This window comes from Loxodonta africana, chromosome 1 (assembly GCF_030014295.1).
Source record: "Loxodonta africana isolate mLoxAfr1 chromosome 1, mLoxAfr1.hap2, whole genome shotgun sequence".
Classification (NCBI taxonomy): Eukaryota; Metazoa; Chordata; class Mammalia; order Proboscidea; family Elephantidae; genus Loxodonta; species Loxodonta africana.
In genome coordinates this window covers 28,721,468-28,957,287 of record NC_087342.1, presented here as the reverse complement: position 1 = coordinate 28,957,287, position 235,820 = coordinate 28,721,468, and the positions used below count along the sequence as shown (strand labels likewise).

Sequence of the window (235,820 nt, the reverse complement as noted above, 5' to 3'; positions counted from 1 at the left end):
AGACGGGAACCTTCCTCCAGAGCCAACAGAGAGAGAAAAAGCCTTCCCCTAGAGCTGGCACCCTGAATTCAGACTTCTAGCTTCCTAAACTGTGAGAAAATAAATTCCTCTTTCTTAAAGCCGCCTATTTGTGGTATTTCTGTCCTAGCAGCGCTAGATAGCTAAGACAAGTACATACTGGGTTTTGAAAACCTAGTATAAAAAAGAATATAAAGTATCTCATCAATTTTTTTTGTATTAATTACACGTTAAAATGACAATATTTGGGATATGTTGGGCTAAAGAAAATATTTTATTAGAAGTAATGTTATCTGTTTTTACCTTTTTTTAATGTGGCTACTAAGAAATTTAAAGTTACATATGCAGGTAACAATATATTCCCGTCGGACAATGCTGCACTGTGGTTGCTGTTAGGTGCCGTAGAGTCGGTTCCAACTCAAAGCATCCTTACGTACAAGAGAAGGAAATACTGCCCGGTCCTGTGCCTTCTCACAGTTGTACTTCTTCCGAGACAGATTTGTTCGTTCTTCTGGTAGTCCATGGTATATTCAATATTCTGCTGTAGAAGAGTAAAAGCGTGGCCAAGATTCCCTATCTTGGAAGGTTAGCACAAGGATCAAAGAACACTTATCATATGACCTCCCAGGAAGGCATGCAAGTGATGCTTGACAAATAGGACTTCCTCTCCCTCCCCATGGAGTTGGCCACAGTAGTGAGGGCTGTGTGTTGTGAGGCCCTTCGCCCTCTGATAAAATAGAGAAGGTACCTGGTAACGTGGCTGCAGAACTTCTTGTTCCACCCCCTTTGGGCTTCCTCAGGTCCTGAGTCGTGAGACATAGCTTTTAGAATCCTCCCTCTCCCTCAAAAAACAAACTAGGCTGGCAGTCAGATGAGATCGATGTTGCTTGTTGCCATGGCCCCCAGCCATTTCTGCTTTCCTTGTTTATGAAAAAGAGTCATGTTAAATATTTTGTGTGAAGTCTGACTTTTAATGTCTTCATTAGATTTAAAGAGAAAAGGAACCATTGGATTAATGATAAGGCCTTTTCTATTTTAGATCGAAGAAGAATTGATACATTTGAATTATGATATTGGCGAAGAATATTGAATGTACCATGGACTGCCAAAAGGATGAACAAATCTGCCTTGGAAAAAGTACAACCAGAATGCTCCTTCGAAGCCATGATGGTGAGACTTCCTCTCACATACTTTGGACATGTTGTCAGGAGGGATCAGTCCGTGGAGAAGGACATCATACTTGGTAAAGCAGAGGGTCAGCGAAAAAGAAGAAGACCCTCCACGGGATTGATCGACACAGTGGCTGAAACAATGGATTCAAACATAACAATGATTGTGAGGATGGTGCAGGACTGGGCAGTGTTTCGTTCTGTTGTACATAAGGTGGCTGTGAATTAGAACCAACTCGATGACAACAACAGCAACAATCTTAGATTCATAGAACGGGGAATTCATAGTCTTGGGAATTGACTAGTCCCACTCTGATACTGCCTCCTCATAAAGTGAGGCTTTGAGAGGTTAAGGGGATTGCAGAGGATGACAGGGACAGCCAAAGTGGACTGGGACTAGAACCTAGTCTTCTGATCCTCCCATTCAACCTGTGTCTGCACACCACCCTGTACCCTTACACCATCCTGTGTCTGCACACCACCCTGCGTTTGCATACCACTGTGTCTGCACACCACCCTGCGTCCTCACACTACCCTGTGTCTGCATACCACCCTTGGTCTGCACACCACCCTTTGTCTGCACACCACCCTGTGTCCTCACACCACCCTGTGTCTCCACACCACCCTTTTTCTGTACACCACCCTGTGCCTGCACACCCCCTGCATCTGCACACCATCCTGCATCCTCATACCACTGAGTCTGTACACCACCCTGTGTCTGCACACCACCCTGCGTCCTCATACCACCCTGAGTCTGCACACCACCCTGCCTCTTCTAAGATGCTCCCTTTCCTTCTCTTCCCCCAATGCTCCTCCTATTTGGTGTCTGTCTTGCTACCTTCTCTCCCTGACCCATTGTCTTCCCTTTAATATAACAAGTGACAGAAGTGGGACAAAAAGATCTAGACAGGTTAAAGGAAGGGCAGAAATCAACAAGACAAAATGGAACAAGAAAAGAAAAAAAAAAAAAAAGGATTTTGAATTGTGGGTCCTTAACACTAACAAACAGCCAGGGAAATTTTCTTGGCCTTAACAGTGGTTCACGTGAAAAAAGCAACATGGGTGTGTTTGTGGGAAGCTGTGATTTGGAATCTTGAGGCTTGAGGCCAGCTGTGTGGCCTTGGGACTGCCTTAGATTCCTCATCTTTCATCAAACTCACTGAGTTGTTCTGAGGAGCAAATGAGACCGTGTGTCTGAAAGGACTTTGTAAACTGAAGCACTATACCAACAGTAGTTATTATTTTTGGAAAGAGGCTAGGAGCTTTCACTGACAATGAGCAGGAGGAATTAGCAAGGCATTAATGGCAAACTCTTGGGGGAGAAAGATGTGGTAGTCTGCTTCTCTAAAGATTTACAGCCTTGGAAATGCAAGGGAGCAGTTCTACTCTGTCCTATAGGGCTGCTATGAGTTGAAATCGACCTGACGACAGTGGGTTTGGTTTTGGTTTAATGGCAAACTCTAGGTCCCTGGGTGGCACAAATGATTACTAGCTGAAAGGTTGGCAGTTCAAACCTACTCAGAGGGGCTCCAGAAGACAGGCCGGGCAATCTGCATCTGAAAGGTCACCGCGTTGAAAATCTTATGGAGCAGTTCTACTCTGCACACATGGGGTTGCCATGAGTCGGAATCAACTTGACAGTAATTAGCAATAACAATGGTGAAGTGCTTCCATAAAGCAGTTCTACTCAGTAACACGTGGGGTCGCCGAGAGTCGGAATTGACTTGAGGGCAATAGGCTTAGTCTTATGGTTTATGGTGGCCAAAGAAAGCTAAGGTGGTATCCAGAGCAGGGAGCACAGTGCTGTGCCTGTTGATCGTTTTCTGGGGCACCATGAGATGTTCAGTTCCGGGACTCACAATTTTAAGACAGACCTTGGCAAACTGTTGCTGTTTCAGAGAAATTTGCAAGAATAGCTTAGGTCTGTCATGACATATAAGGGATGATTTAAGGACTTGGAGGATGTTTAGTCTGGAGGAAGAAAAATGAAGACTGAGCTAGGACGAGGTGGCTGTTTCCGAATAGCTGAAAGCTGTCCTGCAGAAGGAAGGTAAGATTTATTCTGCATTGCCAGTGGCAGAGCCAGGGCCCAGGGGTGGGAGTTAATCGAGGTGGATTTGGGCCCAATGGGAACTTTTCTGAGTCTCGGAGAGCTGTTCCCAAATGGACTCCCTGGGAAGGCAGTGGGCTGCCCATGGTGAGTCATCAAGGAGAGGTGGCTGCCCAAGTGACCAAAACCAAAAACCAAACCTGTTGCCATTGAGTCGATTCCAACTCATAGAGACCCTGTAGTAACAGGATACTGTATAAGGGATTCCTACTCTGGCTGGGAAGTTGGACTGTTTCCTGTTGTTGTTGTTAGTCCAGTTGATTCTGACTCATGGCAACCCCATGTGTGCAGAGTAGAACTGCTGCATAAGTTCTCAAGGCTTTGACCTTTTGAAAGTGGATTGCCAAGCCTATCTTCTGAGGAAGTGCCTCTGGGTGGGTTTGAACTGCCAATCTTTTGGCTAGCAGTCGAGCATTTAACTGTTTGTGCCACTCAGGGCCTCCGAGTGCTCTCTGAGATTCCTTCAGTTCTGATCTGTTCCCTTCACTATTTTTAGTGCATTTGTTAGAGTCCCTGCATGGTACAAACATTTAACGCGTTCTGCTGCTGAGAGGTTGGAAGTTTGAGTCCACCCAGAGGCACCTTGGAAGAAAGACCCAGTAATCTACTTCTGAAAAATCGGCCGCTGAAAGCCCTATGGAGCATAGTTTTACTTTGACACTCATGGGGTCGCCATGAGTACAAATAGACTCTATGGCAACTGGCTTTTTGCTAACTTTCTGCCCACTCTTCAGTGTTTTAGGTTCAGAAATCTTTCTGTAATAGTTGACAGTCTGGCTTAATGGGAATTAGGAGGGAAGAACCTTTAAAAACAAAGGCACCTTTGTTACTTTTAAGGACACCTAGTAAGTAATCTGTGAATGGGGGGAAGGGACAGGAACCTGCTCACATATATTAGATTATCATAAATGCTACAACTAGCGGATAGTCATTGTTTTTTCTCAGCCCATTGTTTAAAATGTAAACACAACGCTAAAGGTCTTTGTTCTTGAATGGACCGATGTTTGCCTTGTTTGCAGAATTCTGTTGTTAGCTGCAGATATTCAAGACAACGCTCACTCTAAGGATTCCACGTGTCTCACTACTTTTCCCATCCATAATTCAAGTGCTTTGCTGACTTGGTTGCATCAAATTGTGTGCGGCAGGTGTTTTTTGGATTCCTTGACCCCAGGAAAGTCATTTTCTTTAGGAAAATACTTTTTCACACATAGTGTTAGAGCTGGGTGGGGAAAGGCCAGCTGGATCTCCTCAGCTGAGTGGGCAGCTGAGCTATTTACAGTTTTTTGTTCTGCCCCCAAGCAGCAATTATGCATCTGTCTCCCTGTGCCCCACCTCAAACATCCCAACCATCATTTCAGAAACCTCCACCTAGACTCAGAGGCACAAAATAGATCTCTTGGCAGAGCTAGGTGGAAGGAGGAGGGAACGGGTAGGAGTGAGTAACGTTTTGGTTAGGTTCCCTGGGACCAGAGTCCTTCCCCCCCCCCCCCCCGAGAATGGCGGCAGGGAGCAGACGGAGCCTCCAGGGTGTGAGTCCCTGGGCTTTGGGGGTGAATTGTGGCAAGAAGATGCTGGAAAGGGATCAAATCCAGGGGACTGGCCAGTCAGCCCAGGCTGGGCAGGGAGGTGGGGGCCTGAAAATGCAGCAGAAGTCCCCAGGCAGCTGCAAAACCTCGTGCTGGCCTCATCGCCTGAGGCTGGTGCCCATTGCAGGTCTATTTACCCTCCTACCCCAGAGCCTGAAGCTGCTGTGTTGAGCCCACACCTTTGCTTAGCCTCATTCAGGTGTGACCTTGAACCTTTGGCTCAGCGCAGTCCCAGCCTGGAGACCACCTGGCGGTCTGGTTCTGGGGTCTAAACTCCGGGGAGAGTGGCCAGCCGCCTCTGGTGTGGGGTTCACAGCCTTGCTTCCCACTTGCTTTTTTGTTCCAGACCTGTTTTCTCTCCAGAGCCCTCTAAGGATGCTCTTTGACACGTGCATTTCTGGATTGTTCTAAAGCCCTAGCTTGTCTCTGTCCTCCCAGAAAGGCCTTGCCCTCCCAGCACGATGTGGCATAGTGGTTCTCAAAGTTTCATGGACGCAAGGATCCATCTCAGCCCCCATGTAGAAAACATCAGATTTCAGGGTCCCCCACTCTCAGGGACCTGAGTCAAGGTCTGGGTGGGGCTCAAGAATCTGATCTTACACAAGGTCCTCAGGTGTTTCTGATATAAACGGTCCATGGGCACACTTTCAGAAAGATTAGAGGCAAGTGTATGATTTTGGGGGTATGAGAAGACAGAGCTGGGTTATTTATTGTGTTACCTATTGAGCAAGTTCATTGCCATTTCTGAGCCTTGGTTTCTTCGTCTATAAAACATTAGCCACTTCACGGGGATTTTTCAGATGTGATATATAAAGTGTTTACCAACAGTTGCCATTGAGTTGACTCCGACTCATGACGATCCCATGTGTGTCAGAGGAGAACTGTGCTCCATAGAGGTTTCAGTGGGTGATTTTTTTGGAAGTAGATCTCCAGGATTTTCTTCTGAGGCACACTTCTGGGTGGACTCGAACCTTCAAATTTTCAGTTAGCAGCCAAGCATGTTAACTGTTTGTACCACCCAGGGATTCCATAAAGTGTCTGGCAGGGGCTTATTTAATAGAGTATTTGGCTTCCTCTCCCTTTTACTTCAACACTAGCAATACCTCCCACTCCTGGCATGTCAGGGGCACCTCCCTGTCAGTAGACAACTGTGGAAAGACCACAGAACAGTCAAGAAGAGCATGCACGCCTCCAGTGCCCCATGGCTGATCAGACAATCGTGATTTCTCAAGCAATGGTGTGAAAAGAAACCACCGAAGGTCAGAGGTCAGCCCTCTGCTGTCATTTTTATTTGCAGTGAAACACAGGGTCAGACACACGTATTCACAGTGCATTGAGAACAAATCCACGGCACTCTAGACAGGCAGACAGGTAGGCGTGAGCAGGCAACCACCATTACAGAGCAACATGTTTATAGGCCAGGGGAGGTGATGGGGGTGGGAGAGGAAGGAGGGAAGGTTCTGAACCCTGGAACTGTGCTAATTAGTTACTGCCTGAAGCTTGGCTGGTTACATGTGCGATAATGGGCCACAGCTGAGGTATTTTGGGACCCATAGCTTCAACCTAATGCCCAGGGCCACCCCCAGTACTGAGGTTTAGCTGGGTTCCCAAGGAGGGAGCAGCTTTTCCATTGGTGGGATTGAATTCTTTCCTATCACACTGGCAATTAGAAAAGGTAAAATACACAGGAGGGAAAATGCTTACATTTCAGAGTTGGTGTGTGTGTCTCTCTCTCTCTCTCTGTGTGTGTATAGGTGAAGGGCCTATCAAAAAGTTTCTTTGTAGTGTTTCTTTCATGTCCCCTCTCACCCCAGATCAGGTGATATCTGGGCATGCTCAATCCTCAAGAGGGAAGGAGGGCAGATTCTCTTCTGATCTTGGCTGAGGGGCTAAGGGTAGCCTTCCTCGGATTAGCAGAGCTAGGGGAAGCTTTGGGCCTGGTGGAAGACCCACAGGGACAACAAGTCTGCAAGATCGTTGAAATGGGAAGGTCTTTAGAGCTCCCTTGTTTGATGGATGGAAAAAGAGAGGTCCCAGAAGGCTGAAGGACACGTCCAGGGCCATGTGGCTGAGACGGGACTGTCACTGACTCCCTTTGTTGCTCTTGCTTTCCCCAGCAGGGCTTCGCCCCTCATAGCACCATGACATATGGGCTGGCTCCCTTCCATAGCAGCCTCTCCGAACATTCGTCAGACGTTCCCAAGATAGCAGGGTCTTTCTTGTTTTCTGCAGAGAGAGAAAAGCATCCACCAGAGTCCCATCGGCAGGCGGTTTCTTGGAATGATCACTAGCTTATGCTAATACTTTCTATGAGATACCCACCGAGCATTGAGGATGGCAGTATAAAGCGAGGCACCAAGGGTTACTCCTTCCCATTCTCTGAAAGAAGACAGCAAGCTGGGTCAGCCACTTGCTGTAGAAGCTGCTTCTCTTTAGTTGGGTTTCCTGCCTCTTGCCATCTGGAGGAGAAAGAAAACATGCTGCAGGTATTGAAATCTGCCTCCTTGTCAACTGACCTACCCTCTAGACCTTGGCTCTATCCAGACTGGAGGCTACCATGGCAAGTTAGCACAGATTAAAAAGGGCAACATCAGGAGCATTAGGTCTTATCCAAGTGTCGTCCTGGCTTACATCCTATCCAGGGGCCTGGGGCAATGGCTTTGGAGAGGAATTCTGTACATGTTGACATAGGAACCAATGCTGAATGACCACCATTCATTGTTCAACACAATCAGCAGGACATAGGCTTTATGCCATGTTGGCTTCCAACTCTGGTGAAAGGTTGAACTAGATGACACCTAAGGGAGGGCCCTTCCAACATGAGGGGCTATGATTCCAGAATTCCCTGCTCAGTGGACTTTTCATTTTCATTGAGATAGTCTATCAGGAGTTGTGACTCCAGCTGGGTTATGCTTGTGGAATTCTGCCTATTTGTTTTGTTTTCTTTGATTTTATAGGAACCAAGCCCACTTAGCTGCCACGGCTTCTAGTCCCTTCTTTGTTCCTGATTCTGTTGTTTTTACATTGAAACTAAAATCCTTATAGTTTGAGATGTTTAACTATGTCATTTTTGGTTAAACTTCTCAACATAAAGCAAAAGTGCTTTATGCCGATGATGTAAATCAAAAGGTAAAGAGCGTAAGCAGGGAGTAGCATTAAACTGGTGGTGCAGTGGTTAAGAGTTCAGGCTGCTAACCTAATGGTTGGCAGTTCGAGTCCCCCATCCACTCCTTGGAGACCCTGTGGGGCAGTTCTACTGTCCTGTAGGGTCGCTATGAGTCAGAATCTACTTGACAGCAATGGATTTGTTTTTTTGGTTTGGTATTGAACAGAGAGGTTTAGGATAGACATTAAGAACAAATTCTTGATGGTAGAGATTGAGAGATAGAGGAGTGTTTCCTGAAATTGAGTTATGAAGTATGTCCTCTGCTCTTTCCAGGACCTTTTAAACACGCATTTGCCTGGCGATAACAAAGTGGGCCAATGTCTCCTTAAGATCCCCTCTGATCCTCTGATTTTATGTACAAACACTCTTAAAATGGAGCGATGGGGAGAAAAATGAAGAGAAACATCATGAGAACAGAAGACAAAGCAGAAGAAGCAGGCATTGGGGATGGATGGAAGTTGAAAAAAGCAGAACATCATGGGGAAAAATGGAGAAAAGTAACATAGAACAGCATTGAAAAATGTTAAGAGATTAGGTACAGCAGCTGGCAAATGACCCATTGCCTTCAAGTCGGTTCTGACTCATAGTGACCCTACAGGACAGAGTAGAACTCCATAGGGTTTCCAAGGAGCCGCTGGTGGATTTGAACTGCCAACCTTTTGGTTAGCAGCCAAGCTCTTAACCACTGTCCCACCAGGGCTCTGCCTGGCAAATAGACGGTACTTAAAAAAAAAAAAAAAGAAATTTGTTGATGAGTAAGTGAATAAATGCACTGCTCTTATCTAGCTCCGTTTTACATGTGAGAAAGCTTGGATGTCATGTGACTTGCCTGAGTCCCTAATGCTAATGGGTGTCAAGGCAGGGACCGCAGTTGGCCCCACAAGGGAGTCCAGTGCTGGGTGGAGGGAGAAGAGCATGTTTCCTGACCTGATGCTGTGTGGTTAGGACGTGCCCTCAGGGAAGCTCCAAAGGAGAAAAAGACTGGGCACAGGCTGAAACCTGCCATCTTCGCTGGCCTGCCCCTGAGTCACCCATGCTCCAAGGAACTGCAACTGCAGAGATAGCTCATGGCCCCCAAAGGACCTCACGGATCTTCCCACTCCCTTTCCCTGCCTCAGTGGCAGGAGAACCAATTCCTGACGTAAAACCTTCCCTCTCCTCTTGGGGCTTGTGCCTTTCCCTCACGTTCTCTCTTTGAGTTTCCTGAGTGCAGTTTCCAGAAGTTTCTCTCCTCCTTCAAGAAAATGGAGTCCAGGAAAAGGTGGAGGTTCTCACCACGTCAATTTAGAGGCAGGACCAATTTTCTGCAGATCGCTTGCCTTTCAGAACATATAACAGATTCCCATAAAGGTCTTTCATTTGTTTTTTGCTTCGGGGGAAGATGGGAATTCCCATCTATTTTGTCTCTCCCTGTGCCCCGGATCCTGCTCACAAACATTTTAGAAGGAACACTTGAGCTGAAGTCTTCTGAAAAGTCCAGGAGGCTCTGGTCGTTCAAGCCCCCTTTTACCCTCTCGTTGCTCCTCTGTAGTGACCCACAGCAATATGGCCCCGACTGTAGTGACCCACAGCAATGTGGCCCCGACTGTAGTGACCCACAGCAATGTGGCCCCGACTGTAGTGACCCACAGCAATGTGGCCCCGACTGTAGTGACCCACAGCAATATGGCCCCGACAAGGGAAAGAGCCGGGAGAAGGAGAGCGTGACGGTTAGGGGGCTCAACACCTTCAAGTGAGCTCTGTCTTCCCAGTACTTATTTTTCTCTCTCAGAAAATGTGCCAGTTGTAACCATTGGGATATACTAGGAAACATTGTTTCCTCATGTCTGTTACAAAAAAACGAATGAGCAGTACAAATAGACCACTCTGTTCCCAGGAAACACAGGAAAGAAACATCCCATTGCCTAGACAAGGAAACCAGAGCGTGTGGAGACCCGGCCGCCATCTGTCTCCTGGAGGGCCTGCCAAAAGCTCTTATATAAGCGCCAGTGAGCTCATGTGTTTTCACGTGGATCAGCAGATCTTGGGCTTCAGGGCCAGGGGTTAGGCTGGAGGAGGGAGCTCAGAGGAGATGGTGTTCTTTCAAAGAGGGGGCGCTCTGGAAGAAAACATGTTCCTGCTCACAGGATAAGGAAAGCAAATTTCACTGCCATGTCAATCAACAAAGATTCTCATTTTCTTGTGGCTGGAATAATATCAAGAAAGGGGAAGACGATGCTTGGTTTTATGAACCCCTCAGTGTGGGGGAAGGGGGCAGTGACGGTGGGGGCGTTTAATGAGTCCAAGGTAGGCAGGTGTGCACTGGGGGGTATAGATAAGAACACTTGCCTTCTGATGTGTGGTCAGTCAGAGTAAGGGCCACCATCTACAGTCTGGGAATCAGGTCATGGTTGAGTGGTTGGCTCCACCCAGGCTCTTCTTGAAACAGAAACTCATTTCATGCACTGACTGAGATGGGCTGAAAATTCTGGAATCTGCTGTCACTCATTTCATCTGCTCCCCTTTCATTTGCAGAATCCTGGAGCTCACAGACCTAAGCAACCACCGCCTCATCCAGAACTTCAGATATCAGCCCTCTCTGATCCTCAGCCACTCAGCAGAGAACGAGCAGAACGCTACCTGCTTTCCTTACGCTTTGTCGATTGAAAATTTACACATGCCCTGTATAAGCAAGCCAGTGCTCTTCAACCAGGCTTCCCAGACCTTCTCTCAGGGGATTGACACACTTCCAGCTTGGTTATGCCTCAGTGGAGGGGAAGGCTCTGTCTGCACCTCTCAGTAGCCTCCTCCTCCCCCAGTCTAGCTTCATATTCTTCACATGATGGGTGCAATAAATGTTTTTTAAAAAAGTTTAAGGATGAGTTTGCAGATACTGCAAATTCTATTGTGTGGCCTGTTCAAAACAAGACTGTGCCTAGCCTTTCTGTAGCTACTAATGCTTTAAACAATTGTCATTTCAGAAATAAGAACATGCATTGCTCAGTTGAATTTCTAACTCCGCTGAGTGCTTTGCATTTTCTCTCTGGCATCATCAGTGCCTGTAACACTTTCCAATTTAGTGTCTTCTGAGAGTTCAGCTAGTCTGCTATTTACCTTTCTCTTTTTAGATTAATCAAGAATATTTTGAATATAGCTAAGATTTCCTTGGGTTCCACCCAAAACTTCCTCCTTCATGAGTGACAGAGTGATGACCTGATTAACACATTTGGTGACAACTGGATTCAGTTGGTTAAGTAATGACAGCGCTCAAATGCACAACACCCTGAAGTCTTCTGCTAACAATGTGGGTGACAGGTGCAACCTTTAACACTTAAGAAATGATTCCCCATGACGATGTATGCTTACGTATTTTGGTGTGAGATGTCATGATACCTATAATTCACTTTAAAGTATTTCATAAAAAAAGTTGGAAACAAACATGGCAAAATGTTGACAATTGTTCAATCTAAGTGACAAGTTGGAAACCCTGGTGGTGTAGTGGTTGAGAGCTTGGCTGCTAACCAAAAGGTCGGCAGTTCGAATCCATCAGGCTCTCCTTGGAAACCCTATGGGGCAGTTCTACTCTGTCCTATAGGGTTGCTATGAGTCAGAATCAACTTGACGGCAATGGATTTTAAGTGATAAGTATATACCAAAACCAAACCCGCTGCTGTCGAGTCAATTCTGACTCATAGAGGCCCTACAGGACAGAGTAGAACTGCTGCATAGGGTTTCCAAGGAGCGGCTGGTGGATTGGAACTGCTGATCTTTTGGTTAGCAGCTGAGCTCTTAACCACTGCGCCACTAGGACTCTGATAAGTATATGAGTGCTTATTATATTGATGGCTCTACTTTTCTGTTGGAAAGTTTTCATCATAAAAAGAAATTATTCCCAGGTGTTCTAACTCCAGGAAGTATATTTAACTGGGGAGGGGGGGAGGGAGGGGGAGAGGGGCTTCAGGAGGCTAACAGGAGGGATGGAAGGTGTGAATTGCTTAATCCTTTTAGGTTTATTATCTCCACCTCAAGGCCTGTGTATAGCAGAGAACGATGCTAGCAAATCTTAAACAGCCACTCGGTGACATTCTCTGCTGTTGACACCCTACAGGCACATACGGTTCTCTGAGTTAAGGATCTACTCTCAGTCCTTTTACCTCAATGATGTTGGGAAGAGAGAAAATAGTCATCAGAAAACCTTTTCCTTTTTTTTTGGCGACCATGCCATTTTCTAGTAACCAACGGGTACCAGTTTTCTTTTTTTTTTTTTTTAAAAGTTCATGAATTACTTTGAAAGTATTTTTGTTTAGACCCTCATCAGAAGATGCAGACCTTCTGGAATCTCCTTCTGGATTGTCACTTCTATTGTGGGGTTTATAAATTCATTTCCTTTTGTATCGATTAAGGTAAAAAGAAAAAAACCCATTTTTATTACCATCCTCCCATTCTGTAATCCTTGCGAAGATGCCATTTTAAAAAGCAAGTTCAGTTTTTTGCATTGTTCTAGAAGCAGTCTTTCCGGCCCCCCCCCCCCAAAAAAAAATGATTCATCTTTAGAAATTTTTCTCCCAACAAAATTTTAAACAGATACTTCTCATGTCCATTCCACCTTTAGATATCAGTTGCTAAATTCTGATGTGTGACTACCTGACCTCATTCTACTTGCTCTTGATCTTTAACATGGTCTCGGTGTATCTTTTAATATGATCTTTAATATTATGTGAATGATCTGGTTGAGTTCTTTACCAGATGTTCATTGTCAGCTGTCTGTTCTTGGAGTAGTGTCTTAGGATACAGCCCAGCTGGTGCCCTGGAGAGAGGTCTTAGGGAAGGGGGTGGGGGGGGGGGATAAGGAGTACGTGGAGCTTCTGCTGCCTAGACAAGCTCCTTCTTCTTAACATGCCCCTGTGCCCAAACAAATGTGATTTTCCACTCCAGCTCTGCACAAAAAGGAAGAGGACGACTTGGGATCCCAGTTTGAGACAGAGCTTCCATCTCGAGAAGGAAGTAAGTCAGACACAGAGGACTGGCTCTGGGGTAGTAAATCCCTGTCACCATGCTAGAAGCCCAGAGGAATCAGGGATGGCAGCGCAGTCACCAACATGCGCTTTGCAGTCACACACCTACAGATCCAGATCTGCCATTGGGAGATTTGTTGTCTTTCTCAGTTTCCTCACTTGTTAAACAGGGAACCATAAAGGACCAACTTCACCAGGTTTCTGTGGAGTTTAGAAGTGGTCATAAAAGTCATAGGCTTTAGACTGGATGATAGGTGGTAGCTGTTATTTAGTCACAATGTCATTATGCCTGAACATTTCTGTTTTACAACTAGATTCAACTTTAAGCTTTAAAAAAAAAATTTTTTTTTAAGGAATCCTCTGTGCCTTTCTTCTATATTGTTCAATACATCACACTCACCTCCCTTGTCCGAATAAATCCCCTAAAAGAATCCATTTCTCCACCTCTTGTCATCTCATGAATCTGTACCTAAATGCTGATCTCTTACTATGCTGGCACTCCACTTCTGGGCTGCCCTTTTGTTCTTTCTCAGTTCTGAGCTGATCTCTAAGAAGTGGATTGGAAATATTTCTGTCTCTCTGTCCAAGATGAACTTAATATTTTCTGAATCATGAAGCTGCCCTCCGTGTGACCTAGAGAGCCCTTTGATGATCCATATTTAGCTGTATCCATCACTCAACAGATGTCTGGGTAGCTAAAGGCCCCCATAAGCCCCCTCTACATCCTGTGGTTTCAAGTTCCTGAGCTGTTAGTTAAAAAGCTTTCATCCCCTTTACCCTCCACCCCACCCGTTGCAGGGTAGAAGAATGACGCTCTGTGACAGATGCTCACTTTAGCGATTCATTCATTTATTCATTTAGCAAATACTCATTGGTCCACTACAAGCTTGGTACTGGGTTAGGTGTTATCCTCTCTGCTTTCAAATAGCGTTTTCCTAATTTGACCCATTTACAGCATTCTTCCCTATTTTCTGATCATATCTCTAGAATCTGCATTGAGCATCCAAGTAAATGGTCTCTCCTACCTGCAATGTGCCCTGACTTTTAGTAGATGAAAGGCTTACTTTCAAACGCTGGTGCATTGCTAGAACGTACCTGCTATCGTATACACAGACTTCAGGACAATATGAGTCCATCATGGGCTCCATCTGAGGGAGTTAGCAGACAAGGCTGACGGACTCTGCTTACTGTCCTGCACCATGGTCACGAAGGATGAAATAGTAGCAAGGGTTGAATGCCCAGCAAGTTCAGCAGTTAATTTCCAAAACCTCTTGGTTTCCTGTATCCCTGGTTTCCTACAGAGATGCCCATGAGGAAAGACGCCTCTCTGTGTTTTGAGCTTTCTGGATCTGCCCATTAGATAGCATCTCTTGGCATCTGAAAGGCAGCCTGCCATTCTGTTCTCCTGCAGAACACAGATGGCCCAGCCCACGCCTATCACTAATGAGGATCACATGCAGAGCCTCCTTGTCTGAGGCACCTTTCAACAAACCCAGCCGTCCTTCCCGGTAGGCCAGTCGCTGTTGACCATGGCATTTAAGTCTGAGAAGGCTGTCTGTTGCTCTCCCACTCATAGAGATGAAAAGAATGGATATTAGGTAGGTCCTTGGAAATGAGTGCCATTCAGATAGAACTTGAAGACATTCAGGATTAAGGGATGGCTACCAACTTGATTGCAAGGGTGAGGTTTTGGGATCCAGCTGTCCATGAAGGCTGTTGAGTTTAAATATGACCAAGTAATGGAAGTTCTTTGGAGGAACATGACTACAAGGCTCTGTAGAAGCTGACCAGATAGATCAATTTGTTAATGCCACGCATCACCCGACATGGTAGTAGAGTTGGAAATAATTAGATAAGAATATTAGAGCACTAAAATACACTGGAAAAAACATAATTGTTGATGTAAGACAGATCCATGTCAAGTTCTAGCTCTACTGCTTGCCATCTGTTTGACCTCGGACAAATTATTTCACCTTTCTATGTACCAGTTCCCTTATCTGTGAAATGCCCATATCATAGGGCTGTTTTGAAGATTAAATGGGATAGCATGTGAAATGACCTTGATGCTATGTTTGGTACCTAGTAAGCAACAAATGGGAATTCCCTTTCCTAGCTTCATTTCTGGCTTTCTCTCTGTAGTAGGAAGTTGAAGATACACTCCAATATGGCGGAATGTCAAGCTGAGCTAAAAAGAATAGCCCCATGTAAAGTCTATATAATCCTGCTGTCTTGTTTTATCCAAAACTTGATTGGTATTTAAGATATGAGTTTTTTTTTCCCCTTGCTATTGCAAGTCTGATGCAGGTCTGACATTTGTCACTAGGAGAAGAGTTCCAGACAGCTAATATGGACCCCATTAAAAATGCAAATTCCCTTCTGGCTTTAATGCTGTAACTCATTCAGAGCTATAACTTAGAGCTGACAGATCATCATCACCACCAACTTGCCTTAAGGCTGCTTAGGGTTGTTGGTGGGTCAGGTCAGTCCTGCCATATATAAGTCTGATCTATCACTCAGGGACTTGTTTTTCACTCTTCAGAAAACAAGGGACACCGAGGTATGCTGTTTGAAATCAAGTGACAGACCTATTTAACACTGATGCCTACAAATACAGTTTCAATACTTTTTTGGCTGCTTGTTACCCACCCAGCAGGTCAAGGATTTTTCTATAAGAGCAGGTGGGAGGTTTATTGCCCCACAAGACAGCAACTCTCAGATTAGGCCAGCTCCAAGAGCAGCAATTCAATGGAAAAACAAAACAAAAAACTACCCCTCTACAACTGTGCTGTTTAGAACTGGTTCTAGAGCTCCACAGACCAAGTCTGACCCTGGCAGGTCCCGTGTATTCCCCACCATTTTTCCCTTTTCCAAGCCTCTCCCTTGCCCACTCAGGGAACAAAGAGCCCAGATCCTTGAACCTTTCTTGAAGATATTCAGAGCAGAACAATGAAAGTAGTCAAACAGTGTCATAGAAAAAAATTAAAAAGTATGTTTTAAGAATGGAGACTCCTTGTCCTAGAAAAGTACTTTGTGGAACACGATTGCAGAGGATGGTTACCTGCATGTTCCCATCTCCACGAAGAATAAAATGGTGGGCTTGTTGTTGTTGTTTGTTGCTGCAGAGTCAATTCTGACTCATGGCAAACGCAGGTGTGCAGAGAACTGTGCTCCATAGGGCTTTCAAGACTGTGACCTTTCGGAAGCAGATCTCCAGGCTGGTCTTCTGAGGTGCCTCTGCTAATCTTTCAGCTAGTAGTCTAGTGCTTAACCATTTGCACCACCCAGGGATTCTTATGGTGGGCTTAAGGTAGAGTTTTCTAACCTAACAGATGTTAAGAGATAAATAAAAGTCTGTCAGCTTGTTGTACTCTGGTGGCTTATGTGTTGCTATGATGCTGGAAGCTATGCCCCTGGTATTTCAAATACTGGCAGGATCACCCATTGTAGACAGGTTTCAGTAGAGCTTCCAGACTAAGACAGACTAGGAAGAAAGGCCGGACAATCTACTTCCAAAAATTAGTCAATGAAAACCTTGTGGACACCCTGATACAGTGCTGGAAGATGAGCTCCCTAGATTGGAAGGCACTCAATATACATAATAGCCACAATAATAGGCTAGCATACCAATGATCGTGAAGATGGCGCAGGACCAGGCAACGTTTCATTCTGTTACACATAAGGCTACCATCTGTTGGCGCTGACTCAAGGGCAACTAAAAAGAACAATGTTTCTTTGCAGTTAGTTATCAGAGTTAAGCTTCTGTATGTATCTCCTAGAAGGCGATCTAGTACTTGATCACAGAACCCTTTTTTCATGGATATTAGTGCTTGGTAGAACACATTTCAGGAACTTACAGTTTGTGCTGTGGGGACTTAGATTAGATGTTTGAAATAACTTCCTAATTTTTGTTGGACCCTGGAACTGGTGGTCAAGGAAGACTGTGGAATTCCCTTTCTTGGAGAATTGGTAGACTCTTCCTCGCTCTGTTTCTCATTCTTTCCCTTCCTCTATCTCTCACTCCCTTTAATATTAGCATTAGGCACTCACCTGCCTGGGAGTATTGAGGTGCAAGCCTGTAATACAGGTAATCTGGGAGCCTAGATCCTTTCCATCCCCATGATTCTATTTTTGTGGATCCCAATCGTGGTAGCATTCCATGGAAGGCACAGCCTAGCTGGGATGGGAGGTAACTGAGGGTTTCAGCCAAGAAGAGAGGGGGCTAGAGATAGGAAAAGTTGATGCAATAATTTTTGGCAGGAGTTGGAGCCAAAGCAGCAGGAGAGAGTAAGTTTTAAGACTCTTTGGCAAAGTAACTTCCTAATCTGTCACTGAGTATGTGTAAAAGACTGATTAGTGACTCTCTATATTTATCATGATTACTCACAAATATGTAATTTACATAATATATACAGCACATTAAGTACTATGTCACCTTATATAATGTGCATATGTATAATGTATATGTGTGTTATGTAATACCAGTCTGGAGCCTCTTCCAGATTCTGCCAAGTATTTCCTAAGGTATTTGGCAATTTTAATGCATCTTTTCCATCTGTGGAAAGAACTCTCTTGAGAAGAGCTGGTCTCTGAACTGAAATGTAATCATACTTGATCTCTATTCTTGGAGCCCTGGTGGTGTAGTGGTTAAGAGCTTGGCTGCTAACCTAAAAGGGTGGCAGTTGGAATCCACCAGCCGCTCTTTGGAAACCCTATGAGGCAGTTCTACTCTGTCCTGTAAGGTCGCACTGAGTCAGAACTGACTGGACAGCAATGGGTTTGGTAATGGGATTATCTCTAGTCTCAACTCACTGGGGTTACCCAACAAAGACCACGCCATAGCAAGATGCAACTTCTAGCCCATTCGTCCAGGGATAATACAACGTATTGAAGAATTCCTGTTTCATTCTTTTTATTGCTAGTGGGTAGGAGTGTGGCGGCAGGTGAGAACATGTCTGTGGCACTTTCCAAGTCAGAATAAGAAGAAGAGTTAGGGGCTGGGTTCTCTCTTGATTGCCTAACTGTGCGCCTTTGAGGAGTCACTAAACCTCATGAAGCCTCATTTTCCTCATTACTAAGATAACAATAACAATACCTTCTCTGCCTACCTTAGAGGATGCTGAATCAATACGATACAATTAGAAATCTCCACATAAGAAATCACAGTCACAGGGTTTAAAGGATTGCAAGGAAAGATTGAGCAACAACACAAGATTGTGATGACTGACAAACAGGATGCACAATTCTACTGAAGTTTGTTATACTCTGTGGCTCTAAGGGGGACTTGGGACATGTACCTCAAGCAACATGGCAAGTCCTGAGCACTAGGGTAGAGTGGGGTAAAGGCCAGACTCTACACCAGCCCCTTCATGAGATTTGTTGATAGCGCCATGTCTCAACAGCCTCAATCTTGAGGGATCAGGGCTGAAACACACACAAAAACTTCTGTAAATGTCATAGAATCAGTAACCCCAAGCCCAAACCTGCCTCGGTTTCAGAATCAAGTGGCTTCCAAGACAGTACCTGATGTCACTCTGGAGCTTGTTGGTCCCATTGCCAAGGATCCCATCATTAAAGATATTCTTCATGTGGCCTGACTTTCCCCCCGCCCAGTGTTCTGCACTGTAGGTCCATCAGGATGGTCCTAGATGTTGGAAGGATGACTGCTTCCTTCAGAGTTAGTCTCAATTTGTACACACATCTTAATTTTCCCTTCCTTGTTGAAAGTTCCCGACCTAATGCAAGGCGTTAGAGTCAGCTCAGTAGAGTGACCTCAAGTGGGCCCAGGTTTCCTCTTGAGAAATCTCTGAGGGGTATGGAGGCCCAAGTAAACAAAGGGGCTGAGGTAAATGTTTCTTTCTACCAACAACTCTCTGGGCAGACTTGCCCTTGGGAAAGGAGGGTAATGCTGGTGCCAGCTGGAACCCACTGAGCTCTGCCAAGACCCCTCTGTCCTGGCCAGCAGCACTTTGCAGGTGTCTCCGTCTTCCTTGTGACTCTCCACTGAGGCCATCCTGCAGCCAGGGATGTTTTTCAGACTAAGAGACTATGTTGACTGTGATAAAGGTGGCATGTGGAGAGTTCAGTGTGATGTTCTGTCTAGTGCCTTCAACCACTGACCAACTTCTTGCCAGTTCAAGGCAGAGAACTTCAGGAAAGCATGGAGAGGCCCTTGTGTTCTCATGTGGGCCTGTCCTGTCCGTCCACACAGGTGCTGCTCATTTCTTCTTCCTTGGCAACCTGGATCCAAATGGAATCACCTCTCAGCGACCAGATATGACCCCATTCCAAGATGTCTGAGTTCTTATCTTTATTAAATATCTTCTTAGTGGCACCTATTTCCAAGCCACATTAGCCAAGATACCATGGACAGGTCTCTTTTCTGAGACTCAGTTTCTTTATCTGACAAATGGGAGAGTGGCTCCTGCCTACGACGTCCTTTTATGGTGGTTCTGAGGATCCAGAATTAGGAGATCTCAGTCTCTTCATGATAAGGAGCTACTTTCATTTCCCTGAAGGCTTATGATCACTAACAGGAAGTGGGTCTTGACAATGAAATAATGGAATGGAAAAGTAAGAACCTCCTTTTTCTTTCACATTTCCTGTTCTGATACATTTTTTTTTTCAATCAGATAAAGTCCATCTGTAAATAAATATTTATATGTATATATATATAAATATATATGCTACATACATACACATACACACATAAAACCATCAGAAGGGCTTTCAGGTCATACTCTGGGAGTGGTGGGTGCCCAGAAGCAAAAGGGAACTGCTGGATCATTTGTCTCCTGGTCTTCCCAGTAAAAGTCCCTTCGAGCCCATCTTCTCTGCCTTCAGGAATAGTTTGCCACCAGGGCTTGGAACTCAAACAGGAAACACACTTTGGCTTGAAAAAGAAAGAAGCTGGGGGTGGTTTTTTTTTTTTTTTTCCTTTCCTTTTTACATAATATTATGAACCAATTTGAAAAATAAATCCCAGTTTCTCTGCTTCCCCTCCCAGGTGTTCACAGAACTAAGAAAATAAATCCCACATCTAAGGTGTGCTGTGCAGGCCGCTCTGGAGCTCTTGGAGCCGTGTCTAAACAAACACACCACCACCAGGAGGGAGGCTTCAGGAAAATAGCAAGTGCCCACGGACAGCGAAAGAACCAAGAATGGAAACAGCTTTCCACAGCCTTTCTGCCTCCTCAGCAAGTTGAGGGAGAAGTTGTCACTCAAAAGACAACTGAGAAAGCAATGGGGTGTTCGCTGGGTGCCGCTAAGGATTATGCTCCGAGCGTTGGAGGCCGTTTTATCTCTATACAGAGGGACCTTTGTGCAAGTTCTCTAAAATGGGCGTGCCTTTCCTTGGCCACATCCGATTTCACTGTGGGCAGGAAACTGCTCCTTGTGAGCGTCCACGACAAAATTTGCATGGCCGGTGGAAAGAAAGGGGGATTTCTCCTTCAGTCTCAGAAAGTCCTACTCAAGGCCTTCTGGGAATGTGGAAGTTGCTGTATAAGCCAACCAGACCCTGGTGGGCTCCAAGTCCATTCAGAATCTTCTTTGGGCATTGGCTCTGTCAGGGGTGTATCCATTATTGAGAGAGAGAGAGAATGTGTGGCAAGGAGAAGGTTTTCTTCCTGAAGGGTGGCTCTGCCCCACTGGCTAGAGAGGAGTGTGTGTGTGTGGGTGTGAGTGTAAACATGTGTGAGTGTGTAGTTACAGTTTCTGGTTTTCTCTCTTGGTTTCTCTGGCGTTTGGTACATTGTCTAGTCTTTTGAACGGCTCTTCCTCCTCAGTGAAAAGAAGCTGCTCTTCTGGGGCGGCCCCATCATCATGGGCGCTTGGTTCTTGTGGGTAATTTTAATCTAAAAGCAAAGAGGCAGAAATGAATTAGTGGCATGCAAATCCCAGGAGCCTAAGGAAGGGTGAGTTGCAGAGAGAGGAAGGAAGGCCAGCTTCGGGCTGGAAGGGGCCCCATGCAGAAGGACGACTGTCCTTGAATAGATTCAGAATTGGCAACCTGACCCTGACTGGGCCTAGAGCTTGGCACTGCTGGGAGTGAGGGGCGGAAACACTGAGGAGAGACAGGTGTGAGCTTCCCACGTGGTGATCAGCTCGCACCTGTCTTGTGTCCTTGCTATTCATAGACTCCCAGAATGTCACGGCTGGAGGGGACCTCAGGCACCTTCTCATTCAACCCCTTTGCAGAAGAGCTGGGGGAATGGAGACCCAAGGCTCTGTTGGGCCTTAGATTGACCTGAGGTTACAAAGAGACAGGAGAACAGCCATAGCCCAGTTCTTCAGATCCCCAGCCTCCACTGCTCCTGGCCATTCCAGCCCAAGCAATGCAGAGAGTTAACTGGTAAGTCAAAGTTGAACTAGACGCTCTAGGCTGACCTCTGATGCCATCGAGGCCATGTGGCAAGTTTTCAAATGAGTCCCTTAGATGTTTCCTCTTTTCTTAACCTTCCAGAGAAGACCCAACTTTCTTTTAAAAGCATTTTTTTTTTTTTTTTAATTTTGGGCTTCATGATTATTTTTCTTCTGCAAACTTTAGGTCAATTGGAAGTGGAAGACGTTGGTGAATTCTCGTTTTTTTTTTTTTTTTGCCTTTCTTCCCGAACTTATCCTCAGGGCGTGGCTTTAAAATGCTTACTCACTATTGGCATGTGTCCTGGTGACATTGCCACCTTAATGATCTGTATTATCAGCCCAGCAACAGTGTTGATCAAGTAGGACACATGTTCAGAGAAGCAGACTATGTGTGAACAGGAGGCACTTAGGATTCAAGGACAAGGGTTTGGGTCTCAGCACTCCCACTTCTTTGCTGTGAGCCTTTGTTGCTGTCGTTGGGTGCTGTCGAGTTGGCTCTGACTTATAAAGACCCTAGGTACAACAGAACAAAACACTGCTTGGTCTGCACCGTGCCTGACAATGTTCCACTGCTATCCATAAGGTTTCTACTAGCCAATTTTTCAGAAGTAGGCCACCAAGTCCTTCTTCCTAGTCTGTCTTAGTCTGGAAGCTCTGCCAAAACCTGTCCACCATGGGTGACCCTGCTGGTATTTGAAATACCAGGGGCATAGCTTCCAGCATCAAAAGCCACCACAGTGTGAAAAACTGACAGACTAATAGTGGTGAGCCTTTAGACAAATTGCTTAACCTTCAGAGTCCGTGCTTCCTGAACTGTAAAATGAAGATTATAATATTTGTCCTATTTTTCTCACAAAGTTGTGAGAATCAAGTGATAGGATAACAATGAAAATCCATTGTAATCTGTAAAATAAAATGTAGCGTTTAGTTAAATAGTTGTTCTCTTACATTGAAAGAGAAGGATGCATGGCAAATGAAACAGAATCTATGAACCCTTTCTCACGGTTTTCACCATATTCTTTAAAATGGCCAAGTGTGAATACAGAGAACAACAGAAGAACTCCTGAAGAGAGAGACCCATCCTTGAGTTGAAATGAATGTAGGGAAATCAAGTGATGTCAAAAGACGTTGGTGAAGGAATCAGAAAAATCTAAGGGGAGCAGCTAGGGAAGAGTTAAGATTTGAAGGAAGGTGTCTTAGTTATCTAGTGCTGCTATAACAGAAATACCACAAGTGGATGGCTTTAACCAAGAGAAATCTATTCTCTCACAGTCTAGTAGGCCACAAGTCCAAATTCAGGGCGTCAGCTCCAGGGGAAGGCTTTCTCTCTCTGCTCTGGAGGAAGGTCTTCATCATCAATCTTCCCCTGGTTGAGGAGCTTCCCAGCGAAGGGACCCCAGGTCCAAAGGATGTGCTATTCTCATAGTTCTTGTTTCTTGGTGGTATGAGGTCCCTATGAGAGAAGCTCCCTTCTCTCTTTTATATCTCAAAAGAGATTGGCTTAAGACACAACCTAATCTTGTAGATTGAGTCTCATCAATATAACTGCTGCTGATCCCACCTCATTAACATCATAGAGATAGGATTTACAACACATAGGAAAATCACATCAGATGACAAAATGGTGGACAACCACACAATATTGGGAATCATGGGCTAGCCAGGTTGACACATTTTTGGGGGACATAATTCAGTCCATGACAGAAGGAAGGAAATACGTTGGTGACAGAGAAAGGGAAGACACTGTTGAGGAGCCACATATGAACAGGTTCAGTGTGGCCTAAAGGCTGAGAAATGAGACCAAGGATCCAAGTGAGGCAGTTGGCGTGCAGGGCTTTAAAGAAGAACAACAAGGATTAGGTGTAATGTGAGGTAATAGAGCCTTTTAACCATGATAGGGAGCCTTGGGGTGTAGTGGTTAACAGCATGGCTGCTAACCAAACGGTTGTCAGTTCAAATCTACCAGTCGCTACTTGGAAACCCTATGGGGCAGTTCTACTCTATCCCGTAGGGCTGCTATGAGTTGGAACTGACTTGATGGCACCTAACAACAACAACCACCACCACCATGATAGAAGGCCTTTTAACCTGGAGAAAAAATGAGTTTGAGGGGAAATTATTCAACAGCTGCTGTCAGAGTGAACTGGAGTGGGGAGATTCTGGCTAAGAGGGTACTACTGTAAGCCAGGTTTAAATTTAAAAGGCCCCAGGAAATGGAAAGAAAAGGATGGAACACAAAGACATTGTGCATAACTAGCATAGCCTGGTGACATAAAAACAAAACAAAACAAAGCACCAAACCTGTTGCAGACAAGTTGATTACGATTCATCACGACCCCATGTGTTATAGAGTAGAACTGTTTCATACGATTTTCTTAGCTGTAATCTTTATGGAAGTAGATCACCAGGCTTTTCTTCTCTGGCGCCATTGGGTTCCAAAAACCAAACCCATTGCCGCTGAGTCAACTCCGACTCATAGTGACCCTACAGTACAGAGTAGAACTGCCCCACAGGGTTTCCAAGGAGTGGCTGGTGGATTTGAACTGCTGACCTTTCTGGTTGGCAGTTGAATTCTTAACCACTGCGCCACCAGGGCTCCTTGGGGTTAGCGATTGAGCCCAAACCATTTGTACTGCCCAGGAACCTAGCTTGGTGAGAGGAGCTGAAAGTAACTCCGATGTTGGTTTCCAGCAGCCTGATGATCTAGAAGGCGAAGGAATCTTTCCGTTTTGCAGTAGTTAGCAGAGGAGCAAACCCAGAGTACACTGGGTGCCATTTTGTGCTTCGTGCCTTTCTGTGGGCATTATGCTTGTTCCAGAATTCATGGAAGTAAGCCACAGACTGGGGACGGCCACGGCACTTCTCTGTGGCATGCAGCTTAGCACCATCTCAGCGATTTCTGGTGCAATATCTTGGGGGAAGTCTTCTCTCCCTCCTGAGCCCATGAACACATGAACCCTTGAGGAGAAGGACTTCACTTACTCTTCTTGTTATTCCCGGAACCAGCTCAATGCCTGGCTTGGACTGTGTGCCATGGAAGTACTGACTGAGTAGCACAATCAAAAAGAAAGAGAAAATGTCTGGGGGTGGAAGTGGCTGTGTTTGGGGCAGAGGGTGGCAGCTGGAGCACTGCCTACATTTCCCGCTGATGGGGGCAACTTTTTCAGTTGATAGAAGACCCTTGCTTCTCCTTTTTTTCCCTCTAGCTAAGCTATCTATTCGTTCGCTAGCACCTCTAGGACAAAGAGGAGGAAGCGAAACTCAAATCCCTCCCATTTAGTATTTCAGCAGTTTTGACCAAGGTTTTGACAGGGTAGGAGTTTGGAGCTCCTGGGTAAAATGAGCAGCCCTGGTGGCCATAGTGGTTAAGAGCTATGGTTAAGGTTTGCAGTTAAGGTTGTGGTGAAAGTTACGGTTAGCAGTTCCAAGCTGCTCCTTGGAAACTCTATGGGGCAGTTCTACTCTGTCCCACAGGGTCGCTATGAGTTGGAATCAATGGAAGGCATTGGGTTTTTTGGGTAACATGAAATTTTGGTCTGGTTTGTGGATTTTAATATCACAGATAACTGAGAGTTGATTGTATGTACACAAACTGAACACAAAGTATGAGATCATTTCTTCATTTAGAGTCCAAGAGATTTCAATTTCAGTTCCTTAACACACACCGCCTGCCATGAGTAGGGCCTGTTATTGTTAGTTGCCCTGGAGTTGATTCCTATCCATAGTGACCCTAAGTATGTAGAGCAGAACTGCTCCATAAGGTTTTCAAGGCTGTGACCTCTCAGAAGCAGATCTCCAGGCCTGCCTCTGGGTGGGTTCGAACCACAAAGCTTTCAGCCAGTATCATTTTTAAGTGAATACCGTGCACCTTCTACATTTGTTTGCCGCCTGTACCACCCCGCCCTATGAGGTATTTTCATAAGCGCTGCTACATGAATTTTTTTTACATGTTGCAGAAAAAATTTTTTTTTGCATAGCATGCTTATAGAAATACCTCTAGGGGGAGGGTGTGGCTGGCAAACAAACGTAGAAGGCACGTGTTATTTTTGTAAAATATGGTAGTTGAGCACTTAACCATCTGTGCCACCCAGGGACTCCTTGAGGAGGGGCTATTGGGTGAAACAGCTAAAATCGCATTTTAGGAGGTAGAAGGAATCCCTGAGTGTGTGGACGGCTCCACTGAAAGGAATCTGGGAAGAAAGGCCAGATGATCTACTTTAGAAAAATCAGCCTTTGAAAACCCAGTGGGACACAATTCTACTCTGGCACACATGGGGTCACTATGAGTCAGAATTGACTCAATGGCAACTGGTAAACCTGCCTTTTCAAGCCCTGATAGAAAGAAAGAATCCCACGTTTTTGTAGCTAGAACCCCAGCTTCTCTGGTATTGGGGCAGATCAGTCAATGAACTAAGGCCTCCATGATTTTCTTAAAAACCTTTCTTAACACAATACCCAACAAGCACTAAGGAAAGCAGCCCCATTGATACAACAGACTCTTCTGTGGTAGCTCAAAATTCACAAAACTGCTACTGCATATAATTTTTCCCGCTAAAGTGAAGTAAAATTTTAAGACTTCACTAGTACTTGCAGTTGACTTTGTTTTGGGAGCCATTTTCCACAAAGGAACACAGTTTTATTACTTTAAGTAATAAATGGAGGGGTTCCATTCTGAATGTCCTCATGATACATGATTTAGATGGCACCTGGTATGATGGCCAATGGCTGCATGTATGGACCCTTCTGAAATCATTTGGGAAGTGCCAGAGATCTGCTCTAATTTCAGCTGGAGAAAAAGAAAACAGAAAAGCACAAATTTGAAAGGTTTCACATAGTCTCTATGATCTTTGAAAAAGTTAAGTAAATATCCCTGCTTAAGGGAAGCCTGGGGGAGGAAGGAAGAGACTTTTGTAGTCTTTCAGGTCTTAGCTATTTCTGGGTTCTCCAAGATCTTAGGGTGCCCTGCTTCATGACAGCGTTTCCTGTCACCGAGGTCCTTCAAATATAGCTGGACAATTAGGCCTTGGAAGGGGGGAAGAAGTCTGGGACTTAGTGATAAGTCGGAAAGTTGGACTAGATAATTGGTTATTAAAGTGTGGTCCCTAGACCAGCAGCATCAGCATCACCTGGGGTCTTGTCAGAAATGCAAGTTCTCAGGTTCCCAGACCTACTGAAACAGAATCTCTGGGGATGGGGCCCTGTCGAATGCACACACAAGTTTGAGATTCACTGGGCGAGATGACTGGGATCCCTTTCAACATGGAGATTCTACTATCCTCCAACTCTGCAAGAAGAAAACCTTGATTTTTAAGTCTAATGGTATGCCACCTAACTGTGATGCTAATGCATAAGAATTCATCTTCCAGTCCTGACAGCATGAGGCAAGTTTTCTCAAGAAAATATATTTTATATGCATATACTATATTAGATTTATGTGTATAAACACACACATACATGCTTACCTCTAAGAATTTAGAAAATATAGAAAAACAAAATGAAACAAAGAACTCCTAGAGGTAACTGCTCTTACCTTTTTCATACACCGATTTCAATTCTTTGTTTCTGTGCTTTTATGTTTTTACTGTTTTCCAATTACTTAGATTTACTGTTTTCCCATTACTTAGTTTCCACTTTTATCTTTATTATTTTCTTCTTCTGCTTCTCCTAAGTTTGGTTTATTACTGTTTTTCTAAATTTGGGATTATTCATTAATTTTTTTTCCTTTTTAAATGATGGAAACATATGAGGCTTTGAATTTATTTCCAAATGCAGTTTAGACTGCATTCTTTATGTATTGAACTACAGCCTTCTAGTTTTCATTATTTTTTAAATAGTACACAATGATGGTTTTGATCTCCTCTTGAATCTACTGTTCTTTAGAAGAATTTTTACGCCTCCAAGTGATTGGATTTTATCTATTCATTCAATCTTCTATTATTAATTTCTAGTTGTCTTAGTTATCTAGTGTTGCTATGACAGAAATACCACAAGTGGGTGGGTTTAACAAACAGAAGCTTATTTTCTCACAGTTTAGGAAGCTAGAAGTCCAAATTCTGGGTGCCTGCTCCAGGGGAAGGCTTTTTCTCTCTCTTGGCTCTGGAGGGAGGTCCTTGTCTCTTTGAGCTTCTGCTCTTGGGCAATCTTCATGTGGCTTGGCATCTTTCTTCCTCCATCCCTGCTCTGCTCACTGTTTCATCTCCTTCACACATGCTGTACACTAACCTTGCCTCATTAACATAACAAAGATAACCCATTCCCAAATGGAATTACAACCATAGGCATAGAGGTTAGGATTTACAACACATATTTTGGGGGGACATAACTGGATCCATAACACTAGTGTTACTTGTTTGTTGTCAAAGAAAATGACCTTTTTAATTTCTGCTTCTGGATTACATATGGATTTTATATTTGTAGATTAGTTTATGATCTATTTTAGTAAACATTCTATGGATTAAAAAAAAGAAGATAGACAATTTGTTTTTAGGTTACAGAGTTTAACACATATCTATTAATCTCATCTTAAGTCTTTTTTTTTTTTTTTAGACCACTTGATCTCTAAGGTGGAAGCAAATACTTTAAAGTCTCCCAATAACTGTCTGTCAACTTCATATTGCACATTTATTTTTTTCCTTAGAATATATATATATTTTCACAGTATATATTTTGACTCTGCTATTATACATATTTTTAATTATATACCTAACGTTTTATGACTATCACATCTTATAATCAAGTGTACTTTTTATGAAATAAACAATGACCTGCCTCATTTTGCCATATGTTTTTGCCATGATGGAAGATAGTTTGCCTAAAATTAATATAACTGATGTTACCACTTCTTACTTCTAGTTTCTTTATGCTTGATAAAGGATAATTAAAGAGATATATATGTCCTTTTGTTTCACGTATATCTCTTGTGAGATGCATACAACTGGATTTTAATCTTTAACCTAGAATGAGAGCATGGGTCTTTTAATAGGGGATTTTAACTCATTTATGTTTATTGTCAGTACTGGTATATTTATAACATCTTTCATTTTCAAAATTTTAAAAAAGTCTTCTTGCTGCTTGCTTTCTGTCACGTGCTATATTAATAAAGGATTCATATATTTTAAATTTCCTCGGATCTGTAAAGTTTTAGTTCCACTAGAGATTACCTAGTTATTAAAATTTCCTTGTGATTTATACTTTGTAATCATCAAAGCAAGAACATGAAGAATTTAGCATATTTTTAATATTCCTTCGACAACGTCTTCCACGTGCTTTCTGCCTTTGTTAATATAACCTTAGGTTTGGGATCCAGGTTATTGTTTATATTGTATATCTTCTCTTTCAAAGAATGATTTTTGCCCTTTGCATTCTGTTGCATATTTCACAGCTTTTTTTTTTTTTAATTTTTCTAATTTAACTTCTTTCAATGATTACCAAAAGTTATTTTGTGCTGTGATATCCCATTATTAAGCCTTTAATTTTGAATCACTTCTTGTTCGGCACGTGCCTTCAAGAAAATACTTCAAGAAAAGTACATTTGTTTTTATCATGTGCAAGTTTAAGGATGGCTGCTTTTTGCCTTTGCATATGTATTTCCATGAACTTCACACCTTAACGGAGCGCTGGTGGTGCAGTGGTTAAAGCATTCAACTGCTAACCAAAAGGTTGGTGGTTCCTTGGAAACCCTATGGGGCAGATCTACTCTGTCCTATAGGGGTTGCTATGAGTCGGAACTGACTCCATGCCAAAGGGTTTTTTTTTTTTTTCCATGCCATAAAATCATTGGGTCATTGGGTCACAATTTTTTTCATGGTTAGTTGTAATCTCTGAAGGTTAGCATTGAGAGGAGGTGGGGGTGGGGATGAGGGTAGTGTTTGGTTATTTCAAAAAGCAATGTCTGGATTTAGTGGAATGGCGTTTAATAGAAACCATGTCATTGATCCAGATAGGAAAGGGTTTACTATCTTCCTGCCTGCCTTTAGGAAATGGGAGGAGCTTGGATAGATTTTCTCAATTTAGCTCCATGAAAATTATAAGTAGTAGAAACTCCCTCCATTATTCCTAATTCTGGCAAGGTGGTAGCCTATTATTAGTTTTGCTGTGTTGTGTTTTTATCTTTTTCTTAGTCTTCATAAAACCACAAGTTTGAAGAAAGACTTTGCACAGCAATTTCTACCTTTGAGAACCTTTATAGAAGACACCACCTCTGGAGTCTCAAGGGATAAGTGTTATAATTTATAGCACTCCTGCGTGTGCAAATGGTTAATGCACTTGAATCAAATTTAAACGTTGGAGGTCTGATTCCATCCAGGGGTCCCCTGAAGAAAGGCTTGGTGATCTCCTTAAAAAATCAGCTACAGAAAACCCTATGAGGCACAGTTCTACTGTGACACAAATGGGGTCACCATGAGTCAGAGTCAGCTCCATGGCAACTGGTTTGGTACATAAAACAAAAAGTTACAGAAATACACCTAGGTATAGACCTGGTAGAAGTCTCCCGAAAACCCCCTCTTCAGTATAATAGTAGAAAAAAACTTGATGTGCACACAAATGGCACAGTCAGAGAAACCTCTTAGACATAATGAAACACCTCACGGAATGAATTTTCCAGGCTTGAAGGCAAAGGACCATAGACTTGGGGGACATCTACGTCAACTGGCGCAACATAGTTCTTAAAGATGGTGTTCTATATCCTACTTTGGTAAGTAATGTCTGGGGTCTCAAAAGCTTGTGAGCAGCCATCTAAGATACAACTGTCGTTCCCTTCTAGTCTGGAGCAAAGGAGAGGGAAAAAAACTAAAGACCCAAGGGAGCAATTAGTCCAAAGGACCAATGGACCACATGAACCACAGCCCACATGACCATAACTAGATGGTGTTGGCTACCACTACTGACCACTCTGACTGGGATTATAACAGAGAGTTCCATACAGAGCAGGAGAAAAATGTAGAACAAATGATCAAAATCACAAAAAAGACCAGCTTTACTGGTCTGACAGCAGTAACTCCTGAGACTATGGTCCCTGGGTACCCTTTTAACTCAGAATTGAAGCCTCTCCCGAAGTTCATCTTTTAGCCAAAGATTAGACAGGCCTATAAAACAATAAAAGGTCCCGGAAGCTTTACTCCATCCACGTCATTAAGGTCGACTCTACTTTGAGGAGGTAGCTCTTCCCCAGTCATCTTTTGAGTGCCTTCCAACCTGGGGGGCTCATCTTCCAGCACTATATCAGACAATGTTCTGCTGCTATTCATAAGGTTTTCACTGGCTAATGCTTTTCAGAAGTAGACTGCTGGGTCCTTCTTCCTAGTCTGTCTTAGTCTGGAAGCTCAGCTGAAACCTGTCCTCCATGGGTGACCCTGCTGGTATCTGAATACCGGTGGCATAGCTTCCAGCATCACAGCAACACACAAGCCCCCACAGTACAACAAACTGACAGACACGTGGGAACCAGAGATATCATTACTGATGTCAGATGGATCCTGGCTGAAAGCAGAGAATACCAGAAGGATGTTTACCTGTGTTTTACTGACTATGCAAAGGCATTTGACTGCGTGGATCATAACAAACTATGGATATAACACTGCAAAGAATGGAAATTCCAGAACATTTAATTGTGCTCATAAGGAACCTTTACATGGATCAAGAGGCATTTGTTCGGACAGAACCAGGGGATACTGATTGGTTTAAAGTCAGGAAAGGTGTGCGTCAGGGTTGTATTCTTTCACCATACCTATTTAATCTGTATGCTGAACAAATAATATGAGAAGCTGGACTATATGAAGAAGAACGGGCCATCAGGATTGGAGGAAGACTCATTAACAACCTGCGTTATGCAGATGACACAACCTTGCTTGCTGAAAGTGAAGAGGACTTGAAGTAATAATGTAATAATAATAAAGTAATAATGTAGTAATAATGAAGATCAAAGACCACAGCCTTCAGCATCGATTACACCTCAACATAAAGAAAACAAAAATCCTCACTACTGAACCAATGAGCAACATCATGATAAAGGGAGAAAAGATTGAAGTTGTCAAGGATTTCATTTTACTTGGATCCACAATCAACAGCCATGGAAGCAGCAGTCAAGAAATCAAAAGACGCAGTGCATTGGGCCAATCTGCTGCAAAGGACCTCTTCAAAGTGTTGAAGAGCAAAGATGTGACCCTGAAGATTAAGGTGCGCCTGACCCAAGCCATGGTGTTTTCAGTCACATCATATGCCTGTGAAAGCTGGACAATGAATAAGGAAGACGGAAGAAGAACCGACGCCTTTGAATTGTGGTGTTGGCAAAGAATATTGAATATACCATGGACTGCCAAAAGAACGAACAAATCTGTCTTGGAGGAAGTGCGGCCAGAATGCTCCCTAGAGGCAAGGATGGCGAGACTGCATCTTACATACTTTGGACATGTTATCAGGAGGGATAAGTCCCTGGAGAAGGATATCATGCTTGGCAGAGTACAGGGTCAGAGGAAAAGAGGAAGACCCTCAACAAGGTGGATTGACACAGTGGCTGCAACAATGAGCTCAAGCATAACAACGATTGTAAGGATGGCGCAGGACTGGGCAGTGTTTCTTTCTGTTGTGCATAGGGTCGCTATGAGTCGGAACCGACTCGACGGCACCTAGCAACAACAAATAAAACAATAACACACGTGAGGAATGTGCTTCTTAGATCAATCAAGTATAAGAGAACCAGGGGGCAACACCTGTCCAAAAGCAAAGACGGGATGGTGGGAAGGGACAGGAGAATTGGAGCAATGGAACTGGTGAACCCGGGGTGGAAAAGAACAGGGGAGAGTTTGGACACAACGTGGAATTGCAACCGATGCCGTGAAAGAATTAGTATATAAATTTTTGAATGGAAAACTAATTTGCTCTGTAAACTTTCACCTAAATCACAAGAAAACAACTTGATGTTCTGAACGGCTCAAAATAGCAAGTTATTGAGGTACCTCAATAGCCCATTAGCGTGAAGAAGCTTAGAAACATAATTATCTTTTGAAAGATGTGAACATTCATGATAGTACTGAGGATATTACTAAAGCAATATCTCGGGAGAGGCTCTGAAAACAAATAGTTTCCTTTAGCCATGGAGTTTCTAGCTGGTTTCTCTTATGGAGGGATGCATGGCTCCTATAGTAGAACTAAATGGAGTGCTGGTGTTGTTGTTGTTAGGTGCATTGGGTCAGTTCCAACTCACAGCCACCCCATGTACCACAGAACGAAACACTGCCCAGTCCTGCACCATCCTCACAATCGTTGCTATGCTTGAGCCCATTGTTGCAGCCACTGTGTCAATCCATCTTGTTGAGGATCTTCCTCTTTTTCGCTGACCCTCTACTTTACCAAGCATGATGTCCTTTTCCAGGGACTGGTCCCTCCTGATAACATGTCCAAAGTACGTGAGATGAAGTCTCGCCATCCTTGCTTCTAAGGCACATTCTGGCTGTACTTCTTCCAAGACAGATTTGTTTGTTCTTCTGGTAGTCCATGGTATATTCAGTATTCTTCTCCAACACCACAATTCAAAGGCATTGATTCTTCTTCGGGCTTCATTATTCATTGTGCTGGTGCAGGTATGAGGAGTCAGGGAATGGGGAGGTTCCCTTTATTTTTGTTTGTACATTTGTTCATTCATTTATTCATCAGCCAACATATATTATTGAGTAGCTATTACAAATCAGGGATTGTGCTAGGTACCGGGTGATAGCGCCATCGACAAAATAGATTACCTTGTGGTTTCCCTTTCGGTGACCTTCAGTGGTGTTTCCTCAGAGTTGTGGTCATACCTGTGGTGAAGTATGTCTGTGCACTGTGAGGAGTAATTCCCAGGAGCGCCAGTGGCCATAGCAACAGGGTAGAAGTTCTAGGGTAAGTGTGCAGATTTGGCTTCTAGATGAAGAAGAACTTTCTAACAATTAGAACAGTCTTCCTTTGGAGGTAGTAAGCTCCCTGCCACTGGAATGATTAAGCTGAGGCTATTGATGATGATACTGGGGATGAAGTTTCAGAATTCACCAACTAGAGTTGTGAGCTCTTGGAAGACAGACCTGGGTCTCATTTGGTTTTGTAACTAATGCCTAGCAGTGCCTGGCACATAACGGGTATTGAATCAGAGTTTGTCACGTAAATGGATGGATGAATACAATGGAAGAGGGTACACTCATGGTTTCCCAAAGCCCCATGCAACTCTGAAGTTCAATGATTTCATATTAAGTCAGTGCCCCAAATAAAGCTCCTCATTCTCATTTCGAAGACTGGGAACACTCACCATGCAAGGTGGCTGCATCCAGGGCTCTCCATCCACTTGCATCGGCAGCAGCTTGTTAGTCCTGAACCCCAAAACCAAGAGAATGCAGTGAGATTCCTGGAGCTGAAAGATCAGGGTTGTTCAACCACAGAAACAGAAGTGGGAAGACCTTACCTGCCCACCTAGGAGTGGTTCTCTAAGACTTTCTTGGGGATCTTGTTAAGAGGAGACTTCTGAGCCACCTTAAGGACTTGACTGGGCAGGTCTGGAGCCAGGCCCAGGAATCTGCATTTTAATAAGCACTATGGGTAATTCTCTTGTCTTGGTCCTCAGACCACACTTTGAGAAACACTGCCCTGGGTGAGCAGTGAAGCCCAGAGAAGTGGCCTGGGAAATGGTGGTCAACAAGTATGGTGGTACCACTGCTGAGCAGATCCTCAGTTAAACAATTAGCCAGAGGGCCTCTAGTTCATGCCAAAACTCCACTACTAGGGTTATGAAATGGGGAAGGGCCTGGTTTCTATGTTGAGTGAGAGATTACATCATGTCAATGAAGTAATGTCTCCAGACTATACCAGGTGTAGCTCAGATTTGAATCTGTCTTGCCTTGTACCCCATTCTAACCAACATCTCTTATCTCCTGAACAACTGTACACTCTTGGGTTGCATGGACTGTGGACCTGGCTTAGCTGAGTAAGTGGGTCACCTGAGAATATTATCCTGGTAGACAGGAGGAAAGGAAAAATGTTAGCTTTCTTGCTTGGGGCGAGGCTTCTCTGGCATATAGACTTCTTAAAAAGAGAGACAATGGGCCTTTTGACTTCCTTCTGTGGAAGAGTTGTGAAACTGCACTGTGCTGTCTTGGGAGAAAGGGCAGTTCCTTTTGGAGTCTGGAGGGACAGGGAACAGTTACCACCCGCTGATCAGAGCCCTCACCTGGCTTCAACATCTGCCCTGTGCTTGAAATTATAAAATGAAGGAAGGAGGGAAGCTGTATTTTGCAAATCGATTCTGACTCATAGCGACCCTATAGGACAGAGTAGAACTGCTCCAAAGGGTTTCCAAGGAGTGGCTGGTGGATTCGAACTGTCGACCTTTTGGTAGCAGCTATAGCTCACTGTAGCTCTTAACTACTGTGCCACCAGGGCTCCAAAAACGATGTAGAAGATTTTTAATAATAAAAAAACAATAAATCTAATGATAAAAACAAATAATAAGAAGAGACAGTGGCATTTTGGTTCTTGGGGCTGTTTCTCTTGGAAAGGGACCTACTGAATGTGAAGACAAAATCTTCCCTTGTGTACATGGCTATTTTGATTCCTCAGATCAGGGTGTTATGTTCTATACGGTCTACATAAGTTATGGCGTAGGTGGGCCAACACACCAGCCCTACTCAATATTAGATTCATGGAGAATGGACAGGGAAGGAACTAGAGAGATTCATCTGGAAAACAGGGGCTTTAGTACAACAACAGCTCTGGAAGAAAGGGGAGCAAGGCTTTGGGGAACAATAGAAAAGATAGAGAAGACAGAAGAATTAAGACCAGGGGCTAACAGGATAGTCTGCATTTAAGACATGTCATCTGGGGACCATTCTGAGGCATGCAGGGTCATGCCCACAGTTTCCTCAAATGTACTCTGAGGGCATGTGCCCAAGAGGTTCTGGGAGAAGAGGGTTCTGTGGTCAAATGACTTTGTGAAACCCCAGGCACACTGTGCTCTCCTCTATGAGATCTCCAAGGCACACTAATAGAAATAGAATAGAAAAAGGAAAGGAATAAAGACTTCTGAAATTTTCAGGTAGGAAAGAATCTAAGACAAAATGTGACAAAACTCACTGCCGTTGAGTCAATTCCGACTCATAGTGATCCTATCGGACAGAGTAGAACTGCCCTATAGGGTTGCCAAGGCTGTAAATCTTTACAGGAGCAGACTGCCCCATCTTTCTCCCGCAGAGTGGCTGGTGGGTGTGAACCGCCAACCTTTCCATTGGCAGCCGAGGGCTTTAACCACTGTGCCACCAAAACAAAACAAAAGCACACCCGCTGCCGTCAAGTTGATTCTGACTCATAGCGACCCTATAGGACAGTGTAGAACTGCCCCAAGTGGTTTCCAAGGCACGCCTGGTGGATTCAAACTGCTGACCTTTTGGTTAGCAGCCGAACTCTTTACCAGTATGCCAACAGGGTTTTATAAAAATGTGACAAGTTGCATTGATTAAACAGAGGCAACTGAAATCAAAGGACCCCTCCACCAGACCCCATCTCTTCCGGCAGCCTGCTGTGGGCGATGTGTGCAGTCCATGTGCTGACGAGCCATCACCTTTGTAGTCAAATATGACATGTGCTGATGCTGATGGTTTAGCTCTAGAAAAGGATATGGGAAACAGCATTTCCAAAGCCATTATCCAAGAAAGAGCAGAGCAGAGAACCTGGTTTTCATTGGAATGTGCTCTCTGGCATACATCTAAATTTTTAATTTGCAAAGGTAATAAAGACAAAGAGTTGGATCTCTGGTTCTCTGGGCTTTATAATCTTCTATTCCTGTTCAGAGAACTTCACCAGTTCATTTTAAGAGAACAGCCAACTGGTTGTGGTGGACCCAGAAGTTGTTGTCCTAGATAGCTGCAATACGCCTGGTTTGGAAAATGGTCTGTAAAGATGTTCACTATGAACATTATTAAGCTTCCATCCGCACAACTTTTCCTGCCCTGAAATCCAAAGACAGCTTCCTGGCTGTTGCCTGGGAGTCTGTTAAGGGAGATGGAGACTCAGAGACTTCTGGGTAGCGAGGAAGCGTACCTGATGATGACGGAGGAGCACTGGGCCAGCCTCCTGCCTGCACTCTTCAGGCCAGTATAGATCTGCCCCATCTCCATGGCTCCCTCCAGCCCCACCACTTCAAGGAGCTGGTCGCTGAGGTCTGTAGAGTGAGACAAACAAAAGCAATGTGTACATATTTCTGTTTCTCACTCTCGTTCTGGCCAGAAGGCCTGGTGCCTGGATGGGTAACCCAGATCCATCAATAGCCCTTCCTCTCTCACTAAAAAGCCTTTTCATACTCACTCTGAAGAGAGCATTTCCGCAAAGGTCGACAAATGTACCTTTCAGGAACAGAAGCTCGGTTCTAGTGAAAAAGGCTCTGATCCAGGATATTAATTTGCATTAAATGCATAAGTTGACATATTAAGAAGCCTCTTCAAATGTAGAATAACCTAAATGATAAATCAGCTATTTCTGAAACAATGTTCAACCCCTGTGCAGCGAAAAGCACACAGGTTTGGAATCAGGATAGAAAGGAATGTTGATGATCATTACCCATAGCTGGATCAAGTCTCTCTTCTCTGAATGTCTGAATGATATCTTGGCCCCACTGATGATGACTGGCGGTTAATTTACCTCAGGTTTGGCCTGTGGTAAGCCACTGGTAAGCCAGCCTCCTTGGACATCCTCTGGGAAATCAGTGACCTCTTTCAGGACACCAGGTCCCTAGTCAGAGCCAAGGAAAAGAAAATTCTGGGTTCACAGCAGAAAAGGAGGGACAGAAAATATGAGTCTCAGGCTCAGAGAGGCACACAGGATCAATGGCCTCCAGCTGTGGCAGTGGCTTCTGATTCAGAACCTGGGAAGGGCCCCTTTTTTCCCGAGTTCCTGAGGCTTGGATAGTGCCTCCTCTATTCCTTGTGAAAGCAATGGCAGGATTAAGGTTTGCTGTCAGGTCCAAGACAAATTTTTACAACACAACTTTTATTTATCTAAAACAGAAGCAAAATAAAGAGGCAAATTCTTTAAAAGCGCCAATTCCTTTCCCTCCCAAGGCAATGTATCTTTCTCATGGTGGCCATTATGTAACATCCAACTAATATCAACAAATTGGAAGATTATGTTTATATAAATGTTTTCATTTGTTTAACAGATGGCTTCTGTCTTCTACGGTGTCTCCCAGTATAGTGCAACAGTGTTTGTTAAGATTGGCAAAAGGATATTTAGGTCTGTCTTTATTCTTGTTTAGAAGACTAACCATTGTTTAAGAAACGCTCTCTTGATGGATGCATTTCTAACGAGGACAGTGAAACAAACCCTTGGGCTGACCACAAATGTGTCAACATTGCCACAGTCTAACCAAATGATCACCAGTGATGCACATTGCCTGCCAACAGATACACAAATTACATCAGGCTTTCTGTGACAGGCACATAGCAGTTCCCCTCTCTATCCACAGACGCTCCCATTCTCTGTCTGGGGTACTCCTTTCTTCACAGCCATGAAAAGATACTGTCTCCTTAAATGCTCCATCTCACTTGCACTTGGAACAAGAAGTAACAGAGGGGGCAATGTTTGTTTAGGAGAATCCCTCTGGCTCTGTGAAGGAGTGTGGATCTAATAAACAATGAATATCCAAACCTCTAGTCACTTAATTAGTTCTCTTCTTACTAAAGAGGATTGAATAACCATCGGATAGTCTTAATTTACGGTGTCATTCTAGAAGTGTCTGTGTAAACGACATGGGCTATGACAGAGAAAGGTGGGGAGGGACAGAGAAGAAGGAGGAGGAGGAAGAAGAGGAAGAGAAGAAGGGGGAAGGAAGAGAAGGGAGGAAAGAAATATATAGAGGGTGAGGAAGGTGTGGGAGTTACATTAGGGTAGGAAAAGAAACCCCAAAAATGCACTGCCATTGAGTCAATTCAACTCACAGGAATCCTATAGGAGAGAGGAGGAGAAAAAAGAAGCAAACTTTTGAGAAGGTTCTCTAGTTGCAGAGGGACAGATGCCTTGTGAAATGTTGCTCTTTGTACCAGGCTTTGGTATCTGACAGCCCTGTGATAGCTCAATGTTTTCCCTCCTTGAAACATTCCCTGGTAACAAAATGTTCTAAGAAACAGAGAACTTAATAGACAAGTGTTTCAGCTTTTACAATGTCTTGGTCTTTTAACAAATTTTCCTGTTGAATGGCTCAAACTCTCAAGTTGTTATCACTTCCCACACATTACCTTACAGCTACCACTTCCCACACATTACCTTGCTTCCTGGCCCTCAAAGAGAAGTAATGAAGGCTGATCTCATTGGTATGGGGTGTGGGGTGGCACAGGGGCTTACCCACCGTGGGGCTGTGGAGATAAATGCAGGGGAAAGGGCTATGATCTTGCTATATATTTTGTTCCTCTGTCTTTGAATTTGCACTCTGAATCTTCCCTGGCAGAGGCTAGGAAGACTCATGTCTACTAATGAGGCAAGACTAGGTGATCTAGCTAATCTTTGCTACAGCTTCCTAGAATGCCTACCCAGAAGTTGTGAAGAAACCTACCTACCTTTGTTTCCCAAGCTTGTTGTACCACAAAGTCCTTCTTTTGTGTGATATCTATAAACATTAGTGTTCTTGGGAACGAACTTTGAAAAATTCTTGCGTCATTTAATCCACTTCTTCCAGCACAGAGATATTTAGCCACAAATTAAATTGGGAGTGAAAACGAAGCGGGAAAAAGTGCAAGACAGCATCCAGGCATGCAGAAAAATTAATGTTTAGAATGTTGAATCCAGGATGGGGACATCTGGTATAGCAAGTGTTATGGATTGCATTGTGTCCCCCAAAAATGTGTGTCAACTTGGCTAGGTCATGATTCCCAGTATTGTGTGGTTGTCCTTCATTTTGTGACCTGATGCAATTATTCTAGGTGTTGTAAATCCTAACCTCTATGATGCTAATGATGGAAACCCTGGTGGCACTGTGGTTAAGAGCTGCAGCTGCTAACCAAAAGTTTTGCAGTTCAAATCCACCAGGCACTCCTCGGAAACCATATGTGGCAGTTCTACTCTGTCCAATAGGGTCGCTATAAGTCGGAATCGACTCAATGGCAATGGGTTTTTTTTGGGTTATGATGTTAATGAGGCAGGATTAGAGACAATTATGTTAATGAAGCAGGACTCAATATACAGGATTAGGTTGTACCTTGAGCCAATCTCTTTTGAGATATAAAGGAGAGAAACGAGCAGAGAGGAGAGAGATCTCTCACCACCAAGAAAGAAGAGCCGGGAACAGAGCATGTCCTTTGGATCTAGGGTTCCTGCGCTGAGAACCTCCTAGACCAAGGGAAGACTGATAACAAGGACGTTTCTGCAGGGCCAACACAGAGAGAAAGCCTTCCCCTAGAGCTGGCACACTGAATTTGGACTTCTGGCCCGCCAAACTATGAGAGAATAAACTTTTCTTTGTTAAAGCCATCCATTTGTGGTATTTCTGTTACAGTAGGATTAGATAACTGAGACGCCAAGTGTCTGTTTTACCTTAAGCAACAATGATTCAGAGTGGTTTTGGCAATTCATATTACCTGCATGTTGTCTTTACATGCTTTAACTCATTAGTAGCTAAGATGGAATGTCCATGTACCTCAGTAAAACAGGAATTCATTCACTCATTCATTCATTCAACCATTGCTGAGTAATTGTCAAGTGCCAGACATCCACTTAGGAATTGGGGATACAAAATGTACTTATGTGGGACACTTGGCTAAGAGGGCAAACCAGAGTTAGGTATAAAAAACATGCTGTAATTAAACTACAGAAATGAGAAATCCTGAGTGACTGATTCTAACTGGGCAAGGTAGGGAAGGAAGGTGCCACAGACATTTAAGGAAGATCTTGAAGGATGAATGCCAAGGTAATTTGCTAAGTTGAGAAGGGGAAGGAGAGAGGGCATTCCAGGCACAGGGATGACCATGTGTAGGGTTGGATAATTACAAGATGGAGAGAGAAATTAATTTAGCAATAAACCCACTTGGCAATTTCATTGGAAAATATAAGAAATGTTTTTCCCTAAGGAGAATTACTGTCCAGAGAATCTTTTTTGCCAGAGCTACAGGAAGGGGGTCTTTGGGATGAACATAACTTGTTGCAGCTACAGAGTCAGGCCTTGCAGTACTGTTCTTATTTATTCCTCGGTAACAAAGCCTTATATAGCACTGTGATGGTTAAGGTTGTGTGTCAACTTGGCTGGGCCATGATTCTCAGTGGTTTGGCAGTTATGATGTAGTTTGGCAGCTGTATGATATCGTGATCACCTTCATGATGGGATCTGCTGTGAGCAGTCAATCAGCTGAAAGGGAATTTCTTTGGGCATGTGGCCTCATCGAATAAGTGGACATTCTGGAAAGGCTTGGGTGCTTTTTGCTTGTGCTGGATCCTGCAGCTGGCTCCTTTTCATCTGACCTCCAGTTCTTGGGACTTGAGCTAGCAGCTTACCAGCAGTCTTGCCTGCTCATCTTGGGATTCACTGATTTTTGAAGCCTGTGAGCAAGAGCCCTGTCCTCTGACCTGCTGATCTTGGGTTCACCAGCCCCTGTGGCCATGTGAATCAGGAGAAGACTCTATCCTAACTCAATGACTTGGGACATTCCAGGCTTTACAACCGTGTGAGCCATTTCCTTGATATAAATCTCTCTCTCTATATATTTATACACCTTGCTGGTTTTGCTTCTCTAGGGAACCCAGCCTAAGACAAGCACTTTGTGTGCAGCAAACACTTAATATATACTCTACAGGAAAGAAAGAAGATAAAGAACAGGAGAATGGAAAGGAGACTGTGGAAGCAAAGGAGGAACAGAAAAGACAACAGTGGCTCCAATATGGTTTGCTTGGTTCAGCCTTCAGAATGCTATTTTATAAACACAAATCTGATCGTGTCACCCCATGCCAAAAAACTTTCAGTGGCCCCAGTGGTGGTACCGGTGCTTGGGAAGAAAGAGATGATGAAATGTACATACTTTCAACATGATGACGAGACGGTAAACTGGAAGGAAATTTGGCAAATTGTAACAAGAATCTTACAACTGTCATACCACCTAAACCACTAATTTCTTTCTGGGTATCGATCATCAGAAATCGTTGACAGAAGTTGATACGAACATGGTCATTATGGTGCCATTTGTAATAGTGAAATTCCTTTCCCCCTGCTATGTCTACCCAAGTGGTGATAGTTAAATAAATTACAGGGTATACATATGATGGAATTTTATGCTGCCTCTAACATATTTACTAAGTTTCCATAATATGAAACACATTTATATTATAATATTAAGCACGAAGGCAGGATATAAACTTGCTTATATAACACGCTGTCAACTAGGTAAGCATATTTATAGAAAAAGGACAAATTGCAGCAAAATCTTTGAGTTCTGGGCAACTGGATTAAGGGTGACTGATATTTTCTTCTTTATGTTTTTTTCTGGGTGTTTCCTATTTTCTATAAATATGTATCGATGTTATAACTTAAAAGGCATCTTAAAAATCTATCAGCTGCTCTTCATGGTGGTAAAGATACCCCAGCTTCCAGGCTTGATGCCCAAGGCCACTCCCGATCTGGCAAAGGGCTACCTCTGCAGCTCTATTTCCTGATGCTGTAGGGCTAGGTGCCTGCTCCAGACATACAAAACAATCTGTAGTCTCCCAGGTAAACACTACTGCCCACCCCACCCCACCCCACCCCACCCCACCCCACCCCACCCCACCCCACCCCACCCCACCGTGCTTCTACACCGGCTTTAACCCAGCCTGAAATGCCCTCCCCCACTTTTGCTTGTCCATTGAAATTCAGCTCAAGTGTCAGCATCAATTTCAAGAAGTCTTCCTGGAATTCTCTGCCTGTAGTTTGATTTAGATACTTCTCCAACAACCCATGGAGATGTGGCTAAAGAAAAGAACAGAGTGGGTGATGCTACTGGCTATGGACCAGAGATGGCTGCAGGGTAGAAAAGGGTCTAGGTTGAATACGGAAGGAGACGAAGGACTGGACACAAAGGGAGAGGCAAGAAAGGACTTGCCAAGTTCTAGGAACACGTGTTCTGAGACACAGGGAGAGAGAAGGGGTTGCAAAGAGCTGCTGTGAGCTGCTCTGGTGGATGACAAGTTCTACCTATGGCCCCAGGGGTGGATGGCTAAAGTGGAGGGTAAGATGGGGGTTAGAGTCAAGGAGAAGTGAGTATAGGTCGGTGATTCCTAAGCTTTGCTGCATGTTAGAGTTGTCTGGGGAGCTTTGAAAAATAATGATGGTTAGATTGCAACCTGTTTTTGTTGTTACCTGTGTTGATTTCGACTCATAGTGGCCCCATGTGACAGAGTAGAACTGCCCTGTAGGGTTTTCTTGTCTCTAATCTTTATGGAAGCAGACTGCCAGGTCTTTCTCCCATGGAGTTGCTGGGAGGGTTCAAACTGCCAACCTTTTGGTTAGGAGCTAAGCACTCAACTATTGCACCACCAGGGGTCCAGGTTGCACCTTATACTGGTTCAGAATGTGTGGATATGGGAGGTAGGCACCAGTATGTATATATGTACATATATATGCGTGTACGTAAATGTATATATATGTAAATGTATATAATGTGTGTGTGTGTATACATATATATATATGTATTTAATTCCCAGATGGTTCCAAAGTGCAGCACAGTTTCAGAAGCATTGGTCTAGGTTAAAGGAGCCTTGGTGGCCCAATTATTAAACCACTCAGCTGTTAACGGGAAGATCGGTGATTGAAACCCACCAGCTGCTCTGCGGGAGAAGGACGTGACAATCTGCTTCTCTAAAGATTTATAGCCTTGGAAACCCTATGGGGCAGCTCTACTCTGTCTTGTAGGGTTGCTAGGAGTCAGAATTGACTGGACGGCAGTGGTTTTTCGGTGTTTGGTCTAGGTTATTGGGTAGATCATCCCTTATAGGTCAGTGGTTCTCAAAATATGGTCTCAGACCAGCTGCATCAGCACCACCTGGGAACTTATTAGAAATGCAATTTCTTAGGCCCCACCCAGACCTATTAAATCAGAAACTCTGGGTTTGAGCCCAGCAATCTGTGTTTTAACAAGTACCCTGTGAAATTCTGAGGTGTGTTCAAGTTTGAGAACTTCAGCCGTAGGCAATAAAACTGCCCAAAAAGTACACAGGAGTTGAAGAACATCAGCTAGTTACTTCCCTAATTGCTCTGATCTAGAGCTTCTTCAGTTGAAAACTAGAAATAATACCAACCTCAAAGTGTGGTTGTGAGGTTTAAATGGCAGAGCTGTATGTGAAAGTGCCTGGTACCTGGTAAACCAAATGCAAACCGACTCATAGTGACCCTACAGGACTGAGTAGAACTGCCCCATAAGGTTTCCGGCGAGCGGCTGGTGAATTTGAACTGCCGGTCTTTTTTGGTTAGCAGCCGTAGCTCTTAACCAATGCGCCACCTGGGCTCTGGGTACCCAGTAGACACCCCAAATACTAGTGTCGGTTTCCTTTTCTGTCACATTCACCCTGAAGCCCCAATCCATAAATCTATTGTCTTAGAATTGTGTACCTGTTGCTGTTGAGTTGATTCTGACTCATAATGACGCTACAGAACAGAACTGCCCCATACGGTTTCCAAGGAGTGGTTGGTGGATTCGAACTGCCAACCTTTTGGTTAGCAGTTAAGCTCAATCATTGCTCCACCAGGGCTCCAGAATTGCGTACGAGATTCCCCAAGCTGTACTATCTGGTCTGAAACATTTTTTCAGTCTTCGGTGTTCTCATAGGTTTATACCTCCACACGGAGGCTGGACATGCAGGTGAGCTTTAGATTAGGTGGGAATCCCCATCAGTCGGTTTTCTTCCTCCGTTAATCTCTTCTCCACTCTGCTCTTTTTCCTACTCCCTTTTTTTCTCAACAGCCCCATTTTGCCTTTATTTCCTTAGTCCTGACCACTGCTGGGAAACCCTGGTGGTACAGTGGTTAAGAGCTTGGCTGCTAACTAAAAGGTCAGCAGTTCAAATCCACCAGCTGCTCCTTGGAAACCCTATGGGGGCAATTCTACTCTGTCCTATATGGTCGCTATGAGTCAGAATTGATTGGACAGCAACGGGTTTGGTTTCTTTGGTTGGCCACTGTTGGGAGAAAGGGTCAGAATTCATGACTGACAGAACAGGCTGGCAGAGCACTCATATCTAAGGGGCACCTTGGACCAGTCCACTGCCCCCCTCTGAGCCTTTGGTGGCTCTGGAAGCCCAAGCAGGAATATCCAAGTTCCTTAGCAGGCATGCAAAGTAGTCCATTAGCTGGTCCTGTTTACTGCTCACGTTTCCCTCTGCCTGGAGAATTCTGGCCTCCCCTCCCGGGACACCCCAGGCACCAGCTTGGTCCTTTTCCAGTGCTCTGATAGTGTATCTCACCCAGCGCCAGTGGTTTCTGTACACATCACTCTCCCAACTCCACTGTGAGTAGAAGGCAGGGGCCTGTTCTTGTTTTGTTTATCTCTGCATCCCTAGCAACTAGTCCAGCCCTTGGCCTATAGAAGGCTCCCGATAAATGCTTATTGAGTAAACTGAATAAAGTAGATGCGTTAGTGTCAAAGACCTTGACAGGTTCGAAAGACGAAAAAGATAATAATTAATGATAATGATGATGATAAGTACTTGTCCACACTGAACTGGTACCCGACTTTCCACTAATTAACTCATCAAATCTGCATGTAACAGATGATGATGGCCCAGCCTGGTTTTCACCTCTCCCCCCTTAATGCATAAGTTTTATGTCCATTCTCATCCTGGCTGCTGGTTCACATGAATGAAAATTCAGTCATTTAAGGTGCAAGAGAATAGCTATACGGGTGTCATGATTTGGGCTCTGCCCCTGTGGTGCCCTGGAGAGGCGTGGAGAGGTCCTTAGCCTAACAGGATACCGTTGCCACTAGGCTCACTCCCACTTCCAGAATGAGGGCTGGAAACCAAGCAAGCATAAATGCAGACGCTGAAGCCCTATGTGATGGAGCCCATGAGAGTTTCTGAACCACTCCACCACAGGTGCAAGGAAGCCTGGCCCAGGCACCAGAGCATCTGTGTAAGATGATAAAGACTGTGGACTCTGCCCCTTTACCTGGGCCACAGCAGCACAGCCTAACTGCAAAGCCAGGTGTCGCCACGGATTAGCAAGTAAATAACGCTGAGTGTACCTTGCAAGTTGGTGCGCACTATGCTTACTGGTTAACCCGCCCCCGCTGCCTCCCAGTTCAAGGCTTTAGAGCTGTAAGCCTGCACCCCGCATCAGCCTCCTGACTGGTCTTCTTGCTGCTGGTTCCCTTCCCTTTCCTCTAATCCCAACTGCCCACTACTCTCAGGTCCTATCACTCCCAGTGTAAAAACCTCCATCCCTTCCTATTCAACGGACTGTGCACCAACTGCTTGGTGTATTATTCAAGGGCCTGGAGGCTTCTGGTCTTCCCTTTTGCTACTTCTGTGTGCTAGTACCCCCCGTCCATGCTCCCCCCTCTCATTCACCATCTTTTCAAATCCTATCTTATTTCAAGTCCTAGAATGCATTCTATCCTGTTCATCCATTCACTCATTCACACAGCAACCCATTGCCATTGAGTCGATTCCAATTCATAGCAACCCTATAGGACAGAGTAGAACTGCTCCATAGGGTTTCCAAGGAGCAGCTGGTGGATTCGAACTGCCAACCTCTTGGTTAGCAGCCGAACTCTTAACCACTGCACCACCAGGGCTCCTCATCCATGCATACATCACATATTTATTGATCACTTCTGAGGTGCACGGCTCAGTGCTGGGCAGCTGGGGATTGAGTTCTGAAGGACAGCCGCTCCTTCCCTCGCCTTCCACACTCCTGTGACACTTACTGTCTTCCACTCGACAGTGCTTGACTATGATGTCAGCACTGACATGATTGTTCTGCATGTATTTCTTATCTTCCTAACCAGACTGTGAAATCCTCAAGGGCTGGAACCACATCCTATTCTTGTGTGCATCCTTCACAGCCCCTGACGTACATCAGGTACTTGAAGGCAGGTTTGCATCCAGGCCCTACTGTGTATTATCTGTGTGATCTCGGGCCAATCACTTAACCCCAGTGAGCTCCATGTCCTCAGACAGAAAATGGATTAAATAATTAAACATGCAACAGGCTTGGCCCGGCAGTAGGTGCTCAACAAGTAACAGCCAATACATGTTTGCTGGTTGATTAAGAAGATTAAATGCTCCTTGCCAAATTAGAAACAGACCACAAGAACACCAACGTTCAGGCTGTGCAGAGCATGTGGCCAGCATGGATTTTTGCCGTGGGCTGGCTCTCAGGAGGGGCCGGATATTAAATGGCTTAAGAGCCACTACAGGATACAGGGGCTGGTTTGGGATCAAGAGGAGGCAAACGGAAGAGGGGAAAAGCTAAGGGGCCTAGTCCTACCAAGGAGCCTAGTCTAGAAATTTCTTCTGTATGTGAAAAATGACAGGTTCCTTGGCTCTGTGGTTCTGTTCTGAGCCGCAAACCTCCTGAGGCAGGAATTAAGCTGGAGTTGGACTCCGGCATGAACCTGTGTGAGCAAGTTTCCCCACTGCAGAGGCTGAGCGGCCTCTCGAGGCAGGCTTGCCGCCCCCCACCCCTCCAGCTCATGGAGGGGGAGTGGAAGAGAGGAGGAGATACCGCTGAAGTCTGAGAGTACTGGTTCAAGAGTCAGCTGAGGAAGGATGAATGATGGCTTCATTTGACTTTCCAGTCAGTTCGAATTGGGTCAGAACCAGACAGCAGAAATCGAGAGGGAGAGCATTGTGGTGTATGTGCAAGGAATTCCCTGTTTGGAAGACAGTAAAACCTGCAAAAGCCAGAACTTGTGGAAGGCGGAAACTGTCAGAGATGGAAAATGCAAATATTTTACACTAAGAGACAGCGACAGAAAAGCGGTAAGGCTGTACCCTGTCAAACGCAGAAAACTCGTTAGACTCAGAAAAACAAGGCGAGTTCCGGCTCTCACAGGTTTCACGGTACTAGGAGCTGGGCTTTAGTCCATGGTCCACCAATTGGTCTGACCTTAAATAGGTCACTTTTCTAGTCTACAAAATGCCTTCTTGGCATTCTTGGGAGCAGCAACCTGGCCCACTCCCGCAGTGCTTCTCAAACCTGTGGACTACAAGGGGATCTTGTTAAAGTGCAGGTTCTGATTCTGCAGTCTGGCTTGGGGCTTGATATTCTACGTTTCTCACACGCATCTGGGTGATGCCAGTGCTGCCGGTCCATGGATCAGGTGAGGCTCTAGAACAGGGGCCGGCAAACCATGGCTCCAGGGCCAAAGCCAGCCTCTGGCTTGTTTTGTAAATAAAGTTTTATTGGAACACAGCCCTGTCCATTTATTCATGCATCATCTGTGTCTGCTTTCATGCTAAGTGGGCAGAGTTGAATATCTGCATCAGAAAGCTTACAGCACACAAAGCCCAAGGGGGTTACTATATGACCCTTCACAGAAAAAGTCCGCCACGCATGTTCCAGTGGGCTGAGGGCCGGCTCATGTGAACTCAAAGACCTGGACTTCAGTACTGGCTTGGCCATGGGCAAGCTACTTCACCTTCCTAGTTCTCACTTTCCCGAACTAGAGGACAAGATGATTTCTAAGAGGCTCGTGATTCTGGGATTCCAACGCTAGAGAGAAAACATCAGAGTTTCTATAGAAACAGGCATCTGAGAACCACATTGTGTGGCCTTCATTTGGAAGTTGCAAAAAAAATACCTGGCTTAACCCTGCAGATTCTTGCAAGGCAGTCACTGCCAGATGCCAGGGTGGGTCTATAGAGACAGAACGTAGCCACTGCCCAGTGGAGGGTCAGCTGGGAATAGAAAAGGGACGGAGAGAAGGGAACCTTGGGGTGGGAGGCACAACTCCTAGGCTCCTCACAGGCCAGTGCTGGCTGGTGGCCTTGGAACATTGCCTGCCAGCATCAAACGTACACATTCCATTTTGCTGAAAGATCAACTCAAGCTTGGTTCCCTCACCACAGCTCCACAAGCCCTGACTCTGGGTGCTTTGGGTCAACCAATACTACGAAGCCCTTTCAAAGTCTCAGAGTCTGTGAATACAGAAGGCGCTATGACATTTGGAGGTCCCTGGGTGGCACAAATGATTTGCATTTAACTACTAAGCTTGGCTGCTAACCAACAGGTTGGCAGTTCGAATCTACCAGCTGCTCCTTGGAAACCTACGGGGCAGTTCCACTCTGTCCTATAGGGTTACTGTGAGTTGGAATCAACTCGACAGCAATGGGTTTGGTTTTGGGCTTTACTAACCTGAAGGGTAGCGGTTTGAACCCACTCAACAGTTCCATGGAAAAAGGCTTGGGGATCTACTTCTGTAAAGATTATCGTGAAAATAATCCTATGGGGCAGTTCTACCCTGTAACACCTGGGATCGCCTTGAGTCTGAACTGACTCCAAGCCATCGAACAGATGACATTTGGTATTCTCCCGAGGAGCTTGTAGTCTCACGGGAGAGACGCCCTGTTAATAAATAATTACAGGGGAGTTCCAGGAGCCAGGTGTCAGGGCAAATGCATGACTCTGGGTCTCTAGCTTGGGCAAAAGGTAAAGCCAACAGCAATGCAGGAACCATAAGGGGGGCGGTGGTGGGTTTTAGAAGAGAGAGTAGGGGCGGGGAGAGGGGGAAGGTAATGGGTAGACTGGGGCATGTTGATTCCCACATGGGCTGCTTGAAGGTCAGCATGGCAAAGCTGTGACTTCCTGTGAAAAGTAAGTCTCTCTGTAGGCCTGCAAATGTTGAACAGGAAAGCCATGTATATTGTCAGGCTTACTTCCCAAAGCTGAGAGAAGCCTCAGTGCACCCACCCCCCAAATATTTCCGGGCATTTTAGAGATGGCACAGTAGTTAAGAGCTACAGTGAGCTATGGCTGCTAACCAAAAGGTCGGCAGTTGGAATCCACCAGCCAATCCTTGGAAACCCTATGGAGCAGTTCTACACTGTCCCAAAGGCTTGCTATGAGTCAGAATCCACTCAACGGCAGTGGGTTTGGTTTTTTGGTTTTGCTTGCTCTAGCTCAGTCCACGGGAAAGATCCTGGCCAGAGAGACCTCTGGTAAATGCATAATCTTTAGGAACATTTCTATTTTCTCTCAGCTGGAATAAGCAGTAAATCACTGACTATCCCTCACTATGACTGTCTTTCTGGTCAAGTTTCAACCGAATGGGAAAATCTGGAACCTACAACCCTGGGGCTCCTGGACCCAGCAGGCCACTTTCTGTTACAGCTTCCTATCAGTGAAAAGAAAGTCATAGGACACAGTGAACTCACGAGCAGGTAATTGTTCTGGTTCCTCACCTGGGCGTGTGAAGGTAAGACATAGCTGGATGCTGTCCCATTCCCTTGCTGTGGGATCCGTGGCATGGCCCATACAGTTAGTGAGGAGCCACATGGACATGGTGCACAGGCAGGTTTAACCACACATAGTAGCAACTGAGTTTGAGACTGATGGGCTTTCCCCTTCCCAGGCAAAACCCCAGCATCTGGGAGTGCAGATTGGAGGACTTCATGCAATTGCTGGAAGACTGTCTGTGTCTGTTCTGCTCAGCTGGTCTGAGTAGCAAACAAATCAGGCCACAGGCATGTGTGTGAGCTACACGCCGGTGGCCTGGCTTTGCTGGGGTCCTGGGGAGCCCTTCTTAGTACTTACCACATTTCCTAATTACAGGCCCATCTGCCTGATTATTTTACTGAATTTTTTTTTAGTCCCCACAGCTACAGGGACTGTGTCAATTTTTGCTCACCATTGTACCATGGTACCTGGGATAAAGTAGGTGCTTTGTAAGTATGTGTTGAATAAATGACAGAGAGCCTGTCCCCACTGCTGGGAAAATGACTCGAAATGTACACTCTTCTAAGGGCATCTGTCTCGCTTTCTTTGTTTAACAAGAATAACAAAAATTATTACCTAGTAAAAGTCGGGAGAGATTCTGCCCTCTCTACTCAGAATTTTGTCTAACCAGTTGCCATAAAGTTGATTCCAACTCACAGCAACCCCACGTGTGTCAGAATAGAGTTTTCAGCAGCTGATTTTTCAGAAGTAGATCGCCCAGGCCTTTCTTAGGTCAGTAGATCCCTCCTGATAACATGAAGCACCTCTGGGTGGACTTGAACCGCCAACCTTTCAGTTAGCAGTTGACTGAGTGCGTTACTTGTTTGCACCACCCAGGGACTCCTGTTGTTGTTTGGTTCTGTCTGCTCAGTTCTAACTCTTAGCAAACCTGTGAAACACTGCCCGGCCCTGTGCCATCCTCACAACCATTGCTATGCTTGAGCCAATTGTTGCAGCCACTGTGTCAATTCATCTCATTAAGTGTCTTCCTCTTTTTGATGACCCTCTGCTTTACCAAGCATGGTGTCCTCCAGGGACTGATCCCTCCTGATAACATGTCTAAGGTATGTGAGACATAGTCTTGCCATCCTTGCTTCTAAGGAGCATTCTGGTTGTCCTTTTTCCAAGTGAGATTTGTTTGTTCTTTTGGCAGTCCATGGTATATTCAATATTCTAAGGACTCTCAGAACTGTTTTTCATATCAAAGAGCCAGAGGGGCCAGGTGTGGGTAACACAGCCTCAATGCTGCTGGTCTAGGTCTTGAGAGGGAAAAAAGTAAGGACACAGCAGCTTAGGAAAGCTGGGTCAGGGCAGGTGTGAGGCTCAGTGAAGAGTTGAGAAAATGTGTAGGAAGTCTGCACATTCGTATCTAGGGCTGGAGCCAGATGGAAACAATGGCAGAGCTTCCCAGAGTTTTGCTCCCCAACCTCACGAGGACTGGTCCAGCTTTATGGCACATCCTTGGTGCTTCATCTGCATTCAAGACCTTCACCTTACTTCACCGGACAGCCAGCTAGGTGTGACTCCTACACTGGCAGCAACAGCCACACGCACTTAGGTGCAGTGCCATCAATAACTCCAGAATTACAGGTTGTGATGCTGCTAACTGCAAGGTTGGAGGTTTGAGTCCACCCAGAAGTACCTTGGAAGAGAGGGCTGGAGATTTATTTCCAAAAAGGCAGCCATTGAAAACCCTGTGGAGCACAGTTCTACTCTGACATACGTGGGGTTGCCAAGAGCGGGAACCAGCTTGCCTCCTTGGCCATCAGCCTATAAATCCTGGAACCAAACACACTGTTCAAGACGGAGTCCACATCACCCAAATCTGGCTATGCCTTTATTTTGTAGCGCCGGAAAACAAAAAAACAGAACAACAACAAACTCTCAAAATACGACTGTCATACCTGCCTATTTTGCATATAAGGAAAACTGAGACCCAAGAAGGTGACAGGATTTACCCAAGGTCACGCAACTAGTGAGAGGCAGCATCTGGACTGGAATCCAGGTCTTCTGACCTCCAGGCCAAAGCTTTTCCACTAAAATAAGTTGCCTCTTTAGCTTATCTCATTCACAGCTCAGCTGTGATCTCAGCTGTGAGATCACAGCCCTTTCAAGGAGAAAGCTCCATATTGGCATCTCTGCAAAACCCAGAAGCCGGGACCCCCTCCTCTGCCTCCCCTCTGATTGGCCCATGTCCTCATCTAAAGAACAGGAAGTGGCTTAATTTTTAGCTCTAAAAGCACATTCTTGGGGTGGGAAAGGAGGAATTTGGGGAAGAGGTTTGCTGTACATGGTGGTCAAGAATGATCAGCAGACACTTTACTGTGGGCCACTCCCTCTTGCTTGGAGAAGGGGAGAATATATGGTCAGACATTAAAGAGGAAGATGAAGGTTGTCTTTGAATCCTAACCAGAACATGACCTCAGCAAGAGCTTCCCCAAACCCCTGGGTAGGGGGAGGAGAAGGAGGGCCCTACTCTGCTGATGGTTTTCTGTTCTGACTGGGAAAGGAGGCTAGAGTTGGGGCTGGGGAAGCAGAACCAGGGTGGAAAACGTTGTGGGAAGTTTATACAACCTCCAATGCTTCCCCCACCCTCTTCTGGCACTCACGATCCCATCCATGACTTCCCTGCCAAGGGAGGGGGGCACACATTAGTCACTTCAATCACTGAAAAATTTGCTATGTGGAATGAAGGGGGCTTAGATGGCAACAGAGAAATAAAAACCCCTGTTGCTGTTGCTAGTTGCTGTGGGGCCAATTCCACATGGTGGCCCCAATGCGTGCAGAGCAGAACCGCTCCACAGGGTTTTCAAGGCTGTGACTTTTTGGCCTGTCTTCTGAGGTACCAGATCTGAACAGTCAATCTTTTGAGTAATAGTCAAGCACTTAACCACTTGAGCCACCCAGGGACTCCTTTAAAAAAAATTCCCTGAGTCCTCCCTTAAAGGATGGAGGTTTGGAGATGACGCTTCTTGATGGCCTTGCCCTAGAATGTAACAATCACATTGTCTAAGAGCTGGATCTGAAACAAGCAAGTAACCTCTTCCTTTGATAGTCAGCCAAGTTCTGTCTCCTTCACTAGTGGGATTATGTCCAATCTTAGTGCTAACATGCTGGGACATCAAAGAACACAGACACAGATTTATAGAATGCTAGGCCTGGAAGAGACTTTGGACATCTTGGCAGCCCATCAGAGTCATCTGGGGAGCTCATTAAATATTTAGATTCCCAGGAACCAATTCAGAAGTTGATTAGGTAGATCTGGACTGGGGCCTAAGAATCTGCACTTTGAATAAGCAGACCCAGTTTAGAACCAATGATCTGGTCCAGCCCAGCCATCCAGTTATCAAAACTTGTATATAAGACACTGGTTTTACCCCAAAGAAAACTGAGTGCCAAGAAGCAGGCTGGAGGCAGTGCTCGGACTAGAACCCAGATTTCCTACCTCCTGGTGCGGTTCCTTTGCCAATGCCTTTACATGAGGCTTCTCTCCCACAGCTCACCAGTCCTGTTTGAGACCCCTGGGGAGCAGCAGGGCCCATCCATCCAACCCATGGAGGAATCAGAGCTTCCAGGAGCTTTAATTGAGTCCCCATTTGATTCACTGGTGGAAATGGCTGGTAAGGGGTTGGAGTGAAGATAAAGGCACTTTTAAGACAGAGGTCCCCAGGCTGCGGAAAATTCCATTGCTTCAAGCAGCTTGCTTAGCATTCCCTGTGGCTTTACATTAAAATCCTAGTTCCTTTGCTTCACAGGACCCATAGCTTTACATTAAAATCCTGGTTCACCTCTCCTTAATTGCTGTTCCAAACCAGAGGAAATGGGCAGAAACCAGCTTAGGTGCCATGCTGACATTCAGGATAACCTTTTAGCTCATCAAACACCTCATACGTAGTAACTTCCCTGCCTCTGAGTGGAGTTTAACCACCATTTTCTGAATACACCACGCATGAAGCTATACGTAAACCCCATTGTGCCTGCAGAGTGTGGTTGAGAATGTTGCTGATGTAACTTGTGTGAATTTCCTACTTGTAAACCCCTTGAAAGTAACCTTTCCCCTTCCCCTCGCTAAGCAGTCTTGGTGGCAGCAGCCCTGGCTGTTCCATTCTTAGCGCAACGAAATAAAGGTGCCTTTCCACACTCCCACCTCAGTCTCTCGTTTATTGACTGAGATGAGTCATGCCAAGCAGAACCTGGGGTTTCCACTCGGCAGCACTTTCGGAAAGCTATACTCTGTATCCTGGTGGGTTAAAAGGAAACCCTGGTGGTGTAGTGGTTAAGTGCTATGTCTGCTAACGAAAGGGTTGGCAGTTCGAATCCGCCAGGCGTTCCTTGGAAACTCTATGGGGCAGTTCTACTCTGTTCTATAGGGTCGCTATGAGTCGGAATTGACTTGATGGCACTGGGTTTGGTTTTTTTTTTTTGGTTTTGGTGGGTTAAAAGAGGAAGATCTAGCTGATGGTCTAAGACACAACTACCCAGTTGTTCCAGGCAGAAGATATAGTCTGTCCATGGAAGCAGCCTGCTGTGTTAAAAGATCCAGGGTGGTGGAGGCAGACTGAGGGAGAGGGAGAGACGTAGATGAGGTCTCAGAGGTAACTCAAGGCCAGGTCATACAGGGCTCTGTAGGCCACATTCAGATCTTTGGCTTTTACTCTGAGCCTCTGCAAGGTTTCGTGCACAGGAGTGACATAATCGGACATGTTTCCCCAGGAGCACTCTGGATGTGGTGGTGAGGATAGATTCTGTAGGGTAGGGGTAGAAGCTGGGAACCCAGTTAGGAGGACTTGCTGTAACACAGGGGACAGATGATGGCAGCTCAGACAAAGGTGGTAAGAATGTAGGTGGTGAGAAGTGGTTGGATCTTGGATGATTTTTTTTTTTTTTAAGTAGAGCCAACAGATTTTCCGATGAGTTGGATATACTATGTGAGATTAAAAAGGGGAGCCAAGAATGGTGCCAAATTTTGGCTTGAGTAACTGAAAGGTTGGAGTTGTCATCAACTGAGATGGAAAAGGCTATTGGTGGAGGAGAAGGTTTATGGGTCTTTGTGAGGAAGGGGCATCAGGAGGTCAGTTTGGACAGATTGAGTATGAAATGTTAAACATACAAGGAAATGCTACACAGGCTGTTGAACACATGAGCCTGGAGCACAGGGGAGGCTGGAGACATGATTTTAGGCATCCTTGGCACCAGGAGGTATTTGAATAAAGCCTTGTGACTGGAAGAGGTCATCAAGAAGTACAGATTGAAAAAAGAAGACAGTCAAGGACCCTGGGAACCCTGCAGCATCAAGAGATCAGACAGAAAGAGAGGAATTGGCAAAAGGGACTGAGAAGGTGTGACTAGCAAGGTAGGAGAAAAACCTGGCAAGTGTGGAGTCCTGACGCTGACTGAACGTGTTTCCAGGAAGAGAGACCAAACTGGGTCGAATGGCATTGAGATGAGGGTGGGGAATTGACTATTGGATTTGGTTACTTGAAGGACACCTGTAACTATGACAGGACCAGCATTTGACTTTTTACCTCATGGAGTCCTACAGTTTGACTACTGACTAAATGACCTTATTGTTTTATTGTTAATTTTGTCTTCTCAATTAGGTTGTAAACTTTGCAACAACAAGGATGATGAGTCAGCGTATTCCCAGAGCATGAGTCCTAGTAGGCCAATATGGTCTTACAGAACCTGTTGTAGGTCCTTATACAGTTTGCTGACAGACCCACCTGAATGTTCCTCCCACTGACCTACAGCAATTACCCTCAGTGCCTGGCTTACCTTGGACACAGAATTTCAGTTCCTTGGGGTCGGTGATGACCTTCCTGCTTTCCCGGATCACAGCCCGGTTCTTCTTAGTTTCTCCCCAGAGGTTGGTGCCTCCGTACATGCTGGGAATGTTGAGAATGGCAATGCCTTCAAGGAAGATGTTGCTTAAGTCCACTCCAACCCCGTCACACTGGGGGACAGAGAGAAAAGGCCATCCATTATTGTCCTCAGTCTATCCCAATTCAAGGTACCATATGTGTGTGGTGGAGGGATCTCATAAAGGGTATGATGAGCCACTGGTCACAGCCCTGCCACCATCAGAAGCTGGATCTGGGGCAAAGTTGCTCAGGCCTAATGCTTTGACCACTGTAGTGAGATGGGCAGCTCTGGGGATAGCAGTACAAGCCTCCAGGGATCACAATTGGTCCAGAAGTGTCTTAGGGTCAGAGTACAGAGCAATTACAAAACTGTTCTCTAGCCCAACCTTATTATCATCAATTCTGCCTTTTCCTAACCATTGTGAAGATTTGATGGGACACTGAGCCTAGAATCTAACACGCAGTAAATTCTCAACAAATGATAGAAAATTTTTACTTTTCTCCTTCTTATTTTATCCCTTCCATTAGAAGAGCAAGACTTTTGGATATGAAAGGCTTTCAGAATTTTCCCATCCCCCTCATCTGTATTGTAAGTGCAATTTTGGCATGTGTGCTTGCTGATATAGTAGTTTTTTTTAATTCAACTTCCACCACCTGCATCCCCCTTGAGGTACAAAAGGCCAAAAGGCTGGAATTTGCCCATCTCACGTTATCTGTAAAGTCAGCCCACTTTGGTATGATGCTTGCCAACACCGCGTGAAATGTATTAGCTCTGATCCTTGTTCCTAGGGGTTGTAGATAGTTTATTTTATTTTACAGAAGAAAAAGCAGACTCAGATCCCGAAGACAACTCATCAGACATGGAAGGGACTGGACAGTGGGTAGGAGAGAGATGCTGATGAAGAGTGAGCTATTTGTATCAGGTGGACACTTGAGACTGTGTTGGCATCTCCTGTCTGGAGGGGGGATGGGAGGATAGAGAGAGTTGGAAGCTGGCAAAATTGTCACGAAAGGAGAGACTGGAAGGGCTGACTCATTAGGGGGACAGCAAGTGGGAGTATGGAGTAAGGTGTATATAAACTTATATGTGACAGTCTGACTTGATTTGTAAACGTTCACTTGAAGCTCAATAAAAGTTAAAAAAAAAAAAAGGAGAGGCAAAAAAAAAAAAAAGCAGACTCAGAGAAGTGAGCTAGGTTATCAAAGGTCAACTAGGTGAAAAATAACAAAGGAGTGATTCAAACTTGGGGAATCTGACTACTGTTATTGATTGAATTGTAAGCCCCCAAATAGTGTTGTAAATCCTAACCCCTATACCTGTGGGTGTAATCCCATTTGGGAATAGGGGTTTCTTTGTTATGTTAAAGAGGCCATATTAGTACAGGATGTGTTTTAAGCCAATCACTTTGAGATATAAGAGTAGGTTTCTTATATTTCAAAATGTACAGAAGCGAGAAAGTACAGATGGGGGGCAACAGATGCCAGGTCACATGAAGATCACCCAAGAACCTAGGAACAGAATCTAAAAAGAGATAAGGACCTTCCTCCAGAGCCCTCAGAGACAGAGAGCCTTCCCTTAGAGCCACCAAAACAAAAAACCGAATGCGTTGCCATTGAGTTGATTCCAACTCATAGTGCCCCTATAGCTGGTGCCCTGAATTTGGACTCCTAGCCTCCTAACTGTGAGAAGATAAATTTCTGTTGGTTAAAGCCACCCACTTGTGGTATTTCTGTTACTGCAGCACTAAGAAGCTAAGATGACTAGAAAGCCGATGTTCTATCTCACTCATTGTAAGGGAGGAAAGACCAAAACCATGCAACAAAAATCCACTGTCCTCAAGGCCTACCTACAAACTCAAATTTCCAAAGATTTGTCAACAGAGGAGTGAGAAAGGTGGGGCTTGTTATCATTCTTGCTGACTCACCTGATTTCTTTAAAGCTCATAATTTATGGTATCTTTCCATCCTGTCTTGGTCATCTAGTGTTGGTATAACAGAAATACCACAAGTGGATGGCTTTAACAAAAAGAAATCTATTCTCTCACTGTCAAGGAGGCTAGAAGTCCAAATTTTGGTTGCCAGCTCCAGGGGAAGCTTTTCTGTCTGTGGGCTCTGGAGAAATGTCCTTGTCATCAATCTTCCCTTGTTGAGTTTCTTAGTGCAGGGACCCCAGGTCCAAAAGATGTGCAATTTTCCTGGCTCTTGTTTCTTGGTGGTATGAGGTCTCCATGTCTCTCTGCTCACTTTTATATCTCAAAAGAGATTGATTTAAGACACAACCTAATCTTGTAGATTGAGTTCTGCCTCATTAACATAACTGCCTCTAATCCTGCCTCATCAACATCATAGAGGTAAGATTTCCAACACATAGGAAAATCACATCAGAGGACAAAATGGTGGACAACCACACAATACTGGGAATCATGGCCTAGCCAAGTTGACACATACTTCTGGGGGACACAATTCAATCCATGACACAGCTCCATGACTTTTTCCCCAACTATAAAATGGGAGTAGTATGAGATTCTCCAGTAATGGGGAGCTCATTTGTTCACTGAGAAGTTCCGGTTATTATTTGGTGAAAGTTCTCTTTATGTTAAACCAGATTCTCTCTTCTTCCTGCTTCCACCCATTGGTCCTAATTCTCCCTTCTGAAGCCAAACAGAATTACTTTCCTTCTTCCTCTACACGGTCACGGGGGTGGAGGGATATGAAATGACAACCATCACCATCATCATCATCACTGTGTATATGTATTAAGCACTTGCCATTTGTCAGGTAAACTTTTACGTGCATTATCTTATTTATTATGTTCATAATAATCCTGTGGGGTAGGACTGATATTCCCTCTTCACATTTGGGGAAACTGAGGCACAGAGGAGGTTAAGTAACTTACCCAAAGACTCCCAACTTGCAAATGAAGTACGCAGATTTGAAGGCAGATGACAGAACCTAAGTCTTAACCACTCCTTTATTTCACCTCTCTCTCACCGTTATCTTGGAAACCCTGGCGACATAGTGGTTAAGTGTTATAGCTGCTAACCAAAAGATCAGCAGTTCAAATCCACCAGGCACTCCTTGGAAACTCTATGGGGCAGCTCTACGCTGTCCTATAGAGTCACTATGAGTTGGAATTGACTTGATGGCAATAGGTCACCATCTCTTGGTTGTGCCTCCTCTGGGTTGAGCACCCTGACCTCTCAGTCTTCTGTGGGACTTGGTTTTCAGAACTTTCCCCATCATGGCTGCCCTCTTCTGTGTACACTCCGGTTTGTTACCCCTCTACTTAATAAGGCCTCCAACATTGAAAACAACTCTAGCGATGGGATCTGATGGGGCTGAGGCAATGGCACCATCACCTCCTGGGGCTGGGATTCCGCGAGACTATCATGCCCCAGAAATGTGTGAAGCCCTGTAAGGGTTCAACGCATGCTCCCCGTTATTATTATTCTTATTGTTAATTGTAGTCAAAGTTATACTAACTTTTTTGTTAGCAGCTAAGTAACAGCACTGCTTCAGCCTGAATGGGTAGTCATCTCAGTCACAGACCCTTATTCCATGATCTACTTCTCAGCCAGCTCTTCTTCATGCTGGACTTCTGTGGCCTTTTTTTTTTTTTCCACCTTAGACATGTTGTGGTTGTTGGGTGCCCTTGATTCAATTCTCACTCATGGTGACCCCAAGTGTTACAGAGTAGAACTGTTCCATAAGGTTTTCTTGGCTGTAATCTTAACAGAAGCAGATTGCAGGGACTTTTCTTCCATGGTACTACTGGGTAAGCTAGAACCGCCAACTTTTAGGTCCCGTGCCATCACCGTGATTTGTGGTGGATCAGACTGTTGTGACCCATAGAGTTTTCACTGGCTGATTTTCAGAAGTAGACCACTTTCTTCCTAGTCTGACAGTCTGGAAGCTCTGCTGAAACCTGTTCAGCATCACAGAAACACACAAGACTCTACGGATGGACAGGTGGTGGCTGCGCATGAGGTGCATTGGCCAGGAGTTGTTCCAGGTGACCTTCAAGGAAGGTGAGAATTCTACCAGGGAACCACAGGGGTATGTGTATATTCCCTTAAAGCATGGTATCAACCCAGAGGTCCCTGTTGCTATCACAGTGACTGAAAAAAAACCAAAAACCCAAAACCCTTTCCCCTTTCTTCTCAATGGAATTCATGCATTGTTAAAAGTTTATTTTGAAATGTCTTCAATTCTTCATATGCATATTCCTATTTAGAGATTCTAGTCACTGAGTAAGGAGCCGTGGTGGTGCAGTGGTTAGAATGCTCAGCTGATAACCGAAAGGTCAGCGTTTGGAACCCACCAGCTGCTCCTCAGGAAAAAGATGTGGCAGCCTGCTTTCGTAAAGACTTACAACCTTGAATAAAGACCAGACTTAATGGTCTGACTGAGACTAGAAGGACCCTCGGGGTCACAGTCCCCAGACCTTCTGTTAGCCCAAGATAGGAACCATTCCCAAAGCCAACTCTTCAGACAGGGATTGGATTGGACTATGGGATAGAAAATGATACTGGTGAGGAGTGAGCTTCTTGGATCAAGTAGTCACATAAGACTATGTGGGCAGCTCCCGTCTGGAGCGAGATGAGAAGGCAGAGGGGGTCAGAAGCTGGCTGAATGGACATGAAAATAGAGAGTGGAAAGAAGGAATGTGCTGCCTCATTAGGGGGAGAGAAACTAGGACTATATAACAAGGTGTATATGAATTTTTGTATGAGAGATTGACTTGACTGGTAAACTTTCACTTAAAGCACACACACAGACAAAAGATTTACAACCTTGGAAACCTTACTGGGCAGTTCTACTCTGTCCTATAGGGTCGCTGTGAGTTGGAATTAACTTGATGGCAGTGGGTTTGGGTTAGTCACTGGGTGAAACTTTTCTGTGCTCCAAACTCTCTGAAAAGAGCTTACCTCAATTCCTCACCCAGCATCGTCTCCCCTCTTTATTATCACCTCCTAAACAACATGGCCAATTTCCCTGTGGTCATGGTCACTTCTACATCACCTCAATCCATTCATTGTTGTCCCCCTCCCTTCTGGGAGGTAAAAATAATATTAACAGCTCACACTTGGGGAGAGCTTCCTTGTTAAGGGGCACTGCGCTGGCCCTCCACCTACATTCTCTTTTGGGATTCTCATGTGAGTGCAATGAGTGAGGCACCATTATGCTCCCTAACTGGCAGGCTCTCACAGGGGTTAAGGCCAAGGTCACATAACTTGCACTCTGCAAGGTGGTAGAGCTAGAATGCAAACCCGGGCAGTCAGGTGCCAGCTTCTGCTCTGGAGACAAAAGAGTCAGTGAGGCAAACGGGGGTTTATGCTGATACTAGACTTACCGAAAAATGAAACTTTCAGCTGTCATTTGAATAATTGAAATCTCCTACCACTATTCTGTCTTACAGAGTGCCTAGAGCAGTGCCTGGCACATCAGCATTGGATGTTAGTATTACCATCATATCTTGCCTCTATGCTAGCTTAGAGCAGTGCCTGGTACATCAGCACTGGATGTTGGTATCACCATCATATCTTGCCTCTATGCCAGCTTAGAGCAGTGCCTGGAACATCAGTGTTGGATGCTGGTATTACCATCATATCTTGCCTCTATGGCAGCCTTATAATAAAAACCAGGGCACACCACCAGCACAGTCTTTGGCACGTGGTATTTTATAAAGTCACCTTTCTGCCCCACTGCAGTTTTAAGGGCACTGGGCCCCTTCCATTTCTAGCTCTAACCAGCAGCAGCACTCCATAACTGTCTCCTCTTGTTAGTATAACTCACCCACCTCTGGGCCATGAGGCAAAGTTGTGCCTGAATCATTCCCCCAGTACCTGAGACCTTGCTACAAGCATTCTGATGGCCTCTCGGCTCGACCCATGCTAGTGAGAGTCTTGCAGCCTGTGTATGACTGCATGCCCACCCTCCAGAGTTCTCCGCCCAGCCCCCAACCATCATTCACTCATTTCCTCCAGAACCCCAGGCCGGCTTAGGTCTCCACGAAGGCGCTGGGTCTGGGAAAGTGGAGCCGAGAGTGGGACACTGTCGACCGAAGTGGAACACCGACCAGCGTCCGCTCCCCGGCGGGTTCAGGAGCTAAATCCTCCAACTCTTCCATGACGTCACCCGGCCGGCTCCTCGTGCTCCTACTCTCCTGGGGCGCTGCAAACAGGGCAGCGGTCCCCGCGGGCACGATTAGCCGGCCCGAACCTTGGAGCCCTGGTGGCGCAGTGGTTTAAGCACTCCGGTGCTAACCGAAATGTCGGCAGTTGAACCCACAAGCTGCTCCGGGGGGAGAAAGATGTGGAATCTGTTTCCATAAGGATTACGGCCTTAGAAACCCTATGGGGCACTTCTACTCTGTCCTGCAGGGTCGCTATGGGTCGGAATGGACTCGCTGGCAATGGGTTTAACCTAGGAGTGAGTGAGCTGCCCAGCTCCAAGTGGAGACCTCTGGGCAGCGGAACCCAGGTATTTATAGCCGGGGGCGGGGAGGGGGCAGCTGAAACAGAGCGCTCTTGTCCCCGAGCGAGCCGCGAGCGCTCACACGCCCGAAAGCGTGCCCACGGTGGGCGGGCGCCGAGGAGCCCGGGGCGGCAGGGCGGGCTCGGGGTGAGGGCACTGGAGATGCAGGCCAGCCCTGCGCCGGCCCCCTTGGAAGCCGCTCAGGAATCTGCCTGCGCCCAGGCCTGGAGAGGCCCGCGCCCGCCGGCAGCTGTCGGCAGCGTTCCACCCCCATCCTCCCTGCAAAGACAGCACCCCCAGTTCTGAGCCTGGGCTGGTTTGTTTGTTTGGTAGAGGGCCGGTGCGTAGGTAACCAGAGACTGGGTTAGGAGGCCAAAACGTATTTGTGTGCAAACGCAATGCACTGGGAGCTGATTTTTATGCTCCTCCCCAGGCCCCTGGATCTCTCGGTTCCCTGAAATCCCCATCGTTCTGGGCAGAACCAGGACCCGCCAGTTCTCCCATCTCCAGGAGAACGACAGAGAGCGGAGGAGGTGAGCCAGGGAGGGCATCGGTGCTTGCCTGCCCTTGCTGCGGACTGTCCGCGCGTCCTGCAGCGCGCCTGCTGCTGTGACCTGAAAAAGGCAGCGGGTCTGAATCCCCCCCCGCCCCCGCCCCTCCCTCCCCCAGGCGTCCTCCATTTCAGCTCTGTCGGTCTTATTTCTGAAGGTCCTCCCAGAAGGAGATCCCACAATTTATTTGATGACCTGTTTCCATTTTTAGCAAAAACTAGGAAATTCTCCCTTCTTCTAACCTCGATTCGGTGTGCCACGGGTTAGGTCGATGTTCTTTTGTTTTGAAAGCAGATTGTTTTCTTAGCTCTGCTGCTGGCTGGTTCTGCTCTAGGGAACTGCCTCCCTAAGGCCAGATCCCAGGTGCCACTCAGGGATGAATGAATTCTTCCCTGTTCTCTCTCCAGAAAACTCTCTCTTCTCTGTATCTGTATTCCCCAAGAATCACAGACCTGGAAGGGTGTTTAAAGGTCATCCACTCCAACCTCCTCATTTTATAGATAAAAAAACCGAGGTTGAAAATGTTAAGAGAATTGCCCACCGTCATATAGTCAGAGCCAGCTGATCTGGAATTAGACCTGAGATGATCTGGACTGGCAACCAAGAGGTCACGGGTGACTTTATAAAGAGGACTTTTGGCAGCTGGACCAGCACCAAATCAAAGAACCTTAGAATGGTAAATTCAGATAGAATATTGGAGATCAACTGATTACCAAATGAGAACGCTGAGGCCTAGAGTTGTTAAGTGTCCTACCCAGATTGTACAGCTATCTCCTGGGACAGCTGGGTGTAACCTGAGGCTCCAGGGTGAGTGAGGGTGGGATAGCAGTGTGGTTTGGTGGCAAACAGGAGGGGAGAAGGAAGATGGCACCTAAGAGGGTTATAAACCAAAACCAAACCAAACCCACTGCCGTTGAGTCGATTCCGACTCATAGCGACCCTATATGACAGAGTAGAACTGCACCATAGAGTTTCCAAGGAGCGCCTAGCAGATTCAAACTGCCAACCTCTCGGTTAGCAGCAGTAGCACTTAACCACTACGCCACCAGAGGAAAAGGTTTTTCATGGACCTTGAAGCAGAGAAGATACTCGGTGAGTATTTGTTGGAAGACTGCACAGAGGGAAGAGGAGGAGGAAGAGGAAGTTGGGGATGCCTAAAATAGCATGAAAATGGAATGGAGGAGAAGATGCTGAAGATAGTGGTGGAACGTTGGTTGGAGGATGATCCTGGAGTCCTTTCCTTTCCCAGCGAGTGAGAAGTGGGAGGGGTAGCAGTTTTGAAGAGAGAAGTAGGGAAAGGCTAGGCAATGTCTAGTGAAAAATTACATTTCAGTTATGCTGTTGTTGTTCTTGGGTGTCATCAAGTCAGTTTCGATGGCACCCTATGTAGTGACCCTATGTCAACAGAATGAAACATTGCTTGGTCTTGTCCCATCATCATAATCGTTGCTATGCTTGAGCCCATTGTTGCAGCCACTGTGTCGATCCATCTTGTTGAGGGTCTTCCTCTTTTTCACTGACCCTCTACTTTACCGAGCATGATGTCCTTCTCCAGGGACTGGTCCCTCCCGACAACATTTTCAAAGCATGTGAGACAAAGTCTCACCATCCTTGCTTCTAAGGAACATTCTGGCTGTACTTCTTCCAAGACAGATTTGTCCGTCCTTCTGATAGTCCATGGTATATTCAATATTCTTCGCCAACACCATAATTCAAAGGCATCAATTCTTCTTCGGTCTTCCTTATTCATTGTCCATCTTTTGCATGCATAGAAGGCGATTGAAAACACCATGGCTTGGTTCAGGGGTACCTGAGTCTTCAAGGTAACATCTTTGCTTTTTAACATTTTGAAGAGGTCTCTTGCAGCCGATTTGCCCAATGCAATGTGTCTTTTGATTTCTTGACTGCTACTTTCATGAGTGTGGATCCAAGTAAAATGAAATCCTTGACAGCATCAATCTTTCTCCATTTATTATGATGTTGCTTATTGGACCCGTTGTGAGAATTTTTGTTACAGTGGGGAGCAAAAGAGGGGCTGAGGAAGAGGTGGAGGACTTCCAGACACACGTGAACAGGGGTTCTGATGGGCTGATAAGGGGATAGCAAGAGAGGCACATGGCCTTCCTTGATGCCTGTGTGCCAAGTCAGGGCCTCTGCTAAGTACTGAAAGGGCAGAAGGGTTGCTGACATATCAAGATTCCCACTTCCCTTTTTGAGGGAATAAGATGCTGATAGGCATTGTTGTCAGTTGCCATCTAGTCAGCTCTGCCTATATGGGAACCACATATACAACAGCAACATCACCCAGTCCTGTATCATCTTCATAACTGTATAGTATTTAGTATACATACAGAATATAGTGCTCATATTCCAGCACTATATTGGACAATCTTCTGTCATAGGGTTTTCATTGGCTAATTTTCAGAAGTAGATCACCAGGTCTTTCATCCTAGTCTGTCTTAGTCTGGAAGCTCCGCTGAAGCCCGTTCACCGTGGGTGACCATGCTGGTATTTGAAATGTTGGTGGCATAGCTTCCAGCCTCATAGCCGCATGCAAGCCACCAAAGAAGGACAAACTGACAGACAGGTGGTGGCTGATAGGCATTAGGCAAAGGGAAAGCACCGATACAGCACCCTTTTCAGCCCCAGGGTCCTGCAGGGCCCATGTAAGGATGGAGGTGGTAGAACTCATTTATAGTTGGAGCATCTCTGCTTTGCTAGGTGAGGGGTGGGAGTTGTCTTGATAAACTGACTTGGCAGATTGGCCAAGGGAAAACCTAGGCATTGGTCCAAGGTCCTCGTTGGTTTGGAAAGAGGAGAGTAGCTGAAGAAGAAGAGTTAGCTGCGTCCTAGGAGAGCCCGGTCATGGTAGCCTGAACTGGTTTGCATATAGGCCACAGGGCTAAGAAGGAGCTTGGATCCTGCAAGCCTGTGTCATCCGCTGGCTCACTTTTGCTCTGTTGCACTCACGGCCCAGATTGCCCTTCAGCTCTTTTATGCTTATTAAAGTCCTCCCCTTCCAGATTAAAATCCATCTCCTCTGTGAGATCTTCCCAGTTCTCTAGCTAGAAAGCCATTTTTCCCTCCTCTAAATTTTCATTGCTTTGCTTTTCCCCCTGTCATGGATCGAATTGTGTCCCCCCAAAATGTGTGTCAACTTGGCTACTCTAGGTGCCCTGGTGGCCAGGGGTTAAGAGCTCGGCTGTTAACCAAAAAGTTGGCAGTTCGAATCTACCAGCTGCTCCTTGGAAACCCTATGGGATAGTTCTACTCTGTCCTATAGGGTCGCTATGACTTGGAATAGACTCGACGGCAACAGGTTTGGTTTTCTGGGTTTTGGCTAGACCATGATTCCCAGTATTGTGTGACTGTCCTCCGTTTTGTGATGTGTTGTAAATCCTAACCTCTGCCTGTGGTTAATGAGTCAGGATTAGGTCATGTTAATGAGGATTAGGTTATGTTTTTTATGTTAATGAGGTAGGATTAGGGTCAGATGTATCTTGAGTCATCGTTCTTCACTGCCTTACAAGAGATAAAAGCAAAGAGAAATGAGCAGAGAGAAAGGGACCTGACTACCACCAAGAAAGAAGAGCCAGAAATGGAGTGTGTCCTTTGGTCCTGAGGTCCCTGTGCTGAGAACCTCCTAGACCCAGGGGAAGACTGACGCCAAGACACATGTAGATCTCCAAGGAACTCTGGGTCCACATATGTTGAAAGGAGGCAAGGACTTCCCCCAGAGACAACAGAGAAAGAATGCCTTGCCCTAGTGCTGTGACCTGAATTTGGACTTCTAGCCTCCTAGGCTGTGAGATAATAAATTTCTGTTTGTTAAAGCCATCCACTTATAGCAGCACTGAATAACTAAGACGCCCTCTTACACGGAATGTATATTCTGCCGTGTATTATGCATATTTACCTGCCCACCTCCTCCCAGACTTTAAGCTCCCAGAGGGTGGGGACCATTTCCTGCACAGCTCTGTGTTCTCCATAGTTCCTAGGCCATCTTACCCCTACCAGGTGTCCAATGTAACTATTTGTTAATTGAAAGAAAGAATCTGTGGAGATCTCAAAATAGAACCCAAACCTTTGTTCCTTGAAGAAACCTGACAAGGTCTTTTTCCTTCCAGATGAATTCCTACAACCTGGATGAATATCCTTGTTGCCGTCAAGTCCATTCCGACTCACAGCAACCCTATAGGACAGAGTAGAACTGCCCCGTAGGGCTTCCAAGGAGTGGCTGGTAGATTCGAACTGCTGACCTTTTGGTTAGCAGCTGTAGCTCACTGTAGCTGTTAACCACCACTGTGTAGTGACCAAATAAAGAGGACTGAATGTCCGGGATAGGGAGAAATATGGAAGTCTGCAAGACTTAATCCAAGTCTGCAGAAGCTTGCTCCGATCACAGTGAAGGGGAATTTATGTCTGAATACCCGGTGATAAGAATAGGGCACATGAGGCGCATTTTTTATGTATCCTAAGAGAAGCAAAGGTGATAAATTGAGTGAGGTTGATGAATGTGATAGCATTACTGGAAAGGCAGCCTAGAAGTATCTGCAAAAAATAAATGGCTTGCTTGTAGGCAAAACTTACAGGACAGTGGCTTCTACCTATCATTTTAGAAGGTGATGTCTATCGTTGGCACTACTACATACATACATATGATAATACTGATAGATATTATTTATATATGTATATCAATATTAAGGAGCCCCAGTAGTACAGTGACTAAAGCAATCAACTTCGAGCCAAAAGGTTGGTGGTTTGAAACCACCAGCAGCTCCATGGGAGAAAGATGTGGCAGTCTGCTTCCATAGAGATTTACAGCCTTGGAAACCCTATGGGGTTGCTATGAGTCAGAATCTACTTGATGGCAGTGGGTAATTGGTATTATCACATAATATTTTGACATATTTCACATCTAATTGTTACAACTGTGTAGTATTGGTATTTGTATCCTCATTTGTACAGATGAGGAAACACTGAGTCAGTTAAACTAAAGAAATCCCTTCTTTTCCACACTTATAACATCCGTGGTAGGCTTCATGAACCTGCAGGATCCCTGGGTGAGATGCAAATGATAAGATCAAGAAGACAGTCCAACTTATACAGCCTGCACCTGACGCCTGTCACCCCTGTGCTTTGTTAGCTATGAGACCACATTTGGAGTATTCTAGATACGGGGGATTTGACTCTTCAGTTTAACGAGGACACTGAAAAAAAATGGAGTCGACCAAGAGAAGAATTGTCAGGATAGTTAAGGGTCTATAAATTGAGTCATATAAGGAAGCTGGAACTGTTGGGAAGAAGATTAACGGGAGACAACAGGTGTCTCAGGCTGGGTTCTCTAGAGAAGCAAAAGCAGCGAAGTGTATAAGCACATATAAAGAGAGATTTATATCAAGGAAATGGCTCATGAGGTTGTAGAGGTGGGAAAGTCCCAAGTCCATGGGGAAGGATAGAGGCTTCTCCTGATTCATGTAGCTGCAGGGTCAGCTACATGATCAGCAGGCCAGAGAGCAGGTCTCTGGCTCACAGGCTGCAGAGGCTGACAAATCCCAAGATTGGCAGGTAAGCTGCTAGCTCAAGTCCCAAGAACCAAAGGTCAGATGGACAGGAGCCAGCTACAGGATCCAGAATGAGCAAAAGCCCATGAGCTTTGCCAGAAAGTCCACCTATATTGGATGCAGGCCACACCCCCAAGGAAAGCCCCTTTCAACTGATTGGCTTCTCATAACAGATCTCATCATGGAGGTGATTACATTATATCAAATCTCATTATGGTGGTGATTACATCATTGCATAGCTGCCAAACTACATCGTAACTGCCAAACCACTGAGAATCATGGCCCAGCCAAGTTGACACACAACCTTAACCATCACAATATGGAAGATACATCTTCAGCCCAAGAAAGGTAATCATGTGGAGGAACGAGTAGGCATGTTCTCTGTATAGCCCCTGAGGAATGGACGACGAATTTAGTCATGCATTCCAAACACTTATTGAGCATCTTTTTTGTTCCAAGTGCTGACTAGGCAAGGACATGGTGATGAACTGGACATACAATCTCTGTCCCTGTTTAACATTGGGAAGAACTTTCTGAAAGCCAGAGCTGTACCGCAGTGGAACAGGCTTCTTGAAAAGTAGTGAGCTTCCTATCTTTGGCATATTCAGGAGAAGGCTTGATGCTCACTTCTCAGAATGTACCTGGATGAATCCTTTTTTTGAGTGGTAAACCAAACCCACTGCTGTCGAGTCAATTCTGACTTACAGTGACCCTATAAGACGGAGTAGAACTGCCCCACAGGGTTTCCAAGGCTGTAATCTTTACAGAAGCAGGCTGCCACATCTTTCTCTTGCAGGGCAGCTGGTGGGTTCAAACCGCTGATCTCCTGGTTAGTAACCAAGTGCTTAACCACTGTGCCACTGGGGGTTGCGTGGTAAGGGGGCCTAAATCCCATTCCAGTTCAGAGATTTGGTTGACATTCATCTCTGCTTTGGCAGGCGCTGTACTGAAAGAGTGTCATCGTGACCCCCTCTCTCTCAGCCTTGCCCACCCAGCTGTGCGCTCTGTATCCTCTGACAGGGAGCCATGGTGGCAGTTAGACTGGAGAGTAGCTGCCATCTGTGACAGGGATGATGGACTTCTGGCAGGTTTGTGTGGGCCCCAGGAATGCAGCTCTGAAGCCATGTATACACAACCTGCTGAGGGACATCCCATGGGCAGAAAATGTTTTCTTCCTCTTCAGCCCTCCTCTGTTGCTACGCCAGGCGGGCACAATGGTGCCTTTGAGAGGGGCAGCTGGGAGGGGGTGTTGGCAGGGAGGCTGAAAGTAAAACACTGCAGCAGGGGGGAACCAAATTCATTTCCAGGAGTGAGCCTGCACAGGATGCCAGTTTCCAAAACAAAACTGCTGTTTCTCAGAGCTCACGGTAGTGGGTTGCCTCAGAGTTGGACAGAGGACAAAGCCGTTTCCTACCCTCTGTGCCACCCTCCCCAAGTTAAAAAATAAACCAGCAAACAAGAGATGAGATGTGTGTTAAGGTATTCTTGCGTGGATGCGGATTAACAGGCTTTGCCGTCTGTCTGGGGAGCTCAGCTAACTTGCAGCAGACGCAGCTTTCTGAGGGGCCAAACTTTCCTCAGAAAGAGCAGGGCTGATGGCCATGGGAGCTGGTGTCTGGCAGCACTCAGGGGCAGGTAGGCTTCTGGGCCACAAGAGAGGCCGCAGATTGGAGAGCCCCTTCCTTGGCCCTGCAGGGCTACTTCCTCCAACCCCACAGCTGCCTGGCACCCTCGCTGCCATGTGGGTTCTGCCCACTCACTGTCTTAACTCTCTTCGGTGGGAAAGAGGTGGGAGAACCCTGGCATTTTCTGTTCCGGGTTCACAGTTGTCCCAGACCCTCTGCTACTTTCAATAGTCCCAGCAACAGCTCAGAGATGGGTATGGGAGGTCTTCCCACTCACTGGTTAGCAGGCTGAGTGCCAACCTGCCATGTCTGCCATCTCCCCTTTCTGTTACGGATGGAACAAGGCGGTCCCTTCTACTCTGGTGGCTCTGAACACAAAGGACAACTCGGGGCTGGTGAAGTAGTAATTTCTATTAGTGTTCACACTAATTGTGGGATTTTCCCCCACTCTGCGTCAACTTTACAAAAAACAGGTAACTATTGCGCCATTATTTCATTTAGGTACTGTGTGAGGCCTGGGAATAGAGAATGAATAAGACACAGTCCTTGCTTCAAACAGCTGACTGCCTAATAAATATGCCAAGTCCTGAATGGGAACCCCATTGTCAATGAAATAGATACAAGTGTTAGGTGGGAAGCGGAGGCACAGCGCAGATGTGGGGCAGGAGGGTACTGTGCACTGTGGGGAGTGCATGGGGGTACTGTGGGGCAGGAGGGTACTGTGGGGCAGGAGGGTACTGTGCACTGTGGGGAGTGCATGGGCCTGGGATCACAGCTCTAGGTCTGAAACCCATCTGATCTTGGAGGATTTACTTCTCTTTACAAGGCTTAGTTTCCTTGTGTAAATAATGGGAAAAATACATGTCATATAGACTTGTTATGAGGATTAAATAAGAGAATGAATGGAAGCGCCAGGAAGTACTAGCCACATGATAAGTACTCAGTAGGTGTTTGTTGCTGTTATTAACTTGTTGTTTTGGACTGAATTGTGTCCTCCCAAAATATGTGTGTCAACTTGGCTAGTCCATGATTCCTAGTGTTGCGTGATTGTCCACCATTTTGTCATCTGATGTGATTTTCCTATGTGTTGTAAATCCTACCTCTACGAAGTTGATGAGGTGGGATTAGCAGTAGTTATGTTAATGAGGCAGGACTCAATCTATATGATTAGGTTGTATCTTAAACCAATCTCTTTTGAGATGTAAAAGAGAGAAATGAGCAGAAAGACATGCGGACCTCATACCACCAAGAAAGTAGAGCCAGGAGCAAAGCGTGTCTTTTGGATCTGGGATCTTTGCGTTGAGATGCTCCTAGAGCAGGGGAAGATTGATGACAAGGACCTTCTCCCAGAGTCGAGAGAGAAAGTCTTCCTTTGAGCTGCCATCCTGAATTTGGATTTGTAGCCTCCGAGGCTGTCGGAGAATAAATTTCTCTTTGTTAAAGCCATCCACTTGTGGGTTTCTCTTATAGCAGCACTAGATAACTAGGACATTGGTTATATCTTGAGATATCACGTTTATGTGTACATGGTGGTATTTCTCCAATCTCCTGTTAGATAATGTGCTCTTCCTAATAGAGTAATTTCTTCTATTCTCTTCACTCCTCTTCAAGTGAAGACTAGGACCAGCAAGTTCATGACTGCACTGGATAAGAGAGATAAACAAAGACCTGTCCACTACAGTCAACAAAACATATTTATGTGTAACATTAACTGTCTGTTTAATAGCCTAGTTGTAGAGGAAGGAAAAGCGAAAAAGGGGAAGACCTTCAACCATATGGACTGACACAGTGGCTTGAACAATGGACTCAAACATAGCAACAATTGTGAGGATGGCACAGGACCAGGCAGTGTTTCATTCTGTGGTACGTGGGGTTGCTATGAGTCAGAATGGACTCGATGGCACCTAACAGCAACAGCAACAAGAGGAAGGAAAGGACTGGAATGGCTTCCTTTTCTGAGATCTCCAGATCTCCGGAGTGTGGTAATGAAGACCCATGAATTCTTCTCAGTATTCTAAAAAGTCTAAGAGAAATAATACATTTCCCACTGGCGGGGCCTCACAGTTCATGATGACTTAACAAGGTGCAATGTGGGAGACATTGCTTGGGGAAAGTTACTCTTTTACTAAGGGATCTTGCTGGTAGAAAGATTAAGCTCTCTGGGGCAGAGGTTAGCCTGGAGGCTCTTTCAGGAACCTGTTGCAGGTGTGTGTCCTACCCTGCTGGGCTGAGTCATGTCACCCCAACCATGGCCTTCTGAGACCTCCTTGGGCCTCGTCTACCAAACGTGTTGCGTATCATCCGACTACTTTGTGAAAATGTTGGTGTGAGAATTAATCTTCGAAAACTCTTCCAAAGTCCTTAGAAGACACAAAGTATGTACAGCCAGAAGTCTGAAGACAAAGAAAATCAAACCCATTCACAAAATACAAAGGAAGTGGAAAAATATGGGAAAAATAAAGGCATGTGGATGAACGGAGGTCTGAAGGGAAATATGGGGTACGCACACATAGGAAATAAAACAAAAGAGGGTCATTTCAGAGAGAGAAAAAGTTATGTGTCAGAAATAGCAAGCAAACAAGGGGATTTTCTACGAGAAAATTGACAGAAACCACTTTTTCTTCGTAGGAGATGCTTAGAGTCTAAGCATCAGCCAAGGAGACTTGTGCTCAGTGAATGACTAAAAGAGGTGGAGAGATGAGGAAGATGAGCTGCCTTTAAAAATGGAGGAAGATTTAGGAAAGCTAAAAGAATCATAGTGAGCCCCCAGAGCCTGATGTAAATAAAACAAGGGCTAAACTTTCCTGATATTATTACAGGATTAAAGCAAAGCAAACATTTTAATAGTAGTTATGCCTGGGCGGCGAGATTATGGGTTACTTTTCTTCTCCCCTCTCTATATGTTTAAAGTGCTCTACCATAAATTTGGATTACTTTTGTAATCAGGAAAGACATTAATTAGCATACATAATAAGTAGAAGGGAGAAAACCAGTGAATGGGCAAGAAGAAGAAAGCTGAAATGGCAAGGGCTGCCTTGGATGGCTCTTGCAGCGAGGAACATGCTGGAACAGAGGCCTGGATGAGGGAGATGCTGCATTTTCATTTCTTTTTCCTGTTGGACTCAATTGAAGAAAGGAATAGACTAGAAGGAGAACCTCTAATGGCCATTCTGGACTGACTTTTTAACCCCAGGGCTTGATGTGGTTAGCTGCCAGTTGGCTCCAAATCATAGCCACCCCACGCACGATGGCATGAAATACTGCCTGTTGTGATCTGGGAGATTTTCATCAGCTGATTTTCAGAAGTAGATTGCCAGGCCTTTCTTCCTAGCCCATGTTAGTCTGGAAACCCCACTGAAATCTGTTCAGCATCACGTTGTTGCTGTTAGATGCCGTCGAGTTGGTTCTGACTCATAGCGACCCTATGAACGACTGAACGAAACACTGCCTGGTCCTGCGCCATCCTCACAATCCTTGTTATGCTTGAGCCCATTGTTGCAGCCGCTGTGTCAGTCCATCCCATTCAGGGTCTTCCTCTTTTTCGGTGACCCTCTACTTTACCAAGCATGATGCCCTTCTCCAGGGACTGATCTTTCCTAATAACACGTCAAAAGTATGTGAGACGTAGTCTCACCGTCCTTGCTTCTAAGGAGCATTCTGGTTCCATTGTGTTGTAATAAAGTGCTGGAAAAACACAATAATTTAGGTGGGCTCCATTTTGTTGTCATTAAAAAAAAAAATGCTGCACCGCACCCGCACGTGAAACCCTCTCATGCTCACGCACAGGAGATTCTCCAGGTCTAGACGGTATGCGGCTACTAACGGAAAGGTGGGAGGTTTGAACCTGTTTGGAGGTGCCTCAGAAGAAAGTCCTGGCCATCTGCTTCTGAAAGTTCACAGCCATGTGGAGAAGAGCTCTAGTCTGACACACACGAGGTTGCCTTGAGTGAGAATCACCTCAACAGCAGTTGGTAGGTGGAGAAGAACCCGCTGAGTCATAGGGACCACACAGGCATTTTCTGTTTATTCACCCACCAGGGTTTTCACCAGCCGTGCATGAGAGCTTCTACTGCCGTTCCCCTCACCAGCGCTGGGTGGGAGGTTCATGGCGAAGGCATCACCATCCACATGGAGGGAGCCCAAGAACAAAATGGCGAGTGAAAAAAGGCAAGTTACAGAGCATGAAACCCAACCAAACCAAAATCTGTTGCCGTCAAGTCAATTCTGACTCATAGCAACCCTACATACAGAGTAGAACTGCCCCATAGGGTTTCCAAGGAGTGCCTGGTGGATTTGAACTGCTAACCTTTTGGCTAGCAGCTGAACTCTTAACCACTACGCCACCAGGGCTCCACATGGAGCATGAAGGGACTGTGGAAAACTTTAGTCTTATCTGTAATATTTTATTTATTTGACTAAAAAAAAAAGACTCAAAGAAAATAAGATAAAATGTTGATAAACATCAATTCAGGGTGAGGGGGAAATGGGAGCCTTTGATATACCATTCTCAAGAGTTTTCTGTATGAAAAAAAAAACTCAAAAGGAGAACCGATATGCAGAGATTCCCAAAATATACTGGATAGCGGATATTTTTAGATCAGCTTCCAAATTTGGACTCCCTTTTCCCCTGTACCGGGGTTGAAATTAGTGGAGCCGGCCAGCCTTTCCTTGGGAACATTGTTTTAAAGATTAGATTAAATATCTAGGAATCTTACAAGCTCGTATTTTTTTAGCCCACAAAATGAAAAATTTTTATAGTATGTAAAGTGAGGGCTCGTGTTGCAACCTGCCTGGTTTGCTCCACCTAACTCTGAAGAGTCTCAGAACCTCTGCAAAGCGATTGTGGGCCTGGGATGGGGGAGGGGAGGGGACTGACTCACTGTGTCCCTCCGTAACCCATCCCCCACCTGTTTATTCAGGTCAAATTAGGTTAGAATGACCACCCAGGGCTGCGATGGAGGGGAAGAGATGGCACCAGGAGAGGCTGCCTTAGACCAGGGATGGTGACAGGTTGGTGGAAGCGGGGCACAGGTGACAGGCTGGTTCCTTAATTAGAGTCAACAATAGTATATGGAGCACCCATGTTCCAGGAAGGGTGCTAACTTTCACAGGCCTTCGGAAGCAACTAGAGCTATAAATATATATATACACCTTGATATGTACTCCTAGCTGTTCTCCCCCTAATGAGACAGCACACTCCTCTCCACCCTGTATTCCCCGCGACCATTCAACCAGCTCCTGCCCCCTTTGCCTTCTCATCTCGCCTCCAGACAGAAGCTGCCCACATAGTCTCATGTGTCTACTTAAGCCAAGAAGCTCACTCCTTACCAGTATCATTTTCTGTCTTATAGTCTAGTCCAATCCCTGTTCGAAAAGTTGGCTTTGGGAATGGTTCCGGTCTTGGGTTAGCAGAGGGTCCTGGGACCATGGCCTCTGGGGTCCCTCTAGTCTCAGTCAGACCATTAAGTCTGGTCTTTTTACGAGACTATGGGGTCTGCATCCCACTGCTCTCCTGCTCCATCAGGGATTCTCTGTTGTGTTCCCTGTCAGGGCAGTCATCAGTGGTAGCTGGGCACCATCTAGTTCTGCTCTCAGGCTGATGTAGTTTCTGGTTTACATGCCCTTTCTGTCTCTTGGGCTCATATTTACCTTGTGTCTTTGGTGTCTTCTAACAATATTTTTTAATGCTCCCTTTTCAATAAACGTAAGTATCTCATACCTATTTTTAATATTAATCTGAGATGTCCAAATAAATAAAAGACTGCATAAAAACAGATCTGGCTGAGGTCTGGTTGACATCATGTCCTTTCTCTGAAATCAAGCTTGCAGCCCAGTTGACAAGAGGCAAGAGTGCACATCCCTACAGCAAACACGAGCTAGTTAATGGAGTACTCGCTTAACTGGTGCCAAGAAAACTGGCTCAGACGGGTTCTGGGGAGCCACACCTGGCTGACGGACTGCACCTGACCGAGCTTTTCAAGGGCCAGCACCACTCTGAAACTCCCCAGTACTCACGTAAATCTGGATTTGAAGCCTGACCTGACTGCTCACAGACTGTGGACCTCCAGTCAGCTTCACCTTTTCTCACTTCTGTCCCTTTCTCTGGAAAGGTGATTATGACACCTGCCACTTGGTACTGCTTTGAAGGCTGGGGCTAAGCACCTGGTGCCATTGCTAGTTACATAAAAAGAGCTGAAAGCTTTAATTAGAATAATAACCCTGGGAGGTAGGCCATCCTCCCTGTCCCCATTTTACGGGTGAGAAGGCTGAGGTTCAGACTCAGAAAATCCTAACTGTAGAATAGAGCTTATCCCCAGGTCTTGTAGGTCCGGGCCAGGGCCCACTCACTATGCTGCCCTGGCCAAGTGACTGCAAGTGACCAACAGCTCTGACATTGCCTTCTCCCATGCCTGAGTCACTGGGCCCTTAAAAAGCAGGGCCTGGGGGATCTGACTCAAACAGCTCCCTAGTAGCCCTCTGGTCCAGTTTCCTCAGTAGTAGTTAAATGAGTACTTTATTAACAAGCTTTGTGTGTGCTGTAGAGATAGGGAGGATTCCTTTTGTCAACTGGGATGTAAACCTCATTTCAGAGAAGGGACCCCGTCTCCTTCTTAATCAGCCACTGTTGTTGTTGGTTGCTATCGAGTTGATTCCAACTCATGGCAACCCCATAAGTCAACTGCCAACCTTTCAGCTAGTAGTTGAGTGCTTAGGTGGTGCAAATGGTTAAGTCCTTGACTGCCAGCTGAAAGGTTGGCCGTTTAAACCCACCCAGAGGTGCCTCAGAAGACAGGCCTGGCATCTGCTTCCAAAAGGTCACAGCCTTGAAAACCCTACGGAATCACCTTGAGGGCAATGGGCAATCAGCCACTAGCCTCAGACAAATGAGCTCTTTTCCTTGTGAGAAGCTTTTAATGGAGACCCGCCCTGCATAATCTCATTTTAGCTTTAAGTTTCGCTATCCAACTTTTTACCAAAGTGACCGAAAGCAAACAAAAACAAAAAGAAATTAACCCAGCTGTCTGCTCCCTATGAGTCCTTTAGGGTTTTCCTTTTCCTCAAGTCATTGAACCTCTCAGCCTCAGTTTTCTCACCGGTAAAGTGGGGACAATAATATTTGCCCTTCGTCTCCTCTGGATCAAAGTAAAATGAGATGACGTGTGATAGAACCTTTTGTAAACTTGAAGGCGGTTTCCTCTCTGACCCTCTATTCTAGCCATCCAGCCTGAATCCATTCCTTCCTAAAACGAGAAGTATATTCTGTCTTCTGTTCTTTGCAAATCATTTGTCAACAGAGGCTCCCAGCTGCCTGAGCTGAAGTTGTGCACATGGCTAATATGCTTGGCTACTGATCAAAAGGTTGGAGGGTGGAGCCCACCGAGAGGTGCCTTGGAAGAAAGTCCTGGTGATCTCCTTCTGAAAAATCAGCCATTGAAAACCCCAGAGAGCACAGTTCTTCTCTGACACACATTGGATCGCCTGGAGTTGGAGTTGACTCGGCAGCGATCAGAACTGGCACCTTCATTAAAGGAGGAAGAAACGTTGTATCCATGCTGAAGAATGTACTACGTTTCTAGTGCTTGCTCCGTGGCCGTTGTCCAGTTGGTTCTGACTTATAGCGACCCTACAGGACAGAGCAGAACTGCCCCATAGGGTTTCCAAAGAGCGGCTGGTGGACTCGAACTGCCGACGTTCTTAGTTAGCATCCGTAGCTCGCTGTAGCTCTCAACCACTGTGCCACTAGGTGAATCTTTATTTATTGAGTTCCAAGCCAAACTTGCTACAGAAGACCTGTAATCTTCTCTCTTACCAGTTAAAAAAAAAAATTTTTTTTTTTTTTTACCAGCAATGAAATCTTGGTCAAGTTACTTAACATACCTTTGCCTCAGTTTTCTTATTTAAAAAATGTGATGGTAATACATGCCTCCCTGGGTCATTCTATCAAATGGAGACATGCTACGGTAGGCAGTCAAAAAATATGACTTTTTTCTTCTACCCCTTTTCACTTTTCTCAGTTTTCTGTTTATTCTTCTAAACCTGTGTGCCTCACCTTAACTAACCTAACCTAACCCATTGACGTCAAGTTGATTCCGACTCATAGCAACCCTATAGGACAGAGTAGAACTGCCCCACGGGGTTTCCAAGGAGCAGCTGGTGGATTTGAACTGTTGACCTTTTGGTTAGCAGCCAAACTCTTAACCACTGTACCACCAGGGGTCACCTTGCTTATCCATAAATGGGGGCCTGGTCTGCTTAGCTCACAGAGTGGTTGTGTGACTATGGAATAAAGGCTGTGGTAGGGCTTTGAAAACGGTAAAGTGTAGTATAAATAACTACAGGGTTCTTCTTAGGGTCCCTGACCTCAAGCTGTGGAGTCGGTTGCTGGTTCTCACAGGCCTGGGCTGTTGTCTGCTGTAGCCACATTATTAAAAAGTTACATAACCTAGCTTCTCTTACCTGCCCCCCTGATTTCTCACATATACCTGTGCTGCTCTGTAGCCCACCTTCTACCTGTCATGCACATACCTCACTTCTTCTTCTCTCAGTCCCCCTTCCCTATCCCCATGACGACACACTGGGCCATCCATACACTGTTCTCTGGATACAAAAATGGTGCCTGCCCTGATCCTGTGGGTTGTTAGAAGCCGCCTGTCACATGACCCTCCCCACCTCACCCTCATGAGTAAGTACTCAAAAGACTCATTATGGGGAGATAAGGAAAACAGGAAGTGCTCCCGAAAGCTCCCCCCCAACCATCCCCAGAGCCAACAACCCCAAATCCTGCAGAGGCCCCTGGAGTCCTTACCAACGAGCCACCAGCCCCCTCTGCGGCTGAGGAAGAGATGTCCATCTTGGTCCCAGAGGGGACTGTTGGGCACAGTCGGGCTCGGAGCCCAGAGGGCAGGCTGCAGAGGCCAGGGAGCTGGGCTGCTGTATTCTGGGCACCATTTCAAGGCCAGCTGCAGGGAGAACAAGCAGTCGCTGTGTGCCTGCAGCTGGCCGTGGTTAGGCCAGGGCTGTCCCTCACTCAGGGTGTATTTAAAGAGACCCCAGCAGGCGACTGTGCCAGCAGAAAAAATGCACACATATCTGCATTGGCCACACGCAGGGTCCCCCTCTCCAAGGCCTCCCCTTCCCCTTGCAGCTCCCAGGCAGCGTTTACATGTGAATAGAGGAGGGTGTCTCCTCTCACAGGTACAGGTGGTCACCACCCATGGACACATGCCTCAGGTTCCTGGGTCTCTCTGCCCTCTGCCCAAGCTGGCCAAAAGTTCAGAGGATTAGCTGGGATCCACGCCTCCCACCCTGGTGTCTCCGTAACCCAGCAACCGATGGGGAGAGGCAGTAGATGAGTCAAACAGAACCACACAGAACCTCTGGCTTTGTGTTTTGTTTGTAAAACTCCAAGCAAGCGGGCTGTGGCTGTTTTCCGGCAGGGAGTGGCGGGGCTTTCCCACACTGCTTCAGGCCAAAAGCTCCTCCTCAAGGGGATACCCGGCCCCACGTGACTCTGAGAGGCGGTTCCGAGACAAAGCTGGTGGGCCAGGAGGGGCCCATCCTGGCTAAGCACGCTGGCTGCCTCTTTACTTGTTTTGTTCAAGTGAAAACCAGGTGACAGGACTGAAACCCATAGGAAGCTACGAACTATGGGCAAGTGAACCGAACTGAAGAGCCTGAGGTCCTGCAGAGCGGAGGCAGGGCTGGTCTGCATATTAGTTTGGGCTTTCAGGTGGCCAGGCACCAAGAGAAATTCTTATAGCTATGAGAGGACTCGATGAAAGCAAACAGCAGAAGCCAGCTGAGGGGGTGGGAAGTGGGCAGTTTATCAATCAGGGAAGGGAAGCCCACAGGCAAACTCTCTCAGGCAGGCTGCTACAAGTGCCGGAAGACTTAGTCAAACAAGAGTGCCCTACAGGACTGGTGACCTGATTTCTGGGTGCACAATGAAAATGCTGGGCCTCTTGTTCAAAAGTTAACAACAATTTCAAGATGGTGACAGCAGATCACAAAACCAAGCATGGACCGTTCTGGGCATGGGGCCCCTGCGACTGCACAGGCCACACACCAATGAAGCCAGCCCTGGGTACTTATGAGTCATCTCTTGGAAGCAGCTGTGAAAACAGAAGGGATGATCTGGGGATGTCTGGACACCTCTGGCCCTAACTCACATGCCCCCACCCCTGCTGCCCTGTGGCCACCAGTCCCCAGACTTTTACCAGGCTTGGGACATTGATTATACCCCAACAGCAGCTCCTTTCCCTAACACTGGTGGCAGCTAAGTTGTCCCCTCTCTGAGAATGGGAAATAGCAAGGAGCCCTAGTGGCATAGTGGTTAAGAGTTGAGCTGCTAACCAAAAGGTTGGCAGTTCAAATCCACCAGCTGGTCCTTGGAAACCCTATGGAGCAGTTCTACTCTGTCCTATAGAGTCCCTGTGAGTCGGAATCCACTCAGAGGCAATGGGGTTTTTTTTGGCAGTGCGAGAAGGGGTGAGGAAAGGAATGGACCGTGGAGCTGGCCTCTGGGTTCTGGAATCCTGAGACTCTCTGGGCAGGCCAAGAAAGGCAGGTCCAGCAATTGGAGACTTCTGAGGGCAGTGTAGAGGTGCTTGGGAACAGGATGGAGTTACAATGAATGGGCTCTGCTCTTGGTCACTCTTAAAGACTGAAAGCATATGTGATAGTCCAGGAGCAGAGCCAAAGTCCAGGAGGTACTCTCCCCACTTGGTAACTTACCTCCAGCTCTATGTGGTCATGGAGTTTCTTGCAGGTGGCAGCAAAAGTCTCCGAGGTGCCGAACTCAAAGTACCACAGCTTGTTCTTCATCCTGGACCATGAAGCAGAGAGATGGCTCAATATCTGAACAGGCAGTTCCCGGATTATGAACAACTGCCTTATGGACAACTTGTACTTACCCGTTAACGTTACGTAAATTAGACCTCACTTTGAAACCACTGAACCAACCCCTACTCGCAACAAATTCTTCATCACAATCACCTTCACTTGCTGCATGTGCAGCTTTGAATTCAGTGAAAAGTCTTCGAGCCTTTCTTGTACTCACCAAAGCAAAAACTCACTGCCATCTAGTTGATTTTGACTCATAGCAAACCTACTGGACAGATTAGAACTACCCCATAGGGTTTCCAAGGCTGTAAATCTTTACAGAAGCAGACTGCCACATTTTCTCCTGAGGAGCAGCTGGTGGGTTTGAACTGCCAACCTCTTGGTTAGCAGCCAAATGCTTTAACCACTGTGCCACCAGGGTTCTTGCACTAAAGTAAGGCTAAATAAGAGCTGTATGTACCTGTCATGGATTGAACTGTGTTTCCCCCAAATATTTATTAACTTGGCTAGGCCACGATTCCCAGTATTGTGTGATTGTCCACCATTTTGTTATCTGATGTCATTTTCCTATGTGTTGTAAATCCTATCTGGATGATGTTAATGAGGTGAAATTAGTGGCAGTTATGTTAATGAGGCAGGACTCAATCTACAAGATTAGGTTGTATCCTTAGCCAATTTCTTTTAAGATATATAAAGAGAGAAGCAAGCAGAGAGACAGAGAGACCTCATACTACCGGAGGCATAGCATATTCTTTGAACCTGGGGTTCCTGTGCTGAGAAGCTCCTTGACCAGGGGAAGAATGATGACGAGTTTCCCCCAGAGCCGAGAGATAAAGAAAGCCTTCCCCTGGAGGTCATACCCTGAATTCAATTTTCTAGACTCCTAGACTGTGAGAGAATAAATTTCTCTTTGTTAATGCCATCCACTTATTGTATTTTTGTTACAGCAGCACTAGATAACTAAGACAGTACCTGTTCTGACTTACCTACAAATTTGACTTAAGGACACAGGAACTGATCTCATTTGTAAACCGAGGACTGCCTGTACTTGAAATGATCATGTGGAATGGGTAAGCTGTTTGGACTAAGAAGTCCAAGACCTCATCATTCCCCAATTTTTACATTTTCAGCATTTGTTAATCAACATGTCAACACTCTCCCTTTTCTACTTTGGGTTCCCTATTACCAGCTTTCCTGTCCTCTCCTGCCTTCTAGTCCTTGCCCCTGGGCTGGTGTGCCTCTTTAGTCTTGTTTTGTTTTATGGGCCTGTCTAATCTTTGGCTGAAGGGTGAACCTCAGGATGGACTCTATTACTGAGCTAAAAGGGTGTCCGGGTGCCATCTCTTGGGGTTTTTCCAGTCTCTGTCCGGCCAGTAAGTCTGGTCTTTTTTTGTGAGTTAAAATTTTGTTCTATATTTTTCTCCAGCTCTGCCTGGGACCCTGTAGTGTGATCCCTATTAGAACAGTCAGTGGTGGTAGCCAGGCACCATCTCATTGTACTAGACTCAGTATAGTGGAGGCGGTGGTAGCTGTGGTCCATTAGTCCTTTGGATAAATCTTTCCCTTGTGTCTTTAGTTTTCTTCATTCTCCCTTGCTCCCAAAGGGATGAGACCAGTGGAGTATCTTAGAGGGCCACTCACAGGCTTTTAAGACCCCAGATGCTACTCACCAAAGTAGAATGTAGAACATTTTCTTTATAAACTATGTTATGCCAATTGAGCTAGATTTTCCCTGAGATCATGGAGGGATGGAAATTTTAATCAACTGTTCTTGCTAAGAACTTAGAGAAAAGCCCATTCTTTTCACTGACGACTGCTCTCTGAATGTCCTGATCAGAGCAGGAGAAAGAATCTGAATCAAGGGAAGAGCCCACGAAAAATTAACCAAGGTGCACATGGCAGCATGGTCTGGCCATTGCCCTTTCTACTATTGAAGATAACAGAGGGCCTTCAGGCCAAGCCCTGTCTTGGGTATATGGTTAGCACACAAAGGAAAGATTACTCAGCCTTTTGACACTTAAGACTTCCAGGGGCAGAGGAGGGATAGATCCACACTAAAGCAGCCAAAATATGTGCTGCTTTTGTCTATGATCTGATTTGGGGGTGGGGTGGGGTGGGCACAGCATGGAGAGAATTAGACACAGATTTGCAGACAAGTTGGAAAGGAGAAAAAGAGTGAGTTGTTTGGTGGCAGTGTTTTTTTCCCCCCCTCTCCCAATTGCATTTGCTTAGGCCATGACAATCCTTAATCTAGGGGTTGTTGTTGTTGTTAGGTACGGTCGAGTTGGATCCGACTCATAGCAACCCCACGTACAACAGAATGAAACACTGCCCCATCCTGCGCCATCCTCACAATCATTGCTATGCTTGAACCCATTGTTGAAGCCACTGTGTCAATCCATCTCATTGAGGGTCCTTCTCTTTTTCGCTGACGTTCTACTTTATCAAGCATTATGTCAGCCATGTCATATTTGCTTCAAAGTTAGAGCTCACTGTTTTGAACTGTAAAAATTTTTCAACATTTTCCTACGGTGAAAAAAAAATTAATCAATGGGGTTCCCATGTAGCTGGGCTTTGTAAGGTCAGATGGTGTGTCCCAACACTTGGTCATTTTGATCAGATAGTCCCACCAGGAAGTGTCTCTGAAGGTATGCTCTTCCTTCCAACCCAATTGTCACCCTATTATCAGAGGGTGGCTGAGAGAAGAGACACCTGTCCAGTTTACAAGCTGACAGATTTTGCTGAGAAAGTATTAAGTGGATCACATTCCTCATGGCACTCAGGAGAGAGGAAGCCACCTTGCAAGTTGCTGGCCCTTCCTCCTCAGATACGTGAGCCTGGAGGAGAGGGGGACTCCTCAGAGGGAAGAGGGCTCTTGTTTTTTTCCCTGATTTTCGTTTTAGTCCATGAGCAGATGACTCTTTGGAATGAGAAACAAGGCTTTTTAGTATTTCTCAAAGAGTTTACCTAGAACCTGATGATGAGACTGCACTCTTCCACTGTATGAACATTTCTAAGACTTAGTTGGTTAGGAGGAATCCTTGGATACTGCAAATGGTTAATGCATTCTGGAGGTTAGAGTGCACCCAGAGGTGCCTTGGAAGACAGATCTGGTGATCTACTTCCAGAAAATCAACCACTGAAAACCATACAGGACACAATCCTACTCTGACACACATGGGGTCATCATGAGTCAGTGTCGACTCAACGGCAACTGATGGAATTAGCTAGGAAGTGGGCTTTCTGAGTCTTGGTATGCGTGAAAATAAATGACAGATGAAGAAGGCAAGAATAAGAAAAGTCTAAGGAATTATGCTCCCTGAAGGAAATTAGCAGAACTGGGCATGCTTTAACAAGACCAGAGCTTCTCAGTCAGTATATATGCCTGAGATATCAATTCCCTTAGCCTTCAGGGTGGGCAGGTGAGGTCTGGGGCAGCCTGAACGCCCAGTGCCACTGCAAGCCTTCTCATCTGTTATCCTCAAGTGTTAAACAAATGTTTCTATGTTCCACACGTGCCATGATGTCGAAAACTGATGGGAGGCGTTGTTCTAGATTAGTGGTTCTCCGTATGCACAGCCATGTGCACACAAATCATCTGGGGATTTTGTTAAAAATGAAGACTCTGCATTTTCTAACAAGTTGCTGATGCTTCTGGTCCTGGGACCACACTTCGAATCATGAGGGTCTGGAGGCTACGTCAGTAGTTCTTGAACATTGCTGTCGCTGCTACATGCCATTGAGTTGATTCCAACTCATAGTGACCCTATGGGACAGAGTAGAATGGCCCCATAGGATTTCCAAGGAGCACCCGGTAGATTCGAACCTTTTGGTTAGCAGCCTAAGCTCTTAACTACTGCACCACCAGGGCTCCTCTCAAACATTAGTATTCTTAAGAATTACCTGGGGAATGTGATTAAAATGCTGCTTCCTGGGCTCCAATCTCTAGAGATTCTGTATGATAGTTGTGTGATGGGGCCCAGGAATCTGCATTTTTATGAGTGCCCAGATAGTCATTATGCAGGTAGTCAGTGGCTAGGACTTGGAGAAACATTGCTATAGACTCTGATGAAATGACAACAATGGAAGAGGACAGAGCCAGTTAAACCTGAAGGAAAGGGTTCCCCAAGGAGGAGGGAATGAGGGTCAGTGACTTTCAATAGTCAATGATGGCAAAAGACCAAGAAATGGGAAAAACAGATTGTCATAAATGTCAAGGTTGAGCATTCCTCCCGGCATTCATTCCGGAAGCAAGAGCATCACTGTAGCTAGGAGACCTGCATTATGATTCCATTCCAAATATCACTGTTGGTCTGAATCATGACATTTGAAAGTTATTGCCAGGAGATTTAGAGTTTTAATAAAAACTTCCGGAAGCCACAAGCTATTTTTGCCCAGAAATGGCTCTTCTGATGATCTAATAAGGTTAAGAGGTCATGGTTAGGTCAATACTGCAGAATGACTGAGAGGGCTGAGCCAGCTTCTCATCCATTGCTGGCTGAGTGTCCACTGTTGATTGTGTAACCATTGGCAAGTTATTCAACCTTTTGAAGCCTCAGTTTCCTCATCTGTAAAATGGGGGTAATAAAAAAATCTATTTCAAAGTGTAGTTGAGAAGTTTAAATGAGATGATTGTAAAGCACTTCACACAATGCTTAGTGCATAGTAAGCTCACCAAGAATGTTAGCTATTTATTACCTATAATTATTTCAGTATTTTATATTGGCATAATTGGATAATATAGTAAGGCAAAAGATTGTGTTGTATAGCTATAAAAGCCCGTTGCCATCGAGTCGATTCCAACTCATAGCGACCCTATAGGACATAGCAGAACTGCCCCATAGGGTTTCTAAGGACTGCCTGGTGGATTCAAACTGCCAACTTTTTGGTTAGCAGCCATAGATAGCGCTTAACCACTGTACCACGAGGGTTTCCTGTATAGCTATAGACATTATATCTTCAGATTTTTCTGGAATAGAAAAATGTGTGGTCATATTTGTCAAATGATGTGTCTTGAATTTTGGTTAAAAAACATTTTGCCTGTATGCCTAATCTAGGAGAATTTTTCCAGAGTCATAAGCTACACTCTAATCCTTGGTTAATTATCTTGACCAGTCAGACTCCTGGTCAAAGATGTGATGTTGATTGTGAATGTGCTTCTGAGAAAGCACATGTTTGGTGCAAGACAAAAGTACTTATCAATTCAGCAAACATTCATTGAGCAGCACTATATGCCAGGGACTGGATGGGGTTTTAATAGGTACAATAAAGAACACAACCCAGCACTCCGAGCCAGGCATCCTGGAAAGGACAGACAAGGAAAGAGGTCACAGTATGGTTGTTTAAGCACTAGAAGCACACAGGAGGAGTGGAGCCAGGGGTGCTCAGAGAAAGTGTCCTAGAGGGGCGATGCCAGGGGTGAGTTCTGAAGGATGTGGAAGGGAAACAGAGAAGAGCATTCCAGGCAGAGGAAGAAGTAGGGGAATGGGACAGGGCAACAGAGAGCATAGCACTGCTGGAGAGGACACGGGACTCCAGGTGGGGCTGGCTAGCGGTGCTGTTGTGATGGTGGAAGCAGCAGTGACCTGATCAGATTTGTGGTTTTGAAGATCACTCTGTTCCAAGTGTGGAGAGTGGAATGGAAGGGGTAGGTATACATCCGAGGCTTGCAGCCTAGTTTGGGGGTAGTATAGAAATCCAGGAGAAAATTGGGAAGGGCCTGAACAAAGGTAATGACAGTGGAGTTTGGGAAAAGAGAAAAGATTCACAAACTAAAATTCAGGAGGTGGAATCAATGGGGCTGGTTTGTTGTGGGAAGTGAGTGAGAAAAAGAAATCAAGGTGACTCCCAGGTGTTTGTCTTAGACAGCCTGACAGACGGCAGGTGCCATTCCCTGACAGAGAGTCACAGGAGGTCAATTCTCCAGTGGCAGTCTTCTTTGTGACTGAAGGACATCACTTTTGTTTCTTCGTCCATCCGTCCGTCCGTCTGTCCGTCCGTCCGTCCATCCATCCATCCATCCACTGAACATCTATTAAGCCCTACTGTTGGCTAGGCAAAGAATCTGGGTGGCACATGCGATTTGCCATCAGCTTCTAACTGAAAGATTGGTGGTTGGAACCCGCTCAATGGCTCTACAGAAGAAAAGGCCTGGGCAATCTGCTTCTATAAAGATTATAGCCAAGAAAACCCTATGGAGCAGTTCTACTCTGTGACACATCGAGTCACCATAAGTCTGGGCCAACTTAACAACAACTAACAACAATAAAATGGGCCTGTGTAGGGCCTGGAGATAAGTGACAAAGAAGAGAGGCAGGATCTCTGGCCTCACAGAGCTTACATACTTTTAACAGCTTCACCAAGACTAACATTTGACCCATAGGAAATGATGTGCTCAAAATCTAACAACTTCTACTTCTCTAACTCAGGGACTTTTTGGTTAGACATGAATGCATTCCACTTCCACAGCCTTTTTTGGCTTCGTACTCTGCTAAACATTTTACATACATGATTGCTTCCAATTCTCAGAAGAACCCAATGAGCTCGATAGTATTGCCAGAAATAAAGAAATTAAGACTTTGAGAGGATAAATACCGGGGCTAAAGTCTCAGAGCTAGTGAGCAGGTGGGCGGGGTGGGGGTGGGCAGCTAAGCCCTGACTTTCTGACCCCAGAGCCTGTGTTTTGCCACCATGCTCTCCCGCTTGGGCATGCATTTTGGTAGTCATATGCTGTGTGCTGTGGTGTGGCGTGCTCTTTATTTATTATCCTTACTAGATTGCCGTGGTTTTCCTTTGCCAGAAGTTGTGAAATGGATGCACCTGGGGGATGGGGTGTTGATGGTTGCATCACATCCTAGGAAATACTGCCTGATGAAGAGTGTCCACCTCTTCCCGCTCCCAGTGGCCAGGGCAGTTGTAGGAGTCTCAATCAATGTATCACAGGAATCTCCTGGTCTGGCATCTGCAGAGCCTCAGGTAGTTAGGAAGCCTAGAATTGACCGTTGGCAAAGCCAGGGGCCTCCCAGGACACCCTGCACCTCTTCTCTTAGCTCGCACTGGGATGGGGCAGAGGCCCTGCCTTCGAACCATACCCAACACAGAGCGGGACAGGGAAGGCTTGGTGCCATTCTCAGGAGACAAATACAAATTACCCTTCAGGTACTTTTCCCTTCAGGTTCAAGGTGGGCCATTTTTAGCCACTCGTGATAAGAGAGGGCAGCGTGGCCTCAGGCAGAAAGCCCAGAACGGAATTAAGGCACCCTAGGTTGAAATTGTGGCTTTGCCCCTATGGGCAGTATAGCTTTGATCAAGTTACTTGACTTTTCTGAGCCTTATTACTCACAAGATTGGCTAATAGTTAACTCACAGAGCATTATAAAGATTAAAAGAAATAACACGTGCAAAATCACGAGAACAGCTCTGATCCTCTATACTCATAGACCCTAATCCTCTATGCTCATTACAAGTTTGTTGACTGAATGTTGTTGGTAGCCTGTCAACAATCGAAGCACTCTTTTTCTATAGGTCATTTATCTGGTTACTCAGAAAAGCAGCCATTAGCCTTTATTTGAAGTAATACAAAGGAGAAGGATTATTGGTTGCCTCTGTCCCAGGCAAAAAATTGGTTGAAGGAACAAAGGCAAGCAGTACACGGATAGGTACAGAGAAGGAAGAGACTGCTATTGGGATAAAGGATGATCAGGTAAAGATGGTTCCAGGGGCCTGCATGGTTGAAATCTGGGCCATTAGTGGTGGGCCTGTGCTGGGGGCAGGCGTTGGGCCAAGAGGCAGAAGAGGAGATAAGACAAAACCTTCCTTTGTATGTGTTCCGTTCCGGTATTCTTGCCAAAGAGTCCACTGGTAGGCTGGGTTCCCTGCAGGTTACTGGCTGTCCCTTCTCAGCTGTTACGGGATCAAGAAGAGATTCCAGCTCTCGTCGCATACCAAGACACCAGGGAAGCTGCAGTCTGGATTCCTTCGGCTCTGTCTACACTGTCAGAGCAGATCTATGTAGCATGGAGTGATGACAGGTTATTTGGTGATTTGGAAGTAGACAAAGACTTTCTGTGTCATGTATGTCCCAGATTGAAGTGAACTCTCTTCGTCTTCATCCTCCTTTTCCATCTCTACCGCCACCATCACCAGTGCCAACACTATCACCTCTACCAACATCTTTCCAAAGGTTTTGTTTTGGTAAATAACTGTGGGCACATGGCGCCCACTGTCCCTGCCAACCAGAAAGCCTGAACACCAATGATCCTTCTTCTCTTTTGAAGATGTCTCATCGTTTGCTTTACTCTTAGCTCTTGTTGGAGGACAGATTGATTTCACCTTTGGTTGTACAAGAACATAGCGTCTGGACTCTGAAAGGCCAGGGTTCATGCCTGGCTCTGCCATTTATTGGCTGGACACATTACTTAAGTTCTTTGAAGCTTTATTTCCTTTTCTACAAAGTGGGAATACTAATCTCCACCCAACAAAAGTGTTGTGTTGTGGCAAATTAAAGCAGCAGGTAGGTATTCAGTGCATGGAAAGTGCTCAGATGCTGTTCTTTCTCGTTGCTAGGAGACATAGTCGCTGGAAAAGTCATCCCACGAACGCTGCAGGGGTAGGGGCAGGAGTGGTGTGGGGTCTATCACAGGCAGCCAAGACTTTTTGAAGAAAATAAAACTAACAATGTTTTAATGGCTTCTGGAATGCTTTTTCTGCATCTCTCTTCCTGAGTTTTCTTTGGCCTGTCATTTCTTTCCCTCTCATAATCACCTTTCAGTTGGAGATGACTAATCCTTAACCAGTTGCCCTGACCCTGATTTCCAGGTCCAGAAATTCACTTAGATCCACTATCAGGCTGTCAACTGCCCAGGTGCACCCATTCTGGGCTCCAAGAGACTCACAGCAACCTGGAGGAATGGCAAATAACACTAGTGAAGCCAGGGATGGGGTGTATTTCTGGGTTCCTTTAATTTCTCCTGGTTTACAAGAAAATAACACTGATTGCAAACTAGTTGGTCAAAACTTTTCATTTGACAGACGAGGGAGAAAAGGAGACAATTAAAAATGTTCTTTCATATTTGTCAGCAACTTAGGGCTGAAATCCAGTCATCATCCTGACAGCTATAAATAGCCTGTTTTCAAGGATGTCCACAAGCAAACCAGGCTGGCTGCTGTGGATTTTTGCCTGGAGAGGCAACTCATTTAACTTTCTACCCTCTCTCTACCTCCACCCCCTGGTGGCCCTTTTCTGAGATTCTAGGAAGTTTTAAGGGCAATGGACTTTTGAAGTTATCAAAACATGAAAACATTTTGGGGGGGGGCTTAGAAGTCTACACAGAGCACGCTATAGTTATTTCTATAAATAAATGCTCTTGAAGTGAAGATCTGCCTTTTTGTGGTTTGGACTTTGATAATCAGGCTCCTTGAGCGGCTCATGACTCGAATAATTAGTTGGACCTTCTGTGTCAGCCAGATTAGGGTAGGAGGCCTGATGAAGCAGATGCTACCCCAGGAATAAAAAGAAACAAAGTTCTGCTATAGGCTGAGGCGTGGACGAACCTTGAAAACACTATGATAAGTGAATAAGTCAGACATAAAAGGACAAATATTGTGTGATCCTATTATATGAAACATCAAGAATGGGCAAATGCATACAGACCAAAATAGATTAGTGGTTACTAGGGGTTGGGGGTTGGGGTGACAGATGGATGAGGAGTTATTTAATGGGTACTGAGATTCTGTTCAGTGTGATGAAAACGTTTTGGAAATCAATAGTGCACCAGAAAGTCTTGTGCAATCAACGGTGGCACATTATGGATGTAATTAAGTCACTGAACTGTACACTTCAAAATGATTAAAATGGAAAATTTATGTTATATTTATTTGATCACAATAAAATTAAAAAAAAAAAAACCCTTTACAGAGCAAACCAAAAACCAAAATAAAACCCCCAAATCCCAGATGCTACCCCTAAGATGGTGTTCTGTGTTGTGTTGAGGAGGGGCAGGAGGATACGGTGGAGGCTGCACTGGGCCCGCCGACAGAAGCCCAGCCTTCCAGCCCCAGGCTTCATATACACCAGCCATGTGACACCAGGAAAGCACCAGGATCTCCAGCCCTTGGCTTCCTCATCTGTACAATGAAGGCCTTGGACCATGTGATTCCTAAGACTTCTCCAAGCTCCCTGAACAACCTGAGAGAACACACTCCAGGATGGGCTGGGGGGACCCATGTGCTCTACAACTGCCGCCATATTGGAATGCAGGCCCAAGTGTTGCCAGAACTGCCATTTTTTCAAGAGAAGCCAGAAACATGTAGTTCCGTGTAAAATCTCCCCATTTTTAAGAGTTGCAAAGTGGTTCAACTTTTAAAGAAAACACCGGATAGGCCAAAAAATACATATCCAGGGAAAGTATTTTTCCTGAGGGCTATACCTTTTTTTTTTTTTTTAGAGCCATTTCTGTATGTTTATTATAAATTTTCATATAGTTCATTTCAATTTAAAAACACACAACAAAATTAATCTCTTTTAATACCCCTTTGGGCTTGCTGAGTTATCAGTGGTATTGTTGTGACTGCCATTGAAAATGGAAGGAGCCCTGGTGGTGCAATGGTTAAGCGCTCTGCTGCTAACTGGAGGGTTGGTGGTTTGAACCCACCTAGCAGCTCCAAGGGAGAAAAGACTGGCAATCTGCTCCCCTGAAGATTACAGCCTAGGAAACCCTATGGGACTGTTCTACTCTGTACACATGGGGTTCCCACAAGTGAAAACTGACTCCACGGCAACTGACAGCAACAGTGAAAATAGTAAACTAGTTTCAGGTGAGCAAAATCGAACAGGTGTAACAGACACCACTATTGCTCTACTCTTTGCCACTGAGTCGATTCTGACTCATAGCGACCCTATAGGATAGGGTAGGACGGCCATATAGGGTTTCCAAGAAGCGACTGGTGGATTCCAACTGTCAACCTCTTGGTTAGAAACTGAGCTCTCAGCTACTGTGCCACCAGGGATCCATAATTAAAACCAAACAAACCCGTTGCCGTTGAGTCGATTCTGACTCATAGCAACCCTATAGGATAGAGTAGAGCTCCCTCATAGGGTTTCTAAGGAGTGGCTGGTGGATTCGAACTGCCAACCTTTTGGTTAGCATCCTAGCTCTTAACCACTGCAACACCAGGGCTCCAAGAGACACACAGAAAGGGCAAATGTAACTACAGATAGAGCTGAATTATAATTGAATGACGAATGATGATAAGATTGAGAATGATTTTATCTGTTAACATTTTACATTGTTTGAATCCTAAGTGCCTTGGGAAGTTTCTTAGCAACTGTGTTAACCAAAGTTTAGATCAAGAGCTCAAAAAAAAACAAAAAAAAAATATGCCAAGCCAGATGGACATGGTTCTAAGGCCAGGATGTCGGGTCCTGCAAGGGCCCCCTGGCCATCATGGCACAGGTGGTACAGGGGCCATCTGTGCCCCCACACGACCAGCTGCCCTGGCCCATCAGAGAGCTTGTCACCACATCTAATCCACTCTTCATGCTGTCCTGTTCTCACTGCTCCCTGGAACTGGCACTCAGTGGCCCTCAGGCACGGAGCTGTGGACAGAATAATCTTTTTCAAGAGGGGGCAGTGGCCCCTTTGGTTCAAGGGAAAGCGAACACCCAGCAATCAGGAAGGAGGTTTTATAAAGAGCTGTTCTTGTTCTCTGAATGTGACTCTCGTGCCTGCCCTTCCTGCCAACAGATTTGTCTTGGCTCCGTGTGTTTTCAGCTTCAAGGGGCAAGGTATTCCCTGGCTTTCTTCCATACTTGGGACAAGCCTGGTTTTCATGGCACTCAGAAAAAGCTAGAGTGGTGAACGATGGGAAGACTGGAGTCCAGAGACCAGGAGGAGAGAGAGGGAGGCAGATATGTGAGGAACAAGAGAGAGAGGAGAGCTCACAAAGAGGTGGTGGAAACAAAAACCTAAATGGCCAAGAAAGGAAGCAGAAACTTGACTAGGATGTCTTTTTTTGCGTAAATGCGGAACTTTCTTACTACTTTATGAATTCACTTCATAAGTCATTTTCAAGTGTGTAAAAAGTTACTTGCAAAGTCATAGGTGACAGACTGTCTGCATTTCAGGGGCCTTCAGGGTCCAGTGTTCCCAGCTAGGGGATCACAGGTCCCAGGGTATGGAGGCCTATGAGTTGCTCCAACATTTCTTAATGTGGAATAGTATTTGTGTATTTAATCATAATAAATGCTGCATAAAAAAAAAACTAGGCTGATAGTTATTGTTTTCGATTTTGATGCGCAATGGAATTAAATTAATTACGTTGATTACTTCTTGCTGATCAGAGCACTGATCGGTGAATGGATGTCACTGAATAATAAAAATGGGAAAATGAATTATTACTTAGAACAGCCTTACGGATGACAAAAATCTTATTCAATATGGCACCCATAGGGGGGTGTGAAACTCAATAAAAAGAGCGTTCTATAGTCAAAGGTGGAGGCAGGTGGCGCAATGGTTAAAAGCTTGGCTGCTAACCAAAAGGTCGGCAGTTCAGATCCTTGGAAACCCTATGGGGCAGTTCTGCTCTGTCCTGTAGGGTTGCTATGAGTCAGAATCGACTCAGTGACAACACGTATAATAAAAAGGTGAGGAACTGCCTCTCCACATCAGGGCTGGGTGGTTGCTCTCTTCTCGGCCATGGCAGCCTCCTCATGGTAGAGATTAGAAAACTGAGTTTAGTCCCCAGTGATGCAGCGAGAGGCAGAGAACTGGAATTCGAACGCCAGCTCCTAACTTCCAGTCCTCACCCCTGACCTTTCCATTCTCCCTGGCTCCTGTTGCTATGTCCCAGAGGCACCTGAGAGAAACGGAAAAGTCACTAGCTCCAGGGCCACAGGAGCTAGTGACTGCAAAGCTGCAGGCCATTCTAGTTCATGCTTGAGGGCTGGATTTGCCCACGTCTGCTACCCAGTCCGTGGGCATGGCCACAGATGCCAGCTCCAGGTTGGCTGGCTCTGGTTGCTCGGGACACTGTGGTACTTTCATGCCACTGAGTTTGTTGTCCAGGCCTCTCTAGTGGTCTCTGTCTCCATTTCTGCCCCAAAGTAACCAAGGGTCAAACCACATGCTGCAGGCCCAGAGAAGCCTCTCCACCCCTTCAAGGGCAAATGCAGCTCCTAAGATTCTACTCGCTCTGACCAGTGACGCTTCTCTTCCAGAACAAGTTTGTTTCCATGGACTGGGGACACATTCTCCTTTGATAACCAAAAAACAAACGCGTTGCCGTCGGGTTGATTCCTTTGGTAAGCTGTCCGAAATCATGTCCGGGCACATGACAATAACTCCTTCTAAGGGCAAGACTACAGGCATGAGGCCTGTCAAAGCCTGAAACTGGATGCCTCCTTCACCCACCACCATTGCAGCTCATGGGGATTCATGTGTGCACGTATGGTATACACAGGCCCCAACAAGAAGGCCCATCTGTCACGCGTGATCTGTTATACCACCCCTGCTCACAGACACTGCCTCTCTGAGGCCATGGGGTCTCTGAGATGTCTCGGCAGTCTCCAGAAACTGCCTCAGTGATGTGAATGCCACCACACGGTGCTGGGAGAGACGCTCAGGGGAGACAGCCGGTGAGGCAGCTAAGCTGGGGAGGCCATCTTGTCAGGTTTCCCTCTCCTGAGGGCCTGAGTTACCAGGGTACTTTTCCACTTAGTATTTGTCCTTGCCAGGAGAAAACAGCACCTTTTCCCACCGCTCCCCCCAAAAAAGAAAATTTAAAAACAAAACCCCCAAAATCCTCACAGAGTTTGGCTGCTGCTTAGCAATTGTCTCTCCCTTTGAAGATTTATTTGGGGAAATAAATTCCCCTCAGGCAGATTTGGTGGAGGCTAGAGGGCAGGGAATCAACTTGCTCTCACCAGGGAATCGACTTGCTCTCACCAGGTGTCAGAGAGCGAAGTCAAACGGTGGGACAAAAAGACATCCTGTGCCTGGAGGGGAAGGGGGGAGGCGGAGAGGGCTGTGTGTTTCTGAGCTTTCGTAATGATTAAACCTGTTGCCACTGAGTGAATCCCGACTCATGGTGACCCTATAGACAGAGTAGAATTGCCCCATAGGGTTTCCAAGGCTGAAATCTTTAAGGAAGCAGACTGCTATGTCTTTCTCCTGGGGAGTAGCTGGTGGGTTCAAACTGCTGACTTTCCGGTTAGTAGCTGAGCGCTTAACCACTATACCACCAGGGCTCCTTTCTGTAGTGATTACTCAGTTCCTTTGTAGCTTTTTGGTTCTGGACGATGCTTCACCAGCAGTCACACATTCACTGACCCAGAAGCTGGTATTGGAAGAAGGTGGGGCAGCCAAGGCACAGGTGGGTGAAGGCGGCTGATTAGAACATAAACCCTGGAAGCCTAGAGAAGGAAGCCCCCTTTCCTGGAATTGAGCCTCTTCCTGGGTTTTGACCATCTATGGCTAGAAATCAGGGACTGCCGGGGGGCCGAAGCAGATGCTGGATGCAGGTCCACACTCGCACCTCTGTGTAAATGCAGGTGGCCCAGGACAGCAACAGTGACACTTCCCCCCTCCTCTAGCTCATCCCCCACCATCCCCAGGTGCTGGGAAAAATCTCAGTTCCCACTTATCAAATGTTTACTGTGTGCCACGAACTACACTGGCTGCTTTATACACCAAAAACCATAACCCAAACCCGCTGCTGTAGTGTCGATTCTGACTCATAGCAACCTTATAGGACAGAGCAGAACTGTCCCATAGGGTTTCCAAGGAGAGCCTGGTGGACTTGAACTGCTGACCTTTTGGCTAGGAGCTGAATGCTTAACCACTGCACCACCAGGGCTCCTTTATGCACCAAAGAGCGCCCTCATTTGACCCTTACATCTGCCTGGTCAGTCCTGCAGTTATTTTGTTGACGCATTTAGGACTGTTGTTCCCTGGCAAATGCAAAGCTGAGCAGGAATGAAATCACTGCGTCTGAGAGGGTGCAGCCTGAAGGAGCCTGCTCTCAGCTCTCTCTCCTACAACCGGCCTTTCTGAGAATGAGGCAGTATCCGATTTATGGCAGCGTCTATGACAGGCCAGCTTACATACGTGTGTTGGTTAAGCCAGTCGTTTGTAACTCCAAGCACTTTTCCTCATAGGAAACAATGTTATGTTGACAATGGGTTCCTAGGCAAACCACAAACGCTATTTGACCCATTATGCACTTGGCTGCCAATCAAAAGGTTGGATGTTCGAGTCCGCCCAGAGGCAGTGGCATCACTAGGGTTGGTGGACCTCCATGGGCCTCTTCCCATACCAGACCACACAGAATCCTTAGTAATGTTTTTTGTACTAATGTTACTTGCAAATCGTAATGCCCGTATATCACTCCTTGTTTTGCTTTAATTACTACTTCATGTTCAAAAAAGCTATTGATATAGGTTCACAAATACTAATTACCACAATATTGTAGCTAAAACACCAGAAAATTTGACACAATTGGGGACTAGAAAAACACTGGCAGCAAAGAAAACAACATCACGTGCTTGTAGCTCGTGCAGACAAAACTACATGATTCGAAACATCATCATAACTGCGTGATAATGGCAACTCTGACCAGCGCATTAGAAGGTACAAAAAGTAAATTAGCATGGAGTTTTAGCCTTGTTGGTATATGGATACGTGTAAGCTGGGCTTATGAAAAATGTTTTTGTTGTTATAACTAACTACTGGGATATTTTTTATAAAAAATAAATTTCTGTTGAAACGCTGTACAAAAATTTTGGTGTCACCCCTCTGACAGTGTCACTCAGTGTGGCCTGCACCCCCCTGCACCCACTTATGGGCACCACTGCCCAGAGGCACCTTGGAAGAAACGCCTGTCGATCTACTTCAGAAAAATCAGCCATTGAAAATCCTTTGGAGCACAGTTCTCTGATACATATGGGGTCGCCAAGAGTCAGAATCAACTTGACAGCAACTCGTTTGGTTTTGGTTTGGTACCCAAAAGACAACATCTAGTTTTGGAGACAGCTTGGTAGAGCTGAAAGAGTTCTGGGTAGAAGCCAGATAGGTCTGGGTTAAAACCACAGTTCAGTGACTATGTCCTTGGGCAATTCATGTAGTCTTTGTATCTTAGTTTCTTCATCTCTGAATTGGGATAACCCTGCAGGGATTGCTGGGAACACTAACTGAAAATGTATATACGGGTCACAGGCTATGCACTCAAATAACATGCAATAGAATTCCATAGCCATGTATAAAACTGGCTTTGTGGCCTCATGGATTCTGAGTTTCAACTTGAAATATAAGTGACACCTCTCTTCTGTTAGAGCTGGATTGGAGACCTTTGCTTTCCTCAACTTCCTGGATAAGAAATGTGGAGGCTTCTCCACGCTAAAATCCATGATGGTGATCCCGAAGCCTGGGCTGGAGTTCTCATTAGGCTGAAGTCTCAGGATGGGGCTGAAGAGGTCCGAGAAAAAAGTGAGAAGTAGCAGAAGCAGGAGCCCTGGTGGCACAGTGGTTAAGCATTCAGCTGCTAACTAAAAGGTCTGCAGTTCGAATCCACCAGCTGCTCCTTGGAAACTCTACGGGGCAGTTCTACTCTCTCCTGTAGGGTTGCCGTGAGTTGGAATTGACTCAATGGCAGTGAGTCTGGTTTTTTGTTTTTCATTTTAGCAGAGGTAGAGAGGGTAGCAGAGGGTGCACACTTAAGTATGCATCACATTTATTTCTTTTGCTGTCATAAAACTCCAAGGTGATCTGGTTACTTCCTCCTAAGTTTCCCGAGCTTTCCACACCATCTACCAGTTAGATGCCGTTTGGTCAGAATCGGAGCTGATGAATGGTGCAAATGGTTAATGCGCTCAGCTGCTAACCAAAAGGTTGGAAGTTCAAGCCCATCCAGAGGCACTTTGATAGAAAGACTTCTCCATCTACTTCCAAAAAAATCAGCCACTGGAAATCATATGGAGCACAGCTCTACTCTGACACACGTGGGGTTGCCATGAGTCTGACTCAACTTGAAGTCTGCTGGTACTGGTGGGTCAGAATTAGGTCCGGAGTGAGTAGTTTCCTCTTTGCTTCCCCAACCTTTTAAGTCATGAAACTGTCAGCAGGGCAAGTAAAAAATTCATTAGATGGGACAGAAGCCTGGATAAATACTCCCTTCCCATCCCTGTTCTTTCTCTTGTGCTGTGCCAGTTTTAAAAATCTCAAACAGGAAAGTATCAGCTACAGCCTCACTCTGCCAGCAAAACTCTCTCTATTTCACCTTTCTCAAAGTCACACCCATATGCTCTCAGATTTGCTCCCACTCTGAGGTTGGTGACTTCTCATACTTGTGTATCCACTCCTGACACCATTTCAGTACCTGCGGTGGTACACCTTAACTTGTCAGCCCCACCCAGCATTGTGCTCTGGCTGTGTGTTCTCCCCTACAATCAGTGCCCTCCCGGTCAGGTTCGTCTGCTCATGAACGTGTCTTGTTTAGTCTTCCCCTCTCACTGCGGAGCTGGCAGACCCATCCCAGTCCCAGCTGTAGGAGGCCCCTCCACTCCCCGCTGCCAGTTTCTCTGGAGAGCTGCTTGGCACCCCCTCTCTGCCATGGCTCTTCTTTCTAGCTCACACCTGCTGCCCTTCCGTGGGCTGTGGTTTTAGAGTTTCACTGGAACATTCTAGTTTATCCCCTCTTAATTCTCATTTTAAAGCTCTCCCGTTTAGTCTTCAAGTCTCTGGCCAAAAAATTACTCTTAGTTTATGGGATAAGTTCCCGATTCCTTGCCAGGGACTCTTGTTCCAGCATCAAAATCCATGGTCCAAGTGAGGAGTAAGTCATTTGGACAAGCCAGGTGGCCATGGTTTTCTCCGTTCTCCTCCCTGCTGGCATCTTTAGGTGTCAGAACAAACCCCTGCCCCTCCAGGGTGATGCTTGTTAGCAAGGTTAATAAGATACAATTCTGGGACGACCTCCCTCCTCAGGAAGTCAGGGAGCATGATGTAGTAGGGTACTTATTAGCAGGTTAAAAAGATACCATTAGTCACATAGGCTGGGGTATAAAATAGTTGGGAGAGTCAGTTGTCTGAGTCTCCTCAGCTGTGGTGCAGGTGGGGCACACATAGCATAAGCTTACCGTCCACCTAAGTGGACCTCCCTGGCCAAGGGCAGGCCAGCAGTAGGTAGGGTCCCATTTAAGGCCCTTACCCATGGCACTAAGTAGGGTATGCATGGAAGAGTCAGCATCTCTGACCAGAGAACTTTTGAGCCAGGGAGGCTGCTCATTATGGAATTTCTCTGTTTGTACGTTGTCTGGTTCTTGTAAGTAATAAAAGCTACTTCCTGTGTGCTAACATGTGTTCAGGTCCTGATTGGAGGGACATGATGTTTAGGGAGCCATCCATATTAGTTATTATTGCCCTCTTTCCAATGGCCTCCTGGCCACCTATAAGTCAGGTACAACCTGTGAGCCACACTCAGATTCAGAGTGTTGTCTTACAGTTACTTAGACGCCTTGTCCTCCAGTCCAGAGGACAGTTCTTGGGGTCAGCTACAGAGCAGATCTATACTCCCCATATGTGCTTGTTTCTTCTAAAGTAGGACTCGTGGCTGAAGAAGAGACAACAGCATTGCAGCTGCCCCACATCCTTTAGTTTCCTACCCAAGATGCCAGAGTCGCTGGAGATATTCACCATGATTCTTCCAGTTATGTTATTCGCACCCACGCCCATAGGCAGAAGAGGAAAAGCAGTCTCTACGTTTTATGAGTCCACACTCTCCTTTTTGTCTCCCATGTAGAGGTTTTTGTCAATGTGAATTCAGCAAATTATTGGTCTCATAAGATGCTCGGGGGTGGGAGATTCTGTGGTCAACTAAATCTGGGAAACTATATACTTTCTTCTGCTTTTGCATGGTCTTCATAGGTTAGAATCTGTATTAAAGACTCTACAAAATAGTACAGAGAAAAATCTGTGTAACTGGGAATTTTCCATGTGTGTCTGATGATTGGCCCCTCCTCCCTTCTCCTGTGAACTTCCTATTAGAAGGAAGAGGGATTGCAGTTAACCAATGTTACTTTAATTCATGCTCAAAGATTGCAACCTGGGTAGCTACCTCACAGACTCTCATTCAACACCAGGATGAGTCTGTTGACTGCTCTACTCCCCCATCTCCAGAACGTCCCAATCTATCCTCCCTGGGGAGAGCCTCACAGTTTTTTTTTTTTTTTTTCCTCAAATAGGTGTTGGGCACTTCTTCTTGATCTCCACGGTGTATCTATTTATTCATCAGACTCTGGCTTTGCTTTATGTTCTCTTTGACTTCTTGAGTTTCTTTTCTTTCTGGATTATTTCTTCAATGATGTCTAGCAAAGCTTCATCAATGCAGATACAACTGAGCTCCTGAGTTTTCCTACAGTCCATTCGTTCTCTCCTTTGGTAGGGGAATGGTTTGCAGTTGCAGCACCCATACTTTGTGACCACCTTGAGCAAGAAAAACAAGTGGTTGGTCCCCATCACATCCCTAGCAGTATATTTCCTGGGCATCAAGGTGACAACCTGGGGGCCCAAGAATCTGATGGGGCCTGGAAATGTGTTTTTTTGGCTAGCAAGCACGGTGGTTTTTAAAATTGGAAAATCTTGCGTACACATCAGGAGCCCAGCTTCTCCTGAGAAATCAGGCATGTCAATACCAGATTGCTTTCCAATCTGGCATCAGTTGCCTGGAGCTGAGGACTGGCTGCTCCCCTTTGACAGGGGAGTATGCTCTCCAGTTTGCTGGGGTCCCCACCACTCCCTAACGCCTCACACCCAGCCACTTCCCTCATTTACATTAACTTCCTGCCTTCTGCAGGCATTTAGATTTGTGGCCCCTAAAACAGGCCTTCGCAGTTTCCTCTCAGAATTTTCCTGGAAGCTGCCTGGAAAGTGTCTCCCCAACTTCCTTCCCAATCTGATCCTTTTCATCTGGCCTGCTGGTACCATCGGTCATAAGTCCTAATATGTGTGTATGTGTCTGATCTCAAGCGCTGACCGGCTAAAATCTGAAGCTGTTGGCGTTTGCAAAGATCATGTGCATAAAGACAAAGTATATCTCAAATCCATTTCTCCTGGGGGAAAAATATTCTTAGTTGCTGTGTGTTTATAAGTCAAGAAACAACATGGTATATCAACTATGCAGAAATCATGGAATACTGAGTAGCTTTTCCTTTAACTAGTGGACAAGTAGCTTAAGCTAATGTTTACCTTTCCCCTGAATTTTCTAATTGGCACAAATGAATGATTATGTTGAACGTTAACACTGCACTACCAAGCCTTGATTATTAAAGGACAGATTATCTAGTTAGGGGATTGTCCAGTTCCTCAAGTCTTTTCTTTTTTTCTAGCCGACTGACTTAAAAAGAAAAAAAAAAAAAATTTTTTTTTCTACTGTTGATTATTTCATTTTTCTTTAGTACACTTGTCGCCTGGTGGGTGGGGAAATGATTATAAACACAAGTTACGAACCAGACCATCAGCCCAAATTGGAGGGCATCTTGCACATGTCTGCAGAGACCCTGACGATGAGCAACCTCCATCCCTCTGCCGACCCGAGTTAAGGAACAAGGTGGTTACAGAAGAGGAAAGGTAGAAGCTGATGGATTAGAATGATCTGTGTTGACAGGTCCAACAGAAGTTTCACTAAGACTTACAGAGGAGCCCTAGTGACACAGCGGTTAACAGCTCCGCTGCTAACCAAAAAGCTGCTCCTCGGAAACCCTCTGGGGTGTTCCAGTCTGTCGTAGAGGTCGCTATGAGTCAGAATTGACTTGACGACAACCAGTTTTAAGACTTACAGTTGGGATTTTAATTTATCCAGGAGTTTCCCACCACCTCTTACCCTGTGGTAACCCAAACTGGAGAGATTATGGACACACTTGTAGCTCATTGAGTTCAAAGGCAAGGTAAGGCACTTGGCTTGATGGGCATTTTGAAAGGCTCTCCAAAAAGGCCCACTTTCAGCATGAAAGAGACTCTTCATTCAACAGAGTAGAAAATGTCTTGTTACTAGACAGTGAGGAATTTCAGCCCAAGTGTAGGTTCAGTAAACACAAACATTCAACCTTTATGTAAGTTCTTGACGCTTTAGCAATTTGAGGGTATAAGTACATTTTGGGGATAAGGAGAGCCCTTCTCTGATTGAAGAGCATTAGAGTATCGGGAAAATGCTTTCTGAGTACAATGTGAAGTGGTAAGGCCAAAAAAAAAATTAAACACTCTGACAATCTTTAAAGGAGAGATCCGACGGCCTCCTAAGAGGGGTGTTTACACAGGGAGTCTTATACTAGGAAAGAAGCTGGATTCTAAAGTCCTGTCCACAGCTAGGATTCTATAAGTTATTATTACAGGTAAGAGTCATACCATCTTTCATTCCAGTGTGACTGTCTACAACGTACTCCCATGTATACTGCTGCATGTTCTCCTGATAAATTCCTATCATAATTCAATAGCGTCATACCAACTCCTGCAAAATTTCAAATTCACATATCTTATCTACTCTCATTCTCAGAAGCACTGTGTGAGATCATTGTTATTTCCATTGTACTTATCAGATAATTAAGAATCAGTTGTTGTTAGATGCCGTCAAGTTGATTCCGACTCAGAGTGACGCTATGCACAACAGAACGAAACACTGCCCAATCCTGCGCCATCCTCAAAATTGTTGCTATGTTTGAGGCCATTGTTGCAGCCACTGTATGTCAGTCCATCTCGTTGAGGGTCTTCCTCTTTTTTTGCTAGCCCTCTACTTTACCAAGCATGATGTCCTTCTCCAGGGAAAGGTCCCTCCTGATAACATGTCCAAAGTATGTGAGACAAAGTCCTACCATCCTTGTTCCTAAGAAGCATTCTAGCTGTACTTCTTCCAAGACAGATTTGTTCGTAGCCCATGGTGTATTCAATATTCTTCCCCAACATCACAATTCAAAGGCGTCAATTCTTCTTCAGTCTTCCTTATTCATTGTCCACCTTTCACATGCATATGAGGCAACTGAAAACACTGTGGCGTGGGTCAGTCTCGCCTTACACTTCAAGGTGGACATCTTTGCTTTTTAACACTTTAAAGAGATCTCTTGCAGCCGATTTGCCCTGTGCACTGCATCTTTTGATTTCCTGACTGCTGTGTCCACGGGTGTTGACTGTGAATCCAAGTTTCCTTTATATTATTTCCTTTATGTTGAGGTGTAATCCGAGAGGTGGGCAATTTCCCAAGGGCACACAGTCAGAGGCAGGGTGGGGACTGAAACTCAGTTCTTCTGATGTTGGATGCAACAAAATCCAAGGGTCAGAATCTACATTTTATGTAAGGGTGACCTGACACATGAATTCATACAGCCATTTGCCTGTGTTGCCTGAGAGATTATTCATTTATTTCACTAAAGAGAGTCATGGAGTTTCCTGGTAAGTACAGTGAAAAACAGAACAAAACAAAAAACAACCAAACCTGTTGCCATCGAGTCGATTCTGACTCATAGAGACCCTACAGGACAGAGGAGAACTAACTGCCCCACAGGGTTTCCAAGGAGCGGCTGGTGGATTCGAACTGCTGACCTTTTGGTTAGCAGCCAAGATTTTAACCGCTATGCCACCTGGGCTCCTTTAAAATTTTTCTTTGGGCAAATAATAAGCATATACAGATTTTCTTTAGTAATTTTCTAAATGAGGAATGAAAATGAATCACTTGAATCTTTCCTAAGAATACCTATTCCTCATTCACTTTGTTTTTAAATTTATTTTTAATAGAACACGTACAAGTATGAACAGTTTTAAGAAAACATATCAGAACCAATATGCTAATCACATCAGCTCTAAATATAAAGATGAGCCCTGTTATATCACAAAAATGTCCCTATGCAAAAGGACAACAAGTCTCCAAAGTTCTAATGAGTAGGCTAACAAACTGTGATATTCTTTTCCCTGGAGCTAAAACAAAACAACAAAGCAAAGCAACATCAACAAAAATACACACAAAATAGCCGACCACGTTAAGCTATGTTTAAAAGCCACCTACGGGACTTCTGCACGAGGGAATCTGAAATGGCGTTGGTGAGGAAGGGAGAATGACTCGTGGATTTTTTTCTTCTTGTGGATTTCTACTTCTACAACTAAACACCATGCTTTAAAGTTCAGGGTTTGTGAGAAAGCCCTCTGGTTGGTTTACATAGTTTTTCCAGGTCCCCATATGTACTAATGGAAACCCTGGTGGCGTAGTGGTTAAGAGCTATGGCTGCTAACCATGAGGTTGGCAGTTCGAATCTGCCAGGCGCTCCTTGGAAACTCCATGAGGCAGTTCTACTCTGTCCTATAGGGTCACTATGAGTCAGAATCGACTCAGTGGTAATGGGTTTGGTTTTTGGTTTTATATCTACTAACTTCCCCAGGTCGGGAAAGCTGGGCCCCCTTGTCTCTTTCATGATGTCCCCTCTTATTTTTGTACCCTCCTTAGGGTTGTTACCTCTTCCCCCTCCTCCCCCGCCTGAGGTCTCTGTCCAACCTAACACCGTTTTCTATTGCAACACTTCAGTATTTCTAAGAGCTCTGAAATGTTTGTTCTGTAAATACTTTGAAAGGTAATTCATTAATTCTTTGATCCATTGAAAAAGTATTTACTCACTGACTGACTCCCATCACCGTCCACTCACTTACCTAGAGGAAAAGGTGAAAACTCCTGTGCAGAGCACCTCCCACCTCCTTTCCACTTCACCTGGGAACTCTCTTCTTTCCTCTGTGTCCTGTGTCCTCTGACACCTCTGCCCCGTGCCAGGCTGCTTCCCCCTCCTAGAATGCATCTGATCCCTTCCCCCTGGTGAACTCCTGCTTCTCTCTCAAGATCTTACTTGAATTTTCCTTCCTTCTGAAGTCTAACCTCACTTCCTTGGTTAGGAGCTCCCACAATACCCTCATTATTCAGCCTCCTTCTTTAAAACAAAGCTCACCATATTACTCTGTCTTCCCTTCTTCCGTGAGGGTTTAGAGGAGGGTGGAGCCCTGGTGGTTAGGAGCTATGGCCAGTAAACCGACAGGTTGGCAGTCTGAATCCACCAGCTCCTCTTTGGAAAGCCTTGGAGCGGTTCTACTCTGTCCTATAGGGTTGACTATGAGTCGTAATTCACTTGACGGCAACGGGTTTTTTTTTTTTTTTTTTTTGGCTTGGTGGAGGAGGGTTGGTAATAGCTACTGTAGGTCATCATCTTCCCTGCTGGGCCCATGGGCTCCTGGGAAGTCAGGGCTGTGGTAGTTCACCTTTCCTCTTATCCCTACAGATATTACTCAACACTTTTTGGCCAAAAGAAGGAACATGCTCATGATTTCCACTCTGGTGCTAGGTCAATGGATCCTCAAAAAGATTCAGACACTTGTAGTGAAAAAGCTTCTGAACTAGTTGGAGAGATAGCAGGTTAGCACCGAAACAACAGATTATAAAAAACAAAAAGGACACATAAAAGCAGGAGAAAATGTGTCAAAAACCTTATAGGTTGATTCGAAGAGAACATGGATCACAAACTTGGAGCCCAGGGGCTGGAGTTAGGGAGGGAGTGTTCAGAATATCAAGGGGTGAATTTTGAAACAAGTAATAGATAATGATTAGCACCACCGAGGGAGACTCCATGCTAGAATGAGGAGTTAAAGGCATGAGGGCAGGGTGTGGAGAAGGGAAGAATTGTGGAGCAAGTAAATGGTAAGACTAGATTGGTGGTTCAGAAGGAGATTTTATAAAGGTTCCTGAAAGCAGTGGAGTTTAAGTTCTATAAAATGGGACCTAGTTACTGCAGTTGGTTCTTGGAAAGCAGTGACAGGACAAAAACCATGTCTCCAGGAGACTAACGGGCAGCTCCATGCAGGGTGGGCCTAAACGAGGAGAGCGTTGAGAAGGGAGGCTGGGGAAGGGATAGGCCTGGGCCAGGGGGGTGGCTGGGCAATCCTAAGGCTGGCATATTTTAGGCACTGTTGCGAATTGAATTGTGTTCCCTAAAAAAGATATGTTGAAGTCCTAACCTCTGGTACCTGTGGATGTGATCTTGTTTAGAAATAGAGTCTGTCTTGGTTATCTAGAGCTGCTATAACAGAAATACCACAAGTGCATGGCTTTAACAAAGAGAAATCTATTCTCTCACAGTCTAAGAGGCCAGAAGTCTAAATTCAGGGCACCAGCTCCAGGGGAAGGCTTTCTCTCTCTGTCGACTCTGGGGAAAGGTCCTTGTCATCAATCTTCCCCTGGTCTAGGAGCTTCTCAGTGCAGGGACCCCAGGTCCAAAGGATGCTCTCTGCTCCTGGTGCTGCTTTCTTGGTGATGTGAGGTCACCCTGTCTCTCTGCTCCCTTTTCTCTTTTATATCTCAAAAGAGATTGACTCAAGATACAACTTAATGTTGTTGATTGAGTTCTGCCTCATTAACATAACTGCCTCTAATCCTGTCTGATTAACATCATAGAGGTAGGATTTACAAAACAGGAAAATCACATCAGATGACAAAATGGTGGATAATCACACAATACTGGGAATCATGGATTAGTTATGTTGACACACATAATTTTGGGGGAACACAATTCAATCCGTAACAAGGTCACTGAAGATGTTATCAGTTCATATGAGGTCATAGTGGAGTAGGGTGGGTCCTAGCCCAATATAAGTGGTGTCCCTTAAAAGAGGAGGAGACACAGAGAGACACACAGAGGGAAGAATGCCATGTGGTGTTGTAACTACAAGCTAGGAACACCTGGGGCTACCAAAAGCTGGAAGAGACCAGAAAAGATCTTCCCCTAGAGCCTTCAGAGAGAACACAGCCCCGCCAAAACCCCGGATTTCTAGCCTCCAGAACTGTGAGACAATACATTTCTGTTTTTATGAGCCATCCAATTTGTGATACCCTGTTAACAAAAAAAAAAAAAAAAAATTTTTTTTTTTTTGTTATACAGGGTCCAAATGGAAACTGAGGAACAAAAGAGGGGAGGGGTCTTGTAGGAGTCGGGGACACCTCAGACAGTTCTCTGGTTCCCATATGGGGTGGGGGCATGGTGGGTGGAAAGACCACAGTCCTAGGCCTCAGAGAAGATGGTGTGTTCGTCATCCCAGATGAATGAGGCTGTCTCCTATTTTTAGAAACCTTTGGAGGAGATTCCACCACTTCTCTCAATAACTCATTTCAGCCTTTAATATATCTCCAGGCCAGAGGATTCCTCCGCTGTCCAAAATGGCAATTGCTCACTTTAAGCACATTTTTTTCCTCATTCTTTCCTGAGCCAAGATGAAAGATAAGAAGGTGTGGTCACTATTTCCTGTTCTGTATCCTTCCAACACTTGAGGCCCACTCTCTGGCCTCTCCTCTCCAGGACAAAAGATTTTGGTTTATTGAAGGTTTTCTCAAGGGTCTTCGTTTTCTGGCCTTTAATCATCTCTGTGGCTCTTCTCTAGTCTCTTTCTGCTTTTTGGTCACTGGGCATCAAATGAATGTTCAGAGGCAGGAAACATAGGGGAGGCTTTGGAACCCAGGGCTCTGAACTGATTCACTCCGGTTCAAACCCCTGCTGAGAATTTGCATTTCTAACAAGTTCCCAGGCAATGCTGATGCTGCTGGTTAGTGACCAATTCTGAGAACCACTAGTAGAGCAGTGGTTCTCAAAAATTATTATACATAAGAATCACCTAGGGATCTTGTAAAGTGTAGATTCTGATTCAGTATATCTAGGAGTGGAAATGCAAATTCTCAGCTGGGGTTTGAACTGGAATGAACCATTTAGAAGCCCTGTTGGAATCAAACAGACCTGCTAATAAACTAGGTATGTGGTCATGAGCAAGTTGCATAATCTCCTTGAGTCTCCATTTTCTCATTTGTAAAACAGACGGATAATGATCTTATACTTGGAGAGTTGTGCCAATTAAAACTAATGTATGTGAAATGTTTGAAAGCACTCAATAAATGATGATCAATATTGCTAATATGGAGTCCCTGAGTGCCACAGTTAAGCACTGGGCTACTAACTGAAAGGTTGGCAGCTTGAGCCCACCCAGGAGCACCTTGGAAGAAAGGCCTGGCAATCTGCTTCCAAAAGGTCACAGTCATGAAAACCCTATGGAGAAGCTCTATCTGAAACACAAGGGGTTGCTGTGAGTTGAAATTGATTGGATGGCAACTGATTTGGTTTTACTGTTAGGAGGGGCAGGAACTGTGCTTATTAGATTGGGAATCCCTATCCTTCTAAGCACCTTCTAAACACCCTCATGCTCATGCTTGCTTAAAAAACCATGCTACTTCAACATTCAGGTGGCAACTTTTGCTATCTTTGATGGCTACAAAAAATACAAACTATTCTGATATAGTAGAACTGGGAACATGTACTGAGGGAATCAGGCTTTGTATTCACCCTGTACAAAAGCAGAGCTGCAAACATACCAGAAGGTTATTTTCATCGCAAAGGGACTCGAGCAATGATTTTCTTTATCTTTAAAACTCAAATTGACTTAACACAACCACTGAGATTGTTTTAATTGGAAAAGGCAAAAAACAAACAAACAAACAAACAAAAAAAACTCCCACTGCAGATAAACTCACTCCAATCAACTCCACTGTATCTTCTTCCTTCCATAACCTGCGAATGCTATAATGTATCTCAAGTAAATAAAAACATGCAATGAACGTGCTGAAAGGCATTGTGTTACAATGCTAACTGTGTTTATTTCTTGGGGGTGGGGGTGAGATCTATTTTCCTACAATAAGCTTTTAGTGCATAAAGAAAAATATTTTAAAACTGGTACATACCACTTTATAAAAACATAAAAATTATAAATATTTCCAAAGTGCGTATATCAAGTAAACTACCAAGTGCAGCAAAATGGTAATACTGTGTTTCTGAGTGATGGGATTATGCGTGATTTTTTAACTTTTATTTTTCTGAACTTCCCAAATTATTTATAAGGATATTGCAATTTCCTCTGTAATCATACTATATTATGTGTTATTAAATTATATAATGATAGATGTGTTGCTATTGAAAAAACCATTTTCTAATTAAGATAAACGAAGGGTAAAGCACATGCCATTGATTGCTACATTAATTCAAACCCTATGACCAAGAGCTATTTATCTGTCCATCCTAGAGAGGCAGAGAAGCATAGGGGAGTAAGTGGAGGCTGTCAGAGTTTTAAGAGCTTCTGAGTCATTTAATGTGACCATTACCTGATGTAAGATCCGTCTTTGTAATATTAATAATCTTACTAACATTAATCAGAGCCGGCGTCGACTGAGCTGGCACTGCTTTCTGTATGTGCCCGCCACCATAAGTACTTTAGATGTATTGTTTAATTGAATCCTTAAAATAATGCTATGAGGTAAGTTATTTGTGGTAGGCAGAATAACGTGCACCGCCCCCCACCCCGCAAAATGTCCGTGTCCTAATCCCTGGAACCTGTGAATACGCTGGGTTACATGGCAAAAGAGAATTAAGGCAGCAGATGGAATTAATTAATGACCTGGAGATGAGGAGACGATCCCTATGATCTGAGTGGACCCCTCACAAGTGGAAGACACAGAAGGGAGAGTTCAGAGTGATATGATCTGATGTGACCATTGATGGATCTGAAGATAAAGGAAGGGGTTCATGAGCCAAGAATTGTGGGAAGTCTCTAGAAGCTGGAAAAGACGGAGAAATAGGTTCTCTCCCAGAGCTTCCAGAAAGGGACACAGCCCTCCTGACACACTGATTTTAGCCCAGTGAGACCCATGCCAGACTTCAGACTTCCAGCACGGTAAGCTAATAACTTGTGTTCTTTTAAACCACTGTTTGCGGAAATTCGTTACAATAGTCACAGAGAAGCTAACACAGCACTATGTACCTATTTTTCAGATGAGCAGACTGAGTTTAAGAAGAGTAGCACGGTCAAGGTCACACATAAGTGGTAAATGACAATCCCAGGATTTGAATCGTGGTGTCTGATGGTACAATGGGCATTCTTGGGCACTTGGCTCCATTGGAGCCCCCAAATAATTGTCCAGCACCTGCTTGAACACAAAACGTGAAAACTTACCACCACCTTCAACAGTCCACTACTCTCCAGATGGCTCTCACTGTTAGAACTGATGCACTTATTTGGGTCTCAAATTGGTTTTTTGAGTTGTTTTTCCCATTGCTTTATCATAGAAAATCATCTAATTCCTCCTTTACAAGAAAATTCTTTTAAACATTTAATGCCAATAATCATTGCTCCCTAAGTTTTCCTATCACCATTTCAGTGAAGCCCTGGTGGCACAATGGTTATGAGCTCAGCTGCTAACCAAAAGGTTGGCAGTTCAAATCCACCAGGAGCTCCTTAGAAACCCTCTGGGGCAGTTCTATTCTGTCCTGTAGGGTCACTATGAGTCAGAATGGACTCGACGGCAATAGGTTTGGTTTTTTTGGTTCAAGTCATCTTTGGGTGAGATAATCCCAGTTGCTTTAGCCCTTCTTTCCTCCTAAGACATGGTTTCAAGTTCTGACACCTTCCCGACCTCTCCTTTCTGGGAAGTTTCTGGACTGCCAATACCCACCTAAGGACCCAGCCAGTTCCTACCTTTACTTTGAATTTGTGTTATCACGCTGACCTTGATCCTTCTGAACTTTATTATATACTAAATCTTGAGCTTTTTTGATGAAAATATTTCTAGAAATCAAGAAAGAAATAGATACTGATAACTTTTGGATGATCTGGTCTAAAGATTGGAAAACATTGCTTGCTTTTCAAGTCCCTTTTGATATGATCTCAAACTGATTCCATCTTTGTTGACATAAATTATTCCTTTCTCATTCCAGCCTGCCAGGGGCTAGAAGAAAGAACCTCTTAAGCTAAAGCAAGGAAGTATTCCGGAAAACCTGCAACTTTATGGGAAGCCCAAGGTATCATAGGCTTTTTCTGAGAAGTTTTGTTGTCTGTTTCTGATAAGGACAAGGGGAACCAGAAGGAAAATGAAGGAACTATTAAGAGTCAATGTGATTTCATCATATTATTTAAAATATTATGAGTCCTTAGGGCAGAGAAACCTGCACACAAATATTAATAACAGCCTTCTAAAACCTTTGATCAACCACAGCTTTCAATGATAGATGTTGTAACTCCCTCATTTCTGCAAAGAATCAAGGGCTGACTGGTAAACAGTCGTCCAGCCAAACAAAACCTGCTCTTCTGCAATTGCGTAATGTTGAGTGCCTGGTGAAAAAAACCCATCAACCCATATTTCACTAATTTTACGCTCTGGGTCTCTCCCAGACAGGGGTGGGGGCAGCGGTGGATAAAACATTTTTGTGGGTTCGTACATAAACATGCAGGAAATCAAATGTGCTGCTCTGTCAAAGACGCTTGAGCAGGAAACGTAAGGTTTGCATTTCCTTTATAAATACCTTTGGGGATAAGAACACAAACAGAAAATGCCACAACCAACTTCATTTGAGGATTTTTCTGAATCTCAAGTATTCAAAAAATTCTTTTGATATATTGAGGGAAACAGGTGCTGACAGTGGGGCGGACCTCTGGATGCCCAGGACAGGTCTCTCTTGGGGTGCCAGGAATCAGATCAAGGAAGGCAAAGATCAACTCAGGGCACAGAGTGAAGACTCTAATGACATGCAATTTTAACCTGCTGTTGTACCTGTAGGAGCCCTGGTGGTGGCACGGTGGTTAAGCACTCAACTGCTAACCAAAAGGTCGGTGGTTCAAATCCATCAGCTGCTCCTTGGAAACCCTATAGGGCAGCTCTACCCTGTCCTATAGGGTCGCTATGAGTTGGAATTGACTCGATGCCAATGAGTTTTGTTGTACCTGTAGAAGCACTGGTGGTGGCACAGTGGTTAAGCACTCAGCTGCCGACCAGAAGGTCAGTGGTTCGAACCCACTAGCCGCTCCACAGGAGAAAGATGTGGCATTCTGCTTCCATAAAGATTACAGCCTTGGAAACCCTATGGGGCAGTTCTACTCTGTCCTATAGAGTTGCTATGAGGTGAAATTGACCCCAGGGCAATGGGTTTTGTTTTTGGGGCTGGCTGGCCCTGCATGCTTTAGGAAAGTCAAACACTTGGCCTGTAACATTGGACTACCTCACTGGGCTTCTGGGAAGAATTACTTACATTTAATTTTTAGATGGAAAATGAAAATCTTATCTAAATGGTGATACATTCTATACTCATGCCTGCAGAGCACAGCACAGGTATTTGAAAAAAAGAGAAGAGGCCTTTTCCTTTCCAGACTTCCATGAATTGAGGTTTACTGGTATCTATTTTGCCTCCAATTGAATGCCTCTGTTCATTTAAAGCAGGGAACAGGTACGCTATGGGTGAGGGGAGAGTAGGCATTAATGAAGAAAGGGCAGTCACTTACCCAGGTACCTGACTGCCTGGCCCACCCACACCCCGCCCACTAACTGTGCTCTCCATGGTTCCAGCTGGTAAGCCATAAGCATCCATGGTGCACCCAGCATCTGTCTGCATCTCCCCCACTTCCACACTGCCCTTCCTGTTACCATTTCAGCTGGGCTCTGTGATCCCCTATTGCAATCCTGCCTCCAGCCTGGACTTAGCATTTGCACTTCGAATCCCTGGTATTCAGATTCCAAACCTCTGTCTCTTGGAGGCCCATGGAGCCAGTGAAGGGGATTTCCTCTACAGCTCTAGTCCCACGGCTAGCTGGTGTGCATGCTGGTGTGCACATCCACCCGCTAAGACCAGATTTGGACAGACTGGATGCACTGTTGGAATCTCCTTAGTGTAGCAGTTCTCCAGCTTCTCAGCTTAAGGAACATGTCAATGGAGCTAAGACCCTATAATTGAATCCCACTTGCCAGTCTTTCAAAGGAGCATTTTATTGTCACAAAGGCATGCCTTCCTCACGGTTTTCACCCAACAACACTCAAAAACAAATAATTGCTGAGAGCCTCCTATGGGCCATGATCTTACATATTACTTCATTAAATACTTGCAAAATATTCAGAGGAGGAAGCAAAGGCTTAGAGAGATTAGAGAACTTGCCCAAGGTCATAAAGCTAGTAAGTGGCAGAGCCAGGTTTTGATGCCAACATGGTCTATACTCAGCTGCCTCTTTCTATAAATATCAACAAAGCGCTTAGTTATCTGCAAGATACATTTCGAACCTCTTAAGGACTCCAGCTACATTAGGGCTGCTGGGGAACCCCTTGTCAGTGACTCCGTGGGCCTGGCTCCAAGTACTCTAACACTCCAGGGTCTGTTCATTCCCCAAGGGCTTTCAGGAAAGGTGGTCAGCTTCTGGTAGGAATGAAATACCGTTGCGGTCTCTTTGAAACGCCTAACAGGAAATACCTCGCTTCAGTCTAAACTGCTGAGGGACACGTTCAAGTGAATGACACTCAGCAGGTTTGGAATAACACATTCCTCAAGTGCTCTGAGTTTTCTACCAACAATGAAAAAATTCCATGGTTAGGCCTCTCTTTCTGGACACTCGCTGACAGTGACATTGGAATTAGGTAGCTTTTATGTACATACACCTTGTGTACGAGACCATTGCCACAGACTTAATCCAGAAACATCTCAGAGAACTTGTTTTGGGGGTACCTGGAAGACCATCAAGGTGTTCTCAGCTCCTCTGCTAGTGCTGTCTGTGCCTGGCTGATGGGCTGATAATCTTGTCTCCTCCCCCACCCCCCGCTGCCAGCTGAAACCCTCTTTCCTCCATTCTTCTGCCTCTAGAGCAAACTCCTTACTCTTTGAGCCCTGGCAAATGTGTTTTCTTTTTATTAACCCCTCTTTGCTTGCCAGGGCCAGCTCAGGGATGTGAGAGAGACCTGTGTGGTTGCCCAGGGTCCTGAGCTTAGAAGGGTCTGTTACTTGGTTTATTGTTCTGTCTGCCGTCACTGTCTTCAACTTCTTAATACTTTTCGAACAAAGGGCCCCACACTTTCATTTTGTACCGGGACTCAAAAATCACGTAGCTGGTTCTGCTCCTTGCCGTGGACACTGAACCAGGGAGAAGAGTCATACCACGTAGGCTGACAGTGGGTGGTATGTCCTGTGGTATTTCCTTTGAAAGTCAGAAGGCATTTTCCTACTTAGAAGATCTATACAAGTGGGTGGAGTACGTGAGAAGTCAACCTTCCTTAGCCTCAGTTTCCTCATCTTTAAAATGAGGACAGTAGCACCTACCCTGGCAGGTTACTGTTAGTATTGAGGGGGACCATGTATAAAGTACTGTCAGAGTATTTGGTATACACCAGGTGTTCGCCAAACAAAATCCGTGGAAGATAGCAGGTGCAGCCAACTGAATTTGGACTCTGCGTTGAGAGCTAGGCTAGGATCAAATCAACTCCATTACTTAATAAGATGTACGACCTCCTTTAGCTTCTCCCAGCCTCAGTTCCTTTATCTGAAAAATGGAAATGCTACTATTGTAAGGTTGTTTGTTTGGGGATATAAAGAAATTAATGCAAACCTAGTTCACCACCTGGCATCCAATACCAAAAAACCCAAAACCAAATCTGTTGCCATCAAGTTCATTCCAACTCATAGCAACCCTATACAACAGAGTAGAACTGCCCCATAGAGTTTCCAAGGAGCGCCTGGTGGATTTGAACTATCAGCCTTTTGGCTAGCAGCCATAGCACTTCACCACCAGGATTTCTGGCATCCAATTGGAGATCAAAACATAATAACTGTTCTTATTTTGGTATCCTTGGTTTCCTCATAGGAGCCCTGGTGCTGCAGTGGTTAAGAGCTCAGCTGCTAACCACAAAGTCAGCAGTTCGAATCCACCCACTGCTCCTTGAAAACTCTATGGGGCAGTTCTACTCTGTCTTTTGGAGTCGCTATGAGTCGGAATCGACTTGATGGCAATGGAATGGGTTCCCTTTTAACATGATTTCTGCACTCTAAACAACTCATTTTCAAATGACTTTTGGGATATAACCCTTAATAAATTCCCGTATACGCTACAATTTCCTGTGTATAGTTACGACCGCCTACATGTAACCTTGTATATTGAAATAATTTTCTAAAAAATACTTCGGGACTATGTTTCCTTTTTGCTAGCCTTTGACTTCCTTGAAGGTGTGGACCAGGTCTTACTTACCCTTGTATCTTAGCACACTTTCTAACATGTTAGGAACTGAATTGAATTAAACCTCTTCTGTTGTTTGTACCAACAGTGAGATGATCATTTTCATAGCGCACCTACATGAGCAATTAATGATAGCATGTCAATGAGAGGAAAGGAAAAAGTGCAGAAAATAGCCCCGTCTCTGCCCTTAAAGACCGCTTTTCCCTTGTCCTTCACACTGGGTGCATCTTCCTGCATCCCTGGGTCTGGTTCTTGCTCCGTTAACAAAGCTATTCTATCAGGGAACATAATTTTGTTTTGTGTAACCAACCACCTTCCCTGGCAACAACCTGTATAAAGAAGCCACTGAGGGAAGACTTTCCTGAAGCCTCAACTGTGGAATCATAACTTGATGCTTCCTTGGATTCAAAGGGACCTCAGAACTGTGACTTTTAGCCATTTGGGGGTTATGGTTTCCTCTAAGGACTTTCGGAGAGTCACAGACATTCTCCTCAGAAAAATACATTCAATATTTCACATAAAATTTTTGAGGTGTTTTCAGAGTCTGCAATGCCCTTGGACTCCATGTGAAGAATTCTTGTCAGAAAATAAAGGGCAAATACATGCTACAACATGGATGAACCTTGAAAATGTTATGCTGAGTGAAATAAGTCAGTCACAACGGGACAAATATTGTATTACCCTACTTACACGAAATATCTAGAATAGGCAAATGCATAGAGACCAAAGTTTATTAGTGATTTCCTGGGGCAGGTGGGAGAGAGGGAAAAAGGGGGACTTACTGGTTAGGGGACACTGAGCTTCTTAAAGGTAATGGGAACATCCGGGAAGGGATAATGGTAACTGCTGAACAACATGATAGACATAACTAATGCCACTGAAGAAGCCCTGGTGGCACAGTGGTTAAGAGCTCGGCTGCTAACCAAAAGGTCAGCAGTTCAAGTCCACCAGCTGCTCCTTGGAAACACTATGGGGCTGTTCTACTCTGTCCTATAGAGTCGCTATGAGTCAGAATCCGCTCGACAGCAATGGGTTTAACTTCACTGAATTGTGTGTGTGAAGGATGCTGAAATGGCAAACGGTTATGTATATATTTACCACAACAAGGAAAGAAAAAGAATTCTAGTGAGAATAGTACAGGCAACTGAACGACCACTTCAAAGGATTCAAGTTTCTTGATACATTAGCTCTTGCTAGTCACTCTCCCTTACTGAAAACAAAACTAAACAAAACCAAACAATTACAACTCCCTAGATTTAACCTCAGGATCATGCCTGTGGGCCCAGGCACGGCATTAATACTAAGGGCTTCCAGCCAAGCAGTGACTACTCTTTAGAGAACCTAAGTTCAGCAGAGTAAAACGAACCCTTGTTTGATAATACCGTTTACATTTCCAAATCCTGGGTATCAAGCTTTCTTCCTATCCCTTGTGGCCCTTCCTAAGTTTAGCAGCTGGTGTAATGCGGTAACCATGGCAACAACCACCTGCCTATTTAGAATCATCTCCAACGCTAAATAAGGAAGTCTGGAGAAAATGGCTGCTCGCCTGCCTCTCCGTGGCCACACCGGGCACTCCAGGGTATTTTCCAACATGGCACGCAGGCAGGGTGGAAGCAGCGAAGACCCAAAGTTATTAATAGCAAGTGTTCTGTGACCTTGTGAAGCAGGCAGAAGCCCTTTATCCCACAGTGTTTTCACTTATTAGGCTAACACGTGGATTAACATGCAAATCCACGTGCCCAGCATCACAGGTGACCACACCACCTTGACCTCAACCAGGCGAAGGGTGAGGCACCAACCTACCCCTGAAGAGCAGTCTTGTTAATGGGAACAGTAATTCAGATCACAGTGAATTTGTACTTGCATTGAAATGCACGCTGCAGTTTTTTTTTTTCTTGACAGGTTTATTTTTCCAGTTGTGTTTAGTTCCAACTAATGTTAAAACACACGTAGGAGAAAGGTGAAGAGAAAACGAACACCCCAACTACCTTAGACAGCCCAGGTTGCATAATTCCACCTGTGGGTACCTGACAATTGCTCTACTTATATCATACGTTGACCTGTATATTGATTTTTGGAATATGGAAAAACTCTCCCTCCCTCTGCTCCTGGGCTGTCTACAAACAACAGAGGCTTTTCTTCTTTCCCATGCCAGCAGACGACGCAGTCGGCGGCCACACCCAACAACCTGCCCTTTCCCAAGCATGCCCTCTCTGTATCTTTTTCTACCCTCGGTTCCTCCTGCCCGGGCTGTCCCTCCCCTTTTACTCAGCCTAGCAAACGCATACTTACCTTCTGTGCCTTGGTTCGGACTTCTCTGTCTTTGGAAAACCCTCAAGGGCACATTCCATAGCTTGCTTTATGTTCCCATTAAAAACACAAAACAAAAAACAGTTGCCATGGCATTGACCCCAACTGATGGTGACCTTGTGTGTGTCAGGGCTCCATAGGGTTTTCAATAGCTGATTTTTTTGGACATAGATCACCAGGCCTTTCTTCTGAGGTGCTTCTGGGTGGACTTGAACCTCCAACCTTTCAGTTATCAGCTGAAAGCCTTAACTGTTTGCACCACCTAGGAGCTCCTGTATTCCTGTACCCATTGCCAACGAGTCAATTCCGACACATAGTGATGCTACAGTACAGAGTAGAACTGCCCCATAGGGTTTCCAAGAAGCAGCTGGTGGATTCGAACTGCCGACCTTTTGGTAAGCAGTAGAGCTCTTAACCACTATGTCACCAGGGCTCCTGTGTCCCTATGGCTCATTTCTGTTCACTTCACGTTACACAAATCCTCAGGCATATTTGCTTTCCAGTCTGTTGCTGCCACTGGACTGTGACCTCCCTACACAGCCCTATTTGAAACACCTGCACAGCTGTGCTTGCTGTGAGATGTTTTCAAAACGGACTGTTGAATGAATGAATGAATGAACAGAGCCCCATGGATTTCTGCAAGCGTATATACGGCATCGTCACAGGCACGGGTGCATGAGTACGTACATGGGTACCTGTGTGATGAGAGCACCTTAAGAGTCTGTGGAATGGGTGGAAGAGTGGGAGTATAAAAAGGGATCATGTGGATATATGAGAATGAGAAAGTCTGTGAGCGGGAATCGTTTGATCCGTAAATCTGTTAGTGCAGGAGGGGCAGGGACTGAAAGCGTGAGTGTTTGGGGTGTTTACTGAGCGTGTCTGGTTTGCACGTGAGACAGCAAGAAGGAAGACGCCTGGGACAGAAAGCGGACAGAAATCCCCGTAAGGCTGGTTCAGTGGCAACTACATCCCACAGGTAGCTTCATTATTTTCACTGTCTGATTCCCCCAAAGACTTTCCTCTTACTGGCTAACATCCTAGGCTGTGGGGTCAGGAGAAAGGAGCAGAAAAGAAAATGAGGGAGTTCTTTGGGGGAACCCGTTGCTGTCAAGTCAATTCCAACTCATAGTTGCTGTCAAGTCAATTCCAACTCATAGCGACCCTACAGGACAGAGTAGAAATGCCCCATAGGGTTCCCAAGGAGTGGCTGGTGGATTTGAACTGCTAACCTTTTGGTTAGCAGCCATAGCTCTTAACCACTACGCCACCAAGTCTCCTTTGGGGGTGCTGGGCCTTAAATGAATGTCTGCAGACAACTTCCTGATCTTTTCTCTGAAAAGAACCCTGCAGGCTAAATAAAAGTCAAGCCCTTCAGGCTCAAAGATGGAGTCTAAATTCTTATTCTCCCTCCTCCTTGCCTGCCTGAGGGTGGGGATGGGGTCCAGTGGTCATCTTGAAATGGTACCCCAAAGAGAAAAGAGAAGGGCTAGGAATTAACCAAGGAGAAGAAAAAGGAGAGAAGGAAGAAGGGAAATTGAACAATTCCAGGGCTAACTATGCCTGTCACAATGCAGTTCTCCCAAATTAGCTCCCCCAGGCAAGGAGGGTTTTGTTTTGTTTGTAAACGAACTGGCTTTCTCTTTCCTTTCATTTTTGGACCTGACATCCACACTTTACACAGGGTTGTCCAGGCCAAGGTTGGGACCTGGTGGGCTCCTGGTTTTGCAGGGGCCACCACAGGCCTCTCGGCTGCTGCCCTCCTCTGTCTTGGGAGGAAGAGGCAACACCCTCCTGGTGCTCTGGTACTGGCCCTGGAGGAGCTGCTGCCCTTTCCCCTTTGGTATGCAAAGAAGCTGGGGGGCTCTGAGAACCCCCTTCTACCTCTCCACTCCTTTCCTAGAAGAGTTGTAGGGGCTGGGGGTTGGGGGGCCCCATGAGAGGGGTTCCAGTGAGCCAAGGGCAAATCCGCCTCCAGGTGGGTGCCCCACGCCTCCCCCCTCCCTCACTCCAACCCCACCCTCTGCACGGCATCATTTGGGAGGGACAGTTGCCAGGCTATGGCAGGCTTCTGACATTTTTTCTACTTGGAAATGAAAACCCTTCTTCCGGCCTCATGGCAGGAAAGCAGAGTCCTTTGCCACGACAGCAGGTGGGAGGCCTCGGTCTGGCCAGGCCAGGCGGGGTGGCTGCAGAGGGCAGAGCAGCCAGGCCTGCAGGGGCCATGGCCTCTTACCTGCTGTTGAACTTTTCAGGATGTTTCTCTCTCATCAGGTGGAATCTGTGTGCAATTGAAGCATCCTGAAAGGGCAAGAGAGGACAGCAGATGCTGGGTTAGTGGCCATGCCTCCCAGACCTCAGACCCCATCTCAGACAGGACACCAAGGCTCAGACAGAAGCTGAACATCATGTCCAAGGTTGCAAGTCAGTGTAAGGAATGCTTTGAGAGCCCACTTCAGCTGACCCCAGAGCCACTGCCATGTTCACTCTGTGCCCGGCTAGTGAGAAGCAGGTAGTTCAAGGGTGAGTGAAGGGGACACCTGGGTCCTTTAAAGAGGGAGAGCAGTTACAGTACAGCAGCCTGTGTGGGGGGCTAAATGTGAGTTTTTGGAAATGCACTGTCATATTAACTGTTTTTTTTCTTAAATACTTTTTCTTCTGAAATATTTTAAGACTCAGTGGCAAAAATAGTATAGAGAGCTTTCCCCAGTGCTAACATCTTACATAACCACCGCACATTGTCAAAACTGGGAACTTGAACGTTGGTACCAGGCTGTTATATATTAGCTCTTAATCATCCATCCATATCAGTGAAAAGAATTAGTGGCATTGGGTTACCTCCTCAAAACAACAACAAAGACCAGTTGCCGCTGAGTAAACTCTGACTCTGAGCGACCCCACGTGTGTCAGAGTAGAACCGTGTCCCATACGGTTTTCAGTGGCAGGTTTTTGGGAAGTTGATCGCCAGGTATTTCTTCTGAAGTGTCTCTGGGTGGGTTCAAACCCCCAACCTTGCAGTTAGCAGCCAAGTGCGTTAACCATTGGCACCACCCAGGGATTCCATACCTCAATGAAAATCAAAAACCCAAACCCATTGCTGCGGAGTCGACTCAGACTCATAGCGACCCTACAGGACAGAGCAGAACTGCCCCATAGGGTCTCCAAGGCTGTAAATCTTTACCGAAGCAGACTGCCACATCTTTCTCCTGTGGAACATACCTCATTGGTAGATAATAAAAAAGGATGTATTCTAATTTCTGGCTTCTGCTCCTTGTCACTCCACTGAAATGACTCTTTCCAGTTATCAGTAAGAGTCTTATTACCATATCCTATGGACACTTTGGAGCCCTGCTGGCACAGTGGTTAAGAGTTTGGCTGCTAATGAAGAAGGTCAGCAGTTCCAATCCACCAGCCACTCCTTGGAAACCCTGTGGGGCAGTTCCACTCTGCCCTATAGGGTTGCTATGAGTTGAAATCTACTCACCTGCACTGAGTTTGGTTTTTTTTTCTTCTTTTTATGGACACTTTGGAGCCCTGGTGGCTCAGGGTTGCTATGAGTAGCTATGAGCTGAGATCAACTGCACGGCAATGTTTTGAGTCTGAGTATGGACATTTTACTGCGCTATTGACTACCTGCTCCTCTGAACTCAGGACAGCTCCCATGGCACTGTGCTTCTGGCTCTCCATCCACTGCCCACACCCTCTCAGCCATACACAGTGGTGCTGCCCTGAGCTCTCTTCTCTCTGTGGCTCACACTCCACTTTGAGGGCCATCTCAATAACTCTCATTTCTAGATGTTGAAGCCTCCATGGTGGGTATCTCCAAAACCAAGCCAATGCTTCAAACCTAAAACCGAGTGTCTCTCTCCTCCCCAAATGTGTCCTTCCACCCTGGTTAGTCGTCTCATTTTCTAGCATAAGAATGTGTGTCCCCCTCCTTCAGTGCTCAGGCCCCAGCGCTACCACTTGGGATGCAGGTGCTGGGCTTTGGAAATAAACAGGCCAATTGGGCTGGAGGGATGAGGCTGTACAGAAACAAGGGAGCTGATTCAGACGTGTGCAGGGAAAAAACAAACAAACAAACAAAAGGCACAAATCCAGAAACCCAATTACTAAACTATGTAACTAAAAGAGACCTGAATTCCAGGCAGTGAGTTTTCAGCAAATGCATATTAAATCTGTTCCTTGATATGGAAATGCTATAAAAGAAAACTTAGGGCTGTTGATTTTTTTTTTTTTTAAACATCGGGAGGTACAGGTTCAGTGAGGAAGCCTTTTTTGAGCAGCCACTGGGTGCAGTGGGTGGAATACAGGCTGACAGTGGGGACAGAAGGTCCAGAGGCAGGTGAGGGGGCAAGGAGAGGCTTTGTATAGTGAAACCTGTGAGAGCCGGAACACCATGGGACTGCCTTGCTTTTCCAGGTCTTGTCAATTTTCTGCCTTTGACAGGGAGCAGTCTTACCACTTTCAGTGGAAAATCTTTGAGTTTTCCTTCTCTGGAGGTTTCCGCCCTAAACAGCTTCCGGCTTTTCCAGGTTTTACTGTACTATTTGCACATGGCACAGGAGTCATTCCAGCCAGCACTGAAAGTGAGGAGAGCAATTCAAGAAGATGGGTTTAATCTGTGGTTGGGAAAGACTCTTTGCTGAAATACTGTCCTGGGAATTTAACATTTAAATTTTAGCTGTTGACTTGTAATTTCATTTCATTTTTTGGTTTAAGACATATCAAGAGTTGAAGGTCTTGGCTTGCAGACCCTGGGGTGGCCTTGCTCATAGGGGCCCATCCAGCCCGCACAGCTCTGGAGAAAGTAGACCTTCCCGCCCCTAGGCTGTGCCGCTTCCCTCTCTCTGAGCGAGCTTCTGTGAATAAGATTCACGTGACATGCGTCAACTGCTTCTCAAGAATTCAAGAAAACATTCCATCGACTTGTATTCCTTTGAAGCACTAATTTTCTTTCGTCAGGGGGAAAAGAAAAAAAGAATCACATGCTGCCAGCACGATCTGTACTTTCCGAGCCCCTGGCCCCCAGTGCTGCTGTGACGGGCTCCTGTTTTTTTTTTTATTATCTGGAATATGCACAGAGGCGTGCTCCCTCTGTGTAGTTGTTCTGTTTGTCCTCGGTTTTTTTATATTAAGGTTTTTCCCGTAGGGTTTTGCAAAGCTTCTTTTCACAGAGACCAGCCTTTACAATGTTATTAGTAAAGTGGTGTCACTGTGAATTTGAAAATGTAGTCTGTTGGTAAATACACAATGTAAAAGAGTCGAGCAGCTCCTTTGCTCTTAAAGTCTTGAAAAGGCAAAGATGGTAAACACTCTGATCGTGTTTCTCTATCTGGGGATTAAGGTGGGAGTCAAGATTCACCCTCATCCTTCATTGAGCTGCTCTGTGCCAGCCACCAAACTGGCTGTATTGACATTCCAGAGTCATTGCATTTAAATTTTGGAAACCAGTGCTACCATGGTCCAAATCCTTTCTTGGTAATAATGACAGTGAAATGCGTCTTCACAAGAAGAGAGAGAGTGTCTCTGTCCTGTCTTGTCTTCTTCCTTCAGCTTTAAATCTCTCTTCTGAAGAGGGAAGATGGGAGTTACAAACCTGGGAAAGTGATGAAGATGGATTCCTGATGGCCTTTCTGTGTGGGGTCTTTTCTATAAGGCGTTGGGTGAAGAAGAGACAAGGAGAGACATGGACACCGGCTATTCTCTCCTGAACTCAAACTCCAGGCACACGGCTGGATGAAAGATTCTTGGGAGCCCTGGTGGTGTAGTGATTAAAGAGCTTGGGTGCTAACCAAAAGGTCAGCAGTTTGAATCCACCAGCTGCTCCTTGGAAACCCTATGGGGCAGTTCTACTCTGCCCTACAGGGTCGCTATGAGTTGGAATCGATGGCAACGGGTTCGACTTGGTTTTCTAGTCATTTGAAATGTTGTAATATCTAGGCCAGCACTTTACAATAGAAATATAATGTAAGTCACATATGTAATTTAAAATATTCTAGTAACTACATTGGAAACCCTAGTGGTGTAGCGGTTGGCAGTTCGAATTTACCGGGGGCTCCTTGGAAACCCTATGGGGCAGTTTTACTCTGTCCTATAGGGTTGCTATGAGTCAGAATTGACTCAATGGCAGCAGGGCTTTAGTAGCTACATTAAAAAAAGTAAAAAACAAAAAACCCAGATCAAGTTAATTTTAATAATATATTTTAATTAACCTAATGTACCACAAGTATTATCCTAATAACATGTCATTCAATCACTAGAAAAATATTAATGAAATATTTTACATTTTTTTATATGAAGTTTTCAACATCTGCTGTATATTTTATACTTACAGCACATCTCAATTTGAACAAGACACATTTCAAGTGCCTAATGGCCACATGTGGCTAAAACCAAAAACCAAACCCGTTGCCGTCGAGTCGATTCCGAATCATAGTGACCCTATAGTACACAGTAGAACTGCTCCACAGAGTTTCCAAGGAGTGGCTGGTGGATTTGAACTGCCAACATTTTGGTTAGCAGCCGTAGCTCGCTGTAGCTCTTAACCACTAGGCCACCAGGGCTCCATATGTGGCTGGTGGCTACCATACTGGGCAATACAGGTCCAGGTTACCTTGGCAATTTATGGAGATAACAAGACAGAAAGGAGGCAACAGAACAGATTATTTGAAATTGGGATTGTTCTGAAAATGTCTGAAACAGTGGGGGATGGAAAAGAATGTAAACCCTTTGCGTAGGACCCCCTTCCATAAGTCCAACTGTCTTTGTAAGTTCAGGGCTCTTACGGGTGGGACAAGAACCCTACGTTAAGAGAATTCAAGACTTTGAAGAGAAAATGATGCTTTTTGACCCATTCGCTAATGGGCAGAAGGCTTATCATTGAGGAAACCTGGCTGGTGAATCTTAATAACCACAACACAGAAGGTGGAAGTGGTGTGTGGATTAGTGTGACAGGCCTCGGCCTCCCCTTGGCCCCTGGGTTCCCCTGGCATCAGAAATAGATTTCATTGAATCAAGGGATTAGCTGTTCACTCATCCTGTTAAGGCTTGGTGAAAGCAGAGCCTTTGAGGGCTTCAGGGTTACACATAGCCCAGGAACTGTTTTGCAGGCCTAAACTTCCTGTCACTGATACCTGGCCATCCTGACATTTCTGCAAATCCAAAAATAAAGAACAGGGAGGAGGAGGCTAGAGAAAGCAGAGGAAGTGGTGTCCTGAATGACTGTGTTTAAAATCTTCTGCCAGTGGATATCATGGGTTAAAAGGACTGATAAGGCCAACTCTCTCAACTCCTTACCAACGGGAACCTGGCATGTGGTTGATTAGAATGTGGTGGTGGGGTGGCCAAGGCTGTAGTCACTCCCTGGATAGGCTAGCAGAATCTGTTTGAAGTTTTTATTGTGATTTAAATGAAGGTTTACAGAGCAAATAAGTTTCTTATTAAACAATAGATATACATTGTTTTGTGACATTGGTTGCCAACCCTGCAACATGTCAACACTCTCTCCTTCTCGACCTTTGGTTCCCCTTTTCCACTCATCCAGCTTTCCTGTCCCTTCCTGCCTTCTCGACCTTGCCCCTGGGCTGGTGTGCCCATTTAGTCTCAAATACGTGGTTGAGCTATGTGTATTATTGTTTGTTTTATGGGCCTGTCTAAGCTTTTGCTGAAGGGTGAACCTCAGGAGTAACTTCAGTATTGAGTTAAAAGCGTGTCCAGGGGCCATATTCTCGGGGTTTCTCTAGTCTCTGTCAGACCAGTAAGTCTGGTCTTTTTTGGTGAGTTAGAATTTTGTTCTACATTTTTCTCCAGCTCTGTCCAGGACCCTCTGTTGTGATCCCTGTCAGAGCAATTGGTGGTGGTAGCTGGGCATCATCTAGTTGTGCTGGACTGAGTATGGGGGAGGCTGTGGTAGTTGTGGTCCATTAGTTAGGCTAGCAGAATCTGGACCTCCTGCCTAGTTTATCCTTCTGTCTGTTAAATGGGTCCCATTAGCATCAAGAGGGCAGAGAGAACTCAGCAGGGCAAATTCTTTACCACCAGGAATACCACGGCAGTGGTCATTGCCATCATTTTCATGAATGCAAGGCAGCAGATATTTGATATCAATAAGACATTCCCGGTCCTTCAAAAGAGGCAAAGACTTTGCACGGCTCTCTTTGCCAAAGGAGTCTGACTCTATTTAATCATCCTAAGGAAGTAAAACTGGGTTGGTTTACATATCTACTTCTCCTCTTACCAAGTTTGGGAAGTCAAATAGGGAGCAAGACCTTCTGCAAATGTCAGCCCCAGACTCTGTTAGGTTGCGTGTTGGTGATTTGTTTTCTCAAGAATTTCCCTTTCCAACTTTTAAAGAGCGAGCACATAGACCCTGCAAATATTTTACTGAGAGAAGGTGAAGGGTAGACCAACAAGAAATAGCCCCAGTTCCTCAGTTCTCTACAATAAAATGTTAAACATGCACAAGCTAAAGGTGCATAAAAAAAAATTATTAGGAAGTTATTGTGAAGTTCTTCATAACTTGAAAGATGAACAGATTGGGTTATTTTAAGTGAGCCCAGGGCAAATCAGTAGCTTGACCTTTGTGGGAGATGGGGATAACTCGTAGAACTTTCCTCTCTCTCTCCATCCCTTCTTATTTGCAAGAATGTCTTAAAACCATGATTAGTGATGAGTCTTGGTTCTTAGGTTTAGGAGGTGGTTATCTAATTGAGCCACCACTCGTCTGTCACTTTGTCCTACTGTGGTGGCTTGCATGTTGCTGTGATGCTGGAAGCTACGCCACCAGTACTTCAGATACGAGCAGGGTCACCCACGGTGGACAAGTTTCAGTGGAGCTTCAGAGTAAGACAGACTAGGAAGAAAGGCCTGGCAATTTACCTACAAAAATTAGCTAAGGAAAACCCTATGGATCACAACAGAATATTGTTTGATATAGTCCTGGAAAATGAGCCCTTTAGGTTGGAAGGCATTACACAATGGACTTGAGCATAACAATGACCATGAATATGGCACAGGATTGAACAATAACGTTTTGTTCTGTTGTACATGGGGTTACCATGAGTTAGAGCCAACTCTATGGCAGCTAACAACTAACAATCTATTGAGGGGAAGCTGTTTATTACATCTTGGTGCATTTTCCATTTGGTCAGCAATTACCCTTTTAAGGCCTGTGGGACATGGTATCCCACCCAATTTTTATGCCTGTGGTATAGTGGTTAAGAGCTCAGTTGCTAAACAAAAGGTAAAAAAAAAAAATCCACCAGCTGCTCCTTGGAAACCCTATTGGGCAGTTCTACTCTGTCCTATAGGGTTGCCATGAGTCTGAACCTACTCGATGGCACCTAACAACAACAGAGTTTTTTGGAAAGGAGGTAGCCTGATTTTAACGTGTTTAGCCTGAAGGTGGGAGCCTTTTAAGATGCTAGAAACTCAAGAACTGTGAGTTGGAGCCTCCTTATTTTGTAGATTGAACATTGTTTTAGGTGATGCCTTCCAGATGTGCTAATTTTCTAAACTTTTGACAGGTTTGCCTTTATTTCTGTGAGATAAGCTTCCTCACCATATTCGCCAGTTACTACGTTCTAATGAGAATGCACTTATCGAGAGAATAAGCTATTGCCAGTCTTCATTCAGTCATAGTGGCCATTTTCTCCTTTACGTCATTCATTATTTCCAAGTATTATGGACTCCCTTCTTTTCTAGCTTCTGAACAGTAAGTAACGCTTTTCCAATAAGGAATAATGCCTTGTAGTGGTACTTTTCAAGAGACTGGAACTCCTATAAACTATTCTTACCCTGCATTCAATCTTAGGGCCCAATCATCGCGTCCACACGTAGCAGGTGGAATGCATCGCTGTGAGCAGGTCTGCAGTACTCCAGGGCAGCTGTTTCTGCTTCTTAGCTGTTGGTACTGTTTTTGTTATAATGAAGAATACATAGTAGTGGTAATTTTCCTGAGATTCAAATTCTGTTAGTTTTATTTATTTGGCCAGTACTGCTTTTGCAGCAATGAAGAATGCACTGTAGCACTAATTTTCCTGAGATTAAAAAATCCTTTGGCTTTATTTATTTGGACTATAAGTATTGCTTTTACAGTAAGGAAGAATGCATTGTGCCATGTTTTGAAAAATTTCTTGAAAAATAATAAGAAGGCTAAGAAGAAGGAGACTAGCATAAAATGTATGTGCAATCATTTTTGCCAGGTGCCTTCATACTTTACCCGATTTTATCATTGACTCATACTGGCAGGATTTACATCATCCAGGGTCCACTGGGACACACAGGATCCCAGATAATGGGTATCAAAATCCATAATTCATCACAAAAATTCCAGATTGGTCCTTTAATCAGCATGCCTTCATTAGTGAAAACACACAGAATCATCAAAAAAAATTCAAAGTAGACAACAATTGGGCCTTGAATGGGTGACTAGGTGTGTACCATTTTTGCACATGGCTGTGTGTAGAGCCCTGGTGGCACAGTGGTTAAGAGCTATGGCTGCTAACCAAAAGGTCAGCAGTTTGAATCCATCAGCTGCTCCTTGGAAACCCTATGGGGCAGTTCTACTCTGTCCTGTAGGGTTGCTATGAGTCGGAATTGACTCAACGGCAATGAGTTTGGTGTGCAGAGACAGACAGGCAGACTGCTAGGTCTCTGTTGTGTTATTTCCGGCCGCCAGAGCTGGATAGGTTGAGGAAGGGAATGTTTGGGGCTGAAGACTTGAAAGGCAGCTGTGGCTGCAACCTGCCATCTAGAAGCTCCCAGGAAGGTAGTCCAGTTCTGCCACTCAGCTCTCTCTCAGGCTGGTCACTCCTGGAAGCCGGTTGTCCTCTTCCTTCTAGGTTCCCTCTCTGCTTCACCTATGTCCGTCTGGTTTCTGCTCCCGTGAAGAACTGCTTCCTTTGGTCACTGTTCTCTGCTCTAATGGGTTGTCACGGAGGACTTGGTTAGGACAATCTGCATCAGAATTATCTCAGGGAATCATTAAAAATGCAAATTCCCATACCCGGCCCTGACCCACTGAAACAGAGTATGAATCAGAATCTGGCCTGGGGATAGAATCTGCATTTCTGACAAGTGACACTGGTCAGCCACACTAAATTCTGAGACTTCCCTCTCCCCAAATGCTGCTGTGGTTGGCTGCATGAAGATGGAGAGGGTTGTGCAGAGGCCACATGGCTCAGTGGTCCATAGCTCAGTCAGGACGTGGAGCTAGACACTAGTGATTTCTGGCTTGACCACTCATCAGCTTGGACCTGTTTATCTTTCTAAGCTACAGGTCCTTTTTACAAAACAAAAAAGGATAATGATTGTACCTACCTCATAGGAAAGCTCTCCCTTTACGCAGTAAGAACTCTGTAAATGTTAGCAAGTTATACTGTGGCTACCGTAGGAAAAAGACACTTGAGCTTCTGTGAAACTATTATGACAGAAGTCCATGTCTAGAAGCCGCCTGAACTACAGACCTGTCAGTCATGTCTGGTTTGCAGAAGCTGAAGACGCATATGCTCCTGCTGGGAGGATGCAGGGCCTAAGCAGGGAGTCCAAAAGGAGAGGGGTCTTGAAGCAAGAACAAGAGGCAAGGAGTCTGCCTAGGTCCCTTTAGGAAGGAACCAGAAGAGGTCTAGGGAAAGATGTCTTCCCCAACTGAGGCCAGGGGGCTGGGGTGATAGATTGGAGCATAGGGATCCCTACATTTGCTCTCGGTCCACCACCCCTATCTTCTCAGAACCTGATCATGGGTCCAATAGTTCCTCTCCTGTTTTAGTAATAGAGAGAGCACTGGATTAAACCAAAACCCACTGCCACTGAGTTGATTCCAACTCATAGCAACCCCATATGTTACAGAGTAGAACTGCTCTATAGGGTTTTCTTGGCTGTAATCTTCATGCAAGCAGATTGCCAGACCTTTCTTCCATGGCACCACTGGGTAGGTTCAAACCATTAACCTTTAGGTTAATAAAAAACCCATTGATGGACAGGTGCAAACCATTTGTGCCATGCAATGACCTTGAACACTGGATTAGGAGTCAGAAAATGAAGGGAAATCTCTTAATCTCTCTGAGTCTCTGTTTCCTCATCAATAAAATGGAGCAAATAATGCCCTTCAGTGGAGTCATAAGAATCAACAAAACATGGCACAAAGGACTAACGTACCTCATGAACCACAGCCAACACCAGCCTAAGCCCGGAAGAGCTAGATGGTGCCCAACTACCACCACCAACCACTCTGACAGGGATCATAATAGAGGATCCCCGACAGAGCAGGAGAAAAATGTAGAACAAAATTCAAATTCACAAAAAAAAGACCAGACTTATTGGTCTGACAGAGACTAGAAGGACCCCCAAGACAATGGCCCTCAGATACCCTTTTAACTCAGAACTGAAGCCACTCCTGAAGTTCACCCATCGGCCAAAGATTACAGAAATCTATACGGCAAACAATAACGCACGTGAGGAATGTGTTTCTTAGTTCAGTCATGTACACATGACCAAAAGGGCAACAGCTGCCCAAAAGCAAAGACAAGAAGACAGGAAAAATGGACGTATGGAAACGAGGAATTGGGGTGTGGAAGGGGAGAGTGTTGATGTACTGCAGGGATTGCAACCAATGTCACAAAACAATCTGTGTAAAAATTGTATAAATTGTTGAACAAGAAACTAATTTCCTGCGTAAAGTTTTACCTAAAGTGCCAATATATATATGTGTGCGTGTGTGTATATACACGCGTGTATGTATATATACATGTGTGTGTATATATATACACACACACGTGCATATGAAACTGGGAAGCGTAATTCCAAAACAGGGAAGTGACCAGGGAAGAATCTGGCATCGGAATAACGCAGAGCCATGCGAGCCATCCCTCTGCGAGCCATCGTTCTACCCCTAGTCGTCGGTCCTCAGGCTTTGTCTGTGGAATGGGGACAACCATACCTACCTTGCAGGGTTGCTATGAGGGCCAGAATACATAAAGCCTGGCACAGTGGTGAGCGCACTGCACTCCCCTCCCAAAGCGCAGCTCTATTTATGAAAATGATTAATTGCCCATCCTCCTTGTCCTCACTCCAACAGCCTGGGGAGCAGTGTCCACCCCAATCCTCTTTGCACCTCAGGTTGAGTTCAAGGAAACAAACTAACTGAGCTATCCTAGGTATGTTGGGGACTAGGGGAAGGAAGACGAATGTGGCACTGTCCTTGCCTCTGCTAGTAGGCGTTGGGGGAGACGGTATGTTAAAACAATCCCTTCCATCTAACGCAGACAGTACACTTAAGGGGTGAGCACAGAGGGCTGTGCTGGCACCAATGAGGAGCAAGGACCTCCCCCTTGAGGGGTCAGCCAGGAGAGGACGTCCCTAGAGGTTTGGGAAGCACTCGTGTGATGGGGTTGAGATGAGAGGAGAGAACAGGAGACAAGGGTCCAACAAGCTAAGCAAGCCAAACCAGCTTGGAACAAGGCGGGCCTCCCTTGAGGACAGAATTCCCAACTCTGGAAGCTTAAGCAACAATCTCCTTGTGGCCTCGCTCCTTAGTTATTTCTTGGTGTTGCTTTTCTTTAATTGCTTCAAATCACAGTATTTTTACAAAAATAACGCATGCCTTCTGTGTTTGTTTGCTAGCCATATCCCCCCTTCCGCGAGAGGCATCCTTTTAAGTGCCAACATGCCAATCCTTTCCCGCGTGTTGTTGTAAAAAAATTAGCATAGCTCGTTTAGGAAAATACCTGGAGCAGGGAGGGCAAGGCTGGCAAACAAGCGCAGAAGGCACGCATTATTTGTGTAAAAACATGGTACTCAAATGGTAAATATATTTTTTGAAAAAATTCCTGATATTCTTACTTATGTTAGTTAAAATGAGAGGGGCAGGGATTTCCTTATAACCAAGGAGAGGGGGTTGGGGCAATCAGGGTGCCCACTCCCAGGCCAGATGAGAGGATGCTTGGACCTAAGTCAGGGCTGGGGACAGCTGGGACAGGTGAAGAGTAGAGACCCGGAGTGGAACAACTGAAGACTCTAACCCTTCCTGCCCACCCAGGCATTCTCTTTCCAGAAGGAAGCCAATTTCTAGCCAACTCACCACGCCAATGGAGAAATAGTTGTTCATGATGTTGTATGGGATCTGGTCCCCATTCTCCACCTCCTCTCTGGGGATGACTTCCAGATGCCAGCGGTCCAACATGACCAAAGGGCTCTGTTCGATGTCCTTCAGGATTTTTGTCAAGCTGCCCCCCTCGTATCCTGTGGAGCACAACACTGCATTTGCCACCAGAGCAGAGAGGTTAAGTGGTTGCTGATGCACAGGAAGCTGTCAGGGTAGGGAACCCCACAGGCATCTGTGATTGGGAGACTCCCCAGTGTACCTTTGTGCTGGAGATACTTACGTTCCTTGAGCCAAGGAGAAGGGGAGGGCAATAGGGGTTAATTAAAAAGAGGCTGGGTGTTTTGGGAGCAGGAGGAGCAGGGGGCGCTGGCTAAAAGTGACAGGGCTGTTTAGCTGAGTCCTAGGCAATTTTGATGGCCTGGACGGTTAGGAAGCTGTTTATGGGAGAATGACAGATCTGTTCCAGAGCCATGTCATGTCAGAGATGGACAGTGCGGTAGACAGAATTTTAAGATGGCACTCATGATTCCTGTCCCCTGGCATATACATCCTCTATAATTCCCGGGACTTGTGAGTAAGATGAGCTAGTCACTTGTGATTAGGTTATGCTATATGTCGCAGTTGACTTTAGGAAAGGAACATCATTGCAGGGGGAGGGGAACCTGACTTAATCAGGTGAGCACTTAAAAAGGACTGGGCTCTTCCTTAAAAAAGAGATTCAAAGCTTGAGAGGGATTCAGTGCGAGGGAGATTTTTCTGTTGCTGGCTTTGAAGATGGAGGGATCCATGTGGCAAGGAATGTGGGCGGCTTCTAGGAGCTGAATGTGGTCCCCAGCTGACAACCAGCAAAGACACAGGGACCTCAGTCCTACAACCACAAGGAACTGAATTTGGTCAACAACCCGAATGAGCTCACAGGCAAATTCTACTCCAGAGCTTCCAGAAGAAAACACAGCCTGACCAACTTCACGGCTTCTGCCTGAGCCCTTGAGACGAGAACCCAGCCATGCTGTGCCAGGACTTCTGACCTACAGAACTCGAGCTAATAAATGGGTGTTGTTGTAAGGTGCTAAATTTGTGGTGATTTGTTATGCAGCAATAGGAAACTAATACAGGCAGTGAACTGTAAGTGCTGAGAGGTTAGTGGGAGAGGTGGTCTTTTTCTTTCAAATCGTACTTCTATGCTCCTGTTTACTTTTAGGGCAATCTTGCCAGGTAGTTTCAAACTATCAGGGCTTTGGTTAGTTCCTTAGGGGATTCCTCACAAGATAGCAACTGTTCTGTACTGAATTGTGTCTCTGTGAGGTGCTGGCTCGCCTGACAACAAGCAGTGTGACTTCTGGTCTTGGTTCCTGACAGACTACACCTGAGGCTAATGAGTGGGGGCTGAAAGGAACAATAGGGATCACCTGGGGGACTGATGTTGACTAAGCCTCAGGAGACACCTGAGATTACCTCCAGGTAGGGAGGATGAGAAGAGCCCTGATGCCTGAGGCTTAGAAGAGTTTCCTGGCTGGTGAGAGAACATCTGCTGTGCATTCCCTCAGGACACGAAGCCTATGCATTGTAACTCTTTCTGGACCATGCCCTTTGTGTCTCTTCATTTGTATCCATTTCAGCTATGGAACCCTGGTAGCGCAGTGTGTAAGAGCTTGCCTGCTACTCAAAAGGTCAGCAGTTCGAATCCACCAGCCACTCCTTGGAAACCCTATGGGGCAGTTCTACTCTGTCCTATAGGAAATGACTCCACAGCAAGGGGTTTTTCTGGCTATAATAAATCAGTAGTTTTGTTTTACTCTCCATGAGTTCTGTGGGTCATTCCAGCGAATTAACAAATCCACAAGGGCAGGGAGAGACAGCAGGGGCTGGCATCTGCCTGTTTGGCAGTCTGAAGGAAGATGTCCTTCTAACCTGTGAGCTCTGACCCAGCTCTGGGTAGCTAGGGGCAGAGAGAGCGTGCTGTATAGAAGCTGGCAGTGAGGATAGAGAAGTGGGAAGGTGAGGACTGGATCCATGTTCACACTTTGGGAACTGAATTCATAATGATCGTTACCACGCAGTCAGCAATGAAAGTGGGATTTATCCACTTTGTGCTTTGCTCAGTGAAGTCTCCCCCAAAAGACATGTTGAAGTCCTAAGCCCTGGTACCTGAGAACGTGACCTTGTTTGGAAATAGGATCTTTGAAGATGTTATCAGTTAATGTGACATCAGACTGGAGTAGGGTGGGTCCTACCCCAACAGGAATGGCCTCTTGATAAAAGATGAAGAGAGACTCAGAGAGACACACAGAGGGAGCATGGCCTGTGAAGATGCAGCTACAAGCCAAAGAATGCCTGGGGCTACCAGAAGCTGGGAGAGACGAGAAAGGACCTTCCCCCAGAGGCCTGAGAGGGAGCATGGCTCAGTCAACATTTTGATTTAGACTTGCAACCTCCAGAACTATGAGACAATAAGCATCTGCTCCTATAAGTCAGTTTGTGGCAGCTCTAAGAAACCTATACAGCAACCATGTAGCTGAGGCCGTGGGGCTGTCTGTGAGCACACCACTGGGTTTCCTGTACAAAATTTATGCTTAGCTATGTTGCCTAGTGACCACTCATCCGTCAGTCTGTTGTACTGTGGTGGCTTCAATGTCGCTGTGATGCTGGAAGCTATGCCACTGGTATTTCAAACACCAGCAGGGTCACCCATGGTGGACAGGTATCAGCAGAGATTCCAGATTATGACAGACCAGGAAGAAAGGTCTGGCAATCTACTTCCAAAAATTAGCCAGTGGAAACTCTGTGGATCTCAACAGGATATTGTCCGACACAGCGCTGGTAGATGAGCACCCTAGGTTGGAAGACACTCAGAATACATGGTGGCCATAACAATGGACTGGAGCATGCCAATGATAATGAATATGGTGCAGGACCAGGCAGTGTTTCGTTCTGTTGTACAGGGATCGACGTGAGTTGGAGCCGACTTGACAGTGGCTAAAAACAACAATGTTCCCTAGATACCCAGAGTGTGGGACCCAGGGCACCTTGTCTTCCGCCTTTAAGGAAGAGGCTCTGCCCAGCCTCAGTGTGTGGCTAATGACCCTGGGTGCTCTTCCCATGTCTGCTAACTTCCTTCTAGGGCTGGCTCCTCCTCCTGCCCCTGCCCACGAAGCATGAGCCCATCTCTGAGCGCTGACCACTGCCCTGCCTGGTCTTGAATTGCTTACTGATTTGACTGGCCATCTGCAGTCCCCATTCCTCTTCTGTCTGCCAGACACATCTGCCGGCTCTACGTGCTGACCTGAGCTTCTCCATTCTCTGGGGCATGCTGCACCCACGTGCTGCTGCCGTTTGTCAAGTTCTCCTTAGCTTCACCTCGGCCCTATAAGCCGGTCATCTCCCCCTGTCCCTCTCAGGCAGACAGGAATTTCAAAAGGGGGCCCATGGCCATGAGAATCTAGGATAATCTGGATGTCCTTCGTGACTGTAAGCAGCTGTGATGTGGTTTTTGGGTCTGTATTCTGAGACCTAATTCAGAAAATGAGTGATTTAGGGGATGGTAATTTCTTTAATTTCAGAATGCTCCTTAGAAGCAAGGATGGTGATACTTCGGTTCATGTACTTTGGACTTGTTATTAGGAGGGGCCAGTCTCTGGAGAAGGACATCATACTTGAAAAAGTAGAGGGTCAGTGAAAGAGGACGACCTTCAACGAGATGGACTGACACAGTGGCTGCAACAATGGACTCAAGCATAACGATTGTGAGGATGGTGCAGGACTGGGTAACGTTTTGTTCTGTTGAATGCAGGGTTGCTATGAGTTGGAACTGATGCGAGGGCACTTAACAACCACAACAATTTGATGCAGAAAACACCTGTCTAAGAAAGCCCCTAACAGCCTGTGCACTGAGGAGGAGACCCTTGAGGCTGGTCACTACCCTAAAATTTTCTACATTCCACTGAGGGAGGCGAGCTCTATGCCGATGTTTTCAGGATGACAGTAAGTATGGGGACAGTGGTAAGTTGGGAGCACAGAAGGGAGATTCCTATACCAGCCTCGGCGTGGGACGGAGGGCAAGGAAAGAGCCATGGAATAGATGTGACTCCAGACCTGAGGGAGGATCACTCTCTGGAATGAGAGCCACGGAACTGCCTTGCTCTGCAGAGCAGCTGTAAACTGAACTGCCTGTCCCCAGAATAGAGCTGCTAGCATGCACTCACCTCCTCCCCAGCGGAGACAGCGGGCAAGGTCATTTCCTGTTCCAAGAGGCAGGACAGCCACCGGTGGATGCTTTGCGAAGTTAGCCTTATCTGCAAACCATTTGGAGGAAGAGAGAACCATATGCCATGGGATTACAGAATGTTCGAGTTACCTTGTTATCCTTGATCTAATGCGTGAACTCCTCCATTGCATTCTTTGTTTGAATACCTCTCATGACGGCGAACACACTACTTCCTAAATCATACATCTCATTTGCAGTATTTTAATCACTACAAAGGATTCTTTTATACTGAGCAAATCTGTCTCCCCATAACTTGCACCTCTTTATCCTAACGTCATCCCAATTCTGTCCTTTGAGGTGACAGCATACATCTCAATTTTAATCCTTAATGACAACCAGCACTTAGCCCATTTATCCCTGAGACCAACTCTTCCGAGATATTATCATCCTTCTCTTAAAGCTGAAGAAACTGAGTTTTAGAGAGGGAAAGTAAGTCCAGAGCCAGGATCCAAACCCAGATCCATGTGGCCCTCAGTCCACGCACCTCCTCTCTTTAGGAGCTAGGCAGGTACACAGACGAGTAAAACAGTGGTCTGAGATATTTGGGAGTAGTGTGGCATTTGGGAAAGGGACAACACCTCACCTAAAACCATTCAGGTTCAGAAGTTTAAAAACAGCATTGTTTCAAACAAGGAAACCCTCCAGGGGTTATTTGACTCCGAGGTACCAGTTTGCCTCTTCCGCTACCTCCCGGACTTGGAAATACACAGATTCTTAGTCTCATCTCCGATGATAGTTGTAAAGGAGCATTGAATTGAACCATCAGAGAAAGAAACATACGTGTTTTAATCCGGCCGCGAGTGTGATCTACAGTAGTTGCTGGGGAAGGCACAGGCACACACTGGGCGCGGGGGGTATCATTTACATAGACTCCCATGGGCAACGCCAGTGCCCATGGTGACCCTGGTGCTGGGCATTATTATGGCCATGGGGACGACGCAGGGATCAGCAGGTGAGGCTCATGCCAGGGCCACCCAGGCAAAGCAGGAGTTCACAGGTCATCGGGTTGTCTGACCCACACCAGAACTGGCTGAGCTGGGGAGAGAGCAGGGCCAAGAGCACCATGGAGAGAGCTGAGATGGAGGGTGATGGAATCTCTCCTTGTTCCCCGAACACCTGGTTGGCATTTATGCCTCTCTGCCTTTGCACATGCTGTTCCCTCTGCTTGGAATGCCGTTGTTCCCTTGTCTGTTCTTTCTTCTGAGGTCACCATTCCCGTAGGTGGCTCTACCATCCTCACGGTGTTGAGCCTAGAAGCCTGGAAATCATCCCAGTTTCTCCCTCATTCCACATCAATGGACACATGAATTTCTATGTGCTGTCTTCTTTGTGGAGCCCTGGTAGTGCAGTGGCTAAAAGCTCAGCTGCTAACCAAAAGGTCGGCAGTTCAAATCCACCAGCCACTCCTTGGAAACCCTATGGGGCAGTTCTACTCTGTCCTATAGGGTCACTATGAGTTGGAATCGACTCAACGGCAACGGGTTTGGATTTTTTTTTAATCTTTATAGATCTCCAAGCAATCTCTTCTCTCCATCCCCGTGACCATGGCTGGCTTCACGTATGATGGCTTCCCGCTGGAACTGCTGCAACAGCTTTCTCTCTGCTCTCTCAGCCTCCAGTTTTGCCAGTTCCTGGAGTGTCCTCTGCACTTCCACCAAGGGAGGCTATCCTTCCTAAACCAAGTCTGATCCCGTCGGTTCTCTGCTTTCACTTCTGCTGTGGCTCCCCATTGCCTCTCAGCACAGAGCAGTACACTCTTCAGGATCTAGCATCTGCCGTTCTCTCTAGCCTCGTTCTTCTACTCTCCTACCTCTCACTCGGCATGCCAACCATGCTGAAATTTTTCCAGTTTCTTTACATCAAAAGCACTTTGTTTGCTCAGCTTGGACACCGCCTTTCAGAAACCATCCCTGATTGCCCCAGGTGCCTCTCCCGAGTGTTTCCTCAGCACCATACTCTCTTGTAATTGTCTCCTTGTCTGTTCCCTGAATGCCCTGTACCCTCCCTGGGGAGAACTTGGTCTCCTTCACCACAGCATCTCCACTGCCTAAGACAGTCCCTGACTCTCTTTCCCTTTCATTCATATATTCAACACATATTTACTGAAGGCCTACTAAGTGCCAGATGCTGTGCTAGGTGCTGGGGCCTTAACGTTGGGCAAGAAAGCCATGGCCCAGGCTCTCATGGTGCTGTCTGCCTACTGAGAGACGCAGATGTTAACGAGGTCTTCACACAAAGAACGCACAATTTCAAGTTCATATTGGAAATGGGAGGAGTGTGGTCCCGTGATGAGATGACTGACGCTGGGGATGTGTGTCAGAGGAGGTTCCCTAGCAAGGCCATGCTTTAGCTGCGATCTGACATACAGGCTGATCAAGCAAAGGCTCGGGGATCATTACAGATAGGAGGAACAACGCGTGCAAAGACCCTGTGGTGAAGGGAGACTGGTACTTTCACAGGTCTGAGAAAGGGCCAGGTGGCTGGAGTCCAGAGGGAGAGGGATGGACGAATGGAATGAAGCTGGAAAAGTGGGCAGAGGCTAGACCACCCAGGGCCCTGTGGACAATTGGAAGGGTTTTTGTGTTTAATCCTAAGAACAATGGGAAGCTCACTGATGTGGCTGAGCACTGAACAAGTGCTCAATAAGTAATTTACTGAATGAATGAATGATCATTCTACAGTCATTCCTTTCACTGCTGGTTTTCCCTCTGGGCCACTAACTTGTTTTTCTTTCCGTTTTGAGCAGTTTCTATCACCTGTGTCCTCTGCAGATGAATTTTATAAAGTTTTTGCTTACATTCCCCTCCCCTGGCCTTCATGAAGGAGATGGAACCCACCAGCAGTCCCCCATACAGGGTTCACCCTTCCTCTGGGCAGCAGCTTTCCTTCCTCTGCTTCCCAAGGACACTCCCTCCTCTCACAAACAAGCCCAGAGTGGTGGTGACAGGAGCACATGGGTGGCTGCATGGCAGAGCCACGTCCAAGGAAACCAAAGCACCTGTGGGGAGCGGAGTGAGGCAGGTCTGCCTGTCCTGGAAGCCTTCTCCCCTGCCCTACAGGTGGTCTACTTGACTACCCTGGAGGCCCAGCCTTGCCCCGCCCTGTATTCAGGGTCTAGTCCTGGCCTATGGCTCCTCTCATTGCCCACATCCCATCTGTCCGAAAACCCTGTTGGCTCAATCGTCAAAAGAGATCCAGGATCTAACCACTTCTTACCATCTCCTCTGCTTCACCCTGGCCCAGACCACCATCATTTCTCACTTCGATTACTGTTGTCGTCGAGTCAAATCTGACTCATGGCGACCCCATGTATGTCAGAGTAGAACTGTGCTCCATAGGGTCTTCAACAGTTGATTTCTCAGAAGCAGATCGCCAGGCTTTTCTTCCTAGTCATCTCTGGGTAGCCGCAAACCTTCAACCTTTGGGTAGCAGCTGAGTGTTTTAACTGTTTCCAATGTCTGTAGCTGTGAGAATCATGCCATTGTTTTATTTCCTTATTTTTTTTTTTTAACCAAAGCACACACTTAGTCAAGCGTTCATCCAAGGATAAACAAGATGTAGTTCCATTTCTCTTCCTCTTTTCTTAAAAAATTTCTCCAGCAAGCCAAGTTCTTCATTTTCTTTTTTTTTATTGTGCTTTAAGTGGAAGTTTACAAATCAGTTCAGTCCCTCATAAAAAAATTTATGTACACCTTGCTATATACTCCAAGTTGCTCCCCTGCAATGAGACAGCACACTCTTCCTCTCCACCCTATATTTCCTGTGTCCATTTAGCCAGCTCCTGTCCCCCTCTGCCTTCTCATCTCACCTCCAGACAGGAGCTGCCCACACAGCCTCACATGTCTACTTGAGCCAAGAAACTCACTCCTCACCAGTATCATTTTCTGTCTTATAGTCCAGTCCAATTCCTGTCTGGAGAGTTTCACCCTCTTTTTTTTATTGTCTTCTGCTGGCTTTATGCGCTTACTGTAAGTAAACCGTAAAAGCCCTCCCAGCCCATTCTTACCAATGCAATCCAAAATCCAGCCCACAGTCCCATCTCCTCCACAGGCCAGGACACGGAAGTCTGGGGTATCACGGAAAAAGTTCAATCTGGAAAGTAGAAGAAAGGCCAAAATCTCTTGTTGACCAGGTTGTGGGTGACATTCAACACCCGTTGAGTCAGTCTCCTCTGCTCCCCAGGAGTGTGTTACGTAGGACCTTGGATCCTTTAGGCGTTGAGAGGATCTCTTGGTGTTCTAAAACTAGGACTTACTACACAATGCCGGGGAGTACCGAGGAAGATCCCAGGGAGTGGTCCTTGTGTAAGGAGAAGCTGGCTCAACATGAGCGCACACAGAAAACGTTGTTCTAGAAATCCTCTGCTGTGTGTGCGGGCGAACGCACAGTTTGCATATTTTGGCACTGATCCTACGAACTACCCATGTTTGACTCACCCCGGGGCCCCAGGCCTCTCTGCCCTCACAACCTCTCATTTAGTGAGATGCCCTTAACTGCCAGAGTCTTTATCCCACTCACGTGGGCCCAGAGCCCAGTGACCCCCAGAGACCCTTCGGCCCAACAGAGCCTTAACCCTTTAGAGCAGGGCTCTTAACCTGGGGCCCATGAACCTCCAAGGGGGCCTGTGGGTTAGAATTCAGAGGGTCGTGAATTTGGAGGGGGAAAAAATTCCACTCCTGTTGTCCCCAACCTCTACCTGAAATTTAGTGCCTCCTTCCATTATAAATGTAGGCAGCAAGTCACAGAGCTGTTAATAATGCCTGTGACTTTATCAGCCCTTGAAATCAAAGGTATTTCTATATTTTATTACAGTTGTGGCAGATATCTCATAATATAATTTGTGCTCATTAATACTATGAATTTACTGTAGTTATTATTAGTCCCCAGTCGTGGAGCCTGGTCGTGCAGTGGTTAAGAGCTTGGGTGCTTACCAAAAGGCCGACAGTTTGAATCTACCGGCTGCTCCCTGGAAACCTGATTGGGCCGTTCTATTCTGTCCTATAGGGTTGCTATGAGTTGAAATCGATGCGACAGCAACGAGTTTGGTTGTTTTTGGTTTATTAGTCCCATCAGTGAGCCCTAGTGGTGCAGTGGTTAAGCACTCAGCTGCTAACTGAAAGGTCAGAGGTTGGAACCCACCAGCTGCTCCACAGGAGAAAGATGTGGCAGTCTGCTTCTGTAAAGATTACATCCTTGGAAACCCTATGGGGCAGCTCTACGCTGTCCTCCAGGGTTGGTATGAATCAGAATCGACTCAGTGGCAAGGGGTTTGGTTTGGTTTTATTAGTCCTATCTCTGGATCTTGTTATTTAATGTGTTAGTAAAGAACATACATTCCAACTTCTTTTTTGTTCGTTTGTTTTTAAAGTGTTGATAACTACTTTTCAGTATAAATAATTTCCTTGGTAGTCTCATCTGTTCCATTTTATGAGAAAGAGAAGGAGCCCATAGGCTTCACCAGGCTGCCAAAGGGGCTCCAGACACAAAAAGAGGTTTAGACCATTTGCCTTAGGACAAATGACCTGTGAATACGCTGGGGTAGGACTTGGGAAGTTGAAGCCCAGTCCTTCCTCCCTGCCTGGGCTGGTGCTCTGACAAGACCCCTGGCTCTCTGAGCCACTGACGCCTCTGTGGGTACATCAGTGTTCCCTTTTCTTCTCTTGCAAACTTTGCTCTTCTGTAGGAAGTTCATCCTCAGTGGAGGCTCCCTTCAGCTAGACAGCCTGTCTTACTACAGACTGACGCTCACATCAGAGATACCCAGGGCATGTCCACCCTGGGAAGTAGTCTCCTGGCATATCACCCAGGACAAAACCAGTTGAGGAAGGATGAGGTTAAGCTGGAGTCCCTGGGTGATGCAACGTGCCCGGCTGCTAACTGAAAAATTGGCAGTTTGAGTCCACCCAGAGGTACCTGGCGATCTACTTCTGAAAAATCGGCCATTGAAAACCCTGTGGAGCAAGTTCTACTCTGACACACATGGGGTTGCCATGAGTTGGAGTCCACTCAACGGCGACTGGTTTGGTTTGATTTTTGGAGATTAAGCTAGTATACTGTGTTCAAGTAGGGAAATACCCTAGAAGATGGGCCGGCAAATGTATTTCCAGGCTGCTGTGCTATCACAGGCCATGGTACACAGCAGTAACTGGCAGTCAAGATGACCGTGGTGGCCACCCCAGCAGGACAGGTGGACTGTTTGGAAATAAATTTTCCAGGTAAATCATGCACTTTGTTTCTTTTTCCCTTTAACTGGGTTCTGGCCATAAATATGGCAGCCAACTGAGGTCAGCGACAGAGTCCCTTTTTAGAGCCCTTTCTTCTTCCCCTCTGAGGGTCTTGCTGAGCCCAGAGTGGAAATGATGGGTTAGGAGGTTGGACAAAGAGGCCTTGTGGTGGGAAAGCCCAGCCCAGCCTGTGCAAATCCTTGTCCCCAGGGACAAGGTGCAGCCTTGGGGATGGCCAGCAGGTGTCGCTAGTGCACCAGCCTTGCTGAAGGGTCCCCAGACCTCCCCAAAAGCTGCTGTCAAGCTGCAAAGGGGCCACCTTGTCTCCCTCCCTCTCTTTCTCTCTTCAGCTGTCTGCTAAGAAGCAGTGAAGTAAATAGCAAATGGCAAGAGCAGAGGGGTCAGGGGGAGTATAATCTCCAGACTGGATGATCCAGGAGAAAAAATTCACTGAATAGAAAATCATCTTGATCCTAAAATGCCCCATGCAACACAGCACCTATATAACTCTGAGTCGGTTATATAGGTGTCCAAACTGCTGACTGACAGTGATCAAAGAACTCTTTCCTCCTCGTAATTCAGTATGAAGACACCAGCTAACACAGCTTTGCAAATAAAACAATTTACCAGCCTGCCCTCCAGTCAATCAAATGAATGATGTATGTATAATTTTTCTCTCTTGTAAGATCAATAAACTTTTCTGGGACAAAGTACAGGAGGCTCTTTCCCAATTAGAGTTAGCCATGATGGGTGTTTCTGAGTATCTCCAGAAGAAAAGCTGGACTAGGATGTAAGAAAAAAAAAAAAAAGGAGAGAGAGAGAGAAAGGGAGTAAAATGGCAGGAAGAATAAATCCAGAGATAAAAGAGACAAGAAGAAGGTAGCTTTTTCAGAGAGTAATGGAAAAAAAAAAAAAAAGTAGGAAGTAAAGATTGTATCTCCATACCCTGGAGTAGGCCCCCCACTGTCCAGGTTGAAAACTTGTTTGGGGTTGAGCAGATAATGGAATTTCCGAAGAATTCTATGGGGAAAAAAAAGAAAAGGAGAGAGAGAGAGGGAGACAGAGAAGGAGCATGTCATCATGAGAAGTCACAGTACGGCAAACATCTGGGAGCCCATCCACGGTGGGGATGAGGGGCCATTCCAACCCGAGAGGGGAGAAGTCTGCGAGCAGGTCCTGCAGACCCTGAAGTCCCAGGTTCACCTGGCATCACCCGTGTCCTCACTCCCTGTTCAAGGCCATCCCACCATCCCACGACTCTAGCCCCAAACCCCATGAGTATCACTCCCTGCAGAAAGGACAGGGCAGAGAAACCCAGAGCACGGAGGCACCTCAAATGTTCCTTATGTTCCAGGTGATGCAATCTGGCCCTTTGTGGACTGTATAAAGGTTTCAAGGATCCCCTAGGGAAAGGCCCCCACACTCCTGGGAACAGGAGGAAATGCAGGAGGGGTGGGTTGGTTAGGGTGGGGCCGGGGCAAGGGAGGGCTGAGGGGCAGCGACCACACGTAGGCTTGGTTTCAAGGCTTCATCTTGAGAACAATCTGGTCAGTCCCAGAGGGGTATCCTGCCACCTGGACTGGAGGTAGGGTCTTCCAAGCTCTTGTTTTAACCTTACTTTGTATTTTTTAACCCAGATTTCAGGTCATTGGGTTATCTGTCCCTGAGTCCAGAGCTGGACAGGGCAGGGAGGCAGAAGCACTTTGCCACATTCTCCCCCCAGCCTCCCAGTCTACTTAGAGCCTCCAGGACCCAGCAGACTGGCATTTCTTCCACTGATGAGGGGGTTCCCACCTTCTCAGGGCTGGGGACAGGCCAGCAGGTGCCCAATCAGGTGAGTCCTGGGAGGCTAGGAAGAAACTGGCCATCTCATACTGGGTCTGACTCAGGGAGCCTTAACAGTGGCTCACGTGACAGGTTCTGGGCAAAGCACTTTGACTTTTTTAACCCTCACGAAAACCCTAAGAGAGGAGAAATTATTATCCCCCTTTTACAGAGGAGGAAACTGAGGTGCAGGGAGGTTAAGTTACTCGGACCAGGTCATAAAGCAGTAAGTGGCAGGGCTGGGATTTGAACTCAGGTCTGCCTGTCTCCACAGCTCACTGTGTTAGAGTTGAGGGGAGGAAAGGGCCCAAGTGGGGCAGTTCTAGCTTCTCCACTTTGAAAAAGAAGAGAACATACCTTTCTCCTTGTCTCCCTCCACTCTTGGGGTTCACCAAGACCAGCAGGGGATGGGTCCCTGGGGTGGGGATGATCTTATACTTAAAAAGTAAAAGAAAGAGAAATTAGCTCGGCTTCATGCAATGGGGCAGGGCGGGTGTGTGTGTGTGTGTGTGTGAGATGAGAGATGGATGGGAAGCAGTCCCAGGCATGGAAGATAGAAGCTGGGCACGGTGAGTCTTTGTCCACAGGCTGGATTTTCTGAGTGGCTAAACTAAGTGTTTCCACCTTGAGTGGCCTTTAAGTGGTGCCCACAGTGATAACAGTTTAAGGTTGGGATCAGAAATGGGGCAGTAGCACTGTAGCTGCAAATCTTTCAACAAGGGTGTGCAACTGAACCCACAGCACAATATTAGATTTTGTGAGGGATGCAACTGAATTTGATCTTAGGAGGTATGACTATCTGGCCATACGGATAAATAAACTGCCCCTTATAGAGTGGGAAACCCTAGTGGGTAAGTGCTTCAGCTACTAACCAAGAGGTAGGCAGTTCAAATCCACCAGGTGCTCCTTGGAAGCTCTATGGGGCAGTTTTGCTCTGACCTATAGGGTCACTATGAGTCAGGATCAACTGGATGGTAGTGGTTTCTCAAACAGTGAACCATCACTTCCGGCCCAGTGCCTTCAAAATTGACACTCTCAGCCCCAGTTTTCCCCTTAAGCCTTGATTACACATCTTTGACTGCCCAGTGGGTTCCCTGAACTGGACGTGTCATCATCAATACAAATTCAACATGCCCCAAACCTGACCTATCTTCTTTTCCCGTTAAACTGGCCTTCTCTCTGGACTTCCTATTTCTGTTAAAGGGGCTATTATCCACCCAATTATCCAGAGATACTGTCTTGCCAATTCTTTGCCTGGTATGTCCCTTTATCTCAGCCAGCCCTTCACTACACCTTCACAGTCCCCACAATGCTCAGGCCTTTCCCAGCCCAGGTCAGTCTTGGATGCCATCCCACGAGGTTCCTTCCCATGAGGCCATGTCAATCGTGCCACTCATGCTCAGAAACCTTTAATGGCACCTCATTGCCCGGAGGATAAAATCCAAGTCTCCTAGTCCAGCAGCCAAAGCCTTTCCAGTCTACCTGGCCACGTGCTACCATTATCACTTAATTACTCCTAACCCTCAGCCACTGGCAGCTCCAACCAAGACATAGTCTTCTCACCTCCAGTTAGCCTGTCTTGGGCATTCCCACCCCCTGGCTCTGCTCATCCTGTTTTCTTCTGCTTAGTAGCCAGAAATGCTCAATTCCTTCTTTGCATCTTCTTCAAAACCTTCTCATCTTCCAGGGTCCAGTTCAAGAGCCACTTCCTCTATGAAGTTTTCCTTGACCATGGCAACTAAAACGTTTGCACTTGAAACCTGGAAGAGCTTCTGTTTTTGTTGTGGTTCTCATTCATTTGTTTTGCTTTATCTTCTTAGGTAAATGTCTCAAAACATCAACTGGATTTTAAATGTCTGAGGAAAGGGGCTGTGTGTGTAAGCCTCCTTCAAGGACTCCCGCAGCACCAGATGCAAGAGTGGGTGCTCGATATTTGTGGATTTGGCTTCAGGTCCGCTGACACAGAGACATAGCTCTGCTCCGTGGTCAGTACGAAATGCTTGCTTTCCCAGATCTCAGACTAAAAATGCCACACAGTCCTGTCTTGTTGGGAAAAGACAGTAGCATCCTTTATGATTTTCTAAGAATTCTCTTCTTTTTGCCCAGGGTGCACCCAGAAGCATCTTAGACCCTGAGGACTAATTCCTTACCTCTGGGGTTTGTTAGGAAACCCTGGTGGCATAGTGGTTAAAAGCTATGGCTGCTAACCGAAAGGTCAGCAGTTCGAACCCACCAGGCACTCCTTGGAAACCCTATGGGGCAGTTCTGTTCTGTCCTATGGGGTCACTATGAGTCAGAATCGACTCAATGGCAACGGGTTGTGTTTGTGTTCGGCGGTTTGTTAAGTATTCAAAATATTTAACAACTTGTCCAGCATGGGCACTTCCCAATGAAACCAGATGCCAGGACAACCAGGTAGATGCCAGTTGTAAACTTGTGTACCTGCACTGGTGTGATTCATCTGGCTTTCTGTCATGGTGTCTAGAGTTTTCCCGAATATTAAGGTTTTCCCTGCCATTATCTCTTATGTTTTCAGTTTCACAGCATTTTGATCGGCGTGTTCTCATTTAATCTTACAGCACCTCTATGAGGTGGGCAACATGGGGCTTGTTAAGCCCCTTTCCAAACAAAGAAATAGAGGCTCAGAGGCTGAGGGGGAGGACGTTCTAGTTTTCTATTTCCTTTTCTAGAACGCTTTGTGCTTCACCAGGCTGTCTTTCTTGCAGTCCCTGGAACTTTGTAGAAGGCACAAAGAAAAGATGTTCATTGGTGAACCCTAGTTTAAAAAAAAAAAAGAGTCGATGGTTTCTAAAATATACATTTAAGGATTAGGAAGGATTTGGAATCTGGTTAGCTTCATTCTGGCAGATCACATTCTGCAGTCAGCTTGGCAGTCTTGGAAAACCACTGTCTATTTTTAGGCCACACATTTGTTATCATTTAAGAGGTTTACAAATTGACGTTTTACGTAACTTGTTTCTAAAGAAGGCGAAACAGCCAGTGAGGCAGGAACGGGGCCAACCAACTTCCCTTCTCACCCCTTGTCTACTAAATGGTGGTCAAAGGTAATTCCAGAGGCTGGAAATAAAGTGTCCTCCGGTGTGGCACAAATGACCAGTTGAGAAACCAAAGATTCTAGGCTCCAAACCCCGTCCTCCCTAGTACAGCTTGGACCAACTTATAATGAGGGATTCCACTCAAGGCTCGAGGAGGTACCTGCATTACAATTTCGCCTTTGGCTGAGGTGTTGCCATCAGACTTCCCGCCTTGCCTGTCCTGTGAGAAGAGAGGAGACAGAAGCATGTTTTGGAAAATGAATGGCTAATATTCAAGCAAGAGATCAGAAACAAAAATAGAAGGCCAGTAGAGTGTGGCTGAGGCTTTTCAAAATGGTGACTTTGGAATTAAAAAAAAGAATGTTCCCTGTGGGTTCTCTAGGGTTCTCCAGATCTCTGCCTTTACTAGGTCTAACTTTGACTTTGGGACACTGGCAAGGGCCATGGGGTGGGGGTGCAGAAACAGTGAAATCAGCAGAAACCTAAGTGTTGACTTAGAAGCTGGGCTCTGAGAAAGAAGGTCTTAGATCTGGCTTCTTTGCTCCACGCTAAAATCCCCTAGGAGCCCTCGTGGCGATAGTGGTTAAGAGCTTGGCGGCTAACCAAGACGGTGGCAGTTCGAATCCACCAGCTGCTCACTGGAAACCCTATGAGGCAGTTCTACTCTGTCCTATAGGGTCACTATGAGTCAGAATCAACTCAACAGCAGCGGGTTTTAAAATGTGATATTGGGCATGTTATTTTTTTAGTTTTGTTTGTTTTTCTTCTCTAGTGTTTATTATTTATTTTATTGAGGTTTATCTCACATACAGTAAAACGCTCACATCTTTAGTGTACAGCTAGATTGAGTTTTTGCATGTGCACACGCCCTTGTAACTACTACCCTTTCAAGCATAACCCCATTTGGACTCTTGACACCGTACTGGGATTGCCGGCTTTTTGAATTTTCATATAAATGGAATCGTAGAACATGGCTTCTTTTGCTTAACATTATGTCTTTGAGATTCTCCATATTTTTGTGTCTAGCATAGTTTGCTCTTTTTCTTTGTAACACAGTATCCCATTATTGCTCAATTTATGTAACCATTTCCTGTTAATAGACAATTTTTCCCCCTGGTTTTTGATTATTATGAATGAAGCTGCTATGAAAATTTTTGCATATGTCTTTTGGTGGAATAGATACTCATATCTGTCAGGTAAGTACGCAGGAGCGGAACTGTTGGGTCATGGAGTTTGCGTATTTTCAACTTGGTAAATACTGCTGAATGGTTTTCCAATGTGGTAGTTTCCCTTAGGTTTTTCATGAGGAAGGAGCAGCTGGTCAAGTCAATGGCAAGGCATGAGGAGTCTGTGGGACTGGCAACATCTCTAAGTTGAAAAGAGGGGAACAGTTAAAGTGTTTGGTGCTTGGTTTGAAAGAGAAGTCTTCTACGCAGGAGCCAGAGAAAGTTTTAGGTGGGAATAAAAGAAAAAAAAAGTTTAATTTCATTATGTTTTCATTTCCAAAATGGGGCCGAGATGCCCCAGGGGAAATCCTCAAAGCAGAGGGAGCTCCGTGACTGGACACGGCACAGAGGCCAGCAAGGGTGAGGCCTGTCCACGTGCAGAGGTGGCGGACATCCCTTGGCCTGTGCGCTGCCTGCAAGGTTCTAGAAAGGATGTACTTTCCTGGTCAGGCCATTCCAGAGACTTCTGGGTGGCTGGCTCTTGGAACCAGTTCAAACCTGAACCAAACCCACTGCCGTCGAGGAAATTCTGACTCATAGAGACCCTACCATACAGAGTAGAACTGCCCCATAGGGTTTCCAAGGAGTGGCTGGTGAATTTGAACTGCTAACCTTTTGGTTAGCAGCCAAGCTCTTAACCACTATGCCACCAGGGCTCCAGAACCAGTTTAGCTAAGGCATTTTTTTCTGGCAGTCCAGCTGGTGCAGCACTGACCTCTTGAATCGGGTCCCACAGTCCAAAAACCCCAAGAGTTGTCTGGGGAAGCCCCCTGAGGGAAGTGGCTGTCTGAACACTGTCCACCCCTGAAACGCACACTGGGAGAAGCCAGGAGCCAGGTGGAGGCAGGGGCACTTACCCGGGTGACAGGGCATATGGCAGTAGGCAGCAAAATATGGTCTCTGAGTTCCCCGCCATCACACAATGCGGACAACTCACATTTGCGGTGAAACTGGAGGAAAAAGTGAAGATAAGAGTGAGCCAAAGCGGCCAAGGAAATGTCAAGTACGAGGGTTTAGAGGTTTACTGGGGAGGCAAGCTGTTTAGTGCTCCCCCGAATCCTGACGCACTGCTGGGTTTGACAGTATGGCCGAGTGTATTTGTGTGTGTGCGTGTGTGTGGCTCGGGGTGCCAAGTGGGCCTTGGGCAGAGAAAGGAGACCACGGTGCTGTGCATGGCTGCCGCAAGGAAACAGCCACGAGCAGGCCTGTGGCCCTTCAGCACGGAACCCCTGCGTGGATTTCAGAGCCCCTTTGAAGACTGCCCGCCTCAGTCTCTGAGGCTCTGGGAGGAAGAAGGGACCGATGCGCAGGCTCATGGGGAGCTGGAAGCAAACCTCAGGACTCAGTCTCTGCACTTTGGGATTTCCGCAGTCTGGTTTGGAGAAACCTCCTTTGGAGGCTGATACCTGCTTGAAGGGACAGGCCAGGCCAGGCCACGGCACTGAGTCTGCTTTGGCCGGCAGTTTGGGCTGCTCAGTGGCTCTTAGTGGTGCTCCAGCTTTCCAGAGGAGATTTGGGCTCTAGCATTGGCTGTGCATGGTGGCAGCAGGTACAGGCCTCTGGCCAAGCCAGTGGGGCTGCTCTAAAGAATGAGCCTTTGGGGCAGGTACCCTTCCTCTGCCGCCTTGTAGAGCAGAGTCTGATTCCTCTCCCTGTCACTCCTCCCAGCCCCAGAAGATACCAGGCGAAGGAAGCTTATGGTCCATCCTGCTGTTTCCAGCTGCCCCACCACAGAGGCAGTGGACTGGCCACTTCTTAAGCTCTTGCTGCCCTGGTTCTCGTCGGTGCCCTTTTCTCTGGGCAGCTTGGTGGTCTGTTGGAAGGCACTGTTATTTATACTCAGGGCACTGAACTGGCTCTGGGCCCTCCCCAGCCTTGCTCCCCTGGCTCTGTTCACGCCCTCTGGCGAAGTGTGCACTGCTCCCTTGATGTGGCTTTGAGCAAAGACCACGTGAAAAGAACCAGGGCTGCCCTGGGCGCCAACCCACCGTCATCCGGCACCACACGCAGTGCCGCGCGGTGACACTCTGGTAGCACTTGATACTTTTGTGGCACCGGTCACACTTGACGGAGGAGTTCCCTTCCACCCACGCGTGCTGCATCACCTGCGGGAGGGAGGGAAGGATACCAGGGAAGTCCACGGACCGCGCCCCAGGGTCCTGGGCTGAGGAGGGTCCGGGAGAGTACAGGGAAGGGCGGGCCAGAGGGTGGTTGTTGCCGGTTTAGTGGATGCGTTTATTGGACTGCTGGGTCCCTTTGCTGAAATGCACTGACATGGTCCCTCCCTGCCTAACTGCCACAATGCTGATCAAGGTAGACAAGAAACCACTTTGCATGGCTTTGAGTGGCTCCTTCACCCCAGCAGGCAAACCTCTGAGCTGCGTCTTGTCTGGCAGCCCGGCTGTCTGCCTTGCGGAGCCCCTTGAAGAGTGATGTGCTCGCGTGCGCCCTCTTCTGGAAGGCCGCGCAGTGCAGGGAAACACCATAGGGCTTGGGCTGGAGACCAAACTGGTTCAGTCACTGCTCTTCCACTTGGCGGTGGGGACCTTTCACCAGCTCCGGAGCCTCTCTGAACCTCAGGCTCCTCCTCTGAAAAAACTGGCATAATAGGCTCCATCTCTGGGAGGACCTCTCTGCAATAGTGCCAGCCCTTTGCAGGTATCTACTGACGGTTAACTCCCTTCCCCTCCCATCTTCTGTAGGCTAAGGGCTCTCAGCCTGGGCTGTGCAGTAGAACCACCTGGGGAACTTATGGAAGTCCTAAAGCCCAGCCCACACTCCAGGCCAATAAATTAGAGTCGCTGGAGGTAGGACCCACCATCGTTGTTTTAAAGTGCCCTGAGTGACAATAATGTGCAGCCAAGGTTAAGAAGCAAAGTCCAAAAGCTATTAGTGAGGGCTGGCTGGTGGCTTTCCATCTGGTCTGTGGCCAGGGAAGCCTAGGAACTTGGGAAGCACATGAGAAGGTGTGTGTATGTGTGAGATGTGACCGAAATGACAGCAGCTGATCCACGATACTGATGTCTGGGGGTACAAGCTCTCAGCTTAGCTCCCTCCTCCAGGAATTCTACAGCACTTCTCCAAAATTTCTACCAAGGAATTCCTAACAGAAGAAGAATGTGGATAGGGACTCTGGGAGAATCTAGGAGCAAAGCCTGAAGTGCCCAATTACGAGCACAATATTAAAATCACATGAAATATTTGCATGATAATATCCATGCTTGCATTCAATACAAAGAAATGTGTTACGTTACATAGCAATTGAGTTACTTAATGTCCTCCCCTCCCCCCCAAATGTTTTTGGTAAAATCATTGTTGCCCTAGATGTGCCATGTTTAGTTTGTAGCTTCTAACCTTCTACCACACACCCCTCAGCATGCAAAGAACCCAATCAATTTGGCATCTACATGGTCGCATTGATTTTGGTCCAAGATTATTACGCAGAGACAGAGAGAAAAAAGAGGCTTCAGAGAGGTTAAGTGGCTGGCCCAAGGTTCCATGGCTGTTAAGTGGCGAAGCAAGGACTCATTGCCAGGCCTTCTGATTCCAGGCCTAGGGTTATTTCCTGACACCACATTGCCTTCTCTATCCCCTTCTGGGATTGGAAGAAATGATGAAGGACTTGGGTTGCCCGGCAGGCTCAGAATGTTGTAAGTGTGCCCTGCTGGCCCCTCTGCTGTCCTCCTCCATTCTGTATGGGGCAGGTGGCCAGAGTGCAGGTTAGGGCTCGAGCCCAGACTGTGTGTCTGTGTCCTGGTGAGAGGCATGAACATGGAGGGATGTGTATGGGCGTGGTGCGGAAGGAGTGGACAAAAGGCCATGCAGTGTCTCAATGGGGCATGCATGTGGGTCTTTGGAGGCGCCCTTCTCTCTTAGGAGTCCTTTTTGGGAGGACTGGGTACCACTCCCATTCGCTAACGACCTCCTAACTAAGACTCCTCAATGGAATCTTCCCTCTGCAGAAGCTAGCTGAGTGCCTTCCCTGCTTATTTTATGGAGAGTCCATTTCCAGAAATGCTGAATGGCACCACCTAATGGCCAGGTTAGGAATCCAGAGTGGTACAAATGGTGGAGCACTTGGTTGCTAAACAATAGGTTGGTGGTTCGAATCCATCTAGAGGCACCTCAGAAGAAAGGCCTGGTGATCTACTTCCAAAAGATCAGCCGTTGAAAACCTTATGGAGCACAGTTCTACTCTGACACACATGGGGTCACCAGGAGTTGGGGTTGACTCAACAGCAACTGTTTATTTTTTAGTTCTTGGCCAAGTTAGAAATTTAAGTGCCATCACAACCTCTCCTCCTCTCTTATCGCCTGCATCCTGATCACCAGGTCCTGGTGGTGGTACCTCCAAATGATCGCTCAAACTCTTCTTTCATCTCCTATACCTCAGCCTGTGTGATAGCTAAAACACTCAACACCTGCAATGGCACAGACACAGCCATGACCGTGCTACGGATCAGAGCACAGTGGGTGAATGGAGGCCCGCCTTAGTCAGCCAGAGCCTCAGAGCTGCACTGCCTGGTGCCTGAACTGTTGGAAGAGGTTTTCCCTCTAATCTCCCTTCTGCACCACAGTCAGAGTGATTAACCTAACTCACAAACCCCAATCATACTATTTATGTGCTTAAAGCTCATCAGTGGCCCTCTTAGCTGCAAAGCAAACACCTCAGCTGGCTTTGCAAGACCCTCCCCAGGCTGGATCTCACCACTCTCTGAGCACGGCTCCTGCCACTTCCCTTTCAGCATCCTCTGTTCCAGCCACACCAAACTATGTGGATCCCAGAAGAAGCCACGTCTCCATGGTTTCTTCTACCACGAGTGCCTCATCCTCTGTGGCACCTGGTGAAGTCCTCCTGACTTTGGTTCAAACACAACTCAAATGCCACTTCCTTTGTGGAATCATCCCTGACTTCCTCCTTTAAGCCTCAGCTATATATTCCACAGAGCCCTGATGAAGGTCCGCATGTCATTATTTTAGACTTTGTGGACTTGTCCGTTTCTCCCACGAGACTACACAGCTCTTGAGCAGGCTAGGGACCATCTCTCATAACCTGTGTGCCATAGCACAGATGCTGAATGGATTGACGGATGAATGGGATGGTTTCAGGGTGGTCCTTGAGGCCGAGAAGGGACTGGATAAGCTCCCACAGCCCCTTTCTGCCCAGGAGTCTGCGGTGATGGACATGTTGCCCGGGACCCAGCATGCAACAGAAAAAGGCAATGGATGTCACTAACCTCCCCGCTCCTTTTAGTTTTTGAGAACGTTTTGACACACCCAGGGATGTTTTTGGATACACAGCGTTCGTGGACAGTATATTTACAGTCTGAAAAGGAAAAAATAAAATAAGGAGAGCACTTGCGAGTGGCTATCTAGGAAAGGTTCGGCCACCCCCCAGCCCAGCGATGGCCTCTGCCTTCCTCGGGTGGCCAGATAGGGGCAGGGGACCCATGGAGCTGGCCTTGCCTATGGAAATTCAATATGATCTCCAGCTGTTGATTGGGAGGAGAGTCCAGGGATGTCTCCCAGACATCTTTCTGCCCCCTCCCCCTGCCCCCACCACATGGCCTTCCACTGTGGGCAGTGAATGCAAGCAGGAAAAACAGCCCCAGAATGGTGCTTGTCACTTAAGGAGAGCCTGAGGGGTCATCCTCCTTGTCATGCCAGTGGCATAGCATTCCACTACAGGGATGTTGGTCAGTGGATGGAAGGAGCAGGGATTTCTGGAGTTAGGCCTGGGCCTGAATTCTGGCTCTGCCATTTGTGACTACCCACAGGATGTTGGGTAAAGTGCTTCACCTTTCATAGCACCAGGGTTCCCATCTGTAAAGTGGGAATAGAAGTGCCCCTCTTGCAGGGAATTTACAGGATGTAACGAGGTAATTTGTGCAAAGCACCATGTGTCTGCGTCAGAGTAGTTATTCCACAAAATAACAACAATAATAATAATGACTACTATTACTTACTACTGGAGCCCTGGTAGCGCAGTGGTTAAGCACTCGGCTGCTAACCAAAAGGATGGCAGTTCAAATCCACCAGGCGCTGCTTGGAAATCCTATGGGGCAGTTCTGCTCTGTCCTCTAGGGTTGCTATGAGTCAGAATCAACTCAACAGTAATAGGTTTTTTACTTACTACTATGCAAAAACAGCGAAGTCCACAGGCCTAGCGCCTGATAGGAATGAGATTGGGTCCAAAAAGAATTGGGTGAGAGCTGGATCTGAATGGATGCAGGAAAGACTGGAGGACCCTTTTTTTGGCCTGCTGATGCTTGCTCTTGGTGGCCACTGGGCAAAACTTTGCTAAGAAGACTTTTGTGGCTGAGGTCACTTGCTGCCTAGCTCACATGGGCGTGATGGATGAGACACTCTGGTGACCTGGACCACACCCACGGAGCCTCCCTGCAGCAGCGGCTCCCCTGTCTCTCATGGGTTCAGGCTGAGTGTTTGCATCTGTACGGGGAGGTGGCTTTTAGGACTCTATCACCCACAGCCTGGCCCCTACAAAGCCTTCTCACTGCAGCCCCTCTCCCGTCCCCTCCTGTTCCCCGTATCCACCTTCTTTCCTACATCATCCCTCCTTTCTTCCTTCCCCTCCATCTCTTCTGTCCTCTTCTCCAGTCTCCCTTTCTCTTTTATTCCCCTCTCTCACTTGTGTTGTCTCCCTTCTCCTCTGACTTCCTGAAACGGATTTTAAAACAAAACAAATGCATTGTTTTAATTTCCTTTCTATTTAGACTATAGCTTTATGTTGCTTATTAATTAAAAAAAAAGTGCCTCTAAGAAAAAAAAAAATACGTGCCTCTAACCATGCCCCAAATAAACATTCACTAGTAAAACCTGGATGAAATTAGTGGGAGATGTACTTTAATTACGTGTCACCCTCAATAGCTTTTTTTCCCCTAGGGCGGCACTGACCCATGGTAGAACTCCAACAATAAGGCAACACTTGTCCCTTGACTTGGGGAGAACAGAAACAGGACGTGGATGTCTTGCCCTATTGCCTGGTGTTGGAACAATGTGGGTGGCTCCCCAAGCTAATTTATTTTCTGGAATGGCTCAACCATGGGCAGATCAAGATAGCTCCAGGAGGGAGAGGGGTCTGAAGGAAGTTTACTCACAAATGCAGCACAGGCCTTGCTTCCGCACGCCCATCAGCATGACGTGGCAGAAGTTGCAGTAGGTAGGTTTCTTGAAATGCTTCATGGTCCAGGCATGTCTCCCGTCCCCCTTGGAGCCCTGCAGCAGCAATAACAGGGTGGAACCCTGAGCGGGCAGCCCTAAGCTAGAGGAAATCTGGGGTCATCTCTTGCGTATTCTTGCAGTTTTCTAAGTAAGACTCTCTTCTCATATGTGGAAGACACGATATTCATCTTACTGTTTTAAGGACTCCCTTAAAAGAAATGCAAATGCAAATTAGCAAATAATAAAAACTAAGAATATCTGAGTGGGAGTGGAGACTGGGGGTGATAAAATAAGCCCTCTCCCACACAGCTGGTAAGGAACCTTGGGGGTGCAGCGGTTAAGCGCTTGGCTGCTGACCAAACCATCAATGGTTTGAACCAACCAGCTGCTCCATGGGAGAGAGATGTGGCAGTCTATTTCCATAAAGATTACAGCCTGGGAAATCCTATAGCGCAGTTCTACTCTGTCCGCTAGGGTATCTATGAGTTGGAATTGACTCTACAGCAACAGATTACAAAGCTGGTGGAAATATAAATCAGAACAAGCTTTCTGGCAAATAATTTGGAGATCTGTCTGTCCGTCAGTCTGTCCATCCATCATCATTTCTCAATCTAATCTAATCTAATTCAGTCCAATCCAATCTAATGATCCTTTAAATGTTTATACTCTTTGACTTACAAATTTTGCTTCTTGGATTCTATCCTAAAGTCATAATTTTTAAAAGGCACATTAGCATTTTTGTGCTCTGTCAGAGCTTCAACCTGGAATTACCTAAACTAACAAAAGACTGGAAATATCCAAAAGATCTCAACATTACCAAAAGTTTAATGGTGGTACATCCATATGATTTAATATTGAGCATCAAACAAAATGATATTTATAAAAATATCTAATGGTGTGGGAATGTGCTCATGACATTATGTTGCACGAAAAAAGCAGAATATAAATTTGATGGCATATTATGATCTCAGTTTTATATAGTAAGATCTTTGACGGGAAGAAATTTCACTAAACTGTTAACAGAGGTGAGCTATATATTTGGCAGCCCTAAGGATGCATTTTATTCCCTAATCTGCTTTCTTCTATATTTTCCACGATGCACAGGTATTAGTTCTATAACCCAGAGAAAATAGTTTAGTAAAAATGATGTCCTTTTTTCTGTTATCAGCCTTCCATGCTATTAGCATCATCTCATGAGCACACTCCCAGGCCATTCCCTGCTCACAGGCAGAACAGTAAAGCGATTAAGACACGGAGAGGGTTAAACCGTCCTCTCCTGACTTGGCTTAGAACTGAATACGCCTTACCCACTAGATAAATCAAACCTCTTACAATCACACACCTTTCCCGGAACCTCAGATCTCTCACCTTCCAGCTCCCGGAGCTCAGCTTGGTGGGGCTGTGGCTTCAGGAATACCCCTCCCCACGTATGCTGTCCCTGAGACTTCCTCATGCGTTCCATCGTGAGAGTAACACTCTCAGCTGGTATTGTTGTCGTTGATGTTAGGTGCCATTGAATCGGTTCTGACTCTTATCCACCCTATGTATGTACCACAGAACGAAACACTGCCCAGTCCTGCGCCACGCACACAATCGTTGTTAAACTTGAGCCCATTGTTGCAGCCACTGTGTCAATCCATCTCATTGAGGGTCTTCCTCTTTCTAAGCATAATATCCTTCTCCAGGGACTGATCTCTCGTGACAACATGTCCAAAGTATGTAAGATGCAGTCTCACCATCCTTGCTTCTAAGGAGCATTCTGGTTGTACTTCTTCCAAGGCAGATTTGTTCGTTCTTTTGGCAGTCCACGGTATATTCAATTCCCATTCTTCGCAATGTTATCCACAATTTGTTATGATCCACACAGTCAAATGCCTTTGCGTAGTCAGTAAAACACAGGTAAACATCCTTTTGGTATTCCATGCTTTTACCCAGGGTCCATCTGACATCAGCAATGATATCCCTGGTTCCATGTCCTCTTCTGAATCCGGCCTGAATTTCTGGCAGTTCCCTGCCACTTTTGAATGATATTCAACAAAATTTTGCTTGCTTGTGATATTAATGATATTATTTGATATTTTCCATATTCGATTGGATCACTTTTCTTGGTCTGGTATTAGGGGCAGTTAAAAACTACCGTAGTAAGCTGGTGAGGACTGGCAGTTAGGTGCATAGAGTCTAAAGTGCTGGACTTCAAATCCAGTTCTTACTTCTGGACACCTCTGCGCTTGGGCTGGTCACTGTACCAGGTCTATTCCTATGTCCAGGCTCTTCTGCTGAAGGTCTCTGGAGGAGTCCATGTTTTCTTTTCAAATGCTGGTCTCCTCTGTGCCTGGTTAATCTCTTTTCTTCTCACTACCCCAAAAGCTTGCTCCTTCCAAGACTTGAGTTTTATGAAATTAAAGCCTTTTTATCTGCTGTTGTTGTTGTTGTTAGGTGCCATCAAGTTGGTTCCGACTCATAGCAACCCCATGTACAACAGAACAAAACACTGCCTGGTCCTGTGCCATCCTCACAATCATTATTATGTTTGAGCCCACTGTGGCAGCCACTGTGTCAATCCCTCTCATCAAGAGTCTTCCTCTTTTTCGATGTCTACTTTACTAAGCGTGATCTCCTTCCCCAGGGACTGGTCCCTCCTGATAACACGTCCAAAGTATGTGAGATGTAGTCTCAACACCCTTGCTTCTAAGGAGCATTCTGGCTGTACTTCTTCCAAGACAGATTTGTTTGTTCTTCTTGCAGTCTATAGCATATTCAATATTCTTTGCCAACACTATAATTCAAATGTATCAATTGTTCTTCAGTCTTCCTTATTCATTGTCTAGCTTTTGCATGCATGCATATGAGGTGATTGAAAATACCCTCCATTTCGGTAACTAGCCTCACTAACTGATTAAGTGATTCATCAAAAGATCAGTTCATTCATTCAGCCAACAAACATCTACCTCAAGTGATTTTTAAAAAAATTTTTATTGTGCTTTAGGTGGAAGTTTACAGTGCAAATTAATTTCTCATTCAAAAATTTATACGCAAATTGTTTGTGACACTGGTTGCAATTCCCACAATGTATCAGCACTTTTCCCCTTTCCACCCCAGGTTCCTCAGGTCCATTCATCCAGTTTTCCTGTCCCTTCCTGCCTTCTCGTTTCACTTTTGGGCAGGTGTTGCTCATTTGGTCTCTTGTACTTGATTGAACTAAGAAGCGTGTTCCTCTTGTACTTTATTTCATGTTTTGTAGGTCTGTCTAATCTTTGGTTGAAAGGTGGACTTTGGGAGTGGCTTCAGTTCTGAGTTAGTAGGATGTCTGGGAGCCATAATCTCAGGGATTCCTCCAATGTCTGTCAGACCAGTAAGTCTGGCCTTTGTGCGTGTGTGTGTGAATTTGAATTTTGTGCTACATTTTTCTCCTGCTCTGTTGGGGACCCTCCACTGTGATCCCTGCCAGAGTGTCAGTGATGGTAGCTGGGCACCATCCAGTTCTTCTGGGCTCAGGCTAGTGATCCATTAGTCCTTTGAACTAATATTTTCCTTGTGTCTTTGGCTTTCTTCATTCTCCTTTGCTCCAGATGGGATGGGACCAATAAATGCACTTAGATGATCACTTGATAGCTTTTAAGACCCCACACACTACTCACAAAAGTAGGATGTAGAATATTTCTTTTATGAACTGTGTTATGCCAATTGACCTAGATGTTCCCTGAGACCATGGTCCCCACCCCTCAGGCCCAGTAACTTGGTCCTTCAAGGTGTTTGGATGTGTCTAGGAAGCTTCTATGACTTTGCCTTGGTCAAGTTGTACTGACTTCCCCTACATTGTGTGTTGTCTTTCCCTTCACCAAAGGTAACACTTGTCTCTCTAGTTAGTGACCTTCCCTTCCCACCCCTCCTCTCCCTAAAAAATCATCAAAGATTATTTTTTTCTGTATGTAAACATTATCTGAGTTTTTATAATAGTAGTTTCATAGAATACTTGTCCTTTTGTGAGGGACTTATTTCACTTAGCATAATGCCCTACAAATTCGTCCATGTTGTGAGCTGTTTCACAGATTCATCATTGTTCTTTATCGTTGCATAGTATTTCATTGTGTATCATAATTTGTTTATCCATTCATCTGTTGATGGGCACTTAGTTTGTTTCCATCTTTTTGCTATTGTGAATAATGCTGTAATGAACATGGGTGTGCATGTGTCTATTTGTGTCACAGCTCTTGTTTCTCTAGGATACATTCCTTAGAGTGGGATTAGTGGATAGTATGGTATTTCTATTTCTAGCTTTTTAAGGAAGTGCCACATAATTTTCCATAGTAGTTGTACCATTTTACATTCCCACCATCAGAGCATAAGAGTTCCAATCTCCCTGCAACCTCTCCAATGTTTTTTTTTTTTGTTTGTTTGTTTTTACTAGTGGATCTACTTGTATCCACAATCAACACCCATTGAAACAACAGTCAAGAAGTCAAAAGACACATTGCATTGGGCAAATCTGCTGCAAAAGACCTCTTTAAAGTGTTGAAAAGCAAAGATGTGACCTTGAAGACTAAGGTGCACCTGACCCAAGCCTTGGCATTTTCGATTGCATAATACGCATGTGAAAGCTGGACAATGAACAAGGAAGACCAAAAAAGAATTGATGCCTTTGAGTTGTGGTGTTAGCAAAGAATATTGAATACACCATGGACTGCCAAGAGAACAAACAAATCTGTCTTGGAAGAAGTACAGCCAGAATGCTCCTTAGAAGCAAGGATGGGGAGACTATGTCTTACATACTTTGGACATGTTATCAGGAGGAATCAGTCCCTGGAGAAGCACATCATCCTTGGTAAAGCAGAGGGTCATTGAAAAAAAGGAAGACCCTCAACGAGATGAATTGACACGGTGGCTGAAACAATGGGCTCGAGCATAATGATGGTGAGCATGGTGCAGGACCAGGCGGTGTTTCATTCTGTAGTACACAGGATCACTATGAGTCGGAACTGACTCAACAGCACCTAACAACAACAGTGCCAGAGATGTCAGGGTGAGATGGTATCTCGTTGTAGTTTTGATTTGCATTTTGCTAATGGCTAGTGATCTTGAGCATTTCCTCATGTGTTTGTTAGCCGCCTGAGTGTCTTCTTTGGTGAAGTGCCTGTTCTTATCCTTTGATCATTTTTTAATTGGATTATTTGTTTTTCTGTTGTTGAGGTGTTGAAGTATTTTATAGATTTTAGAGATTAGACCTTTGTCAGCTATGTCGCAGCCAAAGTTTTTTTTCCCAGTCTGTAGGTTCTCTTTTCACTCTTTTGATGAAGTCTTTTGATGAGCATAAGTGTTTAATTTTTATGAGCTCCCAGTTATCTAGTTTATCATGTGGTGTTTGTGCATTGTTAGTTATGGTTTGTATTCTGTTTATGCCATGTATTAGGGTCCCTAGCAGTATCCCTATTTTTCCTTCCATGACCTTTTTTGTTTTAGGTTTTATATTTAGGTCTTTGATCCATTTTGAATTTCCTCAAGTGATTTTTGCAAGAATTAAGTGAAATACTGTCAGTAAAGCTCCGAATCCAGTATTTGGCATGTTGCAAACATGTTCTTACTTGGTGGCAAATACTGGGAACACAAAAATAACCAAAGAGTGTTTTCTCACATGTAAGGAATTTGAGTTGCTCCTATCCTAGAAATGAAGACATGGAGACTCAGGAAGTTATGTAAATAGTTAACCCTCCCTCCCCCAAACTAGGGTTTTCCTTTAGGGTCTTAGACTTGAAGGGCAATTACAGCACTCTTCAGAAGACCCAGCTTCTTCATGTAGCCCAAAAGACGGTCATGTTATCTGAAAATACCTCTATTAGCAAAGGGAACCAGTTGGCTGACACCCCCTTTCATGGCTACTGTTGTCATAGACACAGGATGAGAAGCACGTGGATCTTGGCTTGGGATAAGGTGACATGTCTGCTTGGGTTATAGCACCATCATGTGGCTTTTTCATTTCTGCACATTGGAGGCTGCAGAACGTGGAAGTCATGCCCTTCCTTACGTGTGCTGGGTTTCATGTCACTGCTAGAATTTCACCCAGAGACAGACTGCTTCCTGCATTTGCCATTCAGAGATCCCCAGACTTTCAGTGGCCGAACACAGGTTTTGAAAAAGCAAGCTAGTAATAGAACTTTTAAGCCCATACTGTGTGGGCTCTCCCAGACTCCCCTTCTTATAGGCAGCTTCTCTGGGGTCCTATGCGTTGATTTCCCACTTCTTGGACAGGAAAAATATTAAATGTTAAAAATGTACACTTTAGTACATACTTAAAACAAATGTACACAACTTTTGATTAATTAAAACTAAACTTGCATTTGATTTTTGTTTGCAGCTTTCTTGACGTGAACTATGGCTTGCTACGAGGCTGAGTTGGCATTTGGGGGACACACTTGGGAGAATGTTGAAGAACTAGCCTCGCTCTCCCACCTCCAGCTGTAGAAGAGTAGATCCCTCCATGCAAAGAGTTGGTGGCACTTTGGACCTCAGTAGGGAAAGTACAAATTGGGTCCTTGTTCCATCTCTACTTGCGTGTTTCAGAGAAAGGACAGGTATGCTCGAATGACACCCAAGCAGAACTTGTATCTTTGATCCAAGTATAATCTTGAATGAGTATTGTTAGCAAAGATGTTATCTTATTTACCTTTGCACCCCCAGATCTGAGCCTTTGTGGATACATAGTAGCTTCTTGGTAAGGGATCATTGAAGGAGGGGTCTGATGTTACCGAAGATGGAGGCTCGCCTCTGCTACAAACTGGCATGCACCCTTGGGCTCCTTACCTCTCTGGGCCTCAGTTTGTAAAACAGGAGGGAGACTAGAGCTTCACAAAGGTCTTTTCCAGCTTTGACTTTCTAAGGAGCTAAGTAACCAGAAGGGAGTCGTGCAGGTTCCTTGATTTCTACTCATCACTTAGAAGGAGCTGAGCATGCCAGTAGATGACTGCAGAATCCTTAGTTCTTGAGTGTTGTTGGAAATGAAGGCTCAGCTTTAACCCTGAACCACAGAACTGTCAGATGGAGACACTATGGGAAATGGGCAACGACAGTCAGGTAGAGGCCAGTCCAGCTGCCCTGCCTGTTCTTCCTCTCTGTGGCATTTCAGTAATCTCAGAAACCCATGAGGCTGTCCTGGTAAATGCTTCACATCACCATTTGTGCTTTTAGTGCTAATCTTCCTATCTCAAGTACGGAAGTTAGTTCGCTTGGTAAATAAGCAGAAAATGCAGTGTCTGACTAGGTCAGATGCTAGGCATTATATGAGCACTGATTTCAAGTTAAGCTTTACATGTGTCCCCTCTCTGATCAAATGGGTAGATTTCCCTAACACGTTCGGAACTTTCCTTTGGGCCTTTGGTCAAGCCGCAAACACTCTCTTCTACCATCTTCTACCAGGCATCCTTGACAGCCAGATCAAACATCCTCCTAGGATCCCTCCATCTGATCTTTATTCTCAAGAGTGAGATATCAAAATCACACACATCCTTCAGGGCCAGGTTGACACCCTCGAAGGTTCCTTCCTGCTGGGCTTCACTCCCAAGCGTGGAGTGTTAGAAAGTGTAGCATCTTGGGAGTCAGGTACAAATCCTGGCTCCTCCTTTTGCTCTTTATGCATAGAACCTCAGTTTCCCATCTGTATAAACTGGGGTAAAAATACCTACCTATCTGGTGGTTTTGATTATCAAACAAGATACCATTCATGAAAGTCTCCCACAAAAGACTAATCTTCCTTCCTCCTTTCCTTCTTTCACCAACTCTCTTAGCATTTTTAAACCTAACTTGTGGGAAAGATAGAATTCTTCCTTGAAGTTTTTTGCCCTTTGCTGGTCAAATATAAGCTTCTTGAGGGCAAATCCTGAATCTCTGTGTCCCTTTATAACACTTATAACAGTAACTTTTCTTTAGTAATAATTTAGTAAATGTCTATTGAATGAATGAGTATATTTCAGACACCAAAAGGCGGTAAGCAATGACAAGAGAGGGGACTTTCCAGCTGGCCTAGAGTACGTGGTGTCTCCATTGGGAAGTCCAGGGTAGAAGCCAAGGCTATGTGTAGATATTGACTTCCACATGGAGCCTGAAGTACCTGTAAGGCAAGAGATCTCTGAACTCAAACTCACTGACTTACAGAGTCATCCATCCCCAGGAGGACCAGCAATGGGATGGTGGTCATTCCTCCGTGGACCCATTCCTTTAGAGACACAAAGCCGTCCTGGTCATAGTCCATCCCTTGCAACATCTCCTTCAAGATCTGTGGAATCCAAAGAGCAACAACTGTCTCTTTTCATCTTTGAATTTTCTGTCCCCCTCTGCCCTCTCTTTGTCTTTCATCCTGAATTATGTGTTTTGTGTTTTGCACCTTTCTCCTCTGATTCTGAGTGAACGAGAGTCAACAAGAACAATAGGGGAGCAGACTAGGATTCAGGAAGCCAACATTCTGGGTGTGGCTGTGCCTCAACCTGACTGTGTGGCCTTGGGGAAGCCATCCCAATTCTTTGGGTTCTGGTTTGCTCATCTGTAAAATGGAAATGATACTGCTATGTTTGCAGTATTGAAGTCAGGATTAGAGAAAATGTACATAAAATTTCTAATACAATGCCCTATACCTAGGAGCCCTAATATGTAATTATTATTATTACCATATTTTTATGCAAATAACACGCTGCTTGTACATTAGTTTGCCAACTGTTCCTTCCTCCCTTGAGGTATTTTTGTAAGCACTGCTATGCCAATTTTTTTTTTTTTTTTACTTATTGCTGTAAAAAATTAGCATAGCATGCTTAGGAAAATACCTCACGGGAGGGGGGTGGAGGGAGGGCATGGCTGGCAAACAAACGTAGAAGTCATGCATTATCTGTGTAAAAATACAGTACTAGTATTATCTGGTTATTTCTATCTTTAAATTCTCTGACCTATAAATTCCTGTTATAAAAATTTAGCTCTGGAAAAAAAGTTAGGGGAATTAATAGTTCAATTATGCCTACACTCTTCCTGCTGCCTGCAATTTTTCCTATCCAAGAAGTGGGCGGTCAAGGCATAAGACCCCAGAGAAGCTGCTTGTAGGAAGATAGGTCTGGGAAAGCCTGCACAGTAAACGCTGGCATTCAAGTCCAGAAGACGTGCCAACCTCATGTTGGTTGCTCACTTGGAAGTCACCCCATGCTTATGGACACTTACAGGTCTTAGCTCCGTGGGATCCCATTCCAGGTACTGGGCAATGTGCAGCATTTGGTTGACAATGCGATCCATCTCCTGGAAAACAACAGGGAGAGAAACCAACTGAAGGTGTGTTTTTGAGAACAAGACTCAAAATCAAACCCAACGGAAACACAAGCAGGGCTGAGCGAGAAGCAGATGGTGCCATACATCATCGTTTCACTAGGAGTTCACCATTTGTTCCCAGGCACTTTGCTTCTGCCTTGACTACAAAGCTTAGTGGAGAGAGGTGCTCACAAGAAGCATGGACAAGCCAGAGTTATATGGAAAGCCCACTGAACAATGATCTCCTTGCCCTTATTCTGTCCCTGGACTTCGAGAATATAGAAAGAAGACTCCTGGTTTCTCTTTCACTGTGTTCGTAGTACTCACAAATACTTACAAACCAAGGCAGGCCTCTCCTTACCCTTCATATCAGTCCTCATCCCCACAGCTTTAGCAACATGGGATCTATTTATACCCCTTGGGTGCCAGTTTCAGCTGGATGAAGGGCTGCTGTATTGGTTCTAGCTCAGGCACTATGATTCAGATTTATTTTGGCATCTTACCTATTTCCTTTGTCCTGTGGTCCAACCCTGGGCCCAGGACTCCACGAGTAGGAAATTTGTGAGGAGTATATCTGCCTGATGAGAGCCTTTGGTACCAAGGCCAGGCTCCATATAAAACCTCGTAGAATTGATGGATGCTAACATGTCTTTTTTTTTTTTTTTAACATGTCAGCACATGGAGAGCCCCACTGAAACATGTCTGGGTCTGGGCTTAGAAGGCATTTAGTGTCGAAGTGAGCATCTCTTGGGTACCATCTAAGATGTTTATAGTAAGGATGTTTTGATAACACATTGGTGGACTAAAGATAGGCTTAAAATTGTTACCTCCACCAGGTTGAGTGTTGGGTCAAAACAAGCAAGGTAAAACCCAACAGAGTAAAATCAAACAAAAATTATTTCATTTAAATTAAAAAATAATCCACTGCAAAATTGCAGGATGGAGCAATAGATGGGGAGAAGGACGTAGGGAGAAAGGTAGGGACAGGGCTTGGCACTTGGCAGAAGTTCCAATGCAAAAATAGCTGGGGAACTTCATTGGGTCTACGACTCAATGAGAAAGCAATGTGATTCAGGAGCCAAGAATTAGACTCGGCCCAGGGCTGTGTAAATACAAGCAGAGTGGGCAGATTTTAGGGAGAACCAATTCTCCTGATGTCTACCCTTGTCATTTGAATGCTTAAAGAGTCATGGAGCAATGGGTTCAGTTCTGTGCCATATTTTAAGAAGGGCATTGACAAACTGGAGCTTGTCCAGAGTCCATATTTAAGTCAAGCCTTATGAGAAACAGTGTAGGAACTGAGAAGTTTTAGCAGGGAGAAGATTTTAGGGGACATGGGACAGCACCTTTAAATATCTGATTGCCTATTGTGTAGAACTGGTTTTCAACTTGTCCTGATCAACAACAGAGGAGAGAACTACGCAGATGGATGGAGGGAAGGGAGGAGTTGAGTGTTGGCCTATTTTGGTCACTCTACCGGTTTTGGGAAGAGAGAGAGAACAGCAAAAGCAGGTTTTGTGTTGAAAATCACGCTGGCAGACCGAAGGGGCCTGAATGCAGGAAGGAAGCACTTTCTAACAGTTATCCACAGTAGCGGAATGGCTGTCTTAAGGTAGTGATTAGCTAACCCTGGCAACATTCAAAAAAGAGACTGGGAGTCTATTTGCTGGGGATTCCAGGTGGAAGTTAAATCTGATAACTCTTGTGAGCCTCGCTTCAGTCCACCAACCTCACCTTTAAAATATATCCAGAATTTAACCACTTCTTACCACTTCCAGTGCTTCTACTCTGGCGCAAGTTACCATCACATATTGCCTTGATCGTTTCAAAAGCCTCCTGACTGGTTTCCCTGCTCACATTCCTACAGTCTATTCTCAACACAAGTTAAGTTGACTGCGCCACTCCTCTGCTCAAAATTTCCAAAGGTTCCCCATTTCTCCAGAGTAAAAGGCAAACCCTTTCAATCACCTTACAGGCCTGATATGCTCTGCAAACTGCCCTGCGCCATTACTTCTCTGATCTCATAGCCATCACTCACTCTGATTGCGTCTGTTCGGTCATTCCACCAGTCCCCCTGGCCTCCTAGTCAATCCTCCAACATACCTGCAGCCCCTCAGGACCTTTGCACTGGCTGTTCCCTCTGCCTGGAAGGCTTTCCCCTAGATAACCCCAAGACTCACTCCTTCGCCTCCTTCAAGTCTCAGTTGAGATGTGAATTCCTCAGGGCACCCTTCATTGACTACCCTATGATAACACTGCAGCTCCCTCCAACACTTCCTTTTCCTCCTTTAGCATCCTCCTCAGCAGACGTCTCTACCTTGCACACATTTACTTACGTATGTTACCATGTCTGTGCTTGCGCTAGAAGGAAAGCTTCATGAGGGTGTGGGTTTCTGCCAGTGGCTTCACTGATGTATCCCCAGTGCTTAGAATAGTGCCTGACAGCACAGTCATGGTAGCTCCATAGACACAGCCAAACTCCCTGAGGGACCAAATTGCTGGGCTGAGGGCTGTGGGGACCATGATCTTGGGGGAATATCTAGCTCAATTGGCATAACATCATTTATAAAGAATATGTTCTACATTCTACTTTGGTGAGTAGCGCTTGGGGTCTTAAAAGCCTGCGAGTGGCCATCTAGGACACTCCACTGGTCTCACCCCTTCAGGAGCAAGGAAGAATGAAGAAAACTAAAGATACAAGGGAAAGATTAGTCCAAAGGGCTAATGGACAACATCTACCACGGCCTGCACCAGACTGAGTCCAGTACAACTAGATGGTGCCCAGCTACCACCACTGACTGCTCTGACAGGGATCACAATAGAGCGTATCAGACAAAGCTGGAGAAAAATGTAGAACATAATTCTAACTCGAAAAGAAAGACCAGACTTGCTGGCCTGACAGAGACTGGAGAAACCCTTAGAGTATGGCCCCAGGACACTCTTTTAGCTCAGTAATGAGGTCACTCCTGAGGTTCACCCTTCAGCCAAAGATTGAACAGGCCCATAAAACAAAACAAGGCTAAAGGGGCACACCAGCTCGGGGCAGGGACTGGAAGGCAGGAGGGAACAGGAAAGCTGGTAACAGGGAACCCAGGGTTGAGAAGGAAGAGTGTTGACATGTCATGGGGTTGTTCACCAATGTCATAGAACAATGTGTGTAGTAACTGTTTGATAAGAAACTAGTTTGTTCTGTAAAACTTCATCGAAAGTACAATAAAATAAAAAAAAAAAAAGGAATAGTGCTTGACATATGGTAAAAAAAAAAATATATATATATATATGGTAGACAATAAATATGTGTTGACCAAATGCTTGAAAGTCTAGGATTCTCTGGTTGTCCCCTAGCATGACCCAACCCACAGTTTTGCAGTGTGGTGGTAGAATTTCCACAGAGGCGCCCTGCCCTTTAGAGGGCCTTGGGATGGTCCAGTTCATCTAGTGGGTTTGTTCCCTTTCTTCCTTCCTTCTATTCTGACTCAGCCCCATCCACCTTGACCTCAGAGCTTTCCCATTGATAGATCCCATCTCCAACATGGCCAGCCATGAGTCAGAGCCTGTCTGATCCTATTTTTTTTCCTCTCTGCCTTCTTCCTTTTCCATCTTTCTTCCTACTCCATGATCCTGACCTATCCTGCCTCTTCCTGAGGAGCAGTGGAGTCTTAGGCTTTCCCAGGGGCAATGGAATTAAGTGCTCAGAGAAGACTTACCAGACACCCAGTGCTAGTGCCCTGAGCTATGAGAGGAAGCCAAGAGTGACGCCAAAGCATTTCAGCAGTAACCTTCTTTCTCTTGCCCTGGTCTTGCTGCTCCCCTATCCGCCTCCCCTCTACCCTCAGGCTCCAGCAGGAAACTGCAGACAAGTTCTGAACAGATTGTGAAGGTAAACTAGGTGAAATGCTAAAGCATCTCCCCATTCTGACATTTTAAGACCCCAGGCTTCTGGAACAAAAAGGCAAGTTAGAGTTGACTCTCCTCAAGGCTGGGTCTTCGGAAGTAGAAGGTGAGAAATTTATTCAGATTTCTGCAGCCCTTATTGGGACGTTTCTATTCCTGTAAAGATGGAACTGAGAGTTTTCAGATTCTTCCTCCACCTGCTTCCCGCTCACCCCGCCTCTCTTAGATCCAGGAGGGATATTTGGAAATAAAGCTTACCGCTTGGTCCAGGAGACCGTTCTCGTCCGAATCATAGAGACGGAACATGACTGCAAGAAACAGAGGAAGTGAGGCCTGAGGGGTCTTCCAGGAACCGCGACAGGCTGAGGTTTTGATGCTGCCAAGCACATAGATCAGTTCTGGCCACTAGTTCACCCACCCTCCGAGGTTCAGAGTCTGACTTCCTTACAGAGGGGGTGGGAAGAAAGAGAAGCAAGCCATCTGGCTCCCAGGACTGTCTAAGCAATGACTGTGGCTGATGAGATCCAGGCCTCGAGTGTGAATTCCTGTACAGAACTCACACCTCTCAGGGTCACTGGGCCACACTCAAAGCAAACGCCCATGGGTGGGGGCAGAGGCACCAGAAACGCACATGGGTCACTGCCTCTGCTGCACGTGGAAAGAGCACAGGCTGTGAAGTCAGGCAGACCTGGGTTCAAAGCCCGGCCCTCCCTGACCACCCCTGGGTGTCAAACGAGCCATTTAACTTTAGACTCAGTTTCCTCATCTGTAAAATGGAGATTATAATAGTTTCCTTCTCTTTGGGTTGTTATGAGAACTAACATGTAAATGATACGCCATGCCTGCAGTGATTGGAATGTAGAAAGCACTCAACGTGTATAAATAGCATTTAATATGCACCAGATGCTCTTTTAAGTACTTTATTGTTATTACTGATTTAGTCCTCAATAATGCTATGTGATAGTTACTATCATAACCAAAACCAAAAAACCAAACCCGTTGCTTTCGAGTCAATTCCCAATCTCAGTGACTCTATGGGACAGAGTAGACCTGCCCCATTGGGTTTCCAAGCAGCGGTTGGTGGATTTGAACTGCTGACCTTTTGGTTAGCAGCCAATTTCTTAACCACTATATTACTAGGGCTCCTAGTTACTATCAAAGGAGCTTTTATATCTCCTTTTATAAAATTTTTTTTTTGACATTTTTTTTTATAAAATGTCGATACGCTCTTCAGAACTTGCTCTACCACGTTCTAGATGCAGGAAAGTAGCGTAGGATAAAGAAAGTCTGGGAGAGAAATTGGGGCAAAGGATTAAATGTTCACTTAAGGGACCTGGAAACCTGCATTTTGTTCAACTAAAAGGTAGAGATCCTGTCGGTGGTCTCAGCAGTGAGCAGGGAGGGAAGCAGAGCTAAACATTTCTTTGTTTTTCTCCTATCTTTTGAAACCCTTCATCAGGCCCGTACTCTCTGTGGAGACACCTGGTGGATCCTTTCCTGATACAACCCCTGCGGGTCTCTCAGCCCATACCCAAATGATCATGCTACTCTGGCTAAGCTGCCCTTGTGTCCTCGTTTCTTTCTAAATGTTTTAATGTTTCTGTACCTTGTATTTGTCCAGTGGTACACTCCTGGCTGGAGTATAAGTTCTTTAAAAGGAGGGTCATGGTCTTTTGACTCTTCTTGACTCTGCAGAATGTCTAGGTCAGAGGCCCTAACAGACTAGAGCATTGCTCTAGGATGCTGGGTCTAGGCAACTCTGCGACACTGAGCTCTCTTTGGTCCACAGAGGCACCCTGCCCTTCAGATGGCCTTGGGATGGTCCAGTTCATCTAGTGGGCTTGTTCCCTTCCTTCCTTGAATGAGGAGCAGAACTAGAAAGGCCTGGGTCACCATCCTATGTTTTAGCAGCAAGACCTTGGGCAAGCCATTTAATCTTTCTGAGTTTCTGTTTCTTTCCATGTAAAATGAGAATAATCACATCACCCTTCTAGGACTGTTGTGAGGTTAAAATGAAGTAATGCGTGCAAAGTGCTCAGTATATATGAGGTGTTCATTCATGGGACCTATCATTGTTATTGCATGGGCAACAGGTGGGATTTTAGACCATTCTTGGCCAAAAGGTACATGTTTGGTTTTGAAGGAGAAGATCCTAACTTGTTTTCAATTGTTAAAACTAGGGCAGGATTTGGATTGATTTGGCTGGATAAAAAACTAACCAAAATGAAAACTCTACAGGTCACACAACCAAGTTTCTGTAACAAAAAATTGCAAGGGGAAAAAAAAAAGAATTAAGCAAAAGATGGAGGGGTAACTAATAGATTAAAAGAAACTGAAGAGCCCTAATAACTACTGACAATGTATGGACCTTACTTGGATCCTGATTCAAACAATTAAAAAATACATAAGATAATTGGGAAAATGTGGATACTAATTGAGTATTTGATAACAGTAAGCAATCATGTTCTAAGATGTGATAATAAGGCTGTGGTTATATTTAAGACAAAGAGTCTGTGTATTTTAGGGATATATACTAAAATATTTACAGAGTAAATTATACGATGCCTGGATTTTGCTTTCAAGTAATCTGGGGCAGAGGGGATGGGTGGGGGTATAAATAAAACAAGATTGGCCATGAGTTGATAATTGTTGAAGCCAGGTGATGGTACACGGAATTTCATTATACCGTTTATTTTATGTTCAAAATTTTCTATAATAAAAAGTAAAAAAAAAAAAAAATTCTTTTTATTGCCATAACAAGACTGAGTCTGAGACTCACTGATGTGAACAATTTACCACACTTTCTCTCTGGAAGTTATTAACAAATATGATGCCTAAAACTCAAATTGTGGCTAAATGTTGGAAATAATTTGAGATTTCAGTTTTAACATGAGCCAGAAGAAACAGAAGTTCGCTACATTTCTACCAAATCAGCACTAAAGTCTTACAGTTGTTAACACCTGAAATCTATGAGCGAAGCTTTAAGCTCAGCTATTGAGTGAAGGGTTTCATTCTGTTTTTGGCAAGAGTTAACCTTTGCCTGCCCTTCCTTGCTAATGTTTATGTTTTGTTCACTGGTCCTATTATTTACGAGAACTTTGCCTTTGCCATAATGTATATGTTTTTAAGTTCCCAAGAGAAGCAAAGACAGTACATCTTGTTTAAAAAGGCTGTGTCATCTCCTGTTTCAACAAGTTTGCCTGTAGGCTGACAGAGGCCACCTAACCCATGCCTGGAGGGAGCCATCTACAAGACTGCTGGCTGTTTCAGTGGCTGTAGACGCTCCTTTCCATCATCAGCTATTGCTTTTTCCCTGAAGACGTGTTTTTGAAACTAGTTTTAGTAGTGCCGTGAGACCAAGCTCAGTTCCCTCAATGAAGCAACTAGTCTTCTCTCTCTAGAGGTTGAAGATCTTGGAGTGTGGGCAGGGTGGAAAAACAATGTGGAGGTTAACCAGGTCTCAAGAAAAACTAATTCCTCATAGTTAAAGATTTGCTTAGGCAGGAGCCCTGGTGGCACAGTGGTTAAGAGCTCAGCTGCTAACCAAAAGGCTGGCAATTTGAATCCACCAGCCTTTCCTTGAAAACCCTATGGGGCACTTCTACTCTGTCCTATAGGGTTGCTATGAACAGAATCAACTCTACAGCAACAGGTTTTTGTTTCTTGGTCGGGCATGGACAGAGGTTGAATATGTTTCTTCGGAAAATTTACTGAGAGGAGGCAACAACTCTTTGATTGGAGGCTTCCAGGAAGTCCTGTCAGCAAAGGTAGGGAGTCTTGACCACTTGCAGAGACCCAAGGGGCTCTCAGTGCCAAGGCGTCAGAGGTCTTGCCGATACTACGCACAGCTGGAACCGTGTCCCAGGGTGGATTCTAGGAAATGTTACCACATCACTGCTGGTGACAGAACTGGAAAATCTCCCCCAAGGAGTCCTACCCATGACGCCAGACCAGTCTACAGGATGTTTAGGAATGGTGGACATGACTCTGGGTCTTCCTGTAGAAAAATACTGAAGCCCCTTGACAGGGCAAGAGCTTACATTCGAGCTTATCCTGAGGCCTCCCGGTCTCCAGCAGGGACAGATAACACACGACATCCTTCAGGTACACTATGGGGGATTGTGAGCCTGGAGGCTGAGCAGCTGGTACTCCCAGTGGGGTCGTGGCCATTGGGTCTTTCGTTGGGACTTGCTTCTCGGTCATCTTTGATTCTGCCATAGACAAAAGGACAGCATCCAAGGACGTGTGATGTTTAGCAAACATTAAACCTCCTTTGTTGCCCCATCCTCTTCATGACTAATTATGACAGCTTTAAACCAAAACCAAACTCTCTGCCATTGAGTCAATTGCAACTCATAGCGACCCTATAGAACAGAGTAGGACTGCCCCCATAGAGTTTCCAAGGAGCACCTGGTGGATTCAAGCTGCCAACCTTTTGGTTAGCAGGCGTAACAGTTAACCACTAAGCCACCAGGTTTGGTTACCTCCAAAAAAAACAAAACCCTTTGCCGTCGAGTCAATTCCAACTCATAGCAACCCTATAGGACAAGGCAGAACTGCCCCACAGGGTTTCTAAGGAGTGGCTGGTGGATTCCAACTGCCGACTTTCTGGTTGGTTATCTAGAGATGATCAAATCAATGATTTTAGAAATCCAGTTCATGGAATGCATACTCTCTGAATGGACCCACATATGACCCTTTTAAGAGTTTATTTCCTTGTAGGAAATTCACCTATACTCTGAATTTTCAGAAAGTATGGTAGTGATTCTTGTTTTTTTTTCTTTTTTTTTAGTGATTCTTAGTAATATCAATAGCCAACAGTCAAATGTCATTTGGTCTACTGTTTTTGGGACACATTTAACTTGTAGAAGAAATTTTGGCTGGGGTAATGAGAAATCATAAATGACCAAGAGTTCATGATATACTCTCTCACAACTTCTCAAATACATTTAAAGACAAATAAAAAGATAAACGTTCAAAATAGGAAACTGGAATTGACAATCAACTCATTTCCAGAGATTAGGAAGAATCTTGACTAACCGCAAGCTAATCAATTGAACTTAAAAAAAAATGCAGAAAGTGGCTTATCATGCCACAGACATTGAGTAAGTTTTCCTTTTGAAGTTTTCCTTCTCACAGATAGAAAAACTCTCTAGGTCTTGTCCATACTGCTTGTCCTCTTGTTCAGAAATGTAAGGTCTATCAAACCAAAAAACCAAACCAGTTGCTGTCGAGTTGATTATGACTCATGGTGACCCCATGTGTGCAGAGTAGAACAGTGCTCCACCGGGTTTTCAAGGCTGCGATTTTTCAGAAGCATGTATATCGCCAGGCTTTTCTTCCGAGGTGCCACTGAGTGGGCTCTAACTGGCAACCTTCCATTTAGTGGTTGAGTGCTGAACCGTTTAGGCCACCTAGGGACGCTTACAGGGTCCATACGAACCAAGAAACTGAGCACTTACACTCTCCTTTGTGAATTCTACTTTTTTTGAGGCACTGTGGGTGCTTTCTCTCTTTCCCAGCCTCTTTACCTCTATATCCATCAAAAATAGTCTTTTTTTTTTATTGTGCTTTCGATGAAGGTTTATAGAACAAACTAGTTTCTCATTAAACAATACACATATTGTTTTGTGACATTGGTTCCTAACCCCGCAACATGTCAACACTCTCCCCTTCTTGACCTTGGGTTCCCCGTTACCAGCTTTCCTGTCTCCTCCTGCTCTCTCCTCCTTGCCCCTGGGCTGGTATGTCCCTTTAGTCTCATTTTGTTTCATGGGCCTGTCTAATCTTTGGCTGAAGGGTGAACCTCAGGAATGACTTCAGTACTGATTTAAAAGGGTGTCCAGGGGCCATACTCTCAGGGTCTCTCCAGTCTCTGTCAGGCTAGAAAGTTTGGTCTTTTTTTGTGAGTTAGAATTTTGTTCTACATTTTTCTCCAGCTCTGTCTGGGACCCTCTGTCGTGATCCTTGTCAGAGCAGTCGGTGGTTATAGCTGGGCACCATCTAGTTGTACTGGACTCCGTCTGGTGGAGGCTGTGGTAAATGTGGTCCATTAGCCCTTTGGACTGATCTTTCCCTTTGGTTTTCAGAAGCAGTCTCTTAAAATCCAAAAGAAGTGTGAAATTCACAGAAAACAACTAAGCCAGGAGTAAAAGGAAGACTGGCAGCGGAAAATCTAACTTAGGTGTTTTAATACTAACAAGTAACAGAGCTAGAGGCGTGGGCAGAGGTGGGAGGCAGCCCTAAGAGTAACACCTGCCAGGCAAGGTCATGTTACCAGCACGGTCTCTCTTTAGAGTACCAAAGGGCCAAGCAGAGGGAGTGAACATTCTGTCTCAGGCCAGAAGAGCTATGCTTGAGGAAAGCCTGCCAGTCCCTAGGGGTTAGACTATGGATCTGAGAAAGGAGTTAACCATTATACAGACGGACAACGGGCAAGACCAAAGGCCATGACGCACTGTTGAAAAAACCGTTGCCGTTGAGCCAATTCCAACTCATAGCGACCCTATAGGACAGAGTAGAACGGCCCCACAGGGTTTCCAAAGAGCTGCTGGTGGATTGGAACTGCCAACCTTTTGGTTATCAGCCATAGCTCTTAACCACTGCACCACCAGGGCTCCACATATGTTGGAATGGGCCCCGTGAAAAGACCAAGGTGGAGCCTGTGAAACAGAGCGGCAGAACCAGGAAAGGAAGCTTCATTCTGCACTCTGAGAGGAACAGGTCTCTGAATGTTATTTCCTGCTGGAATGAGACCTCAGTGGGTTGCCAGAAAATATAACCTCTATTAAACAGGAGCAGAAAGCCTCAAGGGTGAGTAAGCCAAGATGACAATACAGCGGGATGAAGAAAAAACAGGCTGGTGAGACAGAGGAGGACTGTAATGAAACTCCATATGCAACAGAAGCATTAAAAATCCTCCCTGGAGGGAAAATTGGAGCCCCGCCGGGGCAGTAGGTGAGAGCTCGGCTGCTAACCAAGAGGCCAGGAGTTCGAATCCACCGACCACTCCTTGGAAACCCTCTGGGACAGTTCAACTCTGTCCTATAGGGTTGCTATGAGTTGGAATCGACTTGATGACAAAGGTTTTTTTTGGAGGAAAAATTGCGGTAAAACAAGTTAGTGATATAGAAGGCACAGGCGAGAAGTCTTTGTACTGGGTATTCCATTTTTCCCCAGGTTACCGCTATCAAAGAAAGAAAGAAACAAACAAAAAAATCAGTTGCTGTCGTCACTTCCAACTCATGGCAACCCTGTGTGTGTCAAGAGTAGAACTGTGCTCCATAGGGTTTTCAAGGCTGTGACTTTTCAGAAGCAGATTGCCAGACCTTTCTTCTGAGGTGCCTCTGGGTAGATTTGAACCGTCAATCTTTTCAGTTAGTAGCCCAGTGCTTAACCATTTGAGCCACCCAGGGACTCCAGTTACTGCCATATCCTCAGATTATTCATCCAATGGAACACTATTACAGTGACTTCTGCTTTAGCTGAAACGGAGTCACAGGGACCAGATTACCCTCCCAACTGAAACAACTAAAAAATTGGACAAAACAACATGAAAAAACAGTTCACAAGACATTGAACATCAGGACCGCCAAACAGTGATCTCTGAGAGACAGGAGACAACTGAGGTGATCCCTGCCTTTGCCACATCTCACTGTCTGAAAAGAGTTTCTAGGCTGCAGAACAGGGAGGCGGAACCCAGCACAAGCCTGTGAGTCTCTTTGAGTTGAGGAGACGGAGGTGGGAGTCCAGGGAGCCCACAGAGGCTAGCTTCACAGAGCAGAGCTGCACAGAGGAGCGAACTCCAGAGACCTTCAAAATATCCCTGCGGAGTAATGAGCAGAGAGTCCCCCTCAAGTATTCAGCTGAAGTATCTATCTCTCCAGCTGAAAAACTCATAAAAACCAAGAGACTGAAGTTCTCACTGTTCATTCCACTCAGTCCTGGGCATTTAGGGAAGGATAAATCCAGCCATGCCTGTGCTGATACTCAGACAATGACAGACTGCTCAGGGCTCTGAGCTGATGTCTGGACTCCATGGAAGCCCCTCTCTGGTGTGATTATGGACACAATCATGTATCCACCTGGTTCTGTAAATGAATAACTTGAAGGGTTGTACTAGATCTGAGCTTGGAGACTCATTTGATAGGTCCTAAACGGGCCATATCAAATGAGAACCTAGTTTCTCCCAGAGGCCTTCTGCTTGGGAAGTAGGAAAAGGCTGGAATTTCCAACAGATGGTCTGATCTCAGGAGACTCCAGGTCTGGACTCTTCCCAGCTGGCAGAGGTCCATCTCTGTGGTGTCAGCCTGGCTCTACCTGCTTGTTTCTGGTGAACAGGTGCATTTAATTAAGACATTTCTGGAAGGTGGCCTTGCAGGAAAAGAGTTTTTTCCTTTATATCTCAAGTCACAAAAGAAGATGAAAAGATGCTACACACCTCCCTGTGCCAACCGACTGCCAGCCTCTCTGTGGTTCCTAAGGCAACCAGATAATTGACCTTTCATGATCTGACCACAAGGGATTGATTTTCTCCATAGAAATGGAGAGCAGTGTATCACAAATCCCTTCTCTAGGAGGAAATCTCTGGAAGTTGCTCTCTCACCTCCAGAACCACATTATCAAAAAACCCATTGCCATCGAGTCAATTCTGACTCATAGTGACCCTACAGGACAGAGTAGAGCTGCCCCACAGGGTTTCCAAGGAGCAGCTGGTAGATTCGAATTGCCGACCTTTTGGTTAGCGGCCGAGCTCTTGACTGCTGCGCCACCAGGGTCCCCCCAGAACCATACAGGTCTTGCAAACAAGCGTAGTAGTCAACTATGTCAATCAACTTTCATTATAATTATTGATTGTCTTTTCTCAAATGTCGCATCACGACAGCATTCCCAGTAAGCCTTTCCTCGGTACTACAGGAACTTCAGTCACTCTAAAAAACCCTGCCCAGACAATCTGGGGCCTCAGGGAACAAACTATCATTTCCCCAAGGTTCCTCTTGAAGTTCTAGATACATTGACTAAGATAATCTCTGGGTAAAGAATTTTGGGCCAGCCCCTTTGCACTGCTGATTTTCTTGTTGTTGTCATTGCTAGGTGCTGTTGAGTTGGTTCTGACTCATAGGGACCCTATGTACAACAGAATGAAACACTTCTGGGTCCTGCACCATCCTCACAATTGTTGCTATGCTTGAGCCCACTGTTGCAGCCACTGGGTCAATCCATCTTGTTAAGGGTCTTCTTCTTTTTCTATGATCCTCTACTCTACCAAGTATGATGCCCGTCTCTAGGGACTGGTCCCTCATAATTTTCTTAGTGGGAGTTTAAAATCTCAAAGCTCCCAGTTTCACCTTTTACTTTCTACCATAAGAACGTTTTATGGCAGAACACCCTTCCTCTATTCCACGTGAGATTTAAGACACATTTATGCCTTAAATCCATTTATGACACCAACGGGTCATGGACCTAGCATGGCTGGGTGAGATGCTGGGCAGGAGGGTGGATGAGCCACACTTCTGTAGAGTCTTGTCCTGATGCTGTCAGGACAGCCATCAGGAAGGCACTGATGCTCTTAATCCTTACTTTTTGGAGGTCCATAAGCAGGCCTGGCATTTGTTAACTTAGGGTCCAGAGGTAAATCTCCTTTCCCCAACAGGCTCTGCTTTCCACCCATATTGAAGTTGTGATCTCCCCAGTCTTTTACTTAAGCACTAAAAAATCCTTCTAGCCATCCTTTTTTTTCTGTGAGTGAAAAAAAAAAAAAAGAAATTAGAGCTACATCTAGTGTCTACCTAAAGACACTCTCTCATCTTAGGTTCCTGTTACAATTGGTTCTCCTCCTTCAGTTACATTCCTTCTTTTAGCTATTCTGTTTTATATCCATTTAAAACCATAATAAAGCTCAGCTTTGTTCTGGAGGTAAGTAGTAACTGAATCAATGATTCGTCATGTGATCAGCTGCATTCTTTACCACTGGGCACAGCCCAAGAGTTGGAATTTGCCTCTCATATCTATAAATCTTTCCCAGATAATGATAATTACAAGACACAAGGTCTGACTCTCTGAGTCTTTGTATGTGAAGCATCAGGAGTACCTTGGGAGATACTCTTCTGGAGAAGAGTCCTTTCACAAGAACAGAATATTCAGCTGACACACTTGGATCCTGAGTGTGCAGGAAGGCTCTGAAGGAGATCTCGTCAGACTCTGATGAGTTAAGAATAGAGTGTACTTCTGGAGAGTGATGTGAATAATACTTGCTAATATTTATTATTTGCTATGTTCCAGACATAATTCTAAGCATTTTTCACATATAGTTCACTTAACATTCTGATATTTTTAGTATCCCATTTTACAGATGAGAAAACTGAGGTACAGAGACATTATTCAAACATGCCCAAGATTATAGGGACAGATAATGGTAGAGCTTGGAGTCAAACCCAGACTCTTGAGCAATGTGCTCTATTGTCTAACCCAACTTGGGTTGATAGTGCCCAGGAAATTTGTACTGGATATGAGAACAATGGTCAAAGAGGCAACCTTCACCAGTTTCCTAAAAGCACCTGGCCTTGGCCTTGGGCCTGTCAATGGCACAGAAGAGTGGCTTCTCATTGATAAATATTTCAGGAAGAATCCACATCTGTCATGGCCCAGGAGGGCCCCCTCTTAGCCAGGCACCATGACAGCAGCCCCATCTGGAGTATATTATCTCTTAAAGCCTCAGCTTCTCATGTGTAAGAAAGTTAGATGAAATATGTAATAAGCAGGTACCTGGAAAATAGTAGGAGCCCTGGTAGTACAGTGGTTAACAGTTCAGCTGCTAATCAAAAATTGGCAGTTCAAATCCACGAGCCGCCCCTTGGAAACCCTATGGGGCAGTTCTATTCTGTCGTGTAGGGTTTCTATGAGTCCGAATCAACTTGAGGGCAATGGGTTTTGGCAACTAGTAGGTCTTGAAAACACTTTTAGCGACTTCCCCCTTGCTCCTCCCACTTATTCAAGCTGGTATACATGTATGTTGTCAGAAGTCAAACAGAGCACACTCTTACCTTCTTGCCCTACCCCTGTCCAGCAATCCACTGGTAGAATCATCTGTTTCTCAGCCCTAGAGCCACCCACCTCTAAACACACACACACACACTATCTCTCACATAGTCATATCCATACTTAAAATCACACTTACATACAAACACACACACATACTCAAACTCACACCCACACTCACCCTCCCCTACCCCTCCATACTTCCTCCTGAGATGGCCCCCCTCTCCGAGCAGGCAGACCTGTTAGAGGTAAACATCTCAAGAGCTGTTCCGAGTCCTGCCCTGCCCCATTTCAGGGAACGCAAAGCAAGAACCTTCACCTAGCCTCAGAGTCCCAGAACATTCTCCTGGCAGGGACCCCAGAGATCAGGGCTCTGGAGGCCTCACAAGGACAAGATCTTCTCAAGGGCTCACAATTAGATGGACACAAAGCTGCTGGTGAGATATTCCCACTTCTCCCTGAGGATGCAGCCCGTTCAACCCTGGTACTCAAAAGACTTACCCGTATCAGGGGCACAGGCCTCGTCTGCTTTGGCAGCATTGTCTGCATTCTGTGTATTGGAATCTGGGGAGCAAAAAGAAGATTTAAAGACCAGCCCATGTCCTCCAGTTTCTTAGGGGGCAGGTAGATCTTCCCATGAGATCTGAGTCACTTGGGTTGTGCCTGTGATTCTGGGATGCTGTCCTATTGAAGATAGCTGTGTCTTCTCCACTCTAGTCCAAGTTCCAGGAAGATGCTGACCATGCCTGGCCCTTCCTCTGATGCTCCCAGGCCAGTCCTAGCCTGGGTACATGAGGTGAATGTGCACCATCATCTATGGACCTTCAGCCTCTGCTGAAGGCTCTCTCCTCGCGGCCAAGTGCCTCCCCTCCCTCCCTCCTACCCTCTGATCCTCAGTGGCAGGGATTATGCCCGTCTGTACTCTTCTTACTGAGAGATTCATCAGACAGGGCCTCCTGTGAAGCCTTGGGAGGAAAAGCATTCTGGTCCTTGGTCTCCATTCCCATCCCTAAAGCAAAGGGAGTTACCATGCTCAGGGGCCCTCTAGGAATGCAGTGTACGCCTGTGGCAAGGGGGTTAGAACTTCCCTTCCATCTTGGGGGAAGCTGGTCTACGTACCTGGGCCATTGACCTCACTGTGGCTGGTCCCCTCCCTTGGGTGGTGAGGGGTCTCCTGTCTGGGCTTCTGGCTGAAGGCTAGGAAGAGGTGCGTGCTCAGTGGCTGAGGAAGGTCCACCTCCAGGTATGCTCTCATGAACAGCTTGAAGACATCGTAGCTAACTGGCTGAGAAGCGACAAAAAGGGAAAGGTCAGTGGAGAAAGGCTAAAGGAACTGAGAGGAGGGAGGGAAGGAAAAGACATCAGGGCGAAGGCAGGTCAGAGGCATGGGGAGGGAAGCAGAAGGACGTGGAGGAAGGGACAGAGCAGGGATGAAAAGGCCAGAGAGGTGACAGAATGACAGGCACAGGGAACAGGCGGCAGGCTTAAGAAAGAGAAAGCACCATGGCTACATGTGAGGGCTTGGCGGGGCACAGACCCAGAGAAGGTTTTTTCAACAAGATATGATGTGGTATAAATTTGGGAAGAAAAGGGGGTGATGGAGAGTGAGCATCGGAGCAGAGATTCTGGCTTCATTCAGGCCCACGTGAGGGTCTTGGCTATAATTAGCAGGGACTAGGTCAGTGCCCTGGAGCCCTGGTGGCCCAGTGGTTGAGAGTTCAGCTGCTAACCAAAAGGTCGACAGTTCGAATCCACCAGCTGCTCCTCGGAAGCCCTATGGGGCAGTTCTACTCTGTCCAACAGGGCCACTATGAGTTGGAATCAACTCGACAGCAACGGGTTTGGTTTTTGGTTAGGTGAGTGCCCTGGAGTTTCAGTTAAGATGAAGAAGGATGTAGTTGAAAACATGGCAGGAAGAAATGGCTCTTCTGTGGTATCTTGGTTTTTCTCTTGTCCCCTGTGTGATGTGTTTCTGAGTACCGAGGTTCAGAAAATAGGAAAAGCCTGGAAGAGAAAAGAAACAGGCTCCATTCCTCATTGTGGAAGAAAGACCAATGAAAATCAGCCAATGAAAACCCTATGGGTCACAATGGTCTGATCTGCAACCAATCGTGGGGATGGCACAGTTCCAAGCAGCACTTTGTTTCATTGTGTGTGGGGTTGCCATGAGCTGGGGGTGGACTCAGGGATGGATTACCCAAAAAACAAGGGCTTAATTGTGCTTTCACCACATCCCCAGGTGAAATTGTGCACTACAAATTAGTAAGTAGGTACAATTAAGCCCATGAATACTTTGCTTACTATAAGCTGGTGCATACTGTGCTTACTGGTTAATCCGCCCCTGGGTCGACTGGACAGCAGCTGACAGCGCCGACTTTCCTCATGGCTTTCATACCTTTGATTTTCCCTGGACAAGCCCCAAGATAACGGGAGAGTATGTGTGTCTGACTCAGCTACTTCTTAAAACATGTCCTTGTGAAGGCTTTAGGCACCAGGAGAAGAGCAGGAAGCCAAGAACAGAAGGCAGGACGAAGGGACATGCCAAAAACAAGAACCTCTCCCTGCTGTGTCTCTGTGGCTTCTGGACCTAGGCTTGGAGCCATCATGCCAGAAAGGGCTGCTACACTAAGCAAACACTCAACAACAACAACAGTTTGCGGTGAGTCATCACTGGCTTGCGCTTTGATGGCATCAGATTTTTCATCAAATCAGCAGATGCTCCTGGAAATCATCAGCGAAAGCACCACTCCAGGATCTGCTGTGCAGGCTTTTGTGAATCATAACAGTCATGAGAATAAAAACCCTTTTGGGGAGCCTAATTAGCTTTTCCTCCAAAATGTTCAGAGCATTTAATCCCTTGTCTCTTCTGAAAGATTTGAAAGCCTTTTGTCATGGATTGAATTGTGTGTCCCTGCAAAATATCTGTCAACTTAGCTGGCCAGGAGTCCCTGTACTGTGTGATTGTTCACTATTTTATGTGATTTCCCTATGTGTTGTAAATCCTAACACTACGATGAAATGAGATGGATTAGTAGCAGTTATATTGATAAGATATACAAGATTAGATAGTGTCTTAAGCCAATCTCTTTTGCGATATAAAAGAGAGAAGTGAGCAGAGAGACATGGGGACCTCATTCCACCAAGAAAGCAGCGCCTGGAGCAGAGCATGTCCTTTGGACCTGAGGTTCCTGCACTGAGATGCTCCCAGAACAAGGGAAGACTGATGACAATGACCTTCCTTCAGAGCCAACAGAGAAAGCCTTCCCCTGGGGCTGACAGCCCAAATTTGGACTTCTAGCCCACTAGATTGTGAGAGAATAAACTTCTCTTTGTTAAAATCATCCACTTGTGGTATTTCTGTTATAGCAGCACTAGATGACTAAGATACCTTCCCAGGATCAGCAGCTGGCTTGCATGCATACAATCAGGATTGGGATATGAAGTCATGGCCCTAAAAACAAGTGAAACTCTCCATCCCATCAGGAGCTCACAAAGCAACTTCAGTCCCAGGCTGGGCTGTGTTGTACATCTTCTTTGCAGAGCGGAGAAAGCCTGATTTGTTTGGACAATGGATAGCGCAGGTTGTTACCAGATTAAAGGATCTCGAAGCAAATGGTAGACTTCCGTTTCTTTTTTTTTTTAATTGTGCTTTTTGTGAAACTTTACAGAGCAAATCAGTTTCTCATTAAATAATTTATACACAAATTGTTTTGTGACACGTTGCCAACCCCATGACGTGTCAACACTCTCCCCTTCTCCACCTCAGGTTCCCTGTTTCCATTTGTCCAGTTTCCCTGTCCCTTCCTGCTTTCCTGTCTTTGCTTTCGGGCTGGTGTGCCCGTTTCGTCTCATATACATGATTGAACTAGAAAGCACGTTCCTCACGTGTGTTATTGTTTGCCCTACAGATCTAATCTTTGGCTGACAGGTGAACCTCGGGAGTGACTTCAGTACTGAGTTAAAAGGGTGTCTGGGCACCATACTCTTGGGGTTTCTCCAGTCTGGTCTTTTTTTTTTTTTTTGGTGAATTTGAGTTTTGTTCTACATTTTTCTCTTGCTCTGTCCAGAACCCTCTATTGTGATCCCTGTCAGAACAAGATAGACTTTCATTTCTTATAGCAGCTGTCCATCTCTGTGCCCCTTCTCTGTTCCTATGTGCCTATATTTCACATTCTTTCTGTCCTTCTACGTCTCCTCAGCCTCATCAGCTCAGGATGTCCCTTCCTCACTCATCCTCTTCCCTTCAATCAGGACCCAAGAGCAAAATCTCATCCTCCTACTCTCCAAGCGTGGCCATTGATTCCACCCTCCCTATCTCTGATTGCATGTCTCAGTGTCTGCTTCTTTGCTACGTGCAAGCATGTTCAACATCCATTATTCCATATAAACTGCTGCCCTATGAGCTACTAGCCCATCTTTCTTCCCTTCTCCTTCAAATGTCTCCAAGTGGACCACATTAGCCTCCTCATCTCCTTACTCCCATTCAATTTGGAATCTAGCCCATCACTGCTGAAACGGCTCTCTTGAAGGTCACAAATTCAATCGTTTCTTTTTTAGATGTTCTCATCTTTGACTTCTCTGTCACACTTCATCCTCTCTTCTTGAAATTCTACCTTCCATGTCATTGTGCTATTTTGGTTCTCTTCCTTCCCTACTTCAATTTGGCTGAATATTTGCTGGTGGCATTGTTATTCATTAACTTGTTTCAAAAGACTCTTTTTGTATTGTCTTTTGCTTTGCACTAGTCTAATTGACAAGTGCTGTTTTACAGTGTGGTTCTGAATTCCAAAATGTATTTTTCATCTTTTTTGGTTTGTGTTAAATTGGAAACTATTAGAACATAATATTTCTGGAAAAAGACAGTATTCGATGATTGAAAAAAAGAAAGTTCAGTTAAACAGTCTAACTTGTTCAAGATCGAAAACACTGGAGCAGAAAGATCATCAAACAAGATCAGAGTGAGACTCAGGAGATCCAGTGTTGGGGCCCAGATCTACCACATTATTCCTGTCTTTTTTGGAGCTCTGTTTCTTCGTCAGCAAATTGTGAATGCTGGACTAGATCTCAGGTTCTAAACTTCTATTAGCTTCCCCCTTAAACCAGCCCTCTTCCTTACTCCCCAGTTTCTGTTAATGTCAGCAATACCATTATTCTCCCAATATCCCAGGCTCATTTTCAACTCTAGTCATCTGAGACTAGTCCTTGTTCCTTCCTTCTGTCCACTGTTCCTTGATAATGTCTCACATCCACAACTTCTTTTCTCTGTCCATGGCCCCTGCTGCCATCACGCCGAAATGGGACTACAAAAAGCCCCAAAGGTCCTGGCTTCAGACTTCTGATTCATGCAGATCTCCTGGACCATTGTAATACCTCTCAAAGGATTCCTTGCCCCAGCCCTATCTCTTGGTCCTCCAATCCATCTTATCCATCCTTGCTGGATTGATTTGATACAACTCTGATCAGAGTGCTTCTCTACTCAAAACTTTCCATTCTAATTGCCCACGGGAGAGATGAGACCAGTAGTCTCTAAACTTTTATAATCATGCACCCCATCGACAACATTTTTGAGTATGCACTCACCATATGTTTATCTTTAATTATTTATAAATTACACACACACACATATATATACCAAAAAAAGAAGAAAAAAATCAAACCCATTGTCATCGAGTTGATTCTGATTCAACAACCTTATTGGACAGAATAGAACCCCCCCCCCAATAGGGTTTCCAAGGCTGTAAATCTTTACAGAGGCAGACTGCCATATCTTTCTCCCGCAGAACAGCTAATGGGTTCTAACTGCCAACCTTCCAGTTAGCAACCGAGCGCTTTAGTCACTGTGTCACCCGGGCTGTCTCTGTCTCTATATATACATATATGAGACCTCCAGCTGTCGAGTCAATTCCAACTCATAGTGACTCCTTAGGGTTTCCAAGGCTGTAAATCTCTACGGAAGCAGACTGCCACATCTTTCTCCCACGGTTTCAAACTGCCAACTTTTTGGTTAGCAGTCGATTGCTTTAACCACTGTGCCACTGCGGCTCCTTTTACATTTATATAGCTATAAGTTGGCATTGACTTGACGGCAATGGGTTTTTTTTTTTATGCACAATACAAAATAAATAGAAAGTAAATGGAAAGTCTAATACGTAGTGTTTGCACAGTTCAATGTACCATCCTGTGCAGGTCCTGAGCCTTTGGAACTCACCACCCTCCTACGATCCCTATCCAACCTAGATTTGTAGCTGCTCAAGCTCTAAGAGCATCTAGTCTTTTCTATCACTCCCTCCGTGCACCTACACTCTGCCCATGATGATCTCCACTCTTTCCTGACTAAGCCTCCTTGCACGTTACTCCACATAACTGCTTCCTTCTCTACCTGTTAACACTCTAGCCATCCTTTAAGATCCAACTGGATGCTCCCTCCTTTAAGGTTCCTGGTATGATCTCCTCTCTGCCTGGGTTTCTACACCTTTGCACCTCGGTTCCTGTCTTGCGACACTCATGTCTGCTGCTCTGTATTATATAAAGTTGTTTGTGACATACCTTGGCTCCTCTACTAATTCAAAGCCCCTGGAGGGTAGTGAGAGGGTCTTATTTCATCTTTGTATCCCCCACACCATCTATCCCAGTGTTTGCGGATAGGTACCTGAATGGTTGATAAGTTCTAATTGGTACACTCAGGAAAAGCCTGGTGTCTGGTCTCTGGTTGTCATCAGTTACTGTGGTGCCCATTCACTCACCATGTACGGAGGCTGCTAAGTACAAGACACAGTGGTAGGTCCCACTAGGGAATACCTCAATAAATTATTCATGGGTTCCCACCTTCAAGAAACTCAGTGTAATGTAAGGGAAGTACAGGTATTGAAACAATTACAACACAGGCTCAACAGTGGCAAGCACCATAGGAAACAAACTGGCAAGCTGTTATGAGAACTTAGAAAACAATGACGGAGCACACTTCCAGCCATTCATGTTCCTGTCCTGGGGAACAGGATGGCACAGAATAAACTCCAAAACACAGAGCATGCAAACCAGAAGAGCCTCATAAGGAACTAGATTTCCTCATGTTCCTGAGGCTCAGGAGGTTCAGAGAGTTACCCCAGGTCACCCACCTGGCTAGCAGCAGAGTAAAACCTTGCCTAGTGCCTCTGCCACTGTACCCATTCCGGGTCCAGGTGTTGAGCAGGGCTTGACATGGTGTTCCCTGCCATTCCCTCCAAGCACCCCAAGCTCAGAATGGGGCTGTGTGCTACTCTCCAAGTGACAGCTGGGCTATGAGAGAGAAAGTTCTTCACATGCACAGGCCAGGCACAGACTAACTGTTTAGTAAATGAGTGATCAGTGACTCGGTAGGGAGTGGCTGGGTACTATGCCCGAATCAGATAAGCTGGCAGTTCTCTGAGCCCAGGAATAACATCATAGACATCCCCATCGTTCAGGACAAAGGAACACTGTTTTACTTCAGCAGCTGCAACTTCCATGCAAGAACCAGCTGAGCGATTGCTGAGGCTACAACCTGTGTAAAGGAGGCAGGTGCTTCTCACACGGGTGAAGAGGGAAGGAAAGTGAGGTAGGAAGTTCACCACGCACCAGGCACTTTACATACGTGATTTACTTCATTCTCAAACAACAGTGTGGGGTGGGACTTGTCGTTAGTTGCCATCTAGTTGATTCTGACTCACGGTGATGCCATGTGTGCAGAGTAGAACTGCTCCATAGGGTTTTCAGTGGCTGTGACCTTTTGGAAGGAGATCACCAGGTCTGTCTTTTAAGACACCTCTGGGTGGGTTCCAACCACCAACCTTTTGGGTAGTAGTCAAGTGCTTAACTGTTTGTGGCACCCAGGTACTCCATGGGTTGGGACTATTACCGCCATTGTGTGGATAAAACAAATTCTGGGAAGGTAAGTAACTTGCTCAAGTCATAAAGCAAGTGGCAGAGGTGGGATTTATTTGCATTCAGGTGTGTCTGTGTTCAGGCTCATGGTGCCACTAGGTCACCTGGACTTTCTGTCCACTATGTTATTGGCCACTCTCCGGCTGTCTTCAGTCACACTCTATTCTCCAGAGAACCGCTTGGTGCTGATGGGCAAAGCTGTGTTCAGCACAACCACACGCAAGCCCACTACTCTGCAAACTCTGATTCTGCCTTCTCTTTCCTAGCAACCTACCCCTTTCCATACCTAACTAATTTCTCGTTGAGACATTCTAGCAGCAAGCAGTAAGCCATCAAGCTCGAGAGAAATTAAACCCTGCTGTTTCCCTAGCCCTGTGCCATGACATTACACCTGCTAGAAGCCAGCCCCTCTGTGTGAGAGAAGGAAATCAGAGTGACAGGGCTTCCCCGGGACGCGGCACTGGCAGGCATACAAAGGGTTGGGGCCAGCCCTGACAGAGGCGTGGGTGGCAGCGCGCTCATAACAGCCACGCATCTCCTGGCTTCTGAAGGCACCTGTGGCCTTAATATCCTCGGCAGCCCTGACCAGACTGCTCCCCTCCCACTCATGAGCCCCAGGGCGGACAGGCTTGTTAGCAGCCCCCGCCTGGCTTTGTTCCTGTTTTCTTGGTGCTGGGGTAGCGGATGGGGGGAAGGCAGTGAGTTTTTTGCTGGCTTTGCCATCTTCTCTGCATGGCTTCTTCTCAGGAATGTTGTTTGAAAGGCTACATTCTGAATCTTGCCCCTGTTCAGGCAACCTCCCTCCTGTTCCATTCTTCCAGCAATTGGTACATTTTATCCGAAGCCTCTCTCAGGTGTACCTTGAGGGCACTGGTTCTGTGAACTCATTTCTTGTGCCCAGTGAAGGAGGCATTGATGCAGGGCTTGTTGAATGGATGGCAATGTGAATAGATAAACAGTCAGCCTCTTCCCAAGTTAGTCCTGCTCAGTCAGTCACTTTTATGCAATTAGCCCTCATAAAACGGCCTTAAAAAAAAAAAAAAAAAAAACCCAAACCAAACCCATTGCCATCTACTCAATTCTGACTCGTAGTGACCCTATAGGACAGAGCAGAACTGCCCCCATAGGGGTTCCAAGGGTGTAATCTTTACAGAAGCAGACTGCCACATCTTTCTCCCATACAGCAGCTGGTGAAGTTGAACTGCTGACCATTTGGTTAGCAGCTGAGCTTTTAATCACTGTGCCTAAGAGCAGAAAAAAGGGAATTTAGTTTAAGACATTCTGGGAGAGGGGGGCAGAAGAGAAGTAACGGGTGCCATTTTTTTTAGTGCTCTATAAAGTGTTAGGCACTTTGCAAAAATTACATTTAATGCAGTTATGCCCAAACTTCATGGTTTTTTTTTTTTTGTTTTTTTGCTTTTGTTATCCTCAAAGCCAAAAACTAAGCTGGTTGCCATTGAGTCAATTCTGACTCATAGCAACCCTACAGGACAGAGTAGAACTGCTCCATAGGGTTTCCAAGGAGCAGCGGATGGATTCCAACTGCTGACCTTTTGATTAGTGCCAAGCTCTTAACCACTGGGCCACCAAGGCTCCTTGCTACCCTCAGAGATGAGAAAGTTGAGGCTCAAAGAAGTGAAACATTCAAGGCCGTATTGCTGGTTGGCAGCACAAATAGGATTCTAACCTAAGGCTATAACTTTGAGATCATGGCTCTTGAACTTGACACTGCCAGTAGGAAGTAAGCTCCTTGAGGACAGAGACTGAGCTTCCTCATCTTTATATCTTTTACAGTGTCCAGCACAGTGCTTGCATGCCCCAGGGATGTTAAAAAAAAAAAAAATTCTTTTTTTTTTTTTGTTAGATGAGTTAAATTTGAAAATGGGGAGAAGCCTTGCATTCATTTATTCACTTCACAAATATTTATTGAGTGTCTGCCCTGAGTCAGACACAGTTCTGGGCATTGGGGATACAACAGTGAATAAAAATATTCTAGTCGGGGAGATAGACAATTAAATAAGTAAATTACAGAGCGTGACAAATGGTGAGAGGTATTAAGGAGGAAAAGAAGGCAGAGCAGGGGGTATCAGAAAAGTGTCAGGAAAGGGGTTTGAACTTTTTAGATAGAGAAGTGACATTCACGGAGAAGGTGACGCTTGAAGCAAAGACTCAAAGAAGGTGTGGTTACCTGTGGGAAAAAAGTCCAGGAAGAGGGAACAGCAAGCAGAAAGGTACTGGGGTTAGGGCAGCAATGGCTTGTTTGAGAGCATCATGGAAGCTAATATGGGTGGAAAACAACAAGGAGGGGGAGAGTACCAAGAGATGTGGCTGGGGAGTGGAATGGTGGTACAGATTGCAATGACCTTGAATTTTACTCTGAGTGGCAAGTGGGGGAAACCATGTGAGATTGTTGAGCAGAGTGGTGACATGGTTTAAGGTTGAACAGGTTGTTCAGCATGAGTGTGAAGAACAGACTTCAGAGTTTAAGGGCAGAAGCAGGAAGATCAGCTAGGAGACACTGCAATAATCTAGGCAAAATACAGTGCTGCCTCAGGTCAGGATAGAAGCAGCGCAGATGGTGAAATGTGTCTAGATTTTGGATATATTTTGGAGGTAGAAATAACAGGGTTTGCTGATGAATTAGATGTGGGATGTGAGAGAAAGAGAAGTGAAATGATGACTCCCAAGTTTTAGGCTGAGTAACTTGAAGAACGGAATTATCATTTCCTGAAATGGGGGAGGCTGCTGGAAAAACAGGTTTTGTAGGGTAAGTTTAGGAGCTCAGTTTAGCTCCTGTTAAGCTTGAGACGCCTCTTTAAATGGAAACATCAAGAAGAGAGGTAAGAGGAAAACCATGAGAGTGTAGGGTCCTGAGAATCTAATGAAAGTGTTTCAAGGCGGAGGATTTGATCAACTGTACCTGGTGCTGATGAGTAAAATGGTCAGTGGGCTTAGCCATGTGGAAATCCTTGGTTATCTTGATCATTTGTTTTAGTGAAGGAATGGGGATACAGGCTAACGGAAGGGCTTTCAAGAAAGTAAGAAGAGAAATTACAATCAGGGAGCATAAACAAATCTTGCTGTGAAGGGCAGGAGAGAAATGGAGTGGTAGCTGGAGGGAAAAGTGGAATCAAGAGAGAACTTTTGTTTTTAATATAAAAGAAATAACTGCATGTTTATATGTTGATGGGGGAAAACTACTATATAGGTTAAAGTTGATGATGTAAGAGAGAAAGAGAGAGGAGTAAGAGAGTGAATGGGAACACACTGTTGAAGCAATAACTTTCAAAAAGTCATGAGAGGATGGGATTAAGTGCACAAGTGGAGAGGCTGTACTTATATCGGAGCATGGACGGTCCATTGCTAGTTACAGAAGAAAAGTACAGGTAGGTGGGCAGATGAGGTGGAGGTGAAGGAACTGTGGAAGATCTCTTCTGATTGCTTCTATTTTCTCAGCGAAGTAGAAACCAAGGTTGTTAACTGAGAGTGAGGGCTCAGGAAGAGGAGTGAGAGATTCGAGGACAGAGGAGAAGGCATAATAGTTTTCTAGTAAAGTGGGAGGGCATGGACTTAGGAAATGTATGATGCCAGGTAGCACTAATGGTTCTCTTGAGAGGAGGAGAAAATATGTTGAGAAGGAAATTCTTCAGGGTGAGCTGAACCTCCAAGACGGAAACAAATTGTGGAAAGTCTGAAACAGGTTTTTTTTTTTTCTTTTTTTAAGGCTTGAAATGGAAATGTTCTTACCTCATGTGTGTCATACTTTTTGAGGCTCCCTCCCTCATTAAATTCAGTCAAGACATCCTTGATCTTCTTGGAGGAATCTGAAGAGACACAATCCACACAGAAGACACTGATGAATGACTATGGGAGATGATAAAGTCAGCTCTTCCCTGTCCAGCCATGGTTAGGATGTAGCAGCCTCTCACTCCTGGGACAATATGGGGAACTTTCACCCTTGTCTGCAGTTCTGCCCTCTCCTTTCCTTTCTCAGAGCCTATTCTCTCTCCTGCTGTCTGAACCATCTTTCTAAAACACAAATATGATCAGATCATGTCCCTCATCAAAACCCTTCTATGGCTCTCAGTTTTTCCAAGCCTAAACCCCTAGCTTGGTATATAAGTCCTTGGTGATCTGGCCTAGCCTATTCCTTATTTCTTACCTTAACCTCCCATTCACTTTTCAGCCACGTCAAATGACTTTTCTGGAATTCCCTGAATACACTGTATACCCTTCACGGAGTCCCCTCTGTGTCTTGCAAACTTCACTCAGTCCTGAACACCCAGCTCAATGTCAGCTTCTTTGTAAAGCCTTCCTTGACTGTACCAGGCAGAGTTAATCATTGTCATTCCCTGCCCTGGCTCCCACATGACCTGTATGTAACTCTATGACAGCACTTGTCATAAAACCCGTTGCCATTGAGTTGATTCCAACTCATAGCGACCCTATACTACAGAGTAGAACTGCCCCCATAGAGTTTCCAAGGAGAACCTGATGGATCCGAACTGCTGACCTTTTGGTTAGCCGCTGTAGCACTTAACCACTACGCCACCAGGGTTTCCTGCACTTGTTATAGTGTTATAATTATTCATTAACTTGCCTATATTCCTTGTCTCCTGTTTCAGTTCTAATATGGGCTCCTTGAGAGCTATCACCAGCTGGTGTGTCTTTGTATATAATACCAAGGCCTGACATGTAAACAGTGTTCAATAGAACAATATATTAGATGAGTGCAATAAACATCTGAGCAGAAATTAAAACGTATTTAAAAATACCTTAGTTATAGAGATGGGTGGGCACGAAGCCCTATGTGGCTCTGTCCTTGGTCCTGACACATTATTGCACGCGAGAGCAGGGTGATTTCTTCTAACTCTGGGATCCTGACAACTCTGCCCATTTTTCTAGATTATTTGCAGTGGTTAAGAGTTTGGCTGCTAAACAAAAAGTCAGCAGTTCAAATCCACCAAAAAGCCGCTCCTTGGAAACCCTATGAAGCAGTTCTACTCTGTCCTATAGGGTTGCTATGAGTCGGAGTTGTCTCAGTGGCAACAGGTTTGGTTTTTGATGAAGAAAATTGAGATATTCATACTGGCACATAAAAAGCATAACCTTGATTGATGTCTCATGATTAACATGGCTGATTTCATGTTCCTATGACAGCTCTATCATATTTCTCACAGCCAGAACTTCTTCCACTGGAAATTCAGTCCTCCCACACCGTGCTTTCCCTGGAATGTTACCCATATGTTCCACTTATCTTGGAAGGAGACAAAGAAATACTCAGAGAACTTATGAAGCATGGTGCTTTAGAAAATTCTGCTTTCCACAGAAAATAATTCAGAAACCACTGAAGACAATGGTGGCTTCTTCTTTTTGGAGTTTTAAGGAAATTGGGAGACAAGAAAAGGGAGTGAATAATTGTCATTAAGAACACATTGTGAGCCCAAGAGTATGGCCCTTGGACACCCTTTTAACTCCATCCTGGTCACTCCTGAAGTTCATCCTCCAGCCAAAGATTAGACAGGTCTATAAAATAAACAATAACACATGTAGTTCAACCATGTATGTGAGACTAAATGGGGACACCAGCCCAAAGGCAAAGAAAAGGAGGCAGGAAGGGACAGGAAAACTGGAAGAATGGAAATGGGGAACCCAAGGTCGAGAAGGGGAAACTGTCGACACATCACGGGGCTGGCAATCAATGTCACAAAACAATTTGTGTACTAATTGTTAAATGAGAAATGAATTTGCTCTGCAAACTTTGACCTACAGCGCACACACACACACACACACACACACACACACACAAGAACGTATTCGGAGTGCATCCTGTGTGATTATCTCCACTCTAGATATCAAAGAAAACCAAGGTCCTGTGATCTCTGCTCTCCCTGTCTGGGCAGTGTTGTAGATAATTAAGAGCTTCCTAAACTCCATCACCGCTTCTATTTAAACATCTGAGCAAAGGGCAATGCCATTAAAGGCTGACTCAGTGTTCCGTGATGTTCAGGCTCTTTGTACAGAACCATATGCTCTCTCTGGCCTAGGTAAAGTGGACATGCTCATAGACTGTGATGTTCTTCATGGCTTTGCTGACCTGGATTCTTCAAGCAAAAGTTATAATAATTTCAAGACTGAGACATGTTGAAATGCCACAGGAAAATGCTGCTGTTGTCTAAAAATGGAAATTTCTTTCTGAAATTCAAAACAGATGTCAAAAAACGAATAGCTTCGTGAGATCCAGGCAGCAGATGCCATCAATTTGGGCTGCTTACATTCAATTCAGAAAACACCACCAAGGGTAAGAGACTGCAAGGTACTGTTAATGAACCAGCGGGGGAGAGGATCTGAATAATTGTGGTAATAATAGACTCCACTTCTTGTGGAACTTTCCCGCACATTCTCATTTACTCCCACCCACCAATCTATGCAAGTTTGGTAATGTTTTCTTCAGTTTACAGATGAAGCTGAAATTCAGAAAAATGAGGTGTCATGTCTAAGAGCCAGAGTTTGAACCCAGATCTAGTCTGGCTCAAAAGTCTATACTCTTTTCCATTAAGCATTACTTACTATAACTTCCTGAACATTTGTTAACACAAGGAAAAGTGCAAGTAATGCTGCAGCAATGATACAAAGCTCTATGAAGCAGAGTGGAGAAGCAATAAAATTAAGATTAGAGAGGAGTGGGGGTAGGGACTGGGGATGCCCTGTGAAGTAGGTGGGACTTTGATTGGAAAGCACTGAACGTTATTTAAATGGTGCAAAAATATAATCAGGTCTCTGTTTTCTGAAGGCCATTATGGCAATAAAATGGAAGAGTTCAGAATCAGTTCAGAATTCAGTTAACGTCACACATGAGGTCATGGGGACGTGGGGACTTCTGGTGTGGTTTCTGCAAGGGTAGTGTAGGGTCAGCACTTGGACTGAAAACCCAGGGAATGATTCCACTTCTGACGTTATCACATTTTGAAGATCCCACAGTTCACCCTTTGGTTCTAAAGTACTGTCGATCCATTTGTCAAACCCTCTGTTATTTTTAAATGTATGTGCTGTAACAATGATTCTCTTTTAGGCACTAATTACATATACATATGCATATGTATACATATATGTATTTATCACATGGAGCCCTGGTAGTGCAGTGGTTAAGCGTTATGTCTGCTAACCAAAAGTTGGCAGTTTGAATCCATCAGCTGCTCCTTGGAAATCCTGTTGGGCAGTTTTACTCTGTCCTATAGGGTTACTATGAGCTGAAATCGGCTTGAGGGCAATGGGTTTGGTTTGGTTTATTTATCATATATTCACATTCAAGTAAACAGAGTTCTTTTTAACACCTTTTTTATTTTTTAAATTATACTTTCAGTGAAGGTTTACAGAACAAACTGGTTTCTCATTAAACAGCTAGTACACATATTGTTTTATGACATTGGTTAACAACCCCACTACTTGTCAACACTCTCCCTTCTCAACCTTGGGTTCCTATTACCAGCTTTCCTGTCCCCTCCTGCCTTCTAGTCCTTGCCCCTAGGCTGGTGTGCCCCTTTAGTCTTGTTTTATTTTATGGGCCTGTCTAACCTTTGGCTGAAGGGTGAATCTTGGGAGTGACTTCATTACTGAACTAAAAAGGTGTCCGAGGGCCATACTCTCAGGGTTTCTCCAGTCTCTGTCAGGCCAACAAGTCTGGGCTTTCTTTTTGAGTTAGAATTTTGTTCTACATTTTTCTCCAGCTCTGTCCAGAGCCCTCTATTGTGATCCCTGTCAGAGCAGTCAGTGGTGGTAGCTGGGCACCGACTAATTGTACTGGACTCAGTCTGGTGGAAGCCGTGGTAGATGTGGCCCATTAGTCCTTTGAACTAATCTTTCCCTTGTATCTTTAGTTTTCTTCATTCTCCCTTGTTCACAAAGGGATGAAACCAGTGAAGTATCCTAGATGGCCACTCACAGGCTCTTAAGACCCCATATGTAACTCACCAAAGTAGAATGTAGAACATTTTCTTTATAAACTATGTTATGCCAATTAAGCTAGATGTTCCCCAAGACCATGGTTCCTACAGCCCTCAGCCTAGCAATTCAGTCCCAGAGAATTTTTAAAAGGAAAAAAAACAAAAAACAGAGAAATCATTTACTTCAAAATCTCTGATTGATAGCCTAAAATTGAGTAGACCAAAAGATTGCTGACTCCTAACTTTCCATGAGGGGCATTTCTCACCCCATTTTTATTTCAGTTTTATTATGGGCTCTTAGAATCAGCATCTTTTTATGGGCTCATAGAATCAACCCATTTTTTATGGGCTCAGAATCAACCCTTTTTCAAAAAAGAAAAACGATCTAATTCTCAAATTACTTTCCCCTTAGATGGCCTTCGATATTTTATGCCGGTTTCCTTCTCAACAGGTTACTGGCTGGGTTCTCTTTATGTGACGAGTAAGTGGGTATTATGTCCAACTAACCCACCATGGATCACTGTCTTATTCTTTCATTTGAAAACAGTTCGCAACAGAGAGCCTTCTTCAAAGCATTCCCTGATCTTCCTTCAGGTGCCTTCTATGGACCCAATAGTAGAGCCTTAGTAGAGAACTTCTTTGTCGAAGTGTGCACCATAACACCACCACTAGACTCCGGGGAGATGGAATTCCATTTGTGAGTGGTACAAAGTAAGGCCATGTCCACAGCTCTTTGCAACAATTTCTATTTAGTGCTTACTAAATGCATTGCACTGGGCCAATCTGCTGCAAAAGATCTCTTTAAAGTGTTAAACAGCAAAGATATCATTTTAAGGACTAAGGTGCACCTGACTCAAGCCACGGTGTTTTCAATTGCCTCATATGCATGTGAATGCTGGACAATGAATAAGGAAGACTGAACAAGAATTGATGCCTTTAAATTATGGCATTGGCGAACAATACTGAATATACCATGGACTGTCAGAAGAACGAACAAATCTTTCTTGGAAGAAGTACAACCAGAATGCTCCTTAGAAGCCAGGATGGCAAGACTTCGTCTCACATACTTTGGACATGTTGTCAGGAAGGACTAGTCCCTGGAGAAGGACATCATGCTTGTAAAGTAGAGGATCAGCAAAAAAGAGGAAGACCCTCAACGAGATAGACTGACACAGTGGCTACAGCAATGGGCTCAAACATACCGACTGTGAGGCTGGTGCAGGACCAGGCAGTGCTTCATTATGTTGTACATAGGGTTGCTATGAGTTGGAAATCAACTCAACAGCACCTAACAACAAAACGACATATGCTAGGCAAGGAGCCCTGGTGGTGCAGTGGTTAAGCACTTGGCTGCTAACTGAAAGGTCAGTGGTTCGAACCCACTAGCCACTCCACAGAAAAAAGATGTGGCAGTCTGCTTCCTTAAAGACTACAGCCTTGGCAACCCTATGGGGCAGTTCTACTCTGTCCTATAGGGCCACTATGAATTGGACTCAACTTGACGGCAACAGGTCTGGTTTTTGTTTTATATGCTAGGCATTGTCCCAGTCACCTTGTATATGTTATTTAAGTCCCCACCACTATGCTCTAAGGTAGGAATAAAAAAAAAAAAAAAAAACCAAAAAACCAAACGCGTTGCCACTGAGTTGATTCTGACTCATAGCGACCCTAAAGGACAGAGTAGAACTGCCCTATAGGGTTTCTAAGGAGCGCCTGGTGGATTCAAACTGCCGACCTTTTGGTTAGCCGCCAAACGCTTTACCACTGTGCCCGTTGTCATCGAGTCGATTCCGATTCACAGCGACCTTATATTTATCCCTATTTTGCAGAAGAGGGAACTGAAGTTTATGGGATTTAAGTGATTCTTTCAAGGGCACAGAGCAAGTGAGAGGGTCACTCATATTTTTAACATATCTAAATAATGTGACACAGTGATTAGATTCACCAGATGAGAGAACATCTGTAAGTCAGAAGATAAAGTTCTTCCTCCATGACAGTGGTTCTCAACCCTGGCTGAACTTAGAATCTCACAGGGAGCACCAAAAACTGAAAACTATGCTTCAGTGCAGACGGATTAAGTCAGCGTCTCTTGGGGGACCCAGAAACCAGTATATTTTAAGGCTTCCTGGGGATTCAAATATGCAGACAAGGTTGAGCATGGCCGTTCTGTGATGGGATTTTATTGTTAGAAATGAAGATTACCTTAAGGAGCACCTGAACTTTTTGGATAATTATTGCAAAAGAAACAAAAAATGCTTATAACTCTGCTGAATCTACAATTGTTGTGCTTGGAAGACACTCTTCGTTGTTTAAGTGGACAACGCTATAGGACTCCATCCAACAAGTCAACTTCTTCTGCTCTTTGCAAGGTGGGGGTGCATTTTGCAGTTAACCCACTCTAGCAGGACCATGAGCATGTTTTTTTACCCCAGATCAGGTGTTTAGAGGGCTCTGCTGTGTGATCAAGGTTGCTAGTGGTAACAAGTGCTTTATGAAATGTTCAATCCAAAATTGTCTCTTTCATACTTTATGTGCCAAGAATTCTGGGATCTTAACCGAACAGTTGTCCTTGATGTTTCAGCAAATTCAAAGACTTTTTAAGGAGAAAATGTGCCTACTCACAGGACCCTTTGTGTGGAATAGGGATGCCCTCCATCTGAACAAGCAGACAAACCAGGAGCTTCACTGCCGAGAGCAGAACATCAGCTGTGCTGTGGAACCAGAACCCAAAGTTTAGGGACCGTCTTCTAGTCAAGAATGGCACAGTGGTTAAGAGCTTGGCTGCTAACCAAAAGGTCAGCCAGCAGTTTAAATCCACCAGCTACTCCTTGGAAACCCTATGAGGCAGTTCTACTCTGTCCTATAGGGTTGCTATGAGTTGGAATTGGCTTGACGGCAATGGGTTTGGTTTTTTTTTTTGGTTAGTCAGACCATTAAACTCTAAATTTTGACATAAATCATCACTTCGCAAACCTGAGAACCCATATATGAGAATGAAGCTCTTAGGTGCTTGATAACTCTCCATTCCCTGAAGTTCTCTGAGAGCCTCTCAAATTTTAGTGTGCATATGAGTCACCGGGGCTTTGGTTAAAATGCAGATTCTGACTGAGTAGGTTTGAGCCAGGGCTCAAGGTTCTGGATTTCTAATACGATTCTATTGTTGTTGTTAGGTGCTGTCAAGTCAGTTCTGACTCATAGTGACCCTATAGAACAGAGTAGAACTGCCCCATAGGGTTTCCAAAGAGTAGTTGGTGGATTTAAACTGCCAACTTTTAGTCAGCAGTCGAGCTCTTAACCTCTGTGCCATCAGGGCTACAATAAGATTCTAGATTATGCTGATGCTGCTAGTCCATGGACCTCACTTTTGAGGAGCTGCCCCTAAACAACATCCCTGTATATCTGTGGCTGGTTGGTGAGGCTTGTCTGTCACAACAGAGAAAGGATCATGACTCTGAGGATAGACGGACATGTTCCACAGATTGGGAAGGCCATAAGTGACTGTCCACCTGCGGGGGAAGGGGGAGAGGTGTAAATGGGATGGGGGGAGACATGAAGAGAAGGGGAAAGGAAAGGGAAAGTTGGCATATTAAAAAAAAAATCTAGATTTTTCTACTTCTGATGAAGGTTATGATGTATGAATAAGGTTTCTAAGCACCTCCAGAGATTCAAGAACAGGGTGAAACGTACAAAATGAGAGCAAGGTTTTCTAAGGGTTTTACAGACATGGAGGATAACGTCCTAACAGAGATGCCAGGGCCAGGGGCACTGCATCAAAGGACTCTGCCTCCTCAGCTGGGAGAAATAAGCCCCAAACAAGTGGAATGGATGTGGGATGCACAAGATACTTCAGCTCCATGAGCACTGAGTCACTGTATTCCCAACATGCAGCCTGTGGCCTAGCGTAAAATAGAAGCTCAGTAAAGATTGGATGAATAAATAAGGGCTAGAAAAGCAGTTGAGCTGGTCATGCTTGTCCCGTGTATCACATATCTCCCGGGGTGTAGGAAGAAAAGGTAGACCAGTGGTTCTCAACCTTGACTGAAGATTGGAAACAACTGGGGAGCTTAAGAAACACTGACGCCCGGGTCCCACCCCTACGGATTATGATTAAATGGTCTGGAGTATGGGCCAGGCATTGGGATTTTTTCAAAGCCTTCCAGAGGGTTCCATGGTGTTGCCAAGGCCAAAGACCACTGAGGAAGACCAAGTTAACTACTTGAGGGAGCCTGTGGAAGAGATGGCTCTGCCACAGAAGTTACACATAGAATAAGAGGAAAAGACTTTACATTGAAGAAGAGAGGGCTTTGACTGATATAAGAAAACTCTCTTTAAGATACTAACATTTTCTGATTCATCATAAATGATCTGAATGATTGGTATGGCTTATCTGCATAAATTTGTATTGCTAGAAAAATGTCCTACTTTCTCTTCACATAAGTGGGCCTCATTAGTCACATTTCAAGTAAAAGGGGAGAAATGGACCAAACAACTCCTACCTTCTTGAGACTAAAAGTGCAGTCACTGGACCAGCAGCATCAGCATCACTGGGGGCTTGTTAGAAATACAGAACCTTGCTTCTACCCCAGACCTACTGACTCAGAATCTGTATGTTAACAAGATCTCGGGAGATTCATGTGCACATTAGAGGTTGAGAGGCACTGGTCTACAGAGATCTCTCCCAACAGATTCTATGATTGCTTGTGGGCAGGGTCCCAGCATCACTAATGGAAAAGTAGGCCAGCTGTCCTGAAAGAGAGGTGGGTGAGAAACAGTTGTGGTTGTCCCTTCCAACATGGAAGAAACTGGACATGCCTCTTTATCGGCTCAAGACTCCATCAGCATTTGATTAGGTCTCACTCTACTGGCCAACATGTGTGCCAACATTTTAATAAAGCTCACTCAGAGTCTTACGTTGTTCTAAAAATTGGCCCTGAACATTTTTTCTGGCTCCCCTATTAAAATTAACATGTTTAAACTTTGAGCAATAGATTAGCTACCTCTTAAAGTCAAAACTTTGCCTCAATCTGGTACTAAACAAATGTATTTCCTGAGAGCACAATTTACCAATTCATTCTCTTCAGACACACTTCCAAAATTTACCTTATTATAATTTAATGGACATGCATTATTTATTTTTACCAATGGCTGAAGGTTAAGTTCCTAAAAATACTTTTTGCTTAATTTCTTAGAATTGAGTTGAGACAAACTGAATTTGCACTGGATTCAAGAGACTTTCATTCTGATCCCTGCTCTGCTGCTGACTTGCTGTGTGACCTTGGGCAAGTCACTGAATTAGTCTAGATTTGGTGTTCTCATCTGTAAAATGGGGAGGGCTGGAATTGATTATGGCTAAGATCTCTCCTAGCTTTAAAGATTCTACGAAGTCCAAGCAATCACTGCCTGATGCAGAAAATATCTGATTTAATTTCTTAGAGAATTAAAAGTCCAAATTGATGCTTTATCATTTTTTCCTGTTCTTTCCTTTCTGAATAAACTGGTGGTGTCTGTCTTTAGTGAATCATGGAAGTTTTAAAGAACTAACCAGAACAACAAAACTAAAAAAAAAAAGATCATCACCCATACACTAGGACTGGAGGGCAATGAGTCAATTGTATCTCTGTCTGAAGCTGTTACGAGGGTCAGGAGGGACCCTCCTCACATGCTCATGCTCTCTGGAGTAGAAAAGAAGCCTGTTAATTGGAAGGGATAATGAAGGCCATCTAATTAACCAGATAGCTGATGCTTTAATCTCCCCTATTCTGTCAAATCTATTCTTGAGATAGTCTCTAAATCCAAATTGAAATGGAAGAAATGAAGTAAATGAGCTGAACAGAAAATTTCAAAGGGTGGCTTGAGAAGACAAAGCAAAGTATTATAATGAAATATGCAAAGACCTGGAGTTAGAAAACCAAAAGGGAAGAACATGCTTGGCATTTCTCAAGCTGAAAAAACTGACAAAAAAATTCAAGCCTTGAGTTGCAATATTGGGGGATTCTGTGGGTAAAATAATAAATGACACAGGAACCATCAAAAGAAGATGGAAGGAATACAGAGTCACTGTACCAAAAAGAATTGGTTGATGTTCAGGAGGTAGAATATAATCAAGAACCAATGGTACTAAAAGAGGAAGTCCAAGCTGCACCGAAGGCATTGGTAAGAAAACAAGGTCCCGTGAATTGAAAGAATGCCAACTGAGATGTTTCAACAAATGGATGCAACGCTGGAAGCACCCACTCCTCTATGCCAAGAAATTTGGAAGAGCTACCTGGTCAACTGACTGAAACAGATCCATATTTGTGCCCATTCCAAAGACAGGTGATCTAACAGAATGCGGAAATTATCAAACAATATCATTAATATCACACGCAAGTAAAATTTTGCTGAAGATCATTAAAAAGTGGTTGCCGCGATACATCAACAGGAAACTGCCATAAATTCAAGCTGGATTCAGAAGAGGACATGGAATGAGGGATATTATTGCTGATGCCAGATGGATCTTGTCAGAAACAGAGGGTACCAGAGAGATGCTTACCTGTGTTTTATTGACTATACAAAGGCATTCAACTGCGAGGATCATAACAAATTGCAAAGAATGGAAATTCCAGAACACTTAATTGTGCTTATGTGGAAACTGTACACAGACCAAGAGATAGTCATTCGAACAAAACAAGGGAATACTTCTCTGTAGTAGTAGTCAAGAAGTCAAAAGATGCATTGTATTGGGCAATCTGCTGCAAAAGACCTGTTTAAAGAGTTGAAAGCAAAGATGTCACTTTGAGGACTAAGGTGCGCTTGACCTAAGCCATGGTATTTTGGATCACTTCATGCATGTGAAAGCCAGACAATGAATAAGGGAGACCAAAGAATAATTGATGCTTTTGAATTATAGCACTGGCGAAGAATACTGAATATACCAGGGACTGCCAGAAGAACGAACAAATCTGTCTTGGAAGAAGTACAGCCAGAATGCTCCTTGAAAGCCAGGATAGTGAAATTTCATCTCACATACTTTGGACATGTTATCAAGAGGGGACCAATCCCTGGAGAAGGACATCATGCTTGGTAAAGTAGAGGAAGACCCTCAATGAGATGGATTACACAGTAGCTGCAACACTGGACTGAAAGAACTGCGAGGATGGTGCAGGACCGGGCAGTGTTTTGTTCTGTTGTGCATGAAGTTGCTATGAGTTGGAACCCAGTCAAAGGCACCCAACAACAACACCAACAAAAGTGTCTATTAAGGAACGCTGGTGGCACAGTGGTTAGCTTGGCTGCTAACCGAATGGTCAGCAGTTTGAACCCACCAGTTGCTCCTTGGGAGAAAAATGTGGTAGTCTGCTTTCATAAAGATTACAGCCTTGGAAACCTGATAAGGTAGTTCTACTCTGTCCTATAGAATCCCTATGAGTTGGAATCTACCCAAGGGCACACAACAACAACAACCACCACAACATAGTGTCTACTATGGGTTGGATTTTCTGCTAACTGAAAAGTCGGTGGTTCAAATCTACCCACTGGCTCTTCAGAAGAAAGACCTGGTGATCTGCTCCCATAAAGATTACAGCCAAGAAAACCCTATGGGGCACTTCTACTCTGTCACATAGGATCACTGAGTCCAAATCAACTTGAAAGCACACAACAACAAAAAACAGATGTGTTGAAGTCTTAACTTCCAGAACCTCAGAATGACCTTATTTGGAAATAGGGTCTTTCCAGATGAAATTAGTTAACATGAGGTCATACTGGAATAGGGTGGGCCCTAATCCAATGTGACTGGTGTTCATATAAAAAGAGAAGAGACAGAATCAGAGAGACGTGGGGAGAAGACAGCCACATGAAGACAGAGGCAGAGACTGGGGTTGTGCTGCCACAGCCAAGGAATGCCTGGGCTTCCTGAAGTTGGGAGAGACAAAGAAAGGTCTTCCCCTAGAGCCTCCAGAGAGTACATGGCCCTGCTAACACCCTGAATGCAGGTTTCCAGCTTACATAACTGTGAGAGAGTAAGTTTCTGTTGGGTTAAGTCACCTATTTTGTGGTAATATGCTACAGATGGAAACCGTGGTGGCATAGTGGTTAAGAGCTACGGCTGCTAACCAAAAGGTTGGTAATTCGAGTCTGCCAGGTGCTCCTTGGAATCTGTATGGGCCAGTTCTACTCTGTCCTATTGGGTCGCTATGAGTCAGAATTGACTCGACGGCAACAGGTTACGGTTTTTATAGTTATGCTACAGATGCCCTGGGAAATTAATACAATGTCTCGGTCCATGTCTTGGATTGAATTGTGTTCCCCCAAAATATGTGTCAACTTGGTTAGGCCATGATTCCCAATATTGTGTAGTTGTTCTCCATTTTGTGACTGGTGTAATTTTCCAGTGTGTTGTAAATCCTAATCTCTGCCTGTGGTTAATGAGGCAAGATTAGATTATGTTAAAGAGGATCAGGGTTGGATGTAACACCTTATTCAAGTCACATCCCTGATCCAATGTAAAGGGAGTTTCTCTGGGGTTTGGCCTCAATCACCTTTCATTTACAAGAGATAAAAGGAGAGGGAAGCGAGCAGAGAGTTGGGGACCTCACTCCACCAAGGAACAAGAGCCAGGAGAACAGCACATCCTTTAGATCTGGGGTCCCTGAGCTGAGAAGCTCCTCCTTGACCAGGGGAAAATTGATGACACAGGGACCTTCCTCCAGAACCAACAGAGAGAGAAAGACTTCCCCTGGTGCTGGCATCCTGAATTAGGACTTGTAGGCTACTAGACTGTGAGAGAATAGATTTCTCTTTGTTAAATTCACTTGTCGTATTTCTGTTATAGCATCACTAGATGGCTAAGACTGTCCACTTCCCCATCTAGACAGTCCAGGGAAAGGAAACTCAATCCTCTTCCATCTGGGACAGGTTTGACCATTAGGAATTCGTGTATTCCTTACTTTAAGCTAAAATCTTTCTTTCTATAATTTCTTCCCATCAGTCCTAGCACTACCTCTTGAAGCCATTCAAAATTAATTTAACACCTCTGGAGCAGTAACTAAAGCAATGGACTGCTAACCAAAAGGTCTCCGCGGGAGAAAGATGTGGCGGTCTGCTTCTATAGAGATTTACAGCCTCGGAAACCCTATGGGGTCGCTATGAGTCGGAGTCGACTTGACAGCAGTAGGTTTGTTTTTTTTCCCCCCAAAACAGCACATTAGTTATTTGAATACAACCAGCTTTCCCTCACCTTTCTCCCACCCTGTCTTTCTCCAGGAAATATGCACAGTATCTTTCTTTAGCTATCCATCCAGGACAGGCTGTGAGTCCCTCAACATGCAGATCTAATTTGTCCATATCCGTTGTAAACTGTGGTACCCAGAAATAAACACAATTCTCTAAGAAGATCTGTTCAGGGTAGAGTAGAATATGGATATCTGCTTGCCTGATTGAACACTGTAAGTCTATTAATACATCCTAAGATCGCAGTTAGTGGTTTGGTTAAATAAAATAATGTCTATCTATTCAAGACAAATCTCTGCAATCATGTGAAACCACGCGTCTGAAGCCAGTTAAGAATATGGGAACATCTCATGAGTTATCGTGTGGGAGCTCACTTCCATAGATGTTGTTGTTAGGTGGCACTGAGTCGATTCTGACTCACAGCAACCCTATGCACAACAGAACGAAACACTGCCCAGTCCTGGGCCATCCTCACAAGTGTTGCTATGTTGTTTGTGCCCATCTTTGCAGCCACTGTGTCAATCCATCCCATTGAGGGTCTTCCTCTTTTTCGCTGACCCTCTACTTTACTAAGCATGATGGCTTCTCTAGTGACTGATTCCTCCTGATAACATGTCCGAGGTGTGTGAGACGTAGTATTACCATCCTTGCTTCTAAGGAGCATTCCGGTTGTACTTCTTTCAAGACAGATTTGTTTGTTCTTTTGGCAGTCCATGGTATATTCGATATTCTTCACCGACACCACAATTCAAAGGCGTCAGTTCTTCTTTGGTCTTCCTTATTAGTTGTCCAGCTTTCACGTGCATATGAGGTGAATGAAAACACCATGGCTTGGGTCAGGTGTACCTTAGTCCTCAAGGTGACATCTTTGCTTTTCAACACTTTGAAGAGGTCTTTTGCAGCCGATTTGCCCAATGCAATGTCTTTTGATTCTTGACTGCTGCTTTTATGGCCGTTGATTGTGGATCCAAGTAAAATGAAATCCTTGACAACCTCAACATTTTCTCCATTTCTCATGATGTTGCTTATTGGTTCAGTTGTGAGGATTTTTGTTTTCTTTATGTTGAGGTGTAATCCCTACTGAAGGATGTGGTCTTTGTTCTTCAGCAAGTGCTTTAAGTCCTCTTCACTTTCAGCAAGCAAGGTTGTTTCATCTGCATAATGCAGGTTGTTAATGAGTTTTCCTCCAATTCTGATGCTTTGTTCCAAAGATGGCTGCCATCAATCCTTTTCCTCCCTGTGTGAGCCACTCTTCCATCTGCATGTGCAGTCTATTCCTCTGCCCTTTGAACCTGGACTGATAGAAAGTGGAAAGAGTTCCATTTTGAGACTTCAAACCAGGTGTTAAAAAGTTCTGGCAGCTGCTGCTTTTATGCTCATGAGCCACCGTGTAAGAAGTCCAGGCTACCCTGCCAGAAAGAGAGGACACGTGGAGAGGCCCCAGAGGATGAGGAAGCACTTGGAGAAAGGTCCCATGGAGGAAAAATGAGGTGCCAGACATGTTGGATGTTCTACCCTTCAACTGTTTGAGGCATCCTACCTGAAGCTTCAAACATTGTGGAACAAAAACTAGTCATCCCTTCTGTTCCCTGACTAAATTTCTGACCCATAGAATCACAGGAAAAAACAAAACGATTGCTGTTTTAACCCACAAAGTTTTGAAGTAGTTTTGGCACACAATAGAAAATTGAAATATATTGTTAAGGTGAAGAAAATAGCATACAATATAGCATATCACGTGTATTTCTGAGTTTGTTTTATATACACACACATATATTTATATTTCTACTTACAACTAATATAAACATGATAGCAGTGGTTGTCACTGGGAGATAGTATCATTGGTAGCTTTAGTCTTCATCTTTCTTGTTTTATAAAAAACATAATTTCTTAATATCACCATTTTTTAAAATTGTACTTTAGATGAAGGTTTACAGAACAAACTACCTTCTCATTAAACAGTACACATACTGTTTTATGACCTTGGTTAACAACCCCACGACAAGTCAACACTCTCCCTTCTCGACCGTGGGCTTCCTATTACCAGCTTTCCTTTCCCCTCCAGCCTTCTAGTCCTTTCCCCTAGGCTGGTGTGCTCCCTTTAGTCTTGTTTTGTTTTATGGACCTGTCTAATCTTTGGCTAAAGGGTGAACCTCAGGAATGGCTTCATTACTGAGCTAAAAGGGTATCCGGGGGCCATACTCTCTGGATTTCTCCAGTCTCTCTCAGGCCAGTAAGTCTGGTTTTTCTTTTGTGAGTTAGAATTTTGTTGTACATTTTTCTCCAGCTCTGTCTGGGACCCTCTATTGTGATCCCTGTCAGAGCAGTCAGTGGTGGTACCCGGGCACCATCTAGTTGTATTGGACTCAGTCTGGTGGCAGCCATGGTTATTGTGGTCCATCAGGCCTTTGGACTAATCTTTCCCTTGTGTCTTTAGTTTTTTTCATTCTCCCTCGCTCCCGAAGGGGTAAGATCAGTGGAATATCTTAGATGGCTGCTCACAAGCTTTTAAGACCCCAGACGCTACTCACCAAAGTAGAATGTAGAACATTTTCTTTATAAACTATGTTATGCTAATTGAGCTAGATGTTCCCCGAGACCGTGGTCCTCACAGCCCACAGTCCAGCAATTCGGTTGCTCAGGGAGTTTGGATGTGTCGCTGAAGTTTCCATGACCTTGCCTTGTACAAGTTGTGCTGGCTTCCCCAGGATTGTGTACTGCCTTACCCTTCACTAAAGTTACCACTTATCTACTGTCTATTTAGTGTTTTTCCATCCCCATCCCTCCCCTTGCTTGTAACCATCAAAGATTGTTTCTTTTTGTGTGTAAACCTTTTCATGAGTTTTTACAGTAGTGGTCTCCTACAATACTTGGCCTTTTTTTGATTGACTTATTTCACTCAGCATAATGCCCTCCAGATTCATCCACATTATGAGATGCTTTGCAGATTCATCACTATTCTTTATCATTGCATAATACTCCATTGTGTGTATGTACCATAGTTTGTTTATCCATTCATCTGTGGATGGGCATCTAGGTTGTTTCTATCTTTTTGCTGCTGTCAACAATGCTACAATGAACATAGGTGTTCATATGTCTATTGGTGTGATGACTCTTATTTCTCTAGGATATATTCTTGGGAGTGTGATTGCTGGATCATGTGGTATTTCTATTTCTAGCTTTCTAGGGAAGCGCCATATTGTTTTCCAAAATGGTTGTATCATTTTGCATTCCCATCAGCAGTGCATAAGAGTTCTGATCTCCCCATAGCCTCTCCAACATTTGTTATTTTCTGTTTTTTTGATTCATGCTAGTAATGCCGGGGTGAGATGGTATCTCATTGTGGTTTTGATCTGCATTTCTCTAATGGCTAGTGCTATGAGTCGGAATTGACTCAACGGCAATGGGTTTTTTTTTTTTTTTTTAAATGGCTAGTGTCATGGATTCAATTATGTCCTCCCCAAAATGTGTGTATCAACTTGGTTAGGCCATGCTTCCCAGTATTGAGTGGTTGTTCTCTGTTTTGGGATTGTAATTTTATGTTAAAAGAATTAGGGTGGGATTTTAACACCACCTTTACTCAGGTCACCTCCCTGATCCAATGCAAAGAGTTTCCCTGGGGTGTGGCCTGCATCACCTTTTATTTCTCAAGAGATAAAAGGAAAGGGAAGCAAGCAGGGAGTCGGGGACCTCATACTACCAAGAATGTAGCACCAGGAGCAGAGCGTGTCCTTTGGACCTGGGGTCCCTGTGGCTGAAAAGCTCCTCAACCAGGGGAAGCTTGATGACAAGGATTTTCCTCCAGAGCCAACAGACAGAGAAAGCCATGCCCTGGAGCTGACACCCTGAATTTGGACTTGTAACCTACTAGACTGTGAAAGAATAAATTTATCTTTGTTAAAACCATTCTCTTGTGGTATCCCTGTTATAGCAGCACTAGATGACTAACATAGCTAGTGAGCTTGAGCATTTCCTCATGTGTCTGTTGGCTGCTTTAATGTTTTCTTCGGTGAAGGGTCTGTTCATTTCCTTTGCCCATTTTTTAATTGGATTATTTGTCTTTTTGTTGTAGGGATATTGGGTTTTTCTGTAGATTTTAGAGATTAGACCTCTGTCTGATTTGTAATACCCCAAACTTTTTTCCCAGTCTGTAGGCTCTCTTTACTCTTTTGGTGAAGTCTTTTGATGAGCACAAGTGTTTAATTTTTAGAAGATCCCAGTTACCTAGCTTATCTTTTGGACTTTGTGTGTTGTTAGTTATGGTTTGTATCCTGTTAATGTCGTGTATTAGGGCCTCTAGTGTTGATCCTATTGTTTCTTCCATCAACTTTATAGTTTTTGGCTTTATATTTAGGTCTTTGATCCATTTTGAATTAGTTTTTGTGTTGGTAATATCACCGTTTTTTGACGCGCACTTACATTGTTGGGAAACCCTGGTGGCATGGTGGTTAGGTGCTACGGCTGCTAACCAAAAGGTCGGCAGTTTGAATCTGCCAGGTGCTCCTTGGAAACTCTATGGGGCAGTTCTATATAGGGTTGCTATGAGTCGGAATTGACTCGACAGCAGTGGGTGGGCTACATTGTTGAGGAGCCCTGGTGGCGCAGTGGTTAAGAGCTCAGTCTGCTAATCAAAAGGTCAGCATTTCAAATCCACCAGATGCTCCTTGGAAACTCTATGGGGTAGTTTACTCTGTCCTATAGGGTCACCATGCGTCAGACTTGATGGCAATGGGGTTTTGGTTGTTTTTACGTTATTGATCGTGTTGATTGTTGTGGACATATATATGTACATTTTATCTTACAACTGTCCTTGGAGACATATAGATAGAAGGGAATCAGAGAAGGTGCAGGTTTTATGCTACATCAATGGAACACACCAAGAACTCCTTGTCTTGAAATTTTTGGTCTCTGTTGCTTAGTAAAGGAGCCCTGGTGGCACAGTGTTAAGCACTGGCCTGCTAACCGAAAAATTGGCAGTTTGAACCCACCAGCAGCTCCACAGGAGAAAGACGTGGCAGTTGTAAAGGTTACAGCCTTAGAAAGCCCACGGGGCAGTTCCACTCTGCCCTGTAAGGTTGCTGTGAGTTGGAATCAACTTGCTAGCAGTGGGTTACTGCCTAGTAACTGCACTGGAGAAAGTTCTCAATCTCAGGCTGTACACTTCCACTATTTTGCTATTGTAAAGCTCCTGTTTAGGTGATTATGGAAGAGCAGTTGCTATGGCAATGCAATCTGACTGAATACCAGAATGCATCTAAAATTGGTACAAGCAGCTTTTTCAGGGTTTCCTCTGAGGATTAATAATTTTCTAAGAATTGTATTTCTCCCCCCTCCTGTTAGAATAATAGTGCCAGAGAACCTGGCCCAGTCCTGGGGCACGGCCAACATGAGGAAGGGTCAGAGAAGGACAAAGACGATGGCCAGGGAAAAGATCCAAGCCACCAAGGAACCCCTTCCTACTAAACACTCTGCTTTCTTTTCAACTGGTGGCTTCCTCAGCTGCTTTCCCACATCTGGTATCCCTCCTTCCTTTAGTCCCCCTGGCTCTGTACTCTTGTTACTCTTGTTGCCCTTCTGGTTCTTCTCTCTGTGTCTTCTGCTGATTCCTCTTCTTCCCTGATTCCCAGTTCTGGGCATACCTTGAGCCCCATTCTCCATCCTCTCTTCTTCCCTTCCTAACATTCTTGCCCTCAGCAGTGCTGCGTCCATTCTTATTTTTTTCTTTCCTTGCTGTCTGCACACACTGATTCCGGAGTCAGATCTCCAGGCTAACCCCTCATTCTCATTCACATCCCCCCATGCTCCCCCAGAGGCCCATGGGATACCTTACTTGGAAAGCAGGATCACCCACCATGGGGTTCTTACCTTCCCAGTTCCTCCCCCAACTCTTTGCACGCCATGTGCTCCAGGCTCCCAGCCTGCAACCTGCTTATCATTTGTGAGGCTACCTTGGCCTCCTTCTCACTTCCCTGCCCTTGCTCGAGCCACTTCCCCTGCCTAGAAGGCCCTCCTCTCTTTCCCCTCCTACTAGTGTTTCTAGGGAACCCTGAGGGTGTAATGGTTAAGAGTTTAGCGGTTAGCCATAAACGTCCGCAGTTCAAATCCACTAGCCACTCCTTGGAAACTCTATGGGGTAGTTCTACCCTGTCCTGAGTCAGAATCAACTCGAAGGCAACAGATTCATTTTTTTAGCATTTCTAGAGTCTAGAAGGAGCCCCGGTGGCATAGTGGTTAAGAGCTACAGCTGCTAACCAAAAGGTCAGCAGTTCGAATCCACCAGCCACTCCTTGGAAACCCTATGGGGCAGTTCTGTTCTGTAGGGTTGCTATGAGTCAGAATCGACTCAACGGCCATGGGCTTGGTTTGGTTTTAGAGTCTAGAAACGACATCTGCAACAGGAGGCCTCCCACTAGGCTGGGCTCGGTCCCCTCCTCCGTGCCCCCCTTCTTAGCACCTATCATACTGTGACATCTTCGTCTGAATCCCACCCATCTTCCCCCACTAGGCCGCTCCCTTGGAGCCTGAAGCATAATGAATGAATAAGCGGATGTGTCATCACCATCTGAAAATCCACATTCCAAAGCCATCCTTACCAGCCCTGAACCTAATGCTGCCGGTTCCCACAGAGTCATGGTCTTTCAGGGTTTTTTTTTTTTAATTGTACTTTAGATGGAGGTTTATAGAACAAACTAGTTTCTCATTAAACAGTTAGTACACATATTGTTTTATGACATTGGTTAACAACCCCACAACATGTTGACACTCTCCCTTCTCAACCTTGGGCTCCTATTACCAGCTTTCCTGTCCTCTCCTGCCTTCTAGTCCTTGCCCCTGGGCTGGTGTGCCCCTTTAGTCTCATTTTGTTTTATGGGCCTATCTAGTCTTTGGCTGAAGGGTGAACCTCAGGAGTGACTTCATTACTGAGCTGAAGGGGTGTCCGGGGGCCATACTCTCAGGGTTTCTCCAGTCTCTGCCAGGCCAGCAAATCTGATCTTTCTTTTTAAGTTAGAATTTTGATCTACATTTTTCTCCAGGTCTGGACCCTCTATTGTGATCCCTGTCAGAGAACTCAGTGGTGGTACCCAGGCACCACCTAGTTGTACTGGACTCAGTCTAGTGAAGGCCATGGTAGATGTGGTCCATTAGTCCTTTGGACTAATCTTTCCCTTGTGTCTTTAGTTTTCTTCATTCTTCCTTGCTCCTGAAGGGGTGAGACCAGTGGAGTATCCTAGATGGCCGCTGACAGGCTTTTAAGACCTCAGATGCATTCACCAAGGTAGAATGTAGAACATTTTCTTTACAAACTATGTTATGCCAGTTGAGCTAGGTGTTCCCGAGACCATGGTCCCCATAGCCTCTTTGAGGTATTTTTGATGGCTTCCTTTTGTTCCATACATTTTGATGATACTTCCACCACAATTTTCCAAAAGATTAGCATTTGTTCATTGCCACCATCATCAGCTTAGCCTAGTCCCTCAGCTCAGACTAGATTTCATCCACAGGACCCTGTCTAACTTCCCTGACCCGGCATCTTCCTGGGCCAGCTCACCCTGCATACGGCCCCCAGATTCATTACTTTAAACTCAGCTTTTGCCACCTCAGTCCAAAACCCACATCTTGACACCCAGGCCTCAAGTCCTCCTGCTACCTCCCTGCCTCCTTCTGTCCTCCTCCCCGTTCCAGTCCAGAAGCTCTCCTATCACTGCACGCACACCCTCTTCCTTTGTGGTCCTCTACCTGGGCTTCCATTGTTTCTCTCCCTCTGCCAGCTACTACCCACATTTCAGACTTCTTTCCTTCATAAATTTCGCCCTGTTAACCCCTCCCATACCAACCCTATCTGATTATAAATCCCCTTCTTAGTTATGTGTTCCCTTTTGCCAACTCCACCAGCAGTCGTTTGCCTACTGCCTTGAAGCTTCTCTGTACTTGCGTCATGAGCACATTTCTGATCCCTAACAAGATTCTGATTCTTCAAGGCAGGGCTTTTCTTTCTGCTTCTTTTTCATCCCTGACAGGGCCTGGTACTTTGCTGACCTACAGAATAGGCTAAATTAAATTGAATTTACCCTGGAGGGCCATTCCTTGCTCCTTGTCAGTACATTTCACAGAGTTTCTCTAAATCCATTGAGATCAGACAAGAGACCATGGGCTCCAAGGTCCCAGGAGGGAGACTGACCCATAATCCTACAGGCGCCTGTTGCCCCTGGGGAGCACGTGGAGTCACGGGATGTTAAGCCTGGAAGGGACCACGAGGGACAGATGGCCTAATCCTACCCTCTCGTTTTACACAAGAGGACACTGAGGCTCAGGGATGTTAAGGGCTGTCACAGTGCAGAGAGCAAGAGCTGGAGCTGGCATGTGAACGATCCCCTGGTTCCCAGGCCAGTACCACGCATGAGAGCTGCCTGCCCTGTCAGAGGGTCAGAGGGGCTTCCCAAAGGGCAATTGTGGGGAATGTGTGTGACTCTGTGGGGTAGGCTGACACACTTCAGGCTTGGTGATTCATGAAGGCGCCGTTGTGATTAACATGAAGGGAGAGGGCCATGAGAACACGGGGTGGGGCAGGCTGAGGCTAAGAGCTCTGCAAGACAGGCAGCTATGCAGAAAGCCGGAGCCACTGCACAATAAATAGTGGTCATTAAGCGTGGGCAGAGTGCAGCAGGCCGTGGGTGCCCTGGCACAGTTTGGGGAGATTCCCGTCACCAGTCATGAGTAAGAGCAACTGGGGGTGGCGGGGAGGAAGGCTTGGTGGTTCAGTGGTGGAATTCTCTCCTTCCATGCAGGACACCAGGTTGAATTCCCAGGCAATGCACCTCAAGCACAGTCTCCACCCTTCTGCTGGTGGAGGCTTGTGTGGTGCTACGATGTTGAACAGGTTTCAGCAGAGCTTCCAGACTAAGATGGACTAAGAAAGGCCTGGCCATCTACTTCTAAAAATCAGCCAGCGAAAGTCCTATGGGTCACAATGGTCCAATCTGCAACCGATCACGGAGAGAGCACAGGACCAGGCAACGTTTTAATCTGCTGTGCATGAGATCACCATGAGTTGGGAGCTGACTTGATGGCTGCTAAGAGCAACAACGTGGGGCACAGCTGAGTGCCTGCGTGTGAATGTGGATCTCACCACCACTGAAACGGTTCCTGGAGACAACCAGTGGGAAACCAGGGATCCCAAGTGAAAGCTCAGGCCTTTCCAGAACAAAATCAAGAAAGAGACATATCTGAGAATTCAGTATCTTACTGAAAGAAACCATTGGATCTAAGCCCCAAAGTATGTTAAACTAAACAACTGAGTAACACTAAAACCATATGATGTGCAGCTATGAAGTCTCGTGACCCGTGATATTATGTTTTAATGTGCTTTACGAAAGGTTGGTGGTTTGAGACCACCACTGGCTCTGCGGGAGAAAGATATGGCAATCTGCTTATGTAGAGATTTACAGCTTTCAAAACCCCATGGGGTCGCTGTGAGTCAGAATTGACTTGATGGTGGTGGGTTTGGTTTTTTGGTTTGTGACGTTATGTTAGGTGGAAAACACAGGCTAAAAAAATGGTCTGTTCAGTGTAAACTCAACCGTGTAATGCAGTATATACAGAGGAGGACTGCTCTAAAATGTTAATAGAATTTATCTGATTTTTTAACCTGCTCTTTATTTTTCCCCCTGTATATCCCAAATGTCTATGGTAAGCATGTATTATTCATCTGAAAAGAAAAAAAAAAAAAAAATGAATCCCGTTGCCGTCGAGTCGATTCTGGCTCATAGCGACCCTATAAGACCAGAGTTCAACTGCTCCACAGAGCTTCCAAGGAGCACCCGGTAGATTTGAAGTGTTGACCTCTTGGTTAGCAGCTGTAGCACTTCACCACTACACCACCAGAGTTTCCATAGTATTCATAGAACCTAAAAATAATTACGTTTGTTTGTTTAAAGACACTAACTCCGTGTTTATAAGGAAATCTGTGCTTTCGAGCTCACCTTATTCCCCGTGGTTTTGCAAAGATTGCACTGCTCTGTTCTCCAGAAAATGATCTCCCCAACAGAGAGGAACCCCCGCCCCAGGGGGAGGTCAATCCATTTACTCACATTCTGAATATTTCTGGAGTTGGTCAAATTCTTCCGGAGTGAGGGAGACCCACCGTTGTTCACTCATCTTCCTACTGTGTGTGAGCACCTTGAGGGCTGGAATGGAGTTTTGTTCACCAGGGTGAAGCTGAGGCCCAGCCCAAGGCCTTGCTCATCACAGGTATACAACGGACAAGCCCTTCTGGAGACTTCTCAGAGGACCCAAGTGTCTATGGCAGTGGAAGTCCCTCTCAGAGAGCAAGAAATGACCTGTGCTGTTCCTCAGGTCTTCCAAGTAAATCAAGAAATCCTGGTTCTTCCTGGGTAAAAGCAGAAAAGACATTGTGAACAAGAGTGTTAAGATACATAAACCAGTCACTGTCTAGTTGACTCTGTGACCCCATGTGTGTCAGAGTACATCTGTGCTCCATAGGGTTTTCAATGGCTGAGACCTTTGGGAAGTAGATCACCAGGCTTTCTTCCAAAGTGTTACGTTAAAATACATAAGTTATCTTTTTCATATTAAAAAAAAAATCCTCAAATGTTCTTTGAAGAAAGATATACGGGGGCAATGTTTCTCAAGGGAGGGTCCTCTGCTAGGGATGTCTGACAGGACCTCTGAGAACAGGCCAGCACAACTCCAGACAGTTGTCCGGCTGGGGGGTGGCCGAGAGTGGCAAACAACGGCCTATGGGGATAGGTGAGCCGTACTCCAAAACTCTGGGGGAATTTTAAGGGGCTCATGTGCCAGGTGGTATTAGGACTGCCAGGAGGCCTCCTCAAAGGAGCCCTGGTGGTGGAAATGGTGAAGCACTCAGCTGTGAATGGAAACACCAGCAGTTTGAGCCCACCCAGTGGCTCCACAGGAGAAAGACCTGGTTATCTGCTTCTGTAAAGATTACAGCCAGGAAAACCCTATGGGGCAGTTCTAGCCTATCATATAGGATCGCTATAAGTTCCAATCAACAATGGGATGAAAATGCTTTGGGCTGGTGGAGGTCTCATGAGTAAGTATAGGGACAGTGGCCTCTGTGGGGTGATTTCATAGGTGAGCCATTCTCCCCTCCACTGATTCCTAAGTTCTTACCTTCCTCTAGTGAGTCACTTTGAAAATACACACCCCAAGACTGGCTAACATCCTAGCGAAGGAATCAGCTCTCGTCCTTCTCTCAGCCATAAATAAAAAGGAGCTTAGATGAAGGCATGCTGGCCCTATCGCAGGAGAGCCTGACGGTAGGTAGGAGGGTTTCGACAAACACTTAGCATCTTTTTCCCTGAGAGTCTCCTAGCTTGGTATATTTCGTACTGTCGTTGTGGTTAGGTGTCGTCGAGTCAGTTCCGACTCATACCCAGTCCTGTGCTGTGCTCACAATTGTTGTTATGCTTGAGCCTATTGTTGTGGCCACTGCGTCAATCCATTTGACTAATACTATTTCTTACTATTAGTCATTAAAGCAATCTAAAGGGTTGTGAAATCAATGCAGTGGGCTAGGACCCGCATTTACCAACATGGAACAGAACAGGACAGAATGGAACCAACAACATTAGAACATGTTTCCTGTAGAAATGGTGAGCTTTGCTTCACGAGACTTTTCCTTCAGTTACACACATGTACGTATACTAATCACAGCGCAAAATTGTACTTCTCTCTCTGGGTTGAAGTTTAAAAAGTAAGGTTGGAAAGCCATCGACCTAAAAAAGCCATTGTCTTTAAGTCTATTCCAACTCATAGTAACCCTATACGACTGAGTAGAACTGCCCCATAGGGTTTCCAAGGAGCAGCTGGTGGATTCCAACTACTGACCTCCTGGTTAGCAGCTGATGCTTAAAGAAAGGAGAAATGAAGACCAACTGAAACACAGGCTTCAATGTTACCAGAGGACAAGTCTAGTTTTAACAAAACAGGATCAGCCTGGGTCTCAGACCTCAAGGCACATGGGGGATCCTGGGGCATATGAGGAATGGTTGGAGGGCTGACCCAGCAGAGATGCATATTTGGACAGTTCAGTGGAGGGGTCCCTGGATGGTGCAAATGGTTGCGGTTGACTGCTAACCTAAAGGTTGGTGGTCTGAACCCACCCAGTGGCGCCATGGAAGAAAGGCCAGGCAATCTGCTTCTGTAAAAATTACAGCCAAGAAAACCCCACGAAGCAGTTCTACTCTGTAACATATGGGTCACCATGAGTCAACATTGAGTAGAAAGAAATGGGGTGTGTGTGTGTGTGTGTGTGTGTGTGACCAGGAGGGCTGAACTAGGGCTGATGGAGGATACTGGGGAGAGAGAGAGATTCTGGCTTTGTAAGGAAGACCTTTCAACAATCAGAGCTCTGGGAGCATTCAAGGGCTAGCTTCTCTCCTCACAAAGTCTACTCTCTCTTTAGTCCTCTGGCAGGCTGGATGCTGCTCTCTGCATCTCTTTCTGCCAAGGTTACCAGTGACCCAACAGACGAGTCTAGCAGGCACCCTTCAGTGCCTCCCTGCTTCATCTGCTCTCTCTGCAGCCTTTGACATGGCTGGAAACTCCTCCCTTGAAACTCTTCTCTTAGCTTTCTGAGTGTTCCCCCTCAGTCTCCCTCAGCCCCTTCTTTTGGCATTTTCCAAATATGGGTGCTTCCAAAATTCTCTCCTCAGTCTACCTCCCTTCCCTAAGGGATGTCACCCCCCTCCACAGCTTTGGTGACTCCCAGGCACGCTGCTCCAGCCTTGAGCACTCTGCTCCATCCAGATCTGAATATCTAGCTGTCTACTGTAACTTCCTTGTATGTTCCAACTGCCCCAGCTCAACACTGTCCCATGCCCCAAGATGCTCCCTTTCTGTGTTCTGGCCATGCCCCAGGAGAAGCAGACACCCACGCCGGAGGCCTGAGGGCCACTCTAAGCTCCTGCCCCATCTCTCCTGCCAACCACCACCCTGGAGACTTGGCTGTCCGTCACGTGTTCCTTCCTCTTCCTTACGCCTGTCATTTCATTAACTCAGACCCTTATCATCTCTGGCCTGGTCTTTGCCAACAGCCTCCTGACCAGTCTTCCAGTCTCCAGTCCTGCTCTCCTCCCTTTTGTTGGCTTTCTAAATTGCCAGTGAGATCTCATCTCTCCCTGTAGCAAAATTCCTCAGTGGTTTCTATTGCCTATAGAGGAAGGTTGAATCTTCTTTTTGTGATACACAAAGCTCTCGATAATCTTGCCCTTGCTTATTAATTCAGTCCACAAGTGAGGGGTGTCCTTTAGAAACATTTTCCACCTTAGCAGCGGCTTCAACATTACAACTGCTATTACCACTGGGGTTGCTATCATTTAATGAACACTTATTAAGAGCTTGGCTGCTAGCCCAAAATGTTGGTAGTTCAAATCCACCAGCTGCTCCTTGGAAACACTATGGGGCAGTTCTACTCTGTCCCATAGGGTCGCTATGAGTTGGAATCCACTTGATGGCAATGGGTTTGGTTTCCTTTTGTTTTATATGCTTTAAAAGAGCCCTGGTGGGGCAGTGGCTAAATGCTCAGCTGCAAACCGGAAGGTTGGCGGTTTGAACCCACCAGCTTCGGGAGAAAGATGTGGTAAAGATGACAGTCTTGGAAACACAATTGGGCAGTTCTCCTTTGTCCTATAGGGTTGCTATGAGTCAGAATCGACTCAATGGCAGTGGGATTTGGTTTAGTTTATATGCTTTATGTAAGTTGTCTAATTTAATCCTCCTAACAGCCATAAAAATTATCGCAAGTGGTTAACCTGCCTGCTGCTAACCAAAAGGGTGGAGGTTCAAGTCCACCCAGAGGCTCCTGGGAAGAAAGTCCTGGCGATCTGCCTCTGAAAAACCATCCACTGACGAGCAGAGGAACAGAGGTCTGTTCTGACAGACGTGCAGTGGCCGTGAGTCAGAACCGACTTGACAGCAACTGGTGCCTATTTTGCAGATGGGAAAACTGAGGTACAGTGTTTAGTAAATATGGTGAGGAGAAAAAAGGACCCACTGGTGCTTGCTGTTGTTGATGAGTGCCTCTCTGATCTAATCATCCCGAATACTTTCAGATGCACAGAATTCTAAGATGATCCGGAGACACACTTCGTGATGATAGAACAAGCACTGAATTTGAAACCAGAAAGTAGGAAACCTGAATCCTGGTTCTGCCTCTTATTAGCTCTTTGACCTTAGACAGCCTTTTTTTTTTTTTTTTTTTTTTCTTGAAGCTTGGTTTCTTTACCTTGAAAATGGGGATAACAATAAAAAAACCTCACTGGGTTGTTGTTAGGATTAAACAAGCTAATATATGCAAAAACAAAAGTCCACTCAGCACGTGCCTGTCACACGGTAGGCACTCAATAAGTAATTATTGTTATCATCCTACTGCCAACAAAAAACAAAACCACCAAGCCAGTTGCCAACGCATGGCAACCCTATGTGTTGCAGCGTAGACCTGTGCGCCACAGGGTTTTCAAGGCTGTGACCTTTCATTAACAGAGCGCCAGGCCTTTCTTCCAAGACACCTCTGGGTTGGTTTGAACCACAAATCTTTCAGTTAGCGGTCGAGCACTTAACCGTTGGCACCACCCAGAGATTCGTATTGCAAATATAACACTTAGCAACATAGTTTAAACCATCAGCTGACAGTAGCTGGATGCAGTGTCTCTAGCATTGTGCCCTAAGTTTCTGGACTTGACTGTATCCTACTCCAGGTTGATGTAATTTTGTAATTACTTATCAAAATTTCATCCACTGGTTTTAGCATCCACTGGTGATTCCTGCCTGGATTAATTACTACTACAAGTATTTTTTAATTCCATCATTCCTTCTATAAGTACAAGCTGGGAATTCTACTGTAAAGAAGGGCTTTCCCTTCTTTACTTATTTATATTAATTTACATAAAAAAACATTAACAAAAAACTTGTCACAGTCAAGTCAATTCCAACTTATAGCGACCTTATAGGACTGAGTAGAACTGCTCTACAGGGTTTCCAAGGAAAAGCTGGTGGATTCGAACTATTGGTCTTTTGGTTAGCAGCTGAGCTCTTTAACCACTAGCCACCAGGGCTCCAGTTAATATACAAAAATATTTATATGTTATATATAAATCCATTTTATCCAATGGATTATAAGCTGTTACTATCAGTATCTGTTTTGATTCTCAGATCGTCTCAGATTTGGAGGCTCATTCAAGGTGGTTCCTTGTCCTCTGGACATATTCCCATCATTCTTTGAGCACGTCCTTATTCTCTAGCACTACAAAACGTCTCTAGCTCATTTTCTACTTTTTCAGTCCTAGTCCTGAAATCAGTCATTTCTCCAAGATGTCTTGATTCCTTTACTGTAAAATGGTATTTGAAACCAAGATTTGAGTGCTAGATATGCTTACTAGACCCTCCCAGTGACAGAACTAGAAAGCACATACACACGTCTTCTCTTTCCGTCCACCCATCCATCAGTCCATCTTAAAAATTGAGTTGATATTAATACCGCCAAATCCAGCCCAACACTACAGGGTTAATTCTAGCCTTCCCCTCATCCCAGATTTTTAAAAACTTTCTTCTCCAACAGTGAGAAACTGTGCTTCCATTATCTACAATGTACTTATTTGCTCAATCCTAGAATACGCAGAAAGGAATTTCAGAATGGCTTACCCTTACTTCTGTGAAAAACAAACTAGAGTTTAACATTTGTTTGTTTACAGGTCTTATGTTTTTAGCCTGAGGGCACAACCTCAAATAGGTGTTCCAAAGTTACTTAGGTTAGCTCCTTCGCACTCCCATTTGTTTCTGTTGGTATTTAACGTTAAGAGTTCCCCCTACACACACCTCCATTCTCATTTACTTCTTTTGAGTGTGGTTACAAAAGTCAGAGCTGTACAAAAAGGCATATTCAGAGAAGTATTGCTTTCTTTCCCCCACTGCTTAACTCCTTTGCCATCCTCCTCTCCCTTTCCACCTCATTCCCACCCACCCCTCGTAGCAACGAGCCTCATTCCTTTCTAGTTTATCCTTCCTTTGTTTATTTTGCACGAATGAGCAGAGACACAGATATTTTCTTATTTCCTCTACTTTCTTACACAAAAGGTAGCACGTAACAGACAGTCTTTTAAACACTGCTTTTCCATACAACTCCATATTTCTCTATCATGGCAGCTGACTGTCCCACACAGGAGACAGACATACAAATAGTTGACTAACACACAAGCTGGCAAGAGTAGTGATACAGATATGTACAGTGAATTACGGGGGCCATCTAATGTGTCTGGTGGAAGCCCAGGGGGTCAGGAGAAGCTTTGTGAAGGAGCTGATGTCCTCATTGAATAGGGTAATGCAGTAAAGAGGTATATATGTTGTAGGAACTCAAGAAATATTCATATCATCATATTGTTATCCCATTGTAGCCCAGTGCTTGGCTTTACCAGTTCTCTACTCCCATCAGGAAAAATTAGGGGCTTGAAACATTGCCCGGCTGCCCTGATGGTTTCTGTTGACTATGCTCCACACAGCGTGTCACCCTCTGAGTCTGGCCTTCTGATAAAGACAGCAGCTAACATACCAGAGGCTGGCCCGGCCCAGCCCACTTCACTTGCCATTTCCCTTTCAGGAGCTGCCCAATCACTCGCCTCTTACAAGCTCTTTACAGGGTGAACAATCTTCTTGTTATCACCCTGAGCATCTTTCCTGACTGAAAAAAAAGTATTTAATAGGGCTTTCTAAATAAAACTCAGATTGGATATTGTCTGGCTTGGATGAGGAGAAGCGTATTTTCTCTCACTTCAGCTCTGCCACTCTGAGCAACGGCTGCAGCTCTCCGGGCCTTGGCTTCCTTGTCTATAAAATGAGGGGGTTGGAATAATGGTTTCTAACACGTTTTCTAGCTCTGCAATTTTACATACTGGGATCAAACTCTATTTGTTCTCTACAGATGTCAGAATGGAAATCACAAGTCAGAAAGAAGACGGCAGATTCAATGCATCCTGAATTGCATCCCGGGTCCCTCTATTCATTCCAATGAATCAGCCACAGCCAATTATCTAAGAACAAACATCTCCTCACCTCCTCTTGGCGCTCATAAAAACATTAATTCATGAAGATGACATCAGATTGGGGAGCTTATTTAGATGCATCCAGAGATTTATAACAAATTCAGAATGAGTATACTTTTATAAGGGAAGAATGACTAAAAGCTAGTAAGATAAGAAGCCTTCTCTGTTCCCAGACATGTAAAGAGTCACATCCTGGTAACTGTCCCATCTCTGAGCTATTACTCCTGCTGTCCTTCCTCAACCCTCTAACTCCCACACAGCCTTCAGTGTTCAGTTCAAGTATCACCTACTCCAAGAAGACAGTTGCCATCAAGTTGACTCCAACTCATGGCAACCCCACGTGTGTCAGAATAGAACTGGGCTCTGTAGGGTTTTCAATGGCTGATTTTCTGGAAGTAGATCACCAGGCCTTTCTTCCGAGACACGTCCGGGGGGACCGAACCACCGATCTTTTGATTAGCAGCTGAGTGCATTAACCATTTGCAGTACCCAGGAACTTAACCTACTCCAAGAAGTTCCCTTTAATTGCCCGGATGGGTTGGGTGTATCTTCTCTGTTCTCCACTTGCACCTTGGGCTTCCTTCCATCATGGCACTCAACATAGTGTAGTGTACTTGCCAGCTCTGTACCCTACTAGACTTTTAGTGCCTTCAGTATATAAACAGTGTCCTGTTTGCTTTGTAAGCTCCAGCTATTGGAAAATTTCTCAGGGTTCATTGCTTGATCTCTAGAAAAGTGGTTCTCAACCATTTCTGACTGAGTCCCAATTGGGTAGAACAAAAGATCCTATCACATCTGTTTGCCCTTCCCAGTAGAAGAAGAACTGGGTGACAACAAAGAATTGGAAAGGAACAAAATAAACAAGTGTGAATAAAATTGTTGACAGTATCACTTAGGAGTCACTTACTTTATAACAAAGACATTTGAATCAATAACACACACTTTAATATTAAAATAATGACCTATAAACTTATAAACTGACTTAGTCACTTTATTATGTTTAACCTGATAATACGTTACATGTTATTGAAATTTCTTGAATTCATCAGTGAACTGTTATTATTATGGGTACCAAAAACAAAAAACCAAACCCGTTGCCATCAAGTCGACTCCGACTCATAGCAACTCCATAGGACAGAGCTGAACTGCCCCACAGGATTTCTAAGGAGCACCTGGTATATTTCAGCTGCCATCCTCTTGGTTAGCAGCTGAGTTCTTAACCACTGTACCACCAGGGCTCCGTTACATGGGTAACCCAAACAAAACCCATTGCTATTGAGTTGATTCGGACTCATAGTGATCCTATAAATCATACCTCCCTATATTCACGCCCTTTTTAGCCCTTTCTCCTTGGGCCTGGGCTGGGCATATGACTTGCTTTAACCAAGAGAATACAGTAGAAGTAATGCTATGCCAGTTTCAAACCTAAGCCTTAAGAAAGCCTGGAAGCTTCTGCTTCTGTGCACTGAACTGCCATGTAAGAAGTTCAACCACCTTGCTAGAGACACCACACAGAGGCCACATGAGAGGCCACGTGGGTAGAGGGTGGCTTTAGCATTATATGGAGGAGAACTGAGCAACCCAGCTGACAACAAGAACTAAAGCTCCAGATATGAGACCCCCATCAAGCCAAGCCAGCCCTGAGTCATTCAAGCCATCCTAGCTGCTGTGCTGGACACTGTGAGACAAGAAGACATTTTGGACTTTGCAGCCTTAGTAGACATGATGTGTAGTTGACAGATACTGTCCCTACTCGGTCCTGTGTGAAGTCTTCCTTGCACAGACACACGCAGAATAAGAAAATGACTGCTGAGTCACTAAGTTTGGGGGTAGTTAGCTCCACAGTAATAGATAACTAGAACAACTACGCAAGCACTTTTGGGCACAGATTATGTATGCGTCTGTTTAGAAACAGGGTATGAATGATTCATGCAGGAACTACAACTTGTTCATGTCTTAAGATCTATTCCCTGGAAAATTAAGGCTAGGTGCCTTTGCTACAAATATGTACCATTATGTCCTGTAGGGTTAACTAAATATCCTTCACAGTTAATATGATAATGATGACGTGAAATGAACTATGATTTCTATTTAAAAAGCAAGAGTAGCAGTAGCCAAAAACCATGACCAACTCCAAGCAAGCCTGACTTTGAGATGATGACAAAGTGACCTTCCCAGGTCATCGGATTCTAACCGGCTGAGTGCGGGGGAGAAGGAGTGTTGCCGAGCATTTAGAAACAGCCTGACTTCACAGATGACCAAATTAGAGCCCTCAGGAAATTTAGTCATGAGCTAACTTGAGTTTATGAATAGCAAATATGAGTAATTCCCCAGCACATAGTCTTTATACAAATATAAAAGTGAAAGTCTTGGAGTTGGGTGCTGCTACCAAAGAAGGCAGAAAGGACCTGCATCTGAGGGGCCCTTTGCAGCTCATTGGTGGCCTCGGAATGAACATGAGAACCCCTGCTCAGGAGGTTCAGAAATGTCCAGCCGAACAGAGCTGCCCAGGTGCAGAAGCATGTGGGCTCTTGAGAGAGGCTGAGCCCTTCTGTGAAGGGCAATGCCATAGGCACAGGCAGGCAGGGTCAGGCTGGAAAGAGTTAAGAGCCAGGGACTTCCTTGCTTGAGGGTGGGTCATTTGTTAATTTATTTATTCAACCATTCAATAAATCACTGCAATAACAGGCAATAGTAGCAACCTCCATTTATAGACCACAAGGTTTCTTGTCCTTTGTATACTTCATCTGGAATATTCACCAGACTCCAAGAAGAAGGTATTTTTTGTGCCCATTTTACAGCTGTAGAAAGAGGCCTAGAGTGACTCTCCTGAATTCACCCACTGTTGTTGTTGTTAGGTGCTGCCGAGTTGGTTCCGACTCATGGTGACCCTGTGTACAACAAAACGAAACACTGCCTGGTCTTGTGCCATCCTCACAATCGTTGCTATGTTTGAGCCCATTGTTGCAGCCACTGTGTCAATCCATCCTCTTTTTCTCTGACCCTCTGTGCACATTCCACGTTCTGATCATTAATTGCTGTTTACAGCTGTTTATTATCACTTTGAGTGGTGCCACATAAGCAAATGAGAGTCCCAAAAGCTTTACTCCATACATGTCTTTAAGGTCATCCCTACTTTGAGGAGGCAGCTCTTCCCCCCGTCATATTTTGAGTGCATTCCAACCTGAGGGGCTCATCGTCCAGCACCATATCAGACAATGCTCTGCTGCTATTCATAAGGCTTTCACTGACCAATCTTTTATGGAAGTAGATTGCTGGGTCTTTCCTCCTAACCTTAGTCTGGAAACTCAGCTGAAACCTGTCCACCATGGATGACCAAATACTGTTGGCACAGCTTCAACCATCACAGCAACATGCAAGCCACCACAGTACAATAAACTGACAGGCAAGTGATGGGTTTACCCACTACTAAGTGACAAAGCTAGTATTTGAACCCAACTCTGTTTAGTTTCAAAGACCATGGTCTTTCCTTTTCACCATAACATCTCTGGATGAATAAATATTGAGAACCTAAGTGCCAGGCCCTGTGCTAGGTGCTGATGTCATCAATGAGGCAGTGGTAGAGATCTAAACCCTCATCCTCACACTGGAAAGTAAATCGGTTGTTGCTGTTAGGTGCCGTTGAGTCGATTCCAACTCATAAAGACCTCACGTACAACAGAAGGAAACACTGCCCGGTCCTGTGCCATTCTCACAATTGTTATGTTTGAGTCCATTGTTACAGCTACTGTGTTGATACCAATGATCTTCTACTTTACCAAGCATGATGTCCTTCTCCAGGGACTGGTCCCTCCTGACTACATGTCCAAAGTATGTGAGACGTAGTGTTTCCATCCTTGTTTCTAAGGAGCATCTTGTTGTACTTCTTCCAAGGTGGATTTGTTTGTTCCTCTGGAAGTCCATGGTATATTTAATACTCTTCCGCAACACCACAATTCAAAGGCATCAATTCTTCTTCGGTCTTCCTTATTCGTTGTTCAGCTTTCACATGCATATGATGTGATTGCAAACACCATGGCTTGGGTCAGCTGCACCTTAGTCCTCAAGGTGACATTTTTGCATTTTAACATAAAGAGGTCTGATGCAGCAGATTTGCCCAATATGATGCGTCTTTTGATTTCCTGACTGCTGCTTGCATGGGTGTTCATTGTGGATCCAAGTAAAATGAAATCCTTGACAACTTCAGTCTTTTCTCCATTTATCATGATGTTGCTTACTGGTTCAGTTGTGAGGATTTTTGTTTTCTTAATGTTGAGGTGTAATTCACACTGAAGGCTGTGGTCACTGATCTTCATCAATAAGTGCTTCAAGTCCTCTTCACTTTCGGCAAGCAAGGTTGTGCCATCTGCATATCGCAGGTTGTTAATGAGTCTTCCTCCAATCCTGATACCACGTTCTCCTTCATATAGTCCAGCATCTCGAATTATTTGCTCAGCATACAGGGGCACTACAGTGGAAACGTTAAAAAAAAAAGGGGGGGTTGTAAACAGCAACAGCACCATCTGATTCTGGACTTGAGGGGCTCATGTGGGTGAAGGACTATGAATGGAAGCCACCTGCATGAGATTTCTACCTGGGGGATGTGTCATAATGAGTGTCAGGGTTCCCTCTGCCCGAAGCATCAAGTGCAAACCTGGCCTTGGAATTAGAGAGACCCGAGTTCAAATCTTGGTTCCACCACTTAACAACTGTGTGACATTAAACAAGTTATTCTTCATCTTTAAGTGGGAACACCAGTAATGTTAATACATTTCACAAGGCTGTGATGAGGATTATTTTTATGATGTTTCTGAGAGTCATGGCAAATAAAACTTCCTATCAGTGGTTCTCAAAGTGTGGTCCCCACACCAGCAGCATCAGCATCCCCTGAGAATGTATCATAAATACAAATTATCAGACTCCATCCCAGACCTTACTGAAGAAATTCAGGGGCTGGTCCAGCAATCTTTGTTTCAAGGAGCCTTGGAGACTCTGATGTATACCAATGTCTTAGAACCACTGGTTTACATCAATGTAAGGGACAGTACCAGAGGAAAAACTTACAATGCCTGCAGCAATTGCTTCTCCTTAAGGGCCCCCTCAAGCAGCAAGCTCCTGAGTCTCTCAGGTCAGTTCCATTTTCCCGAGGCAGGAAACATTCTAAGAAAGTAAGGGTGCCATGATCGCCAGAAGCCTGTCATCCTGCCTAGTCCTAAAATGCTCACGTTATGACTTATATTCCCCTCAGAATTTTCCTTTCTTTCCAACCTGGATCTGTTTTTTTCCTACCCCTCCTGTGACGTTTTGTACCAAATGTGTAATCTAGAGGGGGCACAGAACAGATAATAAGAGTTTCCAGACATAAAGTGAAGGGATGAGAAAAAACAAACACACCTGAGAAGGTGAGAAAATGACAGCTCCATTAGCACCAGGAGCTTCTCCCTACGTCAGAAACAGAGCTGTCAGAGAAGAGATGTGGCAAAGTCTCCTTCCTAAAGCGAAAGTACAGAATCACCGTCCACCTGGGGCTCGGGCAGGTCTAGAAGAAGACGGCACTGTAAAGTACCAGATACGGTAGTGGTGAGGTATGTGCTTGTGTGTGTGTGTGTGTGTGTGTGTGTTTCACAATAACTACAAAAAAAGCCACTCCAGAAAGATAACATTCAAGTTTGGAACAGCGTGTGAAACCATGTTCAGCTTGTTCGTACACAAGTGGAACTTGGGGTCAGCTAGCCCGTCTCCATCTTCCACTTCATAAACCTCTTGCGTTCTCCTTCCCCTCCGTCCTCTGATTTCCCATTTTCTAATTCTCCTTTCCTTTCTCGTCCTCCCACTTCCTGCTTCCCAGAACAATATAAACAATAGCTGCCAGTCATTGAGAGTCTATTACCATGGACTGCCAGAAGAAAGAACCAATCTCTCTTATAAGAAGTACAGCCAGAATGCTCCTTAGAAGCCAGGATGGTGAGACTTCATCTCACATACTTTGGACATCTTATCAGGAGGGACCAGTCCCTGGAGAAGGACATCATGCTCAGTAAAGTGGAGGGTCAGTGAAAAAGAGGAAGACCCTCAATGAGATGGACTGACATAGTGGCTGCAACAATGGGCTCAAGCATAAAAAAGACTGTGAAGATGTCATGGCACCGGGCAGCATTTCATTCTGTTGGAACAAACTCGATGGCACAAAACAACTACCTGTTCCACACTCATGTAATCTTCAAAAAAGGTCTTGCAAGGTAGGTACTGTTACCCCCATTTTACATGTGAAGACAAAAAAATTTGTCACTGTACCTAGGACCAGAGTACCTTGCAGGCAGCTGAGCCACCATTCAAACCCATGTCTGCCTCAATGTAAAGCCCTTACTCCCCCAGCATCTATATTGGTTTTCAGACCTGGGGAGGTTGCTAATGCCATCTTTGCCTAAGGATGGATTTTATGGCTTGTTCCGGAACCTGGATTTAGTTTATAGAAAGTTGTGGGTGACTAGGTGCCTCTTCAGCAACTCCATAGTACCAGCAATGTCTTTGTTGTTGTTGTTAGGTGCCGTCGAGTCGGTTCCAACTCATAGCGACCCCACGCACAACAGAACGAAACACTGCCCGGTCCTGAGCCATCCTTAAAATCGTTGTTATGCTTGAGCTCACTGTTGCAGCCACTGGGTCAATCTACTCGTTGAGGGTCTTCCTCTTTACCCCTGACCCTGTACTCTGCCAAGCAGGATGTCCTTCTCCAGGGACTGATCCCTCCTGACAACATGTCCAAAGTATGTAAGACGTAGTCTCACCATCCTGGCTTCTAGGGAGCATTCTGGTTGTACCTCTCCCAAGACTTGTTCGTTCTTTTGGCAGTCCATGGCATAGTCAATATTCTTCACCAACGCCACAATTCAAAGTCGTCAATTCTTCTTAGGTCTTCCTTATTCATTGTCCAGCTTTCACATGCATATGATGCGATTGAAAATACCATGGCTTGGGTCAGGCGCACCTTAGTCTTCAAGGTGACATGTTTTCTCTTCAACACTTTAAAGAGGTCCTTTGCAGCAGATTTACCCAATGCAATGCATCTTTTGATTTCTTGACTCCTGCTTCCATGGCTGTTGATTGTGAAATCCTCGACAACTTTAATCTTTTCTCCGTTTATCATGATGTTGCTCATTGGTCCACTTGTGAGGATTTTTGTTTTTTTTATGTTGAGGTGCAATCCATACTAAAGGCTGTGGTCTTTGATCTCCATTAGTAAGTGCTTCAAGTCCTCTTCTCTTTCAGCAAGCAAGGTTGTGTCATCTGCATAACGCAGGTTGTTAATAAGTCTTCCTCCAGTCCTGATGCCCCATTCTTCATATAGTCCAGCTTCTCGGATTATGTGCTCAACATACAGATTGAATACGTATGGTGAAAGAATAGAATCCTGATGCACACCTTTCCTGACTTTAAAACATGCAGTATCCCCTTGTCCTGTCTGAACAACCACCTCTTGATCTATGTAAAGGTTCCTCATGAGCACAATTAAGTGTTCTGGAATTCCCATTTTTTGCAATGTTATCCATAGTTTGTTATGATCCACACAGTCGAACGCCTTTGCATAGTCAGTAAAACACAGGTAAACATCCTTCTGGTATTCTCTGCTTTCAGCCAGGATCCATCTGACATCAGCAATGATATCCCTGGTTCCACGTCCTCTTCTGAAACCGGCCTGAATTTCTGGCAGTTCTCTGTCGATACACTGCTGCAGCCATTTTTGAATGATCTTCAGCAAAATTTTGGTTGCGTGTGATATTAATGATATTGTTCTATAATTTCCACATTCGGTTGGATCACCTTTCTTGGGAATAGGCGTAAATATGGATCTCTTCCAGTCAGTTGGCCAGGAAGCTGTCTTCCATATTTCTTGGCATAGACGAGTGAGCACCTCCAGCACTGCATCTGTTTGTTGAAACATCTCAGTTGATATTCCATCACTTCCTGGAGCCTTGTTTTTTTGCCAATGCCTTCAGAGCAGCTTGGACTTCTTCTTTCAGTACCATCGGTTCCTGATCATATGCCACCATTTGAAATGGTTGAATATTGACTAATTCTTTTTGGTATAATGACTCTGTATATTCCTTCCATCTTCTTCTGATGCTTCCTGTGTTGTTTAATATTTTCCCCATAGAATCCTTCACTACTGCACCTCGAGGCTTGAATTTTTTCTTCAGTTATTTCAGCTTCAGAAATACTGAGCATGTTCTTCCCTTTTGGTTTTCCATTTCCAGCTCTTTGCACATGTCATTATAATACTTTACTTTGTCTTCTCGAAACGCCCTTTGAAATCTTCTGTTCAGTTCTTTTACTTCATCAATTCTCCCCTTTGCTTTAGCTGCTTGATGTTCGAGATCAAGTTTCAGAGTCTCCTCTGACATCCATCTTGGTCTTTTCTTTCTTTCCTCTCTTTTCAATGACCTCTTGCTTTCCTCATGTATGATGCCCTTGATGTCATTCCACAACTTGTCTGGTCTTCTGCCACTAGTGTTCAATGTGTCAAATCTATTCTTCTGATGGTCTCTAAATTCACTTGGGATGTACTCAAGGTCATATTTTGGCTCTCATGGACTTGTTCTGATTTTCTTCAGTTTCAGCCTGAATTTGCATAAGAGCAATTGATGGTCTGCTCCACGGTCGGCCCCTGTCCTCACTCCGACTGATGATATTGAGCTTTTCCATCGTCTCTTTCCACAGATGTAGGCAATTTGATTTCTGTGTGTTCCATCTGGCGAGGTCCATGTGTATAGTCACCGTTTATGTTGGTGAAAGAAGGTATTTGCAATGAAGAAGTCGTTGGTCTTGCAAAATTCTATCATTCACTCTCCGGCACTGTTTCTATCACCAAGGCCATATTTTCCAACTTCTGATCCTTCTTCGTTTCCAACTTTCGCATTCCAATTGCCAGTAATTATCGATGCATCTTGATTGCATGTTTGATCAATTTCAAACTGCAGCAGCTGATAAAAATCTTTTATCTCTTCATCTTTAGCCCTAGTGGTTGGTGTGTAAATTTGAACAATGGTCGTATTAACTGGTCTTCTTTGTAGGCGCATGGATATTATCCTACCACTGACAGCATTGTACTTCAGGATAGATCTTGAAACGTTCTTTTTTGACGATGAATGCAACACCATTCCTCTTCAAGTTGTCATTCCCAGCATTGTAGACTATATGATAGTCTGATTCAAAATGGCCAATACCCGTCCATTTCAGCTCACTAATGCCTAGGATATCAATGTTTATGTATTCCATTTCATTTTTGAGGATTTTCAATTTTCCTAGATTCATACTTCATACATTCCAGGTTCCAATTATTAATGGATGTTTGAAGCTCTTTCTTCTCATTTGGAGTCATGTCACATCAGCAAATGAAGGTCCCGAAAGCTTTACTCCATCCACGTCATTAAGGTCGACGCTACTTTGAGGAGGCAGCTCTTCCCCAGTCATCTTTTGAGTGCCTTCCAACCTGGGGGGCCCATCTTCCAGCACTATATCAGACAATGTTCCACTGCTATTCATAAGGTTTTCATTGGCTAATGCTTTTCAGAAGTAGACTACCAGGTCCTTCTTCCTAGTCTGTCTTAGTCTGGAAGCTCAGCTGAAACCTGACCCTGCTACCTGACCCTGGTATCTGAATACTGGTGGCACAACTTCCAGCATCACAGCAACACGCAAGCCCCGACAGTACGACAAAACTGACAGGCACGTGGGGGAGCAATGTCTTACAAGGTCTTAAAGGGCAATCACGCAATAATTCAGCACCATGGACAACAGCATCTCGGGGATGCTTAAAACTCACTCCTACTTCAGACAATATATCCTTGCATGCCCCCCTCCATCCTGAAGATGCCTAGATCTCAGTTTGAAAAACATCTCATTAATAGCATCTAACATTGACTACATGCCAGATTGTCCTAAGCAATTTACATGAATTAGCTGGTTTACTCCTCATACAGCCCTATGAGGAAAAAAAAATTTTTTTTTTGATTAAGTAACTTGTCCTAGGTCATGTAGCTATTAGCTAATAGATTCAGGATTCAAATCCAGTTCATCTGGCTCTGGAAACTGCTTCCAACATTATGCCATGTGACAGAAAGATAATAATGGTGTGGAAATGACAGCAGTACTTGGCATAAGATTATCTTAAAGAAAACTCAAATATATTTGTAATAATTTTTAAGTATTCTGATTTGGAATAAAGTACAACATCTAAAACATTTCACAGGGGTTAATGAATCTCATTTTCAGAAACACCATAGAAGTAGCTTGATGGGGTTTTGGAATCTGGGAAGGAAGAACAAATTTGGCTCCTAAAAAAATCAGAGGTAGTGGACTGCAGCTCTTGGGTTTAATCCCAGTTCTGACTTCAGTAGCTAGGTGACTTTGGGCAAGTCACTTCCACTCTCTAGACCTCAGGTTCCTCCTCTGACAATTATAGAGAATGGAGTAAATAACATTTAAGGTTCCTTCTCATGGTAAGGAGCTCTGGTGGCACAGTGGCTAAGCATTCGGCTGCTAACGAAAAGGTTGGCTGTTTGAACCCACCAGCTACTCCTTGGGAGAAAGATGTGGCAATCTGCTTCCACAAAGATTACAGCCTTGGAAACCCTATGGGGCAGCTACTCTGTCCTATAGGGTCACTATGAATTGGAATAGACTTAATGACAACCATTTTTTAAAATAACGTTTATTGTGCTTTAAGTGAAAGTTTACAAATCAAGTCAGTCTCTCACACAAAAACTAATATACTCCTTGCTACATACTCCCAATTACTCTCCCTCAATGAGACAGCCCGCTGTCTCCCTCCACTCTCTCTTTTCGTATCCATTTCACCAGCTTCTAATCCCCTCTACCCTCTCATCTCCCCTCCAGGCGGGAGATGCCAACATACTCTCAAGTGTCCACCTGATCCAAGGAGCTCACTCCTCACCAGCATCCCTCTCCAACCCATTGTCCAGTCAAATCCATGTCTGAAGAGTTGGCTTCAGGAATGGTTCCTGTCCTGGGCCAACAGAAGGTCTGGGGGCCATGACCACCAGGGTCCTTCTAGTTTCAGTCAGACCATTAAGTCTGGCCTTTTTATGAGAATTTGGGGTCTGCATCCCACTGCTCTCCTACTCCTTCAGGGGTTCTCTGCTGTGTTCCCTGTCAGGGCAGAATGGCAACCATTTTTTAATGGTAAGATTCCATTTTCCTTCCAGAAATAGTATACGTCAACTCTTTGCTCTTGACACATAGTACCTGATGCCATCATGTCATGGATTGAATTGTGTCCCCTCAAAATATGTGTCTTCTTGGCTAGGCTATGATTCCAAGTATTGTGTGGTTGTCTTCAATTCTGTGATCATAAATTTATGTGAAAGAGGATTAGGTTGGGATTGTAACACCCTTACTGAGGTCACATCCCTGATCCAGTGTAAAGGGAACCTCCCTGGGTTATGACCTACACCACCTTTTATCTTACAAGAGATAAAAGGAAAGGGAAGCAAGCAGAAAGGGGGAACCTCATACCACCAAGAAAGTAGTGCCAGGAGCAGAATATCTTTGGGCCTGAAGTTCCTGTGCAAAGAAGCCCCTAGACCAGGGAAATATTGATGACAAGGACCTTCCTCCAGATCCAAGAAGAGAAAGCCTTTCCCTGGAGCCGATGCTCTGAATTTGAACTTGTAGCCTATTAGGCTACGAGAGAATAAATTTCCCTCTGTTGAAGCTATCTACCTGTGGTATTTCTGTTATATTAACACTAGGTAACTAAGACATATCATCTCAGGCTGGGGCATTTGTCTTTGTTTTCATTTATACCATATTTCATAGGATAGAAGCAATAGTAAGATACTATTGCCACTATCAAATTGTTAACAACTAAAAAATAGGGAATGCTTTTACTGGCAGGAAAGATGGGAAACAGGAACTCTTAAACATTGCCGACAGGAAAGCAAATGAGCCAAAATAGCACTATAAATCAATAATCTCAAAATGTACATTTTCCATGAAATTTTACTTCTGTACACTTATCTTAAGAAAATAACCATGGATGCTAATTATAAGACTACTTCTGTGACTAATGTTACTACTTCCACAAGATTTTGATGACAGTGATGCTTATGGCAGTGTTGTTTATAATGAAAAAATTCCAATTGACTTAAAACATCTTATAATGTGAGACTGTTAAATGCAGTTTGGCTTATATAGCCAATGAAATACTCTGAAGTCACTAGAAATCATGGTGCAGAAAATTATTCAAATCCTTGGGAGAAATGCCTTATTCAGATTAAAAGTCAACAACCAAAAAGCAGTTAAAATATTTGTAGCATATGCTGAATTGTGCCAACCCAGATTCCCTTCAGGAAATGAGCTTACTCCCTAGCTGCTGGGAATACTGCTGGAAAAACCTCTTCAGGAATTGCCTTAGCCAAAAACAGCTGCCCTGCCCAAGGTCATGCCCCTTCCTGGACAGCCCACATCTCATGACTGATGGATACAAAGGGGCAGGGCATGAAGGCTGGGCCCTTTCACCCCAACTGGCAACAACTCTGTTGGCCAACCAGCTACCCATGCGGTCATCTGATACCTTTGTTGAGACTGATCACAGCCCAACTTTCCCCTTGGCCAAATCTTGCTTCCATCCCTTCCCTTCCACAAATGGTGATCCCAAGAGCATCCTCTAATAAAAACCCCACACTGTAATCTCCATCTCAAGATCTCCTTCCTAGGAAACACGGTCTGCAACAACACAGAAATTAAGGAAACACCCTACCTTCTTAAGCAATTCTTTGTTCAAAGAGAAAATAAAAATATGCAATTGTTACATATCAACTTGGAGTCCTTGGGTGGTGAAAATGGTGAATATGTTTGGCTGCTAATCCAAAGAATGGAGGTTTGAGTTCACCCAGAGGCTCCTTGGAAGAACGGCCTGGTGATCCGCTTCTGAGAAATCAGCCATTGAAAACTCTACAGAGCACAGTTCTACTCTGACACATGTGGGGTCACCATGAGTCAGGGTCAGCTCAAAAGCAACTGCTTTTTTGTTTTGTTTTCTACACATCAACTTAGTAGATGTGCAATTTGGAAACAGCAATGCTTAAAGGGCATCGTGTAGCCTTAAATGAATTTCTTAGAAAGGAAGATGGCAGAAAAAATGAACCATGCCTCCAACTCCAGAAATTAGAAAAAGAGACACAAAAGAAATCTAAAATAAACATAGTAAAAAAAAAAAAACCATTGCCGTTGAGTCGGTTCTGACTTATAGAGATCCTGTAGGACAGAGTAGGACTGCCCCCACAGCATTTCCCAGGAGTGAATGGTGGATTCGAACTGCCAACCTTTTGGTTAGCAGCCGAATGCTTAACCACTATACCACCAGGGCTCCAAATATAGCCAAGGAGGGCAGTAATAAGGATAAAGGTGGAAATTCATGAATTAGCACCCAACACAAACAAAACAAGAACTAGACAGTTGTTAAATAAAACCAAAAACCATTTTTGTTGTTGATATTGTGGTTGATAAAACCAATAAAATGGACATTCCTTTGGCAGAGTATGAAAGAGAGAGAGACACACAGAAATATTAGGAATGAAAAGGGGGACATGCCTATAGACCCAAGAGATTTTATCAAATTATAAGAGAATGATATATTCAACTTTATAGCACTACATTTGAAAACCTAGTCGAAATGGGAAAATTCAGGAATACAGATTACCAAAAGTGACTCTAACAGTATAAAAGCCTGACTAGACCAATGGTAACAGACGAAACTGAATCCATAGTTAAAGGTCTGCTTGTCCCACCCTCCTGGTCCAGACAGTATTACAGACATGTTGTAAGTCATCAAGGAACTTATAATTCTCCTCTTACATAAATATTACAAAGCATAGAAAAAGATTTTAAGTTACAATTTATTTTAAGAGGTCAGTATAACCCAGTTACAAGAACTGAACAAGGAAAGCAGAAGTAAAAGCAAATTATAGACCAATTTCACTTACATACTAAATTCAGCAAAACCCCCACATGAAACAGCAGTCAACAACCTGGTAGAGTATTAAAAGAACAATACCTAGGTTTATCGTAGGTAAGCAAGGATGGGGCAACATTACAAAACCTTAATATAATTCACTATGGTAACAGAAAAAAGAAAACTCTATGACCATCTCCATATATTCAGAAAAAAATGGATGAAATCCAATATCCAAGTTTGATGAGAAAACAAAGCAAATCTCTAAGCAAATTAGAAGTTAAATGGGACATTCTTTACTTCCTAATGGCTATCTGCCAAAACTCCACAGTAAACCTCATACTTTGGCCATGTATTAGAAGTATCACTATTAAAATCAAGAACAAGATGACACGTTTTTATTTTATTACTGTGCTTTAACTAAAAGTTTACAGTTCAAGTTAGCTTCTCATACAAAAATTTATACAAACACTGTTATGTGACCCTAGTTGCTCTCCCAATGATGTGACAAAGCACTCCTCCTTTCTA

At 45.1% G+C, this 235,820-nt stretch overlaps 1 protein-coding gene across 1 annotated transcript; it reads right to left on the bottom strand.

The window, feature by feature from the left end:
• Nucleotides 1-13,875: 13,875 nt before the first annotated feature.
• DGKG (diacylglycerol kinase gamma) lies at nt 13,876-214,622 on the bottom strand. Its single transcript, XM_023551564.2, has 24 exons — nt 214,328-214,622; nt 190,834-190,910; nt 180,307-180,472; nt 179,689-179,751; nt 172,191-172,361; nt 168,409-168,458; nt 164,173-164,247; nt 163,124-163,246; nt 154,920-155,037; nt 153,039-153,127; nt 149,790-149,906; nt 148,659-148,751; nt 146,736-146,795; nt 143,877-143,956; nt 142,641-142,715; nt 139,478-139,563; nt 135,410-135,499; nt 131,184-131,344; nt 119,340-119,404; nt 80,613-80,703; nt 55,576-55,753; nt 36,459-36,579; nt 33,679-33,739; nt 13,876-20,896 (listed from the first exon to the last, which is right to left on the bottom strand). Exons 1-24 carry the CDS (start codon nt 214,392-214,394, stop codon nt 20,798-20,800), a joined length of 2,376 nt encoding a protein of 791 aa, XP_023407332.1. The 5' UTR covers nt 214,395-214,622; the 3' UTR covers nt 13,876-20,797.
• Nucleotides 214,623-235,820: the final 21,198 nt, after the last annotated feature.

Bases quoted from the DNA above. Each gene is read 5' to 3' on its own strand.
- DGKG (XM_023551564.2), bottom strand. From the start codon at position 214,394: ATGAGTGAACAACGGTGGGTCTCCCTCACTCCGGAAGAATTTGACCAA. The intron at 180,473-190,833 runs GTAAGAACATTT...GTCGCTTCTCAG, and splicing joins AAAAGTATGACACACATGAG to CCAGTTAGCTACGATGTCTT. The intron at 20,897-33,678 runs GTGAGTGTTCCC...CTTTGCTTTTAG, and splicing joins GGATGCAGCCACCTTGCATG to ATTAAAATTACCCACAAGAA.